Source organism: Sorex fumeus, unplaced genomic scaffold (genome assembly GCF_029834395.1).
Source record: "Sorex fumeus unplaced genomic scaffold, SorFum_2.1 ptg000002l, whole genome shotgun sequence".
Classification (NCBI taxonomy): Eukaryota; Metazoa; Chordata; class Mammalia; order Eulipotyphla; family Soricidae; genus Sorex; species Sorex fumeus.
Genome location: NW_026606059.1, coordinates 37,696,402 through 37,966,986, shown reverse-complemented (window position 1 = coordinate 37,966,986; position 270,585 = coordinate 37,696,402). Strand labels below are relative to the sequence as shown.

Here is a 270,585-nt window from a genome sequence, read left to right as displayed (position 1 = left end):
TTCAGTGCCTTGACATGTAATATTCTATGTCGTAATCCTCATAAAATTGGCTATACTGGGGCTGGAGTAATAGTACAGCAGGTAAAGCACTTGCCTTTTACGTGTCTGACCCAGATTTGCTCCCTGGCACCCCATATGATACCCTGGGCACAGAGTCAGGAGTAAGCCCAGAACATCACCAGCTGTGGTCCAGAAACCAAAAAATTGCAAGTTGTATTACTGTCTTCTGAATTTGAGACTAAATGAAGTGCAGGTTTTTAAAGGTATTTAATAGATACATAATTTAAAGCATATAAAGGAGCTGAACTGAATGTTCATGCAGTTTACTTGGGTTGTAAATAGCCTTTTAACAGGAAAATAATCCCTACTCACCTTCTCAAAGTTAAGAGAGTAGGAATGTAAATGATACCAAAATATGGAAATATATTTGACTTTGAAACATCTCATTTCTCATTGGGAGTGAGGCCCATCTAAACACATCTGAAGTTGCAGCAGGTTTGATAATATGAGCTTTAAAATAGTCCAGGCTGAGAGAGACACTCAGCACAGACCTAGGCCCCTGCGTTCAGTCCTGCCACTGCAAAGATTTTTTTTTTCTTTTTATAAGACAACCGTAGTTTCTAAGGGCTGGAGCACAGCCCTTGCATGGAGGATCCAGAGATTTGACTTGCCAGCACTGCTACCCCTGAGCCTGCAGGGGGTGGCCAGAACCCCAATAATAAAGATAATCAAGATGGTGACCCTGTTTAATACCCAGAAATTTACAAACAACAAGGATAATTGTGTGTTTCTTAGAATTTGTGTGTACTTTGGTGTTTCGAGTGATAGCACAGCGGCAGGGCGTTTGCTTTGCGCGCAGCCAGCCTGACCGAGCCAGGTTTGATTCCTCCGCCCCTCTCGGAGAGCCTGGCAAGCTACTGAGTATTCAGTATGCCAAACACAGTAACAAGAAGTCTCACAATGGAGATGTTACTCGGCCCACTCGAGCAAATTGATGAACAATGGGAGGAGAGTGTTTTGTTTGTTTGGTGTTCAAATTAAAAGCCTAGGGGCTGGAGAGAGTACAAGGGTTAAGGCATTTGCCTTGTGCAGTTGACTCCAGTGAAATATCTGGAGTGACATACAGTCCCCCGGCAATGCCAGGAGTGATTCCCTGAGAGCAAAGCCCAGACTAAACCTGGGCATATCCAGGTGCCATCCAAAAAAGAAAAAAAAAGCCAAATCTCACAGCAGAGCATCTCATACCACATTGGCATATTCTAGTTAACAGTACTTGGTTGAGCTCAAGTAAGAACTCGATGGTGGAAGTTATTTTCAAGTGTCAATATGTGTAATCAGTATTCCTTAGCAATTAAGTGACAAAAACCTTGTCACAAAAAGTGGGGAAAGACATGAATAGCAAAATATGTATAAATGTCTACATTTTAAGTTTTCAAACAGTAATTAAAACATTTTTCACCTATGAGAGCGAAATTAGTAAAACTTTAATAACACATTCCATTTGCGAAATAGCCATATTGCTGATGAAACTTCAAACTAGTACAATCTTTCTGAAGAGGAACTTGGCAGTTTCTAATAAAACCGCAAATAGAGGGGTTGGAGAAACAGTTTAGTGAAAAAGTGCTTACCTTGCATGTGTCATATCCCCAGCATCCCTTCTGGTCTCCTGAGCTCTCCAGGGGTTCCCTGAAATCCAGGGAGTGAGCCATGAGTAAGCCCTGAACACAGCCAAGTGTGGTCCCAGAAAATCTACAACAACAAAAAGACACACTAGCCCACTGACTCAGCAGAATACCCTGATGGTACCCTCTCGCCAACAATGTGAAAATATGTATGTCCAAGTTTACTCACTACTGCATTGGGTACCATTGTAGAATATTTAGAAATAAATGTATGTGTAGGAGAATGATGCAATAAACTAGCACATTCACACATGAATATTAATACATATAAAAAGTAGAAAAATATATTAATTGGTGTCAGGACTGCCAAGATAATATTTGTTAAACGAGAAAAGCAAAATGTCTTACCACAGTTTTACCATCTTTTGTGTAATGAAGAATGTAAGAAGATACATGTATACCTGCTTATCTGTCCAAGTGTAGGAAGAATAGAAAGACATCTACTGAGAAGAGGGCACAGACTTAACCTGACAATCTTACATTAGAAGAGCCACATTCCATTCCCCAGGAACTGGTGCCACCGTGAAGAATTCTCATTCATGAGAACATGGTAACTAGTGACACGGTTGGCCTTCCCCTGATCCAGTGCCTGTGTGTGAGTTGGAAGCATCGTAGAAGCTCAAGTTCTGCTTCATTGTAAAACTTGGCCTCAACCATGACCTAGTCCAGAGGTGATTTCCAACATCCTCTTTGTAACTAGTAATTATTAAAGACTGTAATCCAGCATTTCTCAACCAGGGGCCATAGGTGAAAATCGTGTAAATGGGCCATGGAGGGGCATAGCCTGAGACAGGCCAGCCAGTAGAACAAGAGATCACAGGAAGGAAAAATGATTGGAAGGGGCTGTTTTGCGTAAAGGTAGCGAACCACTTAGTGTACTCAAAGATGGTCCTGTCGGAGGTAGTCTTGGAGGTTTCTAGACCCTGTCTATGGAAAGTCACCTAATGAAAAGAACCACAATACCTGCATTTCAATGGCCAGCTGCTACACAGTGGGTGGAACGTTCATACAGGTGATGTGCATTTAATGGTAAGAGATCAAGGATCGTTACACTATGCTATATTCACTTGATAAGGGCTGCTTTAATAGAGCACTGGAACTGGGGTACTGGGGGACTTGCCAACAGAAATCCGTTGTTTCATAGTTCTGGATGACGACAGTCCAAAATCAAGGAAAGTGTGGGCAATTTGTTACTTCTGAAAGCTACAAGAAGAGTCTTTCCCAGCCCCCCTTCCCTCCCCCCTCTGGAGGGCCTCAGTCCCATTGGATTAGTGTCCCCTAAAGACATGATTTTAACTTGATTATCTCTGTCAAGTTTTTATCTCCAAATATGGCCATATTTTGTCAAACTCAGGTTTAAAGTGTCCAACAAGCATGAAAAAAGGGAAACACTTAGCATATAACATATAGTTATGAATTGAGGATTTTACTAAGTAGGCAAGGGAAGCACTGTTTTTCCTTTTATTGGGATGCTGTGATATCCAGTACTGGTGGTGGTACTTCCAGGCTTACATCTCTACAATACCACACCCACCTACAGACTGCACACTACCCTCTACCAGCATCCCAACAGCCCCTCCACACTTTCTCCCCTCACTGTGTTCCTTCCTTCCTGTGAATGTTTATGTCCCACAAATGAGACTGATCATTCTGTGTCTGTCCCTCTCCTGTCTCTCTCTTCTCAGCATAATAACCTCTAGTTCTGTCAATATAGTGCCAGATAGCAAGATCTCATCCTTTCTTACAACTACATAATAATCCATTGTCTAAGTATACCATAATTTAATTCTTTTCTCTCTTCCTTTCTTTCTTCCTCTCTTTCTCGCTTCCTCTCCTTCCTTTTCTGTTCTGTTCTGGGCCATACCTGGTGATGCTGCAGGCTTACTGCTGGGTCTATGCTCAGGGACTACTCCTGGCAGGGCTTGGGGAATCACTTGTAGTGCCCAGGGATTGAACCTGGCAAGCCAGTGAGATAGTTCAGAAATTGAGGTGCTTGCCTTACACACAGTGGACCCCAGTTTAATTTCCAGCACTGCATGTCGTCCCTCAACTACTATCATAAGTGACCCTGAGCACAGAGCCAGTAGTACCTAAGAACCACTGGGTGTAGTGAAATCCCCACCTTAATATGTATCATTGACATTTCTTTTTTGTTTTCATTTTGAGGCGACATCTGGCTGTGCTCAGGGGATCATACATAGTGCCGGGGATAGAACCGGGGTATGCTGCCTGCAAGGCAAGCTTGCCTGCTTTACTATCTCTCCAGCTACAAATTGGCATTTCTTGCATACTGCTATCTTCTCTCCTAGACTCACATGTGTATTTACATTGTATTCCTTTAATGGCTTTTATTGAAGTCATACAAAGAAAATAAACACATATGTTCAAGCCACCTTTTTTCACCAGAAGTCTCATAATTGTTTTTGAAAAACAGCATTGTGTTCGCTTATAATTTGTTAAAATGCTATGTATTTGCAGCAGAAAATATAAACAAAAGGAAAACATTTTTAAGCCACTTTCCACATTTGGAGTCTCCACAAAACAAAATTTGAATTCAAGTAGGGAGGCAGTCTTTGAAAGCTTGGGGAGGGAAAGCAGAAATGAGCTAAAGGGAAACAAGTTAGTGAAGGTATGTTACTGATGCATTATTGCTCTAGAGGTTCATTTCCATGGAGAACCTCAGAGAGCTGAGAACATGCGCCAGTAAAGGGTGTGTTGTGTCGAGTGGGAATGGCTGTAGGACCTCAGTTCTGGCGCATTCTAGCCTCCCTGCATACCACCAGCCAGGCCCTTGGACAGAGGAAACTGGGAAACTCTGGGCTGTTACTTAAGGATCTGGGAGGCATCTTGGGAGTGATGGGGCAGGACTGCCTCTGCTCTAATGCCCTCAACAACCTTTCCCCAGAGAAAACAACTTAGTACCTTGTACTTCTTTCCAGCTTCTTTCTATGATTATGTGTGCAAATTTTCTTTGGCCAAAATGGAATTGCAGTGCACATTTTCTTCACCTAGTATGTAAATTTCTCAAAGTTGCCAACATGATCTCCTTAGCCTTAATGAAGTATAACTGGTAGCACTGTCCTCCCATTGTTCATCGATTTGCTTGAGCGGGCACCAGTAACGTCTCCATTGTGAGACGCGTTACTGTTTTTGGCATATTGAATACGCCACAGGGAGCTTGCCAGGCTCTGCCATGCGGGCGGGATACTCTCGGTAGCTTGCCGGGCTCTCCAAGAGGGACGGAAGAATCGAACCCGGGTTGGCCACGTGCAAGGCAAACGCCCTACCCGCCTTAATGAGGAGGACTGTAAATTCAGCAGGAGTCCAACTGTCTGGTAACAATAGTGTCTCTCCCACTTGGTAGCAAAGTCTAGATCTCCCCGTCCTTGCAGGTTCCTCCTTCATAAAGTGGCAGTGACAACTGCTGTATCTCAGTGTGGGCAGGAAAGAAACAGCCAATACATGTAAAATCCTCAGAAATTGAGCCATACAGACAGCACAGGGGTTAACCGCTTGCCATCCACACATGACCAACACAGTTTTTCTTTGGCGCATAACATGTGGTCCCCAGCACTGCCAGAAGTGACTCCTGAGCAGAGCCAGAAGAAAGCACTAAATAAGGTAAATGCGACTCCAAAATAAAAAGAAACTTGCTTAGCGTATAGTCAGTACTTGATAAATGTTCAGTAGTTGTTACTCTACATATTGCGATGACTGTATAGTATTTAATTGTTATGATTATAGACATGTTATGATTAACCTAATCATCTTGTTCTGATGGCTAAGTTTATAAATAATTTCAAAAACCAACACCCAGCATCCTTATAGCTACATCTTGGGACACAACAAATTTTTTGTTTTGTTTGGGGGGCATTGGGGGGCAACCCTATGGTACTTAGGGCTTACTCCTGGCTCTACATTCAGGGATCATTCCTGGCAGGGCTCAAGGGACCATAGGTGGTGTCAGGGTCAGCCACATGCAAAGCAACAGCCCTGCGGGCTGTACTATTGCTCTGGCCACACATCAATTATTTCTTAATGCATTCTTAAGGATCTCTGGTTCATAAAGTATAGGCAGTGTTAAATATTCCATGTGGGATCAGAGTGCTAGTTCAAAGGGGTGAGGCATTGTATGTTGTGTGTTTGTATGTTTGAGGTTCACCTCAGTAGCCCCGGGCCTGAGCACCAAGCTACCATGCCCATATAGCCCAACTGGGTGTTGTGGGAACGGCCCTCAAACCCCATAAAACCCCCCTAGGGAGGTGCCTATAAAACAAAGGAGAAGAAATATGACAGATTTCCCTCCAGAATATACCAATTAATGCTTCAGTTAAAACATGAGAGTGTTTCATATTCTGCACCGCCTATCAACAATGGAATTAAAGGGGTGAGGGGGTGTGGAATAAGGCAGGAAAAATGCAAAGGATCAAATCCCCAAGCCCTCATAAATGCAAAGTATGTTCTCTCTACTGAGCTTACATCCATAACCCTGGAAATTTTTATTTCAAAGGTAATTTTTTGCGACTTGATGCCCCCAAATCTTTCACTTCAATGTCATTTGTTCAACCTACATTTTTATCAATACATTTAAATGCCTTAATTGCAGACAAAATTTCAAATGCAGAGTTTGACCTATTTCTGACATTTTTACTGTCACAGATTGCTATATTTCTGTTAGCACCACTTCTCAAGACCTTTAGAATTCCATCGAAAAAATTTTATTGACTTATTGAAATTTATTAAACATGGGTGTACATCCCTTTGTTTGCTTTCGGAGTCCAAGTTCACATGTCCTCACAGGGATGTGACCTAACATGCCTGCCTTCAAGTTCCCAGTGTCCAACCACCACTACTTATTGGACCCTTCAATTGGTATTTTTAAAAATTGTTTAAATGTATAGTTTAATTTTGAGAAAAATTGACAATGTTATATTATATATTGTTAACATGTTAAACCCAAAGTTAGGGCCATGACTTACAGTCTGGAGCACGTGCTTTATCTGCAGGACCATCACATTTGATGCCTGGCTTTCGGAAATGCCCTGAGCAACAGCAGGAGTAACTCAAAACAAAGCAAAAGTAAAATAAAATGTCAAGTCCAGGAATAAAATAATGTCCAGGTGTGCACCAAGGACTTTCAAGAGTTCACTGGAGATAATGACATTCATCCCAGAAATACTTCTATTTGTTTAGTTTTGTTTGTGTTTTGGTTTTGGAGGGTCACAGCCGACAGTGCTTAGGACTTTCTCCTGGCTCTGAGCTCAGGGGACCATATGCAGTGCCAGGCATTGTAATGGGGTCAGCCACGTGCAAAGCAAGTGTCTTACACATTAAACCATCGCTCCAGCCCAACACTTCTTTAGAAAAGAGCCATCTGTTTCTTAAGTTTAGGGGCTGGAGCAATAGTGAGACGTGAGCCCTAAGTATAGAGCCGACAGTCAACCCCGAGCACTGCTGGGTGTGCCCCCCCCCATATAATAAAATAAAATCTAAGTTTAGTCTTATGCCTACATCTTAAAATTCAGTGCACTGTAAGGAGGAAATTTCTGCCCAGCTTGCGTTTTCATTTAACCAAATGAATACAATTTCAATAGTTTGCTTTTACCATTTCTCATCTGCCTGGAACTACTTTTTTCTAATGTACCTCTTTCTTCTCTAGCCTAATAAAAGTTTGCTCGATAAGGTAAAGGTAAAGGCCCTCCCGTTGATTGTCGATTTTGCTCGAGCGGGCCCAGTAATGTCTCCATTGGAGACTTTGTTGTTACTGTGTCTGGCATATCGAATACTCTCGGTAGCTTGCCGGGCTCTGGAGCGATAGCACAGCGGGTAGGGCGTTCGCCTTACACGCGGCCAACATGGCCGACCCGAGTTCGATTCCTCCGCCCCTCTCGGAGAGCCCGGCAAGCTACCGAGAGTATTCGATATGCCAGACAAAGTAAATAAAAGTTTACACTCTTTAAAAAAATAAGTAATATTAATAAAATGTTATTCAAGAAACAAACAGCAGGGGCCAAAGATAGTATAGTGGGTAAGGTGCCATATGGTTCCCCTGGCAGGAGTAATCCCTGAGCACTGCCGGTGTGACATAGAAAGAAAAGGAAGCAGGAAGGAAGGAAGGAAGGAAGGAGAAGGAAGAAAGGAAAGAGGAAAGAAAGAAAGAAAGAAAGAAAGAAAGAAAGAAAGAAAGAAAGAAAGAAAGAAAGAAAGAAAGAGGGAGAAAGGCCCTGGGCAGGGCGCGGTGGAGAGTTCCTGCACTGCATGCTTCAGGCCACAGACATGATCCTGGCACCACCCCACATCACCTCCGAGTCCATTCTCTGCCCATGCTGCCATGCTACACCCAAGTGTGCCTCTCCCTGCACAATGCAACAATGAAGGTAAGGGAAGGGAGGCATGTTAAAAAAAAAAAAAACACAACCTCCAAACACCAAACATTTATTTACTTTATACATTTGACTTGATTTGATACCAATGTACACTCAGCAATCACTAAATTTACCATCTAAAACAGAAAATCACACGAATGCAGTACTTCATAATATATGGAACATCCAACTCATTGAAAAATAATGACTGTTAGCATCCTTCTTTGCAGCATAATAATCAAGTCCTCCACACGGTAACGCTGCCCAGCAGACTGGCTTGCTTGACTTCTTTTAACCTCCTTTTCCAGACATGGGAACTTCACTGGCTCCCCTCTCTCTCCATCCACCTTCCTGCTGCTGTGGAGATGAGAGACCACGTCCATTCCCCATTCCCGCAGTGCCTCGAGCTCCTCCTTCATTCTCCCTCCCCCTCTCTCAGGCCCCCTGCCCCTGCTTTCCTTCCCCCACTCTTCTGTAGGCTCCGTGCCATGTCTCAGATGTTTCACTGCAGCACTATGTGAAACCACACACAGTCAGAAGTCACTTATCAATAAAAAAAAAAAATTTAAATACTTTTTTAAAAATTTTTATTAGTGAAACACCATGAGGTACAGTTGTAGACTTACAAATTTTTATGCTTGGGTTTCGATTATACAATGCTCTACATCTTTAATCATCAGGTAGATGCAGATCAAAATCACATGAGATACCAGCTCACACCTCAGACAGAGACTGGCCCACTTCCAAAAGAACAAAAGCAACCGGTGCTGGCACAGATGTGCCGAGAAAGGGACCCTCCTTCACTGCTGGTGGGAATGCTGACTGGTTCAGCCCCTTTGGAAAACAGTATGGACGATTCTCCAAAAAGTAGAAATTGAACTCCCATTTGACCCAGCAATACCACTCCTGGGAATATATCCCAGAGACGCAAAAAGTATAGTCGAAGTGACATCTGCACTTGTTTGTTCATTGCAGCACTCCTTACAATAGCCAGAATCTGGAAAAAACCTGAGTGCCTGAGAACAGATGACTGGTTAAATACATTTTAGGGGCTGGAGCATAGCATAGTGGGTAGGGCGTTTGCCTTGCACACTGTTGACAAGGGTTCTCCCCGCATTCCATATGGTCCCCTGAGCACCACCAGGAGTAATTCCTGAGTGCAGAGATAGGAGTAGCCCCTGAGCATCGCTGGGTGTGACCCAAAAAGAAAAATAAATTAGTTAATTTAATTAAATATATTTTAGGAAAAAAATACATTTTAGGGCTGGAGAGATAGTACAACAGGTAGGGCACCACATATGGTTCCCCAAGACCCACTAGGAGTGATCCCTGAGCACTGCTGGGTGTGGCCCCAAAAATTAGTGAATAAAATCAAATTAATTTTAATCATTCTGCTACTGGCTAGTCACAGGATATTGAGCAAGCTGTTTAAATGATTTTGTACCTTCTCTCCTTGTTAAAATGGGGATATCAATAAAACCTGTTCCATGGGTTTCTATGATAATGAAATACACTAATATTTATAAAGTACCATCATGGTAACTTGTGCACAAGATGGAGTTGATTGAATATATACGTGTTGGTTAAATAGAGAAAAAAAATTTCAGTGTCCTAACCAACATTTTTTAAAAATAGATTACATATGGGAGTTTTTACATTTTTCCTTCAAAAAACACTCCACTTTGTGTTGCACTATGTGAAACCTCACACAGTCAGAAGTCACAGTCAAAGTTTGTGTAAAACTTTGAAAGAAGGCAGAAAAAGTGTAGCATAATAGTGTTTTCTTAAAATATGTTGTTAATAATAACTGGGAATGATCACACTAGACAAGATCTGAGGGTTAAAAGTAGGTAAAGAATATTCTTAATAACCTTTCAGTATCAATATTGTAAACCACAATGCCCCAAAGCACCTGCTATAGAGGCAGGCAGAAAGCGGTGGGGGGGGGGAGGGCGGGGGTAGAGAGTGATGGGAGGGAACCTGGGGACACTGGTGCTGGGAAATGTACTGGTGGAGGGATGGGTGTTGGAATACTGTGTGACTGAAATCCAATCATGAACAGCTTTGTAAGGGTCTATCTCATAGTGATTCACTAAAAAAAAGTTTTAAAAAATGTGTTGTTATGTGAAATTTCTGACATGGGTTTCTTGGCCTTTAATGTCACAAAACTAAACACTATGGAACTTTTTAGCACTTGCTTTTATAAACAAAAATGATTTTTCGAGCATTTTAAGGTTCAGAGAGAGAGATAAAGAGGCTTTGACATATTCTGGATTTGCATTAATAGAATCATTCATGAAAATAGAATTACGCATGGACTTGATAAGGCAAATTTCAATTCTTTAAAAAACAAAAAACCCTCACATTTAAAAATCAAAGGCGGGGCTGGAGAGATAGCACAGCGGGTAGGGTGTTTGCCTTGCATGCGACTGACCCAGGCTCGATTCCCAGCATCCCATATGGTCCCCTGAGCACCACCAGGAGTAACTCCTGAGTGCAGAGCCAAGAGTAACTTCTGTGCATTGCCAGTTGTGACCCAAAAAGAAAAAAAAATCAAAGGCAACAGAAGATGGCAGAAACAAATAAAGGTGACAGAGACCTGTGGAAGTTACTTCTCCTGCCTGCCTCTGCTCACCACTCAGATCAGTACGTGAACTGGAAGAAGTTATTTTTCTAGACTCAGAAGACATACCGACATTGAAGTTGTTCTTTCATTATAACTTTTTAAAAAGTGATTCTATTCTAGGAATTGTCCTGCAATATAATTTTTTTTCTTTTTGGGTCACATCCAGCGGTGCACAGGGGTTATTCCTGGCTCTACACTCAGGAATTACTCCTGGTGGTGCTCGGGGGACCATATGGGATCCTGGGAATCAAACCCAGGTTGGCCACATGCAAGGCAAATGCCCTACCTGCTGTGCTATCGCTCCAGCCCCAATACAATTTTCTTAAAACATTTATAAGCCCCTTTCAATGTTCCAATACTAATCCTACCTGTGTGACACCTGTGTGACATTCCCTTCCCCAATGATCCATTTCCCACCCAATTCCCAAGCCTAAGCCTTAATATGCACAAATTTACTTCATATTGCTTCTTACAATAGAATATCAAATGTAATTATCAGAAAATAGGTCAATAAAAGTCAAGTGTTTATTTTTAAAAAACATTTATAAACCTTTCAGTCTGTTAATAAAAGCTTATTCCTTCTAATGACTGCATTACTGATATCATTGTATCACTGTCATTCTGTTCATCGATTTGCTCGAGCGAATGCCAGAAACGTCTCCATTCATCCCAGCCCTTAGATGTTAGCAGCCTCTCCTTACTCGTCCTTCAAAATGCTGCCGTATTGGAGGCTCTTTCAGGGTCAGGAGAATGAGACCCATTATTGTTACTGTTTTTGGCACATTGAATATGCCACAGGTAGCTTGCCAGGCTCTGCCATGCGGGCGGGATACTCTCGGTAGCTTGCTGGGTTCTCTGAGAGGGACGGAGGTTTTTGGAGCAACCTCTAATTGCTTTTACATAGTATTCCATAATTTATTTATTCTTCAAGAAGAGAAATTAAATTATTTTACCATTATAAATTAAATATTCAGGGGCCGGAGCGATAGTACAGCAGGTAGGGAATTTACCCTGCACGCAATCGAACCAGGTTCAATCCTCGGCATCCCATATGGTCCCCGAAGCACTCCCAGGAATGATTCCTGAGTGCAGAACCATGAGTAACCCCTGAGTATTGCTGGGTGTGACCCAAAAATTTAAAAAAAAAGGAAATTAAATATTCATGATTATGCATTTGTGGAAAAGGTTTGTATAGTTAGAAATATAGAATTGGGATCATTAGGTATTTTATTTTTTAACTTTTGTTTAATTGGTTGAGGTTCTAAGATTTTCAATATTCTTAACGATGGCTTTCCATCACATAATTCCAATATCACACCCATTATCAGTGTCATTAAGTCATTTTAGACATACGAACACATGCACACAGGCATACACACACAGACAAACCACATATACAATTTTCATTTATCCTTGTGTTCTAGCCAAGCCTCACTAAATGATCTAAGCACTGACCTATGTGTGTGGTGGTGGTGCCAATAGGCTACTCCTTAGAGCTGAGCTCTACCATCGGCTGCACCATCCAGACTTATGTCATGATACTCTGTGACAGAGGTTTTCAGCTGTGAATCTGAACCAATAACCATTTGCAGGTATGTAAGGGTTGAACGAACACCACTTCTCTGACATTTACACCATCGTGATTTCATTTCTCCATCATTTCTCATTTCTCCATTTACACTATCACAATCACAATTCTCAGAAGTATCCTCAGTTAATGCATGACTGGATTAAAATTGGCCCCTGTGGTGGTGCCGAGGCAACAGCAGGCAGGGCACCTGCCTTGCACGAAGCCGACCGAGTTCAATCCCTGGCACCCCATAACATCCCTCAAACCCCACTAGGAGTATTCCTGAGTACAGCCAGGAGTAAGTCCTGAGCACCACCAGTGTGGATCCAAAATTTAAAAAAAAATTTTTTTTGTTGTTTTTTGGGTCACACACAGCGATGTTCAGGGGTTACTCCTGGCTCATGCACTCAGGAATCACTCCTGGTGGTGCTCAGGGGATCATATGGGATGCTGAGATTTGAACCCAGGTCGACGGCGTGCAAGGCAAACGCCCTACCTGCTGTGCTATTGCTCCAGCCAAAAAAAATTTTTTTTAAATAAAAATAAAGCCTCTGGCTAAAATTCCACTAACATTTCTCAACCTGGATATTATTCAGGATTTTCATATTTTTCAAATTTCACAATTGATCCCTCTTTGATCCAAGTTTTCTTTTCCTGACCTTAAACTTCTCTTCACAATCTTGAAGTGAGTTGCATTTTTCTTTTGGATAGTCCAGCCTCACTTAATGATCTAAGCACTGACCTTAAACTTCTTTTGTAAATTTGTCTACTCATGACTTTGCCTACTTTTTCTTTTAAAATATTTTACAGGGGTTGGGGTTTGGAGTGATAGCACAGCGGGTAGGGCGTTTGCCTTGCATATGGCCCAACCCAGGTTCGATTCCCCGCATCCCATATGGTCCCCCGAGCAGTGCCAGGAGTAATTCCTGAGTGCAGAGCCAGAAGTAAGCCCTGAGCATCGCTGGGTGTTACCCAAAAAGCAAAACAAAAAATTTTACAATTTGTACAGCAATGCATAAATGTGACATTATGATTGAAGAATTTAAAGTATAGAAGTTTATATCATTAGCAATAAAAATTACCCAATCAAAAATTTGTTCTCGAGGCTGGAGTGCTCGTACAGAGGGGGTGTGCTTGCCTTGCACACAGCCAACCCAGATTCAATCCCCAGCACCCCGGATGGTTTCCTGGGCCCGCCAGGAAAATGATCCCAGAGTGCAGAGCCAGGAGTAAACCCTGAGCAACACTTAGTGTGGCCCAATCCCCGCCTCACCAGCAAGAAAAAGAAATTTGTTGTCACTGTTAACATTACTTCTCATTGTAGGAGCTGGAGCAATAGCACAGCGGGTAAGACATTTGCCTTGCACGCGGCCGACCTGGGTTCGATTCCTCCGCCCCTCTCGGAGAACCCGGCAAGCTACCGGGACGTATCTCGCCCACACAGCAAAGCCTGGCAAGCTCCCCGTGACATATTCAATATGCCAAAAACAGTAACAACAAGTCTCACAATTTGTTGTGAGACGTTACTATTTGTTGTGAGACGTTACTGGTGCCCCGCTTGAGCAAATCAATAAATAATGGGATAAGGGCTACAGACACAGCTCAGTGGCCCGGCTTTGCCCAGCCTTTGCTGTAGCACTCCTTTACACTTGCCCACAGAGGGACCAGGACTGGGTGCCTGAGACCCCTAACTTGCCAGCCCCGACTTCAAGTGCCTGCTGTGCTCCTGTGCTGAGCACACACCCCGCAGCTGTGCTCTCTGTCGTCTCTGGTGCAGAAAGCGATTTCTGGCTGCACCACAGCCAGGTGTGTGCAGTTGCCACAAGTAAATAAAATGGACTGACCCCAGAAGAGCACTATGAGCGAGAGGATGTGTGGGCACCAGGGCCAGGAGGGTGACCCTTGGTGAGCATTGTGTGAGCACCACAGTGACCCCCAGAGAGTATCAGAGCAGAATATGTGTGAGCACCATAAACAAAGGAGAATGACCCCCCTGGGCACCACAGCCTGGTGCTCACTTGGCGAATGTCCCAACCCAGTCCAGGAGCCATCCCCAGTTGCAGCAATAAGAACAGAGGGGAGGAGAGGGGAGTGGAGAGGAGGGGAGGGGAGAGGTGAGGAGATGGGAGGGAAGAGGAGTTGAGAGGAGGGGAGGGGAGTGGAGAGGAGAGGAGGGGAGGGAGTGGAGAAGAGGGGAGGGAAGTGAAGGGGAAGGAGTGGAGGGTAGGGAAGGGAGTGGAGGGGAGGGAGTAGAAGGGAGTGGAGGGGAGGAGAGAGGAGTGGAGAGGAGGGGAGGGAGATAGAGGAGGGGACTGGAGGGGAGAGGGGAGGAGAGGGGAGGGAAGGGGAGTTGTGAGGAGTAGAGGGGAGGAAAGTGGAGGGGAGGGGAGTGGAGAAGAGGGGAGAGGAGTGGAAGGAAGTGGAGGGGAGGGGAGGAGAGTTAGAGGAGGGGACTGGAGGGGAGAGGGGAGGGGGAGGATGGGGAGGGAAGGGGAGTTGAGAGGAGGGGAGGGGAAGGAGTGATAAGGGGGAGGGGAGGGGAGGGAAGGGGAGGGGAGGGAGGGGAGGGGAAAGAGGGGAGGGGAGGGGCAAGCAGGCAGGCAGGCAGGAAGGCAGGAAGGCAGGAAGACAGGCAGGCAATCCTTCACACCTATCTCAGTGGGAGCAAAGCCCTGCCAATAGCTGTATCTTGGGTTTGCACCCTTCAGAAGTGGAAGCAGGAAAGCCTGCTGGCTAAGTCTAAGTATGTCGTAAGTAAGTCATTCCGTCTGCTCCTTTGTAACAAGAAATGAGTTCAGATGTAAAAATACAACACCTCAATACCTCCCCCATGGAGTGACCTTACACCAGTTTTCTGCTTGCTTTTTTTTTTTTTTTGCTTTTTGGGTCACACCTGGCGATGCACAGGGGTTACTCCTGGCTCTGCACTCAGGAATCACCCCTGACAGGGCTCAGGGGACCATATGGGATGCTGGGAATCGAACTCGGGTCGGCTGCGTGCAAGGCAAACGCCCTACCCGCTGTGCTATTGCTCCAGCCCCCTGCTTGCTTGTCTTTTACCTTGAAGGTAATAATATAATTTGTACTGCACACACTGGTTGGGCTCTGTGAGGTAAAGACTCTTTTTTTCATTAATTAATTTATTTTTTTTAATGAATCACCGTACTGCCATATAAGTACCGCGCGCTAACCGATTGCGCCACTGGAGCTTTGCTGTGTGGGCGAGATACGTCTAGGTAGCTTGCCGGGTTCTCCGAGAGGGGCAGAGGAATCGAACCCAGGTCGGCCGCGTGCAAGGCAAATGTCTTACCCGCTGTGCTATTGCTCCAGCTCCTACAATGAGAAGTAATGTTCACAGTGACAACAAATTTCTTTTCATGCTCACGTTTCAGTCATACAATGATCAAGTACCCATTCCTCCACCCGTGCCCGGTCTCTGCCACCAATGATCCCAGTATCCCTCCCAACCCCAATACCCCCTCACCTCTGTGGCAGGCACATTCCCTTTTTAAAGACTTTTTTTAATTTTCATTTTTTAAATTCTCCCGCTAACCCTTTGCACCAATCTCACTACTTTCCTAGAAGCATACAGTAAAATGACATATGTCTTGTGCAAACGGTTCCTTCTTCCCCAGCTGTGTGCTCTCTGGTTTCTTGCCATTTGGACATGCTCTAAGCACAATGTCTTATAGTCCACCATGCATCATGTTAGGATGTAGATTCAGAGCCCAAAGGGAGGGAAAGGCAGAACTTCCTTCTCTCAAACTCTGTCTGAGATAAAACTGGATGCTCCCAGGTCTCAGACATGGAGAAGCCGTGGCGTTAGCTCCTGACCATGGAAACAGTGGACTGCTTAAGAGCAAGGAAAGGCTAAGTCTGGCAGAGAGGAGAGAACAGCATCACCAAAGCTGAGAGAGGAGGAGGGGATGGAGACCCATCAGCTCTCTTATGGGATATTCATCCCAACAGTGACACAAGTATGCCATCCCTCCCTTCACCGTGGCTATTTCTTTTTATTGCGATGACCTTAACTTTCGGACCCCAAAGTAAGGACCGAGAAATGGCGAAAGTGCCTTGCAAAAAACAAAAAACAAAACAAAACAAAAAAAACAGAGAGATGTTATGATCAGCTCCAGTTACCTGTTTGTTAGCCACCGATTTCTCTGAGATGACTAAATTCTCATTCCCTGTCCCCTCCTTGTCTTTCTCCTGTTGGTGTGGTTGTTGCAATGACAAGGGGTCTCACTCATGTCTGGTTGCGATGCTCCCACAGTTTAGTTGTGCTCATGAACGTTCTACTGGCCATGCTTGTTGAGGTTTGCTAGGGGTTCACACACATATGCCAGGGATTGCACTCCTGGTCCTGATGCTCACATATCTTAGGTGTGCCAGTGGGGCGGGGGTGGGGGATCATTTTTGTGCATGTTTGGGTCACACCCAACAACGCTCAGAACTTAATCCTAGCTCTGTGCTCAGTGATCACTCTCAGTGAGGCTCAAAAGGTGCTAAGGGGGCTGGAACGATACCACAGCGGGTAGGGAATTTGCCTTGCACACAGCCGACCCAGGTTTGATTCCCACCATCCCATATGGTCCCCGGAGCACCACCAGGATTAATTTCTGAGTGCAGAGCCAGGAGTAACCCCTGTGCATTGCCGGGTGTGACCCAAAAAGAAAAAAAAAGAGGTGCTAAGAATTGGAGGTGCTCATATGAGGTGCCAAGGACCGGACTCAGGTTAACTGCATGCCAGACAAGCGCCTTACCCTATCTCTCCAGCCTTCACATATCTTTTTAGTTGCCATGGTTAACAGCAGTTAGGCCCATTAGCTGCAGTGCTCACACATGCACGGCTGCAGCAGGGAAGAGTCCAAGTGCTGGAGATACCAGACAGCAGAGCTGCTGGGATCACATCAGCATATGCAGAGGCACCGGGGATCAAACTCACGGTCTCACACCTGCAAGACAGGCACCTTAGCCACTGAACCTTCTTCTGGCCCCCTTAATGCATTAAATTCAGTATCTGATACTTAAAAGCTACAGAAATAGGGACTGGAGAGATAGTATAGCAGGCAGGGCACTTGCCTTGCACAGGCCAGCAAGATTAAATCCCCAGCACTGCACGTGAGCACCAGGAGTGATCCCTGAGCACAGAGCCAAGAGTGAGCACTGAACACTGTAAGTCCAAGGAAGTTCAAGAAACAAAAACAAAACAAAAAACTAATAATGGCAACAATAATGTTTAACTTTTGTTAAACACAATTTCATCAACAAGAGTTCGATTAAGCATAATTTCACAGAAGTCAAATTTGGAGGTGGGGTACATCGAGCAGTGCTCAGAGATCACTCCTGGTACTTGGGGGAACCATATGCAGCGCCATGGATTGAATTAGCCTTGGTTGCATGCAAGGCAAACACCTTATTCCCTATACTATCTGCTCGGAGAAGTCTATTATTCTTTTATACTTGGCAAATATTAACTTATTAAATCAGAGAAATTAAGTGGTGTAGAAATAGTACAGGTGTTAAGGCTCTGACTTTGCATGCACCCAACCCAGGTTTAATCCCAGGTACCCACTATGATCCCCCAAATCCCACAAGTAGCTTGAGCACAGAGCCAGGAGCAAGCCCTGAGCACAGTCAAATGTGGCCCAAGAGTTATAAAAAATAAATAAATAAATAAATAAAGCATAGAAATTTGTTGTTGGAACACTTTTTTTTCTTTTCGGGTCACACCCAGCTATGCACAGGGGTTACTCCTGGCTCTGCACTCAGGAATTATTCCTGGCAGTGCTCGGGGGACCATATGGGATGCTGGGAATCAAACACGGGTCAGTCACGTGCAGGGCAAACGCCCTACCCGCTGTGCTATAGCTCCAGCGCCCTGTATTGCTTTTTTATGATAACATTTGACAGTGTGAGAAATAGATTTCCTTGAAACCTATCCTATTGATATAGTTGAAGCATGAAACTCGAATAAGCTTTTGTTCTTCCTTAGACATCATCATTAAACTGAAAGTATACTCCTTTTTCTCACATAAAGGCTGAACACTGAGGTGGCCTCATTGTCCCAAGTGCTTCTTACCCTCTGCACAACATTTCTTGACTGGGCTTGATTGCTGAAAGAAAAACTTTTTGTTTCCAGCACATGACATGACAGTAAAAATTATTAAAAATAATAATAATAATAACAGAACCAAAGCCATAAAAAAGCCAATGTGTTGTGTGTGTATCATTTTTATGGTTGGGACTGGTTTTATTATTTTTGGAACTATTACAAGACTTCTGTTAAACATGTTGAATGTTAAGAGGAAACAGACTTTTGGCAAATGTGGAAAACCAATTACAGAAAACGTCTCTGCAGGAGCTGGAGAAACACATGAAGGGTTAGAGAAGAAGTTTGTCCACCCCTTCCTCTAACTGCTGAAAACAAGAAGTGGGGGTGGCTTGGAAGAAAAATACAACTGTTTCACTGTCTTTTGTTATTTTCTTACAGGGAAATGACAGTAAAATGACACTTCTCAATTAAATCAATGTATAATGTGGTAGAATGCAATGTACAAATACTTTTCTTAAATCATTTTATTTGTTTTGCTTTTTAGTTCACACCCAGCGATGCACAGGGGTTACTCCCGGCTCTGCACTCAGGAATCACTCCTGACAGTGCTTGGGGGACCATATGAGATGCTGGGAATCGAACCCAGGTTGGCCGCATGCAAGGCAAACACCCTACCCGCTGTGCTATCACTCCAGCCTCTTAAATCAATTTTAATGCAAAGAAGAGTAGTGCTTTCAAATAAGTATCACTATAGCACTGTCCTCCCGTTGTTCATAGATTGCTTGAGTGGGCAACAGTAACATCTCCATTGTGAGACTTGTTGTTACTATGTTTGGCCTATCAATATGCCACTGGGAGCTTGCCAGGCTCTGCTGTGCGGACAGGATACTCTCGGTGGCTTGCCAGGCTCTCCGAGAGGGATGGAGGAATAGAACCCAGGTTAGCCCCGTGCAAGGCCCTACCCACTTGTGATATTGCTCCAGCCCTTCAAATAAGTACTGCACTGCACTGTCCTTCCATTGTTCATTGATTTGCTTTGCGGGCACCAGTAACGTCTCACAACAAATTGTGAGACTTGTTGTTACTATTTTTGGCATATCAAGAACATCACTCGTAGCTTGCCAGGCTTTGCCGTGAGGGCGGGATACTCTCGGTAGTTTGCCAGGTTCTCCGAGAGAGGGGGGGAGAAATAGAACCCAGGTCAGCCCCGTCCCACTATGCTATTGTTCCAAACCTTCAATTAAGTAACTTCAAAAAATGATAACTCGGGCTTGAGGGGACTCACAAGGACAACCTTGCCTTGTGAGCAGGTTCAGTCCCTGGTACTACCTATGGTCCCCAAGCCCTGACCAGGTGTGATCCCTGAGCACAGAACCAAGAGTAAGCCCTGGCACAGCTGGGTGTGGCCTCCCACAAAGAAAGGTTAATTTGCCATTGGAAAGAAAAGCTTCAGGACTGGAGCGATAGCACAGAGGGTAGGGTATTTGCCTTGCACGCGGCCAACCCAGGTTCGATTCCCAGCATCCCATATGGTCTCCCGAGCACTGCCAGGACTAATTCCTGAGTGTAAAGCCAGAAGTAAACCCTGTGCATCGTGAGTGTTACCCAAAAAGAAAAAAAAAAAAGAAAGAAAAGCTTCATGACTAATAAAGACATTGAGTTACCTTATATTTTAAACACGAATCATAAGTATGAATTTATTTAGCTTCTAAAGGCTATGGTATACATAAATAAGCCAAATCCAAAATCATGGAATACACAGATTAAGATGATTCTATGCTTGTCATTATATTCCAAGAAGGCTAATGCTCAATATTAAGGATCTACTTCTATGAATCCAGAAAAAAGCTAAAAAGAAAATTTATAGTATCACAGATGAAATTGTGTTTATGAGTTAATTAAGAGAAATAAAGTAACTCAGTGCAAAAAAAAAAATAGCACTGTACCACTGTAGCTCTGTCCTCCCGTTGTTCATCGATTTGCTCGAGCAGGCACCAGTAACATCTCCATTGTGAGACTTGTTACCATTTTTGGAATATTAAATACACCACAGGGGAGCTTGCCAGGCTCTGCCATGCAGGCAGGATACTCTCAGTAGCTTGCCAGGCTTTCCAAGAGGGACAGAGGAATTGAATCCAGGTCAGCCGTCTGCAAGGCAAACACCCTACTTGCTATGCAATATAAGTTATGGTATTATCTGCAAAAACACAGAAAATAAAATATGTGGACCTACAATTTTCATTAAATGAAACTTCACATTTTTAATTAATTTGGGCTGGATATCACGTTTCACTCAAATGAGAGAAAGAATCCGGAGTTCCGACATCCGTCGACGATCAAGAATCGGGGACGCTGTCTCATTTGCCAGGGTGTCAAAAATCAGATGGGCTGGTCACGTAATGAGATTTAAAGATGACCGCTGGACTAGAGCTGTTACCGACTGGATTCCACGGGATGTCAAAAGACCGCGTGGCCGCCCACCTACCAGATGGTCAGACTTCTTCAACAAGATCATGAACGATCGGTTTGAGGATCTTCATTTTCCCAGAGCGAACAGATGCCATTGGGCTACACTAGCACGCGACAGGGACAAATGGAGATGATACTGGTGCCCGCTCGAGCAAATCAACGACTAACGGGAAGTTAAGTGATTAAGTGATTAAGTGATTGGGCTGGAGTGATAGCACAATGGGTAGGGCCTTGCACGCGGCAGACCCAGGTCCAATTCTTCCGCCCCGCTGAGAGAGCCCAGCAAGCCACTGAGAGTATCCCGCCCGCACGGTAAAGCCTGCCAAGCTACCTGTGATGTATTTGATATGCCAAAAGCAGTAACAACAAGTCTCACAATGGAGACGTTACTGATGCCCACTCGAGCAAATCAATGAACAATGGGAGGACAGTGCTACAGTGCTTGGTTTCAGGGCCACACATGGGGGTGCTCAGGGCTGACCCCTGTCTCAACGCTCAAGGTTGACTCCTGGTTGGGCTCAAGGGACTCTATGGGGTTGCCCTCATGCAAGGCAACTGCCTTACCCACTTTACTATCTCTCTGGCCCCAAGAAACTTCACTTTTGAATTCTTTTTTAACATTTGGAAAAACTAGAAGAGAAACCTAGAGAAAGAGACCTCTAGGGGAAACAAAACTTGTCTTTTCATTATTATTAATCTAATATTTTGTGATGACTTCCACGTGTGGGTACAGTGCAAAAGAGTAAGGTGAAGGGATGAATAAACAGGGACTTGTGACCCTGAGAGCTTTTTCAGCCTCAGAAAGGCACAGGCAGGATTCGAACATGATGTGGCAGATGCACTCATTGAAGCAGCCCCTGTGGCATGAGCCCTAGGAAGTGTCAAAGTCTCCACAGAAGGCATGGCGGGGGTGAGGGGGTTCAAGTGTATGTGGTGTGTGGAGGAGGGGTGACTTGCAAATGGAGGAACAAGGAAGCAGATGGGAGAGGCCAACAGATTAAATGGAGGTGTGGAGAGAGCCAGTGGTGAAGGTCTCAGGCAGAGAAGATCAAAGGAGGTAACAAAGGGCACATTCACTTGGACTTTTTGCAAAGACTCTGAAGAAGTATGGGCAGAGAGAAGCCAGGGTAGGTGTCTGCAGACAGAGATTGTGGGAAGCCAGTCGGAGGGGTTAAAGAGAGAAAAGGGTGGTACAGAATCTGGCTGCATGTTGGAGCCCAGGAGAAAAGGATGGCCACTTACTTTATGATCACTAACTACTACCACAAAGACAAGTAAGTGTTTGGTATGCAATGTCAAATAGCCGGCTCTGGGCATGGAGATAGGACAGTGGGTAGGGAGGGCGGAGCGATAGCACAGCAGGTAGGGCGTTTGCTTTGCACGCAGCCAAGCTGGGTTCAATCCCTAGCATGCCATATGGTCCCCCAAGCAGTAAATCCTGAGTGCAAAGCCAGGAGTAACCCCTGAACATTGCTGGGTGTGACCCAAGAAGCAAAAAAAAAAAAAAAAAAGGACAGTGGGTAGGATGGTGACCTTGCACTGGGCAAAAGGGCTGTAGCTCAGCGGTATGGCACACACTTGTCATGTGCAAGGCCCCGCACTGCAAATATGAGCATTCCACATGTGTGAGATAACTTTCCATTTGGACTTGAGGAAGATCAGAAATTGTGTGACTGGGGCTAGAGCGATAGCACAGTGGGTAGGGCGTTTGCCTTGCACGCAGCCAACCCGGGTTCGATTTCCAGCATCCCATATGGTCCCCTGAGCACCGCCAGGAGTAATTCCTGAGTGAATGAGCCAGGAGTAACCCCTGTGCAATGCCGGGTGTAACTCCAAAAAAAAAAAAAAGAAAAACAAAAAAAGACTGCAGAGGTGTACCCCTGACCCTCCTTTGCCTATAATGATCAGATAGTGAGTGTCACCTACCGGTGGTCACAGCACTCCCTGGGACCAGCTTGCTAATTGCTGTCCAGTCCAGCACACTGAATTCTGGGATTCCCCACCAGAATTTCCCAGGAGAGGGAGGGTGGCTTGCTGGTCAAGGACAGAGAAGAGTAAGCATTAGCAGGCGTGGGAGGGTGGCGGGAACAATCTTTTCATCCCTCACAGCCCCCAGAACATCAAATCCTAACACTGATCCTTAATCACAAAAGTTAAACAGACTTAGCCAACTCAATTTTCAGTGATAATGAGCATCGGAAATCACACGGATTAATGAGCCACAAATGATCCTCTTCAGAATAATTTTATTTCTGAACCCTCCTGGTCCTGGCACGAAGAACAAGCAAGGAGAGGGAGTGATTGGAGTTTGCCCTCTCTCCCCCAGCTATGCAGAGCTCCCAGTGAGTGCTCAAAGGGCTGTTCCCTCCAGAGGCTAAGGACAGACAGGTGAGGTAAGGGGCAGTGAGCCTGTGCCCAGTCCTGTCAGGGCTAGGCCACTTCTAGCCAAAGATACAGGCAGAAGAGAGTGAGAAAAGTCTTCAAGGTGGGGCTGGTGAGATAGTACAGCAGGTGAGGCACTGATCTTGCACACGGCCCACCCAGGTTTGACTCCCAGCATTCCACGTGGTCCCCCAAGTCCCCATCAGGAGTGCATCCTGAATGCAGAGCCAGGAGTAACCCAGAGCAACACAGGGTGTGACCTCAAAACAACAACAAAGATACAGTCAGCCTTAGCATGATGATGCTAAACCCCCAGATTCCCGCTCTGCTCCATCTCTTCCGCCTTCTGAATGAGGAGGTGACTTGGAAGGTCTGAGCTCCTAACCGAATGATTGAGTATGCCAGCATCTCTTCTGGAATTGACATCAATGACATGTAGCAAACACAGCAAGAGGTTCATGGGGCTCCCAGGAAGCAATGCCTCCAAAAAGCAATGCCTCCAAAAAAAGAAGAAAGCAGGACAGGAAAGAGAAAGACAAAGAGAAAGGCCAGGGCAGCACTCTTTAGTTGTGGTGATCCCCCGTACCGCAATTGCGATGCTGGTCATGGGTGGCTGGGTTCTCACACATTGGTGGAAGGGTGCTGGACTCCTGGCCACAGTGCTCAGTACTGGCACATCTTCTGGGGATTCAGTCCAGGGCTGCTCTGTGCAAAGCATGCACGTCAGCTCTTGCAGCCATCTCCCTGCCTTCCTCCCCCGCCCCCCCTTGTTCTGTATTCACATCCCCGGCTGTGGAAATCACTGCTGCACTGGCAACAACGGAGCTGCCAGGTACCACTAGCAGAGCTTGGAGCGGATAAAGTGAGTAGCACCAGGCAGTTGGACTCTTTGTCTTCGTGTTTACAGAGCAGGCACTTTAGTCAAGGGGCCATTTCTGGTCCTCTCCACATACAAGTACGTCTTTAAAAGAGAACAGAAGATGCTAATTTGAAGGGGAGTTCCATCTTTTCAGAATGATAGGAAACTGGGGTGATAGTTCAAGTGGGAAAGCACATGGCCATCATGTGAAAGATGCTGGGTTTGATTCGCAGAGCTCCATCCCTGCCTTGAAGCACAGCCAGTGACAGCTGTGCTATGACTGGCTTCTCTACTGCTGCCAGCCACGGAGGTTCAGCACTCTTAGGGATGGCCCCGAGTTTTTTGTTTTTTGTTTTTTTCTTTTTGGGTCACACCTGGCAATGCACAGGGGTTACTCCTGGCTCACACACTCAGGAATTACTCCTGGAATTGCTCAGAGGTCTGTCATATGGGATGCTGGGGATCAAGCCCGGGTCGGCTGCATGCAAGGCAAACACCCTACGCGCTGTGCTATCGCTCCAGCCCAGCCCCAAGTTTTAAAAGACAGAAACAGAAGGACACAGGTTTAGCTCAGTGTAGAGCACTTGCCTTGTTTGCATGAGGCCTTAGATTGATCCCCAGCAACACACACACAAACACACACACACACACACACACACACACACACACACACACTGGAGAAGCTTGAATTTTCTGCAGCAGAAGAAATACTTTGTAGCCCACGTGGTCCCCCAAGCACTGTTGAGTGTGATCCCTGAGCAAGGCAAGTGTCCTACCTGCTGTATTCTCTGCCCCAATATATTTAACTGTATTTTGGGGGAGGAGGTCACACCCAGCGATGCACAAGGGTTACTCCTGGCTCTGCACTCAGGAATTACTCCTGGTGGTGCTTGGGGGAATCATATGGGAAACTGGGAATAGAATCTGGGTCGGCCACACGCAAGGCAAATAAATGCCCTACCCGCTGTGCTATTGCTCCAGCCCAGCCCCAAGTTTTAAAAGATAGAAACAGAAGGACGCAGATTTAGCTCAGTGTAGAGTACTTGCCTTGTTTGCATGAGGCCCTAGATTGATCCCCAGCAACACACACACACACACACACACACACACACACACACACACACACACAATGGAGAAGCTTGAATTTTCTGCAGCAGAAGAAATACAGATTGAAATCTTGTATCCTTACAGTCACCTGAAACCTACGTGACTGGAAGGGCTAATGAAAAAATTTTCTTAAATGAGTTAGAATTGAAAAAAATCTGATAACAAAATGTATTAATAATCACTGGTAAGAAGTCAGTTTGTTGAGTAAGTGGATCTAGTCAACAGCTGAGATTCAGGTGAATTTGAAGGCTGATTCTTTGCTCTTCTCCCACCAACTGTCTGACCTTGGGCATCTAGCTTTTCTGGAGCTTCAGTTTCTGCATCTTAAAAATGAGGGTAGGTGGGGCTGGAGCGATAGCACAGTGGCTGACCTGAGTTCGATTCCCAGCATCCCATATGGTCCCCTGAGCATCGCCAGGAGTGATTCTTGAGTGCAGAGCCAGGAGTAACCCCTGTGCATCTGCCAGTTGTAACCCAAAATGTAAAAAAAAAAAAAAAAAAAAAAAAAAAAAATGAGGGTAGGAGCCGTAGACATAGCACAGCAGAGAAAGAAAGAAAGAAAGAAAGAAAGAAAGAAAGAAAGGAAGGAAGGAAGGAAGGAAGGAAGGAAGGAAGGAAGAAAGAAGAAAAAACGACTTGTGAGGATCAAAGAAGATACTGAGAACAGGAGAACTGCATTTAGCATGTACTGTGTTCCATAAATATTATTATTCTATTGAGATAAATCTGTAGTTTTTATGGTAGCAGCACTGTAGTACTGTCCTCCTGTTGTTCATCAATTTGCTCGAGCGGGCACCAGTACATCTCACAACAAATTGTGAGGCTTGTTGTTACTGACTGTCCCGTCACTGTCCCTGTCCTCCAGTTGTTCATCGATTTGCTTGAGCGGACCCAATAACGTCTCCATTTTTGAGACTTGTTGTTACTGTGTTTGGCATATTGAATATGTCACGGGTAGCTTGCCAGGCTTTGCCCTGTGGGCGAGATACTCTCGGTAGCTTGCCGGGCTCTCTGAGAGGGGTGGAGGAATCAAACCCGGCTGGGCTGGCTGCGTGCAAGGCAAACACCCTACTGCTGTGCTATTGCTCCAGCCCTGTTACTGACTACCAAAAGTTTTTATGGTACAAAGAAAAATCCTAAAACAAGACTTGCTGGTAAAGTCTCAAACTTACTTGATACAATATCTCTTATCTTATAAAAATCCACTATAGTAGTGGTGATTTTTCTGTTTGCTTGTTTGGGTTTTGGGTTTGGGGCTACGCCCAGTGGTGCTCAGGGCTTACTCCTGTCTCTGCATTATTCAGGGATCACTCCTAGAGTGCTGGGAGATTTAACTCCAGTTGGTCCCATGCAAGAGTCCTCTCCATCTCTTCAGCCCCATACCCGTTTATAATTAAAAACACATAATCAATTTTTGAGTTCATCTAGTTTAACCTCTAAAGTTTACTCATTCATTCACACTTTTAAGTAAAAGGCTTACAAAACTGTATCAACATGAATGCGGGAAGTTTAATTAAAACCAAATTTGCTTCACTCATAGACACCCACACAACTATTCACGTTTCATTTCTATAATCCAAGCGTTTCTGCTGATAATTTCTGCTTACTAATCATTTATTATGAAGGATGAGAAGTTTGAAACGATTGATCATTTTAGGAAATTGTAATATTACAATTTTTTCTCATCTCTCTTCTGTTTTCACACTAATAACAAAACACTCCCATGAATTTTTTTTTAAAAAATATATAATTTGAGAAAAGCGCAACTTAAACAATATCAAACCTCTTGAGTCGAAATCCCTCTGATAAGAATGAAGTTCATTAAATCTATCTTCTTTTCGGGATACTTCCCTTTTGTCATTTGTTAGTCCCCAACTCATGTTTATTGCTTAGTTATGAGAGAAAATCACTGATGAGGGAAGGGCTCCCAAGCAGTGGTCACTGGACATGGGGTCTCTTCCAGAGATACTCAGACCAGCAGTTCATTGCTAGAGCCTGAGGAAGTGGAGCTGCTCCAGTCCTTCAGTGAGGGCCACCAGGGCCACGTCCTGGTGCTGGAGGCGCGGGCGGGGCCATGAAGGGCTAGTTCCGGTTCAGATTCAGCCCCACATACGCTGTCCTCTTTCCTTTGTCATCTTCCTAATCCTTGATAATGGGAGCAAATTAGAAAAGATGGTTCTTCTTTACTGCAATACTCTGTTACCTAGAAAACTTCTTTAGGATAAAAGAAACGCCTCTTCTTCACGATACTGATTGGTCCCCATATATTTCTCCACTGCTCTCATTTTAACTTCATTCCAAAATGACACACTAAAAGATGACAACTCCACTTAAGCAACGCCCACATACTTTTAGAGACAATCTAAGGACAACTGTAATCTCAACAGTTCTTTAAAAAGGTCTCGAAATCATGATCCAGTACAGAAAATATATAAGGATTTTAAGTCTAGAATCAGACAAAATCGGTACTTTTTTTCCCCTTGGGTCACACCCAGAGATGCACAGGGGTTATTCCTGGCTCTCCACTCAGGAATTACTCATGGCGGTGCTTGGGGAACTATACGAAATGCTGGGAATCGAACCCAGGTCGCCCGCATGCAAGCTAAACGCCCTACCCGCTGGGCTATCGCTCCATCCCCAGAATCGGTTATTTTAACAATGTATACAAACTTAGGAAACCACCAGGGTCTATCTCTATAAAACTGTTTTTGTTTGTTTTGTTTTGGGGCCACACCCAGCATAGCTCAGAGCCTACTCCTGGCTAGGCACTCAGGAATCACTCCAGGGGATGCAGGGTATCTAACCCGGAACAGCTGCGTGCAAGGTAAGCGCCCTACTGTGAGATGGGACACATTACGTCTTTTATGAAGAATGACCAGGTGAGTCGCAATAGATCCCAATGAAATAAATATAAAAGAAAAGCTAAAGAATGTTTTTGTAGTTTACCATTTTTTGTACTTTACCCTTCATTCCCTTGCAATGTTTGCATCTTAAAAACAAGCATTTGTTTATGTCAAACAATGATTTGCTTTCCTTGTTAGGATGCTCTTTTTTTTTTTTAAGCATCTTTGTTATTCTTAACATCCGTGATCTCCTAAAAGTTATGTTTTCCCTCTCTGGTGCTCCCACAGTTGAAAACCCCCCCGGAGTCGAGGGCAGGGCCGTCCTGGGGACACCCCCACCTCGCACCCATTTTGGTAGGGGCAGGGCGGCCGGCCGGGCAAGGACAGAGACGGCCCCGCGACCAGACAATGTCCTGCATTCACGACGGCTTCGGCCAATCACAGGCCGGCGCCTCCCGGCCCCGCGCGGCGCCACCGGCCGCGGCTGGAGCCGGAGGAAAACCTGGTCTCGGGGCGGCCCTCTGCGACCGTCCCGCGCCGGGAAGGTCGCCCTCGGACGGCGCCAGGCCCGAAGCCGGGGGCTGGGAGCGAGCCGGCGGCGTTGCGGGGTCCCCTCGGGGCCAGCGCGCGCTCCGAGGTCGGGCAGCACCGCCCAGACCCACTCGGAGGCAGCGCGCGCGCGCGCGCGGCTCCTTTAAGAGGATCCTCCTCCCGGGGCCGGGCAGCGCGTCGGCCGCCTCGCCGCCCGGGCAGCGACATCCGGGCTACCGGGCTGGCGACGACGACGGCCCCTCGGGCAGCGCCGCGGTCCCCACGGGACGCCCGGCTGGGGACTGAACTGGGGAGCGGTTCCGGAGCCCCAAAGAAGTCCTTTTTGGCGACAACCCACCCCCGCCGCGGGACGCTCCGAACGCCACCCGGCCGCCCGTCCCCCACACAAGCTCGCGGACACCCCGGCCGGGACGGTGCGCGGCCGGTGCGCGGGTCTCCGACGCTCCGTCCGCGGGGCCGCGCCGCGCGCACCCGCGCCGGTCCCAGACGCCCCACCTTCCCGCGCGTGCACGAGGGGCGGGGCCGCCGCGGAGGTAGCCAATCAGCGGCCGCCTGCTGGAGCCCCGCCTCCGAAGTCCTCGCTGGGGGCGGCTCGCCTCGGAGAGTTCGCGGGGGGCGCGGGGGGCGCGGGGGGGGGCCGCAGCTGGGAGCCCGGGAGGGGCAGCGCAGCCAGGCGCGCCGCCGAGTGGCGGCCGCTCCGAGGCTCCGCGGAAGTGAGAGGGGCGGGAGCGGCGGGGAGGGGCCGGGCCCGCGTGTGAGAACCGGCGCGGGCGGGAGGAGGGGAGGCGCCGCGAGCAGGTGGTGCGGGGAGGGGGCCGGGGGGGGGGGGGGGAGAGAGGCGCGGGCCGGGGGCACGGGCACGTCCCAGGGCCAGGAACAAACCCTGTACCGACGTGCCGAAGTTGATTAGGAATAAAGTCAGAACCCGTCCGGCTCTAGGTATTACCAAGGACTGAAATAAGTTGTGTCGTTACTGTTTCATCTGTTCGCAACATCTTTCCCTGTGCAGTTTTTTTTTTTTTAAAGATGATACTGTTTTTAATGACGGGCGGTATATTAAAATTGAAAGTCGATCATTTAGTATTTTCTCAAAGGGAGGGGGGATGTGTGGGAGAAAAAGGAGCAGGCGGTATTTTCAAAGTCAAATTCCATCTGTGATCTCTCCCCAGCCCCCCCCCCCAAATGTTGTTAATCTATGTTGCAGCGATCGGGAACGTGGAGTTAATTTGTAGGGTAGAATAAGCCCGAGAAGCAGGAGGGTAAGATTCAACCACCAGGCCGTCATGGACCCGTCCCAGAGTCTTATTTTGCCCCCCAGCAATATCAGAGCAAGGAAAGCCCCCTACCTATCTCGCCCGGTGCTTTGTAGTTCCGTGCACATTTAAGGGGGGCAGGAATACAAGCACCGCGCGCCCGAGCGGGGTTTTCGGAGCTGCAGTCCGGGGCCGCCTTTCCCCTCGGTCCAGGCCATGAATGGTCTCGTCCACTCGCTCAGCCTCATCCCGTTTCCAGGCCATCCTGTCCTGAAGTGCAGGCAATATTTTTTTAGCTTCGGTGTCACAGAAACCTGACCCGTTTGCCCTAAAACGGAGCCTCGCACCTTCCCTCTAAGTGGCCTGTGTTTTCCCGTCTCTCCAAGCGCCTCGCTCGAGCCCGACCCCCTCCCCACCCCCCAAGCTGACGCCCGGGGATCTTCAGTACTCGCATGTTTCTTATCTCCTGTGTGTTTGTCCCGCGAGGACCTAGCCGCCCACCGCTGCAGTCCAGCAGCTTTAGCGCAGTTGCCCCTCTCCCGAGTCCCCGGACCTCGGACTCTGCCCCTCCCCCACGCGGACTTCGCCACCAGGTAGATACTTTCCAAGTACATTCGCTTTCTGGTCCTGCCGTGTAAAATCATTCTACAGGCAAGTTCTGCTCCTCTTCGAATAAGGTTCCCTCTAGTCCTGTTTCTTACGTTCCCAGCTGGGACTTTGGACCATGGGTCCCTATTCCCACCACCTTCTCCAAGTTGCAGCCTACCTAGGCTGCGTCCAGTTCTCTAAACGCTCTCGTTTCGGCAAGACTGTGACTCCCTTCCTTTCCCGGAGCTGCTTCCCCTAAGTGAGGATTTAGAGGTGCCCATTGCGCGCCGCACCCCTCCCGCTCGCTGCACGCGGTCGCCTGGGACCGCCCGGGACCGCCCGGCGACCTGCCTGAGCCTTGAATCCCGGCCCTTCGGGCCGCGTGCCCCCTTCCGAGCTGAGCTTGGAGACTAGTCGGAGCCCAGCAACACGTTTAGGTTCACAGTGATGAGCCCTGGAAATAAAAAAATAAATAAATAAGGCAAAATAAAACAAAACAGATGAGTGGCCTTGGGATATGAACCGGTGGGTTTTCTGTTGCTGAATTTTTTTTTCAGTTTTGAATTTCTCCTCTCAGTTTTCCTCTAAGGGTAAAAGGTTTTTAAAGGATGTAGTAACTGTTATTGGAAACAGCTAGATTGATCGGTATAATACAGAGAGAAAGAGAGAGAGAGAGAGAGAGAGAGAGAGAGAGAGAGAGAGAGAGAGAGAGAGAGATCTATTTCTACATAGCAGAAATTGTGTGGTTTGTAAAGTGACATTCTGAACAGTCAGTTGTTCAAAACAAATGGGAAGAAAGGACTGTTCATTAGAAGCTCAGACTCTGGAAATTTAAAACTGAGCTGAAAGTAATGCCTTAGCAATGACTGAGCAGAGGTAGAAGAAAGTAGGTTTAAATTGGGAGCTATGGTTTCTTGTATACTAAGTTTTAGGGTAGCAATTATCAGTGCCTCTCAAGAAATTGCTCTGATACTAGTGTAAGAAGAATAATTCAGGGACTGGAAAGGCAAGGTGCTTGCCTTGCACAGAGTCCACCTGGGTTCGATCCCCAGTACCAGGTGTGAGCTCTGGAGCACCACCAGGAGTGATCCCTGAGTGCAGGGGCCAGAGTAAATCCTGACTGAGCAAAGCTGGGTGTGTCCAAAAACAAAAAAAAAAAACAAAACACACACACACACACACAGGAAAAAAATGAAAAGAGAAAATTTCTAATAGGATTAATACTAATATTTGTATGAGATGTTCATGCAACAAATTGAACTTCTAATTTACCATGTACTCAACTCAATACAGTCTAGAGCTTCAGTATTATGAAACACACATTGTGCATACTTTTCAACCAAGTTCATCAAGAATTCTTTGTTGAGGGATGTGATATTTGAAGGGCACTATAAGGGAATATTAAATCTGAGCTACTATAAATTGTCCTCATCAGCCACACAGAAAGAAGATCCTTGCCGGTTCTCACTTTATTGTAGGACTTGTCTGTTGATTTTGTTATGTTTTGGAAAGGAGAAATCTTTTTTTTTAATGAAAGGAGTGAAAAACTTTAGTAAAATAAGCAAAAGATAGAGTAAAATCAAGGAAAAGATAGGTTAGGAAAAGATAAAAATTGTTTCTGTTTTTATACAATAATGAACATATACATTATGTTGTATGTACATGTTAATTCAGAAAATATCACTTAAAGTAGGAAAAATGTGCTTTTTATTTTACTGTTTCTATGCAAAAGTATTTCCTCAGTATGTACCACACCTGTCTACAGGACACAGTATGTATCATATCTTTTATGGAATAAAATGATTATTATAAATAAATAATGAAATTAATGCTGGGAAAGACTGTATGAAGGCTGTGATCATTTTTGGTTTAGAAAATATTTTAAACACTTTGATTTAGTAAAAGTTTTGTACTTGTATTTTAGTTGAACATTAGTAAAGGTTATTTACTTACACTCTAGTTGTGTTTTCCAGTTTTAAAACTTAAAAAAAAAAACTTATTTCCAAACATGGCGTCATAAAGAAACATTTATAATATTTATAGTGGGGGACTGAAGAGATAGTCCAGGGGTTGAGGTGCTTGCCCTGCACTTGACTGACCCAGGTTCAGTCCCCAGGACCGTATACAGTCCCCTGAGCGGGTTCCCTTACTAGGAGTGAGCCCTGAGAACTGCTGAGTTTAGACTGAAACAGTTTTTAAGCGTCTCCATTTTTGCACTGACTCTGTACATTTAGCTTTTTCTTTTTCTATAATTTTTATTTCCAAGTCTTCAATGTGGGCACTTTCCACCACTTTAAAATCCACTTACACTATATTACACAAAATTTGATCTGTTTTTGTTTGTTTGGGGGTGGGGGAGCCACAACCAGCTGTGCTCAAGACTAATCCCTGGCTCTGATCTCAGGGATCATTCTTGTGGACTTGGGGGACCATATGGGATTCCTGGGATCCAACCAAGGTTGGGTGCATGCAAAGCAAGTGCCCTGCCCACTCTATTATTGCTCCAGCCCATACATTTGATGATTCTTTTTGTCTTTTCTTATGAGTTATATTTGACATACATTGTATTAGATTAAGGCATACAATATAACAATTTGATCTATGTATATCTATGTATCTATGTATGATGATCACCACAATGACTTTTTCTAGTATCCATCACTTCACATAATTATTTTTTTGTGTTAAAAGAGCTTTTAAACTCTAAGCTCCTGTTTTCAATATGTAGCATCATACTGGTAACTGTAGCCATCGTGGTGTAAATGATATCCTCAGAACTTGTTCACTTGTTTCTCTTATACTATTTGCAAGTTTGTAGCTTTTGACCACCTTCATCCATTTTCTCTACCCAGACTTTCATCTTTGGCAACAATCAATCTATTTTGTTTCTATGAGTTTTTCCCCCCCTAAGTTTCCCTCTACAGGGCACAAGAACAACTCAGTGAAAAAGTGCCTACCTTACAAAGTCCCAGCCTAGGCAGAATGACACCAGGAGTTCAATCTTAGCATCCCCACATGCTCCAGTCAGCACTTACACTGAGAATCCCCAGAGCCCCACAAAGTGTACGATGTTTGTTACTTTACAACCAAGTGTGTGTGGTCATTACAACTGAATCATGCAAATCCATTAATCAAGTATGACCCCCAGCAAGCACTTATACAAGCACTGAGCCCAAACAAGCATGCAGCCTCTGGTGAACACGACAAGTGTGCAAGCTCTACAGTTAAGCGTGTGCAGCCTCTGCTCATCATAACATTAACCGAGGGGAAGAGAAGGGGAATAAATAGAAAAAGACTCCACAGATAAGTGAGGTCACATAGTGTTTGTCTTTCTCTAACTTACTTCCCTTAGAAATGCTATCTCTACAGTATTCAGTTTGGCACTGGGTAGTTCTTTAACTTGAAACACATTTCAAAACATTTTGAACCAGGAAATTTGACATAGTGGCCCAACACCACCTTTCATGTGTTTGGTCCTTGGTACTGCAGAAATACTCAGGGCTTATCTTGGCTTTGTGCTCAGGGATCTCGCCTGGCAGTGATCAGTGATGTGGTACCAGGGATTGAAATGGGCTGACCTCATGTAAAGCAAAAACTCAACCCTCTATACTATCCCTATGACCCCAAAAAGTGCATTTGTGAAAACTTCCTCATCACAGAATCTTTTTGATATTTTAATTTACATCTCTCTAGGTATTCCTTCCTAATTATTCTATCTTTAGTAGTTTCTCCCTTTTCCAAGTTTGCTTTTATGTTAACTGGGGATCATACATACTTGGCTGTGGTGCTCACACACTTGGCTGAAGTGCTCACTAGGGTTCACACTCATTTAGTTGTGCTCAAGCACAGTCTTGTCGAAGTGCTCTTGGCTGTGATTCTCCCACAAGTAGTCACCAGGGATCATACCCGTGACCACAGTGTGTGCACATTTTTAGTTGCAGTGCTCACACTAGTGGTGTACTAAAGATCACACACCCTCTCGTGGCACCAGGAGTCCCAGGCAGCTTGAGCCTCCAAGAATGAGTGCTGTGTATGGTACATGGCCAGCGCTGGGGATTAAACTCCTGGATTCATACTAGATGCTTTTTGCAATTAAGCTAAATTTCTGCCTTGCAAGCAAGTGGTTGTAAGTTTAATGCCTGCTCTTGCACCATGTGCTAAAAGGGTTCAGGGTAGCTCTGTTGGTGGAGCCTGTAGCTCTGCTGTCTGTGACCAGCAGCATCAGTACCACAAGTGGTTTGGCCTCACTCCAGTCAGATCTGTACATGCACTCTAAAATGATGTGGAGGCTGGAGAGATAGTACAGTGGAGAGAGCATTTGCCTTGCACGCAGCCAACCCAGGTTCAATTCCCAGCATCCCATATGGTCCCCCAAGCTCTGCCAGGAGTAACTCCTGAGTGCAGAGCCAAGAGTAACCCCTGAGCATCGCCGGGTGTAACCCAAAAAGCAAAAAAGTAAAATAAAATAAAAATAAATAAATAAAATTATGTGCAATTTGTGGAAGGGTGGGTGTTGGAACATTGTATGACTGAAACCTGATCACGAAAGCTTTGTAACTATGTATCGTATGGTGATCCAATTTAAAAAATAATAGTAGATAAATAAAATGAAAAAATAATACACTGATGTGCAAGCACCACAGCCAGAGGTGAGAACCCACAGAGACCCAGGGAAAGCAGTACAGCTTGATTGTACATAAGCACCATACCTATGGAGTGTGATTCCTGGCAAGCAAATACGCAATAGCACCACAACAGAAACTGACGTCTGAGGATTGCAGCCAGAAGCTTGACGTTCTGGTGACACGCACATATGTGAGCATTGTGGTCTCCAGTGAGCATGTGTGCAAGCCCTGCAACAAGAGGAGTTCTGGCCCTGTGAGCACCATGACAGAACATGTCAGCTCAGCTGGAAGGTGGGCAGGATGCATGGCTTGCATGCATCAACTTGGGTTCAATTCCCAGGAACCACAAAGGGTTCTCTGAGCCTGCTGGGAGTGCTCCCTGAGTGCAGAGTCAAGAGTAAGCCTTGAGCGCAGCCAGATAGGGCCCCCCAAAACAAACAGAACAAAAGATGTGTGAGCACCATGACCAAGCAAGTATGGAACCCCGTTCTCGCCACACCAACAGACATGGAGCGAGCTTACAGTGGGAAAGCCAGCCCAGCTTTAATCCCTGGCATTGCATATGATCGGGGCCTCCCATGTGCAAGCCAAGTATTCTCTTCATTCCTTCCAATACCTGTGTAGTTACTGATGTGAAGATAAACTATTCTTGATTTGATTTGATTTGTTATGGCAGCATGCTCTGTAGCCCTCTGATTAAATGTACTCCAACAGCTAAGGGGGATATATGTTTACGTTTAATATATTCCTTCACAAATCTAGAGTACAGTACCTTCCACATAGGAAAATGTATTGTTTTGGTTTGAATTTTGGGGTCACACCTGGTGGTACTGGGGGGTTGCTCCTAACAGTGTTGGAGATCAAACCTGGCCTCCCACACGGAACATATATGCTCCAACCCTCTGAGATAGTCCACTGACTTAAGGAAAAGATGAATAAATTAATTATCCATTTTTATCAGTAGAGAATGAAGTAGCAAATAATCCTATTTTATAGAATAATTTGAGAAAGTCTTAAAGTATAACCCAATTAACCTTGTCTACCTTCACTGAAATAATCCATGTTCTTATTTGACTCTGATATTACCTACCAAAAAGAAGGTCATATTTTTATTTAATTTTGGTTTGGGGCTTCATCCAGCAGTACTCAGGCCTTACTCCTGACTCTGTGCTCAGGGATCGCTGGGAACCTGGTGGTTCTCTGGGGGATTGTATGCAGTGTTGGGGCTTGAACCCAGGTCAGCAAAGCAAGTGGCTTACCTGCTATACTATCTCTCCAGCCTGGGAGGTAATATTTTTGAAAGACTTGACCTTAAGACATGCTAAGATTTAGCTCGTGGAAAGAAGTGATATGAGCTAATCCCAAGACTGTGGTTTCCAGGGAAGGAGTGGGTCTAGCCCAATACCCAGAGAAGAGAGAGGGAAACTGCTGGAGCAAAAGAACTCAGTCCATGGACAGAACATAGCGGTGCTGGTGGAAGTCACTCATGGTTCTGCTCCTGGGAAACAAAGTCTCAATATGAAGTGAGCAAAGCAGCAGCAGGAGCTGACATGAGTTAGAGAAGGAATTAGAAAATGTCAGGACCTTGGCTGTATGCGTTTTAGTCTTAGCAAGAATGAGGCTTAAAAAAATCAAACAACAGGGTCTGGAGAGATAGCACAGCGGGTAGGGCGTTTGCCTTGCATGCGGCCGGCCCGGGTTCGATTCTCAGCATCCCACATGGTCCCCCGAGCACCGCCAGGAGTAACTCCTGAGTACAGAGCCAGGATTAACCCCTGTGCATCACCAGGTGTAACCCAAAAAGAAAAAAAAATCAAAAAACAACCCAAGTGTCTAAGAACAAATAGCTAGATAAAAAACAAATCTATAATAAAGATACACATTGGAATATTACTTGAATATAGGAAAAAATCAAATCACATAATTTGCCACTGTGTGGATGGATCTGGAGAGTTTCATGCTGAATGAAGCCAGTCAGAAGGACAGAGATAGATACAGAACGTTTATCTTCTATATGGGATATAAGGAGACCCAGTGAACCTGGGAGATGGTAGGGCAGGTAGGGCGGTTGCTTTGCATGTTTGATCCCTTTGCAGGTTTGATCCCTGACATACTATATGGCCCCCTGAACCTTATCAGGAGTGATTCCTGAGCACAGAGCCAGCAGTAACCCCTGAATATCACTAGGTGTGGCTCAAAAATCAAAATGAGAGAGAGAAAGGAAGAAAGAAAGAAAGAAAGAAAGAAAGAAAGAAAGAAAGAAAGAAAGAAAGAAGGAAAAAAAGAAGGAAAGAAAGAAAGAAAGAAAGAAAGAAAGAAAGAAAGAAAGAAAGGGAAGGAGGGAGGGAGGGAGGGAAGCAAGGAGGAAAGGAAGGAAAGAGGAAAGGAGGAAGGAAGGAAGGAAGGAAGGAAGACAAATAAATGGCTAAAAGCAACAGACTGTCAGAACTTGTGCAAAGAATTGAGTTACCACTGGTGGGGGATGGGGGGATGAAGGGTTTCAGGTGAGGGGGCATCAGGACAGTGGTGGAAGGAAGCAGACACTCTGGGGGAGGGTGTGGTGTGGGAATTTTGTGTGCATGAAATCCTGAATTAACAGTATTGTAAATCAGATACCTAGAAAAAAGATCACTGTCACTGTTACTGTCCTCCCGTTGTTCATCGATTTGCTCAAGTGGGCCCAGTAACATTGTGACACTTGTTACTGTGTTTGGCATATCAAATATGTCACGGGTAGCTTGCCAGGCTTTGCCGAGCGGGCAAGATACTCTCTGTAGCTTGCCTGGCTCTCCAAGAGGGAGGGGTGGAGGAATCGAATTGAACCGTGTCGGCCATGTCAGCCACGTGCAAGGCAAACGTCCTACCACTAGGACGTTTCTTAGGTATAGCAGGCACCAGTGCTATACCTAGAAATATATATATATATATATATATATATATATATATATTTCTATGGGATTGATGAGTAAATTAATGAGTACCATTAATGAGTACACTTGAACATGGTTAAAATGGTGTTCTTTTTCTTATTTTTGTGTCATACCTGGCAGTGGGGCTGGAGCGATAGCACAGCAGGTAGGGCATTTGCCTTGCATGGGGCCAACCTGGAGGACCCAGGTTCGATTCCTCCACCCCCCTTGGAGAGCCGGGCAAGCTACCAAGAGTATCTCGCCCACACGGCAGAGCCTGGCAAGTTATCTGTGACATATTTGATATGCCAAACACAGTAACAATTGTCACAATGGAGACGTTACTGGGTCCACTCGAGCAAATCGATGAACAATGGGAGGACTGTGACAGTGACAGTGACCTGGCAGTAGGGCTGGAGTGATAGCACAGCGGATAGGGCATTTGCCTTGCACGCAGCCAACCCGGGGTTTGATTCCTCTGCCCCTCTCGGAGAACCCGGCAAGCTACCTAGAGTATCTCGCCCACACGGTAAAGCCTGGCAAGCTCCCCATGACATATTTGATATGCCAAAAACAGTAACAGCGAGTCTCACAATTTGTTGTGAGACATTACTGGTGCCCTCTTAAGCAAATCGATGAACAACAGGAGGACAGTGCTACAGTGTTACCTGACAGTTTTCACGGTCTATTCCTGGCTCTTTGCTCACAAGTAACCACTGGCAGTCTACAGGACTATATATGGTGCTAGGAATTCGAACTAGGGTTACAGCCAACATACTTGCATGCAAGGCAAGCAGCTTACCTCCTGTACTAACCCTCTGGTCCCCAAATGGTGTGTTTTATGTTATATCTACTTTATCTGAAGGCTTTGTCTGAAAGCCACACCTGGTGGTGCTCAGGGCTTACTCCAGGCTCTATATACAGGGATCACTCTGGCTGTGCTGGGTGGTGCGTGGGGTAGAACTGGACTGACTGTGTGCAAGGAAAGCACCTTACCCCCTGTATTATTGCTCTGTTTTAAAAACAGGAGGCAGAGGACACATCCATAGTAAGGATGTGGAATTATTTCACAAGGTCCAGTCATTTTTGGTCCACTGTCTTGAGCTGTGCCATTTCTGAGCCCACATGTACTTTGTACCCTCAGCAAGTCAGTTTGGAAATCTCGTATGTTCTTTTCCTGAGAAGTAATACACAAATAGACTGCTGGTGAAATACTTAAACCTGTATTTAATCAACTTCCAACTCAGGTGACTTCAAAGTAACTCAAAAACATGGCTTCTGAGGTTTCAACAACAACCCAGGGCAAGTGCGGCACAGGTCTACATGCTCTCCACGCCCACCTTTAGAAAACAATCTGTAGGGGCTAGAGCGATAGCACAGTAGGTAGGGCATTTGCCTTGCACGTAGCCAACCCAGGTTCCATTCCCAGCATCCCATATGGTCCCCTGAGCACCGCCAGGGGTAATTCCTGAGTGCAGAGCCAGGAGTAACCTCTGTGCCTCACTGGGTGTGACCCAAAAAGCAAAATACAAAACAAAACAAAACAAAAAAACAATCTTGAGAAAAAATACAATTTTCACAGGGCCAGGTGATTGGTCAGGGTTTAGGACACTTGCCTTACATGTGCAGACCTGGATTTGATCCTCAACATTATAGTACCCTAAGCTCCGCCAGAAATGAACCCTGATCACAGAGCTGGAAGTAAGCCCTGAGCACTGCCAGTGTGGTTCAAAACCAAACCAAAAACACCTTTACAATATTTAAATTAATTTAAATTCCAATTTTAGTTGAGGTAATGTGGTTCATAGCAGTTTCCATATGTTTCCATATGGGGGCTGGAGCGATAGTTCAGCAGGTAGGGTGTTTGCCTTGCACGCGGCTGACTTGGGTTCAATTCCCAGCATCCCATATGGTCCCCTGAGCACTGCCAGGAGTAATTCCTGAGTGCAGAACTAGGAGTAACCCCTGTGCATCGCCAGGTGTGACCCAAAATGCAAAACAAAACAAAAAATCCATGTTTTCATACATTTGCAATGGTACTTCACCACCTCCGCCACTCCCCAGACTCCCCTTCCTCTCCCACTTTGTCACCACAGATTACTGTCCAGTTGGCACTGTCTTAGAGTTTCTGCTGGGCACTCCCATATCCCTGGCTTTGCTTCTTTGCAGTCCACACACGGGTGACATTGCTCAGTGCTTGTCTTTTTCCTTCTGATTCACATCATTCAACAATACACCCACTAATTCCATCCAGGTTACAGCCCACTGCATAATTCCATCTTTTCTCAGAGCTGAGTATTATTCGATTATGTGCATAGACCATAGTTGCATTATCCATTCGTTAGTCATTGGGCACTTGGGCTGTTTCCAGACCTTGGCTCTTGTGAATAGTGTTGTGCATAGGTGTGCATAAACTATTGTGGATTGATATTTTATTGTTCTTGGGGTAGATTTCCAGAATGAAGATTTCTGGGTTACAAAGACATCCTATTCTTAGTTCTCTGAGGAGTCTCCACATCTTTTCCATAAAGGCTAGACCAAACAGCAATTCTACTACCAGCAGAATTCAGTGGATGACAGTCCCTTTTCTCCTCATCCTCGCCAATACTGACTGTCCTCATTCTTTTTGAAGTGGGCTTTTCTCACTGGTAGACAGATCTTACTGTTACTTCATTTTACTTTTGCCTTTTGATCCAGGCAGCTCTATCCTGTGTATAAAGTTAATAGCAGTGATGCTGGGGGTCTCTGCAAAGGAACTGAAAGATGGTATAATACAAATCCTTGCTAACTTTTTAAATGAAAGGCCCCAATATAGCAGCTCAATCATATTATAAACACATTATAGGCACATTAAAAAGTAATTACTTTGGTAGAGTTCATAATCATGATCACAATCATCCTACTGTTCGTCGATTGCCTCAAGCAGGTCCCAGTAACGTCTCCTTCATCCTAGCCCTGAGATTTTAAAAAGTGCCATATTCAAGGCTCTTTCAGGGTTAGGAGAATGAGACCCATCATTGTTACTGGTATTTGGCATATTGGGTACGCCATGGGGAGTTTGCCAGACTCTGCCATGTGGGCAGGTAACATTCAGTAGCCTGCCAAGTTGTCCAAAGTAAGAATGAGATAATAAGATGTCGCAGCCACGCACTTCTGGGAGCTGGGTTTTATAGTCTCTGGGTCTTGGCTGTTGATGGCATTACACAGCGCCAGGGGGCCAGTTGGTGGGTGTGACCCCTGCCTACTGGAAGATGGAGGATCTGGGTGGAGGATGCTCAGCCCCGACCCAAGCAGGCTTGGAGATCTCAGCCCCGGGACCCGCATGCCTTTGTTCCTCTGCTGGTACCTTCATGCATGTGGAGAGTGGTCTCAGCATGGTGGTGGCTGGTTCTGGAGGTCTTCAGCCGGAGCTAACTAAGTTAAAATACAAATCAAGATAAAATTAGGAATGTTCCTATTTTCAGATTCAAGTAGAGACAGTATTTGTCAGAAACTGCTTTTGTCTTTCTGTGTTCCACCGGCCCAGAACATTCGAGTAGAGCTCAGCCATGGTCATTTCTCACCTGCCTCCCTGACACCCAGTACTACACTGTGTACTGCAGTGAACACGCCTCTCACAAAGATGGAGGAGGACCTGGATTTGGGTTATTGTGATGACTGTTTATCAACATGAAGTAGTCAGGAGAAGAGCAGCAAGTTTTTTCAAAAAGAGAAGGGATTAATCATCCATGGCTATTTCTCAAGAGTGTCTTATCCGGAGCTGCAGCAGAAGGCAAGATCTTGTGAAAATCAAGGTGAAGATGTGTCTGTTAAATGTGACTGATGTTGTGATTCAATTAAAAAATAATTTAAAAATTAAAAAATAAATGAATAAAAAGTTGTAGAATAATAAGAAAAAATAATATGAAAAAATATCACTGTCATCCCGTTGTTCATTCATTGAAAGAGAAATAATGGCCTTTAAAAGGCTTTGGTTCAAAGCCTGACTGTTTAATCTGGTTGTTCCTGGAATGGCCTGGGGACTCATAGAAGGTATGGAAGGAAACCAGCCTGGTTTCACTTTTGCTCGCACAGATCCAAAACACTGACTTCTTTTCAGCAACCCTCGGGATATTTCACTTAAAATTCTAACTTGGAAAAAAAAGACCAATAAAAACTTCCAAAAAAAAAAAAAACTTCCAAGAAAAGAGACTATCTCTGAATTTCACAAAGGCTGGAGCAATAGCACAGTGGTAGGGCGTTTGCTTTGCGCGCAGCTGACGCGGCTGAGGTGGGTTCGATTCCTCCACCTCTCTTGGAGAGCCCAGCAAGCTACCAAGAGTATCTCGCCCGAACGGCAAAGCCTGGAAAGCTACCAGTGATGTATTCAATATGCCAAACACAGTAACAACAAGTCTCACGGTGGAGATGTTACTGGGCCTGCTCGAGCAAATAGATGAACAACGGGAGGACAGTGCTACAGTGCAGTTAGTGGGCTAGAGCCATAGCACAGCGGGTAGGCTGTTTGCCTTGCATGCAGCCGACCTGGGTTCTATTCCCAACACCATATGTTTCTCCGAGCACCACCAGGAGTAACCCCTGTGCATCGCCGGGTGTGACCCAAAAAGCAAAGAAAGAAAAAGAAAAAAATGTGTGCTATTATTAGACAATTGCTAATGTTCACTGACACTTAAATAATCAAAGGATCTGGCCAAGGTTACATGGCTAGTGAGTATGGTCTGTAGGTATCACTGAAGTTATGTTTGACCCTGCTTATACTAATGTGCTATATTGAATAATGCAAGTTTATTAAATAAATGACAATGTTCACAGACAAAATATATATTGCCTATGAAGTAGGCTATATATTGTATTTCTCTTAGAAATATAGTATATTTAAAGATATATGTATATTTTGACATCTTACAGAAAATACAGATACATAAAAAAATGTGACTGACACTCACCCCTTAACAGGAGAGTGGAAGTATTTGAATGTAAAGGTGTTCACAGTGATTAGGAAAAAGGGAAGTAGTCTTTAGGTAGTTAGTAGATTATAGTTTGGGCAAGAGCACTGATCTGGAGTTTGGAAGCTATGGATTAGCTCCCATCTTCATTTATTTCAAACCCTGAACATTGTATTCTTGTCTCTTCATCCACAAATATATTGACCCTAGTATCACTGTATCACTATCAACCTGTTGTTCATTGATTTACTCCACTGGGTGCCAGTAACGTCTCCATTCGTCCCAGCCCTGAGATTTTAGCAGCCTCTCCTTGCTCATCTTTCCCAATGCTGCTGTATTGGAGGCTCTTTCAGGGTCAGGGGAATAAAGCTCATTTTTGTTACTGTTTTGGGCATATCAAATATGCCACGGGTAGCTGGCCGGGCTCTGCCATGAATTGACCCTAGTAGATAATCAAAGAAGACCACACCTTCTACAAGATCATTGTGGGTGATTTTAATGCCAAGATAGGACCGAGAAGATCAGCTGAAGAACTTCACATCGGGACCCATGGCCTAGAATGGAACGAACAGGGTGAGAGACTGTCTGAGTTCATCATGTTGACCAAGACCATTCATGGTAACTCACAGTTCCAGAAGGCAGAATCTAAACGATGGACATGGGAGTCTCCCGGTGGACGATTCCACAATGAAATAGACCACATCATATTCAATCGACGGTTTTGCCTGACTGATGTTGCTGTTGTCCCAAAATTTCGAACGGGATCGGACCACCGTCTCCTTCGTGCAAAATTCTACTTCACAGAGCAGGGAGAAAGGGCTGCAAAGTTCAAAAAGAGAACTCCCAGAATGACCACCAACTGGGAACTCTTTGGTACTATTGCAGCAACATGGGAAGATGCCATTGTTGACAACATTGACGAGGAATACGATCGACTGGTTCAGCACCTCCATGAATGTGCGAGGAACGCCAAGAGAGAGATAGCCACAAAAAATCGCCTATCTTCGAAAACTCTTGAGCTAATTCGCCAGCGTGGTTTGGTGCATGCCTCAGGCAAACGCAAGCTAACGTCCGAGCTCGCAAAGCAGTGCAGAGATGCGATCAAGGAAGACCTCAAAGAGAGAAGAGTAGAAGTACTGGTAGATGCGGCAGAAGCCAGGAAAAGTATTCGTAACGCCCGCCTGTCCTTCGCCAACTACAAGACCAAGATGACTGCCCTCCGACGTCCTGAAGGATCCATCACGTCCTCCAGAACAGTAATGGAGAAGATTATCCATGACTTCTACTCAAATCTCTTCAATAGCCATGTCCACTTGCCGACATACCAAATTCCACAGGATGGATATGTCGTTCCCAATGTTCTCCCTTCCGAAATCCAACACGCCATTTCGTCGGTAAAGAAACAAACAGCACCCGGCCCAGACAAGGTCAGACCTGAACACCTGAAGAACCTGCCGTCAGTACTCATCAATACACTGGCTCGGCTCTTCACTCCCTACCTGTCTGAATGCAAGGTTCCGTCCCAATAAAAAAAACCAGCAGGACCGTACTACTGTTCAAGAAGGGAGACATCCATGACATTGGCAACTATCGCCCCATCTGCCTATTGTCTGTCATCTACAAGTTGTTCACTCGAGTCATCCTAAATAGGATTGGCAGAACACTAGATGAAGGACAACCATGCGAGCAAGCCGGGTTCCGCAAAGGATTCAGCACCATCGACCATATCCACATGATAACCAAGCTCATTGAGGTTTCTCGGGAGTTCAAGATGCCGCTCTGTTTAACGTTCATTGATTTAAAGAAGGCCTTTGATTCTGTTGAGACAGAAGCGGTCATTGAAGCCCTAGCCAATCAGGGCATTCAAGCCCAATACATCAGGATCCTCCATGAGCTGTATTGCGGATTCACTACCAGGATCTCACCATTCTACAAAGAAGTGATCGTTGATGTCAAGAGAGGGGTGCGGCAGGGTGATACCATTTCACCGAAACTCTTCAGTGCCACCCTCGAGAACATCATGCGACGACTGGAATGGGAAGGAATGGGAGTGAAGATAGATGGTTGGCAATTACACCTCCTCCACTTTGCTGATGACATTGTTTTAATAACACCAAACATCAGCCAAGCGGCACAAATGCTGGCCGACTTTGACCATGAGTGTGGAAAGGTAGGACTACAGCTGAATCTTACGAAGACAATGTTTATGAGAAACAGCCTCGTTCCTGATGCCCCATTCACTCTCAACAGAACGACCATCTCTGAATGCAACAGCTATGTGTACCTAGGTCGAGAGGTCAACATGACAAATGACCTGACACCCAAGCTGCGCAGGAGGAAGAGAGCGGCTTGGAACGCCTTCAAGAACATCGAAGAAATAGCTAAGAGGACGAAGAACCTCCGGCTCCGGGCACATCTCTTTGATTCCACTGTTCTTCCTGCATTAACATATGCCTCAGAGACCTGGGCCCTACGCAAACAAGATGAGAACACTATTCAGGTCTCCCAAAGAAGAATAGAAAGAGCTATGCTTGGAATATCACGTTTCACTCAAATGAGAGAACGAATCCGGAGTTCTGACATCCGTCGACGATCAAGGATCAGGGACGCTGTCTCATTTGCCAAGGTGTCGAAAATCAGATGGGCTGGTCACGTAATGAGATTTAAAGACGACCGCTGGACTAGAGCTGTTACCGACTGGATTCCACGGGATGTCAAAAGACCGCGTGGCCGCCCACCTACCAGATGGTCAGACTTCTTCGTCAAGATCACGAACGATCGGTTTGAGGCTCTTCATGTTCCCGGAACGAACAGATGCCATTGGGCTACACTAGCATGCGACAGGGACAAATGGAGACTGGAGACGTTACTGGCGCCCGCTCGAGCAAATTGACGACTAAGGGGAAGTTAAGTGATTAAATGATAAGATAATCAATCAATCACTGACTTAATATGAGAAACAGAAGCTACTGTTACTGACTTTGCTTGACATTTGATCATCTCTCCCTTTCCCAATTTACTGTCATTTTTCAAAGAAACATTTGTCGCTCTTGCCAACCCTGAGCTTGACTGCGTTCCCTCCCTCCAAGTCTTACTCTCCTATGGAGTTCTCCCAACCCCACTTTTTTTTTTTTTTTTTTTTTTTTTTTGCTTTTTGGGTCACACCCGGCAATGCACAGGGATTACTCCTGGCTCTGCGCTCAGGAATTACCCCTGGCAGTGCTCAGGGGACCATATGGGATGCCGGGAATTGAACCCCGGGTCGGCCGCGTGCAAGGCAAACGCCCTACCCGCTGCGCTATTGCTCCAGCCCCCCCACATTGTTTTAAATGTAGGAGAACTGCTATTTATTCAACCACTGATTAAGTTGATTGAAGTGGGCATGAACTCCACATTACTTTAAGAAAAAAATTTTACAAGTGAATATCTGTGAGATAGGCCATAACAAAGCTGTTTGTAATTGGGTTTTAGTCACATAATGGTCCAGCACCCATCCCTCCAACAGTGTACATTTCCCACCACCAATGACCCCTGTTTCCTTCCCACCACCCCCCCAACACTCCCCTCCCCACCCTCAGCCTCCCTCTATGGGAGGCACTTTCCTTCTTGCTCTCTCTCTCCTTTTCCTTTTGTGCATTGTGGTTTGCAATACAGGTACTAAGAGCTCATCGTGTTTGTTCAGGGCACTTAGTATTTTTATCGGGACAGTAAAGCTGGAGTAACTTTTTAACTGGGTGTTAGATTTGGGGTTTGGATATGACTGCCAAGGCTTCTGGAAGTACAAGGAGGTAGGGTGACGTAGCCCATCTCGAGTGGGATATCCATCCTGAGATAGTGGAGTCAGGCCGGGAGTATGGCAGTGATTGTGGATTGTGGAAGAAAGTGGCTGCTGGGGGCTCTGCTTGGGTGGGTACCAGGCTGACCTGTCCCCCTCCAATTTACCCAGGTCTTTCTAGCCATGCATGGGTCAAGGAATAACTGTGGCTTTTGATCTCTTTCAAGATTTATTCATGAGTCTCTGAAGCAAGGCCAGAAGTAGAGCTTACATGGTGGCACTGGGGTTGGTTTGTGGCGGTGACTGCTAGTGTTTCCAGGAGTATTGGGGAGTTGGGGGAGATAGCTGATCCCACACCAAGAAAGCCTAGAGGTTTCAGTTACAAAACCCACATGCCCAAATTTTCATCGGATTATATCTGGTGAGGTCTGTCCTGAGTTGGTAGAGTCAGGGTGGCTCTACAGTTTTATTCTTAAGTAGCACCTATTACTCTGGGTTTATTTGTTTATTTTTGGGCCTGGGGACACACTTGGCAGTGATCAGAGCTTATTATTGGTTCTGTGCTCAGGGATCACCCCTGGTATGGCTCAAGGGACCATATAGGTGCCAGGAATGAACCTGGGTCTGCTGTATGCAAGGCAGATGGCCTACCTGCTGTACTATCACTCCCACCCCAGCATCTATTACTCTGATATTAAAAACTATAACTCTTACCCTCATTGATGTGAGTTTCCTTTCTTTCCTCCTTCCTTCCTTCCTTCCTTCCTTCCTTCCTTCCTTCCTTCCTTCCTTCCTTCCTTCCTTCTTGTCTTTCTTCTTGCCTGCCTGCCTGCCTGCCTGCTTGCTTGCTTGCTTGCTTGCTTCCTTCCTTCCTTCCTTCCTTCCTTCCTTCCTTCCTTCCTTCCTTCCTTCCTTCTTGCCTTTCTTCTTGCCTGCCTGCCTGCTTCCTTCCTTTCTTCCTTCCTTCCTTCCTTCCTTCCTTCCTTCCTGCCTGCCTGCCTGCCTTCCTGCCTTCCTGCCTGCCTTCCCTCCTCCCTCCATTCTTTCCTCCCTTTCTATCTTTGGGTTTGGGTCACAACCAGCAATGCTCAGGCTAACTCCTGGTGGTTCTGTGCTCAGAGATCATTTCTGGCAGTGCTCATATGTGATGTCAGGGATCAAACTGAGGTCAGCAGTGTGCAAGGCAAGAGCTATCTCTGGTCCTGTATCTGTTCACTTAAACATGCTCCTAATGGGGCTGGAGCGATAGCATAACGGGTAGGGCATTTGCCTTGCACATGGCCAACCAGGGTTCAATTCCCAGCATCTCATATGGTCCCCCAAGAACTGCCAAGAGTAATTCCTGAGTGCAGAGCCTGTGCATTGCCGAGTGTGACCCAAAAAGTAAAAAAAAAAAAAAAAATATGCTCCTAATAAGAATCTGTGCTAAATGCCTATACTACCATGAATTTGCACCCATTTATAAATCACTTCCATCATAAACTCATTTCCACCTTGAAATTAAAATGGTTAACACATTTTTTCTTCTTGTTTTGTTTTGTTTTTCTTCTTGTTCAATCTGTGCATGTGACCCCATTACCTCTTTTTTCTATAACTCTTCTATAATATCTTATTTTTTCTTTCAAATAGACCTTCCTGAGTTTTTTTCAAAGACTTCTCTTTTTCTGTCTCCCTTTTTGTTTGTTTTTTGGGATTTGTCTATTTTTTAACACATGTTCTACATGGATAAGAATGTCCCTTGTGAATCCCTCAGTAGGTGGCAATTAGTTTCCTACTCTTATGACATTGATTCAAGGCTTGATTATGTGACTTGCTTTGGCCAGAGGAACATTAGAAAACAGGCAGAAAATGGAAGCATTGTGAGTGAAGAGCGCTTATATTTGGGGCTTGTTCTTCTTGGAACACTCCTCAGAGATCGCCACATCCTCTGGATAACTGAAATAAAAGACCCAAAGTGGTGGGAAAGCAAGAATGAGAGCAAGGGGGATAGACAGAGTAGGAGGAAGGCAGGCTGGGAAGAGAAAGACAAAGTACCCAGGTTTTTCAGCTAAGATCAACTCCCAGAAAAATGATCATATGAATTAAAAGTTTGTTTTCAGTATTTTACCATATTTTAATACAGAGCAATAAAAAAAACCCCAGGGTGATGACATTTTATTTTATTTGGGGGCCACAACTAGGGGAATTCAGGGCTTATCCTTAGCTCTGCATTCAGGGATTACTCCTGATGGGCTTAGGGGACCATATGGTGTGCTGGGAATAGAATCTGGGTCAGCTGCTGGCAAGGCAAGTGCCCTATCCTCTGCAATATCCCTCTGTCCCCTAATTATTATTATTTTAAAATTCTTCTTTTTTTTTTTTTGCCTACCCAGACTCCGTGTTCAAGGATCACACCTGGTGGTGCTTGAGAGGCCATTTATGTAGTAAGGGATTGAACCTTGGTCGTTCAACACTGTCTTATTCCTCCAGTCCCCCAAAAGAACTTTTTGTTTGTTTTTGGGGCCAAACATAGCAAAGCTCAGGGTTTGCTCCTGGTCCTGTACTCAAATGCTGTTTATATCAATGGGTTTCAGTAGCATTCACAGCTCATATCCTTATGATTACTTCCCTACACCAGATCCATCTTTCAAGTTCCCATCCTCTACCTAATGGGCCTCTGCACTCATATATTCCACAGACCACTTCCAAGTCCCATACCAAAGATTGTGTTCTTCTACAAACTTCTAAAGGTCCCATATTATTATTAATAATATTATTATTATGGCTGGAGTGATAGCACAGCGGTAGGGTGTTTGCCTTGCACGCCGCCGACCTGGCTGACCCAGGTTCAATTCCTCTGCCCTTTTCAGAGAGCCCGGAAAGCTACTGAGAGTATCTCGCCCACACAGCAAAGCCTGGAAAGCTCCCCGTGATGTATTTCATATGCCAAACACAGTAACAACAAGTCTCAGGATGGAAACGTTACTGGGCCTGCTCGAGCAAATCGATGAACAGCGGGAGGCCCATGACCGTGACCTTTATTATTATTATTATTAGTTTATTTGCTTTGGGGGCATCAAACCTGGTGTGATGCTCAGGGATTAATCCTGGCTCTGCACTCAAGAATTATTTTTGGCAGTGCTCAGGGTGGGGGGATGGGGAACCATATGGGATGCCAGGGACCAAACCCTGTCAGCTGTCTGCAAGGCAAGCATCCCACAGCCTGTACTAGCTCTTCCAATCCCCTACTGTTTATGTCAGTGAGAGATTCAAATAGTAACAGTTACTGAAGAAAGAAGCTTAAAAGTGAGTGGTGAATCTTCACCTCTCATTTTCATTCACTGTTTAATTTATGAAAAGTAGCTCTGGTACCGGAAAGATAGCACGAAGGTACTTGCACTGCTTATAACCCTCCCAGCACCTCCAGGTGGGGCTCTTGGGCTGCAAGAGCCAGGTGTGGCCCCTGAGTACTGCCAGGTGTGACCCACAAACAAACAAACAAACAAACAAAGGGTATTTCTTCCATTTCTTCCTCTGCTTCTACCATCTCCCATCTTCCCTAGTTAAGGGTTACTTTTGTCACTACCAAGGTCACCTTACCATCTCTGCTTTAAGCTTTGGGTCACACAACCAACACATCGATAGTCTTGATTGTTTCCTATGGACAATCCTCTTATGACTTCTTATTATCTGCAGAATAAGGTGAAGAAAACTTTTATGTTGCAAAACTCTCCTCTATTCATATCCCCATTCTCATTTTCTGCACCATTCTTGTAGATGCTGTGCTTTTAACCAAATTCTTTGTGGGGTGACACTGTCCCGTGGATGTCTCAGTTTTTCTACTCATGTACTTTCTCATAGTCTGCCTTCTGAAAAGTTCTTCAAGAAGCAGAAAGTCCAGGAGTTGTGGCATTTGCCTTGCACAGAGTCAACCCTGATTAGATTCCTGGCACCATCTGTGACCCCCAAGAGCAGAGTCCTGAGCACTGCTGGGTGTAGTCCACAAACAAACAAACAAACAAACAACAAATAGAAAATCAAACACTCAGTTTAAATGCCTCATCTGCTATGTTGCCTCCCATGCCTACATAGGCAAAATCTTTCTTCCCCTCTTCTGAGCAATTGCTGTATAGAACAAAAGCTCTATTGCATGCATCATGTCAATGACATGCTTGAACGTCTGTCACCCCTCATAGATTCAGAGAGCTCCTCCAGGTAGGAATTTGCTTTAATATTGTCTTTGAAAGCACCCTATATAATGTCTGATGCACAGCAAATATTCAACAGCTATTCATTGAATAATTCACTATATTGTCTCACTTTAAATATGCTATAAAAACATCAGTATAAGGGGCTGGAGAGATAGTACAGCAGGTACAGCACTTATCTTGCAGGCAACTTACCTGGGTTTGATTCCCGGAACCCATAGAGTCCCCTGAGCCCACCAAGAGTGATCTCTGAGTACAGAGCAGGAGTAAGCCCTATACACTGCCAGGTGTGATGCCCAAACAAGTACATTTATATATAAGTATATGTAAAATGTTTGTGTTTGTGTGTATCAGATTGAGTTATTCTAACAGACCAAGTTAGCATCGTGCAGTTTTGGTTATTAGTTATAAACATAGAGATGAGATTTTAGATCAACATTCTTTGAGATAAGTTTGAGGGGAGAGGCGGGAAATGGTTCCTCCCACATGGTGGTAGGGCCAGCTGAGACCCCTTGTCCACTCTCTCCATTCAGGTTCTTTCAGGTGGAGCACTACTTTGCTCCACCACAGGGCGGCGTGGTTCTTCATTTCTGTGTCCTCTGCCCTGTGGGAAAATAGCTCAGGAGACAAGAATTGAATATGAGAATTTCTTCTTAAGTCTGGAAAGAACAAAGTTGGTGACTAAATCAACATCTCTCCATGCCTTGTTGTAGGAGGTCCTGCTCACTTTCCTCGGTATCAGCTCTAGCTTCTCATATTCTTTACCTTACAAAGAGACTTTGCAAGGGACAGATCACGCTTGTTACTCTCTAATTGACTGCTTCAGACATTCTCCAAAACCTTACCAGTGCTGACCAAAAGAGTTCTTGTTAGCTCTATCTCTGTATCAGGCTGGATCTATACCCCCCACCCTACACTTTATTTATAAATGCATAAGACTTTACTGAGCGCCTTTTTAATGGAAGGCTCTGAAACAGCTGAGAATACTAAAGAACAGTATAGAGCCTTGTAGCTCTCAATCCAGTGAGAAGACAGAACAAGAGTTATTGTTATTGTAATCTGATGTAAATCAGTATTGAGAGAGATGAGTACTTTTGGTAGGACAAAAGAAAGACAGATACCCTGTCCTTCCTGGGAATGAAGACAGCTCACTTCCATGTTCCACTCAGTATGGAACCAACTACAGCAGTAACCTCTACTCGCCAGGCTCTAGAGTCACTGGAGCAATTCGTTGTCTTTTGTCTACCTTGTTCTGCGGTCTTCTACAAGATCCTGTCTGAAAGGAAGCCAACTGGAGCAACAAGAACCATGATTTTTGTTGCTACAAAACGTTAAATTCCTTGAAGATAGACATCATTCCACAACCTACAGCAAATAGAGATTCTGGTATATAGTAGGTATTCAATAAATGTTTGCTGAAGAAACAGCTCATATTGCTGTGTTTGGCACTAGCGATAGCACGAATGATGTTCTTTTCACCTTTACCAATCAACAGTTACCCATACAAGGTCCTTGTGAGTGAAACAGGAAGGGTGAGCAATCACATTCAACTATGTTCTTTTTCTTATTAAAACAAAACAAAACTTACAGGGGCCAGAGCAACACAGTGGGTAAGGCGCTTGCCTTGCATGCTGCTGTCTTGGGATCAATCTCCAGCATAGCCAGGAGTGGTTCCAGAGTGCAGAGCCAGGAGTAACCCTTAAGCACAACTATGTGGGTGCTCTAAAACCAGAAACAAACAAAACTTACAGAGGAAGGTTATAATGTGATCAGAGTGATATAGGAAACAGTTGAGACTTTTCTTCTTTTTGGTGTTTTCTTCAGAATTTATAGCCCTCTAAAGAGCTATACCTTTATTTCCTATGTATTTTCAATGGCAATAAATTTTTAACATCTAAAGACAAATAGGCTGTCTAGGACTCACAAAACTCAGATGCCATTTTTAATTTTTTTTGTGGGGCAAAAGAAAAAGCTCTAAAGTTATTTTCTGTTGCTTGCTGTTTTGAACACTGCTTCAAAAGATGAGTTACAAATATGCATCAAAATGTGACCTCAACACTGTATTTGGGTAATATTACATTTTGAAGAAATATAAGGGCTTAAAATAGAAGTGGTTCTCGGGCTAGAGTACATGACATACAGCACTTGCCTTCTAGGTCGACCCCAGTTCAATCCTGGTACTGCATCTGGTTCCTTGAGCACGGCTAGCAGTGACCCCTGAGTACAGAGCCAGGAGTAATCTCTGAGCATTGCCTGGTGTGGCCCAGGCAGTGCTAAGTAGGAACTGTTCCAAAGTTTAGGTACTTTTTCAGTTATTTTGAATATGCAAATTCCCCTTTTCTTTCCTCCTCTCCTACCTCATGAAATATAGGTTGAAATGCTATGGTTATGTTCTCAACACATATTTGCCTAGCAGTAATGCAACTGAACTATAGGACAGTTAGCTTTAGCCTGAGTTCTTTTTTCAAAAAAAATTTCTTCTTATTATCTTTTATTGAATGACCATGAACTACAGTAACAATACTTTCATGTTTGAGTTTCAGTTATGTCATGATCGAACACCCATCCCTCCACCAGTGTACATTTTCTACCACCAATGTCCCCAGTATTCCTCCGCCTCACCCCCATTCCACCCCACCCTCTGCTTCCATAGCAGACAATTTCCCTCTTACTCTCTACTTGGGTGTTATGGTTTAGCCTGAGTTCTTGAAAGAGACTGTTTTTATTCATTACATGAAGACTAGCCCTAAACCCACTCCATCCTTTCCTGGGTCCTAAGTCTCTCTCCACAACCATTGAATTTAGGCAGATCTTCTTCTCCTAAGCTCAGAGGCCAAGTTTAACATTTTCTCATCATTAAATCCAAATTCCTGCTGTATTAGACTGTAAACTCCTAGAAGGCAGGGATTTAGGTCTGGTTCTTAGCTATTATCTCTAGTGCTTTAACAATGCCTGGAGCCTCTTAGGCACTCAATGTTGAATAAATGAATAAACCTCTAAATTTGTTGGTCTCAGATAGGTGTTGGGAGAAAAACAACCCATTGAACTAATTTACACTCTTCTGTAAATGACCTGGAGTCCTTTATCTTTCCCCGAGGTATTTGCATATTTAAGGAGAAGCTTGTGAATTCAAATTATTCTCATTGGAAAATCTTTAATAGGGAAGCAAAAGGAGAGAAAATAGTGGAGGCTCAAGGGTAGTGGGGGTGGGGTGGGGGGTGATCTTTGGGTAGACCAGATCTGCCTGGGAGTTGTGCCCTGGGGCTATCCCTTTTCAGGACCCCCTTTCCTTCCAGCCACACAACTTGGAGAGCTTAGAGATCTGGTTTTCAGCACCAGGAGGAGGAAGAGTACGTCAGAGACTTATTTCAGGGTTTTCACTCTACACTGGCCATACTCCTGTGCTATTTCTCATGTTTCAAAGGAAAGGTTCCAACTTTCTCTTAACATATAAAAGTGGGGTGGGGGTGTCTTTTTCACAGTCTCGTCAAATGCACATCTGACAATGAGCTGAGGTATAGCTGTAGTGATGAGGAGTACTGTTTTTTCATGTGTTTTCTTTTTTTCAGACACACACTTCTCTCTCTTTTTTAGACACCCCCAACAATTATACACCCAAAGCATCTTTCTCACTGATTTCCTTGAGAAATTTCCTTGAATGGGAATATAAACTTAAGCTCAGAATTCTGATTCTATTTTAAGACACAAGATTACACAAAAGGTAGAACTTCATTTTAATGTTTACCAAATGTTTAAAGATAGAATTTTCTTGTGCTTCTCTTTTTTTCTGGTGATTATCTGTAAATCCCTTGAATTACTCACTAATAGTCACTTCTTGAAAAAAAGCATTCAAAATATTAGGGAAGAAAGTCATAGCTAGTGCAAACATATAAATGAGAGTATAACAAATTTTGAGAAAATTATTACAACATGAGAAAAGTATTTTATGGCTACCCAAACTTACTGAATAGTTGTGGTAGCTATTTACTATAACATTTTGATCAATCTTTTGTTCAAATAGAAATATTGTGATTGTAATTTAGTACTATTGGCAGTAATGAGGAGATATTTTGTATGGCTTTGCTATTTTCTTGGGGTTTCAACAATTGTAAACCTCTCTACTTGGTATATATCAAGGGACAATTCCTCGTTGATGTAAGTGCCTTTCTTGGTCTAAGGAGAAATATAAAATCCAAACCTTTAATAAAACGCAAATTGTCGATGGTTGAAAAGTTACAGTTGTTCAGTATTTTGCAGAGAGAAGTGCCTGACAAACGTTTGAAGAGCTCTCGCCACCAAAGGGAAACTAGCAAAAGAAAAATGCCTCGAGATTTTAATTCATTTTGCACCGGGAAGCGAAACAGTGTGAGTATTTAAAGACTAGATGGTATTAATGTGCATTTATTATTATTTTTTGGCCAAAGAATGATTAAAACATTCCAGCCCTGACATGTTTAATAATAATAAGCACGCAACCTATTTCTTTGTTTCATAACCATCGCGCGCTCTCTCTCTCTTTTGGCATGGTAACAAATTCAACAAAATCAACGCCATCTAGTTAAAACTTTTTGATTTAGTGGTGGAACCGGCTGTCCTATCTGCGAGGAGGCAGGAGAAGCAATGTGGAGAAGCAGGATGAATGGGTTTGAAATGGAAGGTGTCCATCCCCAGTCATTTCATGTGGGGAAAATCATTTCAAGTGGAAGGATAATTACAGAAGAGACATCTCCACTCCCCCTCTCCCCCCCATCTCCCCTTGGGCCGCCGCTCGCCCGCGTCGCGCTGGAACCTCGGGCTGTGGCCAGCACTGGGGGCCGCCCGGGAGACGCGGCTTCCTGGCCCGGGCCAGCGCGCCCGAACTCCGGGAAGGTGCCGCGCGGGGAAACGTGGCACCGTCTCCAGCCCGCGCCCGGGCGCTCCAGCCGCGCACCGGCCGGAGCGGAGCTGGGGAGACCCGCCCGGGGACGGGAAGTGGCTCCCGGCCCGCCCTCCGCGAGCCCGCGGCCCCGCGGCCCCGCACCGCCCCCTTTCTCTCGGCCTCTCCCTCGGCCTCCGCCACCCCGGCCGAATTCTTGCATAAATTATGCCAGGCGCGCCTGACGTCAGGTGGCGGCGCGCGGGCGCGGGCGCGCGCGGGGCGGAGGGAGCCGAACGGCGGGCGCGCGCGGCCTCGCGGCTTCGGGCGCGCGCACTGGGCCGGGCGCGCGCAGGCGCTGGCGTGTTGGGGCCGCGGCGGCGGCGGCGGCGGCGGCGGCAGCGGTGGCGGCGGCGGCGGCGGCGCGGGGGTTGAGCCGTGCTAGAGCGGACGCGCTCGTGCTCGGGAACTATCGGATTAAACTTGAATCGAGTGAAATTACACAAAGGAGCGCCGCTCAAGAGGCGGCCGGGGACCCGGAGACCCTGAAACTCGCCAGAACCCTTTTGGCCCCCCCCCCACCGGCTAACTCCGCGCCCGTAGATTCAAGCCCACCCCCCTTCTTCTTCACCCCCCCTCCCCACCTCCAGCACCCCCGTTTGGCCGCGGCCGCCGAGCCAACTCCGGAGCCCGCTCTGCGTTTTGTTTGCTTCCTCGGCACCGGGCAGCGGAGGACCCCGAGCGAGCGAGCGAGCGAACCAGCCAGCCAGCCGGTGAGCGCGAGAGTTCGCCGGGCGCCTCCGGGAGGGGCGGCGGCGGCGGCGGCGGCGGCGGCAGGAAATCGCTCCGGGCCGGAGCCGCGCGAGGAGTTGGGAGCCCGGAGTTGGGCGTGTGCGGGGCGCGGGGGCGCGGGGGGCCGCGGCCGGCACCCGAGCGCCAGCGCCCGCCGCCCGTGCCGGCTCCAGCGCCGCCGCCCCGCGGTGGTGGTGGTGGTGGTGGTGGAGGGGGGGGCGCACCCTCGCTCCGAGCGCCACCCGGCGCCCCAACTTTTGCCTGCGTCCTCGGGGCCGGCGGCGGCGGCGGCGGCGGGGGCGCGCGGTCCGGCCGAGGGTCACTTCCTCGCATGTAAATGGCTTTTTTGTTGTGCTGCCGGCGTTGGGGCGGGGGGGAGGTTGGGGGGGGAGGAGGGGGTCGGGGGGGACAGGAGGGAGCGTGTCTGCGCGCGGGGGAGCGCGAGCGCGTTTCCTCCTCCCGCCGCCGGCGCCCGAGCACGAGTTGCCGGCTCCGTTGGAAAAGGGGGAAAAAAAAAGAAAAAAAAAAAAGGAAGGAGGAAAAAAAAAAAAGTTGGGCTGCAACTCCGGTGCACTTGAGTGGGCGATGGGCGCGCGGGCGCGGGGCGGCTGAGCGGGGACGGCGGCGGCGCCCCCCGCCTCCCGCGCCCCCCGCCCCCCGCTCCGGACCGACCACGCCGCGCTCGCCGGCAGCCGCGGCGGCCGCACCGGCGCGAACAAAAGTGCGTCCGCTCCCTCCCGGCGCGGCTGCGGCGCCGGCCCGCGCGGGGATCGCCACCGGGGCGAGGTGGGTCGGGCGGCGAGCGGAGTGCGCGGGGGGCGCCGCGTGGGGCGGGGGGCCCGGCGTGAACACGCGGCGCTCGGGGGTTCGGGTTGGGGGGGGCGTCCCACGAGCCCGGCCCCCGTGGCGGCGGCGGCGGCGGCCGCGGGCGCGGAGTTGCGAGCCCGGAGCCGGGGGCTTCCCGGGGGCTCCTCCCGGGGGTGGGGGCGCTCCCCAAGTGCGCGAGGAGAAGAAAGGAAGCCCCGGGCCGGGGCGAGCGGCGGGGTGGCGCGGCGCGGCGCGGCGCGGGGGGACCCCACCTTGCCGAGCTGGCCCGGCCCACGGCGGCGGCGGCGGCGGCGGCGGCTGTATAATAGCGACTTTAACCCCCCGAAGGCAACTCGCCTCCCCCCCCCGCCCTGCAGCCCGGCGGGGGGGGAGGGGTCACCGGGTGGGCCCCCCGAGGTGGTCCTGGGTGTGTTGTGCCCCCGCACGGCGCCGCCGCGCTCGGGGAGCGGGAGCGGCCGAGGTGGCTGGAGGCCAAGCGGTCAGCGGGGAGAGGAAGGAGGGCGGCGGGGGGACGCGTTGTTTGTGTGCTCCGCAGCCGCGCTGGCGGGGGGCGCCCGGTGGGCTCGCGGTGCGGGGCGTCCGCGTCCGCGTCTGGTGCGGGGCGAGTGCCGCGGCCCGGAGCGGGGTGTGTGTGTGTATGTGTGGGGGGTGGGGGGGGGAGCCCGGCGGCTCCCGGGCGGGCGGGGGCGGGGGGTGTCGGAGGCTCCGGGGAAGGAGCCGGCGGCCCCGAGCAGCCATCATTACGGAGCGAGCCGCCTTTCTCCGGATGGCCGTGCCTCGAGGAGCCCCGCGGCGTGGGAGCGCACCCCGCACTCCCGGGCCGGCCGCCTGCTTTGTGAGCGCCCCCGTCGAGCGGGCGGCGCGGGGCCCGGGCTCCGGCTCGGGGGGTCGGACCGTTTTTTTCCGGGAGGTCACTTTTTTTTTTCCTGAAGACTGTTCACGCCTGGATTTTTAAACTAGTTTTTTTTTTTCTCTTTTCCCCCCTCTTCGGAACAGACAATGGACAAAAGAAAAGTAGCAACCCACATGGAGAGTTTCCTTTTTGAATTGCTAGAATTAGATACACTATCCAGCTCTCCACTTGCTAAGTATACTTTTTAGTTGCCCGTTGGAGGGGACCCCGCCATCGATTTAAATCACGTATCTTTAAATATGTCCATCTTCTGGGCTGGATTTCTGGGAAAGACATCTTTTTTTTTTCATTTATTTTAGAGGGTTCTCTGGAGGCGCTTTTTAAAAAATTATTTAGGAATATTAATTTGAGCCTTTGCAGTGAGCAATTACCTTTCAAGGAGGTTGAGTCTGTTTTACCCCAATTCTTCCAGGAAGGTAAGGGGGAGGGGGGCTCTACTCACTACATGTAATAATCAGATGGGGGAAAAACACTTCTGTTTTCTCGCAGCTCTGTCCTAAGGATAATCATTAAGAAAAAAAAAAGTCTTAGTGATTGCCCTTAGCTGCAAGGAAACCTGATTTTTCTCCCAGTTCTAAATCTGTTTAGATTGTAGTCAGAAGTAAGGACTGGATAATTCGTATTTGAGAAATAACTTGGGCGGTGATTTTATGAAGTTGAATCTGTTTCCCAGCCCCCAGAGTACATCTGTCGCGGGCTGTTTTTGTCTCGCTGTTGCACAACAGAAGCCCTCCAGTCTTTACCCTAAAATGGCAGCTTTCATTTGACTGGGGCCCATTCATTGACAATGATAATAAAGAGGCTGAAAGCTAGATACTTGGGGCATGGAGCAGGACTCGGTTTGCCTTTCTAGGTGATAATAAGTTGCAGACATTTTATGTCTTCTAGATTTGATCTAGAAAAGTTCAATTCCTCTGGAAAAATCTGCACTGTGGGAAAAAAGTTGATAAGTGAACAGAATTTGGAACTGGAAAAGGCTTTAGGACGTTTTAAGAATTCCGTTTTCTTCTTTTTGCTTCGCAGTAAAAACGTGGTATCCTCCCCTTTTTGGTAATCCGATAAAGGGAAATACTGGATTTTTGTGAGGCTTGTAACAGGTGAATTCCCTCACCAAGACCTAAAATGGAAATTGTGGATTTTGCTATTTATATTCTTGATATTTAAAAAGGTTTCTTTTTGCACTTTCATTCCCCACAATGTAAACCATTAATTTGGAGCTGATGAATTCTGTGTTGGATTTTTCAAGATCCAAACGAGTTTCTGGATCAGAAAATTAAAGAAATACTAATGAGAGTCCTATGTGGATTCCAAATTCTAGTTATTGGTTTACGCGAGTGCTTAAAAACTGAATTTTGAAAAGTATACTCTTTTCTATGTCTTGTCTGTGTCATCTTTGTGAAAGACAGGACAGAGAAATGGTAGAAGTTGAAAAGATAGAAGTCAAGTTTAATATAATGCATCTCGTAATGTAGCATTATGTTATAGCTTTATAGACCCATCTGTTTTTGCTCTAGTTTTTAATCAGTTTGACTTAAGAGTACCGTTTCCAAAACTTTTCTCCCCAGTCTTTTATTGAGTGGAAATGAATGCTATGAGGAGTACCTTTATAATTTAGTATCAGTGAAATGCCTCAGCTTTTTCATGAAAGATTCAATAACATAGTTTTTAAGCAGTACACAAAGAGTAAGAGCATTTTTTGTCTACAAGATGAGACACTGAATGCTTCTATGTATGTGCTTCATAACCTACAAGAACAACCAAAGTGCCAAGTTTAGAGCTTACTTCTCACCTAAGCTTACAGCATTTTGTTCCTTCTGCTTAAGAAAGTTTGTTCTCTATAGTCACCGTCCCCTCAGTTGTTTCGGATTCATCTGTCATTGACAAGCTTTCAGTGTAAAACAAATCAAAGGTCGTGCTTTCCCTCAGAATCCACCATCAAGGAGAAGAGTATGGATAGGGGGCTAGTTCCTCATATTTAACTTTTAGGATTAACTTTGGAGGCAGAAGTCAATTGTTAATTTTTTTCCCTTTCTTTTTGATTTCGGGTCACCGTGGTTGTGGTCAGGGACTGTCCCCAGCATGGTTACCATGCAGCATGGGGGTTAAACCCAGGTTTTTGTACAACCCTCAGCTGTCTCCCTGCTTGGCAGTCGTCATCTTTTGTCCTGATTTCCGATGTATGCTTTTCAGGTGTGAATGCAGACACCATGGCTATCTTATGAGCATCTATAAATAAGGAGTCACAAGAACGAAAATGCTTAGTCAGGGCTCAGCAAGGTGTGTGACTACAGAAATCGCCGTTCAGACTTCAGTTTTGTAATAAAGAGATTTCTTTCCACTGTTCAAATGAGTTCTAGATGTAAACGCCAAACAATTGCATAGAGGTCATATTGCTCTACTCACTTAGAGGGTGGAGAAGGAACATTTAGGCGATGTTCTGGGGGTGTCAGGACAGTGTCGCTCAGTTATCTGACTCACTTCCACTGACACTTCTGCTTGTGCCACTAGAAATTTAGTATTATTTTATGTTGCCAGGTTTCTCAGGCCACTAGAACTTTTTTATTTAGGAGATACATTTTTCTTTTTCGGTATAAAAACATTATTAAAAACCTTTAGCATTCAAGGAAGATGAATGATGTTAAAATATAAAAGAAACTGGGAGTAAATGATCACTTAGCTTTTCAGCATAACTATGAAGGTAGAATGTTCTATTTCAATTTGTGTATGAGGAATCATACCCAAATTGTAACCTCAGATTGGGTTACAATTATGGCAGAAGCTCATAGCTGATTACAGTGACAGTTAAAATCTGGGAAGGTAATTAAAAACACAACTACTGCTCTTTTGTATTTTACTTTTATCAATAGATTAACATTTCGAACCACACCCATGCGATAAGAATAATTAATATAAATAGGACATCATAATGGTGTTGTCAAATAGAAATTCATCATGCAGTCATTAGTGAATCTTTGGCTATTTAGAGCTTTGAGGACCTCAGAGAGCTAGTCTTTCTCATTTTACAGATTAAGAAACTAAAGCCTGGAGAGATTAATTAGAGGAGCAGCCTTTGGCTGGTCACCAGTTCTTTCAAAGCTGTCTTGGTCAAGGTAGGCTTCCTGGTGCCTCGTGAGGTGCTTGTGCGGGGGGACCTGGCCCTCATCGTGCGTCCCTGCTCGGTACCTGCAAGAGTCACTTGCTCTCAGATGCTTGGGCTCAAGCTACCTTGTAGTGTAAAAATTCTGCAGCGTATTAAATACAACTCTCAAAAGTGTTCTTAAGCCAACAATAATTTATTTACCTCTACTGTATAATGGTTTGGAGGTTTTTTGTTTTGTTTTGTTTTTGAAAACTATGATTATCCATCAAAAATGCAGAGATAATTATTCCAAGATTTGATTACTGTTTTCATTTTAGAAGCGTGTATTCATTACCATAACTAGATTCCTGTACCTTTTAGCTAATGGCAGGTGACTGCAGACATGATTGTTTTTTTTCCCCCAGCGAGATATCTTTCGCAGAGTTCTGTTTTGTTTTCACTTTGCAAACTAAAACTATCTTTAAAAAAAATAATAACAATGTACAATAATAATGAAGAAGCCTTACTTGGTGGTAAAAGAATGAATGATCTTTCGTCTTGTTTCTTATGCTCATGTGGAATGAAAGATACTTTTAAGTGACTCTTTCTAACCTACCCTTCTATTACAGGTGTCTGGCTTGACTGGTGGAAGTAACAGTGGACTAGAACCAGTTTTCTGGTTTCATATGTTTTTTTTCTGTTTTGTTTTTGAGTCACACCTGGTGATACTCAAGGATCACTCCTGGCTCTGCTGTCAAGAATTTTTTCTGGTGGTGCTTGGGGGACCATGTGTGATGCTAGGGATTGAGCCCAGGTCAGCCTCATGCCAGGCAAATGCCCTACCCACTGTCCTATCTCTCCAGCCCCTCATCTCTTTTCTTGCACCATTTATTTCTAACCATTTATTCAGTACTTGTTACCTGCAAACTGCTGTGCTATTTGTTAGGAGTATAGAGATGTCATAAGAAGACACGGCAGTCCACACAACATACAAAATAATGCAATACTGTGGGTATTGAGCAGTGGTACCAGGGTGAGGGAGAGTGACTTGGGAATTCAACCAGCTGCGTGGGGTGTTCCTTCTTAAAGAGTTGGTATATATAGCTCTGCTGTTCAAATGATGCTGTAAGGTGGCGGGGAGTAGCTGAATGAAACTCAGGAGGAAGGCAGAGGCTGTCCTGGGCAGGGCTTCCAGGAGCCATTTTGGATTAGAAAAGCAAAAAAATGAAGAGCCACTAAGGAGTATTAAACATCATTTGACATGAATAAACTTGTGTTTTGAAGATCGAATTGGTGGGTGCGACCGAGGGGGAAGACTAGGGTGGGAACTGGCTCCTGTTTGCTATTGTGGTGATCAAGCAGTGGAGAGAATCACAGTGGTTTGGACTAGATTAGGAGGTTCAATGAAGAGGACCTAAGGACCTAAGATTTACTCGTAGGGAGAAGGTATCAGGAAATGAGGTTGCTAGAATATTCCCTGCTCAACTGACAGGTGATGCCACTCACTGAGATAGGGTCCTAGTCACTTGATGACCAGATTTGAGTGGAAGTTTGTGAGCTCTTGTAGCAGTACTACTGAAGTACCAGCATGCCATCACTGTCACTGCCACTGCCCTCCCGTTGTTCATCGATTTGCTCGAGCGGGCCCAGTAACGTCTCCAATGTGAGACTTGTTGTTACCGTGTTTGGCATATTGAATACATCACAGGTAGCTTGCCGGGCTTTGCCATGTGGGCGAGATACTCTTGGTAGCTTGCTGGGTTCTTGGAGAGGGGCGGACCAATTGAACCTGGCTTGGCCGGGCCAGCTGAATGCAAGGCAAATGCCCTACCACTGTGCTATTGCTCCAGCCCCAGCATGCCATCATTTTTGTCTTATTTTCATTGCTGTTGGCGTTATAAACTGTTTCTGAATCAATTGGAGAGTTTCCCCCCAAGCTCCTTGAAGATGTTTGTGGTGAGCCTACCCAGGATTACTCTGTGGGATTACTGAAATGGTAAAAGGAAGGGAACCATGTTTCTTGTCCAATGTGTAGCATTTTGCTTGAGTTTTGTCTAAGTTGTGGTCCTTTGTATGGGTTTAGTCATCATAGAATAAAACCCTTTGGTAAGCAGACTTTACCTCCAAGTTCTGTAAGCGGTTTTCTATTGCAAGTTATGTGAGACCAAGGTCCCCGGGTTCTGGCTGCTAGCTGTTGGGTCCCAATGTGTTCTCAGTGGAAGAGATCTTTTATGTTAGGAGCTGGTTGCAGCCATTACATGGGTGTGGTAGAAAAAAAAGTCTTAATTAAAATTTAAGAAGAAGGATGCCATCAATCAGAAAACTTATCTGTTTTTAGTGGAGTGTGTGTATACGATTTAGATATAAAAATATATGAAAGTCACTGTTCAGTTATGAAAAGTAGGTCGCATTGCACAATTGGTGCAAATGAGAGATGCTAACTGATAAATTGAGGAAAACGTCTATGTTGTTGACATAAATAAGACGGAGCAATGCTTTTTTGGGAGGAAATTGTGCATCATATTGTTTTTGCCAGTTTATATTGCATTGCTAACCCATAGTTGTGATAGATCAGACTGATTGTACTATGCATCAAGATATCCTCATTTTCTTTGATTCGAGATCTGTTTCAAAGATACTTTTATTGGTGTTTTTCACATAGCCTTCTGGCATGATGACTTTGTCAAATCTACATGGGTCCTTCCTGTCACCTTCTAGTAGGCAGGGTGTGGCTCTGCAGGCCAAATTAGGGCTGTACGCTGATTGTAAGGGCATGCTTCATCTGTAGATTCTGCTCTTCCCCCTCATGGTTTTGAGTTATTATTTGGCTTAAGTTGACACTATGGTAATACTAATGTTTCCTGGATGGTGGTGAAGTAAAGTTTGTGCTGGGCTTCAGCTTCAGGTGGACTTGTACCAGCTACTCTGGAAATTTACTTCTGATAATCTAACCATCTTGCTAGTTAAACACTTTTCAAAAGACTTTAAAAATATTCTCTTGTTTGGGCCAATCAAAGGTGTATTATGGTTTAGGAAATAATTGTCTTCTCAGAGGTATAGACAATAAATGGAAAGCTGCTTGTAGTTCCTTGTGATGTGGGTTTTAGTGGAAGAATAAAGAGGATGTTTATTTGGGGCCCACCTCTGTCCCCATCCCTAGCTTTATTTGTATCTGTGGCCATGTGGTAGCAGATTGGATATTCCCACCTTGTAGCTTACCGATATGGGAGTTAGGCAAAGCCACTAAGCAGGGGATGCATGAGACCTACTCCTTACACCAGATCTTTGTATAAGGGAAAGGCATGAGGATTAGGGCTCTGCAGTTTTCTTATATGTCAACATCCTTTCCTGGTATACTCCACTTAAACAGATTTTGACACTATTTGTAGTATATCTGATAAAGGTATGTGATACCTCAGTACTTAATTACCACCCTTGTTCTGTGACAAGTTGGTAACCTTTTATTTTATTATTTGTTATTTATTTATTTTGCTTTTTGGGTTACATCCGGCGATGCACAGGGGTCACTCCTGTCTCTGCACTCAGGAATTATCCCTGGTGGTGCTCAGGGGACCATATGGGATGCTGGGAATCAAATCTGGGTCAGCCGCGTGCAAGGCAAAAGCCCTACCCGCTGTGCTATCACTCCAGCCCCAAGTTGGTAACCTTTTAGAATCCATTTTCTTTTTTTTTTTTTTTATTGCCTTAAGGAAACTATAAACATTTTGTTTTGTTGATACTTAAAACATAAAGAGGTGGGCAAGGCACCACATATGGACCCCTGAAGACTGTTGAGTGTGACCCCAAACCAAAAACCAACAAAATTTCAACCAACAGATAATTACAAAATGTATTACTTTAGCACACCTGGAAAACAGACATCTTTTTATTTTGTCTTTGGTACATGTCCTTTGGTGATGCTCAGGGAACCATGTTTAGGACCACCTGGTATAGTGAGCAGGTTTCATACATCCCTTGCTTAGTGGCCTTTGCCTAACTTCCATATCGATGTGCTACAAGGTGAAAAAATCCAATCTGCTACCACATCGATCACAGCTACAAATAAAGCTAGGCATGGGGACAAAGCTGGCAATTGAACCCAGGTCAACTGCATGCAAGACAAGTGCCCTGCCCTGCTGTACTATGTCTTCAGCCCCCCAAAACAACCATCTTTAACTTGATTCTAAGTAGAGTGAGACATTTCTTATATAGAATTACAAGCATGTCTTTGGTTTCCCAGGCAGTGCCTGCATTTGCACTGAGTGAATAAAACAGTGTGTGCACAGGTGTTACAGTAAAAAATATGCCTTAGTTGGTGGTGTATTTAGGAGTGCATGGGTCCAGAAATGACTTCTAGATGGAACTAATGACATTTTGAAGCTGTTAAGCCTATCAAGGTGAACTTAAAAACTATTGCAGCATCTTTATTCTTACATACTTGACCTTGTTTGTGCTTGAAACATTGCTCTGGCCAGTTGCAGGTGTATTGATCTTAGAAAGATCATGCATACTCATCTCGAGAATTTAGAAATTTTGATTAAGAAAACAGTGCTGGAGCCAGGGCTATAGCTCAGATGGTGAGCATAAGCCTAGCATGTGTAAGACTCTGGGTCAGAGCTCTGGCATTGTGTGGATACAACAGAGCACTAGCACAGGAAAGTCAAGCGTGTGTGTGTTCCAGTTGAATAGTGCAGAAGTGAGACAACTGTTAAGAATATCGGGAGATGTGTGCTGAAAGTAGATAAAGGACCAAACGTGATGGCCTCTCAGTATCTGTATTGCAAACCATAATGCCCAAAAGTAGAGAGAGAGTATGAGGGAAATTGTCTGCCTTAGAAGCAGGGGGAGGGGTAAGAAGGTGGGGGTAGCAATACTGGGGACATTGGTGGAGAGAGTGTGCACTGGTGAAAGAATGGGTGTTTGATAATTGTATGACTGAAACTCAAACATGAAAGCTCTGTAACTGTACCTCACGATGGTTCAATTAAAAAAAAAGAATATTAGTAATGGTAATGGCCATAAGCCTTAAATTTTATTAAACATTTTCAGATTGTTGGGCATTATACTAAGTAGTGATATAGATATTTTCATTTACTTAAATCAGAATATCTTTAAAAAATATGTATAACTATTCCCCCCATTTTACACATGAGACACAGAGTCAGAGCTGTACAAATGAGATCGAATTTTCCCAGAACTATGCAAATGAATTCATATTTTACTTCATCCACTTGTGAAAGGAGGGATTTGAATCTAGATTTACTAACCTCTGTCCTCCAGTTCAGCTCTTATGCTTGTATCATTGATGTTTGAATAGTGAAGGTTTCATTAGAAATACTAGCTACACTCTATAATCCTGTATCATACCCACTTGCTCTGCCTTCCCAGCTCATGATATTTCTATTCATTACTGTGTTCGTGGGTCTATATGTTGGGTCATATTGGTACCCAAAATGACTTTTCCCCACTTTCTCCCTTGATGCTTTCTTCCATATGGAGGAGAAAAATGGTTATTCTAGTGGAGGTTTATTCGGTGATAACTGAAAACCTGAATCCTGACATTAGACAGCTCAGGGAATGAATCATAAAAGTGGAAATAATAATATCACCAACTGCTCAGGACTGTGGTGGAGGGTTAAGTGAAATAATTTACCTTAAAGCACTTAATACAAAGCACTTAAGCATACAGCATGTGATGTATGTAACTAAATTGAACTGTTACCTCACTTGTAGTAATTGAACTTCTTAAACCTTGTATCTTGATTTTATTTTTAATTTATAAAGTCCATTCATCCTAAATTATGACTAAAAAATAACAGTGATTGGCTTCTCAATTTTCACTTTTCCTTGGGAGTAGACATCCAAATTGTAACTGGATATTATTTACACAGTCCTGTTGGTTACACGGAAGTTATTTAGACATCCTGGGTACCAAGAAGGACAAACTTGAGGGAGCAGTTCTTTCTTCCTAGCTAGAAAGATACCACTTTCTACCTTGATTATTCCTTCCTTTCCCCAAGTCAGCAGTTCTCAAAACATGATGCATGTTACCCCTGTGATCACTGGGCTGACTGTCATATTTCATTGTTAATTCTGCTATGTTAGAACTTTTCTTTTCAAAACAGAGCACTACAAAACATTGCAGGGTGTCCTCAAAACTTGTAACCCTGTGTCCTCAAATTCTCTGAGCATATGATTCAGTTCTTTTCTTCAAAATTGTTATTGTTGAAGGGAGAGCAAGAAGGGATCTAAAATGAGATTATCTGGGGTCTGAGATAGAAGTGAGAATGTTCTCTTGCTTAGGAAGTGTAAGACTCAGGTGGCTTCCTTGGAATTCTACTGTTACCCAGACCAGCAGGAAAACAAGAAGAGATGAAACATAGACACCTTTCATCTTACTATGTAGCATATTTTTACCTAAAAATAACTTTGAGGACAGAATAAAAATGTAACAAAGCATAAACAGTTAGTAAACGTGGGCATATAGGAGTTCCTCATACTGTTAAATCTTTTTTACTGATAGTGAAAAATTGTATCAAAACCAGAAGTTTCTTAAATACAGTAGCTTTAAGAACTTGTTTAATATTTTGCTAAACTGTTTATTCATATAAACTGTTTCCACTAAATCCTGAGTAGAATTTATCAAAATGCTTAAGGCAGAAACAGTTGCCCATTTTTCATGTGAGAAAATGAGGTTTTAGAGACTATTTAATAAAATTGTCCACCGTCAACAGCTATTTTGGTGGAGTTTGTATTCAAATTAGGACAGGCTTTTTTTGATAGCTTCTAGGTTAACTTCTCAGCTGAAATTCCTTTGGATGGTCTCATAAATATAACTTAGGCCATAGAAGGTTGTGAGTATCTTCTATCAATTTCTTACACACCAGTTCTTTTGAAGACTTGGCTCTTAGAATTTTGAGGGAAAGATGTCTATTTATGAATTATAGTCAGCGAGGCTTCTTTTACTCAGATGTTATCTCTTGGTAATTGCAAATACTTTCATTCTAAAAGTCATTTTATTGCAAGAATTATGAGCGTTCACCTGTTTTTATTTATGAATCCGAGGCATAGCCAACATTCAAGTATTAAGTTTGCTACAGAATTGTCTCTACTTAAGGTTCCTTGGTAGTGGTTATCCAAAGTGTTGTTTGCTTAGCATCTTTTTTTTCTCACTGTGCAAAACTTGAGATGTCCAGAAAGAAGCTCTTAGTCATAGCACTTGTTCACATTTTCAAGCCACAGCACAACATTGTCAGTTACTGAATCTGGGTGAATATGCAGCTTCCATAAAACACACACACATCGCACACACACACACACACACACACACACACAACTTCTGCTAACACACTGACATCAGATCATGAACTTCATGAATAAGTCTGAAATTCAAGTGTATAAATCTCAAATATTATTTGAATGTAACAAAAGCTGATAAAATCCAAGTGCTAATTCTTGTTTTGTTTTGCCGCATAGAACCTTCTGTGGTGATATGTTAGTATATTTCTTATATACAGCTAAAGAAAAAGACCTGTATTTTCTATGTATTAAAGAAAAAGATATGTAGGCCTTTTTTTGTCATCGATTAGCTTGAATACAAAAAGTTTAAGTTGCTATTTAGGGGGTAAAGAGTGGGCCACACCTGGGAATGCTTGAGGGCTACTCCAGACTGTGTGTTTATGGGTTCTTCTTTATGGGTGATGCTTGTGGGTTTGGGGGTCTCAGGAACCAAGTTGGGGTCAGCCACATATCAGCAGATACCTTAACCTCTGTGCTATTTCTCCTGACCAAGTTCTGCTCTTGTTTTCTGCACTTAAAATTTTAAGTTTTGAGCTGCCTATTCCCCCTTTAATTAAAAACCAACATATTTCAGATTGGTCTTTGAGACAAAATTTTAACTGTATAAGGAACTTTGCTCCTGAGTGAGAGCCATTTGCATTTAGCTGCTCAACAAACAGGAGAGGGAAAATTCGACTCTGGGAGGTCAATTACCTTCACAGGAACACAATGCAATAGTACTGTGAGGTAATTCCTCACAAGTGGAACCTGAATTGCTGACTGGTGATTCAGCAACTGATGATGCTGTGCTGTGGCTTGAAAATGTGCACCCCAGTGATGTGCACTGACCTGGTGTGAGCAAAAGGCACCAGCCCACGAGCTGCTCGGAAGCCCAGACTTTGACCAGCCGAATGGCTGACGTGGAGAACTGACTGTCCTGTTCTGCAGCTCTAATTCCTTAGATTTAGGGAAATAATCATGTCATTGGCATTATCCGAATGGGTCACGGCCACAATAATGGGAACATCATTCTACTTGGAAAACCTACAAAATGAATCTTTGCTACCTTTACCTCCTTCAAAAGAATCCTCAACCCCCCCCCCCCCCCCAAAAAAAAAAAAAACCCAACCCCGCTGCTTGGACTGGATATTGATTTGGTAAATGACTTCTTGATTTGCTTCACCTAGAAATGATGGGACTTGAGACAGAAAATGGATCTTGTGATTTAAGGAATTACATTGTTATACAAACTTATATGTTTGTGTATATTTTCTTCTTTCTTTTTTGTCTTGGGGCACACCTGGCAGTACTCAGGGATTACTCCGGGCTCTGCCCTCAGGAATTGCTCCTGCTGGGGTTTGTGGGACCACATGGAATGCCGTAGATCAAAATTGGGTTGGCTGAATGCAAGGCAAGTGTCCTACCTGCTGTACTCTCTCCAGCCCCCTTGCTTTTGTATTTTCCATTGTTACCTTTTCTTTAAGGAACCTATAAATTGGGTCAGTTTAGGTCATTTTGAGGCTCAGATATTATTTTAAAAGTTCACCTGGTAAAATTAGGCTGACTAATAAAATAGGTATTTATATTGGACCTTTGAATAGCATGATCACTTGGGATGTCTCTTAAAAGACAGATTCCTCAATCCCACACAAGTTTTAGTAAATTAAAATCTCTGTGGGCCACGTAGAATTGGATTTTTTTTTTTTTTTTTTTTTTTTTGGTTTTTGTTTTTGGGCTGTTGCTCAGGGCTTACTCCTGGCTCTGCTCAGGGATCACTTCTGGTAGACTCAGGGTACTATAACAGTTGCTGGGAATCGAACCTTGGTCAGATACATGCAAGACAAATACCCTACCTGCTGTACCATCTTTCCAGCCTCTAGAATTGGAATTTTTATCGAGGTGCTTTGGTTCTGCCCTAGAGTTTAAAAAGCCTACAGGTTACACCAATGTGTTGGTTGCACAGTGAACAAAATACAGTAGAAAGAAATAACCAGTTTAGAAAGCTGGTAACTCATATATCCGTATAGTAAATTTTGGCTGTAAATCATAGTAAATTTTATGGTGCTGGTTTAGAGCATACTACCGGTTGGGCTTGCACCAAAATAGTGCTGGGTATTGAAACTGCATCTGCTGGGTGCTCCTTATTTGCTGTACTATGTGTTCCCCACCCACAACCCCCAGTAGTATTTTTTTAGTGTTGCAAATAATGTTATATTCTTTCTTAAATACGTGAAATATAGCTGTAATTAATATAAAAGTTGAGCATGAACAGATGGCCTAGAGTTTAAACACATTACCCTCTTTTAAAGGTGGAGCAAAAGGAATAGAAGATAGCATGTTTTGTATTTAGTTTTCGTTTTTGACACAGGATAATGAAAATCTTGTTTCACATATAGTTCTAGTTTACGTGGTAAATACACGAAAGGCAAACAGATGTAATACACATCAGTAACTTTTTTGAGGCAACCTATCAAACCAGTGTTGTTTCCAAAAACATGTCACACATTTGAAAAGACATGTCAAAGGCAATTTGATGAGTGGGTCAGTGCCATGTTTGAGAACTTGTTAGTAAGTTCTAGGTGAGAAATGGGTTGCTGGTGGAGCAGGTCAGGGAAACACGTACATGTAGCTCTTCTCAGCCTTGCTTTTGCTTTTCTGGTTCCTCATTGACCGCCCCATCCTCTTGACACCAGTCTCCCTGGACATAATGCAGTGACACCGTGAAGGGTCTTGGACCTTCCTGTTTATGCCCCCTTCCCACCCCCCCGGCCAATGCCTCACCCCCAGTTCTTTCCTTTTTTTTTTTATGGGGCTACTCCCAGCTTGGTTGCACTGGGCAACGTTCAGAGGACTGTGCAGTACTGGGAATGAAACCATGGACTCCAGCTTGCAAAGTTCCAACTCAGGCCAGCTGTGGAGCCTGTTCCTGGCCTTGGTGCCGTGGGATTGCTTTATAAATCTGTGTTTTTATTTACAGTCTCCCCCCCCCAAAAAAAAACTTTTACCCTTAACGTCCACCCCCATTTCCCCCTCAACTGCCTCTTTGCTGCCAGAGCATAACAGAAGCCAGACATTCTAGGCTTGCACACACCTCCAGCCGTTTGTTCGTTCCTGGCTTCCCTGGCGCCGGCTGGTTGACCTGGTGTGGCCAGTGGCCCTTCTTCCATGGGTGCTAGGGCCTGTGTCTTAGCAGCTTTGTTCCTTCCACTGCACTGTCAGTTCCCATGCACCCTTTTGGTGATCAGAATGCAGTCCTTGGCCTGCAAGTTCTTTCCTGTCATGGCTGGTTGTGCTGAAGGAGAACAGGGTGGTAGTGCTGTCTGGGGGAGCCTCAGTGTCCCCCTTCCTGCTTTTCTGCCTCTTCCTTCAGTGCCTGGGCAACTGTCTCTCTGCTCTCCGGACTGGCTGCTTACCGAGAGGGAGCTGTGCCTGCACCTCCACCTCCATCTCTGCACCTTGTGGGGCGGCCATCACAGGGACACTCAGTGCTGCTGGGCCTAGGCACCTGTGTGTGAGGCCTGTTCCCCTCTCATCTCCTCAGGGGCCGGGCTGCCACTCCACTGGACTCTCTCAGTTCTGAATGCAGGTGAGGAGGAAGAGGTGAAGGTGAATTCAGCCTCCTCAAACCCTGGCATCCAGTAGGAATGCATTTTCTGTGGTAGAGCATTGTTATGATTAAGTGCTGAAGAGTCCTGGGATGTTAACCCAGCTTTTGTAGTAAACACAGGAATGTTCATGTTGTATTTTAATCTTGTTTTGAGGGGATGTAAACAGGCTAACAGTGGAAAAGCCTTTGGTAGAGAGAAGCATTTGCTCAAGTGTGCGCGTGTGAAGGACTGGACGAGACACTGTTAGCATCGAGGCACTTGGATACTAGTGTAGGTTTTTGGGTCACACCCGGAGATGCAGGGGTTACTCCTGGCTCTGCACTCAGGAATTACTCCAGATGGTGCTCAGGGGACCAAACATGCAAATGGGATGCTGGGAATCAAACCCGGGTTGACCACATGCAAGGCAAACATCTAACCTCTGTGCTATTGCTCCAGCCCCTGGATACTAGTTTAGAGTACTTGGCCTGGGAGGCTACTGTAGTGCAGCAGGCTTCAGGGAGTGGGGATTCAGGAAACTCCTCCTCCATGCCCTAGTTCATGCTAGAGTGAATATGGCATCAAGGGCCAGAGCCAAGTCAGTTCTAGAGTGGACTTTAATGAATGCAAAGGCATGATGAGTACCTTCAGATGAAAAGTCAATGGTGTGTTTAGATAAAGGGTTAAATGACAGTTTCTGTGTGAGTCTTATCATAAGATCATTTTGTTTTTGGGAGATATGGATGTATCTGGTGAAAGGTGTTATCATTTGAGACACCTTTGAAAGATAAGAATTATGAATGTGCATATGTTTACGAATGTCATGTTCAACTTTTTTTCACATCTGCATTTCATTGAGACTTGCTTTAGAACAAGGCTTCTTAAATTTTCCACCCAGGAAATAAAACACTGGCAAGCACTGCAGAAACATCTCCGGGTCATTAGGTGTTTGGCTTTGAGTTAATTTTTGATTGCCAAATTTTCATGACCTCCTACATTCAGTAACAAGAAACTATTTAGAGTAGTCCTTCTCACCTTCCACTTTTTTTTTTGGGGGGGGGGGAGTGGGTTTATGGGCCACAGCTGGCAGTGCTCAGGCCTTACTCCTGGCTGTGTTCAGGACCACCTGGCAGTCTTCTAGGGACTGTGTGGGGCTGGGGATCAAACCTGTGTCGGCTGTGTGCAAGGCATGCAGCATACCTGCCCTTCTGTCTCTCTGGCTCTGTAGAATATTCTTGCCAAATTTTGGGTATGGCTTTAATGTTTGGGAATGTTCAACTCAGAGCAACCAGAGAATGACTTCATGGTAGAGGAAAAAAAAATCAGGAAGAATGCTTTGCTTTTTCTTTTGAGTAATTGCAGAAGCTGAGAAATACCGTGAACAAAATTATGGAGATACCTTGAGGCAAGGCTCCCAGTGAGAAGCAGATGGCAATTCACAGTAACCTGCGGGGGCTGGGATAAGGGACCTTTATTCCTGGCACTCTCAGGGAGAGAAGGACACAGACACTGCCAACTCCTGCCATATTCTCCTCTCCGCCAGCAGGTCAGAGACAGCCCGGGGAGATCCGAGCTGGGGAGAAGAAGGCCAGGAGACTGGGAGAGGATGGCGTGTGGTGTAGCTGGAAGTTCAGGCAGAGTGGGATCCTAACTTAAATAATGTGATAGAAATGGAGTTGAAAGGTTAGTTTGGCAACATGTGATGGATTGCAGTTGAAGAGGCACTAGAGGCAAAAAGTCAGAGGCTGTTGAAATGGCCCAACCAGCAGGTGGTGGAGCTCTGAATATGTCAGGGGAATTAAAGAAAGAGGGAGACATGGAGGGTTCAGGGGGGTTGGGGGATGAGTAAGCCACTCATTCTGTGGAGCTGAGGCCAGCTTCAATGGAAAGAGAGCTCAGACTTGATATTTTGAATTTAGATTAGGTCTAAAAATAGAAAACATTCAAGGAGGATAGGGTCAAGCAAGAAAAGGCAAGTATTAAGCTAATTTTAATTACCCAACAAATCCTGAAGTTCCCAAATTTTTTGTATTAAAATTAAAATCAGGATCTTCAAAATAGTTTAGAGCTATTTTCACATCCTTTGAATTTGCCTGATTGTACTTGTAACGTGGGATACAGAAAATTTGGGCAAAATTCTGTAGACTACCTTTTTCAGACTAAACAGTTTAATGATCATTTGACTAGGAGTATTACAAATACAGTTGCTACAATTTGAAGCTTTCCAGCTTATTGGGAAGCTCAGCTTTCTTGTGCTTTTATGTTCTGTCATTTGGAAGTGCTGCCTTATATCTGTAGGTCTGATGACTGCAACATGTCGCTGGATCTCTAAGAAAGATGCATCAGTGTGGTCTCTGAGAAGATACAGCATAGTAGCAGTTGTAATAAAGACAAACAATAAAGGGCGTAGATTGTTAATGTGTAGAAAAGAAAGAAAATCTCATTGCCAGTAACCATAAACTTTTCCAAATTATGGAGTGATGAAAGAAATGCAAATTAAAATGAGGTGCTACCTTCTCTTTGTTGAATCAGCAAAGATTTTAATAGATATTTTTGATATTGACAATATGGTGAGATTTGCATACTCAATACTATTTATAGTCCACCATTTTGAAGAGAAATGAGTGAACGTGTATAATCAGGACCTTTATGAAAGACTATTCTGGGTGGGCTTTGTCCTTTCTTCCCTCCTTCAGTGCTGAGGATAAACCCAGTACCTTGTGCAGGCAAGGCAAGTGCTCTCTGAATATGCTGTGTTCTTGGCCTCCCACCCCTGTTTTGCCAGTTAAAAATCTTTAAAAAATCTGGGAAGAAGACAGTGATGGTGGTGTGGTGGTGATGGGAGTCGGGGATGACACTGGGACAGGGATAGGGGGTAGTGGACATTGGTATGGAACTGGAATGCCTTGTGCGTGCAGTCCTATCAGCAGTATCTTAAACTACAGTGCCTAAAATAAAATTTTTAAAAAATCCAAGTAGCTCAGACTTAGGTGTTTGTTCTGGCTACACCAGCGGTGCTCTGGTGCCATTCCCTGTGCGTGGCTTGGGATTGCACCGTGGTGCTTGGTAGGCCATGCTATGGTCCATGCTTGGCTCTGCTTGGTATATCATGAGGTGCTATGAATTGAACCTGGGGCTCCCACGTGCAATGTGGCTTCAGCCTTTTACCATTCTTCAAGTCTCTTGATGGGTTTTTTGAATAGGAGGACACAACATTTTTTCCCCCTGACATTGTTAGTGATTGAATTTGCTGTATCATATTTCACTTTATTTGTTTATCATTTTGAGGGGTTTGGGTGCCACATCTGGTAATGCTCAGGAGTTCCTCCTGACTCTGCACTCAGGAATTACTCTTGGCAGTGCTCCGGGGACCATAAGGATGCCAGGGACCGAACCTGGGTTGTCCACATGCAAGGTAATATTCTGTCCACTGTCCTGTCTCTCCATACCTGTATTCATATTGTAGGTTATTCAGGCATCATGGTGTTTGAAAAATTTAAAGCTTAAAAAAGTAGAGTAAAAAACTGTGTTAACGATAGCTCTGTTTGTACAAATTAAATCACAAGTATAAGAAAAGGCTTTGGAAAGTATATCAGTTTAAAATGAGTAGTTTCAGAGATTGCCAGTTTCCCTTAGTTAAAAGCTTTGATTCTAGAGTTAAACAGAGATCTGGTTTGAATGTCTGCCCAGCCACTTACTAGCTATGTGATTTTCGACAAGTGATGAATTAGCTCTGTGAACACAGGCAAGTTATTTAATTTATGTAAGACTAAGATGAACATTTCTTTAGCTGTAATAGGCATGATAGCAGTGCTATCTCTCAGGCTTATTTGGATTAATGCAGCAATGTATCAAATATCGTACAATTCTTGTTGTATTGTTAGTACCCAATAAAGGTTACATTTTTGTATGACAGGTAGTTTAAATTTTAATCTTAACTATTTTAATGTCTTTTAAAAATTTTTTCATAATGAAGGGTACTTTAATAATCAAGGAAAACAGGGCCCAGAGAAGATAGAATGGGAGGTAGCACTTTTGCCTTGCACATGGCCAATCTGGCTCTGATACTTGCACTCCATGTGTGTTCCCTGAGCACTGCACGGAGTTCCCTGAGCACAGAACCAGGAATAGGGCTCCCAGTCCAAAACCAACCAAACAAAAAGTAGTCACAGCCTGAAGCCATTTGGTGCTTTCGTGGTAAGGACTGTGTTTTTTCAACTTTTTAAAAAAATTTTAGTATTTTTGTCCTATAGGCAAGGAAATCTTATAGCAAAATCTAAATAAGTTACATTTCTGAGACAAATGCACCCAACTGTTACCTTCTAGGGTTTCCTTCCCCCCCCACCCCCATACTACTAGGTAGTATTTGTTGTTTTTCCTTCTCACTTCCCAAAGAAACTTTGTTCTGCAAAGTTTGCTTAATTGAACTTAAAAGACTTCCCTTCCATTGACTTTTCTTAATTGAAGGAAAATAACTGTCTTTAATTCTTTCAATATATGTGATATAAATTTGTTTAATATTAACTGCACATTTTTGACTCGTTTCAAACATATTTGTAGTAGTAGCTTCTGTACATCTCACTTAATTGTATAAATATGTGAGTATGATTCTGATATTTGGTAGGTGGGGGAGAAATGAAATCCCTTGGGATTTTGAGGCTTGAGTTATTAAAAGGCTTATTGTGTCTTAGAGAAAGTTGATATAAACTCATAGGAAGACGTTAGCATTTGGAACTCTCTTTTACACTGAATTGTGTCTTTCTCCTAGCACACTCAGAATGCATGAAGCTTGGAGGAACTTTCAGACTATTTTCTTCATAGGAGGGTACAGTATTGCATTAATGAAAAAATAGCTTCAGAGCTTTGATTTCCTTGAAGTCATGCTACCTTTTATTATTAAATCTTCATTAATGGGGACCGATAAGAGGAAGAGAAACAGAGACAAGTTGTTCACATTTTTCTCTAAATAATCTACTTGGATTTGGAACAGTGTTTTTTTTTTTTTTAATCCTTTTCACAACTGCAGATTGTCACCGATCTTCAGACTGGTTGTTGAAAACCACTGAAATAACATACAGTTAGATTTCATGACTGCTCAGTCAAATCTACGATGTTATCAGTTGTAAGATAAACCCTATTTCTGATAGAGTTGTGAAAAATCAGAGTCAACAAAGTACTGTGATACTATTTTTTTTTTTTTTTTGCTTTTTGGGTCATACCTGGCGGTGCACAGGGGTTACTCCTGGTTCTGCACTCAGGAGTTACTCCTGGTGGTGCTCAGGGGATCATATGGGATGCTGGGAATCGAACCTGGGTCGGCAGCCTGCAAGGCGAATGCCCTACCTGCTGTGCTATCTCTCCAGCCCCTACTGTGATACTTTTGAAAAACAATCCCTTAATTTGCATTCTGATGAAGTTTTGAATCTTTGTTTTGTTTTCTGGGGAAAAAAAAGGAAAATCACCTGGAATTGGAATGTACACCTCTACTATTTAGCAAAAAGAATTCGCAACCATATGTAACCCTAAACACAACTGGTACCATCTCTGACACTCCTTGTTCCATACATAACAAACAGCACATTGAGAACAATTTGTACCCAGTCATGAATCAGGTATTTCAGCATGGCACTCCTTGTCTACTGTGCCTAATGTAAGCAGACAGTGGGCAACTTTTTATGGTGTTAATCTGCTAGACTGCTGTCAACACATTGGATATCATAAAACAGTATCACTAAGACTTTCCCACTAGAATGATGCCAAAATATATTAAAATTCACAGTAAAACAAGAAATGCACTGAAAACCATTAAAACCTGACTTGTCAAATAAAGAAGTATTTGAGTAGATACTAGGGTGAGAATTAGGCTAGTGTCCATATTATCCATATGCAAAAGTAGCAAAATGACAAAATGAATGATTCCAGTTCGAAAGAAGTTTAAAATCTTATTACTTTGTGATACAGAACAAGAGAGGATCTTCTTGATTTTTTTTTTTTAGGATCACTTGCGAGAATTTTACATCAGATAGGGAAAGGCTGATATTGGGAGACCATCGGGTAGCTAGATTTCTCCAAACTTGAATGTGGATTTATTATGTCGATGCCAGATATTTTAGTGCCACCAGCCATCAGAAGGAAAAAATTCAGAATAGGAATGATAGCAGTTTATTAATTGTATAATTAGAGATCGAAAAGCAAGTGCCATAAAGGTTAAAGCTGAGGGCTCTGGAGTCAGATGACCTGGGTTCACAGCTTTGTTCCAGTACTTTCGACCTTTGCAACATCGGGCAAGTGAATTAACCTGTACCTCAGTTTTTTCACTAATCAAATAGGAATAATAGTACCTTACACCCTACCTGGCACATACCAATAATTCATTAATATGATTAGTTACTGATGTTGTGATGGCCTGTGTTGTTTCTTTGTAAAGAGAATTTGAAAGTGAGAGGTGTAAAGATTTGAGTGTCTTGACGTCTATTAATATGACTGTGGAGGTTTCAAGTAAAGATGGTAGATAACGCCTTTTTTGGCATCAGAGTGCGCATTATGCAACTTGAGAGCAATTAGCTATTAACACCTTTAAAAGAAAAGATTGAAAGTATGATTGTGGCAACCACCATAGAACGTTTTGCTAGTACTATCTTGGTCAGGATTTCCTGGATTTCCCCGTCATGTGGTTAAATAAGGAATGGCTAAGCATGACATTGTGGATTTAGGTTATAACTCTGTGTAGAAACCGTTTTGAATGTAACATGATGGGGACCTAAATTTTTTTTTTTTTAAGGGGAAGGGAAAGAAATCCTGACTAGCCTGTTCTCCTATAGCAAACCTTGTGTCTTTTTCATTGCTATGCGGTTACTCCCAGCTCCCTCTGTTGCCTTCCCAAGGGTTGCCTTTCTTCTGTGAGATGGGTGGAGGAGGGCACTGACAATTATAATAAGAAATAGGGTGAAATTTTAAGGAGTTTATAGTTGAATTAACTTTCATCTCCTCTTCAACCTCATGCACCATTGACTTCTAGGATCATCACTCATATTCTTCTCTTTCTGCTGCATAATGGATTAGAGGAAATGTGTTTTTCTCCTTGTAGAATTTTTGGTTTTTGTTTTATAGCTAGACATTATTTCTAGTGGAAATGTTTTATATTCCAAAACAGCCGCATTAAAAAAGATCATCAGGAATAAAACTAAATAATAAATTGGTACATGGTGTTGACTCACCTTAGGCACTTTCCAACCACATCAATAGCTTTCACCTTCAGAAACAGTGTCTAGGACATTTCTAGAAACTTAACCATTTTACAGTAATTTTAACAATTCTGAGTAGGAATATGCTAATAGTTTATGGACTCGCCAGTTGATACTTGCTGGACGGGGACTGCATACTGACCTGTGCAAACCAAGTTTCCATGAATTTATCTCAAAATTAGATAAAGACAACATTAAACCCAAAGGAATTAGTACTGCAGAATTAGATTACTGTGTTTGACTGACGTGATGAGATGATGCCACATCTTGCAACTGACTAGTTACAGAAACTGAAAAAAAAAAAAATTTGCTGACTTTGGTGCTTTCTTAGGTAGCCATTTGAACCTGGCAAATGGTTTATCAGCATAAAACTTTTATACTTCAGATCTGCTGATGGTAACCATTGGAGGCAGTATAAGCTAGCTGTTAGCCTGGGGTTCTGGAGTTAGAACCTGGTTCCAATTTAAACTCCTCCCTGAACTATGTGATCTTGGGAAAGCTACTTAAATTCTCCAGGCTCAGTTGCTGAAGAGAGTCCTGTGCCTGGCTCATCATTCTTAGCCAGTTAACAACAGGGATGTTAAGGATGAAGGACCTTCATCATTGCAGTTTCCAAAAGTCTTGTCATTGCCTCAGAAGGCAATACTTAGCAGAAATGGCGGGCTGGCGTCATGGATTAGAACAATCTGTTAGGGTTTTGAGCTGAGAATCTGAGAGTGAGGTTTGTAAATTATGTATGTTTCAGCTGGAGAATAATTATTCTGATGGAAAGTGAGCAGACATTTGCATGCAGATAGAACTTATGATGTTACAGAATATCCTACTTATGTGGTAGGAAACAGATACATAGTGGCAATCTCACCAAATCAGCACCCTGTACATAAATTTTTATTGTTCTTTGCAAGATAAAGTTTCAAAATCACAATTAATGCATCTTTAGTGGCAGCAGCAATGGTTTAATTATAACTATTGTGGATGTAAGACAGCAAGTGTAAATGTTTCTCCGTGAAGTACCCCATAAAAGGTAATCGCGATGGAAAAGACCACAGCTTAAAGAGCCAGTCTTTCCATCTTACAGATTTATTAATTTGTAGAAGGTCTTGTATTCTTAGTGCCTCCGAGAATATCTAAAGAAATATCTGACGCGAGAAGAAGGAGGAATGTTTCTTTAATTTTCTTAAATAAATTGAAGTCTCTTAAAGTCAAAGTCAATTATTGTCCCTCTTCCATTTTTCTGTGTGGTTTTACATGGACATTTGTTTAGGAGTTGATGTGATTTACCAATTACAATGGAAGGGGTGCTTCTTCTACCTATTATTAAGAACGAGCCATCCTATTGCTGTTCTTCTGTGTAGCTGTCTATATGTTGTAGTAGAAGTGTTTCTCAGTCTGATTCTCTTGAACATCTTTTTATTTATTTATTTATTTTTAAATTTTTTATTAGTGAAATACCATGAGGTACAGTTGTAGATTTACAAATTTTTGTGCTTGGGTTTCGATTATACAATGATCAAGTACCCATCCCTCCACCAGTGCCCATTTTCCACCACCATGGATCACAGTATCCCTCCCACACCCATCCCCCCCATCCCACCCTGCCTCTGTGGCAGGGCATTCCCTTTTTCAAACATCTTTTAAATTAGGTGATTTCTAGTTAGTTTTTTTTGTATACCTGGTGGTGCTCAGGTCATACTCCTGACTCTCTGCTTAGGGATCATTCCTGGCAGTGCTCGGGAACCATATGTGTTGTCAAGGGATAGTAGCTATTCCAGCTGCTGGCAAGTATTTTGCCCCTGTTCTTTCTGGTCCTATGAAGGTGTTTTTAAAAAATAATTTTTAGGTGTCAGAAAGATAGAACTGGGCTTACGGTGCTTGATTTACTTGCAGCTAGCCTGGGTACTGCTCCCAGGCACCCCTTTTTGTTTTGATTTTTGGGTCACACCTGATGATACACAGGGGTTACTCCTACCTCATGCACTCAGAAATTATACCTGGCAGTGCTCAGGGGACCATATGGGATGCTGGGAATCGAACCTGGGTTGGCCTTGTGCAAGCAGACACCCTACCCCCTGTGCTATCGCTCCAGCCCCTCCCAGGCACTACTTATCAACCATCTGCACAAAGCCAAGAGTAATCTCTGAGCACTGTTCAGTGTCCCCCATCTCTCATGGCTCCCCCCCTTAATTTTTTTTAAAGAGCAAATTTTAATTGGAAACATGGATTTGAATGAGAAAAAAAATCTCGAAAGGTTTCAGAGGTATTTGGTTTATGTCAAAAAGTCTCTGGCTTAGAACTTGTGAGTTATGTTTACCTTCCTGTAGATTTTAGTAGACTTTCCATCTTGTTTGATTTCTCTCCATAGGATGTCTGTCTTGCTGTAGGGTTTCTTTCTGCTTCTGTGAAAATCCGTCAACCCCTGGTATGTAGCTCTGCAGAGTTGATTGGAAGATTTGTGCTTCTCCTATGGAGTGCTGTTTTTTTTTGGGGGGGGGCATGGAGGGAGAAGAGGGTGGAAAAAGAAATCAACTCCTTCACTCACTAGTCTAGAATTTTGTGATTTGCTTTGATTTCAGCTTTCTTTATGTATCAATGTTGTGAGACAAGACCTGATGGTTTGAGTTACTCTGTGTGTGTGTGTGTGTGTGTGTGTGTGTGTGTGTGTTGAGATGCCCTAGCACAGTGCCAGTGCGTTCTTCATATTGAGCACTTAGTAAATGCTAGTTTGTCTTCTGTGATTTAATGCTAAATTTTCATGTGTGATGGGTATATAATCTAGAAAATACAGGAGTTTCTTATTTCATGCGTTATTTTTTGTTATTTTTTTAAAGAGCAGGTATTGCTCCTGATTGGTTAGTACGATTGTATCATGCCTCACCTCTTGGTGAGACTGTTTGGGATTACTCTTCCGCTTAACTGCCCAGTTTAACTTCGTAGAACAGAATCTAGTCCCCTAACTGAAGAAACTTTATATTAACATCCTCCAGTGACAGGTGACCAGGCTGGGAAGAGGTGGAGAGAATCGTTTTAATTTTAAACTTTTTTTCTGCAGGGGGCAGGTTTGGGCCAGACCTGTCAATTAGTGTTTAGGGGCTATTCCTGGCTCTGTGCTCAGGAAATGAGCTCTGGAGGTGCTTGGGGGCCAACATGCCATACTGCGGATGGAACTGGGATGAGCAAAGTAGAAGCATGCACTTTAACCCCTGTACTGTCTCTCTGCTCCCTTCACTGTGAGTGTAAAATCTCTTATACCTGTACTTTCCCTACCAAAACTTTTCAGTTGCTGATCAATAGGATATGAAAGCAGCAAGGAATTTGATTCTGCTTTTGGAAGCTAATGGATTCCATAGTGAGTCTGTCAGTTACCCTTTCACCTGGCTAGTGTGGGTTTCAAGGGAGATATGAACAAATTTGGCCTAGCATTTCAACCTTCTTCATAGTAATATGTGTCTCTCTTAATTCTACTGGAGGATGCCTTTGGTCAGATGATGGTGCTGGTCCTGAGATGAAAGAACTATGGGAGAATGTGATAGAATTCCCTGACTTTTCCCTCCTTCATGGGTCAAAGTAGGATTATGAGAAACGAAAGAAAACAGGACAACAGAAGGCTCTCTTTTCATTCCCCCTGTTAGAATACTTAAGTCTTAAGAGCTTTTAGGATAAGTTCTTGAAATCCTATTTGGTTAAAACTCTGCCAGTTGAAATTACAATCCTTACCTGCTCCTTCACCCACTTTATCCAAGTAGAAAGAGACATTTATGATGCGTGATGCTTCAGGATGTGGAACTACTGCCACCTCCGACATTTCCTCTTGTTGCATCGTGACAGTACTGTTATAGGAGGACACAGGGATGACTCTGTGATAGAGCAGATGGCTTATAGGCACAAAGCCTGACTTAAGTTCTGTGATGGACCTGCCCCAGTGTGTTATTCTGGAGAAACCACAAAGCTTGCAGTCTCTTTCCATACAACCAGGTGTGTGTGTATGTAAATACCACAGTTAAAGTGTTTGAGCTCCCCAGTGAGCACCAAGGAAGTCTTGAAGTACAACATTGTGTAGTCATGAATTGTCTTATTTTTGTTATTCTAAAAGGGGCTGGAACAATAGCACAGCGGGTAGGGTTTTTTGCCTTGCACCATTCCTCTGAGTTCTATTCCTCCATCCCTCTCGGAGAACCTGGCAAGCTCCCTGTGGCATATTTGATATGCCAAAAACAGTAACAAGTCTCACATTGGAGATGTTACTGGTGCCTGCTCAAGCAAATTGATGAACAATGGGAGGACAGTGAAGTGTGCTACAGTGCTATTTTAAAAGAGTAGTTAGGAATATAGACAGGACATGATGCTGAATGCTGATGATACCAAGATAAGCAATACTGTGGTTCATTCAGTGACCCAAAGTTTGTGAGCTAAATCAGCATAAATCTTTTAATTTGTGTAATTGCACAATATATCACAGTACAAGTAGTAGTTCACATATAAAGGAGCAGTATATGCTAGTGGATAAGAAACACTTGACATTTCTATGTGGAAACTAACTTACCTGATCAACCTAAATTCGAGCTGAGGTCCTCCTACGTGGGGCTTGGTGGCAATTCTAGGAGAGCTTGGGCTGTGTTCCAAGAGCATTGAGAAACAATTCCTCTTGACTGTGCTGTGTGCATCATTTGAAGGGACTGGGTAAGAGGAGGGGATGACTAGTGCTCAGTCCAGGTGAGAGGTGATTATGATTTGATCTAGACAATTGGGCATGGAGAAAAAGGGAAGTGATTGAATCTGAAACAGACATAGGTAAAGTCAGTCTGGCTTGTAGTTGTAGACTGGATATGAAGAGCTGCAGGAGGGATAAGTGTCCTGGATTATTCTTGGGATTCTGGTTTGCGTAAGTGGCTAATCTTATTATAGGTGTTCATAGACTAGCCTTAGTGACAGTGTGTCTGTGCAAATGAAAATCAGGTGCCCATAGGTTGACTTGAGGAGGATTGGCTGCATGCTCCCCCTGGTTCCTTGTGTAGTGTAGACTGTACAGTCAGAACTTACCATAACACATGCAGTTGTTACTCACCAAGAGGCAAGCTTATAACTTTTCCTGTCTTTTCCAAGTCAGGTGAAATTTGTTTACTGGATTATTAAAAAAGAAAAGAAAGGAAAGGATAATATTTTGTTGTGTGAAAGGAATTGGGAAGAGTTCAGCTGAGAGATGGACTATGTAGAGGCACAAAGGATATTTGAGATTCTTGAGAGAAGGCTGAGTGCACCTTGACTCAGGCACCTTGACTCAGAAGAGGGTAGCTGTTCTGGTAATGCAGAGGCAGGGGAAATGGAAACTGTTGTTAAGCTTGTTTGGTCATTGAAAGGTTCCTGTTTTCCCTGCTAAAAGTAAGCAAGGTTGCTTACATACGTCTTGTCCCTTCGACCAGAGTGTAAGTTCACTGAGGACAAAATCGTATTGAATATACCAGTTTCTTTCACAGCACTGGACTGGTAGTCAGTTGGGTTTCGTTGACTAATTGGAAAGTTAGATTTGTAATGGAGTAAAATAGGAGCCTACATGTGGAGGATAACTGTTTCATCAGACTCCAAAAAATACTCCAGAATGTTGACTAGGGTTATATGGCTCAGTAGTAAGAGTGCCTACATTGCTGATGTGAGGTCCTGGTTTGCATCTCAGCACCACAAAAATGAATAAATAAAAAGCTGTAAAAATGTAACATACTAAGTGGCTCCTCATTCTTTCTGAGTATTACTAATTTTTGTTGAGTTATGCATGAATAGTTCTTAGTGAAACTGTTCATATTTTTGCTAACAGCTTGATGCCTGTACTTTTAGAGGAGGGCTGGGGAATGTCCAGCCTGCGGGCCATATAAAGCCTACATAGTCCTAGGGTTTGGCCTTGGTACAAGCTGGAATCGACACATATGTTTCTTGAAAGCTGCCTGGGCCCATCTGCCTGTATTGTGTGGCCCACAAACGATGTAATCCGTGTCCAAATGGCCCTTTGCAGAGAAAAGTTTTCCCATGTCTGTTCTAGAGCAATACATGCCACCTACTTCTTGAGACTTAGAAAGTACAATGACAATGGTGACATGTCAAAAAGAAGGAAAACTTTATGGTATAATGATTATTCAAGCATGCATTAACTTTAGATCATAAAGTGAGTCAATCTGTATTGTACTATGTCTTTTGCTCACCAGGTTCTTTAACACAAACTGAGTCTAATCTGTATGGTAAGCTGATTGAAGTGGGCATAAAATCCACATTACTTTTTATTTTTTAAATGAATATCCGTGAGATAGAACATAACAAAGCTGTTCATAATTGGGTTTCAGTTCATGCAATCATCCAGCACCCATTCCTCCACCATGTACATTTACCACTACCAATGTCCCCTGTTTCCCTCCCACCATCCCCTAACACCCCCCTCCCTACCCCCAGGCTCCTTATGTACAAGTTTATTTAAAGTAAAGATTGTATTTGAAATAGGTGATTAGACAATTATTAAATTGAAAATTTGTGATAGTATTCTGGGAGTAGTTAGGAATGATTTAGCATGATACTTTTAGCGTTTGATACTTTCAAACCCTTGGTGAAACAGTGAGTTTTATGATACAAGTAATGCATTTGTGTTTGACTAGAATTTCAAAATTAGTTAAGTGATTTAAATAATATGTTAAAACGGTGTTTGAATAGTGTAGGAGATGAGAAAAACCGAGGAAGATTTGAGATTACTTGTTATCAAATTGCATGTTAGAACTTCCCATTAAGTGAGTATCAAATTGCATGTTAGACACTCCCTTTAAATGAGGATCTTTCTTTATTGAATTGTCAAAAAGTTAAGTATTAGAGGTGTAGGAGGCCAGATTTGACCCTTTGCAGTGCATGATTCCTCCTGCACTGCCAGGAGTAACCCCTGAGCACTGAGCCAGGAGTTGGCCCTAAGCACCACTGGCTTTCGAGCACACCCTTCCCTCCACAAAGAGTTCAGAGTTGGAGTTGAAGCACAATAAACGATAAATTAGAATAACACATTTTCAGAATATGAGCTCAAAGGCATAGTAATGTAGCTATGATTTGATTATTTAAGAAGTTTTGTTAGTTAAAATGTTTTGCTATTTAAAACGACTCATGCTGAGACTGGGAATGCAGATTAGCAGCAGAGCGTTTAACTTGCCTTTGGGAGGCCCTGGGTTCGACCTTAGCACTCCCCCCCACCAAAAAAAAAAAAAAAGAAAAATGAGCATGCTGAGAATTAGCTTTCAAATACGAAGAAAAGTGAAGATTTTTTAACACTACTAATTTGAAAATGCTTAAAATACATATTAGTATTTTTGCGTGGAATTCTGAGCCCATGGTATAAATCTGATTAATGTTAACAAGAACAGCCTTTTGATGTTCTCATGTATGGTCTTGGAACGTGTTTATTTTTTGCATCCACAGGGATTAAAACATGCAATTATTGATAAAATTAGGATTATTGATAGTGGTTTTAATGAAAATATTGAGTCTTTGCAGTTTTTTCTTTGGGAAGAAATGCAAAATATTGAGTCATTGGCAGTTTTTTCTTTGGGGAGAAATTTGACCTCTTTTCCTGACTTGATGCCACTCTAGCCCAGTTTTATTGGGGATAGGAAGTGGGAACTTGGCTGTACCTGGCAGCCAGAGGTGCTCAGGGCTTACTCCTGGCATTGTTTGGAACAGGTTGGTTATACATGGGTAGTGGGGCTCAAACCAGGGTTGGGTTGCCTGCATTGTTGGAGGGAATCACTAAAACTTCATTGGAGAATGACTCCAGCCGCAGTGCTGATGGATGGCAATGATAGCTGCCATGTTTATGTCAAAAAGTGGATAGGGTAACGCATGATGTGCAATCATGCCCGTACATACTTAACATTGGTCAGGAAGGATGCCTGGGCAACTGAGTTTAATTACCTTTAGAGAATGAGACAAGGTTGGTGGTGAAAGGAAGAGGACTCATTTTCTCAATTTTTGTTTTTTTCTATTGTTGAATTTTATTCCCCTTGTGTCATATCATGGGTTATTTTTTATACTAAATAAAATAGAATCAATTAACATTTGATGAGACTGATCAGCATGCTTGCCTAGTGTTCCCTTCAGTTCCGCTACATTTACTAGTCCCTCCAAAGTCTGTTGGCAGTTGGAACAATGAAAAGGCTGCTATTGCTCTGCTTTATAGAAAAGTGCGAAAATCCCTTTGACTCTATGCTCAGTAAGGACTTTCACTAATAGAAGACACTACAAATATATATATATATATATATATATTGTGATAGCTAAGAGTCGCATACTTTTGTTGTCTTGCACACACCTGGGGTGTGTGTGTTTGTGTGTGTGTGTGTGTGTGTGTGAGAGAGAGAGAGAGAGAGAGAGAGAGAGAGAGAGAGAGAGAGAGAGAGAGAGAGACTTTAGTTGTAGTCCTGGAGATCTGAATGGCCATGAAGCCAGGATCACATCCAGCATGTGGAGTGGTTCTGAAGCTTGAACTCACAATCTCCTTCTTGCAGACAGGAGCTCTACCACTGAGCTATCTCAGAGCACCCGCGTAAAAGAAAAAAAATGTGGTAATTCCTGGGGAAAGAATCTCTGAGGCTGCCGAATTCCATTTCTGTGTCAGTGAGATGAGAAGATTATAATGGAGTCCAAGGCAGTTTCAAGGCAAAGTGTGGCAGCCTCATCAGATACAGTTTTGTGGCCTAGTGACTTATAATGAGGGTGGCATGTAATTAGAAATTGTCCCTGTCTTTTCTGAGTACTGATGAAAACCATGGCTCAGAGGTTAATTCAAATAATAATTAATATTGGTCTCTGTCGGTACAGGGTGGTAATGAAATCTTTCGTTATTTGATGACTTTGGCTTTAAACGTTGAGTGATGAGTGGAAATGGTGTTATTCCCCACACTAATTATGGGGAAATCCAACAACTGACTATAGAATGGTAAGGTACACTATAGAAGGCGTGGAACACAAATTTTTTTGTGGCCTGTGATTGCCTACAATAACTGACATAGCACAGAGATATTAGTGTTATTTTATTTTACAAGGGTGGTAATTTGGAGATATTTGTTAAGTACTAGTAATTGATTTGTGGACTGAGGAAGCTTTCTCAAGTCCACATTTCCTGGTGCCTGTTGTGTCCAGAGTGCGGCACTAATTACCCATGAAATCTATTTTTATTTGTGATTTGGGCCAAATCTGATGGTGCTCAGGGACCATCATGGCAGTACTCTGGGGACCATGACCACTTGATGGAATTAACAGGGTCAGTTGTGTATAGGAAAAGTGCCTTACTTCTGTACTATCTTTCTGACCCTACTCACTGAACGATAGCTATTATATATGCATGCTCAAAACTAAGGATACAATTATCAAGTGGTTGACTAGAGCAAAGCTTCTTAAACTGGGGTGAGGACCTCATTGGGGTTGCATAATGGAAAATTTGTTTTATAGTAAGTTTCTTTATGGTTATTATGAGTAAATGTTTGATTTGCATACCTGTTTTATATACCGCTGGATTCAGAGTTGCTTCCTTTTTTTTTTTTTGGATGAAAAGGAGGGTTTTTTTTTGGGATAAAAAGTGAGAGAAGTTTAAAAATTCCTGAACTAGAGAATGTTGAATGTAATTTTAAATTTTGAAAGCCACTGAGTTTATAAGTCCACATTTAATAGGCATTTCTCATATATATGAGGTTTGGAGTTGGAAGTAAAAGATGAATAGTGCTTGATGTCAGAAGGTTATTTGGAAGCACATGTTTTTTTTTTTTACTATAACTCAACTGCAACTTTACAAATCAGTAAATATCAAGTAGAATTGTTGGACTAGACTCATTTTCGTCGGGGGAAGGAAGATGTTCAGGCAGGCTGTCCTTTGTTGCTGTTGTCAGGATGCTGAGTGCTGCCCACACTTGGTTGTGGTGCGCTGCTTGCTAGGCTCATGGGCTGCAGTGTTCCCTAGGACTCCACTCTTGGATCTTATCTTACCTGAATTTAATTTTTTATTTTACTTTATAAAAACATTTTTGGCAGGACTGAGGCTGGAGCGATAGCACAGCGGTAGGCGTTTGCCTTGCACACAGCCAACACGGCCGACCTGAGTTTGATTCCTCCGCCCCTCTTGGAGAGCCCGGCAAGCTACTGAGAGTATCTCGCCCGCATGGCAGAGCCTGGCAAGCTACCCATGACGTATTCTATATGCCAAGCACAGTAACAACAAAGTCTTACAATGGAGACATTACTGGGCCCGCTCGAGAAAAATCGATGAACAATGGGAGGACAGTGTTTGTTTTGTTTTACAAGTGCCTTATTGAATGATTTGTTCTAAAGCCAGTTTTCTTATTGACGAATCACTATACCTTAATCTGGATTGTGTTTGTTCATCATTCTGGTAGCATCTACTAGTAGATCCTTTCTGTTTTGTTTTGGCACCACATTTGGCTGTGCTCAGGGGTTATTCCTGGTGGGGTCTGGGATGGGGAGTATCATATGTGGTACAGGATAGAACCCTGGTTGACCAGTGCCCTGTGCCGTACTATCTCTCAGATAGGGGGACCATACCTTGCAGTGCTAACTCCTGGCATTACTCGGGGAACCATATGGAATGCTGGGGACGAAACCTAGGTCAGCCACATGCAAAACTAGCACCACACCCACTGTACTATCTCTCTGGCTCTACTAGAACCTTTCACTGGGTTCATTTATCTCAGCCAGACTTACTTTCATTCACACACTCACCAGTTTACTATCCTATGTTATTTAGAAGCAAATCTCAGACGGCATATTATTTAAAATGTTTTAATATGCATCACTAAAGTGTGACTTTCTCCGAATTAAGTTTAATTGTAGAATCTTGTATGAACTTTCAAAGGATGTTACTTTGTTTTAATTTAAAGGCCCTGCTCTACTTTAAAAGTGATTCGTAAGCATGCTTACATCAATCACTAAATATAGTGGGGAGTAGGCAGTTGTTGGGTAATTATGAGATATGGGTTTAGTTTGATTTCCGTAGAGATCGCGAATCTGAAATGTGAACCACGAGATCAGAACATTGCTTTATTTTCCAAGGCCACATTTTTAGCAGCATTCTTCTACATTGCTACACCTGCCGATTGGCACCTGACTGCAAACCTGACCTGAGTTAGGGCCACTGTGCTAGGCCAGTGGCAGTCAACCTTCCTAGACCTGCAGCCCACTTCTGGTCCAGGTACTGGCAGTGTAAGATGATTGGTTTATAGTTGTTGGTGTCAAGATCCTTTTGAGGCCAGGTGCTTTTGTGTGGAAGTGTGTAGATTGATGAGGCATTCTTTCAGAGCAGTTGCTCTAATGAGAAGATCAAGAAAAAGCAGCTTACTCTGATCATGGTGCTCTTTTCTCCCGAAAGCTTGATTTTTGTCACTTTTCAGTTTAACAACTTTCGTCGACTTCCCATTGTTATCGTAAAGGCCAGGAGTTTTGACATGATTATCAAGTAAGTCTCACCCACGAGGCCTTTCGGGACCCTAGTCTGGACTTGGGTCTCTTGCTCTCTGACTAGCTCTTTGTCCTTCTCTCTAGATCCTCAGTGTTCTGCTTCCTTCTCTGCCTCCGGTGCTGAGCAGGCCACTCACTCCCTTTGTTTTCAGTCCTGTCCATTGCTCTCCCTTTACCTACTACCTTTGAACCCTCCTCCTCTGCTTATTGCTCTGGGGACCTACCTCCCAGGTGAATTCCCAAGTCTGGGCCCCAGCAGTCTCTGCTTTCATATCCCTCATCCCACTTGGATTTCAGGCCCACCTTTGGGGATACAGAAACGAGTGAATGGAAGGACTTACCACACTGGCCAGCGTGTTTGGGTTGCATTAGGCTGCAGTTAGCTAGGTGGGATGGGAAAGAGAGGGAAATCGTGATAGCAGTGCGTCAGAAAAATGTTCTTTCTGAAACTTTTTTTTTTTAGTTTATGTTCCATTTACTGTTCTTTAAATTTTATGTTTTCCTTATAGAATCTCTGTGTTCCATATAGAATCGTTGAGACTGGTTGAGCAGGGGGCCCTTTGCGGCAAGCATCCCTGCTCCTTGAGTGAAGGAGCAGCCCTACCTTTGGCTGCAGATGAGTTCCTGTTAGAAAGCTTGGGGGTGCAGGCAAACCTTTAAAACTTCCTTGAACAGCGGCTTTTTCATTTTCTGTGTATAGTGGCATTGCCTTATTAAGTGGTGGGGAATTCAGCCAAACCTGACGGTGTTGGGGGTGACTGGACTCAAACCAGGGTCAGCCACATTCAAGGCAAGCACCTTTACCTCAGTACTATATCTCTATCCTTGACACTGTACCTTAGCAAGAAAGGAGGGAGGAGGTCAGGGATGTGTTACAGCACTTACTTACTCGCCTTTTATGTTTAGTGCCCTGGTTCGAGCCCAGCACTCTCCCCCACCCTCAAAATACCCGGCAAATAAAGTCACGTGATGTGATGAGCTCCCCCCCACCTTCCTCCCAACTTGGAAATACAGATTCCTATTTTTTAGTGTTGAAGACTTCCCAAGTAGTGCGCAGTGGGGCCTGGGAACCACTCTTGGTTATTTGGCCTGTCTGGGCTGGGCCCATGACACATCGCTCAGTTCAGTGATCCAGGATTGTGAAACCTTGGGTGTAAAGTGAGGTGGTATAGGATAGGGTACCTTGCTGTGTGCCTTCACACTGGCCTTCAGAACCGTGACCGTGCAGCAGTTGTAGATGGACACTTTGGAATCCACACTGGTTATTCTCTCTTTTAAGGCACAGCATCCAATTTCCCCTCAGCTCTTAATGTCTCTTGCCTTCAATTTATTTATACAATCACCAGCTCCTGTCCTTATTTTTGCCTCTTTGCCCTATGGCCATTTCTTAACTCTGTTCTTCCCACCCCCTCCCCATTTATTTATTTTTTTAAAATTGACTCACAGTGATATGCACATTTACAAAGTTGTTCATGATTGGACTTCAGTCACATAATGTTCCAACACCCGTCCCTTGTCCAGTGTACTTTTCCCATGACCAATGGTCCCAGTATCCCTTTCTTTCCCCACCCCATCCCACCGCCTGCCACTGTGGCGGACACTTTTCCTCTCTCTCTCTCTCTCTCTCTCTCTCTCTCTCTCTCGGACTTATGGTTTGCAATACAGATAATGAAAGGTTATCAAGTATATCCCTTTACCTGAGCCCTTCATCCCCCTCTCCACTGCCCTCCTCCCCACCTCCACATGCACACACTATTTGGGCAAGCTTCCAAACATTGACCTGACCTGTCCTCCTGGCCTCTGTTTACTCTCACTTGGATATTAGTCTCGTACTATATACATATGTACACACACACACACACACACACACACACACACACATATATTCCCTCCCCCCCTCCCAAATGAATGTAGCTTACTCTGTTGTTATCCTAGGATTTCCCTACCTGTGTTCTGTTTTCAACAGCCTAATTGAAGTGTTGAGGCTGGATAGGAGTCACACCCTACCCTGCTGAAAGGAAGACTCTCCTGGCCCTCTCCTGTAGGTGAAGCTGAGCTGCTCACAGTTCCCTGTCTGTCCTAGCTGATCCTTGGGGACCTCTTTGAATTTGGGGAACTCTGCACTTGTCCTCAGGGGGTGCATCAGCTCTTTCCAGACCTTTTGTTTAAGAATTTCAGTGTCCCATTTTTCTGGGAGTCTTTCCACTTGGATGTCATATTCCTTCATTTAAACTAACTTCAATTCTTCTAATAATGTAACTTCTCTCATTTTCACTTTTAGGAATTTACTCACATTTTACTTATTTTACCGTATATGACTTTCTCTGCCAGAATCTAATTCAGCTTCATGAAGGAAGAACTGTTTCCTGTGATGTTTAATGTTGTATTCTCTGTATCTGAACAGGGCTTGCCATATGGGTAGGTGCTCAATGAAAATTTATGTATTGTTTAACAGTACATGGAAATTAACCATACACTACTGGGAAAAATATTTTTGGTTTGGTCTTTAGTATCACATAGTTATTGGCATTCTACAAAAGATGAACTTTTATAAAAGATGTAAATATTGCTATTGATCTTTCGTATCACATAGTCATTGGCATTGTCAAAAGATGAACTTTTATGAAAGATGTAAATATTGCTATTCTATAGTTACTTTCCAAAGTTAGATGGCTCTTCTCTTTCAGATGGTCAAAAAATACTACCCAATTAGCAAGTTAGGTTTTTTCCCTTCGGTGTGCCCCTATGCTAAATCCTTTCCTCCCTCCTACACCCCAGTCCTCTGCTCTTTCTTGGGGAGGGGGCCAGTGAAACGTATAGGTGATGGTGAGTTTTTACTCAGAACTTTCTATTGGGCATGCACCTTCTCTGTTCTATTTCCTGGTGATGTTTCATGTGATCATTTAGTGAAAATTATACCTTGTCTTGAAAAGAAAATTATAAGTGCTTATTGTCACATTAGAGTTATGCTGATTACTTGCTTGAAAATGAAAGTATATCTTGTGTTTCTGTTGCTTTACTACTTGTTTTCAGTGGATAAGTTGTTTGCACTTGGCAGCACCTTTATGTAGAGCTTCTCCAAGAACTCAATTATTTCACATTTATATCAGTATTTCTGGTGTTACATTGTTTTAGCAATGCTTGTGGCAGTTATAGAGATGGGACATAGGCAGCTACACGGTAAGTTGTCCTAATTTCACTGGTACTTCGCTCTTGGGAAAGTTGTTACTTAAGTGGTTATGTAGTTAAACATCAGCCATGGGTGAGTAGGATGAATTGAGGAACTGGCTATTCTATTCCTTCTTTACTTTTCATTGTGTGTTCGCATATGGCGAGCACGTGTACATTTTTCGGGAAAGGGATGATTAGGGGTTTGGGCTATACCCAGTGGTGCTTCTGGCTCTTTGCATAGGAGTTAGTCCTGATGTTGCTCAGGGGACCATATGCAGTGCTGAGGGATCAGACTGGGGGTTGTGTGCATGAAAGCCCCTTACCTGCTCACTTTCACTCCAGCCTCTGCATCACTTAAGTAATACATGAGAATGAATTTGTCACCATAGGATTGGGACCTTTGAAGAGAACAGGCTTCCCTGTAGAAAGTAATATTGAGTGATTTTTCATGTAAAGACCATGTCTGCGTCTTTGGAGAAGTGCCTACTCAGGTCTTTTGCCCATTCTCCCCCTTTCTTTTCTTTCTTCTTGTTGTGATGACCAGAGATCAGGCATGTTTGGCTGTGGTGCTTGAACGCTTGGTTGTGGTGCTCCTGGGGATTGCACCTGTGGTTGAATTCACTCTGCTGTATTGTTTCTTGGTGGGAACACATTTAAGTTGCAGTGCTTGCACATGTCTCACGCGGGGTGGTGCTCATTTAGTGGTACCTGGCCACATTCTGGTGTAGTGTTTGCTGGGGATTGCTGAGGTGCTTAGCACAAGCTCACAGGGCTTACGCTCGTGGCTGCTCACTGACACTTCTTTAGTTTTGGTGCTTGCACACTTTTGGCTGGGCACTCTTTTGTTAAAATTTTTTTTTTTATTAGTGAATCACCGTGAGGTACAGTTACAGACTTAACGAACTTCCGTGCTTGCATTTCAGTCATACACTTGTCGAGTACCCATCCCTCCACTAGTGCCCATTTTCCACTACCAATGGTCCCAGAATCCCTCCCACCACCCCCACCCCTTCCCCTCCACTCCACCCTTTCTCTGTGGCAGGGCATTCCCTTTTGTGCGCTCTCTCTCTCTCTCTCTCTCTCTCTCTCTCTCTCTCTCTCTCTCTCTCTCTCTCTCTCCTTTTGGGTGTTGTGGTTTGCAGTAGAGGTATTAAGTGGCCGTCATGTTTGGTCTGTAGTCTACTTTCAGCCCGCATCTCCCATCCTGAGTGGGCCCTCCTAGCACCCTTTACTTGGTGGTCCCTTCTCTTTCTGAGCTGCCTTTTCCCCCAGCATGTGAGGCTGGCTTCTAACCCGAGTGCCTGAGAACAGATGACTGGTTAAAGAAACTTTGGTACATCTACACAGTGGAATACTATGCAGCTGTTAGAACAGATGGAGTCATGAAATTTGCATATAGGTGGATCAACATGGAAAGTATCATGTTAAGTGAAAAGAGTCAGAAAGAGAGGGACAGACATAGAAAGATTGCACTCATTTGTGGAATATAAAGTAACAGAATGGAAGACTAACATCCAAGAACAGTAGAGTTAAGTACCAGGAGGATTGGCTGGGCACTCTTGCCCGGGATTCCAGACCCCAGTGCCTTTGGAACTCTGATCAGCTCATCTCACTGAACTGCCGATTGAACTCATGACATCCCACTTGCAAAGCAGACACTTCTAGTCACTGAGCTGTTCTTCAGGCCTCTTTTGCCTGTTGTAAAATTTGTGTTGTTGCTTTAACTTGTGAAGTTCTATGGGTTCTTTATGTATTTTGGATATCAACTCCTTATTAGATGTATGATGTGCTGGATACCTTCTCCCAATTACTAGATTGCCATTTTTGTACTAATTTTCCTATTAGAAGCTTTAAAATTTGAGGTAATCAGGCTTGCTCATCAAGCCCATGTTCTCCCTTGAACACGTATCTTGCTTGCTTGTCTCTGTGTCTGTCCTTGCTTGCTAACTTCAAGTTCATGTTCTCTCTTCAGCACGTACTTCCTTTTTTCTGCCCCCACCCCCACATGTTTCTAAGTAAGCTTCACTAAATACTATCTTGCTTCACCCCCCCCAAATATTATTTGTTTATTCTTGCTTTTAGTTTCCCCTGCCAGTTGAATCAGTAAACTCCACTTTGAGAGCATGCCCTTCGTTGGCCTTGCTTACCTACATGGGACTTTGTCGGATTGAATGCCCTCCTGGTAAGTTTACTGGATAGCAAAATTGAATGGAAATGGTGTAAGTTTTACTAAGAGAAAAATCTGTGTTTATTCCTTAACATCTCACTGGTTGAATGTTTATTCTAAAATATTTAAGCCTTAAAACCTACAAGCCCTTATTCCAAATGACCTCTGGTACATTAATTGTTTCTCTTGGTGGTTTTTCTTTGTGTGTGTTTGTGTGTGTGTGTGTGTGTGTGTGTGTGTGTGTGTGTGATGGGGGGGTCATACCTGGCAATACTCAGGGGTTACTCCTGGCCTTATACTCAAGAGGACCTTATGGGATGCTGGGGATTGGACCTGGGTCAGGTGCTTGCAAGACCTACCCTCTGTACTGTTTCTCTGGACCTCTTTTTTTTTTTTTTTTTTGGGTCACATCTGGCGATGCACAGGGGTTACTCCTGGTTCTGCACTCAGGAGTTACTTCTGGCGGTGCTCAGGGGACCACATGGGATGCTGGGAATCGAACCTGGTTCGGCCGCGTGCAAGGCAAACACCCTACCCTCTGTGCTATCTCTCCAGCCCCTATTCTTGGTTTTTTAATGGGAGAAAAATTTTAACACTGTGAATACTTTAATATATAAATTTGAAACATATGTATATAAACATATAAAACATATATAAACATATATAAAGTTCTTTCTCTCTTTTTTTCTCTTTCTCCCTGTAATTTGTTTTTGAATCACGTTCAGTGGTTCTCAGGGATCACTCTTGGCTCTGTGCTCAGGGATCACTCCTGGTCAGATCTGGGGACCATATTGAACCCGGTTAGCTGCATGTAAGGCAAATGCCCTATTCACTGTACTATCACTCTGGCTCCAACACATAAACTTAAGAAAAATAAGACTATGATTTTTGCATAGAATTCTGCATTTCTTTTCAAATGACTCAAAAAGTTACACCCTGTTACACATAACTATTGACCATCTTTCTCTAGTAGATGTTTAAGTCATTTTCATTGTCTCAGTTTGAAACATGCTGCTGTAAAGATTAGTCCTTTGCATATATCTCTGTGCACCTTAAGCACTTTTTGAATACCTTCCTAGAAGGGGGTATTAGGGATCACATGCATCCTCTCTAAGACGTGTGCTCTAGGATTGCCTGGAAAGATCAGAGGTTGTTCACAATGCTATTAGTGGTGTGGGATTGGCCTGTATTATCTGCACTCACCCATTTTGGACATTATTATCAATAGGAATGGCATACTTCTCTTGTTATCTGTGAAGTTGAATTTTTGTCCATGTGTGGTTTTAGTCTTTTGCGTTTCCTTAAAAACCTGACCCTTACAGTGTTGCTCTACCCAGCACTTGGAATTGCGGTCTGATTGAAGACTGGACGTGAACGTGCACTTTCCCCATTCTAATAGAGAGTAGAGGTAAAGACTTGAGGTACATTCCCATTGCTGTCACTTGTCAGCAGTGGCTTCTTGGCAGACTCACTACTTAACCTTTCAATCCTTGGTTTCCATTCCATAATGGGGTAACAAGGATTAAGCAAACTTGCACCTGCAGCCTCAGCACAAGGCCTGGCACATTGGTTCAGTGCTGAGTAAATGTTTGCCACAGTTAGCCGGAGGCACTGGCATGGGAAGCACCTTTCCGTTTTCCCACCAATCTTGTGGGATTTCCCATGAGTCTAGCTCAGCTGCTCTGGATCCTTGTCAGTGTGGGGATTCCCTGGCCAGTTGCGGCATTTCTGTGAACTTTCTTTCTGACCCCCTGTGTCTCATTTTTTTTTTTTTTTTTGCAAGCATGATCTTGGATTAGCACTATCAACCTGGTGTGAAGTCTGAGAGTTTTCCTTCTGAAGTTGGTTGGGAGTTGAACTGTGTTCCCTCAACTGCATATGTTGAAGCTCTAATCCCAAAGTGACTGTATTTGGAGGTAGAGCCTGTATGGAGATAATTATGGTTAAAAGAGGTCACAAGGATGGGTCGCCAAACCCACAGGATTGAAGGCCTAGTAAGAAGAGGAAGAGAAAGATAGCCCTCTTTGCTTGGTTGCTCTAGCATGTGACCGTGTAGAAGCCAGGGGAAGAGGCTTCAGAATGAATGAAGTCTCTCTTGCCACCTTGCTACTTCCTTGATCCCAGACCTCAGGTCTCCAGAATTATGAGAAGTAAATTTCTGCTCGTCAGCCTTCCCTTTCTAGTGTTTTGTTATGGTAGTTCTTGGAGACTAAGAAAGCTGTCCTTGTGAACAGACTGTTGTCTGCCTGAAGTATCATTTCTAGGCCTTTGGTCTGTGTATGAAAAGGACCTGGAGAACTTGGTAAAATGTAAGCTGGCTAGGCCCACCCCAAGTACGGAGCAGATCTGATTCACTTAGGAAGTCTCGTGGTCTATGTCCCTGGGGATGTTGATGTTGAAGCACACTCGGAGAGCCACTGGGTAGGTAGTACATCGAAGGGTCTCAGAGAAGACTCTCCAGCTCCCTGTGGGGCAGGGGCCTCTGCTGCACTTGGCTGGGCAAGTCCTTTAAATGCTCAGAGACTCAGTTTATGTAAAATTCATCCTGGAAAGGGGGTCATATTTGTAACTGCTTACCTCATAGGATTATTGGAGGTAATAAAAGCTTTTGTGTTGTCCTCTGATCTTTATAGAAAGTGGGGGCTGTGGGGATGTTTTATCCCTATAAAAAGGAGAGCAACAAATGGATGAATATCCAAGTAATTTAAGAATAAATTGCAAAGCAAAACAGAGACATTCCCTTGCCTTTTTTCCAGACACTGTGTAGTCATCTGACTTGAGAGCTGTAATTTTTTACCCACGTTTCTTCTCTACAATTCTCACTCTAACTTCTCTTGAAAATTAGATATTTTAGCACATTAACATTTATTAGAATCAGTGGCTCCATAATCATGATTCTTCTCATTCAGGATGTTTGTGATTTGTTTAGTGATTGTGGCAGTAAAAATTATTGAATTTTTAGCTCTCTAATTGTGAGATTCATGACTATATTTTTATGTCCAATGAATGGTGTTTGGGAAGTTATTTTGCTTGTTTTTGTTGCCATATCTCAACTTTGTTGTTGTTACCATATTTAAACTTTGTTTTGTTTCTAGGCCATAGCCAACAGTGCTCAGGGCTTAATTCTTACTCTGTGCTCAGGGGTTACCCCTAGTATTGCTGAGGGACATAAATGGTTTCAGAATTAAACTGGGCTTAGGTCACTTGCCGCGCGACATCTTATTATCTCATTCCTACTTTGGACAAACTGGCAGGCTACCGAATGTAGCCTGCCCACACGGCAGAGTCTGGCATACTCCCCGTGGCGTACCCAATGTGCCAAATACCAGTAACAATGTTGGGTCTCATTCTCCTAAAGAGCCTTGAATATAATCTCAGGGCTAGGTTGAAGGAGACGTTACTGGGGCCTGCTCGAGGCAATCGATGAATAACAGGTCACTTGCTAGAAAAGTACCTTAACCCCTATACTATCTTTCTGTCCTATTTAAATGTTTCTTGACATAAAGGCTTTATATGTATAAGTATATAAAGTGTTAATGACTATAGTATATTTTTAATGGTGTTCATTATTTATTAAGGAGGTTTATTATTTTGGGCTGTGGTTTTCAAACTTTGTAGTCTGAGATCACCTCATACCCTTTTTGAGAATCCGAAAGAGCCTTTGTTTAGGTAGGTCTTAACTCTTGATGTTTACTCAATTTCGGATTAAAGCAAATTCTTCCCCCTGCCTTTTTTTTTTTTTTGCATTCAAGGAATTGAATCCAGGTCCTCATATATGCAAAAGTGTATGTTCCATGGCCTAGCTATATACCTGACTTTAGAACTGTTTGTAATTTTAATTTTTTTAAATGACATTAAATATAACATTACATTATTTGGTGCGGGGCACACCTAGCAGTACTCTGGGGTCACATCTGCCTTTGTGGTCATGAATCAAACCTGGCTCTGTGCTCAGGGGCCATACCTGGTGGTGCTCTAGGACTGTATGTGATGCGGGATTTGAACCAGGCCATGGCCACAGCCTCATGCTTGGCAAGTGCCTTAGCCTGTATACTGTCTTTGTAGGTCCTGGTTACATCATTTTTTTTTGTGAATAATAATTCTTTTCCAAAACAGGTTTAATGAGAATGAATGGTATTACTTTATATTTTTGTAAATTTCTCTAATGCCAGACTTAAAAGAAGACAGATTCTCGTAGCTGCTTTTGCATTCCATCTGTTGTAGTATGTTGTTTTGGTTGAAGAATATGAAGAAAATCTGTCCTCAGGCAGATATGTAATTGAAAAAGGAGGACTATTTGAATAGCCTTTTTCAGATAATTCGATACTACACCAAAACTATAAGGAATAAACCTTCCTGCCTCACCACACCAAAAGAGTAGTTTCTTAAAGATTAGGTACACTGCAGAATCTGAAGCCATATCAATGAAATTTTTGTCCTGGGTTTCATTAAAATTCATTGGTCTGTCTTGCATTTTGAATGAATCTTTTTATCTTTGTATGGTTTTGTAACATCATGCTTTAATAATTTGGAAAATGTTTAAATGAGTTATATAAATCTTGGAAATGTTGATATATTTCATTTTATAGCATTTAAAAAATTAACATTTCATGTCTAGTCAGAAAAGTCTTTAAATATTGGGAAGTGGTCAAGTTTATATGTATACATATTTTCCAAAATACTGATTTTTCACTTGTAAGTCACATGTTGTCATTGGCAAGTAAAGTTGTTTTCCTTGAAGTAACAGACTTATTCATTTTCAAAGAAAATTCCTGTTGAATACCCAAGTCTGAATAAACCATCGTTTGTCAGTTTTTCCCCCAGTCAAAACTATGTTCTTCAGTTTGTACTCAGCCACACAACTTACCTTCTTTATCTAACTCGAATTGACTGCCTTATGACATTAACCACCATCTGGAAAGGGTATAGAGGGCAAATATCTTTCTGTATCAGCAAGCCACTCAGAGACATTTGTGGGAAGCAAGTAGCACTCTGCTGGTTAATGGGGAAAGAAATTCTCAGAGCATAGCTGACTTAATTCACCAGATATTATGCAAATGAATGTTGTTTCCTTCAGTGCAGTGACCTTGGAGACCGAACACAACATTCGGTGATAACGTTATGCCAATGGTTAGAACACGTTTAGATTGCCACCTTATTTGGAATCACTTCAGGTTATAACTGGGCTACTCCATAGACTGTGTTATTGCTGTACTGTTTTAAAATTGCGTTGCCTCAAATGTCTGTTAACATTTTCTCAATGAGAAATACAGTTTTCTAGTCTGTTGCCTAATTGTAAATAAGGGATACATTTTTCAGTAGTTCAGGAGATTGCTAAGAGTAGGGCCAGCGCTAGGCCTATTGTCTTTGCTGGCTGACTAGCTGGATGACCTTGAACAGAGCATTTACCCGCCCATTGCAAGGCCATGTGACTGGATTTGGCTTGAGCCTTCTAGTGCACATGTTCTGTGATCATCCAGTTTTAGTGACTTGAGAGTAGCATTTCTTTCCTGTACGTCCCAGAAAGGTGGCCCTCCATGGTTTTGCTTTGCAGCTTTCTTGTCTGTCTCTCTTCCCCAGCCCTGTTTTTGCCTTAGCAAATAAATGAGCAGACTTTCTGGAGTTGTGATCTATTTATTTATTTATTTATTTTGGCAGTGGGCTGTGGGGAGTGGGGTTCACTTCTGCTGTACTCAGGGCATATTCCTACCTCTGTGCTCAGGGATCACTCCTGGCAGTACTCAGGGACCATATATGGTGCTGGGTATTGAATCCACATCTGTTGCTTGACTAGGCAAGTGCCCTACCTGTGGTACTGTTACTCCAGCCCTGGCATTGTGATTTTTAAGAGTGTGATTCTTACTAGGGCAGAGCATTTAAGCATTTGGAGTGATGGGACTTAAATTTTGTAACATTAAGTCACCCAGTATGTTTGGGAGGTAAATTTGGGAGGTAAAAAGGAAATCTAGAGTAAGATTGTTTCAGAACTGGGACAGAAGAGCTAATACCTTTATCTGCTGAGTTCAAGGTATGCTGTTAATGGTCACTTGTGACAATTAAATAAAACCCCTTCTAAGCAGAGATACTTTTGAGGAAGGTGATACAGTTCTTACTTTCATAAAAGAAGAGGAAATTGAGATCCAGAGAACTGTTTCTATTTGCCTGAGATCGTTTTCCCTGAATGTGTGTGTGTGTGTGTGTGTGTGTGTGTGTGTGTGTGTGTGTGTGTGTGTGTGTTTTAAAGCTGTCGTTCCTACCCATGAAATTATTTTTCCTCATATATCCCTGGGACTCCTCCAGTTGAAATTCTCTTGAAAGTGTTGAAGCAATCTCATTTGGACATAATTTATCTTTAAGAGAATTAGGGATTAAAATAACCTGGTCTTTGGCTATCCCTGGTGGTGCTCTGGCTCTTCTTAGCTCTGTGCTCATGAGTGACTCCTGTTGTGCTCAGAAACCATATGTTGTGCTGAGAATTCAATGGGGGCTTGTAGGATACAAAATTCGTACTGCCTATATTAGTTTTCCAGCCCAATTTTATTTATTTATTAACTTATTTTGTTTTTACTTATTTTTATTATTTATTTTTAATCACCATGAGGTACTGTTACAAACTTATAAACTTTCGTGTCTGCATTTCAGTCATACAGTGATCGAGTACTCATCCCTCTACTAGTGCCCATTCTCTACCACCAATGATCCCAGTATCCCTCCCACCACCCCCAGCCCATCCCCCTCTCCACCCCGCCTCTGTGGCAGGGCATTCCCTTTTTGTTCTCTCTCTCCTTTTGGGTGTTGTGGTTTGCAGCAGAGGTATTGAGTGGTCATCATGTTCGGTCTATAGACTATTTTTGGCAGCTCCCAACCAGACTGGGTCCTTCCAGGACCCTTTACTTGGTGTTCCCAGAACCCTTTCCTTGGTGTTCACTTCTTTGTCTGGGCTGCCTTTTCCTCCAGCATGTAAGGCCTACCTTGAAGCCATAGGGCAAACGTCCTTGTCCTTATCTCTACTACTCTTCTGTTACTTTATATTCCAGAGATGAGTGCAATCTTTCTATGTCTGTCCCTCTCTTTTTGACTCATTTCACTTAACATGATACCTTCCATGTTGGTCCACTTATATGCAAATTTTATGACTTCATCTTTTTGTTGTTGTTGTTTTGTTTTGTATTTTGGGTCACAACAAAATACACAAGGGATTATTCCTGGCTTATGCACTCAGGAATTACTCCTGGCAGTGCTTGAGGGACCATATGGGATGCTGGGAATCATCCTGGGTCGGCCACATGTAAGGCAAACGCCCTACCCACTGTGCTATTGCTCTAGCCCCATGACTTCATCTTCTCTAACAGCTACATAGTATTCCATTGTGTAGATGTACCAAAGTTTCTTTAACCAGTCACCTGTTCTTGGTCACTCAGGTTTTTTCCAGATTTTTGCTATTGTAAACAGTTCCAGCCCAATTTTAAAGACCTGGGTTAGTGATATGCGAGGCAAGTGCTGTCTTACTGGTCTGAGGTTGCACTTTTCTGAGAAGTTCGCTTCAGGTGTCTGCATCATCTTTTGACCAGCACTCTAGACTTTCTGAAAAGCACAGGGAGTCTGTTTCTATGAGGTGGTGACCTAAGTGTTCAATTGGCCTGCCCTCTCTTTTTCTAGGGGACCAAAGCTGAGAGAGCCTATGAAGTCCTTTCAGAGCACTTTTTTTTTGCCTTTTTTTTGGGGGGGGGTAACACCTGGCAATGCACAGGGGTCACTCCTGGCGCTGTACTCAGGAATTACCCCTGGCGGTGCTCAGGGGACCATATAGGATGTTGGGAACCGAACCCGGGTTGGCTGCATGCAAGGCAAATACCCTACCTGCTGTGCTATTGCTCCAGCCGTCAGAGCACTTTTAAGTGAATGTATTCTGAAAAATAATTGTTTCAAAATCTTAGCTTTGTAAACCATGTGTTAATTGGGTTAAATAGTCACTTTAAAATTACTCCTAATCTCCAAGTAATTTTACTTTTAAAAGTGATGTTTCATGGAATGTTTTTGTGTAACAGTATTTGTGTATTCACTTTAAACATATAACCATTTCCCATGCTTCTTGAAATTTTGATTACTTTTCTAGCAGTAGAAATGTGAATTTCAGGATAGCTATGCATTTCATATTTCTAGTTGCAAAGTAATAAGTTTAACAAAGGCTGGAGCGATAGCACAGCGCTAGGGTGTTTGCCTTGCGTGCAGCCAGCCCAGCCGAGCCAGGTTCGATTCCTCTGCCCCTCTTGGAGAGCCCGCCAAGCTACCGAGAGTATCTTGCTTGCACAGCAAAGCCTGGCAAGCTACCCGTTACGTATTCGATATGCCAAACACAGTAACAAGTCTCAAAATGAAGACGTTACTGGGCCCGCTCGAGCAAATTGATGAACAACGGGAGGACAGTTGCAAAGTTACTTTATTTAATGTCTAAGATTGGAGGGATTTTCACCATTTTATTCAGCTATCAATCCATCTTTGCATGCTACAGATGAGCAACTGTTAATCAGAGAGACCAGCTCGATCAAGGGCAGTCTGGTTGACTACTTTACGTTTTGCAGTTAAAGGTGGAAGTGATTGTACATGTTGTATGCCTGTTATACAATATTAAGTGCCTTATATATACAGTGATCATACATGTTGTATGCCTCTTACTCTATTAAATGCCTTATATATGCAGTCAGCTTGAGTTCTTATAAACCAGATGCAGGTGGTTTTGTCTGTATTTTACAAATGGAGAAGGAAGTTGTCAAACAGGACATTCTTTTAGTCTTGGTCTCATATTTTACTAGACTCATCATTGGCTTAATGGCCTTTGATATTATTTTTTTTCTTGATTTGCTATAAAATTCACATCTCACAACATCCATCTTCATTTGAGTACAAATCAGAGACTATTGGACCTGAAACCACGCCTTCCTCTTCCTTCTTGGCCCCAGACCCATCCTTCTTCTTGTCCCAGATTCTGTGCCCTGCGTGGTGCAGCTCTCCTTCTGCCCCCTCCACCTGCTGCAGACTCATACCCATAATTGTTCCTCTTTATATCATTTTCACTCAAAGCCACTGTTGTGTGCGTTTTACATATATCGTGCTCTTAAATTCCCTAATAGCCCTGTGAAACACTACAGGGAAACAGAGAGACTTGCTTCGAGTTACAGCCCTTGTGTTTGAAGACAGTTCCATATCTCTTGTGTTGAAGAGTTCTTGATCAACCCACATCCTCTGCTACCCAGCTCTTCCTTCACCTCGGCCAGAAATTGAGAGTCTTTGTCCCTATACTTTGTCCCTTCATTCATCTTGAGCACTTTGTAGTCTGTAGAAAATACTCGCAGACTCATGAGTTACTAATATCTTACTTGTGGAGGCTAATAAACTCTTACCGTCTTTCTCAATAGCATTTGCGCTTGTTCCACTTCCTTCTTAGAGCTTTCTCTTGGTACTTACTTCTGTCTTGTTGACTGACTCTTCAGTTAAGAAGTATTGATATTTTTCTGTTTCTGTCCTCAGGATTTTCTCTTGCTACTCTAAAGCATAATCTCAGGACATACTCATCAGTGCAAGATGTTGCCTTTCTTCTATTTGTCAGAGATGTAAACAGTCATTATCTTTAGCCCTACCTTTTCTTGAACTTTTTACTTTCATAAGGTACTATCTTCTGAAGAGCTCTGTGTCAGTTTTTCTGTAACCCTCCTTTCTTCCCCAGATAAACCCCACTTTGCCCCTTGTCTCTGTGAATGGGGTTGCTATTATCGTCTGCTTGGTTGTCCAAGTTAGACTCCTATCATCCCAGACTCTTTACCCTCTAAAGTTTAATAAAAAACTAAGTTGGATGACTGGGTAGTTTTGTCTCATGAATATCTCTTTTAAAGTGGTCCCATTTTCTCTTAACAAAATTCTTTTAATTAAACTTCTTGGCCATAGGCTTTCCTGCCTCTTCCAATATATGATCCACATTTTTTGTAAGGGGGATTTCTTTTTAAAAAATGTTTATTTTTCTAAAAAAGCTTAAAAAATCTGGAGTGACTTTTCCTTGAATTCAGAATGAGTTATAATGCCTTCATGTTCCATCCCAAGAAAGAATTTTTCACTCCTCTTTTCTTTTTCTTTTTGAGTTCTGTGCTGGCTGATCTCCAGCTTGCCTGCTCGGTCTCTGCTTCCGTGGAGGACTCTAACTCAGCGCTCTGAGTTTTCTGTCACAATGAAAATCCAGCTGATCTCTGTGGTTGCCAGTAGCCACACGGGGCTAATGGACAGTTGACTGGGACCAGTGTGGCAGAGGAACTGGATTGTTTGTAATTTCAGCCTGACTTTAAGATTGCCATGGTGGGCTAGTGGCTACTGCGCTGTAGAGCATGGGACTAGTGAAAGGTGGGCCTGTGGACCTCTTTACGCTGTTATCAGTACTTTCTTCAAGAAAGCGGGCAGTTTATTGACCCCTCTGTGGTTTTGTGGCTAAGAGAGATATTTGTAATATACTCAGGTGTTTTTCAATTATTAATCAACTTGGGGCCACACCTGGAGATGCTCAGGCTTACTCGTGGCTCTGTGCTTATGGATCAGTCCTGGCTGGGCTCAGGGGACTATATGTGATGCTGGGGATTGAAACCCTTTTAGCCGTGTGCACAGCAAGTGCCTATCTCTCCAGTTCCTATGAGATGTTTTAGAATGGTTAGACAAAGTGATAAAGTGATAAACATAGAAACCAGGTTCTTTCATATGAATAATGAAATGGTCTGATGAAAGAAACACTAAAATATAATTCATATTTATCAGTAACCTCTTATTTTGGTTTATTTTGGTGGGATTTTTTTTTTGGGCTCCATCTGCCAGTGCTCAAGGGCTAGCTTTCTGCTCAAGAGACTATGTTGTAATTGGGATTAGAACCAGGACTACATTAATTGCCTACCTCCTGCACTAGTTCTCAGGCTCCTTTTAAATAGGACAACAGATGAAAGGAATTATTTTCCAAAAACCCCAGAAAGTTTAAATTCATTTAATGAAAATGTAAATAATCTGACAGGTTAAAGGTTATTATTTTCACATGACCAGTAAAAATGATCTGAATACTGTTTGTTTAAATAATCTGTTTTTTTGCAGGGATTAACTCATACCCCGCAGGGGTATGTGCTCAGGGGGTCACTTCTTGGAGGTGCTTGGGGGGATAATAAGAAATGCTGGGCATAGAACCAGGTTCGGCTGCATATTAAGCAAGTTTCTTACCCTCTTCTACCTCCCGAGCTCAGGATTTTTTTTTTGTTTGTTTTGTTTTGTTCTTTGGAGACTACATCTGGTGGTACTTTGGGGTTATTCCTGTTTTTGACTCATACTACTGAGGCACTTCCTTGCCTCCTGCCCAGCCAATTTTCAAGTACCAAACTAGTATAGGGGTTAATGCACTTATTTTGGATGTGGCTGACCCTGATTTCATTCCTTGCACTGCCAGGAATGATCCCCAAGCACCACTCGGTGTGGCACGAACACAAAGCCCTTTTGTGTTTCCATTGTGGGAAAAGAATAGAACTTTTTAAAAGCTGTTGGGAGAAGGCAGAGTTTTCTGCAAAGGAGCCTTAGAGGGAGCTGAATGTGCAGAGCTCTGGACAAATGACTAAACCAAAGCACAGAAGGCTTGTGAATGGTTGTTTATCCCTTTCTTTCCTTTGCTGCTCTTGATGACCAGACCAGGGGTCACACACATTTGGTTGTGCTTCTCTCTGAGGGTTGTGCATTTTTCCAGCTGTGTAGCTTGTGCACACATTTTGCTGGGAGTCACCTTCATTTAGCGGTCGTGCTCTTGCATGCTCTGGGTTATTGCTTACTGGGGGTGCTTCCTGAGGTGCTCACTCCCTGAGTCATGGTGCTTGCTGGAGCTGCACACTTTGGTTCTGGTGCTCACACACTGCGTTGCATACTCTATTGTGGCACCAAAGGTGGGTTGGAGTCGGGATGAGGTCCCATAGAGCAGAGCTGCCTAGTCTGTGTTCAGGACATGTGGGTCGTCTGAGGATTGAATTCATGCCCTGATGCATGCAGGTACTTTCGCCACCGAGACATCTCCTGGGTCCTTGACTATGTTTGAAGCAGAGTACTGAGTTATAGACAGTGTTCTAGAATGATTTTCTACATTTGAGATGAAGTTGTAAGAATTTTAATGGCATTGTTTTAGACAATTTAAGGCCTGCTCATAGCCAGGTGGCTTTAAAAGTGGCTAAACTGGGGGCTGGAGCAATAGCACAGTGGGTAGGGTGTTTGCCTTGCACGCGGCAGACCTGGGTTCAATTCCCAGCATCCCATACGATTCCCTGAGCACCGGCAGGAGTAATTCCTGAGCTCAGAGCCAGGAGTAACCCCTGTGCAATCACCGGGTGTGACCCAAAAAGAAAAAAAAAAACCAAAACCAAAAGTGGCTAATCCCTTTCAGTAGCATGATTAGAAGCTTCAGTTATTCAGATTTTATAGAAAAAGTTATGAATATTTCACATCATCGCTGAGAACTGAGCATGAAGTAGAAAATTTAGTATAGAGTTATAATAAATATCAGGAAGCAAACTTGTAAAATGTGGATATATATATATATAATGTGATGTAAATGCTATCAAAGATAAGAATTATTTAGATCACTTTATCTGAATCATAATTTTATTAGTCAGTGATGTATAGTAGTAAAACTCATTAAAAAATCTTAATATGAAGGAGGATGGGTACAGCACTTGGAGGCCTTAGTAAACTCTGTATTTTAGAGTTAAGTGTCTTGTTCTTTTTTTTTTGTATTCTTTGATTAAACCAAGTACAAAATTCAATTACAAGGTTTCAATTGGTAGCCTTAAATTATCCTGATCAGCCTCATTATTCGAAACAAATGTCTGGTAGTAGCTCATTTTCTCACTTTACCTTTTCTTATAGTCATTTTAACTTGTTAACTTGAAGAGAACTTAGTAATGATCTGCAATCAAAATGGACACAGTGTAGAAATTTATAACTACATATGTAAGAACCAATTTAAAATGAAATAGAAAGTTTTTCTGCAAGCTAGAATGCTATCCTGATGCTAGGAATCTGGTGCATTCTTGTAAAAACTCCTGGAAAAAAAGAAGTTGGTTAGTTGAATGATTTGTTAGGTGATATATGTGAGGCAGAGGCAGGTCATGACAGTCAGCTTTGAATGACATAAGTTTGGCTTACGAATTAATTTACTTAGAGTAGCATAAAGGGCAGTTTCCCTGCAGTGCAAAGCTAATTAGGGAGAGAAAATTCAAAAGATATCTGGGTAATGAGTAGAGGGGCCAGTTTATAGTTAAATCTTTGCTGTCGATTTAAGATAATACAGTTAAATATATGGAATCTATGAATTAGACTCCTATCATTTATTAGCATGAATAAAGACATTTATTTTGGCTAAAAGGTAAATGGCATAACTTAATTGCATGTAAGTGAAATCTTTGATTATCAATAGTCATTTGGTTATAATAATTATAATAGGGTTTTTTATTTAGTAGCTCTGAGTATTAGGGTTTTTCGGTGGAGGGTTGTTGTTACTGTTGTTACTATTATTTTGTTTTTTGGGGCCACACCTGGCAGTGTTCAGTGCTTACTCCTGACTCTGCCCTTAGGGATTACTGCTGGTGGACTCATGGAATCACCTGAGGTGTGGGTTGACTGCATGCAAGGCAAGCTCTCTACCTGTTGTACTATCTATCGCTCTATCGTATCAAATACTTTTGATTGTGGTGAGATTATAGAATCTACTCGCATTTCTGATAAATGTGGGCACAGAAAAGGTGGTTCCAAATTTGTAATAAAATGATTAAGAAACAATGGGTGCGAAATGTATATTTCTGCCTTAATTTGATTTCCTTTGTAAAATATTTATTTGAGGTAGAAATGTAGTACTGTAGTCACTGAATAAGTTACATTTATTTCCCATCTTCTTTTCCTGAAGAATTTGCCTTTTTGGGAACTGTGCATTTTTCTAAAAACCTTCTTCAATACTCTACCGAAGATTTAATCAAGTCTTCTATAGTTCTGTTCCTTCTAACGTTGCTTTTTCCCTTGATGACAAATTTAAATATTTTAAAATATGAAATTCTAAATTTTGTAATTCCTGTCTGTTTCTTTTTTGCATGAAGCGGCATCTCAGACAGTGCTTCAGCCTCTGTGACCTCTGCCCCCTTACAGCCGAGGTGTCCTGTTACAGACGGCTTGTCTGTTTCTCTGCTCAGATTTATTCATGGTGGATAAGGCTACTTTCTCCTCACTTTGCTCTGCTCTGGCAGAGAAAATTATTTTGAGCTGTGATGTTGCCCATGTTTTTGGGTTCAGTTTTTGTTTTTTCTTCTCTAAGGAAAGAATTTTAGTGGTGTGTATCAAAGAAGACTTTTTAACTCCATCCTTTCTCTCCCTGGATTTCAAACCAGGCAGCATTAAGTAGGATCTAAAACTCCCTGGAATATGAGGAAAGATCTCCTTTTCAGCTTCCTAGAATTTTTTGTTTGTTTTTATTGTGGGGCCACACTTTGCTGTGCCCGGGACGTACTCCTGGATCTGCACTCAGGAATCACTCCTGTTGGGCTCAGGGACCATACCAGGTGTTGGGGATCAAACCGCAGTCATCCATGTGCGAGGCAAGTACCTTACAGTCTCCTGCCCCAAGTTTCCTAGACTTTGTAAAATTCAAATGAATGCAGAAAATTGCCAGACCAGTTACTCAGTGACAGCATTGGTGACTGTACAGACTTCTCACAAAAGTAGTCAGTTGACTATTAAGTACCCTCACTCATTCGCCCAGCATGTTGTTTTTGTCCCATTTTGGCACCCTCTTGGACTTCAGGGCCAGCTTTCTAGGAGTTTGTGATCTCTTGACTGAGTGTAGTGTCAAGTATTTTCTTTATTTCCTCCTAGGCTTACTTTGTTTTTGGGCCACACCTAGTGATGCTTCCGGGTTATTCCTGGCCCTGCTCTCAGGAGCTCAGGAATTACTCCTGGTGGTACTCTCGAGAACTCGTGGAATGCCAGGGATCAAACCGGATCGAACCTCAGTTGGCTGCATGCATGGGAAGTGCCCTACCCTCTGTACCTACTACCCTCTATCGCTCTGGACCTTCTAGACTCACTTTTTATAAGCTTGACACCAACCAGAAGTTATGGGTTTAAATTTAGTCACTTGAAATTGGTCCAGATTAAGTGAGAAAATGTAATTTCAAATGGTAGTTTAAAAAAAATTAGGCTATACAAATTTCGTTTGTATAAAACTATACCAGGATAGTTTATACAAGACATACTAAATTTCACCAAGTTACTTTATATTGCTCTTTAGTGACCACACTATAAATGTCTTTGGCAGGTGCTTTGAATTAGTTTTTAATTCAAAGTAGTAAAACATTATTTGCTTTCATTAAAATATTTTAAGTAACATTGATTTTGGGTGTGATTGTTATGAATCGACATCTGCATGATTACCACTAATTCAATTCCTAAATACAATATTTTTGGGACTGGGGGGAAGATTCAGGCCACACCCAATGGTGCTCAGGGATTACTCCTGGCAGGGCTCAGGGGATCATATTTGGTTCTGGGGATCAAGCCTGGGTTTTCCATGTGCAAGGCAAGCATGTTACCTGCTGTACTATTGCTCTGGCCCGTAATCACAATTTTGAAGTTTTTATTCATCCCACATAATTTATGAAAATATGTACACTTATAGAAAACAACAAAACTAATGCCTGGATTTGGCAGACACTGTGGCGGTTAGCACAGAGAAAGGAGGGAGCAAGGTTTGAGGAATAGGAAGGTTCTTTTTAGTGGTGATTGGTGCTGAAACTTTGCTGCTAGGTTGTCAGTCCTGTACACATGTAGAGGTGTTAAGCTATACCACTAAAATCTGTAATACTGGAAACTAATGAAAATCAGAAAAAAAGGAGGCGGGCAAAGAGATGAGTCAAAGGGCTAGAGCGCACACATGCTTTGTGTGAAAGATCCCTGGGCACCCCCAGGTTTGATATCATTCATGGTCTGCTAAATACCTAACCAGGAGAGCCCCTTTCACTTATCTTTGGATCCTCTCTTCATTTGCCTCCTCATCCTAAAACTAGGATGACATTAAACAAATGTGGGCTACATATGTATTTTTATGTAGATATGCTTATTTACATACTTATAGATGTAGGTATAGATTTTGGCCTTATTTCTCCTCTGCTACATACTATTGAGCATTTTAGGTGTTATTAGAACGTTGGTATGTTGCTGGGACATGCCTGACTCTGTATGGGAGATCACCATGTATGTATTTTTCTACTGCCTGTTGCTGGCTGGAGCAGTCAGCTGTCTGCTAGCCACCTTCTGCTGCACTTAGTATTTGAAGGAGTTACCTTCAGAGGGTGACATTTCAATGTTTTTTTTGTTTTTTTGTTTTGCTTTTTGGGTCACACCCGGTGATACTCAGGGCTTACTCCTGGCCCTGCGCTCAGGAATTACTCCTGGCAGTGCTCAGGAAACCATATGGGATGCTGGGAATTGAACCTGGGTTGGCTGCATGCAAGGCAAACGCCCTACCTGCTGTGCTATTGCTCCAGCCCTGATATTTTAATGTTTAATTGCAGGATGTAAAGGTTATTCTTTAAAGGACACTGAGTTCTGTGATTCTTGTGTTATAATGACACAACTTACATACAGGACAGTAAGCGCCTTATGACCAGTTTGTAGGAAAAAATAGTACTGTGTCCATGCAGTGCATTTTATTCAGAGAATTAGCACTAAAATACTTGGTGAAGTCACCCAGCAGAAGAATTTATTTTCAAAAAATATTTTTGTCATTCTACCTATAACTTTAGAAACAAGCATCTATTAGCACTGAATTCATCTCTTAGCTAGTTTTATTGAGAATGTAAACCAAGTGCTGTTGCATTAGTTTCCTAGTAAGAAAACATATTAGCCCTTGCAATCATATTATCTCTATCTGAAAGGCAGGTCAGACTAGCTTGACTCTTCAAAGTTATGTAGAAATAACTGAACGATTTCTGCAAGAAGCCTGTGAAATAACATGTTATGTAAGATAGCATTTGCTATTAATGCTAATTGCATTGAAAATCATGCTGAGATGATTGACAAGCAGATGGACTGATCTTTAAGATTTAAAAGAACTTTCAGATGACCACTCTCAGCAAACCATTGAAATTTGTCATTAAGGGTTAGTCATAATTCTTTGGATTTGGCAATCACAGAGGTAATACCAAGATTACCTTTCTTTTAAGCATAAGATGGGGTAGCTTTGTAATTCTTGTGGTTAGGACTCATTTGTTGTTGATTGTTTCTTCTCACAGTATTTGAGGGGAGGTCAAAATTAGAGTTCAAGAAGAGCTCAATTTCTGAGAGTAGGACTTCACAAACTTTCTCAGTGACAGGCGTCACCGGCTGCAGATTCTAAGGCACTCTCAGGTGGGCCCAAGATTTTGCATATCTCAACAGCAGCTGGGTGTGCCAGTGACACCAGGACTTCCCAGCAGATGTAGACTTTGGTCTTCAGGGAGGGAAGCAAATAGACAGGAACAGTAATGTGCTTGGAACATTAGTAGTTCTTACCTTTGATTCAAATTCAGCCCAAGAATGGGAGGACTGAAGGCTAGCAAGCTCCCCCGTGATGTGGTAAGAAAGGGACTGAGCAGAGAAAGGGCCGGATCATACAGTGAGGGGCTGAAGGCAGATGTGAAGAAACCTACGGATGATTGATAGTAAACTTGCTGTGGTTTGACAGTCTTAGTTTTTGTGAATGGTTCATGGAGGGAATCTTTTTTTTTTTTTCCTTAAATTTTTATTAGTGAAATACCATGAGGTACAGTTGTAGACTTACAGATTTTTGTGCTTGGGTTTCAGTTATACAATGATCGAATACCCATCCCTCCACCAGTGCCCATTCTCCACCACCACCAGTCCCAGTATCCCTCCCAACCCCCATCCCCCAGTTCCACCCTACCTCTGTGGCAGGGCATTCCCTTTTGTTATCTCTTTCCCTTTGAGTGCTGTGGTTTGCAAAAGAGACTTTGAGTGGCAATCTTGTTAGGTCTATAGTCTACTCTCATCATGCATTTCCCATCCTGAGAGGAACCTCCCAACACCCTTTATTTGGTGCTCCCTTCTCTATCTGAGCTGCCTTTTCCCCTAGCATGTGCGGCAGTCCTCAAAGCCATGGAGTAATCCTCCTGGTACTTATCTTGGCTATTCTTGGGTGTGTTAGTCTCCTATTTTGTTACTTTATGTTCTCCAGGGGCTGGAGCAATAGCACAGCGGTAGGACGTTTGCCTTGCACGCAGCCAACATGGCCGACTCGAGTTCGATTCCTCTGCCCCTCTCGGAGAGCCCCGGCAAGCTACCGAGAGTATCTCATCCTCACGGCAGAACTTGGCAAGCTACCCGTGATGTATTTGATATGCCAAACACAGTAACAACAAAGTCTCCAATGGAGCTGTTATTGGGCCTGCTCGAGCAAATCGATGAACAATGGGAGGACAGTGACAGTGACAGTGATGTTCCCCAGATGAATGCAATCTATGTCTGTCGCTTTCTTTCTGACTCATTTCGCTTAGCATGATACTTTCCATGTAGTACCATTTGTATATGAATTTCATGACTTCATCTTTTCTAACAGCTGCATAGTACTCCATTGTGTAGGTGTACCAAAGTTTCTTTAACCAGTCATCTGTTCTCGGGCACTCAGGTTATTTCCAGATTCTAGCTATTGTAAAGAGTGCTGCAATGAACAAACAAGTGCAGATGTCACTTCGACTATGCCTTTTTGCCTCTCTGGGATATATTCCCAGGAGTGGTATTGCTGGGTCAAATGGGAGCTCAATTTCTAATTTTTTGAGATCTTCCATACTGTTTTCCAAAAGGGCTGAACCAGTCGGCATTCCCACCAGCAGTGAAGGAGAGTCTCTTGCCACATCCGCGCCAACACCGGTTGCTTTTGGTCTTTTGGATGTGGGCCAGTCTCTGTGGTGTGAAATGATATCTCATTGTTGTTTTGATCTGCATCTCATGGAGGGAATCTTGGAACGTGAGACTACAGAGCTGGACATTGCAGAGTGCCTTTAACCCCCCCCCCCCCCCCCCTTTTTTTTTAAAGCGCTTTTGCTTGATTCTAGAAGCTATAAAAAGTCCTTTCAGGATTTTAATCAGGGAAGATACGGTCATGGTCACGGTCCTCCCGTTGTTCATCGATTTGCTCGAGCGGGCCCAATAATGTCTCCATCGTGAGACTTGTTACTGTGTTTGGCATACGTGCGGGCGAGATACTTTCAGTAGCTTGCCGGGCTCTCCAAGAGGGGCGGAGGAATCGAACTCGGGTCGGCCATATTGGCTGCGTGCAAAGCAAATGCCTTACCTCTGTGCTATGGCTCCAGCCCTTGTGTTTTACATTTTAGTTTATTCAGACCAGCTGTGTGAAATGTTTTGCGATAGTACTTGGAAGAACTAGTTAGTGTTTTGTTCATCACTAAACTCTAAGACTTTGACTGCTTCAGAGGTAGAATGGAGAGGCAGAGGTAGACTTGGATTACTTACGGGGCAGAATGGAATTTCATAGATTGAAAGTATAGAAAGTATAGTCAGTTAACGTAAAATAGAATGTATGGAAAGAATATTGTAAATTTTATTATAGGTGTAGTTTGGGTGATGGGTTGAGTGTGTTGGAGATTCAGGAGGCATTTATTAGGCCAGTCAACTGTGCAGGACAGGGGTCATATCTGTTTTGTTCAATTTGTTTTAAATCCAGTGTCTGTTAAGGGTTATTTCCCATCATTTTATTGGATCAACGGGCTAGATGGAGACATCATCATAGGAATAATGATTTAAGGCATAGAAGTCTTTATACACCATCAGTTCAGAGCATCATTTCCCTCTATTAAATATATATCAACTAAATATTTATTAAATATGCATATTGAATATATAAATTATATATTTTAATTAGTATCAAAAATTCCCCAATCTTACTTAGCAATATGAATGGAACATTACTGTGGGTTTTTTTTTTTATTTTTGGAGGAAGTCTGTTTTTAATATAAACCTTAAGACTTGATGTACTTTTCTTCTTTCCTTTCTTTTGGTACTTTTTCTTTCAAAATAGTGAATGAATGAAATACACAGGTGGGGGGATGGGGTGTAAAGAAGGCTGGACCAGAGGTGTCATAGGATCAGGGGTGGAAGGTCATGGATTCTTTGATGCCAGAGGTGTGTGGTAACTTTGGATCCAAATACCATAAACTTAAAACACTTCTGTAACCCTGTTACCTATACTACAATAAATAAAAGACTGCACAGAATCACCAGATAAAGAGTCGATATAGATAAATACATATAACATGTATAATTTATTGGTTTTAAAAATTAAACTTGCAAACATTAAAGGACGATGATGATATAATAATAAGTGAAAAAGATATTGAAATTATTCCCAAGTTTCTGAATTTTGTATAGTTGATAATTAGTCCTAACATAATCAGAATATTCATAATTATAAATCTATATTGGGAGATAATACCTAAGGGAGAAATTTCATAGGTTGAAAGTATAGTCAGTTAACATAAGATAGAATATATGGAAAGAATATTGTAAATTTTATTATGTGTGTAGTATGCAAACTATATTTTATTTCATCCAAGTACAGTTGCTTCTATTAGGTGTTCATCTGAAAATGGTGTCGATGAACTAAATGCAATGCTTACTATAGTGTCTTCTGCAGGGATAGAAATGTTCATGTATGTGCTGTAGTGTCCATATATACATAGTAACTGCCAGCTACATGTGCCTCTCTAACACTTGAAATTTTGCTTGTGTGACTGAGCAACTGAATTGGAAATTTTATTTAATTTCAGTTAATTTAAGTAGCAACATGTGGCTTGTGGCTGCTGTATGGGGCAGCAGTCACAGTGGCACTGTCCAGGCATACTAATGAGGAGTAAAATGTGGTCAGCATGTTCAGGAAGGGCAGCAAAACAGGCCTGGCTGAGGGTGCACCGAGGCATTCCCTTCTCTTCATCTGGGGCCTTATCATTTGGGTTGATGCCCTGTTTCTTCCGTAGCAGCACTCCTGTCTACAATTTTCTTTTTCCCTCGTGGCCTTTGAGGACCATTTGTGATTCTGCCCGTCATTAATCCCATGGACTTTATGATTCAGCTCTGTGCTTCCCAACTGCCAGTCTGTGTCCTGGTGCTTACCTGCAGGCGTAAAAGGTCGAACATCACTGATGTTGCTGAGAGGAATTGCAGTTTAAAGAGAAGCTCAACAGCCCTTTCATCTTTGTATGCTAACTTGTCCTCTTTGTGGGTTCTTACTCTTGTGTATATGGTCTTATATTTTTCTGTCTGCTAGACCTGTGTTTCCAAAGCAGGTGAAACCACCCGTGGGGGTTGCTGGAACCATCCAGTGGGGGCACAGGGTGGTGGTGCATTGAAAGGTGTTTTCTGCTTCTTCTCTTAAAGATTTCCAGGGGGCCACTGAATAATTCTTTTATGAAAAGGGAGTGGTAGGTCAGAGAAGTTTGAGAAATTCTCTGCTAGATATTCGCTTAGAAATGTTGAAGCATGCTTGACCCAAATCTTTTTTCACGATTACATTGTATACTCCTGACTCTTCAGAGGTGAAGGAGAGAAATTAAAGAAAGAAGAACAAATTAGGTTGTATAACCATAAAATAGTCTTCAGTTCTAAATGCAGCTATTCGTTTACTCAACACTTACTCGCTTGTGTTGGATACCTATGAAAAATGTTTCCTTGGGATGACAGTCTGCTTAGTTGGATAAAAGGTTGTTGAGCTATAGAAAATATTTTGTGCTTGAAAGGTGTTTTGTGTTCTTCTGTCTCCTAGGTCACTCTGATACCAAATAAAAGCTTGACTATACAAATTTCAGCCAACTTTGAGAAAGGCACAGGAATTGGGCATTGTTTTCCTACGTCTGGCATGGTCACGCATTCACTTCCAAATACTAATGTATATGTATTATTACACAATTTCTTTAACCTTTCCTTGCTTTCATTCTTGATTTTCTTTGTGCTGGCACTGTGTGTGTGTGTGTGTGTGTGTGTGTGTGTGGTGGCGGGGGGGGGGGGCGGGGGAAGTCTGCTTTATTTAGGTGGAGGTTATGTGAGCTAGGTATCTAACTGAGGGCCTCATTCGTGAAAAACTTTTGATCTGCTATTTTTTCAATCTGTTTATACTCAATAAAACTAGACAAGGTATGAATTTGTTACTAATATATGCTTTTCCCCTAAAGTTATAGATAGGATTTCCAAAAAAAATTTTTTTTTGAAAAGAAGCTCTTCTGTAGGGTGGTCTTACTGAGTATGAGTGTTAGTGTTATTTCTCTGAATAAAATAAAACCAGTTTAGGTTTTATTAATTATTAATAAATAAAATAATAAACTAATATTAATTATTGATATTTTGTTCTCATCCCTAAGAACGCTGCCGTTTCATCTGTACATTTCTGTTTTGTCTTTGGGAATTGTTTGCTGTTAACATGTTCTATGGATTTACTCTTCTGTCTATAAAAACAAAGGTTTTCTCATCTGTTAAAGTAAGAGGGCTTAGGATTAGGAAATCTCCAAAGTGCTTACCCACTTTAAAATGTTCATAATGGGCTTTGCGGTGAGTCTGCACAGTGCTGTTTCTGTGTGTTGAGCTGTCTCCCTGCTCCTCCAGCAAATGCACCATCTCAACTGTTGTTCTCCTCTTAGAAAATACTTTCCAGTAGAGCATTGAGCAGAAACTTAGCTTGCTTAGACTTTTCAGTTTGTTTTTGGGCCACACTTAATGGTATCCAGGACGTACCCCTGGACCTGTACTCATGAATCACTCAGGGCACCATATGCCATTCTGGGGATTGAATCTGAGTTGGCTGAATGCAAGGCAAGCATCCTAATCTCTGTTCTTTTACTATGCATTTGTTATATGTGCCTGTACAATGTATTATATGTTACACATGACTGAAAAACTTGTTATCATAAATTACCTAGAAATATTTTGTAGCGTGGTCTTTTAGTTTTTAATGTAATTTATGAATCTTGATTCTTATTTAAGAGTTTCATTATATATATATATATGTGTATATGAATGAAGACTCCATAAGGACAAGAGGAAATTTATTATTATTATTTTCTGTGTTTCCAGAGACTGAACCCAGGTCTCAAGACATGTGCTTTGCTGTGGAGTAACATTCCTGACCATTTTATTGGTTTCTGTTCACTTTTTATCTCTATACTTAGGGCTGGAGCAATAGCACAGCAGTTAGGGCATTTGCCTCGCATGCGGCTGCCCGGCGGATCAGGTTCAATTCTTCTGCCCCTCTCGGAGAGCCTGGCAAGCTACCGAGAGTATCTCACCCGCATGGCAAAGTCTGGCAAGCTATCTGTGACGTATTTGATATGCCAAACACAGTAACAAGTGTCACAGTGGAGACCTTACTAGGCTTGCTTGAGCAAATTGATGAACAATGGGAGGACAGTGACTTAGTGCAGAGATTAGATCATATATCGAATACTCTCGGTTGCTTGCCGGGCTCTCCAAGAGGGGCGGAGGAATCAAACTCGGGTCGGCCATGTTGTCTGCGTGCAAGGCAAACACCCTACCCGCTGTGCTATTGCTCTAGCCCAGTAAATATATATGACTTATTTTTTTAAAAATTCATCAATTATGAAAAAAATTCAATTCAGTTAAATGGGGGATTTCTCCCAGTGATTCTCAGGCAACTCAATACAGGGTTCCAGAATGTGGAGCTGCTGGGCCCTATGTTAGGGATTACCCAGACCAGCCTGGTGATGCTTGGGAAGCCTTTGGGCCATTCCTGGTGACAATTGGGCTCCGACCACGCCCATGCAGAGCAAGAACCTTAACTTCAGTGCTATCTCTGTTAACTTGGTTGTTGTTGAAAGCCAAATCAAGTGTAAATACAACCTGAATATTTATTGCCTGTGAAGATTTATGAGAATTGCTTGGTAACTAGTACTTGTCTGTTTTAATTGTTTAGAGTTGTGCTGTCCAAGAGAATTACCACTTCTGTGTGCATATTTATGGCCAGTAGGAATTGAGATACTTTTCCAGTGTGATCTCCATACTGGGTTTCAAAGACTCAGTACCAAAAAATATTGAGCTCATTCTTTATTATTTCATGTTGAAATGATAGTTCTTTACTTATACTGAGTTAAATAAAAATTGGCTGAAATTCATTTTTGAAATTACTTTTTAAGGGGGCCACTAGAAAATTAAAATCATACAGCTCTGATTTGATGACGTTTTGAATAGTGCAGACATAGACTTAGAAAATGTAGATACTGAGTTTGGAGAGGAGGACAAAAGGAGTTGTAAACGAATGTCTTTGATAGAAACAAAATCATATGTTGCAGCTGTGGCTTGGGGAAGTGCGTATTCAAATGGTCTTGATCAAATTTTAAAAGGACCAAAATAAATTAATTAGATTAGCTCAAATCAGAAATTATAAAATCCTGCTACCAGCAGATGGATTCCTAGCTTAGTCGCCAGCCAAGCTTTGAGGTCAGAACGGGGGCAGAAGAGAAGCTGGGGGTGACTCTGGAGCACGTGTGAGCAGCCACTAATGACAGACAAAAGCCGTAGTTTCTGAACTTCCTCGTCCAGTCCACCTAAGTGTGGTCACAGTTGTGGTGGGTGACGTGCTTATTTGATAACATAATGCTCTTGTTTTTCATGTGACAGGAAAATGACTCTCGGTGGGAAGGGGTAAGGAAGTGGAAGCCCACACGTGTCGGGCCGGGTGGCTCTTAGGGAGTGTTCGGTTCTGTCCCTCTCAAGGCTGGGGGCAAGTCCTGTCCTTTGTGCTGAGCTTTGCACCCACCCGGCACAGCTCCCCCCCACCCCCACCCCTTTGCCTTCCTCCTGCTGGGCTCCTCTCTCCTTGGGTACCTGCCTGCCTCCCAGCTGCCTGGGAACCCCCACTCAGTCAGTAGTCTTTTCTCCAGAGACATGTGATAGACTCTGGAGAATGAAGTTGTTATTCTATAAAAGAAAGCCACCCAGGACATATAAGTAGACATTACTTGATCCTTAAACTAATTTAAAAGGTTATTTTGGTAAGTGGTTAGTCTGCACGGCTGGTTTAAGCTATTATCAAGTCCATTTCAATATTTATTTCCTTGAAAGCTAGAATGAGCTTTGAATAAATGAAGACTGACTGCTCAGGCTTTTGGGGAGTAAATTCAGTTTATAAAAATGTTTGTTTCATGTGGCATTGAAGATTTCTCCTTCCCTTTATTTTGGACTTGAAAGTAGTTGTGTAGTAAAACAGGTTGTCTATAAATAAACTGGCTTTTATGCTCACCTTCTTTTGCACCCCTCTGACCTCTCTTTTTTGGAGAAAGTAGATGAGAAAATTCATGGCAGTTAGCGGTAGAGTGAGGAGACCTGTGACTTTAGCTGACAGCTGTCACCTGAAAATTGCAGACCTGAGGACCCTCTCAGGTGTTATGTCGGTAGTTCTGACAGGGAACAGGAATGTTGTTTACATTTTCTGCAAGCAAATTTCTCTTCTTGTTAGGAATGTGTTAGAGCAGGGCAGGTGGAAACTGAACTCTTATCTGTCTGACTGGTAAGTTCTCGGTCTTGCTGGCTGGTCCTGACCCATTGCTCATTCCCAGGCACATATCGAAGTGTGTGTCTAGAGTTTGTGACTGAGCCTGTTTATAACTTTGAAAACTCTTCAACAAGATACCGTTTGTTTTTTTTTTTTAAGTTGGCCAGAACCATGCAATACTTTAATGTGCTTATTAAAGATGGTGGGGTGGGATGATTTAAATTCCTAAGATGTTTAAGATTTCATACATTTTTCCTATGTGAATTAGTTCTTTATTAGGCTGTTGATTTAATTAGCATTCAACAACAACAAAAAACACTTTCCGGGTTTTGCTTGTCGAAACCTTCTTCATTACTTAAGTGGGTTATTTTCATCCGACACGGAATCTCTTAGGAACGTTCGGTGGCCTCCCGGGGGTGCTGTGCTGTCAGCCCGGATGCTCGTGGGTGTGCGTGCCCACTCTCCCGCCGGGTCCGGAGCTGCCTGGTCCCGCCAGAGGTTCAGGCGAGGGTGAGGGCTGCACGGGCCTGGCCTGGCAGACGGGCTGCTCTCCCTGCCCGTGAGAGTGGCCTCGGCCCTCCAAGCAGCAGCACTCCGCATGGTCAGGGGCCCAGTGCCTGCGGCGGATTATGAACCGGGGGTGGACTTGTGCTGCCACCAGCACACGCTGGGCACAGTGGGCCCAGAGCCACAAGGAAAAGTGATCCTTTCAGGGAGTGAACACTTGTCTTCCGGTCGTGGTCTACTCCTCCTGAAATCATGCCATTGTCATATTGTTTGTAAGCTCTCTTTCCAGCATGGTGATGGTCGTGGTCTTGTTCGGTGTCTCCGTTGCTGTCCCGTGGTTGGACGTGGGCTGTGCATACAGCTGTTTTATTAAGAAATGAGTAGTTTACAAGAAATGACTTTATTTTGGTGTGTGTATAATGTGCTCGTCAGTTAAACTGGGTTGAGCTTTTCACAGCCCTCGGTGCTGTGGCTGCTCATCTGATTACGCTGCTCAGGGGAATAAGGTTAAGGGCTGGCTGTTGGTAACCAGAGCATTTCCAGGGCTTTAGTTCAGCAGATGGGCTGCTTGGCTATATTCATACATCTGCTTGCCTGCTGTGGCAGCTGCTGCTGCTTCATGTTGTGTTCTTTTGTTCTGTTCCATCCAAGAATGGAATGCTAGGAAGTGTAGTGAATGGATTAATTTAAGGTTAAGGTTAGTGTTTTGCTTGCTTTCTAAGTAACCGATCATAATAATGCTTCTGGTAGAAGCTAATGAGTTTCTCTTAAAGTGAACTAGATTTCTAAAATACCGCTCAGCATGGGGCCTAGACTAGTATTGTTGATGGCAACCAAATTCAGATGTATGAAGTACGGGCCGTTTTTATCATTTGTTCCTAATTCTTTGTTTTCTTCCCTTCTCCTCCCCACCTCCCGCTCCCTTCTAGGACCAATATCCAGACTTTGCCTGACACTGCAGGGTCCAGGAGAATTAAAGAAATATGGAATGACATGAAGAAGATTAGTTCAGGATTATAGGCTTTGAGGACAAACACCTCAGTGAAGTGAAGCACAGACAAGCTCCCAAGCTGTAGTTCGGAGGAGCTGTGTGTTGGAAGAAGATGGCGGATCCAGGAATGATGAGTCTCTTTGGCGAGGATGGGAATATTTTCAGCGAAGGTCTCGAAGGCCTTGGAGAATGTGGTTACCCTGAAAATCCAGTGAATCCCATGGGTCAGCAGATGCCAATGGACCAAGGCTTTGCCTCCTTACAGCCGTCCCTTCATCACCCCTCTCCTAATCAGAATCAAACAAAGCTGACCCATTTTGATCACTATAATCAGTACGAACAAAAGATGCATCTGATGGATCAGCCGAACAGAATGATGAGTAATGCCCCCGGGAATGGCCTGGCGTCTCCTCACTCGCAGTACCACACCCCTCCCGTCCCTCAAGTCCCCCATGGCGGCAGTGGCGGCGGTCAGATGGGTGTGTACCCCGGCATGCAGAACGAAAGGCACGGGCAGTCCTTTGTGGACAGTGGCTCCATGTGGGGCCCCCGGGCGGTGCAGGTGCCGGACCAGATACGGGCCCCGTACCAGCCGCCGCCACCGCAACCTGCGCCGTCGGGGCCCCCCGCGCAGGGCCACCCTCAGCACATGCAGCAGATGGGCAGCTACATGGCGCGGGGGGAGTTTTCCATGCAGCAGCATGGCCAGCCGCAGCAGAGGATGAGCCAGTTTTCCCAGGGCCAAGAGGGCCTCAATCAGGGAAACCCTTTCATTGCCACCTCAGGACCCGGCCACCTGTCCCACGTGCCCCCACAGAGTTCCAGCATGGCACCTTCCCTGCGCCACTCAGTGCAGCAGTTCCACCACCACCCCCCTACTGCTCTCCACGGAGAATCCGTCGCCCACAGTCCCAGATTCTCCCCGAATCCTCCTCAGCAAGGGGCTGTTCGGCCACAAACCCTTACCTTTAGTTCTCGGAGCCAGACCGTCCCCTCACCTACTATAAACAACTCAGGGCAGTATTCTCGATATCCTTACAGTAACCTAAATCAGGGATTAGTTAACAATACAGGGATGAATCAAAATTTAGGCCTTACAAACAATACTCCAATGAATCAGTCCGTACCAAGATACCCCAATGCTGTAGGATTCCCCTCAAACAGTGGTCAAGGACTAATGCACCAGCAGCCCATCCACCCCAGTGGCTCAATTAACCAAATGAACACACAAACTATGCATCCTTCACAGCCTCAGGGAACTTATGCCTCTCCACCTCCCATGTCACCCATGAAAGCAATGAGTAATCCAGCAGGTACTCCTCCTCCACAAGTCAGGCCCGGAAGTGCTGGGATACCAATGGAAGTTGGCAGTTATCCAAATATGCCCCACCCTCAGCCATCTCACCAGCCCCCTGGTGCCATGGGAATGGGACAGAGGAATATGGGCCCCCGAAACCTGCAGCAGTCGCGGCCGTTTATGGGCATGTCCTCCGCGCCGAGGGAGTTGGCCGGGCACCTGAGACCAAATGGCTGTCCTGGAGTGGGCCTTGCTGATCCCCAGGCCCTCCAGGAGCGACTGCTGCCCGGCCAGCAGCATCCTGGCCAGCAGCCGTCTTTTCAGCAGTTGCCAACCTGCCCTCCGCTGCAGCCCCACCCGGGCTTGCACCACCAGTCTTCACCCCCACACCCGCATCACCAGCCTTGGGCACAGCTCCACCCATCGCCCCAGAACACCCCGCAGAAAGTGCCTGTGCCTCAGGTAAGGGGACGTGCGGCCTGCTTGCCTTGCAGCATGAATTGCAGCGTGGCGGACCGAGTCGAAGTTTCCCGTTGGCTCGTGAAAAGCGTTTTCATTATGACTTATGTGATTTTTGTCTTGTATCCTTGTACCCTCAGAAACTTTTCCTTTTCTGTCTTTAGTATCTTTAATATAGCTCCTAAGTGGTTTCGTTGTTTATTTACAAGTTTAAGAAGTCTTGTACCTTTCTGCCCTGGGCAGTGTGCTAGGTGCTGAGAGCGCATAGCTATTTAGAGGGGGGGGGGGGATCCCTGAAATCAGGTCCGCTGCTGGCAGCTGGAAGGTGGACATAGGGCTTAAAACAATTTTTTTGCTCCAGCTCTTCTTTTTCCCTCTTCTTTCTCTTTCACCGGCAGTTGGAAAAAGTAGCCTGAAACCTGGTTTCTAGCAAAGTTTTATCTACTGGTGGCAGCCCCTCCCACCTTTTTTAATAAGTTATAATATTTTTCCTTGGGAAGCTACAGTGTATTCTTCTGTGATTTTTATTTTGCAGCGGTTGCAAGTTAGTGCTAAGTTAAAAAAAACAAACAGGATAATCACAACAAACAGTCTGTAGAAATTACTTGTTTTCTAAGGGATTTGGGCACCGAAAGCTAAAGCAGATGTGTTTTTCTTTTTACCTAAGTCCTTACTGAGTTACTGTGATTTACAGTACTATTAATGATGGTTTCACATATTGATCATTCCAACACCAGAGTACCCACTTTCCTCTTCCAAGGGTTCAAAATGCACTCACTCCTTCCCCTCCCTCCCCCCAAACCAGTTCACTTTTGTGGACCAGTTCTGTTGCCTTTGGCCATTTGTTGCTCCCTTACTGTGTATCTTTGTAACTCCCATATATCAGAGAGATCATTCTATATCTCTCCCTTCCTTCTGACTCAAAAAGTCTTCCTTTTTCTAATTTGGGATTTGTCATCCTACAGGATTTATTTTTGGACATATTTAAGTTTTAAGTCTTAATATTTACAAAGATATTTCCATTATGTGTTGGTGTATTCTCTAGGTTTGAAAAAGTAATGCTTATATGTACAGATTACTTATATGTGTAGATTATTCTGAGTGCTATTAAAATGTATATCTTTACCTTCTACTCCTATTGCAGTTTTTTAAATTTGTATGGTGCAGTGACTAATATGAGAGCTGTAAGGCAGAATTCTTGTTATTAATGAACTTAACAATTGGAAGCATGACCCATATGTGGAAATGCAAAGCAGAGTAAAAGACCGTCTGTGATTCTATGGCAGGTGTCCAGAGAGAGGAAATACCTATGCGTGAGAGTACGTGGAAGTTGGGTAGAGCTTAGCAGGGGAAAGTAAACCCTTGAGGACATTTCCACAAGGAAATGTTGGGGAATAGATTGTTAAATCAGGGCATGGGCAGGGCAGGACAGGACAGTGGAGTCTTGTCTATTGTTTTAAGGAATTTAGGCTTAAATGGGGAGCCCATGGTAAGACAGTTGGAGAATGACGAGGGAATCAGAGGTGAATTGGGAGCCTTTGACCCATGCCTGGGAGGATAATTTGGGCTAAGTACAGGAATGTGTTAACAAAAGTTGTTGGAGAGATGTGAAGGCAGATGCGCTGGGTTCATTTTGGAGATGTTGGAGAGATGTGAAAACAAAGGCTGACTCTCTGGTTCTCTGGTGGAGAGACATTAGAATAGACTCAGCATTGGTCAGACTGGGGGAAGCGAGGACAGGAAGACCTCCTGGGACCTCAGGACACATGCATAAGAGTTTTAAGGAAGCTGATTTTAGCAGTCCACACACTAAGAGACTCTCAGAAACCTTCTATACCCCACCTCCCAAAGTTGGTAGGTGAGTCTCCTGGGCTTCAGCTCTCTGACCTCCACTGCCCAGCAGAAAAACTCTTTCTCTGTCTCCAAAAGTCTAATCTGTAGCTTTGAGACTTGTGGTTCTAAGACCTTTTAGAAAGGGAGGTGTTAAAGGTAGTCTAACGAGAAGCTGTGAGCCAAGGGCCTCGGGAAAGACCAGGGCAAATGAATGATCAAATTGAGCTAATTTGTTTTTTTTAATATTAGCTTCAAGGCGAAGTGCAGCTCCCCAGATTTGACCTAAAGCACCGTCTCTGATACCAGTCAATCTAGGCTGCTTGTAGGGCAGAAATGGGTATAACAAGTTTCTAGGAATTACTTTCTAGGAATTTCTTTTGAAACAAGGGATATTCTCAGACCATTGATTCTCACCCAGGCTCGTCCTTGTCCTAGGATACTAGCTCCTCTCAGTCCCTGGAGGACAGAGCCTGAAGGAGACTTCCTGTGATTATCATCAGGTCACTTGGTGAGAATTGTCGGTCTTCTCCAGCTTTCCTCAGTTCTCTGAATATCACAAGAGGCATACTGTGTACAGAGCATTTGCGTCCCAGAACGCTGGGGGAGCATAGGGCATTTGTGCTGTGCCCAGCTGGAGGCTAGGAGACACCCAAGTATGATTTCCTGTTTCTTGGTCCCTACTTTCCCAGTGTGTCATTATAGACAAAGATGAAATCATGTAAGGAATGTAAACAAGTATTTTGAGGTATTTTCATTGTGAATACATTTGCTTAGAATTTTTTTTTCCTCCGTGGCATTTTCTTTCTTACCACTGTATGATTTTGTATCTTTTTCAGATATTAAAGCACTTTGTTTTAAGCTAATATGAGGGAGCAATAAAGTATTGGAAAGTCATAGATTTTAAAATCAGAGAAGTACTTTAATTCCAACTCTACTACTTGTTAGGTTGGTGACAGTAGGCAGTTTACCTAATTTCTCTCAATTTAGATTCTTCATCGGTAATAATAGAAAAATAGTGCACATCTCCAAAGGTGATGAGATTAGGTATAATAATATGTACCTAGGGTAATGTCCAGTTCATACAGTATATCTGTTTGTTAATTTTCTTTTAGATTTTAGGTTCTGATCTCTTGAAATGCAAAACTTTAGAATTGTCATTGCTTTGTATAAATTTACAAATAAATTTTATGTCTTGAGGAACCATATTAAGTACTAGGACACAATTTGATTTGTGCAAATATTATACTCTCCCCTGTAGCCTAGTATCTCTGGGAGTGGTGAGAATGGTTTGGGCAGTTCATACTGCTTTCACATAATCCTGAACATCTTTTCCTCTGAATTCCTCACATTCTACTCAAGCAAATTTATATAATTGTGTTTTGCTTTAAAACTACTAAGTTTAGTTTACAATTCACACATATAGTCAATGAAGGGAAATATTGGAAGAGTAACGTCAGAGTTCAGCACATCATAATGTTCATTTTTGTATATGGACATTTTCTTTAATGGAAGTGCTATACTGTGCTGATTATTGATAAAATTTACAGTGAAAAAATTCTAGCTTGTTTCTTTGCAATAGTTGAATATAGTAGTGATTTCTAAACTTCTTTCTCAGACCCCGTTATAACCATTAAAAATAAAGAACTCCAAAGATCCTTTGTTTACGTGGCTAGGATATGTTGATATTTACTCTTAGGAATTTAAACTGAGGATAGTTTGAAACATTTGTTAATTAAATACTAAATCATTATGAATTTGGACAAGTACTGTTTATAAGTGAAAATAGCTGTTTTTCAAAAAAATTTAGAGGCATTGTTTTATATTTTCTCAAGTGTTTTGAGTCTGACATCTGCTTCAACATATAGTTTACAACTGAATCATGAGCATCTGGAAAAACGTGCTATACATCTGGAATGAGTGGAAGGAATGGCAAATAGTAATCGAACCTTGGTGTCATAAAGATAGTTCTGACCACACAGACCCCTGAATCTGCCAGAATGAAGGGAAGAGCCTGGGGTTTAGAGGTGGACGCCTGTTGAGTAGACTACCACTATTATTATTTTTTTTTTTTTGGGTCACCACCCATTGTTTCTCAGTGGTTACTCCTGACTCTGCACTCGGGAATTACTCCTGGCAGTGCTTGGGGGACCATATGAGATGCTGGGGATCGGACCCAGGTTGGCCATGTGCAAGGCAAATGCCTTATGCGCTGTGCTGTCACTCTGGCCCTTAGACTAGCATTATTGACCTGTCACCTTGGGCAGGTTACTTAACCTCAGACCTTGACTACATTATCTCTAAAACGAGCATTGATGCACCTTTGTGTTTAGAGGTCTGGTGACATTGGCATGGCATCATTTCTTTTGATACTTAACATGATGTGCACACATGATGGGATTGAAAATGATACGTTATCATCTGAGATAAATATTCAAAAGTTGCTCCTAGAAAGTTTTCAAAATTATCCCGTGCACCTATTTCAGCAGCAGTATTGCCAGACCTGTTGGGCATGTTTTGCTTGGTTTCAGGGAAACCAAATCACATACTGAGACTTTTTCTTTAGGAAAGATAGAGGCTCTTAGTGGAGGTGAGGGAGAGGCCAGGAAGGTGGGATAAACAAGGATTTGCCAAGGAAAGCATACCACAAAGAAAGGCATCGCACATGCTTTGCCAACAGCCTCTCATCCTATCTCAGGGTGGGTCAGGCTGTGGTCTGGTAGGGACTTTGAGTTGTAAGTCTACAACTTTACCTCATAGTATTTCACTAATAAAAAAAAAAAGCTGCAGGACCCAGAGAGACCCCCGGTGCAAAGCATGCACTGGGTGCCTGTTCTCGTCATGCACTCAGAAGTTTGAAGCAGGGCTGGAGCGATAGCACAGTGAGTAGGGCGTTTTGCACCCCACTGCCGACCCAGGTTCAATTCCCACCATCACATATGGCCCCCTGAGCATCGCCAGGGTAATTCCTGATTGCAGAGCCAGGAGAAACCCCTGTGCATAGCTGGGTGTGCAAAAAGAAAAAAAAAATTGTAAGCAGAGATTTGGCACTGCTGGATGAGCTGCAGCCCCGGGCAAGGAAAGACCAGAGGCTGAAGTGGTTATCATTGTGTTCACACGCAGGTGAGAACCTCCCTGGAGCAAAGCTCACAAAGTCTTTCTGCTCACTTGAAAAACTTATCAAAGAAAGACAAGTTAAGTGGTTTGTCCTCCAGGTTACAGGCAAGTCCACAAGTTTCTAAATAACTTACCTACTCTTCTCATCCAGGTTTCGCAGCTCATGGATCATGTTCTCATATGAACAAATTCTGGTGGGATTTTTCAGAATCTGCATTTTTTTTCCTTAGAATAATTATCTTTTAGGTATATATGTACCCTATTTATTATTCTAGTTCTGAAATACAATCATAGTAAAGGAAATCAAAAGAAGAAAACTGTTTAAACCCATCAACATTAAGGCAATAGGTAATTTTTGTCTCCCATTTCCCCCACCCCCAGAAAATTAAAAAGAAAAAGATAACCTAGAAGAATCAGAACAATTTATCCAGTTCTCTGTGCATGTCTTATGAGTATCTACAAATTACCTTCCTGATAGAACTCTTTTCTGATGAATCACAAGTAGAGTCTATTGAAATACTCTCAGTTCTCTACTCAATCCAGGGTTCTAGACATAAGCAGGATAGTTGATATCTACTAAATAAATTTTATGGAAAAGGTGGCTTTCTATCTCAGACCTTGTTTGTGACATTATAATCTGTAGAGAAACAAATTTTTTTTCCTCTTAGTGGAGGGTTAGTGGTGTTCAGGACTCACTCCTGTCAGGGCTCAAAGGGACCAGATGGGATGCCAGAGATTGAACCCAGGTTGGCTACGTGCAGGGCAAGTGTACCCAGTGTACTATCACTGTCGCCCCTTTAACTATATTAAGGACAGAGATTGGTGGTGTGGTGGCAGGTGGTGAGGAAATAAGCACCCTTACTAAGATAATTCAAGAATTTTTTTTTAAGTTTAGTTTTCTGACCATTGGTTCTTTGTGTATGTTCTATTTTCTAAAACAGCTTGCCTGATTAAAATATAGTGGGTAACTCAATGCACACTGCATCTGTTACTTAAAAATTTCTAATAGCTGCATTTGAAAGAAGGGAGAAGAAACCTGTAAAAGTAGTTTTCCTAATGTATTTAATTAACTCAGTTTATCCACAATATTATTTCAGCACATAATTTGCATGTGAATTACTAGTGAGGTGTACTTTATACCAGTGTCAATTTCGACTGCAGATTTATTTGTTACGCAGTCCTGGGGATTGAACCCAAGGCTTGACACAGTGAGGCGTGTGCTCTACTACAGAGCCACATCCAGCCCCCTCCAGTGAGTATCTACTTGTAGAGACTGGCTCAGTTTGGTCCAGCTGCATTTCAGATGCTCGCTGGTCCCACATGGCTGAATAGGAAGAATAGCTCTTATAGTTTCTTCCAATTCTTTCTGAAAATAAGTCAGAGTAGAAATACCTCCATGTGCCTAACAGTGCATTGAAAATTGTGTAGGCCAGTTATGCCAGTTGACCTCCAAGATTAGAGCTAGCACTCTCTTTGTTACATTGAAAATTTAAAGTGTCATAGTTTTTTTTCCCCCAGGTTTTATTGGAGGAGTGTCAGTGTGTACAGTGTTATCAGCTCATGAAAATATAAATTATAGAAATTTCATTTATTTCGATTTCAAATAAGTTTGTCTTTGCATGTAAGGCAAAAGTGAGTTTCTGAAAGTTGGCTTACAACCATTTTCAATATTTTACTTACACGTGTTTGAGAGCAGTTTTATTAGTTACGTGACAGCTAATTTCCCTCCACTGACTCAGAATCTCACTGGCTGTCAGAAAAACCTTTTCCTTTATAAACAGTTTTTCCAAGATTGAGGGATGAGGGAGAAACACTTGCTGTTATTGTTTTATACCAGTTATTATACATTTAGCCTCTTATCCTTTTCTTTCTCTGCCACTCCCCCCCCCCCCCCCCCCCCTTATTTGCTGCTTTCTGTGGTTCTGTTTTGGTCCAGTGCTTAGAGGCTACTCCCAGCTTGGTTCCCGGGGACCAGGCAGTGCTGTGGATGAGACTCAGGCCTCAAGATGCAGAGCATGCATTCTAGCCCTTCCCTCGCCCTCTCTGCTTAAGGTTCTTCTTCGATATTTTTATCAGATCTTTCACAAAGGCAGTCTTGGTACTGCTGAGAAGTTGGTGGTGGGGAAGGAAAATTGAGAAATAGGTAGGGGTACAATAGGGAGAAAGCTTTAATAAAGCTGACTTGGAGACTTTAACTTAACCATGACGTTTTACTATGTTAGTCTTTCTTAGTTACAGCTGCCAATTTATAAATACCTAACCTTGAAGAGATTCCCCACCTTCTTTCTTTGTTAGTTCCTTTATTGGAGAAGGAAGTTAGCAATAAATTTGTTGCTTTAATTTGTAACTTTGGCCTAACCAAACTTCAGGCCATGGTGTTACAAATGAGATTTTATAAATGTAAATAAAGTGTTACGTATGAGGTTTTAGTGTTACGTATGAGGTTTTAGTTTTTCTTAGCCTATAAAATATAGGAGTATCTTTTAGGGGCGAGGCAATGTGACTGGAAGCACTGATACCACTACTAGTGTTTTTAAAAGACAGTTGTGAAAAACACCAAGGCTGGAAACATTATTTATTTGGTTTGTAGTTGTCACCCGGTGATGCTCAGGGCTTACTCCTGGTTCTGCACTCAGGAATTACTCCAGGTGGTGCTGAGGGTACCATATGAGAGGCTAGAGGTGGAACTTCGGTCAGCCACCTGCAAGGCAAGTGCTTACCCACTGTACTATGGATCCCCCCTCATTTTGAATTATTTTTAAAAATAAAAGGCATCAGCGGTACTCACACACTTCTTCCTTTTTTGCTGGTTTGCAGTGGATATTGAACATGATAAGCCTTGCAAGACTGGAAGGCATTTCCATGTGTCTCATTTGAATGCTTGATTCACACACATCCCTTAGTGATTTTGAGGAAATACGCTGCATTGATGCCTCTTCCTGAAAAAGCATAATATTTATGATCTGCTTTAGAGCATATTTGGCCCATACCCCTTCACTGCCTTCAGTGTCTCATGACATTATAAATCTGTGCCACCAATTTCAGGAGGAGTCTTACATATTACTTCTTCCTTGGTTGTGTGGCAGCAAAGGTAATTATTGTAGGTTATGTGCAAAAGATACTGATCTCAAGACATTTTTGGGTTTGTTAGCTTTGGTTTTGGGTGAGAAGATTAGAGACTGGTAAAGTGGTGCAAAGAGTGATGTTTGGAATCCTTGTTAAAAACTCTCCAGTATTTTAGTTTTCTGCATTTCCATCTCTTTACTGATTTGCAGCATAATGCCACTCCACCTTCTCTTCAGCTATGATGTTCTTCCTGCGGCTTGCTCAGTTAGGAGCTTTTCAGTTGACTTCCTTGCTGATGACTAGTCAGGTTTATCCTTTTTATTATTTCCCTTTCTCCAATCTATTTTTTCTGGCGTTACGTTTTTGCATATGCTCCTAAATGAGGGAACTGTTTAGAGTCTCCAAGTCACTGTCACTGTCCTCCGTTGTTCATCGATTTGCTCCAGCGGGCCCAGTAATGTCTCCATTGTGAGACTTGTTATTACTGTCTTTGGCGTATTGAATACATCACGAGTAGCTTGCCAGGCTTTGCCGTGCGGGCGAGATACTCTGCGTAGCTTGCCGGGCTCTCCAAGAGGGGTGGAGAAATTGAACTGGGTCAGCCCGGGATTGGCTACATGCAAGGCAAACACCCTACCCGCTGGGCTATCGCTCCAGCAGGGTTGGTGGGGCTTGACTGTCAATGCCTGACTCTACACTCAGAAATTACTCCTGGCAGTGCTTAGGGGACCATATGGAATTCAACCTGGGTTGGTTGGTCACATGCAAGGCAAGGTGACCAGCATCTCCAGCATGAGTTTCTCATACTTTTGGGGGGTGGGATGGGGCGGGTGGTTACAAAGAAATTCTCACAGACTATTCCTGGCTCTATGCTCATGAGTGATTCTTGGTGGTACCCAAAGGGAGCATATTTGGTGCCAGTGGGGGTTAATCCAGCTGGAGTTATCTGTATGCAAAGCTATCATGTTAACCCCTGTACTATGTCTGCAGCCCCAGGTTTTTGTTTTTCAAAGTTTCACTTGTTTGTTTTGGGCAATACTCAGCCAAACATAGGGGTTACTAGTGGCTCTACACTCAGGAATTACTCCTGGCCATGCCTGACGGTCATATGGGATCCCAGAGATTGAACCTGGGTCAGCTGCATGCAAGGAAAGTGCCCAAGCCACTGTACTGTTGCCCTGGTCTGTTAATGGTAGGTTTTATGCAAAAACCATACCAGCACCACACCCTCTACCAGACTGTTACTCAACCGTATGTCCTTCTTACTTTAAAGCAATGGGAGATGAGTTAGTTTTAAGGTAATAATACCATATAGTCCAATTTTAGAGAAGGTTGTCCTTAGAGTTCATCTTTAAGGTCACAGCTTCAGGGCCAGAGAGTTATCACCAGAGTTAAGACACTCCAGGAGTGATCCCCAAGCACAGGGCCAAGAGTGAACTCTGAACACAGCTGGGTTTAGCCCACAAACAAACCAAAACAAGGTCACAGCTTTAGTTTTTGCAAGGAAGTAAAACCAATATTTAAATATAAGTCAGATCTCTAAGATAGGTAGTCATTGGTGAAAGGGGAAAGGAAACCTAACAAGAGAACTACTAGTCTCATTCATAGAGCAAATGTGAGCCAAATCTTAAGATCAATTTTACTAAGTTTCCCTCTTCACTAAGAACTCAGTGAAAAGATACTAGAATAATAATTCATGTTAAATAGAAATTAAATTCCAGGAATTAGTTGAAGAGGTGTCAGTGTACTTGTTCCACGTAAGGTTTCCCATATCCTTTTAGACCTCTCACACCTCTGTTGGATTGTCTGTCTGGTGGGCCTAGCATTTCGGTACATGCTGGGGCTCTGCCTCCCTGAGTTGACAGGGAGGTTGCTGGGGAGACAGGTGCTTGGGGTGGTGAAGGTTACCAGCCTCAAAGGCATGCCAGTTACATTTGAATCTGGCTCTCTGAACCTTTTTGCTTAAAATGATTGCTCAAAATATTGGAGCCATACTTAACTTCCTCAAACCTAGTTTCCTGCAGATAATAATTGTACCAGCTGCATAGAGTTATTACGAGAACAGAATGAGATAATGACTGAAAAGTTTTTAGCTCAGTGTGTGGTGAGTCTCCAGTGTATGTTAAATATTTTATTTTAACTATTGTTTAATGTGGTTGATGAAATGCACTCTTGAAATTCCCCCCCCCCCACCCCACCCCAGCTCTTTCTACTCCTTTACCCTGAAGTAGGAAAAGTTTTATTTTCTAAAACAAGCATTAAATATCAATGCCCTAAAATCAGTTTATCCAGATCTGTATGAAAATTCACATTTATTGGAGGAGCAAGATTTGTTCTCCTACTTCTTTATTTCTTAATTGAACCTCTTGGGAAAGGGGTACTATATATAAATAACAAGCTTCTTTCTCAGTGTTAAATTTCCTGCCAAGGTGAAATTGTAACGTAGTATTTAGAAACTTCAAGTGGCAAAGATTAGTTGGCATCCTGTTTTGTACTGTGAGGGAGTTTCACTAGTCTTCCTTCCAGCATCCAAGAGGTTAACACACTGAACTACATACACACCTAAATATAGTGTCTTTGTTAAATATAAATTTAAACTTACAGCTGTTAACCACAAATTCAGTGATCCACCTCGCCCCCGATGTTTGTACCAGCATCTTCCTGTGTTTTATGTTGTTCTCACATACCTTGTGATGTGACTAGCTTTGTTTAGTAAATGTGTTCCTGTGGAGAATATTGAGGACAGTTTTGACTTAGTTGGTTTATGAAGGGTGTGCTGCTGAAGAGCATTTTAACATTTTTTTTTGTTCTATTTTTTTCTTTAAAGTAACTTTATATGTTTAGAAGTGAGCTAGTCGACTAGCAAATGATAACGGAAAGGGTTGTTGGAATATTATTAATTAATAACACAAATTTTAGACTGTTGCCCAGAGAAGGTGATTATATTTTGTATGTGATATTTATAATTATGGAGAATTTTTTGTGCAGCTTATAACTATTAAATATATGAAAGTAATGTTTTCCAAGTGATTTTTTTAAAGGAAAATTTGTCCTTGTTCAGTGGTGTCATTATATCAAAAATGCTTTTGTAGAAATCACGTTATTCAGTCCTGTATGTGACCTGTTCTGTGACAAGAATGTTCTGTATGTGCTCTGTCTAGTATGGTAAGCCACTTAGCACACATGGCTTGGAACACCTGAAATGAGGTGAGACTGAAGAACTTAAAATTTTATTTGATGTTAATAAATTAAAATTTAAATGGTTACTGACTACATATTGTCATAACTCATATGACTAGACAAACTGTTCCATTAGTAGAAAATGAAATAAATGGACGCATTAGAACTAGAAAGGAGTGTTTATTGACCGTGTAGCCAGTGCAAGCTTTGTGCTTCTACTTTTATTCTTTCTCACCTCTTACCAGATGGCCTTAAAACCATGGGCACTCTGTATCTTTTGGCCCTGCTAGATAGAGATAAAATATAGTGATCCATACATGGTAGCGCTGACACAATTCACTTTGTTATTTTTGGAATACATCTTTGCTGTGTACCAGCCAATTGTTGCTAAACACAGCATACTATTTTAAGTGATGTGAACAGAGTGTCTTGTTTTAAAATATAAGTGATGTTTCAGAAAGTTATTGTTCAATCCCGCCCCCCAGTCTCAGATGCGAATGCTTATGTGAAATACCTACAATTATTTGATTTCAGATCTTAAAAAATGTTATACGATTGGGGTTTTTTCCCCTTTAAAGTTCTTACAGTTTGATACCTTTCATTCCTGAAATTTACAAAATCGGTGTTTTCTTTTTGTTATTGAATTTTTGTGGCAGGGGAAGGGGTTACACCTGACTGTGCTCAGGACTTACTCCTGGCTCTGTCCTCCGAGATTGCTTCTGGTAGGCTTGGGGAACCACATGGGCATGGGTGGCAGGGACTGAAAGGCAGCAGGCCACAGACTTGCTGTACTTGCTGTACTATGGATCGCTCCAGCACCTTTAAAACAGTATTTTCTGACTACTTTTGGCTCACAGCTATAGCATGCTTATTGGTCTCCTAAGCTACCCAGACCACACAGGTTTGCATACCTGTGTGGACCTCTTTTGGAGACAAGTAGAGAAATAATTTTTTTCATATGATTTCAGAATGAAGCAGATCTATATTGTTGGAGGTGATTGATTGAGAAATACATTATTTTTCATTTGTGACAGTGTTAAAATAAGCAGACATCAAAGGCCTAGTGGGGGTGGGCTGCATATCTGAGGCAGTGTAAGTGGGATAAATAAGAATCTAGTTTGTTACAATCCTTAGTGGATATTTTTCCAAAAGGATTTGAGACAGAGAATAAGACAGGGTCGTTGGGGAGAGAGACAGAAAAGAGAAAAAGAAACAGGAAATTGGTCCTGCACTGCAGTGGAAGAGTGAGGAAATACGGTAATTATGGCCTTCCTTGCTGGGACTGAGTATCAAATTATATTCAGAGCTTCCTGGTGAGTGTGCAGAGTGAATCATGACAAGATGTATAATTCTCATCATCAGAAAATGAAAATAGTTCTTTTATTAAGATTTTTTTTCTGCCATTAAATGCTAAAAGAAAAATTGTTATGGTAAGTTTTGTATGTAGGGGATATTGACTAGCATCACAAGTACTATTTCCTTTTTTTTTTTTAAGTTCTTTTTTTTCCTTTTTTTTTTTTTTAATTACTGTGAGATAGACCTTTACAAAGCTGTTCATGATTAGGTTTCAGTCATACTGTGTTTCAACACCCATCCCTCCACCAGTGTACATTTCCTAGCACCAGTGTCCCTAGGTTCCCTCCCATCACCCCCCCCCACTCTGCCCCCAGGCTGCTTCTGTACAGTGTGATCATTTCCAGCTATTATTGTAATACTGTTCCCTTCTCTATCTTACCTACTCTCTGCCCCACACACTTGTGGTTGATTCCAACCATTGACTAGTGTTCCTAGCCCCCATTTTCCCTGACCATGGATATTACACATTATATATATATATATAATATTTATTTATATTTTAATACCACAAATGAATGAAGTCATTCTATATCTCTCTTCTTCTGACTGATTCAGTTCAGCACAATACTCGCCGTATCCATCCATTTATAAGCAAATTTCATGGACAAATACTTTTTCTTGAGTAATTTATAACAATGTAGTAGAAATGGATGTGGTTTGGTTTTCTGGTGTGTGTGTGTGTTTGTGTGTGTGTGTGTGTGTGTGTGTATGTTATACAGAAATATTCTTTATTTACTTTTGTACATGCTTCTCTCTTCCCTAGCCATGCATAATTCCACTGCAGGGTTAACACCAAGGGATGCATGTGAAAGTCCCCTGTGAGGTTCCCATTGAACTGACCTAGACCCAGTCTTCACTTCCCAGAGCCCCTACTTGGGAAAATAAGCAGATTTCAAATGCCTAGAGTGGGTGCACTGCATATCTGAGACAGTCTCTCTCAGATTTGCATGTTCATGGGGTTATGGATAAATGGGAGAGGATTTGATATAGTGTAGGGTGTTTGCCTTGCACGCTCCTGACCTGGGTTTGATTCTTTCACCCTTCTCGGAGAGCCCAGCAAGTTACTGAGAGTATCTCGCCCACACAGCAAAGCCTGGCAAGCCCCCCGTGGCGTATGCAGTATGCCAAAAACAGTAACAACAAGTCTCAATTTGTTGTGAGATGTTACTAGTGCCCACTCGAGCAAATCAATGAACAGCAGGAGGACAGTGCTACAGTACTATAGTTTTCATCAAATATAAATTACTGTGCATTTATTAGATTCTAACTAATTATTGTTTAAAAATGAATACTATTTTGTTTTATGACACTAAATACAAACTAAAATTTACATTACTGATTTTATATGGGTAGAGAGCTGAGTTTTGGTCCTAGGAAATAATCAGGTTTGTAGTTTTCTTTTGAAAATTGGGTTCCAAAATGCCCACCTGGCTGATTGAAAATTCTCTCATTTGGTGGCACAGGAGGCCTGTAAAAGTGGCTGTAGGCAGGTTCAGAATTTTGCCCAGAAAGAATTACAAGCCCCTACTAAGTAATTGATTATGATGAGCATGTTCTCTGCCCTGTTCATTATGGTGATTTATAACTGCTTGTGTGAAATGTGTGCAAAACTAGTGTGACTTAGCAATATTTGATTTAACTTACATTCATTTCAGTGAAATTAGCCATATTTGGCTAGTGATTGCCATATTGATCAGTGCATTTCTAAAGTCGTAGCAGTAGTCGTCGGACTTTGTGTTCCCAGGAAAAAAATTTGGGAAAAAATGTGTTAAAATGTGTTTACTTGCATGCCACTACAGTAAACAGGCATGCTGTCCTTGGCACCACCCACTCTGGTTTTTGTGGTTTCTTTTGTTTTCTTTGTTTTGTTTTTAATCAAGACTTTGCTGCCAATAAACTCCTTGTTGGGTCGCCTAAAACAATGCACTATATAAGTAATTGGGATGATTTTGGTAAAAAGGAAGGTGGGAAAATAAAAGCAGTGGAAAGCTGATCAATTTTAGTAGAATTCATGTGCCCATTAGAAGTTCAGAAATGATTCCAAAACCTATCCCTGACTTTGAGAAACTCTAAATTTAGAGTTCTTCATCATTTCATTTGTCCTGGTTTGATGATCACTAGACAGTCAATTATGATTCCAGTAATTGTTCTGGGCTCTTCAGCAAAGATGTCTAAGCAACAAGCTTGGATTGCCTGTTCCATCTTGTGGAGAATTAGGGATTCTGAAGTAGGTTCAAGGATAAGAAGGGTCCTTTTAGTCTATGGCAGGGGTACGTTTTTCTCTGCAAAAACTCAAAAGTAGGTTTTATGTTCCACTCTCTGGAAGATTTTAAGTGGTTTTCTATAGAAAATTGCCTATAATTTTAAGTGAAGACTGGGTCTAGGTCAGTTCAGTGGGACCCTTATAGGGGACTTTCACATGCATCCCTCGGTGTTAACCCTCCAGTGGAATTATGCATGACTAGGGAAGAGAGAAGCATGTACAAAAGTAAATAAAGAATATTTCTGTATAACACACACATAAAATATAAATTTCTATAGGAATTTTCTATAGAATAGACTTTAGATGTATACTGATCAATATGTTTAGTACTACAGCATGCAAGCATATCTACTGAGATGAATTAGCAGAAACTAGAGCCAGAAAACTGAACAAGTTGATTTGCTGTGTAGACTTAGTACTGAATCAGTTACCTTCAGAATATAGATACCACATTTGATAGCACTAGTTCTGATAAAGGTAAAGGTAAAGGCCCTCCCGTTGATCGTCGATTTGCTCGAGCGGGCCCAGTAACGTCTCCATTGGAGACTTTGTTGTTACTGTGTCTGGCATATCGAATACTCTCGGTAGCTTGCTGGGCTCTCCGAGAGGGGCGGAGGAATCGAACTCGGGTCGGCCATGTTGGCCGCTTGTAAGGCGAACGCCCTACCCGCTGTGCTATCGCTCCAGTTCTGATAAAATGTATTTTGAACTATTTTATTTTGTTATTTAGATTCCAGTATTATTCTAGATAATAAAACAAGATTCTGAGAATAAGGAAGAATACTTACCTTGTAGTTACAGAGGCAAAAGGCTTGCATCCAGGTTACCCAATTGATCATACAAATATCTGCAAATAATTACGTTGTGTTTAAAATACCTTTAAAAAATGTTAGTATCTCCAAATAACTTTTGGTTTTGAGATTCCCCCTCCCCCCAGACCATGGATCTAAATTTAAAACATTAGGAATTATAATTTGGAAATTTAAAATCTGTTACCTCATTTTAAAATAATTTATTATAGTACCATAAGCAACATCTTGAAAAAACATAATTTCCAAAAAATGTAGAGAAGAGGGACATTGTTTTATATTTTTACTAATGTTTAATGTCTGGCTTTAAATAGAAGACAGCTGGGTCCTTTACCGGCTGCTGAATACAATATGTTACAATGTGTTGTTTTGGCTGAAGTATATGAATATAATCTCTGCATATATAGTTGAAATAAAGGGGGAATATTTTGATACCATTTTTGATAACTAGGGATTCTCTTTACTATTTCACCAAAAATCAACAAGTACTATTTTCTTAAAGGTTAGTTGGGATATGAAAACTGAAGCTGTTTTGATTAACTTCTCATAATGACATTAAAATCCACTTAATTCAAAATGTGCTCTGAATTAACTCTTAATTATGCATGACTTTGTGGCATTATACATAGATCATTTAGAAAATATTGGTTTATTATATTATGCTGATCTTCCAAAGTTGTTCACATTCTAGTACATAATATTATAAATTGCATGTGTTACTATAACATCTCAATAGAAATCTTTAAAACGGGAAGGTTGTTAAGTTTATTGTATGGTTACAGATTTTAAAATTCTGAATTTTACCTGAAAGCTCATGGTTTAGGTTCAGAAACAAAAATACTTAAATTTCTTTTTGGAAGTGATCTTATTTTCTTTATTTGATGAAAATGGTTCATACCCAAATCTGGAGAGCCATGGTTTGTCTTTAAGTCATTCATTCCTCTGAATAGTGGTCCACAAAGCAGCCAGTTCAGTAAGCACGGTCATGGTGATGACCTTCCCTTCACACTGCAGCTGAGAGAGATGTGTGCCTCACCATCAAGAATAATCAAAATCATTTTAACAGATGCTTTCAAAAGGACATTTTTAAATCAGCTGTTTTGGTGTCTTCTCCCTAGGTGAATTTGTGGCCACAAGGAAGTAGTGATTACTGGTAGAGCTTACTGTCACCCCACAATTGTCAGTTGTGTGCGTGCACCCCCTACCCCCCAAATAGGGGTGAATTTCAACATGGTAATGGGGAAATGTTACTATAGTATGAAAAATTGGATTTTGTGAATATCCTAAAAGTGGTCCCAGTATCTACAAGGGTCCACAGTTTGGGTAGCCGGTATAAGGGAAATTCCAAATAACATTTCATCACAGAGTTTAAAAATATATATATATATATATTTTTTTTTTCTCTTTTAAATATTGAGCCACAGCTGGCAAATGCTCAGGGCTCACTCCTGACTCTGTGTTCAGGGCTCACTCCTGACAGTGCTTGAGGGGCCATAGTTAGTGCATGTAGAGACCATATGTGGGACTGGGGGTGGAGGTGAGGGATCAAACCCAAGTCAGCCACATGCATAGCGAATGCTTTACCTGGTGTTTTATCTCTCCACCTGAAAAGTCTGTATTTATTTATTAATAAGCATCTCACCCAACTGTGTTTGGGAGTGGGAAGGTAAAACGGAAGCAGAGTGTCAGGTTGTATATCTGAGAGAAGAGAGAGCAGGTGTTCCCAACATTGGAAATCAGAAATGTATTTATGTCCAAGGTGGATTAAGTTCTTTGGAATTGACTTAATAAGATGGTGCTATAGTATATAAAGACTCTGGGAGCTACTTATTTTTATTTAGCAGAGATTCTCAAACTTTCCTTGTTTTTTTGTGAATTGTTTGGGGATCTTTTACAATTCTAAATGTCCTTTTTAAATATTCCTAATCACGTGGTTGAAGGCCAGACCACAACCATAATAATTACATCAGAATAATCTTTTAGGAATGGACCCAGACTTCAGTATTTTTAAGTCTGTTCAGGTGACTAAAATGTGCATTCAGCCTTGAGCACCACTGGTTTATGGAATTCATGACATTTGCTGTTTCTAATGTCATGTCTTAATTGTCTTTGTGCAATGCGAAACCAGATTCATAGAGTCCTTCTTTGTTGAGAATATAGTAGAACAAAGGGGTTGACTTTCTTCAGATTGTCTAAGATTTTTATTATTTTCTTTTAACCTTTTCTGTATCTCCAACATACAGGGTTCTTCTTGGAAATTTTTCTTGGTCCTGTGTATACTCTGACCCTGTTCAGTAAATGGCTAAATTCAATCCTCTGGGCCACTCACTAATCCTGCAGCTCTAGTTAACATTTTATCTTGAATATGATATGGTATAATATAGGAAGATATTTTCTTATGCCTTTGGAGTGGGGAACAGTTGGGGACACAACTGGCACTGCTCAGAATTTACTCTGTCTCTGCCCCTGTTTTATTTTCATGAGTGCACTTGACCTTGGTGTATCCCAAACCCATGTAGTTAGGTAGCATTTTGTTATTTTATTATTTATTATTAAATTTATTATACATTGCTCTTGACGACATTTGCTTCATCTATTTATTTTTATTGATTAATCAGCACTCCACAAATATTTATTACTGCCTATTCTTTGTAAAGCGTTGTTCTGGGCATGACAGTGACTGTGAAGCTCACACTCTAGTGAGTTGGTTAGGCAGCCAAAAAAGGAGTGTGTATAATATTTAGTGACATGTCGCATAGGGAAGAAAAATTAGTAAGAGGGAGTGAAATGCAGAGCATGAACTTGTGGGTAAGTTGGTTATGGAATATCTCCTTAGGAAGTAATTGAACAGAATACATGAATAAAGGGAACAAATTGTACAAACATCTGGAGTAAGTGTAGCTTGTGCAAAGCTCCTATGGTAGGGAGTATTTGAGGACAGTAAAGGGACCACCTTGTTCCCAATAGTTGTTGAAGAGAGAAAGGCAGGAGCTTGTGTTAGAGGAATAATTTGTGGTCAGGTCAATTAGTATCTTGCCCGCACGGCAGAGCCTGGCAAGCTCCCCGTGATGTATTTGATAGGCCAAACACAGTAACAACAAAGTCTCCGATGGAGACGTTACTGGCCCGCTCGAGCAAATCGATGAACAATGGGAGGACAGTGACAGGTCAATTGGGATATTGTGAGCTATATAAGGAGTGAATCTTACTATGAATGAGAAGGGAAACTATTGAGGATTTGAACATGAAAATGACATGACATATCGTGAATTGTAACAGGTTCATTCTGCTCTTATTAGCAGGAATTGATTGGAGGGAAGACAGTTGATATAGTCAAGATAAAATGGTGGCTTAAATAAGCATTATGGTAGTAGAACATGGTTATATATTTTAAGGTGGTGCTAGCAGGATTGGTTAACAGATTCAGAAATGGAGCCTGCAAGTATGAAAAATCACCCCAAACGTCTTTTTATTTGAGTAGTTGGGAGATCAGAGGTACTGGGGGAAACAGATTGGGGCAGAAAACTCAATTCTAAGTTGGCGCCGTTTATAAGGAGATACTTACCAGACTCAGAGATTGTAGATCTACTTGATACGGAAATTTAGGGCAGGTGTGATTTCAGAGCTGTCATTGTGTGGAAGTTATGTTCTGCCATAAACCTGGAGGAGACCACTCAAAGCAGAGGGGTTGAAGGCAAGTGTGAGGCGGGGCCTGTGTGCATGCTGTCTGCTGGTCCCCTGGTCTGGAGAATCCTTGGGAGCACGGTGGGGAGTCAGCGGTCTGGGAGAAGCCGCTGGCAAGTGTGCGTGTCCCGGAGCCTTCGCAAGGCTGCTGCTGTGAGGTCGCTGAGATGGGACAGCATCTGACCAGTGTCAGGCTTCTTGATTAACCCTTTTCAGTCTCACGCGTTCCTGTATCACAGTGAATTGACTTTTTTTTAATTGTTTCAACATCTACTGGATGTGTTATTTTTCAACATAATCTCATTTTTAAAATACAGTAGTAGTCTATTTGTAAAAGAAAGTCCTTTTGAACTATCCAGACTTGTTTTTTTGGGGCAGTGATTGTCTATACCATTTTAAATTTCATTATTATGATTACTATTTTGGTTTGGGGGCCACACTTGTCAGTGATCAGTGCTTACTCTTGACTCTGCATTTAGGGATCACTCCTGTTGGGCTTGCAGGACCAAATATGGTGCCAGGGAGGGGATCACATCCTGGCCAGCCTCATGCAAGGAAGCACCCTATCCAGTCTACTGTTTTTAGTGCAATGTTTGGCATGTGGCAGATGGACATAACCACATCCATTTATGAATAGAAGCAAATGATAAAAATGGGTTCCAGTAGGTTGATGGTAAGGCCTGTGTTAGTACCCAGACTCACTGATTTTCAGTATCTCTTTCTTTGTCTTCCAGTCAACATCTTTCAATAAGTAAAAAGTTACCAGTCTTATGAAGATGTTTGTGGGGGGATGTAGCACTGTAGTATTGTCCTCCCGTTGCTCATTAATTTGCTCGAGTGGGCACCAGTAACATCTCAAAACAAATTGTGATACTTGTTACTGTTTTTGGCATATCGAATGCAACACGGTGAGCTTGCCAGGCTTTGCCATGCAGGTGAGATACTCTCGGTAGCTGGAATGATAGCACAGCGGGTAGAGCGTTTGCCTTACATGCGGCTGACCGGGTTCAATTCCTCTGCCCCTCTTGGAGAGCCCGGCAAGCTAGAGTATCTCGCCCGCAGGCAGAGCCTGGTGAGCTCCCTGCGGCTTATTCGATATGCCAAAAACAGTAACGACAAGTCTCACAATGAAGATGTTATTGGTGTCCGCTCAGGCAAATCGATGAAAATTGGAGGATGTACACTTAAAAAACAAAGATATTATCCATAACTTAATTGTAGGGGTCACGTCAGTTTTGATCGTTGCTTATTCCATTTTCTTACCCTGTGCTAGCACTAAAAACAGAAAAACTGAGCCTTATTGTGTATATGTGTGGACTGATGTTTGTAGTCTGTGTGTTTGTGTGTGTGTGTGTGACATACCCAGATGTGTTCAGGACTTACTCCTGGCTCTGAGCTCCTGGATCACTCTTGGCGCTGCTGGAAGAACCATATGGGGCATATAGTGGCGTGCATGTCAGCTGCGTCAAGGCAAATGCCCTACCTACTGTACTCTTTCCAACCCCGGATGTTTGCAGTCTTGTCAAGTTTAGCCTAACTCCAGCCCTCCCTCCTGTGATACTTGACAATGCAGACCTGATTGTTTAGTGCTCAGGGGGGTACTCAGGCTTGCCCTTGGTAGTTCAGAGGTAGGAAGTCATGTAAGGATGCAATGCTGGGGATCAACTGCTAGAGCTATCTGTTTTCTTATCTCCAAACATTCCCCCCCCCAACATTTTTTTAAAGTCATATGCGTCATCGCTACAACAAATGTGAATTTTACACTCCTCTCAAATAATCATGTTTGCATAGTAGTTTGTATTTCTCTCCACCCCCCACCCCCCGCATTAATAATCACGTTGCAGCGAATTGGGTAGGTGGTGGGGATCACACATGTTTGATTGTGGTGTTCACACACATCTAGCTATAGTGTGAACAGAAATCACTATGGCACTGGGGATCACAAATGGCAGTTTTGCAAGAGGAACTGCCAGGGTGATGCAAAAGCACATGCCAGTGGCAATGGGAATGGAATCTGCAGCCTCATGCTTGCTAAGGCAGGTCCTTTAGCCACGGAACTATCTTTCCAGAGTTCAGCTGCAGCTTGTTTGACTTTTTAAAACGTCTCTCTACCAGACTCCTAAGCAGGAATTTTGATGCTTAATGAAGGGGGGCGGGGGGAGGTGTGTGTGTGTGTGTGTGTGTGTGTGTGTGTGTGTGTGTGTGTGTGTGTGTGTGTGTGTGTGTGTGTGTGTGTTATATGGGTGTGCCTATGCTGGTGGTTTTGTGATATTTCTATTTTACAGTTCTTAAAAGGGACATTTCTATCTCAGTTGGACACAGTGGTCTTTGCAGTCTGTGGATGGTGCTGGTAAAAAGCCTCTGCCCGAGGATTCCTTCGAGAATGGAGATGCCCAGGTTTCCTTCTGGTCCACGATAGGGGGAGTTTTGCTCAGCTCACCAGGATGAGGAACAAGGCCAGCGGTCTTCCCTTCTCTTCCTGTCCAGTTCCCAGTAGAGGACCCCGTCTTGCCTTTCTTGCTCATTCCTTCACAATACTTCCGGGTAACCGGTTTTGTACCCCCTTCCCCTATGTTTTTAATATATGAGACATTTATTTTTACTTTGTATGTTTGTTTTTGATTATTTTTTCGGGGGAGGGAGGCACACCTGGCACAGGGGTTCCTCCTGGCTCTGCACTCAGGAATTATTTATGGAGGTGCTCAGGGGGACCATATGGGATGCCAGAGATCTAACACAAGTTGGCCACATGCAAGACAAGCACCCTCCCAACTATACTATCACTCTGGCCCCTATTTTACTTTGTTTTATTTATTTTTTGTGTGTGGAGGGAACACACCCAGTAGTACTTTAGGGTTTGCTCCTGGCTCTGTGCTCAGGGAGGATCATTCTTGGTGGTACTCAGGGACCAAATGGGATGTCAGGGATCAAACCCAGGTTTGCATGCAAGGACTGCCCCCCTCCCCCCCTCATCCAGCCCTAACTCCCTTCCCCCCCCCACCTTAAACTCTGTTTCTTGTCTTGACATACACTGTGTAGGTTCTTGCTGAAAGTTTCTTCATAAAGTATGGCTAGATAAAGTTCTGCCTTCCTCTAGCTATTAACAGCCCTTCCTCACTCCTCTCCAATTCCGGTGAACTTTCAGTTCTTCCAAACTCTCCTCCCTTTGGTTTTGGCCTAGCATATTCACCTGTAGTCTGGAGATGGCTTCCAGGCTGTGATGGCTCGCTTTGGAAAGCAGCATGGTGCAGTGTTGGCGAGAGTCCTTGGGCAGGGCTGCTGCCGGCTCTGGCATCTCAGTGACTTTAGCTGAATTACGTTTCTTGTCTGGGCTGCATTTTTCTCACCTACCCAATGTTGTCAGGAAGATGAAGGGAGCTAATGCATATGCTATGCTTACCATCGTGCCTTATACATAGTATATTGTTTGTAGATGATAACTACTAATGCTGCATTTTATGCCATCACTGCTAGGTAGTTTTACTCTAGAGTTCTGGTAAAATCCCTTGTTGTCCACACCCACACACTCCCGCCCTTTATTCTAAATTGAGGGCAGAGTTTCTCTCTGTCATCTTCTCTGTCCTATCCTTAGTCTGTGGCACTTAGCTTTATAGGTGTTCATCCAATGTGTGACATGCTCTGACAGAGGTGTTGGAGAGAAGAGGTGTCTGGGGGCAGGGGGTGGTGTTTGAGGAGAATGATACTCAGCCCTGGCGGAGGAGGTGCCTTTGGGGCTGAGTTATTCCTGGTTGTGGAAGCCAGCCAGAACGAAAAGGTCGAAGGGCAATAACTTACTAGACTCTGGGATGGGTTGGCAGTGAAAGTGAGATTTCAAGGGCAATGTCAGGGAAGAGGGTTCTTCTGGGGAGTGCTGTCTAGTCGGACAGGTGTCCTATGAAACTAACTTGACATCACATTTAAAAGAAAAAAATGAAAGTGATTTTTAGAATAGTATATCTAAAACACTGTTCTATATGCAATATTTAAATGTTCTTCAGCAAACGATATTTAATACAAAACATCAACAGAATAACACTCTTTACTTTTTTTTTTCTGGAGGGGTGCTTCACCTTTGTGATATGGAGTAATTTCTTACAGTTCTAATGCTTCTCAACTCAGACTGGTCACATCTCAGATACTCAGTAGCCACATGGGACTGACCGCAGGTACAGCAGTGGATCTTACTTGCGAATAGATCATTGGATGCAGCTGGTCTTACATGCACAAAATGACAGTGCAGCTGCAGTAGTTGAGGTCAGATTGGTAGTGTTTCTTACTTGGTCACTAGGATGTTTGTGGCCTCACTTCTAGAAGAATTAGGGGAATGGGAAGAAGCCTGTTTCCTTTGTTTTCAGGAGTAGAGGGACAAAAGGTAAGAAAGATGGTAAGTCAAGTCTTGGGACTAGAATTAGGTAGGATTAGGTAGAATGTTAGATTTACAGGGCACAGAACTTAGTCTAGGGTTTATGACTGAGAGCTTTGGGAGAAGAACTGAAGCTCCTGGCCCCCAACTCAGACCCCACCTGGGCTGTCCATTACCATTTCCATACACATCTACTCAGATGATTTCGCCCTGTCTCCACCCTCTCTCTGGCTTGAGGACTGTCTTCTTGTTCTTTGGTGGAAAATTGGTAGTATCCTCCCGCCACCACTCACCCCGCCTTGCAGGGTATAGTGGTCAGCTAGCACAGAAGAAATGTTCACGTGTCAGAATTTGCTGACAAGCCCTAACCTTTCATAATGACTGAATTATTTCAGCTTAATGTCAAGGAATTTTGGAAGTTTATTTCAAGGTTTATAGTTGAAATTGATATCTTGATAAAAAGACATCATCACTGTAGTTCAGCAGTTACTGGAAAGGTTTGGAATTTGGGGGTCACACACAGCAGTGCTCTGTCTGGGCTTACTCCTAGCTCTGCATTCAGGGATCACTCCTGTTGTGGCTCAGGGGACTATGTGTGGTGTCAGGTTTGCCACTTGAAACGCAAGTGCCTTACCTGTTATACTTTTTTTTTTTTTTTTTGCTTTTTGGATCACACCCAGTGATGCGCAGGGTTTACTCCTGGCTCTGCACTCAGGAATTACTCCTGGCGGTGCTGGGGGGACCATATAGGATACCAGGGATTGAACCCGAGTCAGCTGCATGCAAGGCAAAAGTCCTACCTGCTGTACTATCGCTCCTGCCCAATTATACTTATTATCTCTCCAGCCCTGGAGGTTAAATGTTGAGGTATTTTTGCAGATCCTGCTGGTCTCTTTTTTGGGAGTACTTTTGTTTGGTAGTATCTTTCAGGGAAGGAGATGTGTGAGCATAGTTGGCTTATATAGATTATGGTATGCTAGTTCTTTGCCTCTTATTTAGAATATTCAGAGATGAGTTGAGAATCCCACCCATCCATCCTTCCTTTATCATTTTTAACACTGTTGAGCAGGATGAGTCGGTTGCTATGGGAGGTCATGGAGGCATTGACATAGGTGGTCTCTCCTGAACGAATCCTCGTTGTGCTGTAATGCAAAGAAAGAGATAAAGATTAGAAAGGGAGTAGTTCATAACTTATTTGCATGCAGGGACAGGACTAAAGGTGATGCCCTGAGTCAGGTAAGAGGAGTGGTGAAGGGGATATTTGTTTAGATGACACAGACTTGGTTCTTTGAGAGGACGGCAGATGTTCTTATGTTGCCTGTTCAGTCAATAAAATATGCATACATTTATTAACTCCTTAGTGGCTTTCTGTGCCCCTTGGGGATAATGCTGTCACAGAGGGTAAGTGAACCAGTTAGCCAGAGAGCTGTAGAGAGAAAAGGAAAAGGAGTGTGTGTATGTGATCCAGTAGAAGGTGGGGATGTAACACCTCTGTCAACATTTGAAGGAGGCTTTGGAGATTTTGATATTTACTCAACAAATGCTAAGCCCCCTGTATTTATAGGTGCACATATACATACTTTTGTATAACATACTGCTGTCCTTAGGGGCTCAGAGTCAGGGGAGTTAGAGGGGCCTGGTAGTCAATAGTCAAGCATTGGAGTAAATGTTACTTGGCCTTGTGAGAGTATCTGACACTCCGTGGTGTTTGCAGGGAAAGCCTTGGAACAGGCATTTGAGGCAGAGCAGGGCCATAGCCACAGGCACAAGGTTGGGGCAATTTCAAGGGCGGGCCCAGTGGGAGGAAGACCTTTGCTGCAGGTCTGGAGCAGACCAGTGTGAGTGGAAAAGACCGTTCTGGGACTGAGCGTGAAGCAGGTCTTAACCGTGGATGTGGCCCCTGACAATGAGAAAGAAACAAGGCTGGCTGACTGGGCATCATGGCGGCTTAGCCAGCAGGGGAAGCCAGGCAGTGGACCAGTGGGTAAAAGTGTTTTTGATGTTTACTATATTAATGCTGCGGCAAGTCCATTCTCAAGTGGGGGGGAAAAAGCATCAGAATCTGTGGAGAAAGGAATCTTCCTTCAGACATACATACCAGCTCTCATAGAAATTGAGAGTGACCAAAGGGTAGAAATGGACCAAATGGTCAGAGCCGGGCACAAAGAGGCTCTGCTGGGTCGGGAGGGAGGAGGTTTTCCTTTTCCAGTTCTGAACGTTGAAAGATTTTAAATCTCCAGGAAATCCGAATAGTGCAATGAGCACGTTCATCCTTTGCCTAAAGTCATTCATTGTTGGCAAGTCACTCTTGCCTTTATTCGACCCAAGTTCATTTGAAAGAAGCAAGGCAGAGGGCCCTGGAGATACTCTGGCTGGGGCAGGGCCGACACAGCCTGTACAGCCCCCTGGGGAGCCCCATCCAAGGAGGCGGGAGCCTAAGAACCGGTACGGGAGAGTTACAGGAGGCTGAGATGGTAGGGATCCTTCCAGGGCCTTGGGGAGGATGTTAGATTCTGTTCTGAGTGCAGTGAGAAACCCCCCCCCCCCCCCCCCCCCCCCCCCCCCCCCCCCCCGCTCACTCCAGAAGTGTCATCTGACCTTGTCTGGGCGAGAGGCTCTGAATATTTCTCCTGGTCTGGTCTCCTGCTGAGTGACTTGTTTTCGTTCTTTCTCCTTCCCTGTAACTCCAGACTTTATTAGGTGGGCTTGTGACTTTATGTGTTCTGAGACATGAATGCATTTTGTACACCTAAGCATTATTATTCTGTGCATGCTGCAGTGTTAATAAACATAACTTTATGATATGTCATATTGAGCAGAGACCAAATTTATTATGAGGAAAAAAACCTGTGGTAGATGTTACGTATCTATGAAATACAATAAAGTATTTTTGGATTACTTGATACCAAAAAGACTTCAGAAAGTTTTTTTAAGTGGGAAAGTAGGTTGTGTATTTTAAGATTTTGTTTAATTTTCTAATACTGGCATGTCTTAATTTTGAGCTTTCTACTGTAGGTTTTCAAATCAATTTTACTTACTTTTGTGTGTGTATGTGAGAAATATTCTTAAGATTTTCTCCTTGAAATTACCTTCACTTTCCCACTCCATCTTTTCAACTGTTCTTTCTTTTAGATGTTTGGGATAGTTGTAATGTGAGCAGTATTTAAGATCGATTTTAAGAGAGACTTAGATTTTAGAATCAAAGGGATGTCATAGACTCGTCCAGTGTCTTCATTTACAGATGAGTACATTGTGGTCTATTTTTGTTGGTTTAATTTTCGGTCACACCTTGTGGCATTCAGAGCTTACTCTTGGTTCTGCACTCAGGAAATCAGTCCTACTGGGCTCATGAGACCATATGGGGTTCTGAGAATTAAACTCAGACCAGCCGCAAGCTGTACCTATGCGCTGTATCAACTCTCTGCACCCAAGTTGTGGTCCCTTGAGATAGTTGTCTTCCCACTTGATTGTAATGCCTTCAGTGACTTAGTAGTGGCCAGAATCTTCTGCCTCTTACCAGTTTTCCTTTTGAGAACTGAATTTAAACAAGCTCCCAGTGCTTGGAGGATCGAATCAGTGAAGGGCCGCTGCTCTGCAGTTAGTGGTGTACTCCTCTGCTCACCCAGTATTTTTTTTCTAATTTATTTTTTCTTCTTTGATATTTTTTTATTATTTTATTTTTAAAATTAAAATTTTAAAAATTTTGAATGAAACAGACTTACACAGTTTCATGATTACATTTCAGTTATACAATGGTCGAATACCCATCCCTTCACCAGTGCCCATTCTCTACCACCAGTTCTCCCAGTATCCATCCTGCCACCTCCACCCCAATCCCCCCCTGCCTCTGTGGCAGGCACATTCCCTTTTACTCTCTCTCTTCTTTCAGGTGTTATGGTTTGCAATGCAGATAATAAGTGGCCATCATGTTTGGTCTGTAGTCTACTTTCAGCACACATCTCCTATCCCGAGTGAGCCCTCCAAGTATCCTTTGCTTGGTGGTGCCTTCTCTATCTCAGCTGCCTTTTCCTCCAGCATTTGAGGCCAGCTTCCAAACAGTGGAGCAATCCTCCTGGTCCTTATCGCTACTGTCTTTGGGTGTTAGTCTCCCATTATGTTACTTTATATTCCATAGACACCAGGATCTTGGCAGTGCTGGGTCCTACAGTGCTGATCCTGAGTCCCCTCAAGCCTGCCCCCTCCCTGTGCATCCACTTTCCTGGTTCCTGCATTTCTTATACTCTCTGACTCTGGAGGGGAAGGACAGTAGTGGATATAAAGACTGTGAGATTATTCTCATGATAGTTTCTATTCATATGTTTGAAAGAAAAACAGAAGGGACAATCTTTAGGTTCCTGAGTTAGGGAAGTATTATTAGTTCTGGACTAGATATGACATGATAATATATTAAGTTTTGTAACCACAAAGCTTATTACCCTAATCCTTTGGAATAATAATAAAATACTGCTAATGTTCATAGCATAAGTATTGCAAAAACACACCATCTTATTGTGGATAATTATATTCTTACTCATCCTCCTTAAATTTACAATATATTTATATTTTTTATATTTTAATATATATTTTATTTTAAGCACAAATATATTTTATGTATTACAAACAATATTTTTTCAGAAGTCAACTGAAGTGTCATGTGTTCTCAAAAATGGTGATGTGTTTCTGTTTTTATGTCTTTTGTTTCAGGGGCTACTCCTTGTTTATGGCCTGGGGTTTGCTCCTGACTTGGTTGGGTTGGGGGTGTGGGGAAATGGGGGTACGGGAATGACCGCGTGGTGCCAGTGATCAAATCTGGGCCTCCTGGGTGTCCAGCGTGTACTCCAGCCAGTTGAGCTATCCTCTGAAACCGTGATGGTTTTTAAAATAGAAACGAGATAGAAACCAATTACTCACACACCAATCTTTATGACATAGCATCTTTGCAGCATTTTCAAATTGTTGAGATATTTTCAAATTGACCCATGTGTCTAAGATCTATAAAGAAGGGTGGGAAATGGGCATTGATGTTAAGGTGCGCGGTAAATCATACTGCAGTTGAAACTAAAACAGCTCAGTTCAGAGGTGCTGCTCTTTTATAACCATATTTAAAAATCGCTTTCGCTTTTAATCCCTCAAACTGAGTTCAGGGATATAATGGATCTCATTATAGGTAAAAGGTCTGTGACTCAGCCATCGAACTACTCAAACTCTTGGCTGTTTTAATTGCCACCATTAAAGCTTTAGTACTTTTATCTCATAAAAATAGATATCATTGATGTAAAGTGCGTGTGCCTGTTGAAGATACATTTGTCGTTCTACTCTGATGGTTAGCTAATCATCTATTTGTGTTTGAAGTTGTTTAGGTTTTATGCAGATGGAAACTTAGCATAGATCACTAATTTCTTCAAACGTAGTCATTTAATTAAGAAAATATTTCATGCAGCAATAAGGGTGATGTCTAACTAGATTATGTGGCACAGAAATTTGATTTGTATTTTAACCAATGTCATTGATGAAAGGATGGTAAATAGCTCCCAAACTTGTTCTTGAACCCAAGAGAATAACATTGTTTCTCTGCTTTTGATGTTGTCACTTTAGCAATTCTAGGGTACTATACAAGTCACCCTTTTTTCCTCCTACTTGACACATCTGTGTAAAGTTTAGTACTGTAATTGGTGGTGTTTTTTGTGTGTGCTGTAAAGGGGAAAATATCAAGGTGTGAAGAAAATTCTGGGAACCTAGTGGGAGTTAAATGTTAAAATGTGAAAAGCTACTTCCGGACTTTCCTCTTCAGTGTTCTAGGGAATCTCAGTTATTCATTATTCATATTGCGGTGCACAAATAAGATAAAATGTCTACCAACGATAGATCTAAGATGAATACCTCCCAGGAAAATTTAACTTACTAACCTACTTAAGTATTTTTCTGCAGTAAAAATAAAATAGCAAGTAATCGCTGGGACAGCTCATTCAGTTATTTTCTGTTCTGCCATTGTGATAATGACTATTCAGATAAGAGAACAAATCTGACTACAAAAAGGTCTAAAATCTGAAACAACTCTAAAACTAAAACCTACGCACACCACACATTTGTGAGCTAATATACATAACCGGGCTCCTAGTCTTGCCCAGCTGTGTAGGTTCAATTATAATAATTTTCTCAGTTGCATAACATTGCTGTTTGTTTATTACTGCATTATTAGTCAGTGAATGAACCTCCCTCTTTTTGACCCCTCAGCAGTGTTTATAAAATACTTAATTGCTTTGGTATCTTCTGTTTCATGTGTAATTCCAGCTGGAAGGAGTCATGGGGACACAGTCCCCTGTAAGTGTGAAACTGACTATTTTTAATGTGCAGTAAACGTCCTTTTAAAATATGTATAAGGAACCTTTAATGTTGATAATAGCACAGCACAGTTTCTTATATTTCTAACTTATAAATGAAAACTTGTTCCTTGTGTTTTTCCCCCTAGCCTTCTTCCTGTGATGATTTCCGTGGTAGTTAACTTAAAGTGCCATGCTCTGGCTTGTCTGTAATAGTTGCACTGTATTTTCATGTGTGGGCCGGTCCGACTCTGTCCAGTCATTACCTTACACTCAGTTCCTTTTCCTCCTCTTTGGAGAAACTACAGCAGGAGGGCATGAGAAAACAGCGGTTCGCGTGACGATGAGAACCTGGGGTTGACTCTTGACTCTGAGAACCAGTATTTTTGTGACTTGGGGCCCATTTCTTAACTTTTTTTCTTTTTAGACTAATCTTAGTGTTTATTTTAGTTTTTAAAGTAATTTTACTTTTTATAAAGTAGAGATGGTTTCATAACGTCAGGTTTGTACTGTTATAAAGCAGAGACGATTTCATAGGGCCACCGTGAGCTTGGAAGAAGTGCAGCACGCAGACTTCTCTCTGCGGGTTCACCGTTGCGGAAGCCACAGCAGCATTGCAAAGGTCTGAAAAGTAGAACCGTACTGCCTTTCTGTGGGCGAACACTTGTCTAGCGTGGACATGGGTGATGAGGGGCAGGGGAAAAAGAGATGAAAAGCCATTTCATTTGAGAGTTGCAGAGGATCTTAGACGTACATTAACTGTTTATTTCAGCACAGCAAATGGCCATAAACTTTGTACCTTAAAATATTATTAGCTTCTTATCTTCCAGTGTTCTGTTGGTGCAGGTCTCGCCATGGCCACCTCAGGTGGCAGGGTGGCCTTTTGGTCTGGAGCCTTGACTAGGGAAGATGGTTTCCAGGTGTGGTTTGTCGGCAGAATTCCTGCCTTGCAGTGGCGCAGTAGGAACTTCAGTTCTCTCTGGCGGTGGTGTGGGGTGACCTCTGCTCAGAGAGAGGCACCGTTAGCCCATTCTGGTGGCTCAGTGGCAGGCTCTGGTCCCTTGCTCACTCCCTCTGATCCAGTAGCAGCGACTACCAGCCCTTGAACACACTCCGCTCTCTTGTGTCAGCCTTGTCTGGTAGAGGCAACTCCAACGGGGTAATCGCCCCTTGGAGTCCTTGCTCACTTTTCCTCAGTCCTTTTGCCTTTACTGTGTTCCTTTGACATGAAGTCTGGAAGGACCGTTCTAGAATTCTGTGTCTTACAAGATGTGATTATGTTTCTATAGGCTCTAAATGTTCAGCCTAAAGCACTGTCAACTAAATGTGCTCTACTCTCTTAGTTTTTGAATCTGGGAGAGCTTGGTGACAATGTGTAAATGAGTTTCATCTCTCTTTCTTCATTGATGTTTTCCCTCTAACTTGTGCACCCATTTCTACCAAAAAACAAGCTAACTTTTCTAAGCATTTATGTATCTATGGAGATACATCAAAAGTATGTTCAATTTGGCAGTTCCCAGTGGAAACAAATCCTAAGATATGATCCATAGAATTGGGAAATAAGGCAATTAAGGAGATCTGTGAGGGGGAAGAGGTGGTGGGATAATGATAGAAAGATCTAAAATACTGCTGGATGGGTTGATGAAGAAGCTCAACAACTGTAAAGCAACAACTTCAATAGTATTTTAAACTACAAGTCAAAAAATTTAGGGGTCTGAGAGATAGATAGTGGGTAGGATGCTTGCCTTGCATGCGGACAACCTGAGTTTGATTTCTTTCCTGGTCTTTCGAGCACTGCCAGAAGTGATTCCTGAGCAGATTCAGGAGTAAGCCCTAAGCTCAGCTGGGTGTGCCCCCCAAAATAAAAAACAACTGCAACAAAGAAAAAATTTTAAATCATTTTTAAATGATATATTTAACTTTGCATGAGTTCAGCTCTTTCCCAGGATATGTGTGTGTGTGTGTGTGTGTGCCCCTTTTTGATGGAGTCCAGATTGAATTTTTTAAAAAATATTATAAGTGGGGCAGGAGCAATAGCACAGCAGATAGGGCATTTGCCTTGCACGCGGCTGACTCAGGTTTGATTCCCAGCATCCCATATGGTCCCTCGAGCAGGAGTGATTCCTGAGTGCATGAACCAAGAGTAACTCCTGTGCATCGCTGGGCGTGATCCAAAAAGAAAAAAAAATTATAAGTTATTATTTGTAGGATGTTTGAGAAGAGTTCAAGGTAGAGAATGGGATTATTATTTTCATATTCTAGAAAACTTAGTTTAGACCCTGGGACAAAAGTTTCGTTTAAATTTATTTTTATCAAACAAGGCAGTTCTGAGATTCAAACTGAATAATGTTTGATAATCGCAAAGCATTTGTCAAATTTGTATCTACCTTTATATCTTTGGGATAAAAGTTAGTGATTCTTCATAACTTCCATTTGGAGCTAGAGTTCCCCTTGATCTTCCAAGGGTCAAACATCAAGGTATATTAAGTTAAAAACTATTCTGTATATTAGGTCAGGGCTTTATGGTGCTGTGCTTTGGCCCCACTGCTGGGCTTGGCAGAATCCTTGACCTCCTGCAGTTGTGTGTAGATCATCATTCTAGGGTTCCCAGTCATATCAACTGACTTTGTAGCCACATCTCCTGATCAGAATCTAGGTGTACTGTTTTTTAGCTGTTTACTTTTGGGTAAGTCAAGTTAAGAAAGCAGTAATATCATCCAGCTCACCAACCTCCTGGTGTTATCATAAGAACAGAAGAGTGGAAGCATGTAAAATGCTTATCAGAAGGAACAGCAGAGGTAACTGTGCAACACACAGTTAAAAGCATTTTCCGTGCAGCTCACCAGTGGCCCTGGGTATCCCCTCACTCCCAGTGACATTCAGTCACCCAGGTTCGGGGGCCAGAGGTAGATAGTACAGCGAGTACAGTGCTTGTCTTGTCCAGGGAAGGCTTGGGTTTGATTTCCAGGACCTTATGTGGTCCCCTGAGCCCTGCCAGGAGTGAGTCCTGAGTGTAGAGCCAGAAGTAAGCCCTGGGGGGCTGGTGTGGCTCCTCATCCCCCCTGCCAAAAAAAGAATAAAGAAACCAAAACCCAGTCATTCCCCCCCCTCCCCCCCCAGCTCCTCCTCATTTAGGTGGAGTTTCTTGAGGAAGGGGCCCTTGGGACCGGTCTCCTGTTTCACTTTCAGGCTGACGCTTTCCACGTCAGCCTGGGTCCCTGGGCACTGTCAGTCCTGTTCTAGTATTGTCACTGCCTGTTTTCTGTTTGGCCTCAAATATTTATTGAATGAGTCAATGAATTTGGTGCTTCAGATTATTGAATAATGCAACTTTTTATTAGCACTTCTATGAATCTTTTCTAAATGCTCATTTGAACTCTCGTACACTTTCTGTGCGGGGCTGGTGGAGGGAGGTGACGCAGCAGTTGGGCCATACCCAGTGGTGGTGCCAACAGTCAAGCAAAGCAGGTGCCTCCAGCCCCGTGCCTCACCATACCCCTTGCCCCTTGTATACTGTTTTGATTTCAGATTGAGCTTTAGTTTTCATGCAGAATCCCTTTTTAAAAAGAATGTAGATACAGCACTGTTCACAGTAGCCAGAATCTGGAAACAGCCCGAGTGCCTGAGAACAGAGGACTGCTTAAAGAAACTTTGGTACATCTACACAATGGAGTACTATGCAGCTGTTAGGAAAGATGATGTCATGAAATTTTCTTATAAGTGGAAGGTCATGGGGAGTATCATACTAAGTGAAATGAGTCAGAAAGAGAGGGACAGAGATATAATGACTACAGTCATTTGTGGAATATAAAATAACATATAATGAGACTAACACCAAAGGACAGTAGACACAAGGGCCAGGAAGATTGTTCTGTAGTTGGAAGCCTGCCTCATGAGCTGGGGGAGAAGGCAGCTGGAATAGAGAAGAGATCATTTAGTCAATGATGGTTGGGGAATTGTTTGGGATGGCAGTTGTGTGCTGAAAGTAGATAAAGGACCAAACATAATGACCTCTCAGTATCTAAGAGAGTATGGGGAAAATTGTCTGCCATAGAGGTAGGGGGAGGGTTGGGATACAAGGGCGGGGGGATACTGGGGACATTGGTGGTGGAAAATGTACACTGGTGGAGGGATGGGTGTTCGATCATTGTATGACTAAAACTCAAACATGAAAGCTTTGTAACTATATCTCAGGGTGATTAAATTTAAAAAAAAGTAGAGGAACTAAGAAGCTGGAGAATACTGGAAAATAAAAGTGCCCATGTTGGGCATAGAAAATTATTTCCAAAAGCATTAAATACAACAGCGAACAATCAGACTGAGAGCTAGCAAGGGATTAAGACACTTGATTGCCTTAGCTCTGGCTGATTCTGGTTCATCCCTGGCATTACTTTTTCCTGTAGGCACCATCAGGAGCTGCCCGGGCAGAGACAGCAGTGGTCTCTAATACAGTAGACCTCAAACAAAACATAAATAGAAATCGTCATGTTTCTAGAATACTGGTGGAATCTAGACTTCAAAACTTCAAAACTTTCAGGTCTAAAACCAACAGTGACCAGTACTTTTTAATTTTAAAATGACTATATTTTTACAAGTCACTTAAATGATGGTTAAGGATGGTTTAAAGTTGTCTGTGTTACTTGGGTCTTCCTGGGTCTATCACATCTCCATCAGAATTTTAGTTTCTTTCAGCACACAGAAGTGTCTCCTTTTAGCTTGGGTTGTTGGAGGGGGAGGCTGGGGAGAGAAGACATGTCTTCCAGAAGTATGTATTACTCTCATCCAGTTGGCAGAATCTTCTCTGTTTTAGAAAACAGCACTTTGGAGATGGAGTGATAGTACAGCAGGTACAACCATACAACCAACCTGACTTGGGTTTGATTCCAGCACTTGTCCCTGCCCCCACCAAAAGAGGGAAAAAAATAGGAAATAGCACTTTCATTTTAAAACTCAGGGATTCTTTGTCTGTGTATGTCCTGTTTGTCCTGTCCACGGAGTGGCCTCGTTTGCGAGCACACGCCTGCGGGATGCTTGCACACAATCACTGTTACCTTGCTCAGTTATGTCACTGGACATTGCTGAGCCTTCAAGAAGATAATTAAGGCAAATCATGATTAAATCGGGTAGCTCTGTAAGCCAGCAAACACTAAATAATATTGGAGGAAAATCATAGTTGAATTTGATTTTTAAAGTCTTTTCTCATATTCTTTTAAAATTTCTTCTGATGAATGCTTCTGATTTCAGGTCACCTTTGCTGAATGACAATAGAGGGGCTCCCCTTATACCTCTTACATGATTACAAATTTTTATCTTAGTCTGTTGCTTATATGAGATTGCTTATTTGTATATGTTTCAACTAATTTATATGATAGATATTACAGACTTAAAAGTTTATTTTTTAATATTTATTTATTGCTTTTTGGGTCACACACAGCGATACACAGGGGTTACTCCTGGCTCATCACTCAGGAATTACTCCTGGCAGTGCTCGGGGGGACCATATAGGATGTTGGGAATTGAACCCGGATTGGCTGCGTGCAAGGCAAATGCCCTACCCGCTGTGCTATCGCTCCAGCCCCAAAGCAGTTTATTTAAGAGCCACACATCTGACTGTACTCAGGGTCCACTTCTGCTTGGGGGGTTATTTGCAATAGTGCTTTAGAGACCATGCAGTGTTGAGGATTATACTCAGGCTCCTGCCCACTAATTTATGCTCAGCCAGTTAAGCTATCTTTCTGGCCCCTTAAAACAATGTGTTGACAATCCTTAACAAACTGTTCAAAAGAAAAGTAGTATGTTTTTAGGGTTTTTTTTTTGAGGGGGGCAGGGAGCATTAAAACTCTTATGCCCTGGGTAATTTTACTTACAGTTTTAAATCATTTTCTTTTTTAGTTCTGAAGCCAACCCCACAGTCCTTATTTGTTTCATACTATTGCAAGAAGGCATAGGGAATTACGATAGGACATGTTTAAGAACCCCTTTAGTGCCTAGCATTTCCCACATTTGCTCTAATAAATTAGAGGTTTAAGAATATCCTATGTGCTAATATCAAATTTTAATAGCATTGATTACCTGTCAGGCAGTAGGAACTGATGGGAAATGTCCACTGTAAAATAGACTGGCAGGAGAGAAGCCTGTACCATGCATTGGTTGGGATTGGGAGACTCTTTCAGGGAATTACTGGGAGCTCCAGGTTTTCCCCCACATGATTAAGGCAAGCCATCTGTTCTTTGTTAAATGTTTACAAAAACAGCTTTTCTCTAAAAGATTTAAGGATATGTGGGTCTGGTAAACACTCTAATATTTCTGAGCACCTTTTTCACCCTATTTCAAATAGTACCAAAACATAATTCTGCTGCGTATCAAATAAGATTAATACCTTTTGGGCTCCGATCTTTAAGTTTTTCTCTCCTATGGAAGATTAAAAATTGTATGGAATAATAATTTTGACTTCTTTTATTACTTCAAGAGCATCTACACTGACTTGTAGATTAATATGTGTAGGTTACATTTCTACATGATTGTATTAATATCATGCTTTTCTAATTCATAATCATGTACCATTTATGAGAAATTTATGTACCATATGAGGGATATCAGTTATCTCTAATTAGAAGTGGACCCTTTGTTAACGGAACTAATGTCTTGCATACCAAAGATAAATACACATACCAGGAATTAATTCACCAGTCTAAGTCTTAAGTATGTATAGTCTTAGTAGACTTTCATCTTTCTTTCTTTTCCCAAAAAATGGTGTTTCTTCTATTTCCTGAAAACTAGCTTTCCCCAACTAAGTTTTATATCTTCATCCATAATAAAAATATATGAAACTCTCTGTTCTTTACATTTACATTATAAAATCAATGTAGCATTCCATTTCAATAATTTAAATATAACATAGTTAAATCAGATCCTACTAATTATTAGATAATGATAACTTGGACAGTTCCTGGTTGAAGTTTATTAGGAATATTTGTGAGGGATAAACCTAACAGACAGGAGGCCTAACTCTTTTTAGTGTTTGGGAAGCTGTGTTATTTCTGCATGGAAACAGTCATGTTGATTAGCATGCATGTAGAAATTTCCACATTTTTCTTCTTAGATATCCTTGCTCATTTTCTAGGTTCTTCTCTAGGCTAAGAAAGTTGAAAAGGGAAATATAGAATTAAGAAAGAAATACAGATTCTAAGATTTCCTGATACCATATCTAACTCAGAGCTCTTTATTTTGCCCATGAAGAAAATGAGCAAAATGGATGAAATCAAATTTTCAAGATAGTGTATATAATAGCAGGGCTTAGACAATTTCTTACTCATAGTTCTGGGTTCAAATGGAGATGGAGAACTGATCATAGGTTTCTTTAGTAACGGTGGGAAGCTTTGGTGGAAATATTTTAAGTGCTTTCTTTTCATGTAGTGATATTTCTTGTAATTGTTTTTGGGGTGACTGAATACTTTGGAGGTTTACTGAAACCTTTAGCCTTTCCCAGAAGAATGCCTGTGAGTTTTCAGGAGACAGTGAACAACAGATACAGACAACCGAGACTCAAATCTTAAACCTATTCCTTGCCGTCTGGCCACATGAAATAAAATAGATGCTCAATAAATGTCAGTTGTATTTGAATCAAGGTTATAAGACTTTGTTGGTGGTAAGCCCTGGCTTTCAGGGCTTTGTAGTCCTCTATCAGTATAAACTTGGTCTCTCCTGCCTGCTTCTCTTTTGAGGGTGAAATGGTGAATGAGAGGCTCTGCAGCATTGGCCTTCCTGGCAGTCTGTTACTATGGGTACTTCCTTGGCACCTTATCGCGTCTTAGAGTTTCAGTGTCTAGACCTTGTCAGACAGTGTGGGAGGTGTGAAGTACTACTAGGTCTGGGTAAGGTTGTTCAGTAAACTTGCAGACATGTTGTTATAATTTATCTTATAGTTAGTAGTGAATGTCTGGAGATGTGTATGAAAAAGAAAGAAAATGAGTGACATTTACAGAGAACATTTTAAAGCGTTTGTTGAATGTGAGTAGTTCATTGAACATCCCATTTACAGTAGAGAGGGCATGCCATCTTGCTCTCATTTGGATCATCACAGATGAGTTTGAGCCATGAATTCTGATCTCAGTAGACCTCTAAGCATCCCATCCCAATAATTGCTATTCTCTACTGTGTTTAAACTATCTTTGCATGTAGTTCTAAGGAATGACAGATATCAACAATGCATTTCAAACCGAGTTCTTTCTCCCTTGGTGAAAATTTGAAATAGAAATTTGTAATAAGTTAATAAATAAAATACTGCCTTCATTTTCTATCACCATGAGAAATCGAACCAGTCCCAAATCATTAAGTTTGAATGTATTCCTTGCAATTTGACATTTGAACATCATTTCAAGCAGAAGTAACCTGTACTATATAAGATGTATGTGCTTTCACTCTGATTTCAAACTTCCATGGTATCAAGATCTTTCAGTGTTCAGTAACTTGTTCTTTTTGAAAGTGGCTTAATTGTTTATCTCTAATTTGATTTCCCGTTTCTGCCTGGGGGAAAGACAGCCACTTAAATTCATTCTTTGTGGTTTAGCCTTTGCTGCTATATTTTCATTCACCCATTTCCCGCATAGACTGATAAGAAATGAGCAGTGTCTTCAGCTGAATGAGAATTAATTTTATTCCTGAATACTTTATTTTTCTACGAAGTTGTCTCTTAACAGTCTATTTGAGTTTTTTGGTTAAAGAAGTATGTATTTTTATAAGAGAAAATAATAGACTAAGAAATAGTATAGTGAGTGAACTATGTGATACCTTGAAGATAGAGTAGATTTCAGAGACATCACCATTAATTTTCAGTTCCTTTTTTCATTATGAAGAATAAACTAATTTCAATTCCTATTTGTGTCTCTTAGCATTCTCCATCGGAGCCCTTTCTAGAGAAACCAGTGCCGGATATGACTCAGGTTAGTGGACCGAATGCTCAGCTAGTGAAGAGTGATGATTACCTGCCGTCAATAGAACAGCAGCCGCAGCAAAAGAAGAAGAAAAAGAAAAACAACCACATTGTTACAGAGGATCCCAGTAAAAGTTTTGGTAAAGATGACTTCCCTGGTGGGGTTGACAACCAAGAACTAAATAGGAACTCTCTAGATGGGTCCCAAGAAGAGAAAAAGAAAAAGAAAAGGCCGAAGGTAAAAAAAGATCCGAAGGAACCGAAAGAACCCAAGGAGAAAAAAGAGCCCAAGGAACCCAAGACCCCAAAAGCCCCTAAGATTCCCAAAGAGCCAAAGGAAAAGAAAGCAAAAACTGCCACGCCAAAACCCAAATCCAGCAAAAAGTCAAGGTAGGCCGTGGGTGGAAACTGCTGCCCCCAAACAGACAAAAATGAGCCCGAGATACTTAGAGCTTGTGAAATGGAGGTGGGGGTGGGGATGGGGGTGGGGGTGGGAGTGGGGGGACAGGGAAGACTTAGGTTTTTGTGTCATTGTTAAGTTTCTTTAATATCCAACCAAAAGGTTAAGGTTTTTATGATTTCTGAAATTTGGGACTCAGTTATTATGAACTGTTGATTTGGGAGGGTAGCTGGCTGCTCCTCTTGTTGTTTTTAATTGTTTTCTTGTATTTTTATGAAAAATTATTGTTTAAAAAAAGAATCAAGTTCCCACATGATGGCTTGTAGACATCAACTAGCAACTTCATTTTCAGTAGCACTGTCCACTGTCCTCCCATTGTTCATGGATTTGCTCGAGTAGGCACCAGTAATGTCTCTATTGTGAGACTTGTTGTTACTGTTTTTGGCATATCGAATACGCCACGGGGAGCTTGCCAGGCTCTGCTGTGCGGGCGGGATACTCTGGGTAGCTTGCCAGGCTCTCCGAGAGGAACAGAGAACTCGAACCTGGGTCGACCATGTGCAAGGCAAATGCCTTACCTGCTGTGCTGTCGCATCAGCCATTCATTTTCAGTAACAATGCAAAACTGAAAAAGAAGGATTATTGAGAAGGAAGATTTTAGTTCACAGTATCTCAATAAGCTTTGCTGCCTTTTCCTAAGGTTAGAGCAGGAGTAATCGCTCCACGTGGTGGAGCAAGACTTTTAGGGGCAGGGTTGAAATCCTAGTGGGCAATGTGGGAGAAATCAAGTAACAGTTATCCATTAGATATGCACTCAGGAATAACATGAATTTTAGGTTCTAGGAAATCGCCTCTCTCACTCCATACTTCCCCTCTGTACTTCCCCCGCCAACTCTCTGACCCCCAGAAGGCATATTTACTCAGTAAGAAAAGCTGAGAAGAGAAGACATTGAAGACTAATTTTTTTCATTTGTACTGAACATTCCTTACAACTGTTCTGAACCAGTTCCAAACATCTGAATCTATTTTTCAGAATATGGCTCATGTTAGAAAATATAGTTTCCAGATGGAAGTACGGTCAGACTTGGTTAATCTGAACCTGTTTGCAAACTCCCGTTAGAAAACATGCTCCGCCTTCCGCCCCACGTGCATGTGGACACCTGTGCCTGCATGCATGTGCCCTGACTCCACTGTTGGTGCGCTCGGTGTGAATGTTTGGAGCCCCCTGACCCTGAAGCCCTTGGCATGTAGGCTTCCCTGTGTGCCTGTGCAGGTGCACAAAGAGAGAAGATGAGTTCTGTGAATGAAGAGATTGTGGCCGAGTGATCACCACACTGGGATAAGTTAGAAGCCAGTTGGGCTTTCAGTTCTCTGCCAAAGGTATCTAAACAGTCCCCCAATACACTATATTGCAGTGTACTGAAAGTTGCATTACAGTTTTAAACTTTTTTTTTTTGACATCAGGATTTTTTATATTGCCAAAATAAGTTATTTTTCAATAACTGAATCTTAATCAAATTTGCATATGAATGTGCTTTGACAAACCTTTGTACCCGATCTTTTAATCAGAACTCTTTTTCTCCTTATGAATCCTCTTCTAAACTCAGACCTCAGTGTCAATTGTTTTATTTGATTTTTTTTTGCTTTATTTGATATTTTATTCCATGCTCGTTATTTGTAGCTACTGTATTATATGTTAAAGACCCGGGCAAGAAAGCTTTTTTTTGGGGGGGTCACTTCCGGCATTGCACAGGGGTTACTCCTGGCTCATGCACTCAGGAATTACTCCTGGCAATGCTCAAGGGACCATATTGGATGCTGGGAATTGATCTTGGGTTGGCCACGTGCAAGGCAAATGCCCTCCCCCCTGTGCTATTGCTTCAGCCCCGAAGATTCATTCTTAATGGAAAAAAGCAAATCAAAGCTGAGGAACTAGTTGGTAAAATTAGGATGTTTGATATTAAATATGAGAGACAGTGGATTAGATCAAACTCTTCTAGATATGAAAGCTCCAGATATTAAATTGGTAGCTATTATGAGTGGGCACTTTTTGCTTTTTGGATCTCACCTAGCAATGCACAGGGGTTACTCCTAGCTGTGCACTCAGAAATTACTACTGGCGGTGCTCAGGAGACCATATGGGATGCTGGGAATCGATCTCCAGTTGGCCACGTGCAAAGCAAACGCCCTACCCACTGTGCTATCGCTCCAGCCCGGGCAAGACAGTCTTGTCAGTACTTCTAATTTCTAGAACTAGAATGTCTGACTTACAAAAGGATTTTTAAGTAAATAATTACTTAAGTCTAAGATTGTATTTGGTCAAGGAAGCATGTACTTATTTTTCTTAAGGATAAAGAAATTGAAGCAAAAACCATATACATATACACATACATATACATATATGTATATATGCCATGTGCATTCTAAAGCTTTCTAGACAATACATCGAGACTGACTACAGTCTCACGATATATCTATCTTCACTTTCCATCTTAATTTTTAAATCTATCAACCGATTGTAAATACTGACTTTAAAAACCTGGATCTTGGATCTTATTATAGTCCTAAGTAGTTTAAAATGTTTTTCAAATTTTCAGCCTACATTGAAAATTTGATCCATTTTTACAATTGTGCCCTTATCTCCTGTAAAACATCTAGGGACAAAAATTAAAATGCTATGTTTTAACAGCAAAGCTTGTTAAAAATTTTCTAGCCACTTTAAACAACTGAAAAACTTGGGGCATTAAATCCAGGCTCTCCTGGGCACTTCCCTTGGTCCATATTAAGAACCTGTCTATCTGTTAAAGGTTTTCCCGGCTGTGGTTCCCTTCCAACCTTGTTTTCTTCCTGTGCCCTCTCCCCCACCCCATCCAACTGGCTGGCTCTGTAGTGTTGTGCAGGGGCACCCCTCTCCACCCCTGTTTATGCTGTTTTCACTTGTGGCCCCCTTGGAATATACTGGAGATCCACAGGGGGTCCTTATGAGTCCCAGTTGAGAAACACTGCCGTAAGAAACCTTTGCTCCTGAAGTTTGAATCATCTGGAGAGAAAGTCCTTGACATTGCTGAGTCTGGGTATTAGCTTTGCACTGGTATTCAAGCTTCTGGTAGGAAGGCCATGTGATTATTTTCTTCCGAAAAGAAAGTCCCGTTCTTTCTTCCCTTCTATTGCTTTTGCCCAATAGTCTCACTCAGTGCCTCTTATAGGTGATCATTGTTTTCCTACCAAGTGCTGTGAAAAGAATTGAATGGAACACTTCTGTTGAGCTGGAGATATGCAGAGGAAAGGGAGCTGGCATAACTTAACCCAGGGGCCCAGAGGGCCAACTGAAGTGTATTTGGCACCTGTTGGTCCTTGTGACTTGACCACTTAAAGGGACATTTGCTGATTCATGATGAAGTGTGGTAGGGAGATTCCTGGGAACATTTCCTGTCATTGATGTCCTTATGAGGATGACTGATCAAGAATATGGTAATTGAAAGGAGATAATTAAATGGAGATTTTACTTTTAAGTAAAATAGCTCTATTTAAAGACGTTTATTTACTAGAGAAATGTGAGAGGAGTATGAGAGAGACACACACACACAGAAAGAGAGAGAGAGAAAGAGAGAGAGAGAGAGAGAGCGCACCACAGCCTGGGGGGTGTGAATAGAGATTTTAAATGATTTAGGAAACCAGCCCTTTATTTTGTTTCTGTTGGTCAGATGAATTACAGTGAGTGGTGTTCTTGCATTGTTCTGCAAAGTCAAGAAAGGAAATCGCTTCCCTGAAGCAGGGATAAGTAGAATGCATACAACTACATGTAAATTTTGAATAGCATAGTAGAATAATTATGTAAATTGAATATGCAGTGATGAAGGTAATAGGGGGTTTGGTTTATGTTAGTACAGGGGTTGAATTGCCATAGCAGTTTGCTTTTAAGCACTGGAATACAGCAGTGGCAATTTTGTTTTGTAAAATGTTATGTGATACCAGTTATTTCCTTCCTTGAATAAGTTAACTTGATGAATTTGTTTATATAGAAAATAATTTTCCTGCAGAGAGCTGAAATAGAGTGAATAAACAGAGGTAAAATGAAAAATTTAGCGAGACCACTCATATCTTCCCATTCAACCCTGTGAGTCATATCTTCAGTGAGATTCAACAAGATTCAGCAAACAAATGTATTGTCCTGTAAGCGGTGGTGGCGGAGGTGATGTACTGGTGTTCTGGTTCACTTGGCATTGTTTGTGGCAGGGAGAGAGCTGATTCTGCGTCAGGTGCACACACAGGAATAAAGGACACGAGGAAGGGTGGCTCTTGTCAGTGGGGCTGATTATCCATGTGTTTTTTTAATGCTGCCCTGATTTTACCCCATATCTGAAAATGGCCAAGGTTTGTATTTGTAGTCATTCTCAGCAAACTGGCCCTTTGGGCAGCCAATGTGTAATTAAATTTGTTTTGTCTACGTAGAAGAACTTATAAGAGTTGACTCAGAAACTGTTAAACAGAATGGTAGTGAAATCATGGTGTTCGCATTTCTGGTAAACACGTTTAAAAATCTTCGTGATGAGAAAAAGAGAGCCAAGAGTCTCTTTTCTATTAGAAACGCTTATTCTTTCTTTTAGGTTAAATGTGTATATTTTCTACTCATTTTTTCCAGTGCTCCCCAGGTAGCCTTCTACCTTTAAAGTCGGGCAGTTAATATTGAAAATAAAAGCTAAGACATTTGTGGTCTGGAGAGGATGCCATTTTGCATATGGGAGGGTTCATGAAACTAAAATATGAGGATTTGCATTCTTCTTTCAGTGCATCTTCTGTTGTGTATGCATGGGCCTTGTCAGCGAGAGAGAATTTGGAGGAAGTGCTTCCTCTGAATGACTCTTGAAGGATTTAGTGGTCCATTTAGCTATATAAAGATTCTTTGAATGTACATAAAGAGGGGCACTTGGCCAAAGATTGTGACTTGACTACTGAAGCTTCCGTTAAATGAAGCCATGGAGATTTGCCTCCTGCAGTTTCTAGGAACACATCTTGTTCTTTACCCTCTTCTCCACTCCCTAATAGTCAAGTTAGTAGAAAGCTAAAATGTTCTTTTTCAAATTAGCAGTGAAAAATGTTTCATTTAAAACATTTAAAAACAAGCATACTTTTTTCGAAAAAAAGTATTAAATATGTACAGTATACTTTTTGAAACCCACAGTATTATTATTAATACTTAAATTTTTAATTTAATTTAAAAGATTTTTGGTTTGGGGGCTACCCCCCAGCAGTGCTTAGGGGCTGTCGCTAGTGCTCAAGGACCATGGAGTGCAGGGAATGGAATCTTCGTCTCCACATGCAAAGCGTGTGCTCCAGCTCTTCGAGGTATCTCCTGGGACCTCTTACTTAATATGTATTTGGCAACTTTTTCTGGGGACTTTAGCTTTTCAGAATTATTTTCCACCCAGTTATCATTAAAAAGAGAAAATAGTAGATGTGTTTCCCCAAGAAGTATTTTTATTCAACCAACAAGGCAGTGATGGTATATTTTGGTTAGCTATAAATGTTTTATAGTCTGCTCTTACACATGTAAAATTTTTCAGTAGAGATAAGACACAACAGTAAACCCTTGACTCTTTCCAGCCTGTGTTCTCCTTCTAACACATTTTTCTCTCAGTCTTTCCCCCGCCCCAAATCTTTCTGAGACAGTTTTGTTCAATAAGAACTATCTTGCTTTTTAAAAAAGGTAAACCCTTATATGATTTTTTACTATTAAGTATGGAGAACTCGGGAGTCAGATATCTCCTCATCAGGTACATAGGTAATAAAAATAAACTAAACCCACAGCTTTCTCTTCTTTATTTTACTCATGTTCAGTGATTTGGTTTTGATCCAAGGCATTAGATGGTTTTAAAAACTGAGTTCAGAATTTTGTACTTTGTGCCTACAGAGAACTGTATAGATTTTTCAAAATGTATGATCACAAAATAGACTTTTGCTCTTTTTCATTGTTGGGAGATGAATAGGGAGAGGAATCCCCACAAGCATCCTGGGATTCTGTCTGCTGGCCTGCCTTTCCCCATTGCTGGTTCTTTAAATCCAAGCTCTGGTTTAGTGGTAGGACCCGGCACCCCTTTTCTGCTGGCCTCAAAGACTATTTTTGATAAAGGGGCCATGGGGTCTTTTTTAATTCCAGATTCTTCTTTTCCTGGAGGATAACCAGCACAACACCTTTCCATTGCCATATTGTAACCTTCTCTCTCTCTCAGATGACTTGACTCAGCTGAGAGACCAGGAGGACGCCGCCTCACTGTTTTCTAGTGCAGACCCCGATATTTGTGACAAGTAATTCTATCATTTCAGGGAAAAACTGCCCGACAACATCCTCTCCCCCCCCCCCCCCCCAACCCAAGAAATTCTGTTAACAGACTCAATGCTAGACACAAGGAGGGTTTTTCTGGAAATGTTCCTTTTAAATCTCTTTTTTGGGGGGGAAGAAGGTGCCTTTCCCAGAAGTATTGGGACCCAGGGACCACAGTCAGCAGTACTTGGCCAGGCCACAAGGACTGACAGTTTGGTGATGGGGGAAGGGTGTGTGGTGTGGGAATGGAACACAGGACCTCATGCATGCGAGGACTGGCCTCTGTTGGAACTATATCCTTAGTCCTTAAAGTGACTTTTCAGTGGAATTTTAAAGAGGGCCATGTGTCATCTCAGTAGAGGTAGTTGTAAAATTGTAGATTGGAGATAAAAAAAAAAATCCACCAGTTGATGTGGGGTGGCGTGGTGGGGCCTCAGGAGATCTGGGGACACCCATGGGAGAGTCTCAGTGAACCACATCTGTGGCTCAGTGCAAAGACCCAAGGGTGGGATCTGTGGTGCCAAGAATTACCGTGAGCCACCCTGGGGGTGCTGGCAGTCTGCAGGGCTGCATCCAACGATGCTTGAGGGGACTGTGTGGTGGCAGGAATCGAACCCTTACTGGGCTCAATCTCCTCGCTCCTGAGTATTTTTTTCCCATGAGAGCAATATCCCAGCAGTGCTGGGGTGTGTGACTCAACACTGCACACCAGGCTCCCCCCGGGCATGTGGCAACCGGGATGAAACGCAGAGCCTTGCATGTGGTAGGCATGTGCTCTAACAATTGCACTGTCTTCCTGGATCTTTTCAAGTTTTGACTGTATGAGAGTTTTACAAATGCTAAATTTGTCATTAAAGTTTTTTTTGCTAAGTGTCTTCAGCCTAGACTTTTTTTTTTTTGAGTCATTAAGATGCTTGCACAAAGTCACTGTAAAAGCAGCTGTCCTTTGACATGTCAGTACTTTCCTTCAGTCACATTCACATAGAAAATGATGGGTTTCACTTTAAAATACTTCAGTAGGGCCAGAGAGATAGTACAGCCCTTGCTTGCGCACGGCTGACCAGGGTTCGATCCAGACATCCTATACGGTTCCCCTGATCCCTGCCAAGAGTGGTTTCTGACTAACGCTGGTATGACCAAAAAACCAAAATTGAATTGAATTGAATTGAATTGAATGCTTTCAGTAAAATGTAGAATTAGTGTAAAGGACAGGACCATTTTCTCTTTAGTATTACAGGAAGAGTACCCTTTTACTTCCACTAGAAAACTAATTAGATGACCCTGATTCTGCAGGAGCATATCATCATTTCCTGGGAGTTTGGCTTCTATTATGGTGGGTGACAACAGTTTCTCTTCTTTGGTTTTATCTCTTCATAATCCACCATCCTATAGCACCTGATGAAAATATAGGTATCATTAGTGGGTTACCCAACAACTTGGCAGTTCAGGGAAGATAGTAATCTACAGAATGGGGTTTTAACTGCCACAAGTTCCCCTTGCTTTGTCCCTTCTTCCTGACTCTTTGTGGTATCTCAGAATATAGCATATGAAACCAAATATTTGCTCTACTGTTTGGCACTCGGAAAATTGCATTGAAAGGCACACCTTTGACATCTGCTTTCTAATGTTTCGTTTGTTCAGATCTTTTTGTTGTATGACAGTGCTGTCTGGGTGGTGCCATATAACCAAGTGTTTGTGTCCAGCTCTTGTGATCACATAACAGATTTCTTCATGGTATTTCTGGCAGATTTTAATTCAGCCCATAGATAAGCTTCACATTTTCAATGATAAATCATAGTTGTATGATAAGTCTTCTTTTACGCTTTGAGCTTGTATTCACTTGACTATATATTTTCTTAATTTCTAGTTGAATATTCTCAATATTAAAATGAATTTAGTTCTTTAAATAGGCTGGCCTCCCTCCCTCCCTCCCTTCCTTCTGTTTTCCTTTTTTTTTTTTTCCTTTTGGTCACACAGCTGTGCACTGAGTTTATTCTTGTTTGTCTGTGCTCAGGGATCCCTCCTATTGGTGTTCAGGGGATCATATACAGTGAAGGGATCAAACCCAGTTCTGTCATACACAATTCAAGCACCTTTTGTACTCTCTCCTGTCCTCTTTCAGGAGAGCTTTTTGCTGTGGATTTCTTCTTTCACCTTCTTTGAAAAAATGGTCAGCACTGAAGCTGTCTTCAGAACAAGGTTCAAATGGTATTGAAAGGCTATCCAGGGATGATCTGAAAGGAGCGGAAAATGTTCAAAAGAAAGTATTTTTGAGCTTAAGGATACCCCCAAAGGATAGTGCTCTGGACTCTTAAGAAGATAGACTCCCTTATAAAGTTAGACACCTGTGAGTCAGGTCTGGACTAAACATGGGCCTTGGAATCATAGTGATTCAGCTCCAGTCCAAACATCACTACATTTTGGCCTGAAGAATCTCCTGAGGTCAGCGTGATAGTACAGCAGGTATGGGCTTGCTTTGCATGCAGCACTGGGTTCAATTCCCAGCGCTACTTGTGGTCCCCGAGCCCTGCCAGGAGTGATCCCTGAGTTCAGAGCCAGGAGTAAGCCTTGACACCACCCTGTGGCCCCCAAACTAAAATAAATAAGTGACCTCTTGCACTCTCAGTTTCCCTATCCTTGGAAAGCATAGCTGTAAACGTAAAGGCAATGCATGTTGTATTTTTAAATAACATTAAGGAAAAGCAAATTATGTTTTAATGTCATCCTTTGTCTTGCCATTTCTTTCCTAAAAATTTAGTGTAATTACTTAGGAGTACTGGAGGTTGTGAGAGCTGCAAAAGGTAACAGTTTAGATGAAGTGATTTGTCTCCAGTGTTGTTCCATTCAGTGACTTTCAGAAAACATTTTTCTTAAAACTAAAACTATTATTATTTTGTGATTGAAATTATATAATTGTTCAGGAGTGAGACAGAACTTTTTTTTCTTAACTCCTTGCTCTTTTTCAACTGGGAGAGTAAGGTGAAGAATTTGTAAGTGGGGTTTCAGAATTGGGGTGGCAAGACATCTCCTTGGAATGAAACATATGGGCCCCAGGCTGCACAGCTCAGATTACCCCCCGGCTGGCACTGCCTAGGACCTTATTTCTGTCTCCCTTTCCGGCCATGGGTTCTGTGCTCTAGGTTCTCTTGTGGAGAATCTCAGACCTAAGTGGGCCTCGGAGCACTCCTGGTGTCTCCGCCAAGAGACTGCGAGTTGCCTTTGTGCAAAGCTGTTGATGTCTGGATTTATTAACTGACATGCAAAGTTTGTCTCATCTCATTAATTTATTAGTTTTCTCATTAGTTTATTCTATTACTATGTTGCATTCCAATTTCAGCCATAGGAGTTTGTTTAAAATTTTAATTCTCTCGCTGCATTTATACTCCTTTATATAATCTTTTACATTTTATGCTGCCTTAATTGATCCTTTTAAATGCAGTACCTTGTCCCAATTTTACTATGCCTTTTTAATTTTCTGTGTTTATTCTTTAAAAACAAAGCTTTTACTCTTGGAACCATTCCCTGAAATGCTCCCTCCACCCCATCAAATGTGCAATGACACGTTCAGGGGTTATCTGCTTCTCGGGGTCAGACTCAGAGTCCTGCACATGGTAGGCATATACTCTGCTACTTGAGACATCTCCCCAACCAGAATAAGTGTATACTTTTAAGTAAAGAGACTAGATGTTCTCTCTACAGCTTATTATAGCAGCCTCAATTTTCTAGAATTACTATATGTTACAAATGTCTTATGTCATGAAGACATCAGGTTCAATGCACTATTTTTAAATAGCCCTTTGAGCACATAAAGTACAAGAATAGGTTTCAATACCTTATAATCATCTAAAAGATTATAGTGTGATATTGTGTGTGTGTGTGTGTGTGTGTGTGTGTTTGTGTATTGGGGAGGGTGTGAGAGCTGCTTTTGTTTTGGCGCTACATCTAGTGGTGCTCAGGATTTACTCCTCCATCAGTTCTCAAGGATCACTCCTGAGTACAGTGCTGTGCTTGGGGAACCATTCAGGGTGCCAGGAATTGGATATGGGTCAGCTGTGTTGTAGACAAGGACCCTACCTGCTCTTCTCTCTCCAATCCTGACATATTTCATATAAAAGATCTGATTAAGAATTCCTTTCCATTATTCAGTATCTATACTAACATCTTCTCACCATGTTTTGTTCTATTTCCTAACACTTTTAACTTACTTCCAAACTTTTTTTTTGTTTTGAGGACTTAGATATATTAACTGATGCTGATTAGTGTATTACTTCATTCTAGCTGACATTCTAGTAAGTTCTGGCACTTTGCATTAATTTTCTCATAAAAGGGACTGGAGCAATACTACAGTAAGTAGTGACCTGGGTTTAGTTCCTGGCATCCCATATGGTCCTCAGAGCACTACCAGGAATAAAGTCTGAATGCAGAGCCAGGAGTAATCCCTGAACATTGCCAAGTGTGGCTCAAACATCCTCAATTCCCTCAAAAAGTTTGTCATTAAAAAACCCTATAGTATTTTCCATTAGAAATATCTAGTTATCTATGTGCTGTATCGAAGCACTGCAGCACTGTCCTCCCGTTGTTCATTGATTTGCTCGAGCAGGCCCAGTAACGTCTCCATTGTGAGACTTTGTTGTTACTCTGTTTGTCATATTGAATACGTCACAGGTAGCTTGCCAGGCTTTGCCGTGCAGGCGAGATACTCTCGGTAGCTTATGCTGTATCTTAGCTCAGAAAAATTTATCCAACACCAAGTCAGTTAGTGCTACTCAGTCCATCATTTGACCTCTATAGAAACAAGAAGTGGAGTAATGACTCCTTTAAAATAGGAGATTTGAACTGTTCCTCCATTTGACACATACTCATCTCTGAAAACAGAATTTGTGTTCTCATACTTTGTCTATCAGGGTTCTCCTCTAGATGGTCTTATGCTTCGATCACACTGGGAACAATTGCAGAACTTTAGAGGTTGGTCTGGTAGAAGTAATCTTAACTCTGAACTTTGTACAAGTTTCATGATTAAATGTGAAATGTTAGTAGAGCAGGTGGAGGAACAGTGGTACTTCAAATTGTTAGCAATATTCCTGCAACAGTATGCTCCTTTTGAGATTGCAAGGGTTTGTCTAGCTTACAGAGGAGGTAGCACTGCATCTCATTTGCATTAGTAGTAATGGAAGATAAGGATCAGGAAATGAAAAAAACTTTGTGAGTGAGAGAGGGAAGTATGCTAGAGGTACTGGTTTTGATAAGTTTCACACTATTTTATTTGTACCTTTAACACCATTTTACTGAGTTTCATAGGTGTTTCATCTTAAAGATAGAATCTCTGTAAGGTTTTCTTAACGAGTTTATGAAAAAGACAATAGTAGTGCCTAGCTCATAGTAAGGGCTTTACACATGTAAATGCTTGTTCCTGCTATTACACTGCGTAGTTGACTAGACTAGCTAGCATTTGTTAGTATACTACATGTACAAGTACTGGGAACACGAGTAAATGAGACTGCTTCTCCTCTGTTTGAGCTGATAGTCGGTGAGAAGCATTCTCTCTTTATCTCACATATGTGCACACTCACGTATATCCCAACTTGGGTTTTAATATATTGCAGTAATGTTACCAGTACCTTTGTATATTTTAAATATCCCTGGTGTGTGCTACATCATGTAACACAGGTGGAGTAAAACCTTAGTAATTCAGACTGGTGGTCATACATGCTTCAGATGACCTTGTATGTCAAAACCTGAGACTCTCAGAACACTAACCTATGTGAAATTGTACTTGAAGCAATTTAATCCTGCAAGATTTGCATTTTAATTGGTCATTCTGGTGGTGTGGGTGTGTTGGGTTTAGGGCTGTTATTTTGGTGACAGTATCATGTTGCTCTTGTAGGCAGTGTGGGAGGAAGAGAAGGGTCAGAGTAATCAGGGAAGAAATGATTTCTCTGGGATTAGGGTGCTTCAGGACCAGAATTGCAAAGTGTTCCTGGACATACCTTCTCATTTGTACATCACTAATAGAAGTTAGCATTGGCTAACTGAGTAGCCATCACTACAACCATTGGAAATCCATTGAGGTTTTCTCTCTACCAGAAACCCAGGGGCCTCATTCCTAATATTGTAATGTCAGTTTAAGATATATTTCTTATTAATACTCTGCTTCCCATCTGGAAGAACTGCCCTCTGTGTGCATTCAGGTTCTCTAAATCGTTATTTGGAAGAGCAGTGACCATCCATATGGCTCTGTTTTGACTTTAACAATATAAAAGACTACCCTGAACCTTACTGTCACTATCACTGTCCTCCCGTTGTTCATCGATTTGCTCGAGCGGGCCCAGTAACATCTCTATTTTGAGACTTGTTGTTACTGTGTTTGGCATATTGAATATACTCTCGGTAGTTTGCTGAGCTTTCCGAGAGGGGCGGAGGAATCGAACCCTGCTTGGCAGAACTGGCTGCGCGCAAGGCAAATGCCCTACCGCTGTGCTGTCGCTCTAGCCCACCCTGAACTTTACAGATTTTAATAACGACTGGATGTCGGATATGTGTTCTCTCCGTGGCAGTCCAGTAGTAGTCTGTGAACTGAGGCCAGTGAGGCAGTTGTGATTGTTGAGAAGTGAAATGACAGGCATATGAACTGTAGGTTATGGAAATGAGTGGCCTTTGGGATTGTTTGCTTGGTTCTTCTCTTAGCTAGTGTTGAGGAATGCTGAGAAGGGATTTTCCTTCTATTCAGGTTTCTTAGGTGAAGTGGAGTCCTGTCTATAAGCCTCTAGTTAATTCAACTCAAGTGGGTCTGAGCCACAGCCAGTGAGTACGTTCCCACACCTCCCGGTTGAAGTTTCTACTTCCTTGCCTTCCAGGTGTGTGTGAAAGGTGATCATTTGCGCCAGATCAAAATTCTTATTTATTATGTAGTTTAAACCTCATCATAACTCTTGGAGGAAGATCCACAAGATGAATTTACTTAACTTATTTTGTGGATGAGGAAACTGAGACTGAGTGACTATTCCTTAATAAGTGACTTCTCCAACGTCACAGATAGGGTAGAAGGGGGCAGAGTTGGATCTTGAATTTAGGTGTTTCTGACTAAAATAAGTTCTTTTGAGCAGCATTCTGTATTACCCGCATTTTTTTTTAAAAAAAGAATGTATCCTGATGTTGGCACTTTTTGGAGGAGGGGAGCAGTTTTAATATAACGCGTAACTGGAAGTTCGTGTTAGCTTATTACTGTAAAGTGGCAGCAAGGCATTTTAATTTAAATAAATCTATCTAGTCCTTAATTGTATTGTCTTCGAGTTGACATTTAAGTTTTTTGTATTTTTGCATTCTTGGTGTGTTTCTGATTTGTATACTGTTGTCTTGAGAAAACGTTAGCATGGAAATGCTTAGCTGTCTCTGAGCAACGTTGGAAGCATTAGGTCCAGTGACTTTAGAAATCTTTCAGTCATCAGATCTGGGACTTGTGCTTCCCTGGGCTACAGGCTTTTTGTCTAAGCATTTGGAGAGGTCCTGTCTGACTTGGAGCAGTCTTAGAGATCTCGTGTACTTCACGCTTGAGAAAGGCAGATGAGAATTGCTTGGCACTTCTCTTTTTCAGCCAGTCGGTGTTTTATCAGACCTGTGCTCCGGTGGGCTTCAGGACAGTAAGCCTGTCGCTTCTATAGGACAGTTGACACAGGCCATAGTAACCCACTAAATTAAACTGTGTACTTTGCTCTGGAGCATCGAGGTCACCCTGAAACGCACTCACTGCCAACTTCCTCTACCTGGCAGTGGTTCAACTCTGTGACAGGCCTACCTCTGATTTAAACAAATTTGAGAAATATGTAAAGTTTTGGAAGCAGTTTTGCACTGATTTGATAAAAGAAACCACAAAACACTGCAGCGCAGGTGTTGAGAATGTTTGAAAGCTGATTGAGGGAAGCAGATGGCTTTAGTCAGTGGCATCCAGCCAAAAGAGCAGGTGCTGGTCATGTGACCGCTGGTTACCAGGGTAATCTGATTGCTCTTGGCGTGCAGATGAAAGGAAAGGGGCCCAGCGTTCAGCTGTAGTATTGTATAATTTGTGGCAGTTAGAGCGGAAATAAATGCTGGAAATGGAGCCTCATAGTAGGGGAGACTTCTGTCCATGTGTAGCGTAAACACTAGGACAGTTGGATGAAGAACTGTTGTATGGATTTTTTTAAATTAAAAAATATTACGCTTTCTATGGATCTTTTGAGGATTTAAAGTTTTAGAACACTGTCTTTAAAAGAAATAATAAAAAGAACTCTTTAAACCTAACTGCCATTCGCCATCATCTTGAATTGTCAATTCAACATTATGTGACTATTTACTATGTTAGAATATTAACACAGCAAAATAAAAACAAACTCTTTAGCATTTAAAAATAGTTTGAGATTATTCAATATTAGATTTATTTTAAATTATTCATTCAATAAATACACTCACTTATTGCAGACATAGAATTTGAGGTGAGCTTTGGATGCTTCATTCAATAAATTAACAAATACTTTTGAAATATTTACAAGCATCTTGTTCTCCTTTTTGCTAGCAGTGGATGCTGGAAAAAATTGTTTAATAATGCATTCTGTGAGCATACTTTCCTGGGAATTTACTAACTTCAATAGACTTGTTTTAGAAAACATTTTTGAAATATTATTTTGTTTTTTAAACTTATTTGAATTTTAGGCTCTCTAGAAATGTAAATATAATACTTACTGAGGTTAAATTACTTTAAATGTTGTGTAATAAATAATAATTGATACCAGAAAACCATGAACTAGTTTAAAAATTGAAATAGGAGGTATAACTAAGTGTACTTTCTAAAAACTGTTCAATATGCTAATGCTGATGGTATACTTAAATTAATTTAAAAAAACCTTTTTTCCCCTTAGAGTTCATTTTTGTCTTTTAACTTATATTACATTTAAATCCTGTTCAGGTTTGACAGAAGCGTATTGTGGAAATACACTTTAATTATTGGTGTTGCTTTGCTGTATTTTGTGTTTCAGAAGCCAAGCCTTTGGGGGAAAAGGCTATTGTGACTATCTGAAAAATTGCCTAGTACTGAAATAAAGCTTATTTTTAATTAGGTATACACAACTAAAAGTATATAGAACAAGAAACTCATATTTTATATTTTAAACATTGAAAATTTACAGTAAAAATGTAGCTAGATGATATAGGACATCTTGTAGTACTGGTCAAAAGGGGGCTTACATAGGATTATTAAAACTATATGTAAAAATATAAAGAAGAATATAACATTGAAGTTTTTAAAAAATATTCGTCTTAAGAGCTTGATAGTAAAACTACTTTTCAATTTGAGTTTGCATTATGGCTTGGTGTTTGACAGGGCTTGTCTATAGGTGAATGAATGTATTATATGAGGTGTTAGAAGTTTTTTGCATACAATTTCTCTTTAATTAAGTCGGATATTTGCTAAAGGTCAGCAATGAGGGGGTTGCCATAAAAACTTAATGGAGAATACCATTTAACTCTAAATGGCCAACACACATTGATTTATCAGTTGTCATTGATACTTTAGGTATATTAAATGTGGGAAATATAAAGCATGGGGCATGTGTTAAACCTCATTAAAAAGTGAACACTAAGTAATCCACTTTGAATTCTAGTAATAAGAAACCTGATTCAGAAGCAAGTGCTTTGAAGAAAAAGGTCAACAAGGGAAAAACAGAAGGTTCTGAAAATTCAGACTTAGACAAAACACCCCCACCATCTCCTCCTCCTGAAGAAGATGAGGACTCAGGTGTTCAGGTAATACTATTATTCTATCCCTGAGCCTTGGCTGTTCATCATGGGTAACTCTAGCTGCATATCTAGTACTCTAGTTCTCCCCTGTCTTTGTTGTAGAGCTGCTTTAAAGGTGCTTTTATTGTTGTCTGGAACACTAGATCTATAGTGATGAGAGCTGGGGGCCGACATGACATTAAACCTCTGACTTCTTGGTTTTGCCAGCTTTGCTTCTATAATATAAAATGGGGGGGGGGGATTTATTTCTATCAGTATAGCTTTTTGATGTCCATGTATGTAATTGTTATTGCCAATGTATTGATTCACTTTTTTCATATTTCAAATTTTTTCTGAAGTTCAGTTCTTGTCACTTTAAAATTTATGTTGCAGAATAAAAAAAAACAAAACCGTTGTGATCTGTAGCCCATTTTAAGGTTTCTGACATCTGATCATGAGAGATAGAATGTATTTATGTGATATAAAAGTTTTGTACACAAGTTACTGACTTTATAGATGACAACACTGCAGACTTTGTGTTAGGGTCTCCTAACTTTCAAAAAATTAATGGGAATCAGTGATAAAAGTAGCTCTGAGTAAAGGTTAGGAATTTAGGTTCTTGTGTGTAAAGCACACGGCTTTCACTGATTGGATTGTAAGGTATGGTGGGGGTGAGGGCACCACGTGACTGTTAAAAACTATTTCCTTGTTAGGGTCCCTGGAAGGATGCCAGTATAGCCCACTGGGATGGCTGGGAATGCAGCTTCTGTGAATGACATCCAAGTAACCAAAGAACAAAGTTATGAGGCGTTCTGCTAGAATAGGAAGCCAACCCCCAGAAGCTTGCTTTTTTTCTTTCAGTACATATTTGGAACTTTCTACTCATTGCCCTACCAGTCACTTAAAAGTCAAAAACAAAGTATTTGCAGTTTAAAGCTGTATTTGAAAGAACTTTAGGTAGATGTCTTATTTTTGAGTACAACCTGTAACTTCACAGTATAATTTAAACTAAGAGGACCTGAGAGGGAGAGAAGAGAGAAAATGCGATTGTGGTTTGGTTGGTTCTATAACTAACATAGTGATAACATTGACAGTTCGGTTAGCTTTGTAATTCCTCACCACTTACACAGTATTAACAACATAGTAGTAAGGTAAGTAGATGCCTTTTCTAATGATTTTGAATTTCATTTTTTTGTGTTTGAGTGTTTTTTCCCTGAATAGTGTTTGTTTAAACTAGGACCTTCATCGCAGTAGCTTTTGGACAATGCTAAGACCTATTTATACAAGTCAAGAAATGGTGTTGTTATTATTTCACAAATCATTGATGCTCTCTGTCTTAAGACTATTAGTGCAAACTCCCAGTGGGTTTTATGAAAATGGGTCTTACAGTTTTGGTTTTTTTTTTTCCTCTGCATTTTGTTACAGAAAAGAGTTAATCAGTTCAAAAGATGAAAGGTGTATCCTTTCTGATTTGCTAGTCTTCAGCTATAAAGGGTTCTGTAAGTAATAGGAGCAACCACACAGGTAGATCTGACTTTGAAGGCAGACTTCTGTTGGTGTCTGACAGAAAATGATTCTGACTGCTTGTGTGTTTTTTTCTTGAAGCACACGCATAATGGACCTAGGGTCAAAGTTCTTGAGATTTATGATTCATTCAAACTTAGTAAATGCCATAAAATTTTAACAGACTCAGAATTATATTAAATTTTAACAAAACACTACCACAATGAGATTATGGAAATACTTAAATCTTCTCCAGAAAACTTGCTTAAGTAATCCACATCTAGTGAGCTTACCTATTATTTTAGTTTCAAGTTAACATTTTAGAGTTATGGTTTAATGCAATTCTTAGATAGTATACTGATTCAAAGGATTTTTCAAATCATAGATTTGAAAGAGATCACAATAAAAGCATATTATGTAATACATAATTTAATTTTATAGTGGGAAGTTGGAAATACACTTATATGTAAGATAAGCGAGCTTAAGATAGTCATCATTAAAATAATTAGGAGTCCCTTTAAAAGTTATATTTTGTAATTGTTAGAAAAATTATTAATTTAAATATTACTTTTCTCAGTATTTGAGTATTGCAAGTGTACAATTTCTTGCCTTTCATCAGAGTTTTAAAAAATAGATGTGTTATTTTAGCAGTATCTTAATATTATCACATGCACATATTAATGAAGTTATTTTTTCCCACTTAATTGACAAAACCATGTTATTATAAAGAAGGTCAAACTGTATCGAATTATTTTGAACAAAAAGTACAAACCCCTTCCAGATCCATCTGCTTTTATTCCCTAGAATGATTTGTTGTGTGCCTTTATTTTCTTGTTAGTGGAAACATATATACACATTTACATTTTAGATAATAGCCATGGGATTAAGTACACAAGACACACATCTTGTCTTTCTCTTGAGGAATTTGTATATTGACCCACACATTCAAATAGATAAATAAGGATATTTGACATTAAAAATAGAATTTACGTGATATTAATTTTGTGAGTTGTTTTTTCTTTTATTTAACTATTTATCTTGCAGATAGTCCCAAAACTTGTAGTTTATTTAGAAGTACCATTGTTGGGACAATGGGTGGAGAGAGTACTTTCCCTAGTCATTTACAATGAATTCACTTAGAAGTTCCTTTAAACAATTTAGACCATTTTAATTAGGACCAAGATTTAAATGCACACCTTCTGTTTAAATGCCCCTATAAAATGTCACAGGCACCTTGGATAATATAACCATATTTAAATAAAATTTTGTAGCTCACAGATTATTTTCTAATGCTTCACTTTTTTTTAATTTGAGGGAGTATTTTTAAATATGTAAAAATGGAATAATAAATCTTGATAAACCCGCCATTCAACTTCTGTGTTGTCTTCACTTTTGAGCAGCACACTGAATGAGAAATAAGATTTGTTATTTCCAATTCCTGTCGAAGTTCACATCAGTACATGAAGCACAGCCATGGCTATTCTATGCACATTCCAAATTCTGTCCCATTTCTATTCTGTTCATTGATACTGTGGTGTGCACAGGGTTCAGGTTATCTGCATACCTTAAGATAAATTTTTAAATGCATATATTTGGGGTCCAGAGAAATAGCATAGGGATTAAGACAGATGGCTTGTGTGTGATCTACCCCAGTTCATTGCCAGTAGTTATTTCCATTTCCTCTACTCCTCTTCCTTCTTTTACCCCTTCCCCTCTCTCCCCTGCCCTCTCCTTCCCTTCCTCCCCTTCTCTTTCCTTCAGGAATTACTTCTGGTGGGCTCAGGATACCATGTGGGATGCTGGAGATAAAACCCCGATTGGCAACATGCAAGACAAGCACCTGCTGTACTATGACTCTGGTCCCCCAGTTGTTATTTCTTGCATTATGTGATCCCCTGGTATCTGCAGGTGCAGCCCTGGAAGCTTTTGAGCACCCCTAGTGTTGCTTACCTGATCACAGGACCAAATTTTGGGGCTCCAGCATTGAATCCCAGGTCCAGTTGGCCAAAAATTGCTGCGAAGGTCTCACTTCCTGCACCCACCCTCTCTCCCCCCCGCCCCCGCTCTGCATTTCCAGTCTTCTGAGCTTAGTTTGGGGGTCTGCCGTGCCTCTCCTCTACCCCAGTACTTCTATCTTATCATTCTGAAAAGTTATAAAGAGCATCAGTGGTTGCTCTGTAAACTCACCCTTGTTGGGTTCTGTTTTATTAGAAGAGACGGTCCAGCAGGCAGGTGAAAAGAAAGAGATACACTGAAGACCTGGAATTCAAGATTTCTGACGAGGAGGCAGATGATGCAGATGCTGCTGGGAGGGACTCCCCTTCGAACACCTCACAGTCCGAGCAGCAGGTCAGCATCCTGGTCAGTGTGGCGGGCGCGTGCACGTCCTAAAAGACACAGTGGACGTCTGTGGCTGGAATTGGACTTTAAGCTGGGAAGTATTCATGTAACGTTGGTTAAGATACTCCGGGAACTTGCTTAATAGGGTCTTTTTTTTAAATGCTCTGCTCACTAAAATTTATTTTTATACAAGCCTCTGATATGTAATTTGACACAATTTTGGAGGATTAATGGTCTATGTTGAGGAAGAGTCAGAGCTAGGATGCCAGGCAGCTGAATTTACCTCTGAGAATTCAATGCTGTAGCTTCTGGGACTTTAATAAACCACTCAAGCTTGTCTCCTGCTGTTAGGCACTGTAAGAACCCCTTTATGAAATTACTGCCTTGTAGTACCCAGCAGGGCATACTTTATTCTCTGTGCAATGTAAATGATGGATAAAATAGTTTGTATAAAATATGGTAGTAATGTATGATTGATTATTGTAAAGGTTTTCTTAAAAAAATAGAAAAATGCCCTTCTTACCGTGATTGTACATTAGTTAACAAACTGGTAACCCCTTGAATAGGAAGTTAAATATAGTTTTGTGTTTTATTTGGTAATTTGTGCAGTATTAGTATGTTACATAATGCTTTATGTGTGACCTCCATAGATAAAAGCTGCCTACAATAACAGAATGATGAGTATATTTACCCCATGGGTATAGATGAGGAAAAGTTGTATTTTTGACTGATATCATGCAGAGATTATTTTCTCTTGGCAGCTGGAGTTTCTGAATGCTCTCTAGCTTTCAGAACCCATGCTAGTCCACGTAATTAAACCACATAATCATGAAGCAATAAACACAGATCTTCCTTTACCACTCTGCAAAGTGTGATTTTTGTTCTTTTCCATTGTATTTCTCACTGGTGACTTTGTCCTCAGTACTTTATAGGCTATGATTTTTTAAAGGGTATGTAGGCAGATTCAAAATTCAAAAGGGAATAATGTTTTTGTGTTGTATCTTAGAATGAATTGTTTTTAATTTTCATTGATTTATTTTACTTTATTTTTTAGGAATCTGTTGATGCAGAAGGTCCAGTGGTTGAGAAAATCATGAGTAGTCGTTCAGTGAAAAAACAGGTAAGTGCCATTTGGAGTGCTCAACATGCATGGTGGATGTATATTATATAATGCAAAAACTCCATTATTTTTTGCTTTATAATTAATTTCCTTTGAAATTTTCAGTATTGAAAATACAACTTCTAGTTATATTCCTAATCACATCTGACTTTTATAATTTTTTCGGATGTTGACTCTCAGATGAAATAAAATGTATCCAAAATTAGTGCTATATAACAGCATTTTCAATTTTTTGTGATCAGAACTTTTATGATCATCATAACTTTCTAATATGCAGTATGATGATATTTACTATAGTCGCTATACTATACATTATATTTCCATGATTTACTTATTTTACATCTAGAAATGGTTCTTTTTGTAGTCACTAATTCATTTTCCCACCCGTCTCATTCCCTGTCTGTGCCAACTACCAAATCTGTTCTCTGTGTGTTTGATTTTTTATTTGTGTTGGTCTTCATATAGAGAGTGAAACAGCATTTGTCATCCCTATATGATTTCCAGTTACCATACTGCCCTCAAAGTCCATCCTTATGAGCACAGATGTAAAGGTTTTCTTCTTTCTTTTATGGCTAAGTAATATTCCATTGTATATGCATATGGATTGGTGGTTCCTATAGACTATATGTCATATAGCTAGAGTTATTTCCTATAGACAATATCATAAAGCTACCGTAAATGTGTAGTAAGATCTGCCATCCAGATTTGTGTCATTGTACTGTTATGTCAGTCACACAACAAAGAAATTGCCTAAATGATTTCTCTACACGTAACCCTGTAAAACTCACATGAGATATGATATATGAATCAAGTGATTCATGACTATATTTATATCACATTTTCTTTATTGATCTTTGATGGATATTCAGGTTGTTTCAAATGACTTGTCAATTATGCTACAATGAACCTTGGAATAGTGCATATGTCTTTTTGGGTCAGTTTTTTTTATTTACTTTTTTTTTCTTTCACCACACTCAGTCTCACTCAGGTTATACTCCTGGCTCTGTGTCAGAGATCACTCAGACAGATCTCAGGGGCCCCTGTGTGCTGCGAAGGATTGAACCGGGATTGGCTGTGTGCAAGACCAGTAACCTATCAGTTGTACTATCTCTCCAGTCCAGTATTTTCTTTTTCGTTTGGATAGATACACAGATGCGAGATTGCTAAATCCTATAGTAGTTTTGTTTTATATATTTTTTGGATTTGTAGGCCACACCCAGCAGTGTTCAGGGCCTTTTCCTCACTCTTCTCAGGGGGCCGTATATAGTGCCAGGGATCAAACTGGGGTTGGCTTCTGCTTTGCCAGCATCTTACCTTCTGAACTATCTCGCCCCCAGTATTTCTATTTTTAATTTTGTGTAACTGGCATACTCTTTTTCCAAGTGTCTGTACCAATTTACATTTTCACTAACAGTGTAAAGGTTTCCTTTTTACTGCTGCCTTACAATTTGGTATTGTCCTTTTGATAATAGCTTTTACAGCGAATGTGAAGTGATACTTCATTGTGATTTTTGACTTGAATTTCCCTGATCACTGGTGATATTGAATATCATTTCACATGCCATTTGGCTGTCTGTATATCTTCTTTGGAAACATGTCTTCTCCCCATTGTTTGAACAGTTTATATTTTCTACTATTGTTTTGTTGTTTTGTGGTGGTCATGGTGCTCAGGGCTGACTCCTAGCTCTGTACTTACGATCACTCCTAGAATGCAACACTGGGAATTGAACTGTTGTTCCACTATTTGTAAGGCAAGCACTTTAACTCCTGTGCTACAATTCTGGCTCCTGCTAATGAGTTTTTGGAATTTAAAAATACATATTTTGGGTATTTACTCTTTAGCAGATGAGCAATCTGCAAATATTTTCTTCCATTCAATAGATTGCCTTTTCAATTTGTTCATTTTCTTTGCAGTACAGAAGCTGTTTTGTTTTATTTGGTTCTATTTGTTATTCTGCTTTCTGGGATAAGAAGCTGCTCAAGTCTCCAAAGGAAATGTATTAGAGAACTTTGAGAGTTCCACAGTTATTATTCATAAAAATCACAAACTTGGATTCATCTTTCATCTTTCTTTAGAAATGTTTCTTCTACCTTTTACCCCAGGATGGAACTTTTTATTTCTCACTGAAGCAAATGGGTGGTTTTCCATACTTTTTTAAAAAATGTATTTAAAAGTATACAAGTGGAATTTATTAATATTTGTCTTAATACAGAAATAAAACATAAGCTGTTTCCAGTGTGACTTCTGAAGAGAATATGATACATTCTTCAAAGTTATTAAAAATTAATGTTGTGGGGCTGGAGAGAGAGAGTACAGTGAGTAGAGGATTTGCCTTACACACGGCTGACCCAGGTTCTATCCCTGGCACCCCCTAGGGTCCCCCAGGCCCAACAGGAGTGATCCCTGATTGCAGAGCCAGGAGCAAGCCCTGAGTACCACCAGGCCACAAACACCCTCACATCCTTCCCCCATGTTGATTTGCAAAGTTGAGCAGTAAGTGTCTGACTTCACTAGTCTGATAACTTTTTTTTCCTTAAACTTTTATTAGTGAAGCACCATGAGGTACAGTTGTAGACTTACAAATTTTTGTGCTTGGGTTTCAGTTATACAATGATCGAATACCCATCCCTCCACCAGTGCCCATTCTCCACCACCACTGATTCCAGTATCCCTCCCACCCCCCATCCCCCCTATCCCACCCTACCTCTGTGGCAGGGCATTCCTTTCATTATCTCTCTCCTTTTGAGTGCTGTGGTTTGCAAAAGAGACATTGAGTGGCAATCATGTTCGGTCTATAGTCTACTCTCATCACGCATCTCCCATCATGAGAGAATCCTTCCAACACCCTTTATTTGGTTCTCCCTTCTCTATCTGAGCTTCCTTCTCCACTAGTCTGATAACTTTTTCATCTTGGGACATAAGTACTCTGACAAATAATTCCAGTAACAATGTGTTTTCTTTTCCTGTTGAAAATCCGCTACTTCATCTCAGCCAGCTTCCCTCTTGCATCAAAAAATGGTGTATTTTGTTTGAAAGATTATATAAATACTCATCCATTTACATATTTCAGTATACAGTTTTTGTTCTTTCTAGAAAGTGTTCACCTTTAGACAGAGGTATCTTTAGTCACCATTTTTTTTTTAAGGTTTTCAAGGTGGATAAAGTACAGCTTCAGAGTTTTGACGTATAAAATAAACTTTCTTTCAATGGGAAAAATTATAGAAATAGTATAACTTAACAGTGAGAGAGGTTACGATTGGAAACTATACCAACTAAAAATTCTTTGAAAATGTTACTGTAACAGCAGTAAAATTCTTGCTGTCTTTGTTGCAGTAGTTTTCTGTTTTGTTATTTAAAGTGTGGTCATGTTAGAATATGTAAGTCTCGTTCCTATAGCAATAATCAAGAGCAACATGTCAAGTTATTTTCCAGCTGAGAACAGGGAGTATGGAGTGGCTGGCTGGTGACTCTTTTAACACGAGGATTTCCTCTCTAATGAATTAAATGATAAAATCTCAACCAAATTTCCCACCTGTTCAAGTATAAATGAGCACTATTTAACTCATTAGAAAGGTTGCAGTTTTGTCCTACTAATGACTCTAGAATGGTTAATTTGTGAATTATAGATATATGGCGGAATTTAAATACTTGACATGCTTTAAAGAATAGTCCCCTTCACTGAATTGAAGTGACTTGTTTGAGTAAATAGCATGTGGTTTGGATGGGATATATTAATTTTCATCCAATTGATAGTGCTTCAGTAAGCATACTCAGCAGGTTTGGGGGTTGCAAATTATAATTAGCTCTATTATTCTGAGCTACTTAGTCTGTGCATTATGTAGGACATTGCTTTCTGTTCTGCCTCTGTCATGTCAGTGCTTCCTCACTTCCAGTCCCCCGGCTCAATATCCTTTAAAAGTAGGTACCTAGAGTTTAGAATAGGTATTATTACCATTTATAGGCAGATGGAATTTATTCTTATTATAGAAGTTTAAAAATCACTGGAATTGTACTTGAAGGTATTTGCTGAATTGATGGTTTAGGGTAAAGAAAATATAGTGGGAAATTTTCTTTCAAAGGGGAGCTATACCTTGGGGAATGATTTGAAACAAGAATGTGGAGCTCATTGAATTGCTTATAGATTATTGATTGGTATTTCATTAAAGGTCACTGAAAAACTATTAGAATGTTATAAATATTAGCAAGTGTTAACTTTTTAAAACTTAATTTATTTCTTGAAATAAATTTACTTGAGCTATCAGCTTTAACTAACACTGGAGGGAAATATGGCAAATAGAAACAAAAGGAAATTTGAGATTTTCCTGTGGATTCTAGCTATGCTTGCTGGTGTTTCCTATTACCATGAATAATTGAAGATCTAGCTCTGAGAAGGTGCCTTTATCTCCCCTTGGCAGCATGATGGAAACGGGCTGTGAGCTCACAGTGCCGACCGTCCATGGGGTTGGCACGTAGTGGGGATCAGCTAGGAGTTCTCACTGTTGGTTGACCTCATCACCATCACCTAACTAGGGCAGTCTGTTTTGGTGGTAGTTGTGCAATGTACAGAGCTCTGCCGACAGATTCTGTTGGTTTCAGCGCCCCATTGCAGCTAGGGATTCCTGGGCATTTATGTTGTCCTAAACCCAAATTAATATGAGAAAGGGACATAACTAATACTTGTATTTGCATTTTAAAGTAGATTTAAGGGGGGAATTTTTAATTGTAGAAATAATGGGATTTTTTCCCCTCTTTCTTAATTTTCATGTAGTTCTCTCTGCTTTTAGTCACCTCTTTGGGAATAGTAATTATATATACATATATATATAAAATGTGTGTGTATGTGTATACATATATATGTATTTCACACAGTTTTAAAAGAAGATCCTTAAAATTTGTCCTGTTTTTAAGTTACCTACATTATACATGAATGCATGTATGTATACACATATATACACACAAATATATATGTATAATTTTTAAAAGCTTATTTTTAAGTTACAGGGAGTTTTAAAAAATTTTTTGACAGAATTCAGTAGCAAAAAAATTAGTATGTAAAGATGACAGAACTCTTCGTCCCAGTGATTACAGCTAATTTTCTCCCAAAGCAAATGGATTTGGTATCTTTGGTAGAATATATAGTAGGTTGGATCAGAAGTAAGAGGGAGGTTGTGAAGCAGGAGTACAGTGGGTAGGGCACTTGCCTTTTACAGGCTGTCCTGCTAGGAGTAATTCCTGAGTACAGAGACAGGAGTAACCCTTGAGCATCACCGGTTGTGGCCCAACACTCTCCCCCCACCCCACCCTCTCCAAAAAAAAAAAAGTAAGAGGGATTCAGAACCTTCAATTACCTTGTTGATACATTTGTCAAGGTATTTTCTCATCCTTTTCTGTACTGTAACTAAAATTTCGTCTCTTACATGTCTGGTTTAGTTTTTTTCCCTCCAGTATGATTGCTTAATTCACTAACAGGATTTTTAAAAAAAGATTGCTCATTCTTTCAGACTATATATAAGATTCACATTTGATGGATAATTGTTTTGGAATCCAGGTGACTAGAAGACTTGATAAATTATCGTTTGATTATGATTTCTGGTTCATGTGAACAATGGAACAGTAAGGCTTAATATGTGTAGAACTTAAATTTCATGTGAACAATAAAGATTTTGATTGACGAGTGTTGGAGTCTAATGAAAATATACACGTTTCTCAGGGACATTTTGTGGAACACATAAAATTACTTTAGAGGGCTCTCAAATCTAATGCTTTTGCTGCCCAGTAAATAAGTTTGAGTGCATTTTTTGTTACACAGAAATAAATCCTTTATTCGGTTATTCATTAAATATGCATATTATAGAATGGTTTCTGAAAATCAGGTGCAGAGGTATATAAGGGTTGGGCTGATTTCAACTCTCATCAGAGGCTACCATTTAGTGAATAATTAAAATGGTACTCTCAGGGCTTATGAATTCACAAACTGATTTTGTTGTTGTTGTTAATAAAGTAGACAGGGTTGATTTGACATTTATATGAAATGAATGGTACAAAACACAATTCGATGGGCAAGAAAATGGTCATCATTTGTGTGGGACCAGTTGAACAAAGCGCAAGCTTATAATTTGGGACATCTGAAAGAAATAGGTCCAGGAGCAATCCTTCACCAGCTCCAGGTGCTACCAAGTGATGTCTCCAAACCTAATTGTTTCCCCTCAGACAGCTCTGGACCCTCTTGTTAGGCTTCTCCACAGCAGGTTCCCACAGGGAGTAACTGATGATAACAAGAAAATGGGTATTAATGAGAGTCAGAGGCAGACAGATGATGGCTCTAAGAGTCAGGGCTTTCTGGGAACAGAATTCAGAGAGAATGAAATCCATCTTTACTGTTAAAGAGTTGATCCTGTGGGCTTTGTGCTCATTTCAAAATCATGGGTTGGTGAAGATCATTTTGAATGAGATGGAAGAAGGGTCAGTAGAGGAAGAGCGATCAGGAAGAAGGAAATCAGCAAGTAATGGAACATTGAAATTATAAAGCTTGTTTTTGGAGAAGGTGCTCCAAATAAGTGCTCAGGGGCCAAGGGACCACTCTCAGTGGTACCATCCCAGATAGGAGTTCTTTCTCTAGCCTAACAACGCAGTGCTGCACACACCCATCAGTGCTAGAGAGCCACTAAGGGTATACGTGGTGATGCTCAAGGGAGAGGCTCCACCCAGCAGTGTTTGAGGATCATGCTGAACTGGGAATTGAATGTGGGGCCTAATGCACAAATACAGTTCTGGAAGTTTCTGGACCACTGGGGCAGAACCAGGTATTAATTGATTTACGCACACTCCTGAATATCCTATTTTCCTATTGGTGATATCTGGACAAGTGGAAAAAAACTGCCTAAAATTTAAGTTTGAGGGATACACATAAGAGTTTCAAAGAAAAGTTAAAATTCACGATCTTTGCCAATAATTAGAAGATTAGGGGTTGGAACAGATCCTGTGCCGTTCTTTGCTCCTTTGTCCTCTGCCATGTTCCTACTTGCTTTCATTTTCTTTGCAGCATCACTGAGGCAGCTTAGCAGCCAAATGTGACCTTCAAGGCAGGCTTGGGTGCTCTTGTTAGAGTATAAAAGCAATCTCTAAATATCTGTAAGTGGTGTTTATGTTTTACATCCCTGATAGATATGATCAAATGTTCTAAAAGAAAATGACATATTACAGCTTGTTTAAATCTAAAACCTAAAGGGACCAAAAAAAAATTATTGAAAGAGACAATGCAAATAGCATCTTCTGCATATATTCCAGTAGTTAAGAATCAAGAGAGATACTGCTGATAATCTTACTACTGAACTCTTGATCTGACTAATGCATATCAAAATTTCAACCTTATCTAAATGTAGTATTTGGAGTATTGATTTTATATGGCTGCTGTAGGTGCGAGACATCTCGTCTCAGAGATTTTTTTTAACTGTTCCATTGAGTAAAACTAAAGCTGTGATAGTGATGCGCTGAAATTACAGCATAAGAACAAGGTTTAGTTTTATATGGTTTCTTGTTTAGAGTTATTAACTATATGGAGGAATAAATGTCTTTTAAATATTTTAAAACATTACAAAACCCACAATGTAAAGTTGCCATGAGGCAGCCAAAAATAATACATATGGCATTCAGGAGAGCAGTTGCTAATTGGCTGCTGCCTGAGAAAATGGTACACTTGGCGTCTACTTAACACTGTGGGTTTGGCAGAAAGCCAAATTTGGGGTCAGGTTGTTGTGAATGAAGCTGCATGTGGTTAGGGAGGAGTTAAAGTGATTCATGTCTTCGGAGCTGTAGCACTTCAAGCAGCATGCAGAGGCCTAAGCTTGTCAGGCTCCATCTCCCTGGCCTCCCACCAGCTCACAAGGTGCTCCTCCTCCCACAACATCCTATGCCACTTTCCCCTTCATGTGAGTGAACATCATTGCACTTGGAATCTTTTAGTACATGGTTTTAAGCATGAGCCTGACATTTTCTTTTGTTGCAGAAGGAATCTGGAGAGGAAGTAGAAGTTGAGGAATTCTATGTGAAATACAAAAACTTGTAAGTAGATTGTGATTGTCTTGATAAGTTGGGGAATATGTTTTCAAGCTGTTAAACACTTTAAAATAACTGGTGTTATTAAAAACTTGGGTCAATTAAAAACTTGGGAACTTCTGGTTTGGTTTATTTAGGCACATTGGTCTACTAACTTTTGTATCTTTGCAATTCTGTGAATTTTATTTTTTGGACAACATGTACTTAGCATGCCTAGTTGCATATATGACTTAACTTGTGTATGACCAACAAGGTATTTTTTATTTTTAGTCCAATGATCTTTTTTCCACCACAGTTGAAAAGTTGTTCACGGTTGGGTTTCAGTCATACAATGTTCCAAGGCCCATCCTTTCACCATTGTGCATTTCCCACCACCAGTGCCCCAGTTTCCCTCTAGCCCTCACCCCTTCCTTGCCTCGTGGCAGGCGTCCTCCCCCCTTTTGGAGATTATGGTTCGCAACACAGGTGCTGAAGGTTATCATATATCCCTTTACCTACTTTCAGCATTCATTTCTTGTCCAGCGTGATCATTTCTAACTGTTACTGTCATAGTGGTCCCTTCTCTATCCTAACTGCCCTCTATCCCCTCCCCTCCACCCCTCCCCACACACACACACACACACACACTTGGGCCAAACTTCCAGCCATGGACCAGTTTTCCTATCCCCTGCTTTTTCTCTCCTTGGATATTAGTCTCATAACAAGTCCCTTTTTAGAGAGGACAAAATTCATACTGTAATAGAAAAATGATCAAAGTAATATTTATTTTTCCTCTGAAAATAAATTTTACTGTGGGGCCACTCTCCTCCTTTCTCGGGCATATGGGATGCCGAACGTTTCTGATGAGAACTTCACTATTGGACAGAGGCTCTTAGAAAATGGACATCACTCACATTTGAAGGTGCAGTGTGCTGTGGTTTATGTGTCTATGAGTTGTTCCACCCCTAATTTTTGTTTAGAGAATTTGAATTTTATAGCTTAAGAAACTGAATTGAAAACCACCGACAGTTGTTGTTCTGCATTGCAGATGTCGGCCGTCTACCAAGTCTAAACACATTTTGATGAGCCAGCCTTTAGTTTTAAGAATCAATCAGTAGAAATCCTGCAAAGAAAAATGGGACTATTTTTTAGACTAAATAGCAATCACAGAAGAAGACAAAATCATTCGTTGATAATGTAAAAATTATATTTACTTTAAACTTTTTAAGCAAAGAACTCAAGTTTCATGTTAACAAGTTCAAGGGTTAATAAAAGTGAGGCTTTGGGACTTGATATCAAGCTGCCTAGGAAAATTGACCTTCCACTAGATAGAGCATTAAACCCCAGGTTTCCATCATTAACTCGTATTATAACTGGCATTGTGCTGATATACTGCTACTGTAGAAATTTTGTGAGCAGAATTTTTCAACAAATAAAAGATATTCATGTGTGACTGAAGGTATAGTATCACAGATAGGATACTTCTCTTGTCTGCGGTCAAACTGAATTTATTCCCCAGCACCCTATATGGTCCCCCAAGCACCACCAGCAATGGTCACTGAATGTAGAGCCTGGAGCAAACCTTGCACTGTTTGGTGTCATTAATATATTAATGTGAATATATATATATATTTTTTCATGTTACTGTGATAGTTCAGTGAAATTAAATCTGGCAGTAAAAAAAATCTAATTCGTGATGTACATTGTGATGCAAAAAATCTCCAACAAAATCTTAGTGAACTAAATAGAGCAGCATATAAAAAATAAATAAATTGTACACCATGATCAAGTGGGATTCTACTTAGGGATGAAAGGATAGCTCAATATATGCAAATCAATTAATGTAATGTACTACATCAGTAAAAGGAAAGATAAAAATCATATCACTGGTGCAGGCAAAGCTTTTTTTAAACAATTTTTTAAAAAATTTTTGTTCTTTTGGGGTCGTACATAACAGCACTCAGGGCTGACTACTGGACCTGTCCTCTGGGATCACTGTTGGCGGGAATTTGGGGGGACCGTGTAGGATGCCGGGGATTGAACCTTGGTTAGGTGTGTGCAAGGCATGTGCCCTTTTGTGCCATGAATCTGGTCCTACTGAGAAAGCTTTTGACATGATTTACCATCATAATAAAAACTTTGAACAAAATAGTGATGGAAGAAATTTTCCTGAAGATAGTATGGCCATCTACAAGAAATCCACAGGCAGTAATGGTAGATCAAAAGCATTCTTCCGGTAAAACAAAAAGCATTTCCTCTTAGAACAGACACAAGTCAAGGATGTTCACCATCTCAACTGTTACCCAGTATAATATCGGAAGTCCTAGTAACACCAGTCAGTCAAGGAGGAAGGGAGAGAGGGAAGGAGCAAGGGAGGGGGTTGAATTGTCACTAAATAAAAATGCTATTATAGTGTATGTAGAAAACCCTAAGGAGTCTGTTAAAAAAAAACTCCTAGAAACAACCAGTTCAGCAAAGTAGCCGGCTCCAAAGTCAGCACACAACTATCTGTTACAGTCAAATATACAAGTAATGAACTAGAAGAGAAAGATCTCAGAGTCTACTCCATTCCAGTGAAAACAGAGATAGACAAATGAAACTATCTTAAACTAAGAAGCTTCTGTACCTCAAAAGAAACAGTGACCAGAATACAAAGACAGTCTACAGAATGGAAAAGGATATTCTCCCAATACCCATCCAACAAGGGGTTGATATCAAGGATATACAAACCACTGGTTGAACTCCACAAGAAGAAAATATCCAACCCCATCAAAAACTGGGGTGACAAAATGAACAGAAACTTTCTCAAAGAAGAAATCCGAATGGCAAAAAGGCACATGAGCAAATGCTCTACATCACTAATCATCAGGGAGATGCAGATCAAAACAACAATGAGATATCATCTCACACCACAGAGACTGGCCCACATCCAAAAGAACAAAAGCAACCAGTGTTGGTGCAGATGTGGCGAGAAAGGGACCCTCCTTCACTGCTGGTGGAAATGCCGACTGGTTCAGCCCTTTTGGAAAACAGTATGAACAATTGTCAAAAAATTAGAAATTGAGCTCCCGTTTGATCCAGCAATACCACTCCTGGGAATATATCCTGGAGAGGCAAAAAGGTACAGTTGAAATGACATCTGCACTTCTGTGTTCATTGCACTGTTCACAATAGCCAAAATTTGGGGGAAAAAAAAACCCCGAGTACCTGAGAACAGATGACTGGTTAAAGAAACTTTGGTACATCTACAAAATGGAATACTGTGCAGCTGTTAGAAAAGATGAAGTCATGAAATTTACATACAAGTGGTTCTACATGGAAAGTATTGTGCTAAGTGAAATGAGCCAAAAGAGAGGGACAGACATAGAAAGACTACACTCATCTGGGGAATATAAACTAACAGAACTGGAGTCGAACACCCAAGAATAGTTGAGATAAAGGAGGTCTGCTCCAGGGCTTGGAAGCCGGCAGCACATGCTGAGGGGGAAGGCAGCTCAGATAGAGAAGGGAACACCAAGTAAAGGATGTTTGGAGAACTCGCTCAGGATGTGAGATGCACGCTGAAAGTAGACTATCGACCGAACATGATGGCCACTCAATACCTCTATTGCAGACTACAAGACCTTGAAGGAAAGAGTGAGCAAAGGGGAATGCCCTGCCACAGAGGCAGGGTGGGGTGGAGGGGATGGGGTATGGGGGTGGGAGGGCTACTAGGATCATTGTTAGTGGAGAATGGGCCCTGGTGGAGGAATGGGTACTCAATCATTGTATAACTGAAACCCAAGCATGAAAGTTTGTAAGTCTACAACTGTACCTCATGGTGTTTCACTACTTTAAAAAAAAATAGTGTCCAAAAAAATCTACCACTTAGGACTCATCTTAACAAAAGAGATGAGAGGTCCATGCCCACAAAATTCTAAGATACTTAAGAAAAAGATAAAAGAAGATCTTAGGAAATAAAAAAAAATCCATGTTAATTTAAAGAATCTATATTGTCAAAGAATCTATATTGTCAAAGTAACCATCATATCTAAATTATTGTATAAATTCAATGTAGTCCCCATCCAATTTCAGATGACATACTTCAATAATAAAGTTCGGATTCAATTATAAAACACCCTGAATAGCCAAAGTCATACTAAGAAATAAGAAATTGGAAGATGTCCTTCCCTACCTAGAAACTATACAAAGCTACAGTAGTCAAATCAAGAATTGATCCTCTGACCAATGGTTACCCAACAACAAATTACCAGAAGTATGATCAAGTCATTTTTCAACAAAGGAGCTGGGCTCATGAAGCAGAATGAAGACAGCCTCTTTAACAAATGGTGTTGGAAGACTAGATAACTGCATGTAAAATAATGAAGCTGGATATGAATTTCACCTTACACAAAAGTCAGTTCAAAGTGAATCATAGAACTTGAGATGAAACCTGAATCCAGAAAGTCTGTTGAGAATATATCAACACAATTTGGACCTCAAAGGTGTTTTCAGTGATATGATTCCATTTACAAAGACAATGGAAACAAAAATAAATGAATGGGATTACATCAAATTAAAAAGTTTTTGCAAAAGAAACATGGACTAATTGTAAGACACACCTAATTGGAGAAAATAGTTGCATTCCACATATGAGGTAAAGGCTTAATATCCAATGTTTCCAAAGAACTTAACAAAGATTAAAAAATCCAGCAACTCTATCAAATTGGAAAAAGGACATGAACAGACATATCTCTGAAGAAGGCAGATGTATGTCCAATAGGTGCATGAAAAACTGCTCATCACTTCTCAGAGAAATCTAAATAGAGATGGCAGTGGGATATCATGAGCAAGAATGAGCCAGAATGGCAAATATTTTAAAAACTGGGACAGTCTGTGTAAGCAGGGATCTGGTGAGAAAGGAACTCCATCTACTGCTAGTGGGAGTGTTGTCTAATTCAGTTCCTGTGGAACATAGTATGACAGGTTCTCAGAAAAATAAAAGTAAAGCTTCCATAGGACCCGGCAATTTCACTTCTTGATATCTTCTCCCAGGACAAAAGAACATTTATTCAGAAGGACATATGCACACCATTTTCCATTGCAGCATTTAGTATAATAGCGAGGCTATGAAATCAGCTTAGCTATCCAATGATAGTTAAGTGGGTGATGAAGGTGTGGTATATACCCAGTGAAATACTATGAAGATGCAAGAAATCGTGCACTTCACTATAACTTGGATGGAACTGGAGAATATTGTGTTAAGTGAAGTGAGAAGAAGAAAGGCAAATGCCAGATGGTTCCAGTATTCTGTGTATATAGAACAAGAGGAGGTAATACAAGATACCAAAAGATTATACCTAGATAACCCGTAACCCTCGATTATAGAAATGAGAAGGAATTTCAAGAGAGAAGGTGGAGGGTGGTTGGGTGGCAGGGGCTGGAAGGGAAGGAAAGAAATTGAAGGTGGAGACAGGAAAAGGCAGATGGGAGATAGCAGGGATGGGTCATGGGCCTTGGGCACATTAGTGTCTAGAGGTGAAGTATATGTGATATATTTAGACCATATTTCCTTCCATGAGAGTTGTTTGAGAGGGCATTCCTACCAGCAATGTATGTATCTATTTCCCAGTGGACTTGCCAATGTAGTGTGCTAATTTTCTTTAAAACTTTGGTAATAAACCACATTTTACTGTAGTTTGAATTAACATTTCTTTTATTGTGAATAAGGCAGTACATCTTTTATAGGATTAGTGGACTTTTTTTGTAACCCATTTACCCCTTCTTTTACCCATTGTACATTGTATTTTTCTTGATTTTTAAAGATTTTTGTTACATACTTGGGGCACTTGTTCCTTATCTTTGTTATTTGTGGCAACTTTTTCTTTCAGTCCCATTTAATTTGGGTTTTATTTATTACATTGCAAATTAAGAAATTTGCATAGATTAATCTTTCCTTTTGCTAGATCTGACATTTAAATCATAGTTTGAAAGCCTTTCCCAGTTTCTATGTAGGTGAAGACTGGGAATGTTTCATAGTTCCTGTGTGGAAGAGTAATTTGCCATGCCATCCTCTAGTGCATGTGTGGTTTGACTTTCTGTGATAATAGATACCCGATTCATTTGGTATTTAATCCTCTGTATAGTATAAAGCATGGCTGTAATTTTTTTTTATTTTCTAAATGCTGTTGTTTCGATACCGTTATTCAAAACCCTTTCTTGGCCCCTATTACTTGAGATGCAACTTTCATCATGGACTAAAGTTGCATATTTATTTGGATCTGTAGCTGTATTTTATTCTAGTACTTCGACCTATACTATGTTTATCTATTCATGGGTTAGCAGTTACATTTATAAAGATATAAGTAGAATTTATTTTAATAACTAATATATCAATTTCCCTTGGGCTTTTCCTTTTTAATGTTTTTCTGAAAGTTTTGCTATATTTCTGTATGTAAACAGCATATAACTTGCCTCATAAATGCACATTTATGCTTTACTTAAATTTTGTTAAATTTAGTGGTTCATGATGCTGAGTTATGCTAAAAGAATGCTTATCAAGGTCATTCAACTTTATTTTGTTGTTTTTTTAAAAGAGAATTTTAAATAGTTTTGACTTTAAGTTTTATAATTTTGTTGACTTGTTAAAGAGTTTTTCTTTGATGTCTTATAACTGGTCATTGTGTGATTGGAGGCTATTAATAATTATATGTTGCATTATTACTGAATTGTTTATTGTTTGAATTAGTTTTATAATTGATAATCTAGAAATTTCCAACTGTGCATTCATATCATCTGCTAATAGAACTAGTATAGCTCCCTATTTTCTAATTACTACTCTCCTGAAATAAGGGGCATTTTTATGTTTCTAATCTCAGTGATATAAACTGTGGATCTTCTCCATTTAGTGGAGTCAGTGATTTAAATTTTAAACCCAGTTTACAAATAGGAAGAAAGGGCAGAACTGGACCCATGTGCCGAAGTGGCTGTGTCCTCTTCACATCCACACTATTGTGCTTCCAATTATCTCTACCAGGCAAGATAAGAGTACACCTGTCCTTTGCAGTATAGCTCCCAGTGAGGAGGAAGCTGGAATTGTTTGCTTTTATATTATTTATTTCTGATCGTGCAGATTAATATTATTATTAAGCACAGCAGTAGGGTGTTTGTCTTTCGCGCAGCCAGCCCGGCCGAGCCGGGTTTGATTCTTCCGCCCCTCTCGGAGAGTCCGGCAAGCTACCGAGAGTATCTCGCCCACATGGCAAAGCCTGGCAAGCTACCCGTGATGTATTCGATATGCCAAACACAGTAACAAGAAGTCTCAAAAAATGGAGAAGTTACTGGGCCTGCTGAGCAGAATTGATGAACAATGGGAGGACAGTGTTACAGTGGTTTTTTTTTTTTTTTTTTTTTGGCTTTTTGGGTCAGACCCAGCAATGCTCAGGGGCTACTCCTGGCTCATGAACTCAGGAGTTACTCCTGGCGTTGCTTGCAGTACCATTTGGGATGCTGGGAATTGAACCTGGGTCAGCCATGTGCAAGGCAAACGCCCTACCTGCTGTACTATCACTCTGGCTCCCTGATAGTGCAGATTTGTAAAAAGCAGATTGAAAGTCTAAAATATAACATAGAGGTGATTGCTATTAATATTTTGATGCATTTTTCCTATTTTACTGTGTATGTACAAGGTTCAGTTCATATCTATATGAGGCTACCTTTGGAAATGCATATTAGACATTGCCCAATTATAATCAGTATACCTAATATTGTAGACCTTTCAAGTTCATTGTTTTTGAAAGATTTTCTTTCAAAAATAATTCTTAAGATATTTAATCATCTCATTTCTTTTCAATGGCCATTCCAGATAGAGGAATAAGAGGCAGCTGAGGCAATGGGATAAGGCCCGGGGTGGGTTGGGGGTCGCAGGTGTTGAGGTGTGAGGTAAGGAGTGGAGAGAATGAAGATACAGAAGAATATTGAAATTCCAAGCACAAACAGGTCAGAAATACCTTAAAACATTAGTTACATGCCAGTAAGTTTCAGGAAAGTTAAAATTAGGGTGGAGAGTATTCATATTAGGTTAGCTAGCGCTTGGGTACACAGCAGGCTGAAGTGAGCATGAAAACGGAGAGGACTTGCCTCTGCAGGGACAGGGTCAGTTTTAGAGACTGAGGCAATCACAAGGCTCACGGGCCATCATTTTGAGCTGCTGTGAAAGGAGGCTGGTGGGACAGGAGCTGATTCAAACCTGGTATGTGTGTAGGGGAGAGCAGCAGAAAGGTGTGAAAGAGGAAGTGAGGGTTTGGAGATGTTCTTTTCTCCCACGTTGTTCTAGAACTGCTAAGTTTGCCTTTGCTGTTGTAAATGTTAGTTCATTTTTAACTGAATATAATACTATTATTTCTTTGTAAAAACTTAAAACATTCATAATTAAAATCATCCTATAGTGTTCATTGCTTTGTGTTGAAATATAATTCATTCACTTGAGAAAACAGCTTAATGGGTTGGTTTTTTCAAATGGGAGGTAAAAGCTGGAGTTTTGGAACAAAGGAAACTTTTAGGCACTATTAGTCATGTTCTTTTCTCATTTTCAAACAGGAATTATATTGGCTGTTATTAGTAGCCTGTAATTAGTGATTAACACGTTATACTGTTTTGTTGGATTTTATGAAAAACAAAAGATAAAATAAAGGGTTGATTAATTTTTATGTTTCAAGTATCTTTTATTCTTTTTAGCTCTTATCTTCATTGTCAATGGGCATCTCTAGAAGATCTGGAAAAAGATAAAAGAATTCAGCAAAAGATTAAGCGATTTAAGGCAAAGCAGGGCCAGAGCAAATTCCTTTCAGAGGTATGAAAGAGCTGGTTGGCTTTCTTATAGTACTAACTTTATTGACATGTTCTAAAGGTTGAATTTTAAGGCAGTAGATTATTAAGAAAAACTAGTTTGCTTCATTTGGTGCTGTTACTTGCATATTGGTAACTGGTATTGCTAAAAAAAATTTGTAAACAGGAAATTTCTCATTCTTCCTGTTGCTTAGTTTAGAAGATACTAGTCCTTATGATGAGATGTGGAAATAAGATGGTAAGATTAAAATCCAGTAATGAAAATACAGTTAGTAGACAGTGAAAAAAAATAGCTATATTTTTGCAATTTAGCAGGTTGAATACTCTATAGTATTGTTATTAAGTACAAGTTCTAGGATATAAAGGTTTAACTTTGTCAAGGGAGGTGGGTGGCAGATTTCTTTTGTTCAAATCAGTACCTGGTCACCAAGCTTATTTTCTCAGATGGTGTGCTGTGGTATCCAAGTTAGCCTCTCTTTATTCTAAGCTCTTAATTATGGTGACACTAAGGGCAGGAAAAAAAACCTGCATTTATATATGTTTGAAAAAATGACCTTACCAAACTGCTTGTTGGGATGACTTTCCTTTTGCTCTCCAGTTCACATCTCAAACAGATAAGAGAGAAACCTTCCCAATGGAAAATTTAATTTGTTCATTTTCCTCTTCATAAAAGAGCTACAGAATGTAAAATAAGAAATATGAAATAGGATGACCCAGTTTGCCTTTTACATACCCCACCTTTTTGTGGAATTGGATCAGCGACAGAGGAATGGTCAATAATTTTATATTACAAAATTGTTATACTTTAGGTGACAAGTCTAGGTTTTCCTGGAATCTGATTTCTGTGGTCCCAAGAGGCAGATTGTAAACCATGTATTTAGACAGGGTATTAGTTAGTGGTGGTATTTAGGTGTATGTGTGCATCATCATCACTGATGCTCCATTTGATTATGCTTCTTCCCAGCACTAAAGTGAACATTTGAAGGGAAGAGAAGTTTCAAAAAAGACACTATATGCTCTGCTGTTTTTTCTATCGACTTGTGGTAGATAAAAAGAGAAGACAGATTAGGTCCTCAAGCCTTCCACACACTCCTATCCCCCAACACACACACCATCTCCTTGAAATCTACTATGTTGTGGGTAACTTGACAACTGCAAATCTTTTAAGTTTTGTCTGGAATGTAATGACATGAATGAGTATGAAAGATGATCTGGGGGTAAGCAGAGAAGGTAGGCAGTTTCCTTCCTCTCTTTTCCTTGTTAATGCCCATACATTTATTTGTCACATCCAGTTATTGGTTATGGTTTTAGGTCTTCTGTGGTTCTGCTACTTTGGAATTTGGGGATATGATCGCTTTTATACTATTTGTTTAATTTAGGTTTCTTTATATACCTGCTGCCACCAAAATCCCTATTTAAAATAATCAAAACTGAACTTTTCATCATTTGAATTTATATTGATGGCCTAGATTACTCACTTAAAGGATGAGTAATAAAGCTAAGGATTTCAATTCAGCAGTGAAAGCTGTTAAGAATGGATTTTCTTGAGAGCTTTTACCATCAAAATCTACTTTAAGGAAATACGAACTTTTTTTTGTGTATGAGTAACTTTTATATTATGTGCCAAACTCTAGAAACTTTTAGCAAAGCATTAATATTAATATGTTAACATTTTTAATTGACTATTTCAGTGACTGTTTTGCCACAGTAATCAACTCAGTATGAAAGCTTAAGGTGTTGGAAACATGCTTTAATATTTTGGGGTCTTGACTTATAATTCACAACATTCAGATTAGGGATTTTAAATGGATATTGTTGCCCAGACAAAGTTATTCTGAGTCAGCTGTGACCCAGTGATGTATCTTTTCAACCTTCAAGTCAGGGGAAAGACTGGCACCTAAGTGACTTCCCATATGTCTCTCCCCATAGCGTTTGCTAGTTGTATTACTGATAATTAATCTCTAGGGACATGTATCAATGTATCTTTTGTATTCTGACTTCTTAAAGCTCTGACTTACCCCAAGCCCAGCCAGGGTGACCTGGATAGTCCTTGGTACTGCACGGGCCAAGCAGCACCACCTCCTTGGCCCCTCTCATTGTACCACTGGCCTGGTTGCCTGAGAATCACTGGCAGGTGCCTCTTTGCCACATGAACACCACTAGGCTTTAGATGGTACCCTTTGAGCCAGAGTTATTCTTTTCTATAGCTAGCTTTTTAAGCAAGCAGTATTACCTACTTTTGCAAAGATTGTTATTATATTGGCTAAATAAGCCAATCATTTAAGCCTCATTTCTCTACACTTGATACTTTTAACTAAACATTCTGTGTTGAGTACAAATAAATCATTAGAGCACTTATATTAACAAGAGGACTCTATTCAAATGAGGTATTAATATTGATTGGCAGAGACCACCAAAATCATAAACCCTATTCACACTAAAATATGAAATTCACTGGTTTCACTGTTTTTAGCTTTTGAATAACAGTCTGTAAACGATGCTCTGAGGCATCAGAGAACTTCAGTAGTTATGAGACTCCAATAGCACTTACTGTGCATGGCTTTAATTCTTTATTGCAAGCTGTAGTTTCAGGAATGCTAAATGCATTGCATGCCATAAGCCTTTTGGATTGCTCATTAGTGAATTGTAATTTCACACTTCATTTAAAATATTCTTAAACATTCTCTCACAGTAAAGAGGTTTCACACAGTAATTAAAAGACCCAGTTAACAAAGTCTGAGAAGTCTGATTTCCTCATGGGGAATGATTTTACTAAATTGTAGCATTTCAATTAATATAATAGAATTTGCTAAATATAAATTTTGCATTCCTGTGACCCAAAATATTATTACTCGGTGAAAAGGGAAATACTGTTTACACTCAGGAGTTAAGTAGATATTAAAACTTTTTCTTTCCCTTTGGTACAGATTGAAGATGAACTTTTTAATCCAGATTATGTGGAGGTTGACCGGATAATGGACTTTGCCCGTAGCACAGATGACCGGGGAGAGGTAACAGAAGATTGTTTGTGTTGGGGGGCTTTGACTTGGGTAGGTTCTGTGAACTTAACTGAGAATGACAGCGGCATCTTAGGTCTAGTCCTGGTTAGAGCCCGCACCCCCACATAACTGATCTAAATTTAATTGTAACTTAGTGTTCTATGACTTGGGAATAGTGCTAAATTTATTATGTTTAGTCAGAGAGTTTTTGAAAGGAAATTGATGTTCAGTGTGACACAAATGTATTGATATGTTGACATTGCCAGAAAGTGATCAATAAAGAATTCAGGACTGGGACCGGAGAGATAGTACCGTAGATAGGGTGCTTACCTTGCATGCAGTTGATCTGGATATGATCCCAGCACCTCAAGTAGACCCACTTTCCTCCTGTCCCTGAGCTTTCACAGTGTGGCCCCAAAACAAGAATGAGGGCTGGGCATGTGACTCAGTAGTAGAGACTATGAGTTGCATGTTTGAGGGCCTGAGTTCAGTTGCTGTACAACAAAATTTGTGTGTGTGTATATATATAAATTTTCAATAGAGAATTGAATTATCTCATAGCAAAATAAAATTTAATGATTTTTGACATTGTAAATTCTTAGTGAAATTGGTGAACTTCATTTAATAGAGAATAATATAAAATATTTATCTTTTAAGATTCCAGTCTTGGCATTCTCATGTTTCTTTGCAGCCTTAGAGGTTGTAAAGAACATGTGTTAGGGCAGCAAAAGTAAAGACAAGTCTAATAATGTCCTTTTGCTGATGATTCATCAACCCACCCTGAGTGCTGTCATTCCTGACTTCTTGATGTAAATTAAGTTTTATGTACAAGCTACTTGAATCTAGCTTATCTAGTGAGTGTATGCAGTGAAACTCTCATTTTTTTCTCTAAACTGTACCATAAAGTCATGATATCTCGGGGCTGGAGCAATAACACAGCGTGTAGGGCATTTGCCTTGCACTCGGCCAGCCCGGGTTCGACTCCCAGCATCCCATATGGTCCCCTGAGCACCACCAGGAGTGAGTGTAGAGCCAGGAGTAACCCCTGTGCATCGCCAGGTGTGACCCAAAAAGCAAAAAAAAAAAAAATGATATCTCAAAAACCATAGCTATAGCATGATGTTTACTTTTCTAGTTTCATTATACTTAAAATATTTTATATCTACGTAGTAGAGCAAAATGTTTTTAATGTCATAAGCAGGTCATTCATTGTACCTCGGTTTCAAAGATCCAAAAACTTAAGTATATTTTAGAGCAAAAGAAGAATTTATTGATCTAAATTACCTAGTGTATTTTGCCATTTAATTTTCTAAACCAAAGACACATCATTTTAACATGATTGAATGCAAACATTATATTGCCTTCTTGGCTATCCTTGAAAAATCTCTGTTTCTCATTCTTTAAGAAACTAGCTAGTTATATACATATTAAGGTGATTTTGTTGCTTTGGGGCCATGCCCAGTAGTGCTCTGGGCTTACTACTGGCTCATGGCAATGCTCAAAAGGACCATATATGATACCAGGGAACAAACCTGGGTTGGCCACATGGAAGACAGGCACCTTAGCTGCTGTGCTATACTCTCTCTGTTAGCCTCTATATTAAGATCATTTGTCAGAGAAGTATGAATCAAACACCTGAGGAATGATTTCTACACATTTGAGTGAGGCTCAATTTTACCTCTGTTATTTACTAGCTGTTTTGTCTATACTTCTAGGTTTTTAAGCATTATTTCAGAACTGTAAGCAAAAATCAGTTGTGTTCCCATAGTACTTGATACTGTTTCCAGTTTATCTTGCAGACTTTCCTTTAACTAAGAGCTTTAAAACTGCATAATGTCACAGTTTTAAAACTTTTATTAGCTCAAGTTTACTGTTGCTAGTATAATACCCATTGATACCTGAAAGGAAGTACATTTTTTTCTTCTATGTGTGTATGTGTGTGTGAATATATATTTATGTATGTATAATTGGTCAAATGAATCTGTCTGTTTTATTTCAACCTGGTCCAGCCTGTAACTCACTATCTGGTGAAGTGGTGCTCACTGCCTTATGAAGATAGCACGTGGGAGCTAAGGCAAGACATAGATCAAGCAAAGATAGAGGAGTTTGAGAAATTGATGTCCAGGGAGCCGGAAACAGAACGCGTGGTAAGAATTGACTAATGGTAGAGGGTTTAGTCTGTAAATAGCATGGTGATGTGGTCTTTGAGAAACCACTAACGGGATTTACTATATTTGAAACAGGAGCGACCTCCTGCTGATGATTGGAAGAAATCAGAGAGTTCCAGGGAGTATAAAAACAATAACAAACTCAGGGAATACCAGTTGGAGGGAGTGAACTGGCTACTTTTCAATTGGTACAACATGTATGTAAAACTTGTTGATTTTTTTAACTTAAAATAAAACCTATAGAGCTTTTCCCCCTCTTAGTTATTAAATTACTAATAAAATATAATAATATTTTAATGCAGTAAAAATATTTGAAAAACAGTAGGCATTGGAAGCATTCTTAATATTTTGGTTACAGATATTAAGAAAAATTCATGCAGATTAATAAAATACAGGAATAATTTATTTCTTTGAGGATGTCATTTGAAAATATATTTTGTTGAATCTAGGAGAATACATACTTGTGACCATAGTAAGCAAATATTTGTGAAAAGGAAGCAGTTTCTAATATGTATGCTCATTAAACTTTCTTTTATTTTCTTTCCAAAGGCGAAACTGCATTTTAGCAGATGAAATGGGTTTGGGAAAAACTATCCAGTCCATTACATTTCTCTATGAGATATATTTGAAAGGAATCCATGGCCCTTTTTTAGTAATTGCCCCATTGTCCACAATCCCCAACTGGGAAAGGGAGTTCCGTACCTGGACGGAGTTGAACGTGGTTGTGTATCATGGGAGTCAAGCTAGTCGTCGGACCATTCAGTTGTATGAAATGTACTTCAAAGATCCCCAGGTAAAACATCACAAGTGGTATTCATTGTTTTGTTATGTGAAGCTTCAGGATTTGGAAGTTTAAATTGTCTCAGTGATTTGAGGAAGAGATCTAGATTTTACACTATTCAGAAATATGCCTTAGATTTCTTACCAGTTTTTGTTTGCATTACATTTCCCAACGTTATGCATGAAGCTTTTTATTTTCATAGCTTTGGTTATTGATGCCTTATCCATTTGACCACTGGGGTCACCATGCTTCAGTTATTCTGGATTATTAAAATGAATAACTTTTTTTTTAACCTTCAGTGATTACTTAATGTCTTGATATGCTACTATTGGTTTTGTCTGATAAGCTTAAGAGAAAGCTAATCAAAAAATTAACAAATATATATACAATATTATGTCCAACAGTTATTAGAAGATAAAATATTAAGAATGTAATCTAAAAATATATTGAATGGAATAAATTCAGAGGGAAGAATTTATACCTTCATCTTTTTTTTTTCTTTTTGGGTCACACCCAGTGATGCACAGGGGTTACTCCTGGTTCATGCACTCAGGAATTACTCCTGGCTATGCTTGGGGGACCATATGGGATGCTGGGAATCAAACCCGGGTCAGGCCACATGCAGTGCCAATGCGATACCTGCTGTTCTATCACTCCAGCCCCAATATACCTTCATCTTAAGGAATGATTACCATGATATTTTTTCCAGTTGGTCTGGTTACCTTTATGCTCTTACTCTGTGATACTAGCAGTGAGCATTATAAATAGTATGATAGAAAAAAAAATTCTATGCGTGAAATAGTTTTCAACCATGGGTAACAGAATATCTACAACTGGTCATAGTTCAGGGTCTGGCATGTTTTTTTGTTTCTGTTTTTGTTTTAGTGTAATATATGACAACATTTAAGGAAAGGGGAAAAATATTTTAAATCTTTTTGTATCTATCTCTAGGTTTAGGAAAGTATTACTTGTACATATGCAATGAATATTTTTTTATTTTAGCATTCTGAAGGTAAAAAGTTAGAAAAGTTACAAGTTCCTTAAAAGTTAACTCAGTAATACTCCCTGTAGTCTTTTCCTTCAAGAGTATGTAATGACTGACTATAGTGGTCATACTTTTTTTTTAATACTTTAATTGTTCTGCATATTGAAGCTTTTTTTTTAAATTTTTTTTAATAGTGAGACATCATGAGGTACAGTTTCAGATTTACACATTTTTGTGCTTGGGTTTCAATTATACAATGATCAAATACCCATCCCTCCACCAGTGCCCATTTCCCACCACCACAGATCCCAGTATCCCTCCCACCCCCCCACCCCCTCCATCCCACCCTGACTCTGTAGCAGGGCATTCCCCTCTGTTCTCTCTCTCCTTTTGGGTGTTGTGGTTTGCAAAAGAAACATTGAGTGGCAATCATGTTTGGTCTATAGTCTACTTTCAACATGCTTCTCCCATCCTGGGAGGATCCTCCCAACACCTTTATTTGGTGTTCCCCTCTTTATCTGGGCTCCCTTTTCTCCTAGTATGTGTGGTTGGCCTCCAAGTCATGGAGTAAAATTCCTGGTACTAATCTCGGCCATTCTTGGGTATTAGTTTCCTATTTTGTTACTTTATGTTCCCCAGATGAATGCAATCTTTCTATGTCTATCCCTTTCTTTCTGAGTCATTTTGCTTAACATGATACTTTCCATGTAGTATATAGTGGTCATACTTTGTGATACTTTACTGCTTGTGATATGTGAGGAAATTGGGTTGGAATTCTTACAAATTTTTAACTTCTTTTCAGAGGGAAGGTTTTTAAACTCTCCAAAATTCCTTTTAGACAAAAATAAGTGTTACCTGAAATAAAGTTGCATCCAAGGACTAAGTACATCTGTTCTATGTAATAGGTTCATCCTCAGAGTTACTGATAAAATTTTTAATGAAAAATAATAATTCAGAGATATTCCTGTAGGGTCGAGTGATAAAGGGGTCCTATAAGTTTCATGCCATCATCACTACATTTGAGATGATTTTGACTGATTGTCCTGAGCTGCGGAATATCCCATGGCGCTGTGTGGTCATTGATGAAGCTCACAGGCTGAAGAATAGGAACTGCAAGCTGTTGGAAGGACTGAAGATGATGGACTTGGTTAGTGATGCTAATGGTGGTTGCACTAAAGTCAATAAAATTGTTACTAACTCAGTATTGCCAATGTTATGAATTTGACAACTGTAAAGGTTGTTTGCAAGGCCTGTCAAAAATATTAATATATCCTCCTGAGTTTTCTTTTTCAGTACTAAACAATTTAATATAAATTACAAAAATTTCTCAGTATGAGGACTTCCACAGGATGGGGAGAGGGGACCACCAACAAATTCCCTTAAAAAGGAACACTTCCCTTAAATCATCCTTGTTATTCAACACTTAAAATCAAATATGTACAAATATAAGGAACTGTGAATGTTGAGATAGATAATGTTGAGACATTGAGACAAGTCCTCCTGAGTTTTCAACTGAAAAGCTATCTTTGCTGTGCTATCTTTCTGATTCTCCCATTCATGACTTGTAATTGCAGTTAGATCACAGCAGACTGCAGTTATATCATCATGTTTTAACTAAAACAAGTCTCAAGTGTTTCCATTCCCCTTTCATTTACAAATATTGCTGTTCCATAAATCACTGGGCTGAGCATTAGCTCAGTGATCTTAATCTAGTTATTTCTAGGGCTCATGGATTCTATCATGCTGATGTCAAAAGACTTGTGAATTCAGGTTCTGTGGCTGGAGAGGTAGGGTGTCTTCCATACACACAGCTCACACCTGGGTTTGATCCCCTGCAACCAGTATGGTCCCCTGCATACCACCAGAAATGATCCCTGAGTGCAGAGCAAGGAGCGAATCCTGAACATCATAGGGTGTGGCCCAGAATCCAAAATTAAATTAGTAAACTCAGGTTCTTAGTAAGATGGGTTGAAACCTAGAATTATTCTAGTTTCCCCAGACACTTAAATGTTTGGGTGTTACTAGACTCATAACAGATTTGGGTACCATTCTCACCAGTTTCCCAAGTCATTCTCAGGTCTTCCCAGGTTAACCTTTCTACGTTTTTTTTTTTTTTCTTTTTTTCAGAAAGTATACCTTAGGATGGGCTGGAGCGATAACATAGCGGGTAGGGCGTTTGCCTTGCACGCAGCCAACATGGCCCACCCGAGTTCGATTCCTCGGCCCCTCACGGGGAGCCCTGCAAGCTACCAAGAGTATCTCGCTTGCACAGCAAAGCCTGGCAAACTCCCTGTGACGTATTCAATATGCCAAACAGAGTAACAACAAAGTCTCACAATGGAGACGTTAGTGGGTCCGCTCGAAAAAATCGATGAACAACGGGAAGACAGTGACAGTGATACCTTAGGAGGATCAGGGAGATAGTGCAGGGGTTAAGGCACAGATGAGGCTAGGTAGGTTTGATCTCCAGCAGCACAGGTTCTGTGCTCCAAAAAGTCTTGAAGATAGGATAAGATATGTGAACGAGGTACCTTTTGGTTTTGTCTGTCATGGTGAATTTTCTGACTGTGACTTCGTGATCACAGATGTTCAGGGAACCATACATGATGTTGGGGATTCAGATCAGGGTTCTGGCTACCATAGCTGCATGGAAGAAGGCAAGGCCTAACTCTTGTATTATCTCATTGGCCCCTGATGGCTTATAAAGTCATCTTATTGAGCATATATAAATTTTTTATTGTTAGCTTATTCCAGATAGTTGATTTTTCACTGCAAAATAGCCCTCCATTGCTGAGTACAAAATTAATTGACCTTTTATTCACACCAGGCAATATTATTATAATTTTGGGACTTCAAGGAATTTTCTGTTGTTAAACGGTAATTTTTATCTGTTCTGATAATCTTCCTATTGTATATTGCAGCTTCACTAGCTTTTTTTTTCAGGTTATCATATATATATTGAAAGTAGGAATATTTGTAAGTTACATAAGGATAAGCAAAGAGAATGCTCCCATCAGACACTCAATCTTAGAAAGACACCTAGTAAGTCAGATCTTCCAAGATTTTCAGGATCGAGAATATGCTCATCAGATATTTTAAAGTTTTATTTTAAAGATATTGTTCAAAGTTAGATACAAAATTACGTTTTCCATTTCTGAACAACATACTAGCTGGATTTTAAATTTCTGCTTTTTAAAGCAAGGTTTTAAGAACTAATTGCAACGTTTCTTTTTTTTTTTTCCTAAAATAAGCTATAGTGAAAACTTCAGATAATAACTATATCCAGCTATGAGTAGGGATCTGCTACCCCTTGTACTACGCTAGTTATAATGAACTACACTTCATGAAATTATCTCCTTCTCTCCAAATACATTCTCAGAAAGGGTAGATCAGTGAGGCGTATCAGTTCTGTGATCTCAGGAAATGCCATGAAGATGATAGTTGAGAAACACTTTTGGTCTTCACTGTCTTCCACAGGAATTCTGGAAAGCAAAACCAGCTCTTTGTCCCTCGTTGACAAGGATGGGATGCCCTGGAGGTGGTAGTGGTCCTTAATTCTGTTATCATTTTTGATTTTCAGAAGGTTTCACACAAGTCAGTGAGTTGAAATGAAATGACTCCATTTCATTTGAAAGAAGGGTAGTGTTGGCAAGCCAGAAATATATCCGTAGGAATCATTGTGCTTGCTGGTGATGAGTTTGAAAAGCAGAGTCTTACTTGATGTTTTCTGTATATGTATATTTCTTGTATCTTATTTAAAACCCATTTTCAAATAGAAACTGTATGCCAGTTCTCATAAGCAACTTTATCGGCATTTATATGTGTAATCATCTAAGATAAGTGGCTTTTTAAACAGCCCTTGAAAGGAAATCAGCATAAAAGGCTTTTTCTTTCTTTTTCCCAAATAAGTATGTTTGAAATTAATAAATTAAAAGGTTTTTTTTCCTAAAGTGTTAGTTGTTCCAGATTTAATTTGATAATAAGAGAAATGAGAAAACTGGGCAGTAATTTTTGGTACAACCCTTCCACTGCAACAACTTTTCCTCAATGTGATAGTAATTTTTAGTGGTATTAGATAAAGCAACAGAGTAATTCAGAACTTGAGTGTGTCAGTGATTGTACTAACCAGTGTGGTACACAATAGAGAATCTTGAATATGTTTGCAATAATCTGGACAAATTTAATGAATCTGATGATGTTATTTTATGCCTCTGTGAATCAGAGGCTCTTTATTCAAAGAGAAAGGAGGAAGGTAGCAAACTGAACTAAAGTTCAGCAAACTGAACTGCCCTCACTTTCAGAGAGCTTCAGCAACAGACAAGACATAAGGCAGATAGTGAGAAAATGAGCATATCCTTAGTTATATTATTTGTCTAGTATTTACTAAATATGTGTGCCGCTTGACAGCTAAGTCCTGTCAGAATATACCTTTAGAACCTACTTAGTGGTATCATCACTTGGTGGAGGTGTTTGTTTTTTTTTAACCTGTACTGTACAAACAAACCGAGCTTCCCCATGATGGTTATAAAGAAATTGAAAGACAAACTTAAAAATATATAAGGAAATCTTGCAAAAGAACTTGTAAACAGGAAGGCTTTTTTTTTTCCTTTTTGGGTCACACCCAGCGATACACAGGGGTTATTCCTGGCTCTGCACTCAGGAATTACTCCTGGCGGTGTTCGGGGGACCATATGAGATGCTGGGAATAGAACCCGGGTTGGACGTGTGCAAGGCGAACACCCTACTTGCTGTGCTATTGCTCCGACCCCAGGAAGGCGGGTTTTTAAAGAAATATTTCACTTGGTTCAGAGAGACAAAGTTAGAAATAGCATATGTTTTTTGTTTTGATTTTTAAAGAGATTGTGAAGTTTAAAACAAAGTTGACCTCTTGGCTAGTTTGAACCTTTTTCAGAACAAATTTGCTTTTCATATGCTGCTGCCTGTCAGAGAACTTCTTTTGTCTTTAAAGTGAGTCATGCAGGAAGCAGATGGAGAGATGAGAGCTCTGTCCATAGAGAACAGAAAGGAGCCTGTACCCTTGAACTGAGTCTAGGGATTTTAGGGAAACACACACATGCAAATTTAAACTTTGAGGTGAAAGCAAAACCCGTGACACTTAAATTGTTGACCTAACAATCTCAGGAAGAAACAAAATGGCCAAGCATACTTTGGGGATTTGCAAAGTTCTAGAGCTGCCCTTGCACGGATCTCTCTGAAGCAGGTATCATGCTTTGCTCATCCATGTGCCTTTGTGCCTAACTTCTAGACTTCACATTGGCTGGATTCATGTTATTGAGAAGTAGAAGACTGGATTTCTCAAGAAATGCTGTGGTTTTAAGAAGCTTTCTGTTAATGGTTTAATCAGCTTCTCTCCCTGTGTTCCTGTAGGAACATAAAGTGCTGCTGACAGGGACCCCACTACAGAACACTGTGGAAGAGCTTTTTAGCTTGCTTCATTTCTTGGAACCAAGTCGCTTCCCTTCTGAAACCACCTTTATGCAAGAATTTGGTGATCTGAAAACAGAAGAACAGGTATTTACCAGGTCTACTTTGTATTTCAGTTATGTAAGTAAAGATTAATCTGTGAAATGGCAGAGGATTCATGTTGAATGTTTTAAAATGTAAATTATGTCCTTTTCCCCCCCTACCTGGTTGACTAGGTTCATTGGTCTTTATAACCCCATTCTGTAGACATTCCAAGCCAGCTGTTATGGAGGTTTTCTTATGAGGTTTTTTTTGTTGTTGTTATTGTTGTTGGTTTTGGGGTTTTTTATTTTTTGGTGTTTTTTTCATTCTTTTCCTTTTGGTCTGTTTGCCTATGTAAAGAGCTATTAAGATTTGTGGTGAGGTACATTATTCCTGTACTTGTCAAAAACCGCCATGGTGTTCAAACTGTTGTTTTTTTAGATATGCTTTCGAAAAAAAATAATGAAAAACACTGAGGTTTGTAGGTGTCTTTGCCTCCTGAAGTTGTTCTTATTTTCTCAACTTTATATATTACTTAGTAATTTTGCTTACTTTTTGAATCTACATATTTTAACTTGGAAACATGAGTCATGACTACAACACAGGATTTTTATGACAAATAATGAGTTATTTTGCGTAAAAAATCATCATAGCCATTAGACTTATGTGGGCATTTGCTGGGTTGCTCTGATTGTAATAAGCATGGACATGTGTGTGAAATACCCCCTCTCATAACTTGCTATGTAAAACTTATTAATTTGATTCCAAGTAAACTGTTTGTTTGGCTCTTCTAACAATAGATGTGTCACACCCTATTGCCAGCCAAGAGAAAAGAGAAGCAGGGAGAGACAGCTCTTTCTGCTCAGTGGTGCAGGGACTGAATGACTTCTTACTCCCTCATTCTATTTTGCACATTCTAGAAAGGAAGAGAACTGAAACTTAGCAGTCCCATGATATTATCTCTTCCCTCTCTTCATCATCTCCTTGACTTAAGATTAATGAAAGGGAAGGTAAATGAATAAAATGGATTTGTTTCTAGTTTGTGTTTTCAAGCATTCTGACTTTTCCACACCCTTGGGTAGGCGCTGTAGTTTGTTTGACATGGAGTCAGTCAAGCGGCATGCACTTTGTTATGAAAGCTGAAAGACTGGTGTTTTCATACCTTTCCTGGACTTCGGCACATTGAAAGTGAACGACAGATAGATACAATGGGCCTGATTTTTTATACAAAGGTTTGTTTTACTTTGCAAACTAATCATGATACCAGCATTTACTTAAGATCCTTTTTTAGGTGCAAAAACTCCAGGCTATTCTAAAGCCAATGATGTTGAGACGCCTCAAGGAGGATGTAGAAAAGAACTTGGCCCCCAAAGAAGAAACTATTATTGAAGTTGAGCTAACAAACATTCAGAAGAAATATTACCGAGCCATCCTTGAGAAGAATTTTACATTTCTTTCCAAAGGTGGTGGCCAAGCTAATGTACCTAATCTTTTAAACACTATGATGGAATTGAGAAAATGCTGCAATCATCCATACCTTATTAATGGTAAGCCTGCCCGCTTATAAACTGTTTTGTATGACTATCAAAGCACCAGAAATCTTTTTCTTTCTCAAGACTCACGATTTTATGGTTTATAATCATGACTGGCTCCTGTCATCTTATTGTGGGTTTGAACAGCTTGTCTTTCATGAGCCTCCTTCTTTGGTGGCTGAAGATGAAGGACCATCGCCCTTCCTAGCCCTCAAGCAGGTCCCCAGCTTACCTCTCTCCTGCTCCTCTGCATCTGTATCTCACCCCTTAAAGGAGACATTAGCGTTCTGTGGCTAGAAAATATCAGAGATGTTAACAGTTAAGGAAATAAGGAGCCCCTGCTTGAGATTTTCAGGTAGTAGAGGGAAACAGAGAGAGAGTACTAGTAAAGAGGAACTTGAGGATGGGAAGGCAACTGGGAGCCATGTCAAGCCTTTGATAGGAGAAAATATTCTCATATTTCTCTCAGTTTAGAGGTCTTTAGCACATACTCCTTTAGGTTAAAAGAAACATCATAATTCTTTGCTAATAATTTGTCCCTGTTACCTATGAACCTCTGATCTTCCTTGTTTTCTCAAGTGAATTGGTTGTGTTTTGTAACTGATATGACTAAAAAGCAATATTGTATACTTCCACAAGTCATTAAAAGAATAAATGCTGCATGCCTACCGTGTATAAAAGATTCTTAACAGTAGAAAAGTTTTCAGTTGGTCAGGAATTGGAAGTAGGAAAATCTCTAGAAAGAGATAGCTTTTGAGAAGGCTATGGGGTAGGAAGGATTTTGCCATTGAGGTTAATGAAAACAAAGTATTTGTGTTCAAGTAATAATGAGTGAAGGGGTTAAGGCAAGAACACATAGGGGAGCTTGTTCCAAGCGTAAGATGTATACAGTGAACTTTGGACAGCCTGGGCCTCCTCTGTGGAAAGCCACCTTAGTCTCTGGGCAGTGGAGAACCACAGAGCTAGTATTTGAGCTGAGAAAGCAGGAAAAATGTGATTCATCTTGCTTGGTCTCGCAAAACCATATGAAACAAATGAGAGTAAGGAAAGACAGACAAGCAAAAAAAGAACATCTTAAAGATGATCACTCTATTTGAAGTAGTAAACATGGGTGGGGAGATGGCGGTGGCTAAGTCAGGGTGCTTGTGTGCAATTGTAATTGGCCAGCATGGCAGTTATGTACTTTTTCATGGAGAAAGGAAAAAAGCCTGGTTGTGTCTTTAGCACAGTCCAGGGGTGCAAAGACAGTTAAAGAGTTCTTAATGATTACTGTTTTCCTAACATAAGCATTCATCGGCCACCTCTGATCCAGAAGTCCCAGCTATTAAATGACACAAAGGCCCATGCTCCATCTTGGGAAGCAGTCAGCCTTGCCTGAGCGTTGGTGCAGCTCTTCTGAAAACTTTGTGCTTTTAGTGTTGTCATTTACTGAGGATATTGTGTGATAATTACACGCTGAATGCTGCCAACCTGATAATCACCATGTGTTTAAGAGCTTGTAAGGCCATTGTGGTGTGTGTCACCAGCCCATTTCTGAATTGGAAAGATAGAGTTGGGCCTTAGGATGATTGACGGGAAGAGTAAAGCACACATATGTGCCTGTATGTGTGTTTGTCTATGCACTCTTGTGCATTTGATATCTGACAAAAATAAAATACATCGTGGTTGGGGGAGGGGATGGCAGGTGGATCACTCACAGAACTTTTTGAAGTGACATGTGTACTGTCAGCAATCCTGTTTTACCAGGGTGATCTCAACCATGGATATTCGGTTGCCATTCCCAGGGTCATTGAGTTGACCTTGTGTGGGAACATGCTCATTGCATATATTGAGCGTTTATGTGGGGGTGGGAGAAGGGTTTGGTGGGACCCATGAAACATGGGTGGTGGGTCTTTTTCTTAGTTCATTGGTCTGCAGGCTTTTCTGTACAGTTCACTAGTTCACTGGGGTCTCAGGCCTTTTCTTCAGCATTTGTTTAATTGACCATACTTGAGGTCAACTTTTCAGTCCTTACAAGTTAGATAGTATCCGTTAAGCAAGTTTCTTCTTGCGTCTTTATATTGTGTTTATTATTGCCCAGATAACTTAATGTAGATGTTGGGTTTCAAAGTTTCCATGGTCAGTACAGTCCATTCTCATTTCCAACCTGTAGGGAAAAGTGTGCAGGTATGATGCCCATTCTACACATATTTTTGGAGCAGTTAGAGAATTTTTTTTTTTAATTTTTAAGGTAAAATGAAATTGGTATTGGTCGTGACAGAGAAGCAGCTCCAAACTAAAATTTAATTCAGCAAACCACAATTCTTTTGTAATTGTGAAAAGTAGCAACTGGGCCAGAGCAATAGTGCAGCCAGTAGGGTGCTTGCCTTGCATGTGGCTGACCCAGGTTTGGTCCCCAGCATCCCATATGGTCCACCAAGTGCCACCCTGAATTCAGAGCCAGGAGTAAGCCCTGAGACTTGTGGTAGGATCTGTTTGAGGTAACACTTGACAGTGTTTGGTGGACTGTGGTTGTTCGTGAGTCAAATACAGGTTGACTGCTACAAAGTAGGCATCTTAACACCCATAATAAATGGCCTGAGAAATATTTTCTTGTGTGAGTTAGTAGTATTTTTATTTCATGGCTGGCAAACTATGAGCACTCAGTATGTGTTGCTAGTTATTTTTCTCCATTTGGGGAGGTGACTTAAAAGGTTGGAGTATGTGCCTGTATGTAGGAGACCTGACTTCTACTCCTAGCATCATATGGTCCCCAGCACTCCCCTTCAATTTTTTAAAGTTAAGTTAGGAACTGGGTAATATAAATTGAGTCAATATTATTGATCCAAAATTATATTTGGGGAGGGGCCTCCTAAGCAGTGTTCAGGAGACCTAAACACCTTCTTGGCAGTGCTTCTTGGGTGTTGGAGGTTACTTAATGGTCCTTGGGCGTCAGTGAGGCAGCACTCACCATGCTTTGGGGATCATTTGGTGCCAGGGATTTAACCGGGGCTGGCCATATGTAAGGCGTGCACCTTAATCCTTGTACTGTCCAACTTCCCCCCATTCCCCAAGCTTTTATAGAATTAACTATTAAATTCCCTAATGTGAGAGTAAAATTGTTGAACACTTAGTAAATTTCCCCTGATGGTTAGGTATGACTTAAGAGTGTATTGTTTTTGTTGAAGTTAGGAGGCTTGTAGACAATAGAGGGCACAAAGAAAGCAACACAACATCTTACATGAAGGGTAAATTTGAGAAAATAACTTATTTTCCTGGTAATCTTAAAAAATAAATCTTCGTTCATGGATAATATAGCTAAGTAGCATTGCTACCATCGCCCTTACAGTAATCAGGGAAAAGAATTTATACATTTTATTTCAGGTTGTCTTTTGTTGTTTATTTTGGACTACATTTGGTGGTATCAGGATACTCTTGGCTCTGTACTTAGGAGTGACTCCTGGTGGTGTCCAGGATACCATTTAGAATGCCGGGGATCGAACTTGGGACTGCTGTGTGCAGGGCAAGCCACCCTACCGGCTGTACCATTTCTCCAGCCCCTACATTTGTTTTAATATGATGAAAACCACTGATGAATTAATTCAGCTCTGTGATGAATTCAGGTTAAAGTGGTAAAAAGTTTACACTAAAATACTTAAAAGGACATCCAGGGTAGGTTTGTAAATACAAGAAAGTTAGCCGCAAATAGGCCTTGATGAGACAAAATGTTTCACTGGCACATTTTGAAAATTACAGGGCCAGGGAGAAAGCATACAGTTAACACATGCTCCTGACCTTGGTTCAGTTCCGGCACTATGTGTCCCTGGCACACCATCACTGGGTGTAGCCCTGGTGTCTCCATCCTGCCCCAAAACACCGTTTTGTGTGGCCCTAGTGCCACAGGGGCCAAGCCGCACCGCATCCTTCAGACCTCTGCCCAGGAGTGAGTCCCAGGTACACAGCCAGGAGTAACTGATCATTGCCATGCTGCCCCCAAACAAAACAAACAGGTATTTTTTTATTTTAGCTATTTATAAGATGAAAAATTATTAGGGTTTTAAAAGCAAGAAAATTACTTTTCTCATCTCTGGATAATTTAAAGGGAAAGATTGAATTACTCTACTAATTTGGCTAACGTGTCTGATATTTTCTCCCAGTGCTTATCTCATATTTTAAAAACTATTTATCTTTAACTTTATAAAATTGGGCTGGAGCGATAGCACAGCGGTAGGGCGTTTGCCTTGCACACAGCCAACATGGCCAACCCGAGTTCGATTCCTTCGCCCCTCTCAGAGAGCCCAACAAGCTACCGAGAGTATCTCGCCCGCACGGCAGAGTCTGGCAAGCTACCTGTGACGTATTCGATATGCCAAACACACAGTAACAACAAGTCTCATGACGGAGACGTTACTGGGCCCGCTCGATCAAATCGATGAACAACGGGAGGACCGTGACCGTGACTTTCTAAAATTGAAACACTGTATTTGGTTCATAGTATGGACCAAAAAATAACCACCCAAATATCGTTAGAATAAAATATTTTTCTGAACCTACAATACACTGTACAGCAATAACAAACTTTTAAAGAAAGCCATTATGGCCTTGAATGATTTCTCCTGTCTCAGGACCTTCTTGTCCTAAACCTACATCTAGATCTCTAAATATCTTATTTTGGAAAAACCCGATTCAACTTTATTCAGTGTTGCTGAACTTTTGTTCAAAAACTTGGCTAATGCCTTTAAACAGTGTTCTGTTCTGTACTTTTCCTTTGCCTCTGATCCCACTTAAATGCAAATCCTGAATGTTAGCCTTCTAGTCAAGTGGTACAGGTAGTGAGGGGCCAGACATGGCGGCAGAATTGACCGTGTCCAGCCAATCTCTCTTCATTTGGAGTGACAGTGTTTTGCTTTGCTAATGGGCTGAAGGTCTTCGTGCTTGGTGAAGGTGTCAGCTGACTTTCACCTGGGATTCGTTTTTGACTAATAAAGAGCAAGCTGTCTCGTATGAGCACATCCTAACTTAATTCCACAAGGACCAGCCACATCAGGACAGGATTGCACTGACATATTCCACAGCTTGCAGAGGTTAGTGAGGCCGCCTGGCTCCGGTGGCCTCACTAACATAATCTCTAAACTCCTTTTCAAGCTTACGCTTCTCCTCCTCTTCGTGTTTGGATAGGGTAGGTTACCTGTTTAAAACGGTAGTGGGAAGAGTAGTTTAAAGTTGCTGACATTGCTGAGGGCTGGAAGCTGATCCCATTTCGTGGATTTGTATTTGCTGAAAAAGAGTTGACTGTTTCCCCCATCTTTAGGCTGGGGCACCAAACACAGCAGCCATGCCCTGATTAACCCCAGACATGCAAGGGAGGAGTCCAGACCCAAGCAGCGTAATTCTAGTTAAGCCTCCTAAGCAGTTGAAGGAAGCTTAGTCTGCTGCTCCCTGGATAAACATGTGTTTGGGATTAAGGGAGGGAAGGAAAAAGGCCTCATTCCTTAGGAAGATATCTTTCTCTTGAGTGTCTCTAATGTACCCAACTCTTTGAATAAGCAGAAATCCACATGGAACTAAGAGACCGAAAAAAAGGGGTGGGGGGTTGGTCAGAGAGAGCTTATGTGAAACTCTTACAGGTTCTTTTTAAAGTTTTAACCTAAGATAGAAATTTTGTATCTAAGGAAATGTAATAGATTAGCATGAATGTGGAGGAAGAGATTGTTAAGAGATTGCATAAAATCTCTGCTGAGGTTGCCCACAAAAATTCCTAATAATTGTCCTGAAAAATAAATTTTCTTTGGTCACGACCCGTTGGTTCTTGTGCAATTGTATATGCAAACGACTGCCCTTCTACAGTAGTTGTTAAAACTCTATTCCCTTGTTTCTTAGTTCCAGAACAGATTTTATTGTTTGTGTTTATATTCAGCTAGTAAATAGATCTTCATTTCTTAAGCAATTTAGGTTCCAAATTTTCTGTAGGTATCTGGCCCTTGGCTTGTTTCTACTACTTCTGGCTTGACAGTCTGTTGTTGAAATTCAGTTTTTACAGACAGCAAACATTTGTTTGTTGGAATATGTGGGTTTATCTTTCCCTCTAAACGCCTAAATGTGCTGTACTTAAAACTTGCAGCCCTTTTGTCCTTTTGCAGTTCTGTGTGGATCTGACTTAGCGGGCGTGGACGTGTCCGTGTCCATAAACACTGTGGCCTTCTGGTTTTGTATCGTTTGTGCTGGGATTTGAAAGCAAGTTCATTGTTTTTAGTAATAAAAACCTTTTACCGTATTCACGTTATGCTGTCCAATCTCTGCAGGTGCTGAAGAGAAAATTTTGGAAGAGTTTAAAGAAACACACAATGCAGACTCTCCAGATTTTCAGCTCCAGGCGATGATCCAGGCTGCTGGCAAGCTAGTGCTGATTGACAAGCTGCTGCCAAAACTGAAGGCTGGTGGCCACAGGGTGCTTATCTTTTCCCAGATGGTGCGCTGCTTGGACATACTGGAAGACTACCTCATTCAGAGACGGTGAGGGCCACTCTCCCCCACGAATACAAAGGAAATGACCTTTCTCAGTGCTTCAAGTGGCTTCCTTCGGAGTGGCATTTATGATTAAGCTCACACCTCTGTTTAAAAACAGTAGATGTGTATGTCAGTAATTCCACGCGACAACTACAGAGGGATGCTGCCTACTTTTGTGGCAGTTTTATTTCCCAGTCCATGGGACGGAGGGAGAATCCTTCTGAAGCTGAAAGTTTGTTTATTATTTTAGTATTTGAGTTGTCAGCTATTTTTCAGAGGGTAGGTGTTTTCTGAAGAAAAAAGCAAAGAAGGTGTAATCTTTGGCATTTCAACCAATCTGCAAAAAAATTGCAGCAAACCTGAAATGACTTCTGATAGGCCATATCCTTCATTAAACATATGTCTCAGATTATAATCATTTCGATGGTGGGGGGTGGGGGGTAACAATCGTATCAGCTGTTTGTTCAGCTTCCTTGTTAACACTGACATTTTCTAGGTACCCGTATGAAAGGATCGACGGTCGAGTGAGAGGCAACCTCCGCCAGGCAGCTATTGACAGATTCTCCAAACCTGATTCTGATAGGTTTGTTTTCCTCCTGTGTACGAGAGCAGGGGGTTTAGGTATTAATCTTACTGCTGCTGACACCTGCATCATCTTTGATTCTGACTGGAACCCCCAGAATGATCTCCAGGTAAATGTGTTAAAAAAAAAAAAAAGTCTTCCTGGTAGTTTGTCATGACCTTTCTACTCTGATGGAGATTCCCTAGTGAAAACCAATAAATTAAAGTCTTATAGTCACTCAGGCAATATCCCATGATGGGGCAAATGAACCAGCTAGTAATCGATTTGTTAATAATACGAAAGTAATTTCCTACTATGGTAACTAACCTTCTTCTAAACCACACCTCTGTTTATTGGTACGAATGCTTCTCTTACCAACAATTGGGCGTATTTTCCCAATTCCCTTATCCTCCTCCCCCCTCTTCATCACGCCAGTCCTGGAGGTCACCTTCATTTCCCTTTTCTTCCAGGCTCAAGCTAGATGTCACAGAATAGGACAGAGCAAATCTGTGAAAATATACAGGCTGATTACAAGAAATTCTTATGAAAGAGAGATGTTTGACAAGGCTAGTTTGAAGCTTGGTCTGGATAAAGCTGTGCTGCAGTCCATGAGTGGAAGGGAAAACGCTACGAATGGGGTACGTGATGCTTGTCCAGCCTGTTTTCCAATTCTGCCTCCTTACTCCTGTTAGCTAATGGCAAGAAATCATTCAGGATGATTGTTTTTCTGCCTCAGTAGCATAAGAACATTTTGGTCACATCTTCTTTTGCTATTATTCGGGTTTGTTTATCTTTGGGGAAAAATATGAAGTATTTGTTTACTCTGCAAGCGTCTCAATTATTTTATTTAATTTTTTTAAAGTATTTGTATCATGTCTCTGAAACAGGTACAGCAGCTTTCTAAGAAAGAAATCGAGGACCTTTTGCGAAAGGGGGCTTATGGTGCTCTCATGGACGAGGAAGATGAAGGATCTAAATTCTGTGAGGAGGACATCGATCAAATCCTCCTGCGCAGAACCCACACCATCACCATTGAGTCTGAAGGGAAAGGCTCCACGTTTGCTAAGGTTGGAAATATGCAGGTTTTCCCTAGACATGCGATAGGTGGAGTGTCTGTTAAACACCTTCACAAGACAACACAGGGAACATTTGCTTTGTGTTGCGAATTGACAAATTGACCTCCTGTGGAGCCTCTGCTGCATAAACCATTGGTTACATGTATCCCTCATGTTTTGGGCTCATTTCTTTGTACATGGCACTGATAATTGCTCTCACCTTGTCCTCATATCCAGGTGAATCTTTTCCCCATCTTGTTTCTTTCTTTTAGCTTCCAAGGCTAATCCATTCCCTATATTCTTAGCCCCATATCTTCTTCACCTCTCTGAGATCTGGATTCTTCACATAGCCTCTAAAAACAAGCCATCAGGTTTCCCTTATCTTGGAAAAGTCTCATCTGTTTTCCCCTCCAGCAACAACTCCATAACTCCTCTTTCTTAGCTCAAATCCATGCAAGCATAATCCTCGCCAGCTCTTGCCACTGCCGCCATGCTTTTTGCTGATTTTTCAACTTTCTTCTTTTCCTCCTCCCTTCACCTCTTCATCACGCCAGTCCTAGAGGTCACCTCTAAGCTCTGGCTTCTCCTTCTGACAGTCCCTTCTGAGACTTCACCCACATAAGTATAGCTTCACTGTGTGCTCCACTTTTTCTTTTTTCTTTTTTAGCAGCTTTATTGAAATGCTCTGTGCTTACTGTAAGATTCAGCCAGTGCTTTTAGTATATTTACATATTTACACAACTGTCACTGCAACCTAATTTTAGATTATTTCCGTCACCTCAAAAAGATCCTCGTGCTCATTAATAGTCGGCTAGCCTTTCTCTGCCCCTTCTCCATCCCTGTCAATAACAAATCTACTCTCTCTTCCTGTAGATTTGCCTATTCTGGACATTTCATACTAATGAAATACAGCATGTGGTCATCTGTGTCTGGCTGTCTACAGTAGCATAACATTTTTGAGATTCATTTATGTTGTAGCTTACATCCTCTCGGAGAGCCCGGCAAGCTACCAAGAGTATTCGATATGCCAGACACAGTAACAACAAAGTCTCCAATGGAGACGTTACTGGGCCCGCTCGAGCAAATCGACGATCAACGGGAGGGCCTTTACCTTACCTTACCTTACCTTACATCAGTAATTCCTTCCCTTTTTTTTAATGAATCACCGTGAGACAAATCACAGACTTACAAACTTTCATGATTAAATTTTAGTTATATAGTGATCAAGTACCCATCTCTCCACCAGTGCCCATTCTTCACCACCAATATTCCCAGTATCCCTCCTGCCATTCCCACCCTAACCCTTCCCCTTCACCCCCCCCACCCTGGCTCTGTGGGAGGCACATTTCTTTTTACTCTCTCTCCTTTTGGGTGCTATGGTTTGCAGTACAGGTAATAAGTGTCCATCATGTTCAGTCCACTTTCAGCACGCATCTCCCATCCTTAGCAAGCCCTCCAAGCATCATTCACTTAGTGGTCCCTTCTCTATCCCAGCTGCCTTTACCCCCAGCATGGGAGGCTGGCTTCCAAGCCATGTAGTGATGCTCCTAGCCCTTATCTGTATTATCCTTGGGTGTTAGTCTCCCATTCTGTTACTTTATATTCCACAAATGAGCACAGTCATTCTATGTCCCTCTCTTTCTTGACTCATTCCACTCAGCATGATACTCTCCATGTTGTCCCACTTTTATGCAAATTTAACAGCTGCCTAGTATTCCATTGTGTAGATGTACCAGAGTTTCTTTAACCAGTCCTCTGTTCTCAGGCACTTGGGTTTTTTCCAGATTCTGGCTATTGTAAACAGTGCTGCAATAAACATACAAGTGCAGTAAACATACATGCAATAAACATACAAGTATCATTTCTACTGTACTTTTTTTGCATCTCTGGGATATATTCCCAGAAGTGGTATTGCTGAGTGAAATGGGAGCTCAATTTCCAATTTTTTGAGAAAGGTCCATATTGTTTTCCCAAAGGGCTAAACATCAGCATTCCTACCAGCAGTGAAGGAGAGTCCCCTTCTCCCCACATTCACACCAACACCAGTTGATTTTGTTCTTTTGGATGTGTGCCAGTCTCTGTGGTGTGAGATGATATCTCATTGTTGTTTTGATACCTGATGATTAGTGATGAAGAGCATTTTTTCATGTGCCTTTTGGCCATTTGGATTTCTTCTTTGAGAAAGTTTCTGATCATTTCATCACCCTATTTTCTGATGGGATTGAATTTTTTCTTCTTGTAGATTTCAAACAGTGCCTTATATACCCTTGATAATAACCCCTTATCAGATGGGTATTGGGTGAATATCCTTTTCCATTCTGTAGACTGCCTTTATATTCTGGTCGCTCTTTTGAGGTACAGAAGCTTCTTAGTTTGATAGTCCTACTTGTTTATCTTTGTTTCCACTTGCTTGGTCAGTAGCATTTCATCTTTGAAGATACCTTTAGCTTTAATGTCGTGAAGGGTTTTGCTGACCTTTTCTTCAGTGTACTTTATGGATTCTGGGCTGATGTTGAGGTCTTTAATCCATTTTGATCTGACTATTGTGCACGGTGTTAGGTAGAGGTCTGAGCTCTTTTTGTTTTTTCCTTGCATGTAGCTGTCCAGTTTTGCCAGCACCATTTATTAAAGAGGCTTTTCTTGCTCCCTTATCAAAGATTAGATGATCATATGTTTGAGGGTGTGTGTAAGGATATTCAACCCTGTTCCATTGGTCTGTGGCTTTGCCTTTGTTCCAATACCATGCTGTTTTAATTGTTACCACTTTGTAGTAGAGTTTAAGATTGGAAAAGGTGATGCCTCCCATCTTCTTTTTCCCAAGAATTGCTTTAGCTATTTGTGTGACTTTGTTCCATATGAATTTCAGGAGTATTTGATCAATTTCTTTGAAGAATTTCATGAATTCCTTCCTTTTTATTGCTGAATACTACATTATATAGATATACCTTATTTATCGGTTGATAGTGCATATTGTATTAGATGATGGAATTTGGGGATTCTTTTTTTTTTTTTTGGTTAATCTGAATAATTTTATGAACAGCTGTGGGGGTTTTTTGTAAGCATGTTTTAAATTTCTCTTGCTTATATACTGAAAATGGAATTGCTATATGCATGTTGAACTCTTTAAAGAACTGGTTTAAGTGTACCTTTTCTGCTTCCCAATCACAGTGTTTCCATTTCTCCACGTCCTCATCAACACTTTGTTGTCTGACTTTTTAATGTCAGATCATATTAATTGGGACATGATATACCACACTGGCTTAAGCCGCTTCTCCCTAATGACACTGAGCATCTTTGCACATGTTTCTTGGCCATATATATCATCTTTGGAGAAATACCTTTTAATTGTCTATTCATTTTTTGAGTTACTTGTATTTTTTATTATTGTTCTTAATGTCCTTATATATGCTGAATGTCTCCTTCCCAAGTTGTTTTGCAAATAATTTCTTCTACTATTTAAGGTGTCTAGTATAAATGAGGACTGGAGCAATAGCACAGCAGGTAGGGCATTTTCCTGGCCGACCCGGGTTCAATTCCTCCATCCCTCTCAGAGAGCTTGGCAAGTTACCGAGAGTATCCTGCCAGCAAGGCAGAGCCTGGCAAGCTCCCCGTGGAGTATTCTATATGCCAAAAACAGTAACAACAAGTCTCACAATGGAGACGTTACTGGTGTCCGCTCGAGCAAATCAATGAACAACGGGAGGACAGTGCTACAATATAAACGAAGCCCAATTTCATCATTTTTCTCTGTTACTTGTGCTTTTGATATATTTCTTAGGAGTACAAAAATTAATCCTACTTATCTTCACACATTAAGAACTTCACAGTTTTCACTTTCACCTTTAGGTCTATGAACCATTGGAGTGAACTTTTTTCTGTGGAGTGAGGTAGGGCCAGCTGCGTCCACTTCTCCACATGGACAGTCATTTATCCAAGCACCCCATCCTGGAAGGCTTCTTCCGCTGGGCTCTGTGACTCAATCCCTTCTCCCTCACATCTTGTCAGGTTCTTTCCCCTGTCCTCACAGGGACTTCAAATTTGCCTCCTGCAAATCCAGATCATTCCTCTTCTTCTATGTGCTTCATGTTGTGAGCACATACACACACACAGACACACTCATGTTCACCTGAACAACAGCACTGATGCATGCAAGGGTGGATTGTGAGGTTTTTCCTGACTTCCTTCTATCTGCTTCACATCTACCCTGATCCGGTCTCCACTGATTATAACTTCTAAAGACTGTCTTTCTAGACTGTCTTCTCCTTTTCTCCATCTCTGCTATTGCTGTTTTAAGTCTTGATTATTTCCTCCCTAAATCACGGTAGCTTGTTCCACTTTGCTCTTCACTCCATGCTTCAAGTCATCAGCACCATCTAATAGGTGACTCTGCGTGCCATCGTGTCCTCTTGAGGTGATTTCTAGTTTGAGAGAGCCGAGTGGTACTCAGGATAGAGTCCAGACCCTGTTAATAGGCAAGGCCCTGCTTGACCTGCCTCATTGAGTTTCACTTTGGGCGACTTCGGACAGCCCTTATCTCTGACCACAGTTGCTTTTCCCTCTCTGCCTATGGACACACTCTGACATGAACATTCCCACATACTCTCCTGACAGTCCACTATCTTATCTTCTGTAGTGTCTGACCTGCCTGCACCTGGCGAGGGCCCCTCTGTTTATCAGTAGCACCTGTACATACCTTTGTTATCTCTCCCTTATGCAGTGTTGCCTTTTGTCTCTTGATCGCCTTCGCCCCTGGACAGGGAGCCTCCTGAGGGCCAGTCTTTCATCTTGGCCCTACTGACGGTAGCACCTGACGCACAGTGGAGGAATTGGTGCTTGCATGAAATAACCAAAGCTGCGTTTCATTTTGCATCTGAGAAAGCATCCAAAACTAATGCACATTTTTCCCTTCAGGCCAGTTTTGTTGCATCTGGAAATAGGACGGATATTTCCCTGGATGATCCAAATTTCTGGCAGAAGTGGGCTAAGAAGGCTGAACTGGATATTGATGCCTTAAATGGGAGGGTGAGTGAGAAGTCCCCAGATCCTATCTGATCTCACCCAAAGGTTTTTTCCCCCCTAGAATTCTCAAGTGTATCTGCTCTGCTTTTTAGAACAACCTGGTTATTGATACTCCTAGAGTGAGGAAGCAAACCAGACTCTACAGTGCTGTGAAAGAAGATGAGCTGATAGAATTTTCAGACTTGGAAAGCGATTCTGAAGAGAAACCATGCACGAAGCCCAGGCGACCCCAGGACAGGTCCCAGGGCTATGCAAGGAGTGAATGCTTTAGGGTGGAAAAGAATCTGCTCGTCTACGGGTAAGTCCGACTCATCAGAAGTCAAATAGTTGGTTTGCTCTGTACATGGCCAGCCAGGTTGGATCCCTGGTACCCCAGATGGTCTCCCATGCTCCGCCAGAAGTGATGCCAGCCTCCAGGCCCACACCTGGGGATGCTCAGAAGCCTGTAGGACTATGCCCTGCTGTGCTCAAAAAAGGTCCTGTGGTGCCCGCTGGAAAGCCAACCCAGGCTGACCATGCACTAGGGTTGTGCCCTAAGACTGCTGTCTCCTGGTATCATTAAGGTTCCCTATTTCAACTCATTTGAAACAAAAAGGCATGGTCATTTCAGCATGATCATTTCTGAAAGCGTTTTGTACCTCTTGCTTGCTGGGTCACCAGTTCCTGAGGGACAGGAATCGAATCTCATTCATCTCTGTTCTCTACAGCACTCCACACCAGAGACAGGGTACGCAGTATATGTTGGAATCTATAAGTAAGAATTGAGCAGCATGTGGAACCTGTAAGGAAATTTCATTTGAATTAACAACAAACAAACTAAAAACTGGCACCAGGGGCAAGAATGATATAGTACAACAGGTAGGGTGCTTGCTGACCTGGGTTGGATCACCAGCACCTCATATGGTCTCCTAAGCATGGCCAGGAGTGAGCCCTGAGCACTACCAGATGTGGGCCCAAAAAACAGAGTTTAAAAATAAAGGCACCAGAGCAAATTTCTACAGATAGCATAATGTCCAGTCTTGGACTGTTTCTTTTTGTGTGTCACCATTAGTTTCTGAATAAATTTTCTAACACAGCACATGGGGTTTTGATTGGCGTTTGTCTATCTGGTTCCTACTCCATGGGCTGTTCAAGGTCCTATTTAGGCAGACTGCATTGTCCCATTCAGTGCGCTGTGCTCCTCTCATTTCCGTCTTCCTGCTGCCTCTGGCACCCCCACTGCATGTCCCCAGGCTCCTTATCTCCCCCCCCACCCCACCTTATCTGGCTCACAGTGTTGCATCGCCTCAGCATTTGCCCCAGAGTCTGGGCTGCACTCTGGGCCACCACGCTTCTCATCTCGCTAGTCTTGTTTTAGAATCAGGCAGACTCTGCTGCCAAGTCCCCAGTCCACAGTTCCTTGTGGGCTGGTGCTCTTTCTTTGAGCCCTCAGAATCCAGAAGACAGTTCTGCTGGGTCCTCAGTGAGTGCAATCAGCAGCTGTTAATGGAGACAGAACCCATCCCTGCTCTTAGCTCGCTCTGCAAGCAGGCCTTCTCTTTTCTCCTGTCTGGCCCTCCCCAGTCCTTTGCAAATTGCCCTTCTTCCATGTTTCTTTTTGTTGTTGTTGTTTTTGGGTCAGATCTGGTGATGCTCAGGGGATTACTCCTAGGTCTGCAATCAGGAATTACTCCTTGCAGGCTCAAGAGACTAAATGAATGGGATGCCAGGGATCAAACCCCAATTAAACGAGTGCAAGGCAAATGCCCTTCCTGCTGGACTGTTGCTCTTGCCGCCCTTGTTCCATGTTTCAGCCTACTGGTCAAATCAAGAATGCTGTTTTGCTGGTGAGTTAGAGCTAGAACAGATTGGTCCTGCCTGAAACTAGGAAGTATGCTTAGGGCACATTGTCTCTCCTTCCATCAGCATCACTACCTTGAGCACTCTCGATTGGAGTCCGTTCTAGAGTACTCAGACCCCAAGAATAGAGCTGTGAGCAGGTTAACCACAGCCGTGCTGCAAGGCAGTCAGATGAACACCTAAACATAGCATAAAGTGTGGTAATGTTGTAACAGGACAGCTCTCTGCAAGCGAAGCATAGAAGCTTGTCTCCTAGTGCCCAGAGCAATAGTACAGCAGGTCGGGTGCTTGCCTTGCATGTGGCTGACCTGGGTTTGATCTCCAGTATCCCATATTGTTCCCCCAAGCACTACCATGAATAATTCTTGAATGCAGAACCAAGAGTAAGCTCTGAGCTCCCCCCATATCCTCAACACCACCACTGAGTTTGTTTCCCCTCTTTTTTTTTTTTTTTGTTTAGATGGCTGGGTGTCAAGAGTTTCAAGGTGATTTTTTGTTCGTCTTTTTTTTTTTTAATTTTATAGAATCACCATGAGATAGTTACAAGCTTTCATGTTTGGGTTACAATCACACAATAATAAAACCACCCATCCCTCCACCAGTGCACATTCCCCACCAATCTCCCCAGTATACCCCTCCTTCCCCACCATCCCCCTGCCTCCATGGCAGACAATATTCCTCATACTCTCTCTCTACTTTTGGCCATTATAGTTTGCAATACAGACACTGAGGATCATGTTTGGTCCATTATCTACTTTCAGCATACATCTCCCATCCCGACCAATTCCTCCAGCCATCATTTTCTTAGTGATCCCTTCTCTATTCCAGCTGCCTTCTCCCCTCCCCTCATGAGGCATCATGCTACGTGAGATGAGTCAGAAAGAGAGGGACAGACATAGAAGGACTGCACTCATTTGTGAAGTATAGAATAACATAACATGAGGCTGACACCCAAAGACAGTAGATACAAGGGCCAGGAGGACTGCTCCATAGCTGAAAGCTTGTCTCCCCTCTTTAAGAAATCATCTCAGATATTATCTTCCATGATTGGGGGCTAGGAGAAATAAAAGCATGAATTATATCTAAAGTGACACGTGCAGTCTGTGACTTAGTAGAAAGCATGAAGTACCCAGGGTAAGGAGTGGTGAGAGGTGGTCAGGATGGAGAGGAGAGACCCTTCCACATAGAGCAGGTGTGTCCAATGGTGTGTCTAGAATGGCCAGTCTTGGGGTCCCAGCAATAGCTAGAAGTTCATAGGCCAGGGTGAGGGCGGGCTGCGGGGACAGACACTGCTCCACAACTGAGGCCACGAGCAGTTCCCTGTGCACAACTCACCATTGCCAGAGGTGGCAGCGTAGGGGCTTCTTTCTCTCCTGACACTCTTGGTGGCTTAGTCAGCTGTCACGTGAGGAAGGCACAGCTCTGATGTATCTATCTGTTTATCTGCTGTATGCTGTGGCTCCACCCCACCCAGACAGAACAGTGAGGCATGGTGTTTAACCTGGATTATAACTCTATTCAGTCTTGGATGGTTCCATCCATAGGCCTTTCATCTCTATGGACCTTAGAGTTGGCAGAACACTTACTCTGTTCATGTTCTTGTATTTGGGGGTCTGCACTCCATGTTTCAACAGGAAATTCAAAGCTTTTCCCAGTCTTTTTATTAATTACCTTGGCGTCCCTTTGAGGTGAATTGAGGTGACCAGACTCAGCGTTGCATCCTGGATTTGGAGGTGGTTACACCCATCTGAGTCACCTTTCAATTCAAATGATTGGCCAGCATAGATTCGTCTTACACACCATGACAGAGAAAAGCCAAGTCTACATTTCCTAGGTCCCAGACTTTTTTTTGTGTGTGTGAACATTGCTGCCACTGCCTACATCCACCTGGGAAAGCCATGTTGGCTGCATCATTTCAGTGGTGGCTCAGCTCCTGCCCGGAAGAACCAAGGGTATTCTCACCCACGGTGAACTAGTGTTTTTAATTCTTGCACCATACCATAGATTTCATCTGACCTAAATGGTGCCAGTTTAAACCAGTGTTTCCTAACTGTAGTTCCTGATTGTGAAGTAGGAACCCAGGTTTGATCTCATAGGCGCTGCTAAACCTTTGTTTTGCAGCTGGGGACGATGGACAGACATCCTCTCACATGGACGCTACAAACGTCAACTCACTGAGCAAGATGTAGAAACCATCTGTAGAACCATCCTCGTGTACTGTCTCAATCATTACAAGGGGGATGAGAATATCAAAAGCTTCATCTGGGATCTGATCACGCCCACAGCTGATGGCCAGACTCGAGCCCTGGTCAATCATTCTGGTAGGTCTACCTTCTGGCTTGCAGGGTCACAGAGCCACTGCAGACCCCACTCCGCCCACCCCACAACCCAACCACCACCAATGTGGTAGATACAGAGACACAGCCTTGAACCCGTTTTCCCACTTCAAGCATCAGAATAGCTCATTTTGACACTGTCACTAGGATGGCAAAAAGCTTTTTAAAGATTACTATTGTTGCTGTAGCAATAGCGCAGCAGGTAGGGCGTTTGCCTTACACGTGGCCAACCCGGGTTCGATTCCTCTGTCCCTCTCGAAGAGCCTGGCAAGCTCCCCGTGGCGTATTCGATATGCCAAAAACAATAACAACAAGTCTCACAATGGAGACGTCACTGATGTCTGCTCAAGCAAATCGATGAACAACGGGAGGACAGTGACAGTGACATTGTTGCTGTGATTCTAGGTTTATCAGCCCCAGTGCCAAGAGGCAGGAAGGGAAAGAAGGTGAAAGCCCAGAGTGCCCACCCAGTAGTGCAGGATGCTGACTGGCTGGCCAGCTGCAACCCAGACACCCTGTTCCAGGAGGACAGCTACAAGAAGCACCTGAAGCATCACTGCAACAAGTATGTTCTGAGGGGTGGGGGAGGGGGCTGTTTCATTTTTCGATATTAAATATATAAGTATGTATATATGTATATATATATGTACATGTGTTTATGCATAATTCAGACTTATACTATAGCTGTGGTCTTTGTAGTGCCTTTGCAAGAATCCCTTTCTAACTGTACATATACGGTTTGTTGGCACAAATTGTATTTACAGTGCTGTGCACCCATCATCATTATCTTTTCATTGTCTCCATTATAAACTTCATACCTACTAAGTAATAAATCCCTACATCCCATCCCATCCCCACAGCCCCTGGCAACCACTTCTACTCTCTGTCTCTGAATTTTTCCTATTCGGGGTACTTCACAACTGGTATTATACAATTTTTGTCTTTCATCATCTGGCTTAGTTTACTTACCATAAGGTTTTCAAGGTTCATCCATATTATATAGCAGAATTGTATTTATATAGCTAACATTCCATTGATGACTAGACAACATTTTGTTTAGTCATTTAGCACTACTTCCATGAAATGTTGCAGATAACAACACTTTAATGAATGAGGGTTAGAAAATTGTGGTTAGCCTTGTATGATCTCATCTTAACTGAAAGCTTGCAGCAGAGGGACTGGAGAGTTTTCATGTTATTTTTTTGCCTGATAATATCTCCACTGTTAGGTCCTTTTTGTCGCTCTGTGATTTTAGACTCAAATTTCTTACCTTTATTCCAAGAACCTGATTACATATGTAAGCAAAAAATATTGAATGTAAATTTATTTCATTGCCTGTAGTTGCATTAACTGTCTATCTAGTAAAGTAACATTTCCATACACTAAGTGCTTCCTTACACTAAGTGCATTTTTCAGGGTCCACAGTACAGGCAGCACTACTACCAAAAGCTGTCCCACACCTAACTCAGTGGACTTTGGGCAAGTCCTTCAGCTTCTTTTGCAGGGGGAGGAGATTGTAGCTACCCCCGGAAGTGCTCAGGGCTTATTCCTGGCTCTGTGCTCAAGCATCACTCCTGGCAGTGCTTGGAGGAACCTTCTGTGTTGCTGGAGATCAAACTGGGGACAACTGCTTGCAAAGCAAGTACCATACCTGCTGTACTACCTCTCTGGCCCTTCAGCCACTTTTTTAAGCCTCCCTTCCTTTGATAACTGAGTATACAACTCTACAGGAAGACCTCAATAGGATCTGTTAGTATATCAGTAAATATATGTGTTAGGGGGCAGAGCAATAGTACAGTGGGTAGAATGCTTGCCTTGCACATTGCCAACCCGGGTTTGATCCCTGGCACCCCCTGTGGTCTCCTGAGCACCACCAGGAGTGATCCCTGAGCTCATAGCCAGAAGTAAGCCATGAGCACTGCCAGGTGTGGACTGAAAACAAAAATCAATAAATGTGTATCTCTCCTGGAGAAAGTAGCAATTAAAATCTGACACTACCAGGTACTTCATATGAGTTGCCTGTTTTACTTGTCTAAGATGGATGATACAGTGCAGTTTATCTCCATTTACCTGACAAGGAAACTGAGGCTCAGGCCAAGAAACTTCATGTCCCTCCGTTAGTTAATGGACTAGAAGCAAAGACAGAAGAGGACATTCCTGCTCACCCGGAAGCCTCCTCTCCCTCCTGGGAACTATGGCACTAGGTCACACTCACTGCTCTTATCTCTTCCATCTCCAAAGTGCTTTCAGGGACTACCTTTGATGGCTGTCGCCATATCTTGTCTGACAAGATTTTCTTTTCTTTTTTTTTTTTCCACTTTTTCAGAACCTAAAAGCCATTACCTCACATACTTTGGTGTTGTGATACTCTATAGAATAATACTGTTCCCTAAAATCCTGCCCTGCTATGACTGTTAGAAAACTTCTGTTTCTTGTGGTAGCTTGTGTGAACTTAAGACCAGTAGCCTTCTGAGTTATGTAGCTCAACAAATTGGAGGTCATGGCTAGTGGGGAGTGATGATTGCTCTCCTGGATGCCAGTGTGACAGGTGCTTAAGTTCCTTGACTGCCGTAAGCAACAGACTTTGCTAAAAATCACGTGGGAAGCAACTAATGTTGTGCATCTTTTTCCCTTGGCCTTGGAGGAAAATTAATGCGTTCTTTCTGGCCTTTGGGTCTAGCAGTTACATCAGCAGGTCTTTCTTCTAGGTCATTCCTTGAACTTTTTCAGACTACAAAGTGAGAAAATGCTCATCTCTGGTAATACAGCAAATGAGACTCATAGAGGGATGGGCTAGAAAATAGATGAAACTTTTCTTCTCAAAAGTGTCGAGCCTAGAGGGAAAATAGGAACTGCCTCTGATTAAAGGAGACAGGTGGATCAGGGGCATATTGGTCCTGGGCTGGGTAATCTTCCCATAAATGGATATAAGCCAGCTGAGGGGATGTGAATGATGTCCACAGAGACCTGTTCATAGTCATTGACTGACATGCAGATGTAAACCCCACAGGGTCAGAGGCTACCTCTTATCCACCTTGTTAGACTCCAGAATGTTCCACAGGGACATTGCGATTTTTGTCCTCTAGAAGGTGACATTCAAAGCTCACAAAAGTCTTCACATAGTTAAAATACCTCTCAAAGTGGAAAACTTTGTCTTCTACCAAAGGAGAGAAATCACTAGGATCTCTTCTACTAGGATCTTTTGCAATGAGTAAAGATGCTACAGTCACAGGTAAAGGGCATTTCCTTTGGAAAGTCCGCTTCTGATCATTCTGTAAAGAAGAGGCTGCACCTTCTCCGGTCAGAGGAGAAACGAAGTCCCAATGCCAGAAACCCATTCCTTATTTTTCTCTTGTTGATTCAGTGTAGCATAGCCGCTCGGAGCAGGGAGTGTAAAACTGAGGTATCCAAAATGATTGCTTATCTTGGAATGTTTCTATATTTAGATCCTTACACTTTGGTCATCTAGAACTTTCCATGTTAGCCTGGTAGAAGAGAAGGCATGCCAGGAGCACATCTTCATGTATGATCAGACATTTTTTATTTTGATGACGTTTCCCCTAGTTGTTGTTTTGATGTTTTCAAGGATCGTGCCACGTTTTGGAGAAATGGTATGAAATAGTGGTATCAGAAGGCCTAATTCTAAAGTGATTTCCTCCCAAAGTGACCCTTGGCTATGTCATTTGGCTCATCTTCCCTCTGTTTTTGTTTTTGTCTTTTATCTTTGTGGAATAGAAGCTAACTGGGGCCTCACTTCATCCAGGGATCATGTAAAGTTAAATGAACCTAGTACATGTATAATGCTCTCTAAGTGTATGATGGGTCTACCCAGCTGGGGAGACAGCACGTGGTATTGCCATTTAATGAGGAGGAGGAAGAGGAAGCAGAGTGTTTAATATCAGTCCTGAATGCACACCAGGGGCTGTCCAACAGGAGATGTTAGAGTTGAAGTAGACACAAGCCTTGGGGATTTGTCAGGTGGTCCTTACTGAAAGAATTATATTTCAAGCTACTGAGGAAACCCAAGTGAGATTGAAAATCCGGCTCCTAGAATTCCAAGGGTTTTTCCAAATGATACCTTGAAAGTAACAAAGAGTAGCAATGAATTGGACACACTTTAATCTCCTTTGTGACATTTTGTTATCTTTAAAGCTATAACATATACTTCCAGGAAATAAAAACCAGAAAGAATAAAAAAATATTTACAAGTCCTGAAGGGAGCTGAGAAAGGCCTCACCTCCGACTCCCTCCCCACCCCCATCACCGGCTTTTTTTCTCAGAAGCGAAGTTGTATAATCTGAAAAACCTGACATTCCATATTGAGGGTTTATTGTAAGGTAGTAAAACCAGATTTTATATCTCGTTTATTCCTACAACTTCTGATGTGCTTCCAAAAATGGTATTAAGGCAGCAGCTGAGGAAATTTTATGAGATAATGAAGCAGAACAGTTACTGAAAGCCATCTGCTCAGTTGTTTACAAACTTGCTTCAATACTTCAGAGGCAATGGTAGGGTACGTGTCTAAACTTCACAAGCTGTACTAGGTAGAACTAAATGAAGTGCGCCTGGGCTGGGCTGAGATGGGTCCCTCTCTGTGCAGTGTGAGCGGTTGCCAGGCAGGCCTGTTGGAAGCCAGCAGAAAGCACCACACAGAGGTGATTATGTGCCACCATCTGTCACGCTTCAAGCCTACCATACAGCATGGCTAATCAGCCTTGGCAGGATGATGGATGAACAGCAGCAGCTGCCAAAAGCCACTGTTGGCAAACAGTCCTGAAGTTAAGAACTTTTTCCCCCCTCTGTCTTCCTCTCCAGGGTCCTGCTGCGTGTCCGCATGCTGTACTACCTAAGACAAGAAGTTATAGGAGACCAGGCAGATAAGATCTTAGAGGGTGCTGACTCAAGGTTAGTGCGAGCGCACATTTGTTCCGTACCGCCCTGTGATAATCCTGGGAGTGAGAAAACATCCTGGATTGTGTTTCACAACCTTCCTAAACCATTAGTAACAGCTCTCCCTTTTTGCACGTCGAACACAATCGTCTGTCCTATATGAGCTCAGGGATGTGATAGGAATTGGGAAAAGCCTATCTGTGTGTATGTGTCCACATATTTGAAAGTGTGAGCTAAGTTACAGGTGTTTGAGGTGACCTTTACATGGGACACGAGGTGAAAAAGTTCATTTCTGGTCATGGTGGAAAGCAACTGACTTACATCCTTTCTTTTTTTGCACCGTTGCTTGCTCCTCCCCGGGGTAGGTGCTTATTGTGGGCGGGGAGGTTGGGGGGATGGCACAGGAGCATGTGTCATGCTCCTTGCATGCAATCTTTCTGGGATTATTAACGCTCATCCTATATGTGACATGTGTGGTTGTCTTTATAGTGAAGCGGATGTTTGGATTCCGGAACCTTTCCATGCTGAAGTCCCTACAGATTGGTGGGACAAGGAAGCAGATAAATCCCTCCTCATTGGAGTGTTCAAACATGGTAAGTGACGTTGCTTTCTTGTCCGCATCTTGACCGTGTGGCTTCGTCTTTATTTAGAGCTCTTTGTAGTCTCTTTCCCAGTCATCACATTAATGAGGATAGTTCCAAAGGACTCTTGGTGCCTACCATTTTCCTGTACCAAAAATCTAATACGAACTGTAAATATCAGATGCTGTTTTTGAATGTTTGTTGAGTATTTGAGAAGAAAACATTTCTTTCTTGGCTGTAAATAAAACCAAAACCATATTTGTTTTAATAATAGCCAAGTTGTCCTATAGCTCTCCCTAAACTTTGCTTCCAGCACGGCTCCCCTTGCTAGCTCTGCCAGCCCGTGTCAAAGTGGACGGTGGGCCTAACCTCTGCTATTAATCTGTACAAGTGCCTCCTGGGCTTTGTTCCAAGCAATATTTCACAAATGTCAGTGCTGAGAACTCGAGGCTCCCCTGAGTGGGATGCAGCCTTGTTAACTTTGAAAGGCTGGGGATGCAGAACTGGCATGATATATACAGTGAGCGGTTCCTGATTATAATCCCAATTCTCTGGAGGTCGCAGAGGTATTCTCAGCAGCCCAGCCTGACTAAAGGGGAGAATGATGGCTTATAAAACCTTTCATGATTACAGTTTGGCTTGCGGCTCTACAGCAGTTAAGCGCGGTGTGTTGTCGTACACATCCTAATTGAATTGTGCTGTTCTGCCTATGTACTGCAGCCACGTTTTGTGAGCTCAGCCTAAAAAATCATTTTCCCGCAGTGCACTGTTGGGATCTGCCATTTTCCATCTAGTCAACTTGGGCAGTCAAAAAACAAATTGCAGTTTGAAAACCATAGAGGGAACAGTGTCATCTTACTGACATGCATCACCCTAAACCTAATAAGACAGGTTCGCTGGCCTTGCGTCGATGGATTTTTCAGTCAGTGGTGCGAATTCCGGCAGGAAGGACTGAGGGTGGTCGCAGAGGATGGGGTGGGCTCAGCATAGCTCTGTGGAGGTTATAAAGGAACATTGCAAAGGGTTTTAAATGCCAAGCAAAATTAGATCAGAGAGGAAGTCGGCTCAAACATCTTTCCAGGCAACTTGTAATCATCCTGAGTTCTGTCCGTATTTGTGGTCATTCTCTAACATCCCTGAAGTACAGCCTGACTCCCAGAGTTGCCCTGGCATGAGCATTCTGAGTTAACTTAAATTCACCATGGGTGGAAAATCTCAGTTGTGGCAGTGCTGTGGATTTGGTCAGTGACGGCCCTCTCATATTGTTTGTGTGTGTCTGTGTGTGTGTCTGTGTGTGTCTGTCTTGTCTTCGGGCTACTGGGGATGGCACAGGCTATGAGAAGTACAATTCCATGCGAGCTGACCCTGCATTGTGCTTCCTGGAACGCGTTGGTATGCCTGATGCCAAGGCCATAGCTGCCGAGCAAAGAGGAACAGACATGCTAGCAGATGGCGGTGACGGGTAAGGACATTTTAAAATTTTAATAAACTTTGTTTCAGTATCAAATCTATCGGCAGGGTCTGACTCTTATAGTGTGCTCTTAATGGCGGTATATCTGATTTGAATATAAGGGATGTTGGCTAGTATATAGTCTTCTTCATAATAGACTATTTCAACACCACATATTATACAGATAATCTAAAATCTGTTTTTTCCCAGTGATGGAAGCCCCACTCCTTCCCCACCCCTCCCCCTCCCCATCACTGTTTATTCTCAATAGTGATAGAGTAACTTTTAATATCAAGTCCAGAATTAAAAGTACTTGTGTCTGATAGTTCCTCTTTCCCAGTAACTAAAAGATTGTTAGTTTCTCCTTCAGTCGTTTACTTATCAATATGACTTAAACACTTTTTTTAATTGAATATAGGGGAGAATTTGATAGAGAAGATGAAGATCCAGAGTATAAACCTACCAGAACTCCATTCAAGGATGAAATAGATGTAAGAATTTGAGTACATTCACTTTTGTCGCTCCATTAAGAGATTATATGCCCAAATAAGTTTTCTTGAGCTTTATAAATAGTGGTCTATAAACAATGGTCTTTTCCTTAACTTTTTGGATTTTTTTGTTTTCTTGGGGCTGGGCACACCTGGGCGCACTCAGGGAGCTGTGTGGGGGATGGGACCAGAAATGAACCTGGCGCTGCTGCTTGTACATGCCAGCCCCCGGAGCCATGTCCTGGGTCCCAGCAATGGCCTTTTTTTGTAAGAGAGAGAGAAAAATGAGCCCCGCGTTAAAATAGTTCTGTTTCTTGTTTTGCTTTCAAGGAATTTGCAAATTCTCCTCCTGAAGATAAGGAAGAATCCATGGAATTACGCACCACAGGCAAGGCTCCATAAAAGCTCATGCTACAGGACAAATGTGTTTTGTGCAGGCATCATTGTGTCACAGAGGCTTTTGCGTCTTTATGACAGTGGAACCTGCAAGTGCTGTTTCTGCTGCTTCCCTCATTTCCGAGGAATCGTGTTAATTCTTGTTGGTTTTTATTATATTTAATGTAATAAATTAACTAGTTTTGCACTAACATGATTAATAGACTTATGCCTTAAAATAGAGAGAGCACTTCAGCATCTTTAGAAATATATTGGGAATATGTTTTAGTCTCTGGTATTTTCTTAGTGTATGAAATATTGTCAGATGAAACAAAATTCTGACTTTGACAAAATAACTAGTCAGCAATGTCCTATATTTTTTGTTTATTCCAAGTATGTCCTTATTAAAGTAGTTAATGGTGAAAAGTATGTTTCTTTAGTAAGATTAATAAATGTTTCCCCTGAGGAGTTTTTTTTAAAGGAATAATTTCTGCGTTCCATACTGCCACTGTTCTTTATTTATATTTTTTAAATGAGGGCACTATGGTGCCCTCTCCCACACTGTCATTTAAATGTTAATGAGTCATCTTGTTTTGATGGAAAATCCTGTGTATTGCAAGATTACCACTACACATTTCAAAAATATTTTTTCCACTTCCCCAGGCAAGCACAGTGAGAGTAATGCTGAGTTAGGCCAACTTTACTGGCCTAACACTTCAACCCTGACCACCCGTCTGCGCCGGCTCATTACTGCCTATCAGCGCAGCTATAAAAGGCAACAAATGAGGCAAGAGGCCCTAATGAAGACTGACCGGCGGAGACGGCGGCCTCGGGAGGAAGTGAGAGCACTAGAAGCGGAAAGGGAAGCTATCATATCTGAGAAACGGCAGAAGTGAGTTTCTTCAGAGTTTTACCCAATTCCTGATGCATTCCTCTCTGCTCTTTTAGGCCCACAAGAGACAGAAATCAACCAAGACAAGAGCATCAAAGAAAGCCTCATTTCATCAAAAGTGTCTCCCCACACCCAACAGAAGTACCAAGAACTAAGTTTAGGGGGAAAGAGGGAACTAAAATGAACCTTAACACTTTTTCCTCAAAGTTAAAATTTAGGCTGACGCCTTTTTTTCCCCCATCGCAGGTGGACAAGGAGAGAAGAGGCTGATTTTTACCGTGTGGTGTCCACTTTTGGAGTTATCTTTGATCCGCTTAAGCAGCAGTTTGACTGGAACCAATTTCGAGCCTTTGCCAGACTTGACAAAAAGTCTGATGAGAGTTTGGAGAAATACTTCAGTTGTTTTGTGGCCATGTGTCGGCGAGTATGCCGGATGCCCACGAAGCCAGATGATGGTAGGTTTTCGTAGTAACTAAAGTCTTATGCTGACAATTCTATGAAGGGGGTGGAGGGGGACCAGCCCAGGGTGGACAAGGCAAAGCATGGTTGAGTTTTTCCTGTGTCAACACGGTCATTTTCTTATTACAGAACCCCCTGACCTCTCTTCCGCGATTGAGCCAATCACAGAAGAGCGTGCCTCTAGAACTCTATACCGCATTGAGCTGTTGCGGAAAATACGAGAGCAGGTTCTTCACCACCCTCAGCTGGGAGAGAGGTTGAAGCTCTGCCAGCCAAGTTTGGATTTGCCTGAGTGGTGGGAATGTGGGCGGCATGACCGAGACTTGCTGGTGGGTGCTGCGAAACACGGAGTGAGCCGGACAGACTACCACATCCTCAATGACCCCGAGTTATCCTTCCTAGACGCGCACAAAAGCTTCGCTCAGAACAGAGGGGCAGGCAACATTTCTTCCTTGAACCCACTGGCCATTGGTTTTGGCCAGGCTCCTGCGGTTATCTCCTCCACTCATGTCCAGGACGAAAGGGTGGCAGGACAAGCTGAGGGCAAAGTGGAGGAGTCTGAAAACGCCGTCACCCCAGAAAAGCCGGAGGTGAAGGAAGAGGAAGAAGAAGCCGAGGGCAGGGGAAAAGACAGTAAGCACGAATGTGAAGCCGAGGCCAGCTCCATAAAAAATGGACTGAAAGGTGTGGAGGTCAGCACAGATTCAGGGCCCAAGTCTATTTCAGAAAAAGGTTCTGAAGAGGACGAAGAAGAAAAGCTGGAGGATGACGATAAGTCAGAAGAATCTTCCCAGCCTGAAGGTAATGATGTCACTCCGTTATCTCTCCTCTCCTCCTCCTTCCTCTCCCTCCCTCTCCCCACCCTTTTCCCCCCTTCTTTCCCCCTCCACATCCCCCCCTTCCATCTCCCTTTCCTCTCTTGGTCTTTCTCCTCTCCCCACCGCGCATGCACACATACACACACATACACACACACACACACTTTGCACACTTTGGCCTTGTGATATGAGATGTTCTATGTCAAACCCTTGTTGATTTTTCAAATGGGTAATTAGTGTATATTTATTTCTGTGAAGCGGAATAATTTCAGGCTGTGCTTAGATGTATGCTTTGCTCTGATACGACGTGGAATCATGATAGTTCAACCAACTTAAATTCTGAAGAATTTTATGGACAAATAACAGCTATAATCTCTGAATTAAGGCCTCCCAAGTGACTTTAATAAGGACAATTGTGAGGGAGAAATACCATTTATGTGAATATTGGCAATTATTTTGAAATGAATGATGCTTAATATTTTAGTTTCAATCCAGAGAAGTATAGAGTAGGAGTAGAATCTAAAAATACCTAGTTTTCTTTCCGAGTCACAGGTTGCTGCACCCCGCACAAAACAAATGTTATACCCTTCTGCTGGAGCTAGAACTTTGGACTTTAGCCAGCTCTGTGTGTGTGTGTGTGTGTGTGTGTGTGTGTGTGTGTGTGTGTGTGTTGGAGGTAGGACTACAATCTTTTGGGCCAGAGATTAGGGATTGTATTTCTCTGGGTTTAATTGAACAATGCGAGGACTCATGATGGGACCTCCTTAAGCTTCTGCTTGTTCATCTATAAAATGGGAATAACATGATCTCCATGAAAGAGTCGTTGCACGTTTGCTTTACGCAGTGCAGTTTGTAAAGTGCCTACCGCCGTTCTAGGCTTGCAGTAGGCATCCAGTAAAATGGAGCTGATTGTTATTCACATTTTATAATCTTTGTCCTTTCTGAACTTCTTTCTTAGTGATATTCTGGTTGTGAGTAATGCACATTAACTCATTTCTCAGCAGGAGCTGTCTCTAGAGGGAAGAATTTTGATGAAGAAAGCAATGCTTCTATGAGCACTGCTAGGGATGAAACCCGAGATGGATTCTACATGGAGGATGGAGATCCTTCAGTAGCTCAGCTTCTTCATGAAAGAACATTTGCCTTCTCATTTTGGCCCAAGGTGGGCAAGTCTTTTTTTGTTATTTTGTTTTATTGATCCGAGTAGTCTGGGATAGAGAAAAATCATTCTACCTTGATTTTTCAAAAATACTTTTTCAAGAGATTCAGAAAGGTTGACCTGAAGAAAAATTAATAAAAAATAGAACTATTAGGGGCCGAAGAGATAGTACAATGAACAGGGCACTTGCCTTGCACATGGACAACCCAAGTTTGATCCCTAGCACCCCGTATGGTCTCCCGAACCCTACCAGGAGTGGTCCTGGAACACAGCTGGGAGTAAGCCCTGAGCACGGCTGGGGATACCCCGCCCCACCCACCTCCCCCCAACCCCCATCCAGAAAAGGAAAAAAAGAACTCTTAGCTGGATCTTTGAATTTTTTTTCCTTTGATTTATTTTTTTAAGGTAGAAAGTTTTGGATACATGATCATTGTTCAATAACATGTTCAAATACCTTATTTTTTTTATTTTTATTTTTATTAGTGAAACACCATGAGGTACAGTTGCAGATTTACAAATTTTTTTGCTTGGGTTTCAGTTATACAATGATTGAATATCCATCCCTTAAATTTTTTTTTAATCTTTGAGTCCTTAAACTCTTTTAGTAATCATGTATCCCAGTGACGTCTATACTTTATTATCTTAACAAACTTCCCTTTTGCAAATTAACACGTGTAGACCTAGATCTGTAAATATCAACATATATAGGTATATATTTGTGATTTTTTAAAAAAATAGCATGAAACTTGTGATCTTAAACAGTTTTAAGTGTGTAGTTTACATTTTTGTAAAACAGATCTGTAGAACTTTTTTAAATCTTGTTTAAACTCCTTGCCCAGGGGCTGGAGCGATAGCACAGCGGATAGGGCATTTGCCTTGCACGCAGCCAACCCAGGTTCGATTCCCAGCATTCCATATGGTCCCCTGAGCACCGCCAGGAGTAATTCCTGAGTGCAGAGCCAGGAGTAACCCCTGTGCATTGCCGGATGTGACCCAAAAAGCAAAAATAAATAAAAAATAAACTCTTTGCCCATTAAATAATACCTTTTACCCCAGCCCCTAAGAAAGCATCAGTTTACATATTACTATTTATATAAATTATTTTAGATTCATCATATATGTAGAATTATGCAATATTTGTCATTTTGTGACGGCATTCATCATTTTATTGGCTAATTTTACTTGGCATAATTCCTTTCATCCTTGGAATATATACAGACCTTTTTCTTGGGGCCACAGAGATAACTCAGACTAGCTCACAGAGTTACCTCCAAAGCCCAGGTGTGGTTCCTGGTACCACATGGTGCCCTGAGCACTGCCAGGAGCAACCCCTGAGCCTCAAACCAGGAATAGCCCCCCAAATACCACTATGATAATGTACTCCAATTCCTTTTTTGTTTTTATAACCCCCCTGATATTGTTAAATATTCCTTCTTTTTAAGGCTACGTAATGTTTCATTGTATATATATGCCCTGATTTCCTTATTCATTTATCTGTCAATGGGACCTTAGGATCCTTTTCACCTCTTGCACTCCGATGTATTGTGGTGCTGATATGAGTATACAGATGCCTCTTTAAGTGTGTGCTTTCCATTCCAGAAGTGGAATTACTGGGTTGTGTGGATCTATTTTAAATTTTTCTAGGATTCTCCATACTGCTTTTCATAAACATATACCATTTCCTACCAGTAGCACACAGGAAGTTTATGTCTTTTAGAACTTAAAATTTTTTAATCAGATGTAAATCAGATTGAAGATACCTTCCTATTTGGAAATCTAGTCTTATCTTGGGAGACAGGGTATGCTTCCCTGTTTGATCCAATATATTATGAGACAATTCCAAATGTAGTTATCTATAACCAAAAACAAAGTGGAAATTAATTTTTCAGAGTAAGGAAATGATCATTCTAATCCTTGTAGCAGGGCTGTCTGGTTTTAAAACAGACAAAACAAAAATGACTTCCGTTAACTCATCCCCAGGCTGATCTTTCATAGTGTTAGTTATCTAAAAAAACTCATAACATTTTTGAACTAGAGTGTCCTACCAAAGATTTTCTTTCTTTCTATATCCTCTTAGCATCCCCATTATGCTAATCTTATTGAGAATAGAAGGGAGTTTCCCAGATCAGTCAAAAGGTCTATAGTAGGAGGCACTTTTAATCTATGGAAACTGGGTCTAAGAGCTGTAATTAGAAAATTTTAATGTACACGCTTCAATGAGATTTGAAGTGATAATAGGTACGGAATGCAAATTGACATTCATTAGGTGTTCTTAGGTTGGTGCCCATTTTGTAATGCTGAACTTTATTAATAGTGACGCTAATGATGTCCCACTTCCCAGGACAGGCTGATCTTGCCTTAGCTCGAAGCACCAGAGCGTCGAGAAGTTACATGTTCGTTCTATTATCTGTTGGCGGTCACCAACACTTTTTTTTTTTTAGCTTACATGAAAGTCATTTTTAAAATCTGGGGACATTTTGGAATTAAGCAATATTTGAGATGTTATGTAATGTTTTCTCATTTATGTGGTTTTGTCTTTGTAATTCAAAAATATTCTCTTCTCTGTTGGTGCCACCATTGGTGCCACCAAAGTAATGCATTTTAGGTTGTCTGCTTCTTTTTTGTTTTTCTATCTCCCCCACCCCCCACATACACCCACTAATTGACTCTTAAGTCTTTTATGCTCTTGAACATCTCAATGAACATATTTATCTAGCCGTTTTCACCAGGTCTTTGTTACAAATTTCATGTGACTTTTCTTCTCCCTCCAGGATCGAGTAATGATAAACCGATTAGACAACATCTGTGAAGCAGTGTTGAAAGGCAAATGGCCAGTAAATAGGCGCCAGATGTTTGATTTCCAGGGCCTCATCCCTGGTTACACACCACCCACCTTGGACAGTCCCCTGCATAAGAGGAGCTTTGCCGAGCTCTCCATGGTCGGCCAGGCCAGCATTAGTGGGAGCGAGGACCTCACGGCTTCTCCTCAGTTGTCAAAGGTAAGCTGGGGCCCTTTGTTCTTGCAGCTTAAATTAAAGGTCAGCCCTCCGATTCTTGATTCTTAGCTCGGTTGGGAAGGTTTTGCATATCTGGTCCCGTCTTAGAAATAAGACGGCTGCTGCTTCCTCATCCCTGCGCAGCCGTCATGCGCGTTCCGTGTCTTGCGCTCTTTGTTGTTGATTTCCGAGAGCCAGCCCAGATAGCGTGGTCTAGTGTTGGCTTATTATCCTCTGGGAATATTTTCCACAGGAAGATGCGCTCAACCTCTCTGTCCCTCGCCAACGGAGGAGGAGGAGGAGAAAAATCGAAATTGAGGCCGAAAGAGCTGCCAAGCGGCGAAACCTCATGGAGATGGTTGCTCAGTTGCGGGAGTCTCAGGTGGTCTCGGAGAACGGACAAGAGAAAGTTGTAGATTTATCAAAGGCCTCGAGAGAGGCAACAAGCTCTACCTCAAATTTTTCATCTCTCACTTCAAAGTTTATCTTGCCTAATGTCTCGACACCCGTGTCTGATGCCTTTAAGACTCAAATGGAACTGCTCCAGGCAGGTCTGTCACGCACACCCACAAGGCATCTACTTAACGGCTCCCTCATAGATGGAGAGCCGCCCCTGAAGAGGAGGCGGGGAAGGAGGAAAAACGTGGAAGGCCTTGATCTGCTTTTCATGAGCCACAAACGAACGTCATTGAGCGCAGTAAGTTCAGGCGCTCACCTCCATTGTGTGTGCCGCACTGCCAGGCAGGGTCCCTGCACCGCTGCCAACACTGGTGTCTGCTCCTCCCGCTGACGTGATATTCATAAAACTGGTTTCTTCCACTAAGGAAATAGAATAACGAGGAACAGAGTCACGGTTCAGAGCTGGAAAATTGTGTTGAGTCCTGATACAGATCACTCGGCCTGAACCAAATGTAGCTTGAGGATTTATTCTTCCAGTGCTTCTGATATATTGATTACTCTCAGAAGACTAGTCCAAAACAAAAATACATTCTTCTGAGCCTATAACTGTCATCTCTGAATTCCTAGGGTGGAAAAGGCTTCTGCTCTTAAGAATATTGGTGTTTCAGGCCTGACTTTTTTTATTTTTTTAGATTAGTATAAATGTTTCATTTAAGACTTAAGATTTGTGTTTGTGTAAAGTGACTGCCAATTCTTTGGCCTCTATAACTAGGCATTTTAAGGTGAACTCAGCTGAATAAAGATTTTTGCTAGTTTAGGTTGGAATGAAGTGAATGCACCAATCGAATTGGCCTTTTTCAATTTGAAGGAAATGGATGTAATCACAATAATTGTCTTTCCTAATCTGCTTCAACCACACCCTCCAAAAAATGTGCCACCTAACTAATACCAGGGGTGTTACCCCAAAGAACCCAATTTCAGTCTTCTCTTTTAAAGTGCTAGAGAGCCTAAGCCTATGAGTTTGGAGCCCAAATCGGCAGAACCCGCTGGAGCTTGGGAAGCTGTCGTGGGCCTAGCTGAACCTTGAAGGGGTCCTTCCCCCCGGGCAGGCCCATGGGTAAGGAAACACTGAAAATGAAGCCCAAGGGACACTATTGTTTCTCAGTTATGTTTTTCCTTACTCTGTCCCTGTTTGCCCATTTTTAGACTTATCTGGACCTGGAGAAAGTTCAATACCGTAAAAGGGCAGGGAAAAAAAGTATAGTTGAGTTACCCTGGAAATGACAAAATATCTTGGAAAATGTTTTGCCTCTCGTGGGGTCTCTTTAAAACAGAAGCATCAAAGTGGTTTAAAATTACTTTCAAAAATTCACTCCCAAGGTACCAGTTGTAGCAGTGGTTATTTTTGTTGAATATATAATTTTTACAGTCTTACAAAAGTGCACCTGGTAATGGATCAGCAGTGACTGGCGGTTCCATAAAGGACAGGGCCATTTCTCCGTGTTTATTCTACCAAATTATATCCGATGATCAGTCGCCCTGCTTAAAACCACCCTAACACTTTGATAGATTTTGTTCACTAAAAATTCTGTCTCCCATAAACAGCAACAAGTCGGGAAATTTTGGCAGCTCAAGCCTCTTTTTATTACTGTTGTGTTTAACATTTGAATCGTGGCTCCTATTTGTCTGTAGATCACTGCCAGGAATCAATAGTCACTATAACCTAGGTACAGTTTTCCTGTTACAGGTATATGTTATATCAAACTTAAGGCTGGCTCTATTTATCTTACATATTTTTAGCTATTAACACACTTAAGAATGTATTGATTATTTTTTTAAAGTCACATTTAGCAACTCGGCCTTTTTAACAGCTATTAGAAAATGTAATTTTAAGTGTTTTGTTTTACTGTTGAATATTAGCATTTGGGGATTCTTCATTGGTATTATAGAGGATTAAATACATGTGCATAAGCTATAGGAAATGAATCTATAAACTGAGTCGGAAAGAGATTAAGATTGGCAGTATTACATGGAACAAGACAAATCATGAAATCTTGTATTATGTTAGTACACAGACTGGAGACCATTTTGTGCTGCTTTGGAAAATGAGGGTACAGGCATCATGCAATCAACAAGACTGTGGAAACCAGCCTTGCCCTCGTGCTAGGCACCGGGTTATGAAGAATAAAGGAGGCTTGCACTAGAAAACTCAGTATTGCAGATGGGGTGAGACAGATAAATAATGGTGTATCTTGGTTTCGAAGCAAGCCCAAAAGAGGAATGGTAAGGGGCGGGGGGGCGGGGGGGGGGGGAGAAGAATGGTTGGGGAAAGAGATGGCAGTATTTATAAGTTTTGAAGATTATGTCAGAGTTAGTCGCTTGAAAAGATAGGACAGTGAGAGCCTGTCACGTTTGGTTCCTGGCCAGGAAATTTGATGGGAGAGTGTACGGGGTTCAGCAGAGATGAGCTTGTAGACCAGGTAGGATGTCATTTGTGGAGGGCCTTGTGTGCCATACTCAGGATTTGGATTTTTGCCTGAAAGTGATGAGAACTAAATTATTAAAATGCATAGCTTAAGTAGAAAAATGATGTAACAAAATTCTTTAGCTAGGAAATGTATGCTTTAACAAATTGACTCCAGTTTTACAACTTCAGTTTCTGTAGCGCTATGAAGGTTGAATTAAAGAAGAGAATCAGAATGGAAGAAAGTAGAATCATGGTGGGAAGTAATGGAGACTTGGCCCATCCTCAGAGCCATAGGAATGGACAAATGGGCGACGTTTTCTGGGGGTTGAAATTACAATCTCAGTACTAGTGACTTAATAGTTAAGAGTTGATTTCTTGTCAGTGCTGCCACAAATACCTCACAACACAGAATATTACACTGCCAATTAATGCTTACTGTGCCTTGAGTACCAAAAGCTATTAACATTTGGAACATTTCTTTTGTTCCAGTGGGCTTAGGGCTATACCTGGTACGTAGCGCTTGGAGGGGTGTGGGGATGGGGGTACCATGCAGTGCCAATGATGGAAGCGAGAGCCTCACACCTGCAAAGGATAAGTGCTCTGCCATTTGAGCCACATTCCTGCCCCTGAAACATTCTTTTAAATTGTAATTTTCTTTAATGGCATCATCCAGCGATCCCTCAGAGAAACTGAGACATGTTACCTGTTGTGCATGTCAAGCTCAAACTTTACTGCCCATGTTGTTTTCCTAGAGGTGTGTTTAAGAACCAGAGAAATGGTATGTTGATATAATTCTGCAGTCTGAGAATGATTAATAGCTGCCCCCAGACTCACACTGCTTCAAGTAACATATCCCCCTTTTTGATCGAAGATCCATCGTGTCTGGACAACATTTCCCTGTACTAAGACACTGTTTAATCAGTCAGAATATCTCTTATGGACCAGGGACATGGCTCAGAGGGTTGAGGCTCAACCTGAGTCCCTGGCATCACATGGTCCCATCAGTACTACCAGGTGTGGCCCAAACTCCCCAGTCTGTGACACCCGCACCCCAATAGAATATTTATTTTTCCTTGTGAGAATTCAGACCATTGTCAACTCTCTGCAGGAGGATGCTGAGGTGACCAAAGCTTTTGAAGAAGAGATAGAGACCCCACCAACAAGAAACATTCCTTCTCCTGGACAGCTGGATCCAGATACGCGGGTCCCTGTTATAAATCTTGAAGATGGGACTAGGCTGGTGGGGGAAGACGCTCCTAAAAATAAGGATTTAGTTGAATGGCTGAAGTTGCATCCTACTTATACTGTCGATATGCCAAGTTATGTACCAGTAAGTACAACTGAGTTTAAGGCCAGGAGGAATTGTCCTAAGACAGTCTGTTTCCTTCTCAGACACAACTCAGAAGTCCCTGCTCCCTCTGTCTTTTCCTTGGACTGTCTATTTTCAAATATTTTCCAGTTTTTAATCATTGCTTATTCTACATCAGAGGAACTCATTTCCAGTCTGTCCCGCATGAAGGGCATACCTTGGAGTTTATTTGATGGCACCTATTATGCATTTCCTTACTTTTTTTCTCACCAAATACCCATGATTTCTTCAGTTACTCTTTATATGGCATGGTTTCCAGGTAGTTATATTATTGGAATAACACTCATGAATGCACTTCAATTAGTTTCTGGCCCAGCTCTGACCAGCACAGAATATTGTGAAGCTGCTACTTGCAGAGATTTGATCAGCTAATGCAGTCTAAAACTGTAGCAGTTTCTTTTTGAAACAGCTAGCGCTTAAAGCCTTACATGAGACATTCAAAAATATCTCCAGAGTATTTGTCAAGCAAGCCACTTAACACTGCAAATCTTTTCCAGCTCTAATGTGAATGATTTGGCAACAGTGGGAATGTTGGATTTATTTTATTTTTTTTGGTTCCATTGAGTTCAACCTGAGATAAGGAGCTGAATGGCCCTTCTGTGAAATCCTTTTCTCTCTCTGTTGTTTTTCCTGATATCCCATTCAAATCACAGGCTAGAAATAGCAGAGATACTAGAGAAAGTTAAAGATGCCACTATCTGGTTTTTAAAAAAGCAAAAACTCTGGACAGGTTTATGGATAAACAAAAAGAAAAGCAATTTTTTGGCTTCACATGTTCATTTAGTTTCTTAATGAGAAGAGTCAAAGAAAAATACGAAAGCATGTTTATAATCATTAAAAATTTCTTTTAATGTTCATATTTCTACTAAAAGGTGTATTGTTTTCATTTTTATTAGAATAGTTTTTAAATACCAATCTACCAAATACCTTTTTTTTTTTTGCAGAAGAATGCAGATGTGCTATTTTCCTCATTTCAGAAACCGAAACAGAAACGACATCGATGTAGAAATCCTAATAAATTGGACATAAACACTCTGACAGGAGAGGAAAGGGTGCCTGTGGTCAATAAGCGAAACGGGAAGAAGGTAATTGTCGAGAGAGGGAATTGATCTCTATATGGTTTCTTAGTCTAAAAAGAAGTGCTTTATCCTGGCGTTCTTGACCAGGAAAAAAGAATCACATTTCTCCCAGAGTAACGCGTGTATGTATGTGTATATAGAGAAAGATTGGAGAGGAATGGGGTTGAGGAGAGGAAGAATTTGTGTTTTTTAAGTCATTTTCCAAATGCGTCTCCCCAGATGGGTGGGGCTATGGCACCTCCAATGAAGGATCTACCCAGATGGCTGGAAGAAAATCCTGAATTTGCGGTTGCTCCTGACTGGACTGATATAGTTAAGCAGTCTGTAAGTACAAGCTGCATTTCTGTGAAGAAAAGTAACTATGCACAACTAACCCACTTTCCTACATTTTATTTTCTCCTCACCATCAATTATTTATTTATAATATATTCTTAGCTTACTAGAATGAACATAATCTTTTCATACATGATCAACACATTATTTCTTCTATCAATACGTCATTAATCCAAAGTGGATTAATTTGTCATCTCTGATTGGAAAGATGTTGTTTAGAAATATTTATTCAATTGTGGAGATGAATTTGACTGTAGGAAGAAATGCCCCCAAATAAATCTAGTTAGCCATTCACCTGTGGAATGGAATTAATTAAAGTTGAGGGCATTAAGATTATTGACTCTGGTTGCTAATTTTGAAAAATATTTTAAAAAGACAAACAGTGGGGCTGGAGCAATAGCACAGCAGGTAGGGCAATTGCCTTGCATGCAGCCGACCTAGGTTTGATTTCCAGCATCCCATATGGTCCCCCGAGCACCGCCAGGAGTAATTCCTGAGAGCATGAACCAGGAGTAACTCCTGTGCATCACCGGGTGTAACCCAAAAAGCAAAAAAAAAAAAAAAAGACAAACAGTCCTGCCTAAAGTGTTATTTCGCAACTCAAAGGGGTAAGATGTGAAGATAGCCCCAAAGGCTTGCGCTCATGCTTTGCATGCAGGAAGCGTGGGTTTAATTCACATGTCCCCCAAGCACTGCTGGGAGTGAATGACCCCTGAGTAATGTGGGAGTAGCCACTGGGCACACTGGGATGGCCCCAAAACAGAACAAAAGTTGATGGACGCATTGTCTTGATACTTTCTGTTTGTTTAAATTACACAGTAATGGACCAGGGATGTAGCTCAGCCTTGTGTATCTGAAACACTGGGCTCATTGCCCAGTGCTGCATGAAATAAATAAACAAACAAAATGTCTGCAGTAAGAATGCTGGTGTTTTTTTTTTTTCATGTGTCCTTCTTTCAGTGTTGACACATGCAGTTTCATGAGCTGCCCCGTAACTGGATAACAGACATTTCAGTCACACCTTCAGGTTCCTGGTATTATTCCCTTCCCTTCCCCCAGACCCTCCAGTCTCTGAGCTGTTTACTCCTCGAGTTTGTCTTTGTGACCATCAAAGAGAAGCATGAAGTTTGTGACCTTTCTTTGTTCTTGCTTTCGGGCCACACATAGCCATGCTCAAGATTTGGTCACTGCTCCTGCTGCTCCAGGGATCAAACCCAGGGTTCCCACATGCAGAGCCTATGCTCCAGCCTGTTAACCCATGACCCCAATTTTTGTGGCCTTGTTGTGACAGCTTCTCTCACTCATACTAAGTTTTATTCACGTGATGATGTTAGAAGTTCCATTCCTCTTCGTTGCTGAGCAGTACTCCACAGCACCATCTACCCCTCTGCGCAAGTGTCTGTTACTCGTAGATGTAACAGACTTTGGCAGTTATAAGTAGAACTGCTGTAATCATATATAGGTTTTGATGCTAACATAGGTTTATCTTTCTCTGGGGCAGATACTGAAATATGAATTAATGTTCTAGATTTTTTTTAAACTACCTTCTGAGTGTTTTTCTTGCTAATAATAGGATATAAACAACCTGAAATTTGCCTCACTGAGTGGCTTTAAACAATTTTTTGGAATTTAGTGTAGTTCAGTGCTTGGACAGTAATACTAAAATATGTAAATTTGTTATTGTAAGATTTTTATCAGGAGCAAGGGCCATACCTGGCAGAGCATGGGGCTCTCTTGGTTTCCTACACAGTGCTCTGGGAACCCTGCAGTGCCAGGGATTGACCTGCGCCTCCCATTTACAAAGTGTGTACATGGGCCATTAAACCATCTCCCAGGCCACTGAGTGTTTGTCATAAGTTTCCATTGTTTTAATTATATTGAGGTAACAGTGTTTGTGAAACCATAAATGTTTGTCGGCATGTTTTAGAGACACAGTGCTACAGTACCACACTCTCCGCCAACGTGCCAGTGTTAATATCCACTACCTGTGGCCACTAGACCTCTCTGCCCTCCAGTCCATTCCTCTTCGCCTTTGGTAGCCTCAGTTTTGTGGTCAGGGTCTCGGGTTCATTTCTGCTACACACTGTGTCTTTACTTTGGTTCCTTTTTACACACCAGCTCTGAGTAAGGTAACTTTTTGACTTGCTTCACTTAGCATGATTCCCTGCCGTCTCATCCATGTTGGTAGCCCAAATACAAGATAGCATGTTTTTTTAATAGCTGAATAGTATTTCATTGTCTATATGTGTGTGAGCCCTTGGGTTGCTTCCAAATCTTAGCTATGACACCTCGTTTGGTTTGGCTTGGGGGCCTCTCCTGACAGTCCTCAGGGAGCAAAAGCAGTGTAGGGATTGGCCCCGGGTAGGCTGCGTGCAGGGCAAACGCATTATCCACTTACCGTCTCTTCAACCCTTCAGCCAATATCAGTCTCCCCCCACTGTGTTTTTGTGAGGTTGGAAAAAGACATGTATTTCCACCCAGAATTAACAATTTTCAGTCCGTTGCCAAGTCTGACGTGGAAATGGACTTCATCCGTCCTCCTAGGTCCTAAACAGTCTCTCCCTCTCCCTCTCCCTCTCCCTCAGGGCTTTGTTCCCGAGTCGATGTTTGACCGGCTCCTTACCGGGCCGGTGGTGCGGGGCGAAGGAGCCAGCAGGCGAGGAAGAAGGCCGAAAAGCGAGATTGCTCGGGCGGCCGCCGCCGCCGCCGTGGCCTCCACGTCAGGAATCAACCCTCTGCTGGTGAACAGCCTGTTCGCGGGGATGGACCTGACCAGCCTTCAGAACCTCCAGAACCTGCAGTCCCTCCAGCTGGCGGGCCTCATGGGCTTCCCTCCAGGACTGGCCACTGCCGCCCCAGCCGGAGGCGACGCCAAGAACCCCGCGGCCGTGCTGCCCCTGGTGCTGCCCGGCATGGCCGGCCTCCCCAGCATGTTCGGCCTGGGCGGGCTGCTGAACAACCCTCTCTCCGCTGCTACTGGGAACACCACTACTGCGGCTAGCCAAGGGGAGCCGGAAGACAGCACTTCGAAAGTCGAAGAGAAAGGAAACGAGCACGAAGACGAGAACAAAGACGCTGAGCCAAGCCCAGACGCTGCTGCTCCGGCTCCCGACTCTGCGAACGGATCTGTTGGTGCTGCTACGGCCCCGGCCGGCTTGCCCTCCAACCCGCTCACCTTCAACCCTTTCCTCCTGTCCACCATGGCTCCGGGCCTCTTCTACCCATCCATGTTTCTACCTCCGGGGCTGGGAGGATTGACACTGCCCGGGTTCCCCGCCTTAGCAGGACTGCAGAATGCCGTGGGCTCCGGCGAGGAGAAGGCCCCGGACAAGGCCGAGGGCGGCCCCTTCCAGGAAGAAGAGAACCTCGAAGGCAGCGACGCCGAGGAGAACCCCGATAAGACTGCGGAGTCCTCCAATTTAGAAGACGAAATAGCACAGGGTGAAGAGCTAGACTCACTCGATGGGGGGGAGGAAATAGAAAACAATGAAAATGATGAATAACCAGTACCAGTTCCAGTTGAAGTGTTTAAAACTTTTGACAAGTGGTAGTCCTACTGTTTACACTCACAGTTAATGTTCATACCTAGTTTTATAAGCTGTTCTGTAACATAGTGTAGCAAAAAAAAAAAAAAAGAAGTCCAAGTCATGTTATACAGGTGTGTCAAAAGGTATCTTGGTCATTAAGTATTGTGCAGTGCATTATTTATTATCCCTAGGAGAGATGAAATTTGAGAGGTGATCATGTCTTTTTAAGGAAACTTACATAATGCTCTGCTTTTCTTTTCTTTTCCTTTTGGTACCATTGGTATTATAATAAAGAGCAATTTGTAACTGAGTGGCACTAATGGAAGGAAGTGCTGCTCCAAGGAAGTATGAAGTTATATATTTAATTTTAATTTTTTTTTTTTGCTGTGAAGGTCAAGATGAAATTTACCATACATATCATACTTGCTCATTTGTTTCCCTTTTTGACTGTACGGGGGTTCCCACACTTGTGCATCCACACACATCCATACACTCTGACAATCTCCACGTTCGTGTGAACGTCTCTGTCCCGAGACGCAGCAATAATAAGGCAGCTGTTGAATGTGAAGGGTCCCTTTGGAAATTAACCTACTGGGAGGGTTCTTGCCAGACAGAACTACAGTTCCATTGTCTCGTGGTCTTGTAATGCACTGGTATAAACAAAATAAATAGATGAATAAAGAGTGAGAGAAGAAAGAATCAGGTACCTTTTTTAAATTAAAGGACTTTGTTACTTTAGCCACAAAGCTAAAACAGCATTACCTCAGCTCTAAACTAGCCTTGAAGTTTACAGACATGACTTTGTAAATGTATTGTTTTTTCTTTGTTGTGATGTCCTTTTATTTTTTCTTTGAAAAAAACTGCTATCATGTAAGATAAAATGTAAATTGCTGCCAACTGTAGTAATGATGCTTTTAATAAAAGTGACCCATGATATGCAGAGATGTAATTATAGAATGTAGTATGTAGGGAACTGGTGTTCACTCTATTTTTTTGTATTCGCAATAGATGCAAATACAGCATTCTGGCCTTTGTACAGTTTCTTGCTATATCCTCTTATACAAGATTAGCTGTTACAAATATGCTAAACTGATTGTCTTTGGACTAGACAGAAAAAAAAAAAACCTTAAATTACCTTCACATAAATTCTACTCTAGATATCTCAACAGAACCATACGCAAAAACCTCCCATTACTCCCTCAAAAGGGCATCTCAGACGGAAAATACTTAGAAATGTGTGCAGCGTCTGATAATATGGTACACTAAAGAACAAAAGGGCAAAAGAAAAATGAGGCTTTAATAGGCACAATATCTAGGTCATTTATCCTTGGTTAATGGGTAGAAAAATACAATGCCGTAGTGTCAGCAAGGAACACAAAAGCACTCTGGTGTCCTGTGGACCAGTGTTTGATGCCAGAAGTGGGGGTGGAAAACCCACGTGGGATTAAAAGGAACCCACTTAAGCAAGTGCACATGGGCACATGCGCGCCCACACACAGTCTCAAGGGCCAGTAATTTGTGCCCCCACCCCCCATTTCTGACCTTGGATATTTGGGGTAAAATATAATGCAAGACATACTGTTTTCAACCTTTTTAGGTCTCCTGACCAAACAGCTTTATTTCCGTGCATTTAAGAAGGAAGGAAGAGATGTGAACAGAGTTGTTTTATGTATGGTTGCCTCCCCTCTGCCAGTATACACACGGTCCATCCCCCGATATGGTCATGTTATAAAACCATCCAAATTTAGGTAACAAGATTCAGTTCAGTTGTATCCAAGATGAAAGCATGCTATTATGGTTCTGGAAAAGCAACAACTTGAATCTCCACCTTGGAGACCCGTGGTGGCTTTAACCATCATCATTTCTGTTATCTCTTAAAAGTTAACAAATAGTCATATGCATTGGAGGAAAGTGCCTTTAAGAGAATGTCTTCTGAGATGGAAATCTTTGAATATGGAAAATAAGACTAGAACAACACAAGTTAGAGGGAATTTAAATATTCAAATAACTGATTTTTAAGACTTAAGTCTTACGAAGCATATGAAGGTATATTTAATAATAAAAAAATCACAAAAGGGTCTTTTTCTAAAATTCTTTATAGTACTGGGAGTTTTTCTGTGATCTGTCAAGTGCCTCCGTCGCTGCTAGAAGACAATGCTAAGATGATGCAGCAAAACATCTATTGTTGCTTGTGATGTTTTGAGTTGGGTCAAAACATCCGCTCTGCGTTATCTGGGACTTATCTGTCAATTTGGCTTTAAAGTTATTCACATTTCCACACAGGGAGATGTGAGGATTTCTTCCTTCTAATGAAATGAGTTCCTGATTACCTAGGAAATAGTCATTCATTTATTTAGGTTTTTTTGGACAATACCCTGTGGTGCTTGGAGCTTACTCCTGGAACTTACTTACTACTTACTTAAGTACTCCAAGTACTTAAGCCCTGTACTTAAGGCTCTTGCCTTGCAACCCCAGGAAATATTTTAATACTTCATGGTGTTCGTGGTGTGTCTGGAATAAATGAAGTACTGAGGTACTGTATGTCTTCCATGGCATTGCTGCTTAATCGTTATTGTCTTCCTAAAGAAAGTGAGGCTGGGAGCATTTGAGTAGCTAGCCAAGAGTCATTGTAGGAACTGGATTTGAACACGGGCCGTCTGACACCAGAGGCTCTCACAGACTGTGAGAGAGAGCCTCCTGTGTTCTTGGGTCTCTGAAAGGAAATCACCATGTAATGTGATCTAAGGTTTTGGGGACTTAAATGTTTTTGCATCCCCTCCATAAAGACCCCTCCCTAAGTTTGACATTGGCAATTAAGGGGAAGTCTATAGGAAGTAGCATATAGGAAGTTCTGCCTAAGTAAATGAGTCTTGAGTGCCTCATGTAAATATGGATGGAGGTGGAGGACTACTCCCGCTATGCTGGGGAATCATGCAGTAATGGAGACCAAACCCAGGGATCCCACATACAAAGTACAAGGCAATCTCCCTGACCTTGTAAATGTGGATTTTATCTGACACTAGAAGTATTTTTGTTTTAAAAGCTCTTTTTATTTTTTTTTTTTAAGAAATGCACTTAAGCCTCACAGTAAATTGCAAACCTGATATTTGAATCCAGATTGATTCAACTGCAAAGCTCAGGTACTTAACCGTTGTGCAGGAGTAATTTCTTTTCATCGTCAAGTTTTCTCAATGTTATGTGCTTGATGTTGTTTTTGTGGGTAGAGCTTAGCTTTGGAAACAAAACAAAACACAGACCAGTTCTTTGCTGTCATGGAGCTTACATTCTAGCAGGAAGATTCGGGTGATAAGTGTTCCACAACATTTTTGTAAATCAGGAAAGGCAAAGTAATTGGAAGATTAAAGAGGAGCTTCGGGTGAAGGTGACAAGTCTGCTTAGACCTGAGTGATTAGAAGCAGTAGCCAGGTGAGCTGATTGGATAATGTTCTGGAACAGGAACAGCCAATGCAAAGATCCTGAATTGGGAGTGAGCAAAGAAAGGGAGAGGGACTAAAATCACACAGAGCCTAAGTAGTTGTGATGAAAGTTTGGGTTTCTTTTTAAGTGCCATAGAAAGTCCTTAGGAGGTTTCCTTCGGGAGAGTTACATGGTTGTTATATTGAGTTTTGTTTTGAAAGAATCACTGTAATGTGGGAAAACGGCTTGTAAAGAGGTGTTAGGAATTCCAGTGGGAAACTACTGCAGCAGCCTTGGAGAGGGGTTGTGGAGGGAAGCAAGGGATGAATTTTTGGGGATAGGTTATAGGCGTATTTTTTACAGTCAGAAATACAAAAGTGAATAAACTCTAGGATTACTCCTACTGAAATTTATGCAAGGTAAACACAACAAAGGAAAAATATTCACCCCTTGAAAATAATGCCATGGTTAATATTACAAGAAGAGATGTTGAGAACAGAATAGTGTTCTTTGTGTCCTGTTAAGGAAGTATCTTAAGTGGAAAATAGTAATTATCTTTGGTGAGAATTTTTAGAAATGATTTCTAACAGGAGGTGAGAAGGGCTGGTTGAAGTGATTGTGTGCAGTGAGCATCACCAGGTCTCAGGAGCCATCGATACATTTAAATTAGGTAACAAAACAATAAAACAACTTCCACTAACAAGCACTTTAAAGTTCCCGTATGTCTTCTTCATTCCACTTGGTTCTCTAATGAGCAATTTTATGTATTTTCTTAGCACAGATAAGATTTACCACAGTTTTGTAGACATAGTAAACTACATTTGGCAAAACAGATGAAGTGGTTGTCTTCTAGAATATTTAATGTAAGATTTATTTGGTGAAAAGTATTTCATTGAATTTTTACTGGAAGACTCATCCAATTTGGAGATTTTTTTTTTTTCTGGGAGCTAGAACTGTGTTTTCAAAGTCTTTCGGTCTGTTCAAGTTGCCTTTATGTCAAATATCTGATCTATTTACCTCTTGCCCTGAATTTTACTCTTGAGTCTTTCAGGTCTCTGAACCAAAACTGGGGGGAGGGGGGTGAACTCCTGTGTGTGTCTCTATTGGCAATATAGGTCCACCCTCTGAGTAGGTTAGTTAATCTATAGGACTTGTTTGGAATCTACCCATGTAGAGCTGGATTTTAATTAGCATCTGCTTAATGACTGTTTATCATGTGATTTATATGAATAGAATAGATTACTGGTAATTAAAATGTCAAGTGTTCTTACATCCAACATCTTTATCTTCAAAGTGACCTACTCTTATACTTCACACCCAAGCTGGTGGAAATTTTTGTCAATTGAGCAAAGACGGTCTATCAATCTCAGATGCTTATGAACTTATTTAAATGGGGTGGTTCCTCCCCCCCACAGGTTCCTTCCTCTGAGCCTTTCTTACTTAGAAGATCTTTGATGAGCTCTGAGGTAAATCGCCCATGATGAATTTTGAATTTGCAGGTAAAGGACAGCATAACCAATTTCTAAGTTGCAATAAGGAGAAACTTTAAGACAGAATGGTGTTTTGGAATAACTGAATACGTGTCTTTAGGCAGTTCCTTATTGTCTTTTGCCTGCCTCTGCATTTTGATCCGAAGCTCAGTTTCAAAATGACAAACAAGGAGAAACCTGATTCTTTTCCGTGACTGGAGTCAGGCACACAGTGGCTTCACATCCTCTGCAACTCAAAACCGTCTCCTGATTGTCAGGCACAGGTAAAGAAACTCCAACTTGGAAGTAGGCAGGAAGACTGACCCTGACACAGAAGCAGGCTGCCAGTTTAATTGTTTGGAGAGTATACAGAACAGTTTAGAAGAGAGAATTCATCCTGTTCAACATGTTGCACCACGTTTCCTTAGGAGTCTGGAAGCTCTTAATGTTTTAGAATTCAGCATTTTTGTTGGTTAATAGGCACTTGTGAGTTAATCCACACCACGCCCAGAGCGTTAGGTCAGTGCAATTGCCACCACCCCTGGGGAGGTGGGGTTATTTGTCTGAAGGTGAGTTCAGGTGAGATGGGAGTGGCAGGAAGAGGTAGAATTTAGACTTTGCCAGTGTCAGCTGTGTCTAACAGGGGTCTCTATGACTAATGTATAAATCTATCATTAATGCAAAACAAGGTCTCTAAGCGGAACCCCAAACCTAAACTAGAATAAACTATGAACTCTTGTACTAAAAGCTGATGCTATTATCTGAAGAATAAACCAGACGGGTCCAGAATCTCATGATGCAAGATGAAGTACTTAATAAAAAATAAATAAAGGGTGAAGGAGATTTGAGTTTGAAACAAAGGTTTGAGGAGCTCAAGCTGTGGGCTAAGTCATAGCACTAGAGCCTTTTCTGTGAGATGCCCCGAATTGGGCCCATCCCTAGCACGTGGTTTGAGGTGGGTGTGGGACATCAGATGGAGCCTAAACATTAAAACCTTTAAGTCACTGTAGGCCTTTGGGGATGGGGGGCAAATTGGCGATACTCAGGGGTTACTCCTGACTCAGCACTAAGGAATCAGCCCTGGCTGTGCTCGAGGGACCATATGAGATGCCAGGAACCAAACCCAAGTCTGCCGCATGCAAGGCAAAGGCCCTACCCACTGTACTTTCGCCCCAGCTCCGACTGTAGGCATTTTTTACATTCACGCCGAGTTTATGATAAAAACCTAAGCAACTGATAGTCTCTCTTGGCACACGATTGAAGCCTATCCTCCAGAATTTGGGCATAGTCTCTCTGGAGTATGGCAGTGCCTGACAGGGCCTGACGGGTATACCCAGCTAAGTCGGGGACTTTAAATCCCCACAAGGCTGGGAACTAGTCCTCGCGTGTGGCATTGCCTCTTTCCTGCTTCATCCAAGGGCCTTCTTTGGCCCCTGGGAACTCTCGGAATAGATTTGCATATCTGTAGCTGCAGAGCTACTGTTTCTCTCCCTGGCCTGGGGCCCTGTGAGAGTTCTCCAGGATCCTTTCCATCTCATTGTAAGAGTTCCTGGAAAATGAGAGGCAGCCATTGTGTTTGACTCCAGGCATTGTTCCTACCCAGACGAAGCTGGCCTCTTTTTCAGCTCCTGGGTTTCTGCGGCTTTAGCCCCAGACTAGCTTCTGAGGAGGGGCTGGACCAGCTCAGGATAACCCAAAGGGGACATAAAATCAGTAAAGCATTCCCTAGTGCCCTTGATTCTCCAAAACGTGGAATTACAAACAAGCCCTTTGCCCTTTTCTTTGAAGTCCTATTCTGTATAAAACCGCTGTGTACTGAGTGAAAAACAGCAATACACTAAGGCATAAAGAACTCAAGGACAGGATGCTGCAGAATATGTGCAGGGAGTGGAACCGGAGCGATAGTACAGCAGGTAGGGCATTTGCCTTGCATGCAGCTGACCTGGGTTTGATCCCTGACATCCCATATGGTCCCCCAAGCACCGACAGCCAGGAATAATTCACTGCTAGAAGTAATTCCAGGACTAACCCCTGAGCATCTCCAGGTGTAACCCAAAAAGCTAAAAAATAAAACAATATGTTCAGGGGAGAGAGCAATCAAAGCAGAAAAGGTTCTTCCATGTTTGAACCAAAAAAATAATAATAATCAATGGTAGCAGATGTGCAACAGACCATTATGATCTACCTGTTGGAGATAATTTTTGCGCATCGTGATCAGGAAAGCAAAGACACTTTGTATTTTTTTTTCTTTTTGGGTCACACCCGGCAGTGCTCAGGGGTTACTCCTGGCTCTGCACTCAGGAATCACTCCTGGTGGTGCTCGGGGGACCATATGGGATGCAGGGAATCGAACCCAGGTTGGCCACATGCAATTACCTGCTGTCCTATCACTCCAGCCCCAACATTCTGTATTTCTGTTGTTCCTGATGTGGTTTGGGAGTGAAGTCCTGGGAGCAGAGTTTCCCCAGGCTGTCTATTCTCATAGAAAAGAATTTCATGAGGAGACACATAGTCAAATAAGAAATTTTTACTTAGAGAAAAGGGTAAATAAGCGTTCAAGAACATGGGCTTCTCCAGAGAGAGGAGAGCTTTGAAGATCTTTGAGAGTTAGAGATGGATTTTCTCCATATCACCTTTATCTGGAGTTTTCTGCCCAGATGAGTTGTCAGTGTGCTGTCAAAAGGAGCATTTGGCCTTTTGGTGATCTTTCTTGCTCTCCCTAATCCAGCCTCCTCTTTAGTTAGCACTAACAGTTCAGTCAGTCAGCTCGAGCAAAACAGTTCAGTCTTATCAAGCCCCATTCCCACATCTTAGAAGGGAGTCCATCCTTCATGTTTGGCTGCTTTGGAGCTGGTTGCAGAGAAACTTTTCTCCTTTAAAACAAAACTTATTACTTCCTATACCTGAAAGAGAGGGGATCTGGGATCTGGAGAGAGAGAGAGAGAGAGAGAGAGAGAGAGAGAGAGAGAGAGAGAGAGAGAGAACACAAACCATTCTTTATCTATTGGCTTTATCTGCTTGCCACTTTGAGGGCTGGAAAGTTAGTCAGTGGTCTGTGGCAGGAACTTTGCTGGGGTTTGATCCCCAACACAAGGAAGAAAGAAAAGAAGGAAGGGAGGGAGGAAAGAAGGAAGGAAGGAAGGAAGGAAGGAAGGAAGGAAGGAAGGGAGGGAGGGAGGGAGGGAGGGAGAAGTCGCTTTTGTTTCTGTGTGCTTTGGACTCAAATAACTAGAGTCCAAAAATCTTCTGCAGTTACTATGTCTCTTTAAGAGCTGCACTTATTTCTTTATGTAGACTTGTGTGTACCAGAAAGTTTAAAGTGACTATTCATGGTAAGATATGCATATGGCAGCAGGGAGTTGGTTGGTTTCTCGGCAGAGCCCGAGAAGAGTTCGTGGGTAAGAGGATTGATTGTGATACCCTGCTATGGGACTTGTGCCCACGATCTGAAACGCATGCTGATGTGGCACTTTCAATCTCATGGATGACTCACAGGGCAGCGCCTCTCCCTGCCCTCAAGGAGTGATGGAAGCTGCTTTGAGTACAAATTATCCTAACCAGTTGCTTGTCAGTTGTGCCTACATGTATTGAATAATTAAGAAGTTCCTGAGCGAATAGGTCCTGGGAGAGGGCAGATGGCATGATTGGTTGTGCTTGACTCTCTCTAATTTTAGCTCGCTACACCTGACAGCTCATTCCGTCATCGACAGCTTAAACTAATCTGGTTTACTTTAAGGGAAGGCTACCTAAGATGCTAAGTTATTACCCAAAAATAATTAGAAATATTAGTTAAATGACTTCAAGATCGGCTGCCTTCGCAAGAAGATGATTGCACCATTTATCTGCAAGGTGGAACCAACAGTGACCTAAAATGATAGCTGCAGCGACCAAGAATGGCTTCTCTACGGCCAGTGTCCACAAGCCGGTGTCACGTGAGGCATGAATTTTCATGCTGGTTGGATTAAAACCCTGGGATTGTGCTTTGGGACTCCTCCCATGAAGCCTGCGCTCTCTCAAGGACAAGTGTCATGGAGTCTTTTGTGCATTAAAGACACTTGAGTTTTCAGCTCACTCAACAAGTGAGATAATTCTTGTTTCTTAGCAGCAGTCAGTGGGTAAATATTTAGTGCATAGGCAGAGAGAGTGTTGGAGACTGGGCAATGAGGGTCAAAGAGTGGCCATCAGAGGCCTTGCTCTCCAGAGCTGGAACATGTGGCTGAGGTCATTCATAGAGAGCACGGATCTGTCTGAAGGGCATATTTCAAAGCATTGAGGAATGCAGTCTGCTGATACAGCTTGGAAATAGGCAGATTAGTGGTGACTTATTTATTTTTGTTCGGGGTAGGGAGGGGGCTACACCTGGCAGTGCTCAGGGCTTACTCGTGTGATCAATCCTGACAGTGCTTGAGGCACCATATTAGGTGGCAGGGATTAAACCAAGGTCAGCTTTGTGCAAGGCAAGTGCTTTACCTGCTGTACTGTCACTGGGCCCCAGCAGCGACTTTTTTTTTTAATTTTTAAATTTTATTTTCATAAGGTTGTTCACCTTGATTGATTACATTCAATATTTCAACACCAATCCCACCACCAGGACACCTTCCCACCACCATTATTTTGAATTTTCCACCATTCAAGCCTGCCTGTCATAGGCAGATGCTAGGTACTTGATTTTCTATTGCTGATTATGAATATCATGAGAGGTTGCGCAGTCGCTAAGGCAGCTGCGTGCTCCTGGAATTCTAATTCTAAATGATTGGGGTCCAGAGACATCTCTGTATGGAGCTAGTCTATTTTGAGATTGATTTGTGAGTCTCTGGATCAAGGCCCTTAGTGGGCTGAGATGGTGTCCAGAGGCAGCTCTTGGGAGTGACAGCCAGGACCCTGAAGGGACTGGAAGACGGGAAGGGACAGCCCGTCCCCACCACCGCCATGTGGGCTGGCATCTTCAGTTCCTGCTCCTGCGTACCTGGGTTTTTCTTCTGGAAGTTTGTGGCCACCGGAGTTCATCTGGAGTGGGCGGAGACAGAACACCCACTCCATCTGAGGTACCTCTATGGAATCGGCTCAGCTTGGCTCAGGGTCTGGAGAGATGTCCAGCAGGCTCAGCAGCGACTTTATTTTATTTATTTATTAATTTTTAAATTTTTTTATTAGGAAACACTATGAGGTGCAGTTATAGACTTACAAACTATCGTGCTTGGGTTTCAGTTATACAATGACCGAGTACCCATTCCTTCACCAGTGCCCTTTCTCCACCACCAATGAACCCAGTAGCCCCCAGAAGTGACTTTTGAGACCAAAGATATTAAGGTTGGGGGATCCACAGCTAGCAAGTGGCTTAAGAATGAACTCTTTTTAAGAGTCCATCTGAGGTGAACTGAGATTATGGGGAATAATGTCTGCCGTGGAGGCAGGGGGAGGGTGGGAAAGGGGGGTATACCGGGGATATTGGTGGTGGGGAATGTGCACTGGTGGAGGGATGGGTGTTCGATCATTGTGTGATTGTAACCCATACATGAAAGCTTGTAACTATCTCACTGTGATTCAGTAAAATTAAAAAAAAAAAAAGAATGGACTTTGAACACAGAGGGCTTCCCTACAGATTATGACCCAGAGGCAGCCTCATACACAGTATCCAGCCCTGCATAAGACTTTTTGTTTTTGCATTGTTCTTATTTACTTGGGGTTTTTCCTGGGTCCAGAGCCTCATACATAAAGGCACGTGCTTCACCACTGAACTACACTCCCAGTTCTAGCAAGAGTTTGGATTCTTCTCTGAGCTTCTCCTTCCTCATTTGGAAATTTGGAATGCTATGAATAATGTAACAATACTAGTAGCAGTCCAATCGTGCCTTCCTTGGAGTGTGTGGGAGCAGAAGGAGTGAATATGTATAGTCCTTAGCATCTGGCACTGAATTGATAAGTGATGACCTTGAACCCATCATTGTCTAATGAGTTCCAAAGAAATGGCGTGGGAGAGGGAAGTCTCAGCACAGAGGAAGGAGGTATCTGAGGTGTCCCATCCTTTGGGGATCTTCTACAGGACTGAAGCTAATGGCGCTTCTGAAAACTTGGGCAGTGCTCAGTGAAGGAAGCAGAGCTAAGCCTGTAGGAGGGCGTCAGGGTGGGGTGTGACACAGAGGACTCCAGCCTCTGATGCTAGAGATGCACAACGAGCACTAGCACTTTCATAGGTGTGTATCTGGATATGACCATCTGCAAAATCACGAAATAACCCACCTTTACTCCTGCTCTCATATTCTGACCTATTCCAGCTGATCTATTCTAGCATTACAAATCTAATCATTCCATCATGCTGGACAAGAACTAAGAGTTAAAAGTAGGTAAAGAATCTTTTTGATAACTTTTCAATATCTACGCAGGCTAGGGGATGGGAGGTGAGGAGTGATGGGAGGGAAGCTGGGGACACTGGTGCTGGGAAATGTACTCTGGTGGAGGGATGGGTGTTGGAATACTGTATGACTGAAATCTAATCATGAACAGCTTTGTAGGGGTCTATCTCATAGTGATTCAAAAAAATACATAAATATTTCTTTAAAAAAAACCAAAAAACCCAAATATCATGATTCCAGCCAGAGAATCACTACAGGGGTTAAGGTACTTGCTTTGCGGAGCTAGAGCAATAGCACAGTCGGTAGGACATTTGCCTTGCACGCGGCCGACCAGTGTTCGATTCCCAGCATCCCATATGGTCCCCCGAGCACCTCCAGGATTAATTCCTGAGTACAGAGCCAGAAGTAACCCCTGTGCATCGCCGGGTGTGACCCAAAAAGCAAAAACAAAAAAAAAGGTACTTGCTTTGCATGCAGCTTTCCCTGTTTCAATCACTGGAACCCCGAGCCCCACCTGGAGTGATCTTTTAGCACAGAGCCGGGAGGAAGCTCTGAACACTTCTGGGTGTGGACCTCAAACCAAACCCCAAACACACACCCCCTACATACACACACACACACACACAAACACACACACACACACAATCATTCCTTTCTAAATTCATTTAAGGATAAGAGGCAGTGGCCTGATCTTTGAAATTGTACTTTAAACAGAGATTCTATTTTAATAATTTTTTTTATTTAGACACTGTGGTTTACAAAGGTGTTCAAAATAGAGTTTGGAGAAACAGTGTTCCAATACCAATCCTACCAACTTTGTTACATCCATGTTCCCAGGTTCCCTCACATCCCCCCCCAGCCTGCCCCATAACACGCACATAAAAAAATGGGAGCTGGGGGCACACCCAGCTGTGCTCAGAGTTTACTCTTGGCTTTGTGACCAGGAATTGGTTGGGGGAGGTGCTTGTGGGATCATATCCTTGCGGTGCTGAGGATCAAACCTGGTCAGCCACATTCAAGGCAAGCGCCCCACCTGCTGCAGCATCACTCGGGCCCATCACAGAAGGAGCCTTAAGGTGGCTTCATGGACTGCCTTTGCGGGGCAGAGATGAAGCAAATGGCCCCAATTCCCCTGAACTTGGATGTGCAACTGTGTGTGTACATGTGCATGCGCATGCGTGTGTGTGTTACTGGGTGGTCCCTAAGTTTCGTGTGTGTGTGTGTGTGTGTGTGACTGGGAAGATGATCCACAAGTTTCATATGCATCTGTGTGACTGTGTGACTGGGAAGGTGGTCCCTAAGTTTCATATGCATGTATGTGACTGGAAAGGTGTTCCCTAAGTTGTGTGTGTGTGTGTGTGTGTGTGTGTGTGTGTGTGTGTGTGCATGTGACTGGGAAGATGATCCTTAAGTTTCATGTGCATGTATGTGACTGGAAAGGTGTTCCCTAGGTTGTGTGTGTGTGTGTGTGTGTGTGTGTGTGTGTGTTTTACTGGGAAGGTGGTCCCTAAGTTTCATGTGCGTGTATGTGACTGGAAGGTGGTCCCTAAGATCTCAAGACCTTGTTGACTGTGTTTCTGAGAGAGCAGTGAGAAAATGGTGCAGAAAGAATCAGATGGGAATCACTTTGCATGGCATTTAGGAACGGAGAACTGATGAAAGCCCGGCTCACAGTTGAGTGGAGTGTCACCCAAATGCCTCCTGACAGGGGACGCCTGCCGCCATGGTGTCCCAGCATCCCAGCAGCCTCTCCTCTCCCCTGCACGCAGTGAGGAAAGGCCGGCACCTGCCACACAGGCCTGTTGTAAAGACAGAATGAGACAAGGCGCAGCGAGCCAGTGGATAGAGCTGACGGCACTCAGGCTCACAAAGTCAACCTTTGTGTTTGCGGCCTCTGCCCCATGGTACCAGGGAGAAGACAGTCCCCATTGTATTTGCCCAGCTCTTGTGTGAGTGTTTGTTTTTACTGAAATGAATTCATTTTCTTTACTTTTTTCTTCTTTTTTTTTCTTTTTGCTTTGGGGACCACACCCAGCCATACTCAAGGGTCACTCCTGGCTCCGCACTTAGGAATCACTCCTGGTTGTGCACGGGGGATCTTGTGGGATGACCGGGATCAAACTCAGGAAGATCATGTGCAAGGCAATCACCTTATCTGTTGTACTACCATTGCTCCAGACCCTGAAATAAATTCTTTTTCTCAAGCATTCACATGGAGACCTGGAGAAATGCAGGGCAATCTGATACACCTCTCAGCCTCACTTTCCATAGGACCCATCAAAATCTGCAAGGCAGGAATGAATCCTTGTTCCTCTGTCCGGCTCCTGGAAGCTGGCCCTGGGAGCCAAGCGGTGACCCTGCCAGAGCCTAGCAGCTTCCTGGGCTCCACAGGTGTGTCTGCCCCTGGTAGATGGCACCAGGCCGGCTGTCACCACCTCTCCTCCAGTCTGCCCGGGATCTGCACTCATGCTCCTACTCGCCCTTTGGTATAAAAACCAAATCAAAACAACACAGGCCTGGAGAATTGCCCTCACCATCCCATCCTTCTGAGAAAGAAGCTGACGGAAAAGGCCTT

At 42.0% G+C, this 270,585-nt stretch overlaps 1 protein-coding gene across 2 annotated transcripts; it reads left to right on the top strand.

Moving 5' to 3' along the window:
* The first annotated feature begins 56,729 nt into the window (after positions 1-56,729).
* On the top strand, positions 56,730-257,807 carry CHD7 (chromodomain helicase DNA binding protein 7). Of its 2 annotated transcripts, none has more exons than XM_056129786.1 (38): positions 56,730-56,773; positions 123,231-125,051; positions 163,928-164,358; positions 180,323-180,464; positions 184,152-184,289; positions 185,335-185,400; positions 193,407-193,462; positions 202,151-202,265; positions 205,189-205,272; positions 207,270-207,407; positions 207,504-207,625; positions 207,978-208,221; positions 210,165-210,341; positions 214,583-214,726; positions 215,952-216,207; positions 222,474-222,684; positions 223,175-223,370; positions 223,711-223,878; positions 224,128-224,307; positions 229,207-229,317; positions 229,407-229,612; positions 233,275-233,474; positions 233,895-234,054; positions 238,305-238,394; positions 238,869-238,972; positions 240,293-240,422; positions 240,829-240,901; positions 241,229-241,291; positions 241,942-242,165; positions 242,412-242,620; positions 242,754-243,425; positions 244,444-244,604; positions 247,373-247,600; positions 247,851-248,294; positions 251,572-251,793; positions 252,777-252,917; positions 253,131-253,235; positions 255,830-257,807. In XM_056129786.1, the coding sequence occupies exons 2-38, from the start codon at positions 123,405-123,407 to the stop codon at positions 256,745-256,747; spliced, it is 8,976 nt and encodes a 2,991-aa protein (XP_055985761.1). In that variant the 5' UTR covers positions 56,730-56,773; positions 123,231-123,404; the 3' UTR covers positions 256,748-257,807. The 2 variants fall into 2 exon arrangements, with proteins under 2 accessions (XP_055985761.1, XP_055985843.1); XM_056129868.1 differs by lacking the exon at positions 56,730-56,773 and adding an exon at positions 56,973-57,226 and having other exon boundaries at positions 244,447-244,604.
* Positions 257,808-270,585: the final 12,778 nt, after the last annotated feature.

Coding starts and splice junctions, on each gene's coding strand:
- CHD7 (XM_056129786.1), top strand. CDS start 123,405: ATGGCGGATCCAGGAATGATGAGTCTCTTTGGCGAGGATGGGAATATT. Junction 210,342..214,582: donor GACTGAAGATGATGGACTTG/GTTAGTGATGCT, acceptor GTGTTCCTGTAG/GAACATAAAGTGCTGCTGAC. Junction 240,902..241,228: donor CATTCAAGGATGAAATAGAT/GTAAGAATTTGA, acceptor TTTGCTTTCAAG/GAATTTGCAAATTCTCCTCC.